We start from the raw sequence: 252162 nt of genomic DNA on the forward strand, positions 1-252162 counted from the left end.
TACCTGCCACCATTGGATTCATTCATACATAGATGAATAATAACCTATTTCTTCGGACCTTCCGTTCAGAGGGTGACCTCTCTACCAACTGAGTACAACATAACAAATAATAAATGCTATGGATCGACTGGATGTGAAGAACATATCTGCAAAAGCAAACTTTTATTGTGTGTTTTTATGCACTTGATACCTTATAATGGAGTCATTTATCATTTAATTCATAATTTATAACCACCTTCTTCTGAGCCTCAACATCACAAACAACGCTCACATAGTCATTTGTTTTCCATGTCATTCATGCCTCTTATATTTCCAGCACTACATTAGCCCATATGTTCTCCCATTCATTCGTCTCCGTTTAGCTGTGGGCCTCTTTTTCAAACAGGGTCAAGTCATTACAGCCAATGACTTGAATGACTAAGCACCCACAACAATCCCATACAGTCATATAGAAGTCAACAGCAGCAGACTTACCCAGTGAGCTCACTGTGGGCTGACTTTCTGAGTCAGTGCGGCTGGCTCTGTGAGACCCCGTCCAGAGGGGGGTTTCCTCCTGATGGGGTCGGAGGGTCAGACGAGTGGTGGGCGACTTTCTGTCGACTGTCTCATGTGTCAGCGTGGAAGTGACACTGTAAGAGGCTGGGGTCAGGGGCAGCGAGGGGTAAATGCTGTGCAGTGTGGATGGTGGTAACAATGTTGAGAGAGGGGTGTCACATAAAGGACAAAACGCTGTGGTTGGGAAATACTCAGAAATACTTTGTGATGGGATTTGGTCAATGCAGCCAGTTGCTTGATTGATGTCTTTGTGAGAATTATGAACTGAAAGCTGGTGCGGATGATTGACATCTTGGCTGAATGGGTACAAAGTTTCATGCTGCGTTGCTGGCATTAAAGGACACCCTTTAGATGTAAACGTGAAATGGTTCACGGGTGAATTAGGTTGAGTATCAGCCGGAGTATCAAAGGGCTGAATTATGACATCTTCACTGACAGGATTTTCAGATGAATCCGTTTTGTGTGTTGGTTCCAACTTAGTAACCATGTTGCTTATATCCAACAAGATGGTCAACAAACTTGGTTCCAGCTTGGTCAAAGGAAGAGAATTTATGTCTGAACGCTCAAGTTTAAGAGTCTGATGGACCCGAGTTGGAGGAGGAAAAACCACAATTGGATTAGGTGTAATTTGTAGCCTTTGCAAGTCTCTCTTAACTTTGTGTCCAACCTTTCCAGGTGCACAAAGCACCCTCCATCCCAAAACAGGAGCTTCCAGCAACCTGGCCAACGGACCTACCTTTACACTGTATTCCAGCACCATGGCTAAATCATGTTGCCCTTCCTCTGCTTGACACTTTACCGGCCACAGAAGCTCAGCGACATCTCCCGAGGCATCTCGTTTCTCATTGGTATCAGCAAGCCCACCTTGCATACAAACTCTGAGCTGCTCTTCTTGTTGTATGAAGGATTTTCTTCTGGAAAACAGGTAGACGAAGCCCACTGGCAGGTGTAGGTATTCAGCCATGGTGCTGACTAAACGGATACGCTGGCTGGCATCAAGAGTCACAGGGTTCAACTGAAGAAGAAGATTAGCCCAGATGGTCGTCTCGCCCTCAGAGCAGGACAAAATGTCCCTATCAGACAAAGACAAATCAGATTTTCATTCACTTAAAGGATAAGTCTGTCAATATTCTTATACTTTTTATTGTCGACCTATGCAGTATAAGTCAACAATTAATTAATTCTACTAACAAGTCGTCTGTGCAGACAAAAAAAGGATGTAGTTTTTGTCACAGTCCTCCAAAAATAGGCCTTTCTCTGCAGCAGTCAGGGGCGGACTGACCAAAAGGAAATTCTGTCAAAGTCCATAACGGACATCTTACGGACCCTTTCTGTGGCCTTTGTAGTTCATCAGAAAAAAATTCTGATTAGCAAAATTAACATCAAAACAACAGGGGCGGCAATACGATCATTTATTACGTGGGAAAAATAAATAAAAATTGAAACAAAAACACAAGAAGCATACAAGAAAATGTCAAGTAGGAAGCATAAGGAGAAAGGATGCTGGGAAAAATAAAAAAAAAGAGAAGAGAGCCAAATCAGTAGAGGCGGAGGCATTAAAATGTAGAAAGCTTACTGAGCTATTTAATAATAAACCACGAGTAAGACTGTGGAAGTCGGCCAGGAGGAGGAGGCTGAGCAGTGCAGGACAGACAAACACAGAGGAGTGACAGGTGCTGGTTAATTGCAGGAGCAGGTCACAAGTATAATAGGCTAACCTACATTTATTAGGCTTCTGTTGCTATGAACGTCGAATTGGCACCATGATTTGTGTGATTTGGTGCAGTCCAACCTGTTTGGGGCTGTCAATGTAAATGCGTGAAACACTTTTAATTCATTCATTTCATTGGTGTCACTTGTGATATGCTAGAAAAAGGGGAAGATGTCATCCTCCAATTTTTGCGTATGGATTGCGTATGAAGTCCAAGTCCAAGTCCAAGTTTATTTATAGAGCACATTTAAAAACAACCTCAGTTGACCAAAGTGCTGTACAGTTATTCAAATAGAATAAATCATACACAAATAGGTATAAATAAAAACAATAAAAACAATGAAAACAATAAAACAGTAAAAACAGTAAAACCAATAAAATAAAATAGAATAAAATAGTAATAAAAACTCAATCCAAAACAGTGTTAGAGATAAAAAGACAAATAAAAGGGTAAAAAAGTAAAAAAGAAAGCCAAGGATTCTTGCCTAGCTGGGACTGAACGCCAAGGAGAATAAATAGGTTTTTTAATAATGTTTTATATAATAATGTTTTTTTAAAAAGTCCAGGGCCTTTTTTTAGTCCCATTCGGTCCCTGACAGCAAATTTTGATTGTCACAGAAAAGCATGTGTTGCTGATGAAACTAACAACTAAAGTTACCATGTAATGCAATGTCACTCTGTGTCATTGAGTGAAAGTTTCAAATTCCATTGTTCATTAAACACAACATACAGTTTGAGAGCATCCTGTCAGATATCATAAAGAAGTGGTGCAAAACATTAAGGAGCTTCAAACAACGCCCTCTTATTAGTTTGCAACTGTGTAGAAAACACCTCTGCAGCCCTAAGCTGCCCTGAAGGCCAACGCACAAAGTCCTAAGCTGCCCTAAGGACAACACATAAAGCTGCCGCAGTCCTAAGATTGCACAAAGTCTTAGTGTCTGGATCATTATCTCTGACACTGTAAAGAGCTTGGCTGCGGCTACAGGTGGGCTTTGTTTACACAGGCACACATTTGTAGATAGCTTATATCTAAATACACAGTGTACCATTATCGACCTGATATCATTTATAGGTTAAAGTGATGCCAATAACAATCAGAATCCCAGCAGGAACTGACACGAGACACAATGTTGCTTTGATTTTAGAAAAAAAGAAAAGGTTTCTACAAAGACAAACTATTCAAGAATGTTTATTTACATATGCTTCCCTAGAGGAGGAATTAGAGTGTTCAACATACCCAGAGGTGAAATTCAAAATTGTTAATTTGATCAACTGACAGCCAGACTGTAAACAAACATAAGAACCTTAAACACACACACAAAGTCACACCCAAAGTCGTAAATTGCGAGGACTAAATACAATTCAGTATATTTTACATTTACATATTTTACTTGAAACAACCTTAAAGTCAAACAATATCCAACAACAACCAAACTGAGTGAAAACCAGTGAAGAGAGTGAAAGACTGCTACCAGCTTACTTTGATTTGCAGCCTGACCTGATGATCTGAATATACCCACCAAGAACAGGTGAGCTGAATCTCAATCTCTCTCTCATCTCAAGAAGGGGTTGTTGCAACATTGTAACATTTAAAAGCAAGATGTTGCCCAAAGTGCAGCACGGACTTCAGAAAAATTGGAAGAAAAGAAAAATTGCAAACAGAATAACCAATTAAAATGGGGATTAAAAACAAGCAAACATATTAACAAAAAACTAATTAAAACGAAAACATTGTTAAATTGAAACAGGATCTAGATAGGAAATGCTTGTGTCAATAAATGTGTTTTTAATCGAATTTGAAAAAAAAAGTACACACATTTAATTCTTGTAAATTTGTGATTTTAATCTAAGAGCATTTCTGAGATTTTTTTTTTTGCAGATGTATTAGTATATTCTCAGAAAATATGTATTTTCCCCTCATAACTGTACTACTACAATCTCAGAAATTTCTACTATTTTTCTTGGAACATTACCCCCTGTCCCAGCTTCATATTTTTCCACAGTTTTTTTCCTATGTGTTAGAAGCCTTGTAGAAAATCTGGGGTCCTCCATACACTTAAACACATTTATTTGTTCTCGTCTATGTATCCCAGCACAAATTCCTTTATAAAGAAACTGCAGTTAGTCTCCATGTGCTACAAAGATCAAGAAAAACGTCTGCATAGCCCTCCCGGTTTCCTGCCCTCTTACCTTTTTGGGTCCTTGCTGGTCACTGTTCTGTTTAGGATGTGCAGGTAAAAGAAGGCAGCACAGTGGTCTCCAAACACAGACACTTTAAGGTGGTATATCCCACAATCCCCAGTCAGAGCCAAGCCAGTGAGACTGCCAGTCTGTCCCCTAAACTTCATCCAGTGGGGCAAAGTGCCGTCTCCATTAGCAAGGGACAGCTGGGGGAAAGCACAGCTGATATTAGTGGTAAGAAATGGTTTTCCTTGTTTTTCATGGATGCTTGTTTATATGTGCATCTGCCACTACATAACAGATAGCATCCCTGATGAGTTATTAAAGCAAAGATAACAAACTGTCATAATCTCCTAAAAATTGAGAATGATATGACCGTCTTCAGGCATTGGATTTCAATGACACCGTTAACGAATTTGCAGCTAGAAAGACCAGAAGAAAGCCCCTAAATTAAACATGAAAAGCTGCCTTTACCCGGACCCCAATACACGCCAGCCAGTGTACATAGTCAGCTACAGCGAACTCTTACTAATAAATGGCCTTGTTAGTTTATTCAGTTATTTGTTTAATTTGTTACATAGTCTATAGAACAGTTATTGTTACTATAAATGTATTATTATGCTGATGTAATTGTGTGTGAGTGCATGTTGGCTCATTTGCAAAAATGAAATACACATAGTTAATTTTAGGCCTACATACTTTAGATAAATAAATGGCAAAGAGATTAATCAGTTATTTGTTACAATATGTTTGATTTGTTGCATAGCCTATGAAAAAGTTGTTAACCAGTTATTATTCAGAGGTCCCGCCAGCACACTCGATGTTTATCTGCCCAAAGATATGCCTTTTATTATTCTTGTGCAATGCGGGCCTCACCTGGTGATACTGCGTGTGTCCCAGGACTGGAGGGAGGGGCAGCGCAAGGAAGAAAGGGGCTCCTGCCACAGACGTGAAGTTGGGAAGCCCGCCAACTTCTGTCCCCACAGGACAATGTTGCATTACACTTTGATTGTGCTTCACATTCTCCAGCAGCAGCAGCAGCAGCAGTTTGAGGTAGAAGTCCAGGGTTTTACCTGACGGGGTGATCTTTTGGTAAAATGGACCAGGGTGCTTGATTGGGTGGTTGACCATGTCTTGTTACTACGGGACTAAATTAAAGTCAACACTTCCATCCAATCTCACTATATCACACATGTTTTCCACTTTCATTTTGGTCTCTTTCTATCTGGGAAACTAATTAACCTCTCAAAGCACTGGCTTTCAAAAAAAAAAAAAAAAAAACATTGAAAATGTCCCTCGTTTTCTTCTTTCACAAAAATGTTCATACATTGGTAAATATGTTTAATGAGACTAGGATGTCTACACAACTATGTGAGTCGACTGCCTTCAAAACTTTTAGCACTTCACCCGAACAACCGAAGCTGCAAGAGTTAATAACCTTATTGGGGCTAAGTTGGATAAAGCAAAGGAAATAAAGGCAAAATTTATTGTGACCTTCTTGAATCTCACACCCAACAAATACCCCATTACAAAAAACAAAACAAAAAAAACACTAATACTAATAAAAAACTAAACTAAAACTAAGCATTTTCAAAAAAATAAAAAAAATAAAAAATTAGCAAAGTCACTCTAAAAACGAATTAAAACTAAGTGAATTTGAAAACCAAAAAAACGAAATTAAAACTAATGAAAAATCCAAAACTAATATATCCTTGTTGAGTAGAAGTGACTTCAACAATCAAATGTGTATCACAGTACTGTGTCAAAGCCAGATCTGCCAGATCCTCGCTCAGCCGTAGCTCTTAAACCTGTGAGTACTTTAGATTAGTTATTGAATAATATGCATGGCCTGCAAAGCACTTCTGTCTGCACGGAACACAGAAAGAAAGAGACAAATGCAACAGATCCACCTTGGAGGCTAGCTGTTATTGTCCGGTTAACACAATCTATTCAAGCTACTAGTAAATTGGAGGAAAGGTTAAGTCTGTGTCACTCTCAACTGAGGAGAGTGCCTGTGACAAGATATAGAAATGTCTGTATCACATAGGTGATGAACACTTTTTGCAGGCTCACTGTGTTCTCTACGGTCAGACCTCTATCATCACGCATGCCTGTGTCCTTTCTTACCATGACACTGTACTGCTGCTCACCCGGTAGTCCCATGATGTTTCTGTTCTGCGGTTAAATCCTGTCAGGTTTAATGAGATCAAAATTCAGATAGGATCCACGTAACAAGGTGCCAATGCTATTTCTTCACAAAAAAACAAAACAATTTAGAATGAAGCACCATCAGTGTTTGTTTACAACACAACCTGATCCTCAAAGTTAACAGAGCTCTTCTGATACTTTATGCCACCGGAGGTCATGTTACAAGGAGGTGATGGTTACTAAGATACCTGCAACGCTACCGGAGACTCTATCGAAGACTTGTGGTACTGAAGGCTGTAAATGGTTGATCTCACGGCAGCTTCTTGGTGCATCAGATGTGAAAGTGAAGAGTACTTTTGTGTTGGATGACATGTTTTGTTTAAACTGGCTGTTGTGCACTTCAGTTTAACACCTCTGGAGGCTTCACATCTTCACATAAAAACAAGAGAAAACCTCCGTCTGTAGGCTTAATTTTGGTAAGGGAAAAAACGAACATGACCATTTTCGAAGGAGTCCCTTGACTTCTGATCTCATGATATCTGAATGAAAATAAGTGCTATGGGTACACACAAGTCTCCCCTTTGCAGACATGTCCACTTTGTACAATGCTCATGCATGATTCGGCAAAAACCATGCAGTTTTTTGCATGCAGTATAATTCTTGAACAGTGTCTTTTTCTAATGTTATTCCAGTGTGTGTGTGTGTGTGTGTGTGTGTGTGTGTGTGTGACCATGCATATTCTTAATGCTACCCCTCCATCAAAAGTCTGGACATGTTACTGGACAAGAATTTTGTGCATAAAGTGTCATAATTTTTTTTATTTTTTAAATATTTATTAACGAAAAAACAAAAAAGAACAGTTGATTACTTATTTGGAGCCACAATATGAAAACAAGACACTAAAACACATTTCTAGACAACAAAAACATATTTACAATTTAGACGTAATGTAAACACAAATAACATACATAGAATAATATAAAGGACTCTTTTTTTTGTTGTTGCTGCATTTGTATTGTTGTGGTTATATGTTATGTTTAATATAAGTTGATCAGCCCAGTACTGGCAGAACAATAAACTCAGCAGAATTACAGAATAAGATTTAGCAGAAAATTGACATTAGATATACATTTTTGGAATTCACACTTTGTTCAAAAATCAAAGTGCTGCCAAGTGTTCGGTTTGTTATACTAATATATACTGTATACAGTTTATATAACTCTCCATAGAATCCTCCACATTTTAGATGGTTATGGTTTCTCCTTACCATATTTTATTCTTGGTATTTTAATTCAAATAAAATACATCTCACAGCATCAAATAGTTAGTTGGCATAGAAACGGGTTGGAAATAACTTTTTTTGATCAGCTGGTGTTTGCAGAGCAATTTTGCAGCAGGTGAATCAGGGAGGAAAATCAATGTAAATCCAACTTCAGTCAGGAATACTCTCGTCATAGATTTTAACCATTTATTGCAAGATGGTTCGTACAGTTGTATTTGGCGGTGTGGGTCCTGCTCTAGAAGCTATCAGGCAGTATCTGTGCAGCATGCAACAGATTCTGGCTGAGAGTGCAACATTCAATCCCCCCGGGACATGCAGAGCAGAACCTGAATATGCTATATGCAATAGTATTGACACTTGCAGACATTACAACATTGCAAATAATTCATCCTAAAAATACTCTTACTCTGGCTTGTACAGGTGGTGCTTGGGGTGGTGGAGGGAGGTTAACGCAGCAGTGGAATGAGAGGCAGAACAGTTTAAATGGACCGCCTAGTTGTGTGTGTGTGATAGTGATTGGTTGGGCTTGGCGCGGTTGTCAGACCAGCTGACAGCCAAGCAGGCGTGACTACCGTATTCCGCCTGAACTAACGCAGAGCTTAATTAATGCCAAATGAAGTAGACTAATCATTGATGGATGTTACTGATGGATGTTACAGCATGCTATAGCAAGACAGAGGCAGGTTTGCTTCAATGTCATTTATGTAATCCCTAATTTATGTAGTCCCTCACATTGTTTTTAGTCTGTGGTTGTTTTTTTGGCCTCCCTTAGTTTCCTCTTTAGCTCAGTTTGGACAGGCCAGACTAGACAGAACAGTTTAGTAAACTGACCAACTCAAATGGCATAAAATTGGCAACTATTTTGAAAAATATTGGACTTATTCTTTAACCAAAAATACCAACAATTATCTGGTCCCAGCTTCTCCAGTGTGAGTATTTGTGTAGTGCTTGTTTCTTTTTGACAAGTAAAAAAACCCCTTTTTTTTATGTCTATGTTTGCAACTAATATATATCATTGTCAGTATTAGTGCATACTCTAAAACCAGCACAACACAATTTAATATTTTACACATTTAATTTGTCTTTTACTTGACAAAGGGCCAATAAGTTTATATGCTACAAGTCATCAGAGCTCAATGTACAGCTTTCTCTAAAAAGGGATATGACTTTTGTTGTTGTTGTTTGTGTCCTTCTCCCACAGACACTGAGGATGGCGGTAAACTGGGCAGGACTGATCTCCATCGGAGTGTTTTACATAGTCGTACTGGGCACAGGTATCTGGGCATCCAGGAAGTCCAAACGTGAAGAGAGGAAGTGCACTGGGAACCGCAGTGAAGTTGCAATGGTTGGAGGGAGGAACCTAAACCTCTGTGTCAGCATTTTTACTATGACAGGTTAAAAAAAAAAGATGATAATTATAACATCAAAGATTATCATAGTCACCGAACAGTGATTCAAATGTTCAGAACAGCAATTTATTCACATATTTTGAAATCAGTAAAAATTTTATTTAAATGCATTAAATTCCCAAAACACCTGTATGTATCCTGTTGTTGTGCAGCCACTTGGGTGGGAGGAGGCTATATTCTGGGTAACGCTGAAGTGGTCTACGATCCAACAAAGGGCTTGGTGTGGGCAACCGGACCCATTGCCTATGTCATTACTCTGGTTGTAGGTGAGTAAGGTCAAATACAAATGCTTCTGTATGGGCTTTAATTTGTTCCATTAATACCTGTGAACGCACAGAGGGGGATGTACAATAGTCCTTGATTTCTTTGCTATCCACAAATACAAATTTCTCATTTGAAACTTGTATTTTGTTTGTTTTTTTACAAAAAAGTGTGAATTTGTCAATATATTGTGTATTTGTAAATACACAATTTTCCATTTGTAAAAACAAAAAAGCCATTTGTTTAGCAAAACACGTGCAACTCAAGGACTATTTGTAGATCACCCTCTGCCTGTGCGTTTACAGGTATTTAGACAAATTTAAGCCCATACGTATGGTAAAACCTGCTTGATAATTATAATAATAATAATAATAATAATGTAAATCAGTTAATCTCAGTACTATAAAATGGAAAATACCATTTTCATTGTGTCAGTAGGCCGCTTTTAAAAAAAATAACATTATTAATTACCTTTGACTATTACACATTTACTAATGTATCCAAGGACATTATCATTAACCACAATAAATGAAGACATGGAGAAAGAGACTTTAAACTTACAAATGTTTACGTTTGTGTGACTTCAGGTGCACTCTTCTTTGTCAAGCCTATCCGGTCGAAGAACTATGTGACCCTCATGGACCCATTTCAGGAGAAATACGGCAACACTGTCGCTGCTGTTCTTTTCATTCCCGCTCTCATAGGGGATATCTTGTGGATAGCATGTGTTCTTGGTGCACTGGGTAAGTCAGAAACTAGGACTTAATGAAAGATATTCTTGCAAAATCAGAAAGACAAATCCAAATTTCAATAATAATGCTGCAAGTATATGTTTTTAGACCACAATAATACACTGAAAAATGTTTAGGTGTAAATTAATGAAAATAAAGTGTAAATATGTCTGTGCTTATTAAGGAATGCATAGATATAACTATCAAGCTATGAGTCAGTTTGTTATTTAAACTTACTATTAATGGCAGTATGCCTGCTGTAAATACAGTTTAGTGCAGCACTAGTGTTATGCCCTTTGACCAACAAGGGAATAAAATAAGTATTTTAAAATAGTAAAAATTACACAGCGACAATTTGTTGCTTTAGTACTTGAGCTTGAGTTTTGTGAAATTTGTGCATGTGGTTACAGGAGGGACGGTAAGCGTGGTCATGGATATCTCCTCCTCTCTGGCTGTGGGAATCTCTGCTGCTGTGGCGGTCATTTACACGTTAATGGGAGGACTTTACTCTGTGGCCTATACTGATGTCATCCAACTAAGCTTCATGTTCATCGGCTTGGTACGAACATTACAGTTTTTAGGACAAACCAAATTATTTAACGTATGGTTTTTAGCCTGGCGGTGTGGCTCTAGGAAAGTTGGTCATTTTAGTTTTGTCTGAAATATTTCAACAATTATCGGATGGATTGCTGTCACATATGGAATCTGTGAATGAATGAATGAATGATGATCACAAGAAATCATTAACAAATGAACAATAACCTATGGATGAACTAGTCCATTTTAATTCATGTGAACTGAACTTTGAACTGTGAACTTAAACAACACTGTTAGAATGACAATGCAATTCATTATGTTATCAATTTGGGCCCCATTCTCCAATATTATCTGAAGTTCTTTCTTAAATTTGTTCTTAACAGTCATAATAAAAGCATACATCGTTCCCTGAAAGGACATGCCAGTTGAACCTACGTATCACAGGTAAACGCCCAGCCAGAGACTTTAGAGCCGTGTGCACACACATACATTGAAAAGTTGAGAGAATTAAGTCAGCAATGCTTCAACAAAAGTCTAAAGAGGATGGAGCACCAGACTCCAAACAAAAATATCAGAGGTGATGAATGTCAGAATTTTTAATAATTTGTCTTTAGAATAGTTGGTGAATGAGGCCCTTTGTGAGCATGTTGCAATAAGCTGACATAAGCATGTGCTTTGAGCTAAAAACAGCTAGAAAGGCTGTTACGGTGTCAGTACTATTTTTTTTATTAATAGAGCTATGCAGGACTGATATTTGTAACTCTGTTTCCTGTTTCTCTCCTTATTTTAGTGGCTCTGTGTGCCTTTTATCCTGGTAAGCCCCTCCTCTGCTAACATCACTGTTGCTGCAGTAACCAAGCTGTACCAGGAGCCATGGATCGGAAAACTGGAGCCAGAAGATGCAGGTCGCTGGGTAGATGACATATTGCTGATGGTAATACCCCCCAATTATATATCTTTGACAGTAAATACCCTAAAATGCCTTCTGTAGTAAACGTGCAAGATAAAGAGTTCCTTGACTGTATTGAGTCAAACATTATACTATATAGGAAAATAAATAGGAAAAATGTCATTTTAAGACCTCATTATTCATGTTGAAAACTTTTAAACGTGATCTCTGTTGCAATCCCCTAAGAAATCCTGTCTTTATTCCTCTTGAAGGGCATTGGAGGTCTCTGCTACCAGGCTTTCTACCAGAGAATCCTGTCCACAGCCACCGACACCCAAGCGAAGATCACCTGCTATGCTGGAGCAGTGTTATGCCCAATCCTTGCCGTCCCATCACTCATCATTGGAGCAACGGCGGCATCCACCAGTATGTAGATTTAACTATCTCATCATTGTCCCATTGTAAGGACTTCTATTGTTAGTTGATATTTACACCGTGACGTTTCGCCTTCATCTGAATGTCCCAGAGGCGTAATGGGGGGGCTGAGTGATCCGCCCATCTGTACCGCCTTCGGAGGTAGTAACAGAGGCGTTAAATATGAAGAGACTGTTAGAGGCAGGATTAATGTGAACTGACTGAGCCAGCAAGACGGAAAATATGTGATGTATGTTATTTGTGTGACCAACACTTGGGTAATAAGAGAGGAAGTGGTACATATCGTCAGAAAAACGCCTTTCACTTGACTCCGACAGCAATTGAATCATGTTCAGCAAAATGCAGAACAACTTTGCTTGATTCTGTAGAATCTCTACAACTCTACTAAGGGCAAAAAGTCAACTCCCCTGAGATTTCAGAACAAGACCATTGGCTGTAGATTGGCAGTGCAGCACTGCCCCTGAGTAAATGTAATGTAAACACATTGAAGCCCATGTCTTGATCAGTATTTGACCAGTTAAAAACATTCTTGTTCCCATTAGTCACAAAAACATGGACAAATAGGGTCCAGATTGAAAAATGCTGAAGTTCTCCTTTATTGTTTGCCAGATTGGAACCAGACCCACTTTGGTTCTCCCAGCCCGTACGAACAGGGCAAAGCTGGTATGATCTTGCCAATTGCCCTTCAGTACCTTTGCCCTTTCTACGTCTCACTGGTGGCTATGGGAGCACTTGCTGCTGCTGTGATGTCATCAGTTGACTCTGCACTTCTGTCTGCCTCCTCCCAACTGGGCCGAAATATCTTCAAGAACATCATCTACAAAAAGGTAACATCTCACATGACCACATCATTGTTAGATGGCATGACACTCCACATTACTAAGCACTGCATGGATGGCCACGTTATGTTGTTACCGGAGACAAGGCTGCATAAACACATAACAGACTTATCTAAGAAGTGGAGTGAGCAGGCCGCTGATGGAGGGATGGAGCCAGACTCTTAGTTTCTTGAACGCAGAATATTACTTCAGGTGTAGGTTTTTGTTTGGAAAGTTTGTTGTAAAAAAGTTTGAAAGTTTGTTTGCTGTACATTTTGAGGTCATTGCACAGGGAGAAAGAGAAAATCATGCTTGACTATGTGTGGTACTCCAGAATGATCTTTAAAATAGATCCATCTAAAAGTAGCACAAGGAAACGATGACATTGAAACCTCAGGTTCAGGTGAGGCTTGGATGAAACAAGAGAAAAATAATGAAACAATAACGCATGAGGCCCATTGACTAGCCTTAATTTTCACTCAAATTTGTATTGTGGAACCATAGACTGTATAAAAATAATGGACGTAGTCACCGTGACATCACCTTTGGTTTGTGGACTGCCCGACTGAAGAATCGAGTTCGGAGTCGTGGCAGTCGCCATCTTGCTTTACATCCATCGCCATCTTTGTTTTTTGAAACCGGGAGAGAAAACAAGACACTTTTTCATAAACAAAATGTTCAAATAAACTTTCATGAACTGAAAACACACGGTAAAAGGGTCAAAGTTCTGAGACAAAAACGCGTCAGATAAGGTTACGGCTATTGTGATGTACACAGTGCCATGATATGCATTGTTTTGCTATGCCTCTCTCTTGATGTCAATCAAAGGTAACCACGCCCCAAATCATAGGCTTTTTTATCATCCATTTTCTTCTAAATGGAACCATTATTTAAACAATTAACATCATATTGTCTAGAAACTAACGATTGAGACCATAATGTCATGAGAATTTTTTCAGGATTTTTTTTCAAGTGAGAAGTCGTCTAATTTTGTATTGAGATACTTAGGACCGGACTTCTGTTGCAACTACCGTTGGCGCCCCCTGTTAGAACTTTTGAAGGATTGCAGGCTTATGGCATTTCCGGGTTTGCTTCACTGGTCAGACCTGGAGGTTGCCATCTGTGTGGAACTGAAGTATACAAGTGTGATCATCATTTTCGTTTGATAAAAGTAGCTTGATTGCTAATAAAATAATTTCCTCTTTTTCAGGCATCAGAAAAGATGATTCTTGTAGTGGTTAAAGTGTCGGTCCTCCTGTGTGGAACGATGGCAGCAGTCCTGGCCATGACAGCGAAGTCCATTCACCTGTTCTGGATCCTCAGTGGAGATGTCGTGTATTCAATGATGACCCCCCAGGTGGTTTGCACCTTCTACTTATCTCGGTGGGTGAACCACTACGGAGCCTGCTCTGGCTTTGTGTTGGCAATAGTGCTGAGAGTTCTGGTTGGAGAACCCTTGCTAGGCCTTCCTGACATACTGCCCCTGCCGTGGGACAAGATACAGGAGGACGGCCACCGATACCGCTTGTTCCCTTTTCGCACCGCGATCATGCTCATCACCATCGGGACTATTTTACTAGCATCACGCCTTGCTGCGTGGGTGTCGGAGAAGAGGCTGCTGAAAAGAATAAGTGGTGCTGAGACTCACACAAACATACATTACATGGCACCAGCCCAAAAAGATGTGGAGGAAAAGGAGATTGAATATGACTATGCCCCGGGAACGGACTCAGGGGCAGGTTGTGGGAAAGGCATACATTGTTAATACACATAGAGCATTCCATGTGCCAGTACTGGTTCAAATATCAATCAGATATGTTGTTGTGTTGTTACTTGTATGTGATTGTGTGCAATGGTGGAAGAAGAATTCAGATCCCTTACTTAAGTAAGAGTACTGCAGAAGTAATCCACTACAAGTAAAAGTCAGATATTGGGAACTTACTTGAATAAAAGTACAAAAGTATCAGCATCAAAATGTACTTAAAATAATTATCGTTTGTTGATTATTGTAATTGATGCATTTATGTAAGCAGGGTTTTCATTTTCTCAATATGGATCATTTTAACTATTTAATATACTGTTATAATATTTAATTAAAAAGTATTTGTTTAAAAATGATCATGTTTTTTATGTTAAATCTTGACCTGAAAAGTAACTAACGCTAGCAGCTAAATGTAGTGCAGTAAAAGTTCAACATTTGCCTCAAAATGTTGTGGATAAAGTATAAAGTTTCATAAAATGGAGATACTCAAGTAAAGTACACATACGTAAAATTTGTACTTAATTCCAGCCAGGGATATCCTACTACCTACCTCAGAGTTTGTCTAAAACACCCATAACACTGGATGATACAATTCCCATTATACAACTGGATAGCAACACCTTTTTTCTTTAAGATTGTCTGAACTCAAAAAGACCATGCTTCTGGAATGGTTGCTTTGCATAGTTTTCAGAAAATAACGAAAAGATTTGTCCTTTGTGCATTAATTGAGTTACCATGGTTTTATCAATTAACTTTATTTGTATTAAGAAAGCACTATCCATGTAAAATTTGAAAATGATTATTCCAGGGCCAATACTGGCTTACTGATAACATGGGACATACAGAAGAAAAGTTATGTTACACTTTTAAACCAGATGAGGTCATCAAGAACCTATTTATCAGTTACCTGTTGAGCTAAAAGCGTGACACCTATTTTATAGTCTATGGGTTACAGCCAGTCTCTTCTACTTAAAGAGAAGTACTCACTCCTCTGTTACAGTTTTGGCTTGTTGATCTCTACTCACACTTCTATTCCTCACAACACTTTCTGAAGGCAAAACAGGTAATTAAATATGATTAATTATTAATGTATGATGAGAGCTATTATTATGAGTGAAATTATGAGAATATATATCCCAATTTTATACATACATATAAACATACACATATATATATACATGTATATATATATATATATATATACACACATTATGTACACAAAACTCAATTGTCTAAATCTCCAAAAAGTTTCAATGAATGTGACAAATTTAAGATTGTGGATTGGCAGCAGCTATGCCACAGGACAAAGACTAAATCAGTAAAAACTAATCAATATATATATATATTTCATTGATACATTTTTTTAAATATATATTAACTTGCATAATGTATGCGCACCGTGTGTCCTAGGCTTGTTCATGCAATTATCTATGTGCTTGTGTAAATAGGTATCGAAATGATAAAATCGGATGTGTTCTATTTATGGATTTATGGCTTTGGCAGGTTGGCGACCAAATGAAGCATTGAGGGATAATACAGGTTTGTAGTCTCACAGTTTAAACTCCATGAATTGTTTTGACTAATTAACACAGGTTGTGTTAATTAGTCACCTTTTTGTCAACCCTTTGCCCAAAGGTAGATGGCAACTAGCAAGCACTGGATAAAGAAAAAGGTAGTTTTAACAGCAAGTTCAGCTACAAGCCCTGCCGAATGGTAACCTGATGCTTCCAGATGGTTTTTGATCATTGGAAACTGTTTGGATAAGGGCACACATTAAAAAAATACATTGGATAAACCATCCACCTAAAACTGTCACTCACTGTCCATTATGAACCACTCAGGAGAAGAGCAAAAGCCTTAAGTTCTGTTCTCTGCTTTTCTTTTATTGGAGAAATACTCTCCAGTTCTGCAGTTGTGCGACTCAAATGCATTACTTGGAGCCTGACAATATGGATTTACAATCTTGTGATATCACGAGAATCCAGCTTGAAAAAAGACCAAAGTTATTTGCATTCATTGTCATTGTAACCTGAGGTACCACCAGAGTACATCCAGTCTTGATTACTATTTTCTGACCAAGCACCCAATGAATGCATACAGTCCAGTCAGCCATGAATTGATTAACAATTAGGAGGACACGGGTTTGTGTGAATTAACCATCCACCACTGGATCAAAGAAACACAACGTGTATGAAGACAACTGCACAAGTAGCGGAGGAGCTGGGAGACACTATGAATGTGGATTCGCTGGAGACTATTTAACTTCACTCGCAATCACAGCACATCATTATAACCAACAGTGGAAAATAGTAGTTAACTCCAGTTCTATTAATACATGCGTAGCCTAGTAACTACTGTGTTATTAATTGATTTCCAATAATAAATCAACACACACTTGCATTAAGTAAACATGTTTTATATTTTGATAAATATTTGAAAAATCTCCCTTTAAAGTACACTTTAAACAGATGAAAAATTTGATTAATTTGCAAGTATCTATGATAAGAATTTCTGTTTTATTCTCATATAATGCCATATTTTACAGTGAGGCTGTACAATACCTGCTTCTTATAAACTGTAAAATGTTAAACTCAGATTGCCATAAACTGTGTTGTGAAGATGGCTGCAGCCTGCAAGGTCACAAGGACACAAAGGTTGATGAGCAAATACCTTGACTTTTGTACAAAATTAAAGCTTTGTTAAATTTGATCAGGCTGAATCCGGTCTCCTCTTTAAACCTGTGAGAGAACAAAAAAAATCTTTCATCATGCAATTAATTTCAATAAAATATTTCCATTGATTGACAACCCTAAAAACTGCTTTGTTCTCCTGAAGGTTGTTCCCTCGCTTCATTCACCCTCTAGTTCACTCGGCCACCATTGCTCTCTCTCCTTCACTCAATGAGCCGTGAAGGAGGGCCCAATTTAGTTTATAAACAGGAACTGATACATCTTGCATAGTGTGACTTTAACAACCTTGTTCATTCTATCAAATTAAAAAGGTAAAAACCTGGAATTAAAATGACATTATATTAGCTGCACGCAAACATGCTCAACGTACAGCATTGTTGCTTACGTTCTTTCCCCACAGACACTGAGGATGGCAGTAAACTGGGCAGGACTGATCTCCATGGGAGTGTTTTACATGATCGTACTGGGCACAGGTATCTGGGCATCCAGGAAGTCCAAACGTGAAGAGAGGAAGTGCACTGGGAACCGCAGTGAAGTTGCAATGGTTGGAGGGAGGAACCTAAACCTCTGTGTCAGCATTTTTACTATGACAGGTAAATGATTATAACAATAGTAAAAACATCATAGATGATCACAATAAATAAATTAGGCCTTAAACATTCATAAAATCAATTTATTCAGGGGCATTTAGCTTACAATCATTAAAAAAATAAATGTATTTAGATCTTTTTTATTGTTTCATTAATTTTATTTATAATTCCATGTTTGTGTCCTAATGTCGTGCAGCCACTTGGGTGGGAGGAGGCTATATTCTGGGTAATGCTGAAGTGGTCTACAATCCAACAAAGGGCTTGGTGTGGGCAACCGGACCCATTGCCTTCACGTTGAACATGATTGTAGGTGAGTGAGGTAAAATACAACGCATATGTAACATAGTGAAACTGCTCAATAATCATTCTTAAAAAGTATGATAAAATGGCAACGCAATTTCAATCTATTACAGAGATAATATCAAGCGTTAATATTTTGTCAGTAGGCTGCTGTTAATACATGTTAATACTTCCACATATACCATCTACTAAGCATTTACTCAGGCACCAAAAACCCTTTCAAAATTAAACAAATGTTTAAATTTAAAGTGTTTGAAACGTTTGTGTGACTTCAGGTGCAATCTTCTTTGTCAAGCCTATCCGGTCGAAGAACTATGTGACCCTCATGGACCCATTTCAGGAGAAATACGGCAACACTGTAGCTGCTGTTATTTTCGTTCCTGGTCTCATAGGGGATATCTTGTGGATAGCATGTATTCTTGGTGCACTGGGTAAGTAAGAAAAAATGACTTAATGGATACATTTCTTGCAAATCATAAAGTTAAATCTCAATTGTAAATCTTGAGATGAGTAAGAGTTTTGTTAGAGTTGTTCATGCCTCACTCCAATGCATGTTTGTGGTTACAGGAGGGACGGTAAGCGTGGTCATGGATATCTCCTCCTCTCTGGCTGTGGGAATCTCTGCTGCTGTGGCAGTTACCTACACGTTAATGGGAGGACTGTACTCTGTGGCCTATACTGATGTCATCCAACTAAGCTTCATGTTCATCGGCTTGGTACGAACATTACAGTTTTAGGAAAAACTATTTAATGCATGGTTTTTAGCCTGGCGGTGTGGCTCAAGGAAAGTTGGTCATTTTAGTTGTCTGAAATATCTCAACAAATAATTGGATGGATTGCCGTGACATTTGAAACAAATTCGGTGTCTGTGAATGAATGATGATCATAAGAAATCATTAACAAACAAACACACCATAAACTATGAATGAACCAGTCTATTGTTATTCATGTGAACTGAACTTTGAACTGTGAACTTGCACAACACTGTTAGAATGACAATGCAATTCCTTATGTTAACAATTTGTATTTTGTATTGAGTAAATTAGCAAATGTTCACATGAAAAAGTGCTAATGTAATTGTGGGTTATACATCAGCATGCTAGCATTGCGTTTGGCCCCATTCTCCAATATTATCTGAAGTTCTTTCTAAAATTTGTTCTTAAGAGTCATAATAAAAGCATACATCGTTACCTGAAAGGACATGCCAGTTGAACCTAAGTAGCACAGGTAAACGCCCAGCCAATCCTCATAAAAAAAGACTTTAGAGCCGTGTGCACATTGAAAAGTTGAGAGAATTAAGTCAGCAATGCTTCAACAAAAGTCTAAAGAGGATGGAGCACCTGACTCCAATCAAAAACATCAGAGGTGATGAATGCCAGAATTTTTTTATATTTTGTCTTTAGAATAGTTGGTGAATGAGGCCCATTGTGAGCATGTTGCAATAAGCTGACATATGCATGTGCTTTGAGCTAAAAACAGCTAGAAAGGCTGTTATGGTGTCAGTACTATTTTTTATTGCCGCTTTGCAGGACTGATATTTGTAACTCTGTTTCCTGTTTCTCTCCTTATTTAAGTGGCTCTGTGTGCCTTTTATCCTGGTAAGCCCCTCCTCTGCTAACATCACTGTTGCTGCAGTAACCAAGCTGTACCAGGAGCCATGGATCGGCAAACTGGAGCTGGAAGATGCAGGTCCCTGGGTAGATGAGATACTGCTACTGGTAATGGACACCTGAAATTTCACTAAAATCTCTTCAGTTGTATACATTCATTCATTCAAACCTAGGTGCATGTTTTTGGACTGTGGGAGGAAGCCAGAGTACCCTGTAAGAACCCACGCTGACACGGGGAGAACATGCAAACTCCACACAGGGAGGCGAACCGGCTCTTGATGAGGCAAGAGTGCCAAACACGACACCACCATGTAGCCCCAGTAGTATACAGTTGCAAGAAAAAGTATGTGAACCCTTTGAAATTACCTAGTTTCCTGCATTAATTTCACATAAATGTGATCTGATCTGCATCTAAGTCCCAAGTATAGACAAACACAATGTACTTGACCTAATGCCACACAGACAATTATTATATTTCATGTTTTTATTGAACACATCCATTAAACATTCAAAGTGATGGTGGAAAAAGTAAGTGAACCCTTGATTTAATAACTGGTCTGGCTGCCTCCTTTGGCAGCAATAACCTCAGCCAAACGCTTCTGATAGCTGCTGATCAGACCTGCGAGGAGGAATTTTGGACCATTCTTTCTGACAGAACTGCTTCAGCATAGCCATATTCTTAGGATGTCTGGTGTGAACGGTTCCCTTCAGGTCAGTCCAAGGCATCTCTGTTGGACTGAAGTATGGGCTCTGCTCCCAGTACCGGTTCACCCAATATGCACACTACGCACGTTGCGTAGGGCCGCAAACTGATAGAGGCCCTGTGAAAAAAAAAACCCAAAAACGTGATGACGTGACTGTCGCGCTGCTTGCGGATCGTCAGATTCCCAGTGCATGTGCATCAACCTAGCAAGGTGAAGCGGAGTTATCCCTCGGGGAATGAGAAAAGGAGAAAGAAACAGCATGAAACTGTAGTCAGGTAACCCTTGCTCTTGCTGGCTTCTATCATTTTAGTTGTAGTGTAGTTACAACTGCACTTATACAAAATGTAACGTCCATCCATCCATCCATCCATCCATCCATTCTCGTCCGCTTATCCGGGGCCGGGTCGCGGGGGCAGCAGGCTAAGCAGGGCATTCCAGGTGCCCCTCTCCCCAGCCACAACGTCCAGCTCCTCCTGGGGGACCCCGAGGCGTTCCCAGGCCAGGCGAGAGATATAATCCCTCCACCGTGTTCTGGGTCTTCCCCGGGGCCTCCTACCAGTTGGACGTGCCCGGAACACCTCTAACGGGAGGCGCCCGGGAGGCATCCTTACCAGATGCCCAAACCACCTCAACCGGCTCCTTTCGACGCGAAGGAGCAGTGGCTCTACTCTGAGCTCCCTCCGGATGTCTGAGCTCCTCACCCTATCTCTAAGGCTGAGCCCAGCCACCCTACGGAGGAAGCTCATTTCAGACGCTTGTATCCGCGATCTCGTTCTTTCGGTCACTACCCAAAGTTCATGACCATAGGTGAGGGTTGGAACGTAGATGGACCGGTAAATCGAGAGCTTTGCCTTCAGGCTCAGCTCCTTCTTCACCACAACAGTCCTGTACAACGCCCGCATCACTGCTGACGCCGCACCAAACCGCCTGTCCATCTCCCGTTCCATTCTACCCTCACTCGTGAACAAGACCCCAAGATACTTGAACTCCTTCGCTTGAGGCAGTACCTCTCTCCCCACCCAGAGGGGGCAGTCCACCGTTTTCCGGCAGAGAACCATGGCCTCAGACTCGGAGGTGCTGACTCTCATCCCAACCACTTCACACTCGGCTGCAAACCGCCCCAGTGAGTGCTGGAGGTCCCGGCTTGATGAAGCCAAAAGAACCACATCATCTGCAAAAAGCAGAGATGCAATTCTGAGGTCACCAAACCGGATCCCTTCCTCCCCCCGGCTGCGCCTTGAGATCCTGTCCATGAAGACCACAAACAGAATCGGAGACAAGGGACAACCCTGGCGGAGGCCAACACCCACCGGGAACGTGTTTGACGTTGTGCCGAGTATGCGGACACTGCTCTCACTTTGGTTATATAGGGACCGGATAGCTCGTAGCAACGAGCCCGGTACCCCATACTCCCGCAGTACCCCCCACAAGACTCCCCGAGGGACACGGTCATAAGCCTTCTCCAAATCCACAAAACACATGTAGACTGGATGGGCAAACTCCCATGACCCCTCCAGGAGCCTCGAAAGGGTAAAGAGCTGGTCCGTTGTTCCACGGCCAGGACGAAAGCCGCATTGTTCCTCCTGAATCTATGGTTCGACAATCGGCCGGAGCCTCCTTTCCAGCACCCTGGAGTAGACTTTCCCGGGGAGGCTGAGAAGTGTAACGTAATGACTAAATATTGACTAACACTGAATTTTGTTTGCTTGGATAGCCCACAGGCAAACAGATGCAGATATCTTAGTGAATAAATAAATGTTGTGAAATATTATGAGAATGGTGCTAAATAGGCTAAATAATAATCTAAATCACCTACATTTGAAGTATATGAAAGTAAAACAAGTGCAGCCAATTTGATGGAGCTGAATTAATAGTAGCCTTATCTATATTTTACAGGTGCTATGCTTAAGCTTCTCACAAGCAGCACAGACTCCAGCCAGTCAGCCAGTGGAGGGACAGAGTCAGCTTCATATAGGACAGGCACAGATGAGCCATTTACACCTTCAACCGGCACAGATAAGTCAGATGCAGCCGCCTCAGGCAGTACAAGCAGCATAGATTCAGTACAGCCACCGTTGTCAAGTATAGACACAGGAAGAACAGGCAGGTATAGGCCGGCTCTAGCTGAAATTTTATTTGAAACTGTAATTTATGTTTTTATGTGGCTTATGAATGATTGATGCATGTATGTATGTATGTATGTATGTATGTATGTATGTAAGAATGACACTTGTTTGATTTATGTAAGATATGCTGCTACTTGCCCCTGTCTCCTGCCTTATAGGGACCACAATGGAAATAAGCCTTAGGGCTTTATTGTGTCATCCCTGACTATTTTTTATCTATTTATATTACGTATGACACAGGTTGCTGTTTCATATTTTTTATATCAAGAATGGTCAAATAAAATCAATCAATCAATCAATCAATCAATCAATCAATCAATCAATCAATCAATCAATCAATCAATCAAGTCATTCTGTAGTAGATTTACTTTGATGTTTAAGGTCATTTTCCTGCCACATCACCCGACATCTACTGATCTTCAGCTGGCAGACAGCCACCCTGACATTAACCTATTGAATTCCTTGATAAAAATGGGAATTTAGTTTCCTCTCAATGATAGCAAGCAGTCCAGGCCCTGAGACAGCAAAACAAGCCCCAAGTCATGATGCTCCCTCCATCATACTTCACTGTTGTTTTACACCATACGTAGTGGTGTTTGTTCTTGATAAACAATTCAACCAGTTCAACTTGTTTCATCTAGCAAGGAACAACTTGTACAACTCTGTTTCATCAGTCCACAAAACATTTTCACAAAACATTCCAGTCGTGTTGTGTCGTCTCCATTTGTGGACAATTTGTCATGGCATTGCTTTGTAACCCCTTCCAGTCTGATGATAATCAACAGTTCTCGATCTTCGGAGATCTCTGTTTTGTGAGGCATGGTTCACATGAGTAGCAAACTCAAAAGGTTTGAATGTTGATAGATCAAAGTATCTCTACACCTCAACTCAAATCTCATTTCATTGTTAGGACTCCAAGTTTGCCAACTCCTGACTCCAATTAGCTCTTCATGGAGTCATCAGCCAAAGGGTTCACTTACTTTTTGTACCGGCATTATGAATGTTTTCATTGATATATAAAAACATTAAATATTATCATTTTTTGTGTGGTATTAGGTGAAGCATGTTGTGTTTTTCTATACTTGGGACTTAGACGCAGATCAGATCAAATGTTATGACAAATGAATGCAGAAAACTAGGTTATTTCAAAGGTTTCACATACTTTTTCTTAATGCTCAATTCAGATTTTTTTTGCCCTAATGGGCCATTTCTTTCGATATGCTTTGTTGGTTACGATACGACCCATTATTATGGATCCCACTAGCCTGGGTATACCCAGACTGCCTTGCGCGTTCGATTTCATTTCGAACTGCGAAAGGGTCTGGAAACCAGGGAGGTTTCTTAGCCCTGTTTTAGGGATCCAATCACAGAACTGGGAGGGACGGCAAGACGATGACGCGTACTACCCGGCAGACGGAAGCTTGTAGTTTTCTTACGGATCCAACATGGCTGCAGCAGACGCGAAACTGTCTTTAGCTGTAGATGGTGTTTTAAATAGTTTAGAGCGAAAGTTGAAGGGTGAAAGGTCTCTTGGCGGCTCCGCTGTCACCCTGGCTCGTAGCGAGATCACCGGCGTTAAGGTGGCGGGGCTATTAGCCGCTAGCGGCGCTAATCACCGGCGCTACCGTAACGCCGGTGATCTCGCTACGAGCCGGGGGACAGCGGAGCCCCCAGAGACCCGCAGCAGCTTGTTTATTGCCCATAAAATCAGTGGATGTGTGTGGCTGAATGACATGAGGGGGAATAAAGCGTGAAAATAAATAATCTTGCAGAAAGCAAGAACTGGAGAAGCAACGCAGCAAGCAACACTCTCTCACAGACACACACACAACAAACATCCATTTCTGTAGCTCTACTACGTCATCTGGTATAACTGATATGATTGGCTAAGAGCTACCTACAGACGCTTTTGGTAGACATTCTAAGTGCCCAATAAACGGCTCCGGAGGATCGTAAACCACACCTCCTCTACGGAGAAATGAATGGCTGGTTTCCAGACTAGATCTCATTTGAGATTAGTCTGGTGTTAGCCAGGCTAGGATCCCACTGCAGTTCTGAACAAAACCCACCTTGCAACGCGAGGACTGGTGAGGGTCGTGCTTTACACCCTTCTGTCTTAACATTTACGTTTAACGGGTGACGGTAACTTTAGGGTTGGGGTTAACTTAAAATTACACAATGATCATGTCCGTTTAGTCGCGGTTAATAAACATGATGACACTGTGTGATGCATGACGTAAGGCACCGTGCTGGCCAATCATAGCGCAGGGTGTGACTTGTTTGGAACTGCAGTGGGATCCATAATTATGTGTGTCACCGCGAATACTTCTGAAGTCTAAAACGTCACTGTCCTTCTACTGACTACCACCATCAAAACTGTCTTCTTGTCTTCCTGAGTGACCCCACCACCACCAGCTCAGAATTGAAATTGGGTTTCATGTGATTTGTGCAGTTCACACTGTTATAACAAAATATGATCTGGATTTGGGCCACTTTTGTCTGCAGTCAGAACATAGCCTTTGGGAACTTCATTATGTTAAAAACTTCATTGCAGCAATGTTTCCCCAGCATTAACTCTGTTGCAATCCCCTAAGAAATCCTGTCTTTATTCATCTTGAAGGGGATTGGAGCGCTCTGCTACCAGGCTTTCTACCAGAGAATCCTGTCCACACCAACTGATGCCCAAGCGAAGATCACCTGCTATGCTGGAGCAGTGTTATGCCCAATCCTTGCCGTCCCATCACTCATCATTGGAGCAACGGCGGCATCTACCAGTATCTACATTTAACTATCTTATCATTGTCTTTGCGGTCTTTGAATAATGATTTCTGTGGTATTATAAGTAGTAGCTGAAATCAGTAATGAGTCTGTTTTGTGTGGTACTGTATAACTGGTGGTCTATACAGTGCACAACTCATCAGTTTTAAATATTTGTGTTTAGAGGGGAACTTTGATATAAAAATTTTTTTTTTTTTAAATCTTCCACTGTTAAGCGAGAGCACTACAGTACTATAGCCTAAATTACAAATGTTTTTTTTTGTATATAACAAAGCTATTCTTTTTAAACTTTTTTTTTTCCCTTGACAACTTGTCAAGGGAAACAACTTCTTTCAATAATGCTTTTAACACATAACTATCTGTCATTGGCAAAACCAAGAACCTTTAATTGCCACAGAGGATAACATTGCAGCCTTTTTGGTGACAGCTGGCTGCAGCACTCTTGCTTAAAACTGGACCAGTTTCTCACATGATTGTCCCCATTAGTCACTTTGAAACAAAAACATCAGAAAATGGGATCCAGATTGAAAAATATCTAATTACCTGTTAAATTTTGCCAGATTGGAACCAGACAACCTACGGTTCTCCCAGCCCGTACGAACAGGGCAAAGCTGGTATGATCTTACCAATTGCCCTTCAGTACCTTTGCCCTTTCTACGTCTCACTGGTGGCTATGGGAGCACTTGCTGCTGCTGTGATGTCATCAGTTGACTCTGCACTTCTGTCTGCCTCCTCCCAACTCGGCCGAAATATCTTCAAGAACATCATCTACAAAAGGGTATGGCATGTTATGGCATTTTTTGTCGTTATTGCTAGATGGCGTATTCCATAAATACATGTTTAATTACAGTAAAAATACATTTTACTATTCTGATAGTTAATAGTTTTATAATTTAAGCAATTTATTTTGCAAGACAAGCAAAGAGGTTACAGCCATGCTCGTGGCTCTTTAGATTTTTTAGGTTGCCTAAATACACTATTAGTGTGATCCACATTTTGTTTAATACAAGTAGCTTAATGATGGCTTGTAAAGTTTTTTTCTCTATTTCAGGCATCAGAAAAGATGATTATTGTAGTGGTTAAAGTGTCGGTCCTCCTGTGTGGAACGATGGCAGCAGTCCTGGCCATGACAGCGAAGTCCATTCACCTGTTCTGGATCCTCAGTGCAGATGTCTTGTATTCAATGATGACCCCCCAGGTGGTTTGCACCTTCTACTTATCTCGGTGGGTGAACCAGTACGGAGCCTGCTCTGGCTTTGTGTTGGCAATAGTGCTGAGAGTTCTGGTTGGAGAACCCTTGCTAGGCCTTCCTGACATACTGCCCCTGCCGTGGGACAAGATACAGGAGGACGGCCACCGATACCGCTTGTTCCCTTTTCGCACCGCAATCATGCTCATCACCATCGGGACTATTTTACTAGCATCACGCCTTGCTGCGTGGGTGTCGGAGAAGAGGCTGCTGAAAAGAATAAGTGGTGCTGAGACGGACACAAACATGCATTACATGGCACCACTCCGAAAAGATGTGGAGGAAAAGGAGACTGAATAACATTACCATGTGTTTATGCAGTAACTGTATTTTTAATGGGCTACACGGTGGTGTAGTGGTTAGCGCTCAGAGCTAGAGGGTCGCTGGTTCGCCTCCCGCCTGCGGCTCTTCTGTGTGGAGTTTGCATGTTCTCCCCATGTCAGCGTGGGTTCTCACCGGGTTCTCCGGCTTCCTCCCACAGTCCAAAAACATGCACTTAGGTTTAATTGGTGACTCTAAATTGCCCATAGGTGTGAATGAGAGTGATTGTCTGTCTCTATGTGTTAGCCCTGCGATAGTCTGGTGACCTGTCCAGGGTGTACCCCGCCTCTCGCCCAATGACAGCCGCGACCCGATTGCGGTTAATGGTAATGAATGAATGTATTTTTAATGAGCAGGTAAAACAAATTGACATGTACAAAGTGGAGTACAAGAGCCTTATTGATATGTTAATAGGGACATGAGTCGCTTACAGATAAGACAAGAATATTTTAAAATCCAGACTGCTTGATCAAACTACAAGTTGTACTGCTTAAACCAGCATTACATACAATTGTTTTGCAATTCTTGAATAAAAACAGCAGCTATTACTTTCAGCTGTGTGTCTGAACATGCATTTTAAAAGTGTTTTCTTGCCTGAATATTTTACCGCACTTCAAACACTGGAATGACTTCTTGTTCGAGTGGATCGTCACGTGCCTTTTCTGCGCTCCCAGAGTCTGAAAGGATTTCGGACACACTGAACACCTGTAAGGACTCTCTCCTGTATGTTGGCGCATATGAACCGTCAATAGGCACTTTGCTATGAAACCTTTTCCACAGTGTTTGCACGTGTACAGACACTCATCTGTATGAGGGGCTGTCAGGGACATTATTCAGAATTAACATTCACACACACACATAGAAAACAAAACACATTCACACACTATAGTAAATGCTTTTGGGAAGGAAGGTGTTTCAGTGTAACTGGAAGGCGTTTCAGAGTGATTGGATGATGCCGGTTCCAGGCGGGTTAACGATGGTGCGCTTTGTAGCCGCTGCTCATCGGTAACCAAAACGAAATAAAACATTGGGCCTCATCACGAACCGTTCTTAAGGACAAATTTGTTCTTAAGTCTTACTTACGAAGATTTTACTAAGATTGTGGCATTCATGAATTTTTTTTAAGAACGGTAAGAAGAAATCCTACAAACACTCAGGAGTACTCTTAAGCACATTTCAGTGCTGACATGTTGGCGTGGTTGTGTGTCTTCTTTTGTTAAGTTCAATAAAATACATTACAGTGAAATTTCCGTCATATTTATGTATTTATTTATTTATTCATTTCATTTTTTTTTCATTTTAATTAAATTAAATGTGCCAAGGCTTTAACATGAATCAAGTAAATTGGAAATCATGCCGTTCATTAGTGATACCAGCCTATTTATAGGTGGCATTTCTCCATCCACGGCCTACAAAACAATGGCATATAAATGGCTGCTGGAGGAGGGCTCCGTCTGTTCTGGTTCTGTTGCAAGTTGGCTCTGAGGGACTTCATCTGTGATAAAAAATAAAATAAAATAAAATAAAATAAAATCAAGCCAAGGTTGCAACGCCTCAGTCCAATACTAAAGACATATTTTGAGCTTACACACGATGGTAAACTCCTTAAAACGTGTGTCCTTACAGGACACACGTTTTAAGGAGTTTTACGTGTGTCCTTACAGGACACACGTTTTATATATATATATATATAAATATAAAATGTCTGTATTATTCCAGAAAATAAATTGTTTGTGTTGTTGCAACCTGCACTAACGTTGCTAAATTTAATTTTCTTCCTCCAAGTGATCTCCTGCAGCAGAACTTCTAGTTCTGAACTGCTAAAGTTTTTTTTTCTTTTTATCTGTGCTCCAACGGATTTAAGCTTTGCTTTAGGCATTCTGTTGCTATTTCCTCTGTGTGGCCCTGCAGTCCTTTTTATGGGCCCTTTTATGGGCATTAATGGGCGGTTACCTATGCTAATCCAATGTTAATTAGAGTCACCTGGCACGCCCGCTCAATTTACGAGGAGATGGCATTCATCAATTTAAGATAATAGAAAATAAATAAGAAAATAAATGTACAAAGGCATATAAATGTGAAAATTCAGTTGGAAAGCAATAGATGGATTTGGATGGATTTTCAATGGATGCTGGCATACTTGAGCAGTCTGCGGCTGTGAGGTCATCGCTTTGTTTGTCATTTGACTTCAGGAGTTTGAGCGTTGTCTGTGAGAAGAGAAAAAAAACATTAAAATCTGAATTTGTTGCAAACACATAATTTGCTGAGCTGTAGATGTAATGCTCAATTTAAGACTCAAGATCCAGACTAAATATGGGTCAAGCAATTTTACAGGGTATCTTCATACTTTAATATTTAGAGCAAATGTAGTGGTTTTTAACAGTCTTTTAAATACTAGTAAAGGGAATAGTCAGGACGTTTCTGTGCTTATTAGCTGAAGTACCACGCTTTAGCTAAATAATAAAGCTAAAGCAACAACAAACCAGCACCGTACAACTTACTGTGTTTACCTTCTTGTTTGTTTTTTACCTTACAGTTGTTCATTGTGGAATCCGGTGCTTGAGTTGAAATATTTTTCATCAATTGCTGCCTTGTAATGTGGACATTTTTACTTAAGGGCGGTCCCAAAACCATAATAGGGTGCTTCAGAGCTTCGGTAGTAACAAAAAGTGAAAATTCATAGCATAGGTCGGATATGATATTTCTATGTTCTCGGCTGAGATGCATAAATTGGCATCACGGCCAATTTTTGCTCTGCTCATAGCTTAATCCCAACAGAACTAAACCGACGACTTTCAGCCTGCATGCATATTTTTTCATCCTAATGGAGCAACTAATAATGGTAGCAAGAGCAACAAGTTAGCCGACTGATGAGCCGTCAATGTACCCGTCTTTCTGGTCTGCTCCGTGTGTGTGTGTGTGTGTGTGTGTGTGTGTGTGTGTGTGCAAAGATCAGTGAAACACAATTTAAAGGGGAGGAAAAACACTGAAGAAAATTTAGCAAATAAACAATGCAGTGAAAAGAAATTCAGTCCAGCCCTATTGTGTTTAAAGTTTTCATATTGACATTCAATCATGTTTTTCAGAACTGGATGTGTGCTATTAGATCTGTGAATTACTGATGTGTTTTTTAATGGTAAGAGCCCATGGATAACATGACCCTATTTTTTGCTCAGTATGTCAATAAAATGCAGACAAAACGAAGAGAGTGAACAGGTGTCAGGGCGTTCAGTTCTGCTGTATTCCCAAGGGTTTAACCACTTAAAAACCAAGCATCTTTCATCTTTCAAATTTACTTGTGTCTCTTAAGAATTACTGGATATTTAGGATGGCAGATAGATGCTGAGTTTACTTTCTTGACCTTCTCCAACGCTGTAGAAGATGACTTACCTTTGCTTGCGCTTACTGTCTGTTGCTGGTGGAAGTGCAGTAGTGTCTTCAGCTGCTCCGTTTCTAAAACCAGGGGGCGTCGCTGAGCCACTGTGCAGTCTGTCAAGTGTATGCAAAACATATTATATAGACCATGTTTATACAGCATCATTGATAATTTCCTGAATCTTTATTTCATATCCATCTCTCAAATTTGCTGAAAAACAATGGCATAAATTACTTTTAAACAATGCAATTATCACTTAAGTGTTATATTAGAGAACCCAGTTTTAAACCAAGGCACTTCGTTTATTATTTAAACATGTACAGTACCTGTTTTATATCTGGTATAGGCAAAAGATAATCCAGTCTAGAGATGAATTTCAGGGGTTGATAGGGTTACGCTCCAATTCAAGGTGACACTCTTGTTTTTTTTCTAATAATATATATAATATAATTAGTAACCTCAGGGTTACACTATGTCCCAGTGTAACCTAAATAATTAGGTTACACTGGGACATAGTGTAACCCTGAGGTTACTAATTATATTATATATATATATATATTATATTAAAAAAACAAGAGTGTCACCTTGAATTGGAGCATAACCTTCTCAACCCCTGAAATTCATCTCTAGACTGGATTATCTAGGACCACTACAGCATGTGGAGCCCCCGATTTTTCCGCAAATTCGTAACACTTGTGTGCACTTGATAAAAAGATATATAAAGATACCATTTTAATATCAATCTTTATAAAACAGATTTTTGTATGGTTTGTGACATTATAACTGTGTTACACTGCACAATAGACATTTTGAGGTTCTCCCTATGGGGCTCAGAGGGTTGAGCTCCAATTCAAGGTGGTGCTCTTATTTGTCTAATAATATCAGTAACCTCAGGGTTACAAAATGCCAAAAGTGTTAACTTCTTTATAGTCCGCTTTAAATCAACAAAACGTATTAAGTTTTTATTGCAAATCAAATACACTGAAGGTGTTTGATGTTTGATAATGTTTAATTTTAAAAAAGTCTACTCACCTTAAATTTATCATATTTTTTATGTTTAATCTTGATCTGAAAAGTAACTAATGCTAGCAGCTAAATGTAGTGGAGTAAGAGCTAACAGACCAACTGAATTTCCCCTCGGGGATAAATAAAGTAATTTTAAATTTGAATAGGATTTTGAATTAAAATTTTGGAACTTGAATTAAAAGGGTTACACCCAGTCTCTTCTACTTAAAGGAAGGTACTCACTCCTCCGCCACTCATCTGTTACAGTTTTGGTTTGTTCATCTCTACTCAAAATTCTATTTCTCTCAAAACTATCTGAAGGCAAAACAGGTAATTAAAATGATAATAATATTTATAATAATTATTTAAATGTTATGAGAGAAAATGTATTTCAATTTTATTTTTTTATCTTGAAAGTAAGGTAAGAATGTCAGGTAGGGTTTTTTGTTTTAAAGTTTTGCTGTAAGTTTGAATTTTGTATTTACGTGGTCATATTTTATTCTTAATGGAAGAAGTTCAGTTAAATATAGAGATTGGATTTATAGATTTAGATATATAGATATAGTTATAAGACTCAATACTTGTACGTGTGTGTAAGTAGGTACGTTTTTAACACACACTTTTAAACCAGATGAGGTCATCAAGAACGTATTTATCAGTTACCTGTTGAGCTAAAAGGGTAGAGTCTATGGGTAACAGCCAGTCTCTTCTACTTAAAGAGAAGTACTCACTCCTCTGTTACAGTTTTGGCTTGTTTATCTCTACTCACACTTCTATTCCTCACAACACTTTCTGAAGGCAAAACAGGTAATTAAATATGATTAATTATTAATATATGATGAGAGCTATTATTACGAGTGAAATTATGAGAATATATATCCCAATTTTATACATACACATATATACATGTATATATATACACACATTATGTTCACAAAAGACTAAATCAGTAAAAACGAATCAATATATATATATATATATATATATATGAATGATACATTTTTTTATATATATTAACTTGCACACCGTGTGTCCTAGGCTTGTTCATGCAATTATCTATGTGCTTGTGTAAATAGGTGTCGAAATGATAAAATCAGATGTGTTCCCTTTTTACTGGCAGGCTCTTTCTCATACTGACAGTCAAAATTATGAATTTTGCAATCAAAATTGTGTTTTTTGTTCCACTACCATCATTTGTATGACAGATCAAATCCTTAAAGGCACCTTCATCATAATAAACAAATCAATAGTGTTAAGGTGTAAAGGTAGGCTCTGCAGGATTATGCATAGACTCAAGCAAAATAAATCTCCTCTCAATCATCACTTATGACCCACTGGAAGCGTCTGTATCCCCCAGCATGTAGATGAGATCGGGACTGGATACAGAGGTTTCATTGCTGTGTTTACCTCTCTCATCTGTTCTAATCAATATATTTATATATATATATGTATTTAATTGATTTTTGATTTTGATTTTTTTTTTTGATTGACATTTTTTAAATATATATTAACTTGCATAATGTGTGCGCACCGTGTGTCTTGGCTTGTTCATGCAATTATCTATGTGCTTGTGTAAATAGGTATTGAAATGATAAAATCGGATGTGTTCTGTGTTTACCTTTCTCACCTGTTCTCTGTCTGTGGCAAGGATCTTTAAAGAGCTGCAGGTCTGTTTTTGTTTGATCAAGTATAGATGTAAACCAGAGCAGATAGGCCACAAGGGGGTGAGGCAGTAGGCACGGCAGCTCCATTTACACAAAAATGGTTCATGACAGATTTATGGTTTTGGCAGGTTGGCGACCAAATGAAGCCTTGTGGGATAATACAGATTTGTAGTCTCACAGTTTAAGCCACTGAAGCCTGGAAAGCGGATACGTCGTTTTGTAGTATTTGTATAAGCTCTCAAATACTTGGTCTGAATCTGCAGTTGTGCGACTCAAACGCATTACTTGGAGCCTGGCAATATCGATGTACAATCTTGTGAGATCACGAGAATCCAGCTTGAAAAAAGACAAAAGTTATTTGAATTCATTGTCAATGTAACCTGAGGTACCACCAGAGTACATCCAGTCTTGAAAACTATTTTCTAGCCAAGCACCCAATGAATGCATACAGTCCAGTCAGCCATGAATTGTTTATGGAAGGCCAATTAACAATTAGGAGGACACGGGTTTGTGTGAATTAACCATCCACCACTGGATCAAAGAAACACAACGTGTATGAAGACAACTGCACAAGTAGCGGAGGAGCTGGGAGACACTATGAATGTGGATTTGCTGGAGACTATTTGACTTCACTCGCAATCACAGCACATCATTATAACCAACAGTGGAAAATAGTAGTTAACTCCAGTTCTATTAATACATGCGTAGCCTAGTAACTACTGTGTCATTAATTGATTTCCAATAATAAATCAACATACATTTGTATAAAGTAAGCAAGTTTTATATTTTGATAAATATTTGAAAAATCTCCCTTTAAAGTACATTTTAAACAATTTGATTAATTTGCAACTATCTATGATAAGAATTTCTGTTTTATTCTCATATAATGCCTAATTTTACTGTGTGGTTGTACAATACCTGCTTCTTATAAACTGTAAACTGTTAAACTCAGATTGCCATAAACTGTGTTGTGAAGATGGCTGCAGCCTGCAAGGTCACAAGGACACAAAGGTTGATGAGCAAATACCTTGACTTCTGTACAAAATTAAAGCTTTGTTAAATTTGACCAGGCTGAATCCGGTCTCCTCTTTAAACCTGTGAGAGAACAAAAAAAAAAATCTTTCATCATGCAATTAATTTCAATAAAATATTTCCATTAATTGACAACCCTAAAAACTGCTTTGTTCTCCTGAAGGTTGTTCCCTCGCTTCATTCACCCTCTAGTTCACTCGGCCACCATTGCTCTCTCTCCTTCACTCAATGAGCCGTGAAGGAGGGCCTAATTTCGTTTATAAACAGGAACTGATACATCTTGCATAGTGTGACTTTAACAACCTTGTTCATTCTATCGAATTAAAAAGGTAAAAACCTGGAATTAAAACAACATTATATTAGCTGCACGCAAACATGCTCAACGTACAGCATTGTTGTTTATGTTCTTTCCCCACAGACACTGAGGATGGCAGTAAACTGGGCAGGACTGATCTCCATGGGAGTGTTTTACATGATCGTACTGGGCACAGGTATCTGGGCATCCAGGAAGTCCAAACGTGAAGAGAGGAAGTGCACTGGGAACCGCAGTGAAGTTGCAATGGTTGGAGGGAGGAACCTAAACCTCTGTGTCAGCATTTTTACTATGACAGGTTAAAAATAAATTATGACAATTATAACATCAAAGATTATCATAATCATCGAACAGTGATTTAAATGTTCAGAACAGCAATTTACTGAGGGACGTTTATTTTGAAATGATTAATTATTAAAATTAATTATTATCTTAATTTAAATGCATTAAATCCCCAAAACACCTGTATGTATATCCTGTTGTCGTGCAGCCACTTGGGTGGGAGGAGGCTATATTCTGGGTAATGCTGAAGTGGTCTACAATCCAACAAAGGGCTTGGTGTGGGCAACCGGACCCATTGCCTTTATCATTACTCTGATTGTCGGTGAGTAAGGTCAAATACAAATGCTTGTGGTAAAACCTGCTTGATAATGGGAATAGGAAATGCCATTTTCATTGTGTCAGTAGGCTGCTTTTTTTTCTTTACTTTTTTTTTTTAATACCATTATCTAATTACCTTTCACTATTTACATAGTGTAGAACATAGTACATTTACTAATGTATCCAAGGACATTATCATTAACCACAATAAATGAAGACATGGAGAAAGAGACTTTAAACTTAAAAATATTTACGTTTGTGTGACTTCAGGTGCACTCTTCTTTGTCAAGCCTATCCGGTCGAAGAACTATGTGACCCTCATGGACCCATTTCAGGAGAAATACGGCAACACTGTCGCTGCTGTTCTTTTCATTCCCGCTCTCATAGGGGATATCTTGTGGATAGCATGTATTCTCGGTGCACTGGGTAAGTCAGAAACTAGGACTTCCACTTCCTAGACATCCACTAGGACTAGGAAAGGTATTCTTGCAAAATCAGAAAGATAAATCCCAATTTCAGGAATATTGCTGCAAGAGTATGTTTTTAGACCACAATAATACAATGGAAAATGTTTGCTTAGGTGTAAATTAATTGATATAAAGTGTAAATTTGTACATATTAATGAATGCATAGACATAACTAACAAGCTGAGTCAGTTTGTTATTAGGGCCACGGGGCAATCACACCGAGCACTGGCCCCTAGGGACCCGAGCACTACTGTTATACTGTGGATTCCTCTTCCGGACACAATTTCGTCCCGCTACTAGTCCTACAACTCGAAGAGTTGCAGGACAAATTATACATCAAAACATGCGATCGGTGTGCTACTACTTTTCTCTACGGAAAACCAATTTTTCGCGGTGTAAGTCACGAAAAACTGGCCAAAATTTTGCATTGAAGTGAATGGGACGGCTGAAAAAAAAAATCAGCGAAAAAGAACAACAATTGGAGATTTTCAAACGTCTACTTTTCCAGCATAATTTCAGCTAGAGACTCCATTTAAACTTTAAACAGTAGACACAAGTCTTGTGTATTGGTGTATTAATCATTTCAATGATCATTTTTGGAGAAATTCTGAGATTATAATGGGTGTGTATTGCACGGAATGCTCGTGTCACAGTGTGTGACATCATCGCAAGAGTGTTGAGGGAGAGAAAAAATTGTCCAAAAAAAATTTTGAAAACTGCACTCCAGGCCGCAAAAATTCAACTCTACAGAAATAATTTATACATAGAAACGTAGGAAAATTAGTGTTCTCACTCACAATTCTCTGGTAAAGATATTATAGGATTATAGTTTGGGCGTAGGATGCACAGATGATCCACCAACACACACCAACAGCCTCATTGGCTCCCATAGTAAAAATGCAGGAAGATTTCTGAAAAAGGGAGATGTAACAGTTTTATTAGATCATTCTAACAAAGCTATTTTTTCATTTTTCTTAAAAAAAATCATATGTAGACGTTCAGGAAGAACTCAGGACACTCAAAGTGAAGTTGGATCAATGATAGGTATTATGGTTTTGCCGAAAATGCTTTCTGCTCAAGGCCAGAAATTCCAATCTGTCCACCTCTGCCTGCTGTCACTGTTCCGGTACTTTGGCAGTTGATGGCAGTTAATTCTGTTGATTGCTCTGCTCTAATTGCCTTAGATCCTTTGATGCGATTATAGTTACAGATACACACACACACATGCGGGTAAGCGTACACACTCCTCCAGATACACATGCTTCATGCATGCACGCACGCAAGCACGCACGCACGCACACACGCACGCACACACACACTTTGAGGTTAAAGGGCATAGGTTGCTGAATACATAAATACTTGAAAAGGAATGCTTGTTGTAGGTGTGCTCCTTGTATATAATATAGCATCATAACATTACTAGTAATAAACGTTTGAAATCTCTGAAGAATCTCATCATAGTGTACACACAACGGCAGTAGCCCCCGTGGCCCTTTCAGAATTTCCCCAGAGGAAATTTTCTAGTTTAAACTTACTATTAATGGCAGTATGCCTGCTGTAAATACAGTTTGGTGCAGCACTAGCGTTATGCCCTTTGACCAACAAGGGACTAAAATAAGTATTTTAAAATAGTAAAAATTACACAGCAACAATTTGTTGCTTTAGGACTTGAGCTTGAGTTTTTTTAAATTTGTGCATGTGGTTACAGGAGGGACGGTAAGCGTGGTCATGGATATCTCCTCCTCTCTGGCTGTGGGAATCTCTGCTGCTGTGGCGGTCATTTACACGCTAATGGGAGGACTTTACTCTGTGGCCTATACTGATGTCATCCAACTAAGCTTCATGTTCATCTGCTTGGTACGAACATTACAGTTTTTAGGAAAAACTATTTAATGTATGGTTTTTAGCCTGGCGGTGTGGCTCTAGGAAAGTTGGTCATTTTAGTTTTGTCTGAAATATTTCAACAATTATCGGATGGATTGTCGTTACATATGGAATCTGTGAATGAATGATGATCACATGAAATCATTAACAAATGAACAATAACCTATGGATGAACTAGTCCATTGTAATTCATGTGAACTGAACTTTGAACTGTCAACTTAAACAAAACTGTTAGAATGACAATGCAATTCCTTATGTTATCAATTTGTATTTTGTATTTAGTTAATTAGCAAATGTTTAAATGAAAATAGGCTAAAGTAATTTTGGCCTATACATCAGCATGCTAGCATTGTGTTTGGGTGCCATCTGCAATTTTATCTGAAGTTCTTTCTAAAATTTGTTCTTAAAAGGTGCGTCATAATAAAAGTCAATCTTACTTTTAAAAGGCTTGCAAAATTGAACCTAAGTAGCAGTGGAAAACGCCCAGCCAATCATCATAAAAAAGACTTGTGTGTGCCGTGTTCACACACATCCATTAGAATTAAGTCAACAATGCCTCAAAAAGACTCCAAACTAAAATATCAGAAGTGATGAATGTCAGAATCTTCCTGGAAACTATTTTGTCTTTAGAATAGTTGGTGAATGAGGCCCATTGTGAGCATGTTGCAATAAGCTGACATATGCATGGGCTTTGAGCTAAAAACAGCTAGAAAGGCTGTTACGGTGTCAGTACTATTTTTTATTAATAGAGCTATGCAGGACTGATATTTGTAACTCTGTTTCCTGTTTCTCTCCTTATTTAAGTGGCTCTGTGTGCCTTTTATCCTGGTAAGCCCCTCCTCTGCTAACATCACTGTTGCTGCAGTAACCAAGCTGTACCAGGAGCCATGGATCGGCAAACTGGAGCCAGAAGATGCAGGTCGCTGGGTAGATGACATATTGCTGATGGTAATAGCCCCCAATTATATATCTTTGACAGTAAATACCCTAAAATGTCTTCTGTAGTAAATGTGCAAGAAGAAGAGTTCCTTGACTGTATTGAGTTACACAGGTTACTATATAGGAACAAAAATGTCATTTTAAGACCTCATTCATGCTGAAAACTTTTAAACATGATCTCTGTTGCAATCCCCTAAGAAATCCTGTCTTTATTCCTCTTGAAGGGCATTGGAGGTCTCTGCTACCAGGCTTTCTACCAGAGAATCCTGTCCACAGCCACCGACACCCAAGCGAAGATCACCTGCTATGCTGGAGCAGTGTTATGCCCAATCCTTGCCGTCCCATCACTCATCATTGGAGCAACGGCGGCATCCACCAGTATGTAGATTTAACTATCTCATCATTGTCTTTGCAGTCTATGAATAATGATTTCTGTGGTATTATAAGTTGGAGAAATCTAGGCCAAAAGGAGTAGCTGAAATCAGTATTGAGTCTGTTTTGTGTGGTACTGTATAACTGGTGGTCTATACAGTGCGCAAGTCATAAGTTTGTTTTAAATATTTGTGTTTAGAGGGGAACTTTTATATTTTTAAACCTGGAGCCTATTTCCCATGCATTTGTGTGTAATCTGTTACCCACTGTTAAGCGAGCGCACTACAGCAATAAAGCCTAAATTACAAATGTTTTTTTTGTATATAACAAAGCTATGCTTTTTAAACAATTTATTTTCCCTTGACAACTTGCGCTCACATTTCCACAGTTCACAACAATCAACAAGAAAGCCAAGATTTTGGAAAGAGACGTGCTAATCTTTCAATAATGCTAAAACACATAACTATCTGTCATTGGCAAAACCAAGAACCTTTAATGGGCATACATTACACAATACTGTGTACAAAATACTCTTGCTTAAAACTGGACCAGTTTCTCACATGATTGTCCCCATTAGTCACTTTGAAACAAAAACATCAGAAAATGGGATCCAGATTGAAAAATATCAAAATACCTGTTAAATTTTGCCAGATTGGAACCAGACAACCTACGGTTCTCCCGGCCCGTACGAACAGGGCAAAGCTGGTATGATCTTACCAATTGCCCTTCAGTACCTTTGCCCTTTCTACGTCTCACTGGTGGCTATGGGAGCACTTGCTGCTGCTGTGATGTCATCAGTTGACTCTGCACTTCTGTCTGCCTCCTCCCAACTGGGCCGAAATATCTTCAAGAACATCATCTACAAAAGGGTATGGCATGTTATGGCGTATTCCATGAATACATGTTTAATTACAGTAAAAATGCATTTTACTATTCTGATAGTTAATAGTTTTATAATTTAAGCTATTTATTTTGCAAGACAAGCAAAGAGGTTACAGCCATGCTCGTGGCTCTTTAGATTTTTTATTTGCCTAAATACACTCATAGTGTGATCCACATTTTGTTTAATACAAGTAGCTTAATGATGGCTTGTAAAGTTTTTTCCTCTTTTTCAGGCATCAGAAAAGATGATTCTTGTAGTGGTTAAAGTGTCGGTCCTCCTGTGTGGAACGATGGCAGCAGTCCTGGCCATGACAGCGAAGTCCATTCACCTGTTCTGGATCCTCAGTGCAGATGTCTTGTATTCAATGATGACCCCCCAGGTGGTATGCACCTTCTACTTATCTCGGTGGGTGAACCACTACGGAGCCTGCTCTGGCTTTGTGTTGGCAATAGTTCTGAGAGTTCTGGTTGGAGAACCCTTGCTAGGCCTTCCTGACATACTGCCCCTGCCGTGGGACAAGATACAGGAGGACGGCCACCGATACCGCTTGTTCCCTTTTCGCACCGCAATCATGCTCATCACCATCGGGACTATTTTACTAGCATCACGCCTGGCTGCGTGGGTGTCGGAGAAGAGGCTGCTGAAAAGAATAAGTGGTGCTGAGACTCACACACACATACATTACATGGCACCAGCCCAAAAAGATTTGGAAGAAAAGGAGATTGAATAACATTTCCATGTGTTTATGCAGTAACTGTATTTTTAATTAGCAGGCAAAACAAATTGACATGTACAAAGTGGAGTACAAGAGCCTTATTGATATGTTAACAGGGACATGAGTCACTTACAAACTACAAGTTGTACTGCTTAAACCAGCATTACATACAATTGTTTTGCAATTCTTGAATAAAAACAGCAGCTATTACTTTCAGCTGTGTGTCTGAACATGCATTTTAAAAGTGTTTTCTTGCCTGAATATTTTACCGCACTTCAAACACTGGAATGACTTTTTGTTCGAGTGGATCATCACATGCCTTTTCTGCGCTCCCAGAGTCTGAAAGGATTTCGGACACACTGAACACCTGTAAGGACTCTCTCCTGTATGCTGGCGCATATGAACCGTCAATAGGCACTTTGCTATGAAACCTTTTCCACAGTGTTTGCACGTGTACGGACGCTCCCCTGTGTGGGACCGCATGTGTAGCCTTAACTCCCCGTTGGACAGAAAAGCTTTTCCACATTCTGTACAAAGATAGTTCTTTTCCCCTCTGTGCATCCGCATGTGTCTCGTCATATGCTGGATTGAAGTCTTCCCACAAATGTGGCATTTATAGTGCCGGTCTCCTGTGTGTATGCGAACGTGAAAGTCCAGGCTGTATGGAGTTCTGAAGACCCGGCCACATTGTGAACACAAATATGGCTTCCCATTCATGTGAATCTGGCGGTGCACATTCAGCGACCACCTGGAGGAGTACTTCTTATCACACTTGTCGCAGTGGAATAGCAGTGTGTGTGTTTCTCTGTGGCGCTTTAGAACTGACAGGTCCTTGAAGACCTTCCCACAATACTCACAAGTGTTTGTTATGCTCTTCATCTCCAGAGTGCACATTTCACTGTCTACTTTCTGATGGACATTGGCTGTCCTTGGTTCCTGAATCAGATGCAACTTTCTGATGTGCTGCATAAGACCTGACCCCTGACTGTCAGAGTAGGGACAATGAAGTGCTGAAGACTTCTTTGAATCTGAAAAAGACAAAATCATGAGATTTAGTTTAAAGTAATGTGCTACAAATGACATCAAAGTCAGTCAAGATTATAGTTTTTTTCAAGTACAAAGGGCCTTAATTTCTTTAAATCTGTGAAACCAATCTTGAATTATTACTAAAATGATTTAAATAAATGAACAAAGGCATACACATGTGAACATTCAGTTGGAGAGAAATTAATGGATTTTCAATGGATGCTGGCATACTTGAGCAGTCTGCTGCAGTGAGGTCATCGCTTTGTTTGTCATTCGACTTCAGGCCTTCATCTCCTTTGCTAAAGTCCTGCAGAGTCAGTTCATCCTCAGTGTGGATTTCCTTAATAGCATCCTCGTCCTCACTATAATCAAACTGTCCATCTGCGTTGCCTGCAGGCCGTTCTTGTTTCTCTGAAGCAAGTTGCGTCGAGTTTGGTTTGTGAGGAAGAGACAGCCTCGGCAAAAACATATTCTGAGTTTGAGCGTTGTCTGTGAAGAGAGAAAGAAGACATTAAAATGTGAATTTGTTGCAAACACATAATATGCTGAGCTGTAGATGTAATGCTCAATTTAAGACTCAAGATCCAGACTAAATATGGGTCTAGCAATTTTACAGGGTATCTTCATACTTTAATATTTACAACAAATGTTGTGGTTTTTAACAGTCTTTTAAATACTAATAGAGGGAATAGTCAGGACGTTTCTGTGCTTATTAGCTAAAGTACCATGCTTTAGCTAAATAATAAAGCTATAGCAACAACAAAACAGCACCGTACAACTTAATGTGTTTACCTTCTTGTTTGTTTTGTTTTAATTTAAGTTTAAATATTAAGAGTTTAAATATTTTTCATCAATTGCTGCCTTGAAATGTGGACATAATTACTGAGCTACTGAGTTTAAAGGTGGTCCCAAAACCATAATTTTGGCTCCAGAGTTTTAGTGGTAACAAAAAGTCAATATTCAAAGCATTGGTCGGACATGATATTTCTCTGTTCTCGGCTGAGATGCATAAATTGGCATCACGGCCAATTTTTGCTCTGCTCATAGCTTAATCTCAACAGAACTAAACCAACGACTATCAGTCTGCATGCATATTTTTTCATCCTAACGGAGCAGCTAATAATGGTAGCAAGAGCAACAAGTTAGCAGACTGCTGAGCCGTCAATGCACCCGTCTCTTTGTACCGCTCTAGGTGTGCATGTGCAAAACCTGGCAGTGAAACACAGATTAAAGGGGAGGAGGGAAACAGACCAAAATGTAGCAAATAAAAAGTGCAGTGAAAAAAAATTCTATCCAGCCTTATAGTTTTCATGTTGACATTCGATCATTAACTTTTGTAACTGGATATGTTCTGTTAGATCTACAGGTGCATCTCAATAAATTAGAATATCATAGAAAAGTTTATTTATGTCAGAAATTCAATTCAAAAAGTGGAAATAACACATTATATAGATCAATTTCACACAGAATGAAGAGAAACATTTCATGTCTTAATTTATATAATTTCTTCTAATTATAATGACTATGGCTTACATTTTATGAAGACCTAAAACTCAGTGTCGTAAGAAATTTGAATATTACAAAAAAACAATTTTGTTCTGGAAATGTTGTCCTCAATGACAAATTTTTATTTTTTTATTTTAATGGTAAGAGCCCATGGATAACATGACCCTATTTTTTGCTCAGTATGTCAATAAAATGCAGACAAAACGAAGAGAGTGAACAGGTGTCAGGGCGTTCAGTTCTGCTGTACTCCAGGGGTTTAACCACTTAAAAACCAAACATCTTTCATCTTTCAAATTTACTTGTGTCTCTTAAGAATCACTGAATATTTAGGATGGCCGATAAATGCTGAGTTTATTTTCTTGACCTTCTTCAACGCTGTAGAAGATGACTTACCTTTGCTTGCGCTTCCTGTCTGTTGCTGGTGGAAGTGCAGTAGTGCCTTCAGCTGCTCCGTTTCTAAAACCAGTTGTCCACATTCTTCCATGACAGAGGGGGCGTCGCTGAGCCACTGTGCAGTCTGTCAAGTGTATGCAAAACATATTATATAGACCATGTTTATACAGCATCATTGATAATTTCCTGAATCTTTATTTCACATCCATCTCTCAAATTTGCTGAAAAACAATGGCATAAATTACTTTTAAACAATGCAATTATCACTTAAGTGTTATATTAGAGAACCCAGTTTTAAACCAAAGCACTCCGTTTATTATCTAAACATGTACAGTACCTGTTTTATATCTGGTATAGGCAAAAGATAATCCAGTCTAGAGATGAATTTCCAAACTAATGTTTGCAGAGTGGCCTCATACTGCTGGCCATAGTGGATGGGAAAGACTTCCTGGGGAAAAAGTAGATGAAACATCACACATACAATTATTATCCCATCAATACATTGATGAATCACAATTCCCTATCAATTAAACAGCCTCTTATCAGATACGACTTTAAATATGGTTATAGTGTTAAAGATTTCTGACCTTGAAAAACGTCTTTCTCTCCTCCTTCGTGTCCTCGAGCAGGATATGGACGGACTCGACAAAGTCTGACTTTGAATTTTCCAGCTCCTGAGATTCCTGTTTAGTAGTGTCATAAACAAACAAGATAACAATTAAAATGTTGATTTCAAAATAACCTAGGAAACAAAGGCTAAAACTGAGAATTTTTCCAAACTTTCCAGACTTTTTGTACATAACCTAAAGATGCGTCATTATTTAAAGTTTCCTCAAAATCTGCACATCAGTTTGTTCCAAGATACAGATAATTATCAGTCAGTCTATATTGTTTTGGATAACATGTGCTTTTATTTGAAAATGAGTTGGGGGAAAACACATTATATGCCATAGGTGAGTCAATAAGTTACTGACAATCTAGCATACTAAGGCTACGTTTACATGATCACGGTCTCAACAGAAGACGCAAAAGTGGCGTTGCGTCTTCACTTTTTATTCTGCGTTTAGACGAGCGTTTTTGGGAGGAAATCTGCTGCATACGGTGACGCAAAAGTGTGTGGAATTGGATTGTATGCAGCCAGGTGGCATCACTTAAAGCGATAAGAGCATCTTTGGGCATGTGGAAGTTTTCACACCACGTATTTTCATCAGCTACTCCTTCCACAAAGTTCTCCACCATCCACTAGATCTCCCAGGTCTCGTTCACAGCCGTCTGGCTCGCCTCCGACCAATTGCTGCATTCAAAATATGATAGAGGTAATTCCAGATCCTTCTCTGTTCACTAATACTATCTGTACATATCCTGTATATTTGGTGGAAAGACTCCTGTAAGTTTATTAGAGCTGCCAGAGCAGCTTGAAGGTCCGACGCATGGAAATAATCCCACATGTTTGTTTATTTTCCTGTACTGGAGCATGTATGTGACGTGAATGTGTACGTGACGTGAGCAGATCTGAGCAGAGTTTTGCGTCTTGTCAGGCGGAGCGTATTCAACTTTTCCACTTTGGAAGGTGGTTTCAGATTTTTGCGTTTTTAAGACCCCAAAACGATGTCACCGTCTAAACAAAAGGCACTTCCGATAAAATATTTTGTCATTTTTACCCGCAAGCGTCCTCGTGTAAACGGGGCCTAAATACATAAAATATTTTGACGTAAAGAGAAATAGAGGAGCTGTAATAGAAGGAGGCGGCACCTCCACCAGGTGTAACTATTAGAGCATGAAGTAGGATACCTCCTGTAAAGCAGCTGACTTAAAATTAAATAATCTAAAGAGTCCAAAACTAAAACATCTTCACTGAAGAGCAGCAGATGCAAGGAAACATCAATTAAACATCAAGCGTATTCTGCCTAGACTGAAATCCTACGGGAATAAAGGAGGCAGGGAAAAAATGAAAAGACAGTCTGACCACACGATGGGCCCCACTTTGTTTAGTCTGAGGGGAGAAGATCATCCCCTCGGGCAAAGTGAGCTGGAGATTCACAGATGACATCCTCAATGATCTCTCGAATGACTAAAAGGGTTAAAAGCTGAATGCTGCCTAATGTGGACTTTGAAGAATCGGCAACCTTCTTCATCTGTCTCGCACAGATACAACAACAGAGCTCACCCTAACATGTGACAACAACAAAGTAGAGTTTCTACCAAACAGGCTAAAGCTTATAACAATACATTACTATTGTTAATTATGTTTATATTTGTTTTTTTTCTTTTTTAAAGTTGATAAAGACTGATATATTAAACATATTCTTATTTAAAGATCCACTATTTTTTTTAGCTTTTACTGCAGATCCCACTAAGAATGAACACACAGCTGTGTCAAAGTCAAAGTTTATTTATAGAGCACATTTAAAAACAACCTCAGTTGACCAAAGTGCTGTACAGTTATTAAAATAGAATAAATCATACACAAATAGGTATAAATAAAAACAATGAAAACAATAAAATACTAAAAACAGTCAAACAATAAAATAAAATGGAATAAAATAGTAATAAAAGCTCAATCCAAAACAGAGTTAGCGATAAAAAAAAGACAAATAAAAGGGTAAAAAAGTAAAAAAGAAAGCCAAGGATTAGTGTTCCACTACACCTGCAGACTTACCTCCTGATCACAGGTGGGGTCCATTTCCAGGTTTTGAATGACCTTCAGGTGAGGCTGGATGTTCAGCAGGTTGGCTGTGCTCTCATTGCGACACAGTTCTAACACCATCTGCAACAGACATAATAACCAACACTTAAACTGTGAAATGCTCAGTAACTTAGTTTTGGTGGTCTCACTTTTGTTTTAACCCTCTGAACCACAAACCTGCAGGCTTGTTTTCTTTGACTCAACTTCCTGATGGACCATGGTAACTAGTTATTTGTAAGGAAACACTTGGGTTGGGTAAACGTAACCAAAGTGAAGCTTAAAAAAGTGATATTTCATCATGTCTCATTAAAAATTTTGGCCATTAAATTCTGTGCTTGACTCAGCCGAGAGCCACAGCCGCCAGACAAAAATTCAGTGAAGCTTGGATTGAACTGCAGGCTGTTTACACAGAGCAGAGAGGAGAGGACAAGAAAAGTTGTAAAAATGTAAATAATTGGACCACTACAGCATGTGGAGCCCCCGATTTTTCTTCAAATTTGTAACACTATACCATTTTAATACAAATCTTTATAAAACAGATTGTCAACTTTGGGTTTTCATTTTTTTGTATGGTTTGTGACATTATAACTGTGTTACACCGCACAACAGACATTTTGAGGTTCTCCCTATGGGGTTGAGAGGGTTACGCTCCAATTCAAGGTGGCACTATTGTTTTTTTTCTAATAATATATATAATATAATTAGTAACCTCAGGGTTACAAAATGTCCCAGTGTAACCTTCTTTATGATAAGGTGGTGCTCTTATTTGTCTAATAACATGAGTAACCTCACGGTTACAAACTGCCAAAGTGTTAACTTCTTTATAGTCCGCATTAATCAACAAAACATATTCAATTTTTATTGCAAATCAAATACATTGAAGGTGTTTGATGTCTTACAGTTGCCCTCAGTCTGAGCACAAGTTGTAGTTTTTCTCTGGGAGTCAGCAACTCTGGGACCAGCTCCGTCACCAGCCTCACCAGCTCCTCCACCTTCCCATAATGTGGCACGTTACAACACTGGACCACTTGCCAGGCAAAGGCACACATCAGACGCAGGGTTGGAACCAGGAGACACAATGAGGAGAAGGATAGGCGGCAACCTAAAAGTGAGATAGGAAATACCGATGTATATACATGTAGTTTGATAAATTTGACAAGCTAGTCTATAGGGTCTCCCCATAATTTTGCAAATGCAAGTGTTTGCAAATTTAGAAATTTTGTTAAATACGCACAATATCTCCGCCCGAAAAAGCCCCCAATATACACTACTGGTCAAAAGTTTTAGAACACCCCAATTTTTCCAGTTTTTTATTGAAATTCAAGCAGTTCAAGTCAAATGAACAGCTTGAAAGGGTACAAAGGTAAGTGGTGAACTGCCAGAGGTAAATAAAAAAAGGTAAGCTTAACCAAATCTGAAAAATAATGTACATTTCAGAATTATACAAGTAGGCCTTTTTCAGGGAACAAGAAATGGGTTAACAACTTAACTCTATGGAGTCTTGGGCTATTTTGTCCATTTTTGAATTCTTTTCATGTCTTTGTAAGTCATTTTGTGTCTTTTTTTGGTCATTTTGTGTCTTTTTTTAGTCATTTTGTGTCTTTTGGTGTCTTTTTTTAGTCCTTGAGTCCAACATAAAATGTGATTTTCAATTTTTTTTTTACTTTCAAAACACTATCATGCTCAATAAAGAATTTTAAATGTTGCAAATGTGCATTAATTTCAGAGTACACTGAGACATTAAACTGCATAATTTTCAATTAAATTCTGGAAAAATTGGTGTGTTCTAAAACTTTTGACCAGTAGTGTAAATGGAGTGAAATATTTCACGTTTACTTGAGCAGTTAGTGTCACACTCTTTAAGTTGTACGCCAAAGTAAAGAACAAGTACAACCGCTTATTTACCTAAGTCTTTCACTGTTTCTGGAAGGTCTTGCTGTGAAGTCTGCAGAAAGCCGGGGGCTGAATCCATGACTTCAGCTCCTTGTGTAACTTCTGCCTTTGGTTTACGATGACCGAGGACTCGGTCCATAATGGCAAACCATCTGCTTCTCTGCTTTTTACAGTCCTTCTGTTCCTTAATTCTTCTGTACTTTCCTTTCAGCACTTTTATTTTTGACCTGCATTGGCTGGTGGTCTTATCGAAGCCGTCCGTGGCGAGCTCGGAGCTCAGCTGAGCGTACACTACGTCATTACTGGGAGTCGATCGATGCTGCTCCTGGATGCTCTTCTCCGCCCACCGGCTCACCAGTACTACAATTTCATCTGGTGTCCAACACGCCCGAAACATATCTGTTAAAAGCATTGAGACTTAGTTAATACAGTGACTGCTCTCAAAAGATGCAGAGAAAAGTTCTGTAATGCGGTTTAACCCATTGAGGCCTGAAAAACCGCTGGGCGATTTTAAAATAAGCCTCTAATTTTCTGGAAATTCTGGAAAAATTCTGGGAAAAAAAGTGTGAACTCTTCTACTAAATAATAGATTTTTCAGCCTCTGTAGCAGATAGAAATGAAATTCCAAAAGTATTTGAGAGCTTATACAAAATACTACAAAACGACGTAAACGCTTTCCAGGCTTCAATGGGTTAATGGAAACATACCATTTCCATGCTGATCTTCTGGTGATTCTGGTTGTGTCAGCACAGCAGAATCCACCTCTGCAGACGTCTCTCCGACAGGGCTGAGAACACTATCCAAAATAGAAAACCATTCATTTGTAACGTCCCTGTGTGGTTCCACTGCCTTGATTCTTCTGTACTCTTCTATAAGGTTATTCACTTTAAGACTGCACTGATGTGGTGTCTTGTTAAAACCCACTAATGTGAGTTCACTGCTCAGGTTCATAAAGACTTGATCGGTTGCTGCTGTGGTGAGAAGCTGTTTCTGAACGTTTGGTTGTGCCCAGAGGGTCATCAGCACTTGGACTTCATCAGGCAACCACTGGGTTTCATCTGTGAGAGTATAAGTGCACAATGTTTGTCAGTACTCAATATAAAAAGGCATGAAAATTGGATAAAATCTTATTAAACCAGCACATAAGACATTCACCAGGAAAGCTGCATTCTAGCTAATTTTAATACATAGCCATGGATCCGTTAAAGTCTAAGCAAATTGTGACACTTGATATTTTGAATTTTCCCATTGAATAAAGTTCAAATTATTATCATCAACTGTTCAGCTCTTTTGCAGTGGCTGCCCCGAAGTTGTGGAACAGTTTACCGCTGCATATCCGGTCATCAAAAACTTTGGACAATTTTAAATCGTCTCTTAAGACTAATTTTTTTCTCCCAGGCTTTCAAACCTGTGTGAGAAGACAGTTGTTTCTGTATGTTGTATTGCACATCTCATGTAATATATTATTAGATCAAATTGTCTTTTATTTTTATTTGTGAGTCTATTGTTATTCAATTATGTATCTTGTATTGGATTGGATTTTGTTGTTGTTGTTATTCAGTATGTAAAGCACTTTGGTCAACCTTGGTTGTATATAAGGTGCTCTAGAAATAAACATGACCTTGACCTTAACTGTTTTAGAGCGAATAAACAAAGTTAAATAAATATACTCTGGTCAGAAGATGGCAGTGTGATGTATTGCTGTAGGCTATTCTGTCAGTAAACAGTAGAAGGAGAAAACACGAGAGGAGAAAAATAACAACAAAAAAAGAGGTCGATCATCAGACAACTTTGGCCACCAACAAGAGAAAATGGAGAGAAGTCTTCATAAATTGGATTCAATTGGGCAACTTATTATTGTTCTTTTATGTCAGCTCGTCTTGACCGGCGTGTTAAATGTTTTGGAAAAATCGTCTCCATCTCCAGTTTAGCGCATTAACTATTTTTCGAAAAAAGACTAAAACCACTTCAAGGTAGTGTAAAAACTTTTATGCACAATTTTTGAAAGTTTTCGATTTGTGGTGTTTCCATCAAGCTTCTCTCATGCAAATCTTCAAACACATCTGACATTTTACCAAAAGAGGCAAACCAATGCAATGATCTGTAATTTTACAACCAAATATTGACACCGTCTGTTCTAATGACTCAATTACATGAGATGGGAGCTCTTAAAAAGATCCTTCCTTTTTTACATATAAAGCTCTGTTTTGTCAGCCCAACACATCAAGCTTCCCAGGGCAGCAGCTGTGTTCTCCAGCAACACCTGCTGTGGCATGTTGGAAATTGCATGATTTAAAAAAAACCCAAGAAAAAATTAAACAAAACTGAAACAAGCTTGATCTGCAGCCTGTAACAACGCAGTATGATCTTCTAGTTGTGTCTTTTAACTCTGTGTTACATGGCTTTTGTGATTGTTGTGTTGCATCATCCTTTAACTAACTGAATCTTTTTTTTTTTTTTACTTTTTTTTATCATCATGATTAAATTGCTTTATTTTATTTATTTCCTATTGCATATGTTTGCATGCGTCGAAAAATGTTCATTCAATATTGCTTGGCTGTGTTTTGTTGCTTGCTTGCATAACTACATGGACTGAATAGTGGAGATAGTTAATATATTATTGTATTACTGTTGCCATGTCTACATTGCTTGTTTGTCTTGAGAATGTTTTTTTATTTCTGTTTTTATAGTGTCTTCCACATGTATCACCTCATTAGTTTCAAAACATTCAGCTGGAATTGATCAGGTTGGCTAACATGGCTGCATTTATTGTTTAATTTTAATAAAAGTGTTTTGTCCGATATAAATCAAATTTTAAAACTTGTCAACTTATAGACAGCTACTAATGAACATTTGACTAAGGTTTAGTTTGAATTTGTACTTACCATCAGTGTCCACATCCAGGGCTGACTGTGACTGAATGAGCAGTTGGGGTTCTGCTGTTTCTGAACAACTTTCTGCTGCATCTTTGGAACTGAGGACTTCATCCATGATGGAAAACCACGTGGTCTTCTGGCTACTGCTGCTGCCTCCGCCCTTGATTCTCTTGTACTCCTGCTTCAGTTTTTTGATTTTCTCCCTGCACTTCTGTGGCGCTTTGTGGAATCCGAGATATGCCAGTTGAGCACTGAGGACCGCGTAAACTTTATTATTCCTCACGTTGAGAAGAAGCTCTTCTTGAACAGCGGGATTTGCCCAAAGTGTCAACAATGCTTGGACCTCTTTCTTTGTCCAACAGCACAAGGACGTATCTGTGAAAGCAAAGGATAATGGTTCATCAAGTCATGACATGAGAAGCTATGGCCTTTTTTTTTTTTACTTCTATGAAGGGAATTTAAAAAAAAAAGATGTTGTACAACCACTAGAGCACACTTAATCTTTACAGCATTTAGCCTCTTATTACTCGAATGTTGCTCACAATGCAGTTATTGAAATAGTTTTTAGGTGCTTTAAAGATACTGTTCCTTAAAGAAAGCAGTATTTAACATGAATGCCAGTCTTTTCGAATAAACTACTTGCAATATAAGTTGTCTTACTTGAAAAGGATTTTCTGTCTATTATAGATATGTATACAGTTGAAACAAGAAGTTTACATACACTATATAAAAAGACACATGCTTTTTTTCTCACTGTCTGACATGACATCAGACAAGCACGTTCATCTCTGGGACACAGAGTCCGTCTCCTTCCTAAACGCTATGATGGCTGGACATTCCCATGGTGTTTATACTTGGGTATAATTATTTGAACAGATGAATATGGCACCTTCAGGCATCTAGGAATTGCACCCGAGGATGAACCAGACTTGTGCAAGTCCACAATTCTCTTCCTGATATCTTGGTTGATTTCTTTTGACTTTCCCATGATGTTACACAAAGAAGCAGTGTGTTTCAGGTGTGCCTTAAAATACATCCACAGGTGTGTCTCCAGTCAACTCAAATGTTGTCAATAAACCTATCAGAAGCTTCCAAAGACATGACAACATCATCTGGGCTTTCCCAAATTGTTTCAAGGCATAATAATGTTAGTGTATGTAAACTTCTGACTTTGAAGAAAGTGATAAAAAAATTGTCTTAAAAAATCCTTCTCTCATTATTTTGGCATTTAGCAAATAGAAATAATTTTGGTAATCCTAACGGACCTAAAACAGGAAAAGTGATTGTCTGATTTCATGTCAGAGAGTGAGAAAAAAGCATACGTGTCTTTTTATATAGTGAATGTAAACTTCTGGTTTCAACTGTATCCTGATTCTACATCCCTTTGGCTTGGTGGCTACTTGCCTCTGACTGTCATATCTGCTGCAGTGAAGGTCATTGTGCTACTTGTAGACGGAGCATCAACATCTTCAACTTGAATGGAGGAGAAACCTGGGTCTTGGGAGTCCTCTGGGGGGCAATGTGTCAGGTCTGGTGGAGGGTAGGATATGAAGGTGCTGTTGCAGTTTACAGGATTGTCTGCTGTAGTGGGGGAATCTGCAATGGAAATTAAAGCTCCATTATAATCTGTACAGGCAAAGATACAATTGTAACAATCCATATGCACTGGGTTTCCTTTTAATAATGATTAGCTAACCAGTCCTGATATAGTTTAATACATTTGCATTAGGTGCCTAGACAAGTCAGGAAAAAGTATTTACCTAATGGATAATTAAAAACATGGCTATACAGCAGTGTTACATGCTAATTGAACATGCTTATGAATTTTGGTGAGCATATCTATTTGCAACTAATAAACATGATTGCTGGCATTCATGCATTGGGTTTTACAGCACCCAGCACCTTTACTGAACCTTCTTTTTAACTTTAAGTTTTTTAAACAAACTTAAATAGCCTTTTCTCTACTTTTGAAAGTAATATTTTAGCTTATATAATAGTATACAGGTCCTGTAATAATAACTCCTGTATTACAAAATCTTGAAAATACAACATTTAAATTCAAGCATTTTCAAGGATTTCAAGCACCCGTGCGAACCCTGATCATAGAAGGTGGGAAATCTAGAGAAGGGAGGAAAATCCTTCTGAGATTTCTTGCCACAACTGGACTAATTTAACGAACATAACAGAAGGAAAAGTATGAAAGAAGTTAAGTCCAGCAGACGGCGGTAAATGCAACGAAAAGGATGCCAACTGCCAATAAACACCAAAGAAGAAGAAGATGACGCACACAACAGTACGGGCACCAGTTAGTTCGGAAACCAGTAAGGACACAACACCGGTGCTAGTGCTAGTTCAGCTAGCGAACCAGTTCCGAACCGGTTTGCTTTTCCACATGTTAACAGCCACGCCATTCAAACTTACCAGCTTCAGTGTAAGTTTGCAGCAGCGTGTCATCCACTACAGCCGGTCCGTTTCCGAGGACCGAGTCCAGGATATAGTAATGCGAATCTAGCGTTGGTCGACCTTTGCCGCTTCTACTGAGGTCCTTCTTTTTGTCCCTGTAGTCCATCTTTAGCTTTTTAAGTTTGTTAATGATCTGGTCAGTGGTCCGGAAATACCCCGCTGCACACATCTCCATCTGCATCTTCTGGAATATCGCCTTAGTTCTGGTAGCTCCCTCAAATTGTTCTTGGATTTCAGCCGAGGACCATATTGCAAGGAAACAGTTTGTCTCCTCCACGGACCACTGCTTGGATTTAGCGTCCATACTGAAGCTGTGTTTTTAAAAATGGCGGGCACAGTGTTTTCGTTGGGCTTGTTGGTCACGATAACCCCGCCCCCTTTGCCCCTGACGTAAGCGGTTCGCTGTTCAAGACCGAGACAAGTCGAAGTCCTCCCTTCAAAGTAAAAGTACAAAAGTACAAGCAACAAAATGCATGTAGAGTATAAATTTGTCACCCTGTTAAAATACTTGCTTAAGTCATTTTTTGTCAAATTTTTTTTTTGCCTAAATCATCTCCTCATGACGCCGGCCACCTATGGTAAAATCACCTACATCCTCAGTTGATCAGATCATGTGATTTTACCCCTTTAAGATAATGGCCTATGTCAAGTGTGTGACTTAGGTGGATTTATTATGCCTAAGTCAAAATAAAATGTTACTTAGGCAATTTTTTGAACATGCCTTTGTGACTTAAGCAAGATATGGTAACACTTGAAGGTGTCTACTTAAGAGTGACATGAGTGTGTCATAAACATGACATGGGATGCGTTATGAACATTAATGACACTTTGAAATAGCATTAATGCTCATACTTGTCATGTCATGTTTCTGACAGGCTTGTGTGACTCTTATGTAGACACCTTCAAAATAAAGTGTTACCATATCTTTCTTAAGTCACAAAGGCATGTTCAAAAAATTGCCTAAGTCATTTATTTCTCTTAAGTTACATAATTTACACACAGTGTTATTACTATGCCAATAGCCTGTTTCCTGCAAAACTTGAAAAAATGAGTTAGGCGATTATTTTAACAGGGTGACAAAATGTTAAAGTCCCTATTAAACAGACTGTTATAAAAATCTTATTAAATTATTAGTATTGATGCATTTAAGTAAATTGTGTTTTAATTTTGTAGAGATTGGACTCATTTCAACTACTTAAAATATGCCTATTATGAGGTTAATTAACAAAAATGTCTAATCACTTTAAATGTATCTAGTTTTCTATGTTAAATCTCAACCTGAAAAGTAGAGCTGGCAGCTGAATGTAGTGAAATAAAAAAAAAATATATTTGCCTTAAAATGTAGTGGAGCAGAAGTATAAAGTAACATTAAATGGTAATACTCAAAGTATAGGTGTCTCAAAATTGTACAGTACTTGAGTGAATGTACTTAGTTACATTCCTCCACTGGTAACTTGTAACTTAAGCTGGCAGTTGATTGTAGTGGAGTAAAATGCCCAATATTTGCACCTACAATGTAGTGAAGTAGAAGTATAAAGTTACATATTTGGAAATACTCAAGTAAAGTACAAGCAGTACAGTAAATGTACTTAGGTACATTCCACCTCGGACAACAGGCCTTTGCAAGGTGTATTTATTTTTCTGCAAAACATCAAAAACAAAACATTGGTATACAGGTATATTGCTTTATAGCTTGTACACATGGCTGCTCACAATAGTCTAAGTAAAAGGAGAGCTACAGCACAACCTCACATATAATGTTTATTGTGTCCAAGCTAAATTACAATTCTCATATTTTCTGGTGTTAGTTTAACACTATTAGAGCAACAACACTGAATCTACTGCTGGAAAAACACAAATCCTCCTATTTTCCCTCTGAAAACAAAAGCAGAGTCGTTGTAATGTTTACAATTTAGGGTTACATAAAAAAGTGAGTGGTAGACTTAGTAGTTTGGAATCTCTAGTTTCCATAAGGGCTACTGTAACAAAGATAAAATGTTTCCTAGATACACAACATTTCAGTACATAGCATACAAATGATCTACAGTCACATGCATCAAAATACTTTTATTGTATTGTTTACATGATGCCTGCTATTTAAAAATGTTGGCTACATTCAGGTAGCAATGAGCTTTAGCTTGAGTTTGTTTTTTTTTTGATGAAAATGATCAACTATTAACAACTCCAAAACTGACTCCAGATGATGATTTTGAAAATGCTCCTTGGCTACCTTAACTCTTACCTAAACTAATTTTCCATCACCTGAGATGGAAAACTGCACTGATTACAGTTATACAACACCCTCCATAAGATGATGTGCTTGAGCTTGCTGGGCCTGCCCTCCATTAAAATAATAATTTTGAGGATTACAAAAATTTATCTGAGCACCATTCAAAGTGTTTTCACTTTCATCATGATGACCCACCACAAACAAACTTGAAATCTCAAAAATGACATGGTTCAAATGGCCATTTCTTGTGTAATTATGTCAGTGATCAACTCTTATCAGAACATCCTTATTTTTACAAAACAGGTTTCTTTGATTAATAATCGTCGCTACCCTCGTCTTCCTCGTCGTATTTCCTCTTGCCGGAGTGCTTCTTGTGCTTACCCCTGTGTCTCCGTTTACCGGAGAAGTCGGGGTTTGCGTCCCTCGTGTGGAGCTGCTCGTGCTTCTTGAGAAGGCCGGGGACGGAGAATCCCTTCCCGCATGTTTCGCACATCCAGGGCTTCTTGCACGTGTGTGTCCTTTTGTGGACGTTGAGATGGGACGCCAGCTTGTAGGTCTTGCCGCAGACATCGCAGCTGAACGGGCGCTCGTTGGTGTGCAATCTGATGTGGACCTTCAGGTTCCCCACCTGAGTGAAGGTCTTCTCGCATATGGAGCAGCGGTAGGGTCTCTCTCGGGTGTGGATCCTCAGGTGAACCCTCAGGCAGTACTTGCTCGAGAACTTCTTTTGGCAAACGGGGCACGGGATCTTCGCTTTGGGCACGTGGTCTTGCTGGTGCCGCTTCAGGTCGGACAAGTAGACGAAGGTCTTTCCGCACTGGGAGCAGAGATACTGGCGGTCGCCGATGTGGTAGCCCATGTGTCTCTTCAACAAGCTGGGGACGAGGAATCTCTTCCCGCAGCGCTCGCACATGTGAGGCCGATCTCTGGTGTGCCAACGCTCGTGGTTGGACAGCTTGAACGCCGTTGGGAAGCTTTTGTTGCAGTGCTTGCAGGGAAACGTCATTTGGCTCGTGTGGCACTCCATGTGTCTTTTGAAGTAGGTGGACTGCGTGAAGCCCTTGTTGCAGATGTCGCAGTAGAACGGCTTCTGGCCGCTGTGGGCCATCATGTGCTTCGTCAGGCTCTGCAGTTTGGTGAAACACTTCCCGCACTGGCCACATGCGAAAGGACGCATCGTGCTGTGGGTCTTCAGGTGGTTGTTGAGGAACGCCTGTGTTCTGAAGCTCTTGTTGCACGCCGTGCACACGAACGGCTTCTCTCCTGTGTGGATGCGCTCGTGGTCTATCAGCTTGGACTGATACGGGAAGGTCTTATCGCACACGCTGCACGTGAATCTGTCGGATGGAGGCCGGATTTGCTTTTTTCTTCTTATGCTTGGCTTCATGTCGTCCCCTGAACTGAACCTGGGTGGAGGAAGTGGCGGCAGGGCTGGGAGCGAGAGCGAGTTGGTGGCGATCTGTGACACCCACTGATGCAATGTGACCCGATGCGTCTGAGGCTTTTGGCCATCCTTCGCTCCTGCGTTGCCTGCGTTCTGTAAGGCGGAGGTGGGTTTGACCGGCATTTGTACTACCCGGAAAGGTATTGATTTCAAGGGTGGTCGCTGTGGTTCTGCTTTATCTGGTGTTTCTGGTGCTGCATCTTTCCCTTCGCTTTGCACAGTTGTGGCGGGCTCTTCCTGTGTACAACTTTTCTCTTTCACTGAATTCTCCTCCTGAGCTTTTGCTGTGGCACTCTTTTCCTTTTCAGCATCAGCTGTTTTCTGACTGTACTGCTCTCTCTCCTGTGGTCCGGCAGCCAGGTCTGCTGGGCTCTCAGACCCATCTGACATCATTCCCAAGTCTTCCGTGTCACTGAGGGAGGTTGGACTTGTAGCATTGAGGGTGACCTCTAACCGCTTCGGTGATTCTGGTGCTGGTGCTGGAGCTGGTGGTGGAGGCGGTGGTGTTGGTGGCTCTACAGCTTTGGGCCGGTAGGCGAGTGAAGAGAGCACGCAGTTGCCCACAGAGGATGAGATGGTTGCTGCACAAATGGAGAAGCCTCGTCAAACATATTTTTTAAAGTATATTTTTTAAATGATATCCTTTTTCTGTCTGTGTGTCACATGAACATAAAAGCAATCTGAAGTATACCTTTAACACCGATGAGTCCCTTGGACTGCTGGTGCAGGAGGAGAGTCTTCAGGTCCTTGGTGTCGGGGATGAAGCCTCCACATGCCTCCAGGACAGAAGCATCCGCCGAGATCATGGCACCAAGCTGACATGGAGAGGAGAGAACAGGAAACAATGATGACTTATTTTTTACTCTTTCATTTTCATTTTTCATTTCACCTTTATTTATTCAGGGAGGGCCAATAGAGAGCAAGCTCTCATTTCCAATGGCGCCCTGATTTATATAGCGGCCTTATTTATATATTATTATTATTACTATTACTATTATTATTATATATCATATTATTTTACTTATTACTTTATTTATATTTTTCATTTTATTTTTATATTGTTATCTATTATTACATATTATATTATATTATATATATTATATACTGTACTATTATTATTATTATTATATACCGTCTAGCCACTATAGCATTGTTGCCATCATATCATATCACCAGTTTAATTATTACCATCATCTGCCAACCATCCTACCAGCTGATGTTCTTCTTTTTAACTTATTAAGTGTCCTTGTTCTTGTTCTATTCTGTGTTTTTTTCTATTGTTGTTTTTATTTATGCTACCTCAGTATTTTATTTTATTTATTTTATTCTATTGTATTTTACTGTACTTGAATACCGGACTGCTGTGACAAACCGAATTTCCCTTCGGGGATGAATAAAGTAATCTATCTATCTATCTATTACAGTACAACAATTTAACACATTACACTACATATCCATAATAATATATAATCAACAGAAGCACAATAAATTCAATGAGCACATACACATTCAGAAATCCTAAGATTAATAAGAATGTCTTTAAAATGATTAAAAGGAATCAGTGTATCCAACTGAAGCTGTGACAGTAAATTATTCCATTTAAAAGGAGCGAAATAAACAAAAGCAAAAGCTCTTAGGTAGGATCATGTTTTTATATGTCATCAAGATCCGATACGCAGCTTAAAACTCTAGGAAGCTTTCCCCTGCTATTTTATCTGCTTTTTGTGTAGCTCGTCGAGGCCGTTTATTAGAATTATTACCAAAATCCGTAACCCAGATCCTGAAAAGGTTTCTAAATTTCTTGGATTATATTATATAAAATAGCTTAAAGTCAGGACTTAATAGGTGGAAATGGTGCAGTCAAAGAGACTTAACATAAAATGTTTATATTGTTTTGAGAGCTATTTAAATTTCCACCTACATCTATCTAAAAGGCTTCACTCAAACAAGGCTTAAAGCGTCTAAAAAAGTATGGAATGGAATTGAATGTCCTTTGCAGACATTTTAAAATGTGTCCAGATATTGTAATAAAGAAAAAAATCTGTTTTTGCTTTGGCCTGTCGACTAGAAAACACCTGTCGAGCTGGAAGGAACCTTGCTCAAGCATCTTGCCGCTGAGTCAGCAACCAGCCCACCCTGCTGTGACCAGAGTCGAAATGCAATTCACATGCGCATACCTGGGAAAGATTTGGAACAGGAAGAACTTGCTCCAGCTTGCAGACCAAACCTGCAGTCAAAGCCTGCAGCGCTGTGTCGAATTTTGCCCCATACTGAATGGGAAACACTTCCTGCAGGGAGAGAAATATGTTTGAGTTCATTGTGACTTTAATTTACAAATGATCTACAGTCACATGCATCAAAATACTTTTATTGTATTGTTTACATGATGCCTGCTATTTAAAAATGTTGGCTACATTCAGGTAGCAATGAGCTTGAGTTTGTTTTTTTTTAATGAAAATGATCAACTATTCACAACTCCAAAACTGACTCCAGATGATGATTTTGAAAATGCTCCTTGGCTACCTTAACTCTTACCTAAACTAATTTTCCATCACCTGAGATGGAAAACAGCACTGATTACAGTTATACAACACCCTCCATAAGATGATGTGCTTGAGCTGGCTGGGCCTGCCCTCCATTAAAATAATAATTTTGAGGATTACAAAAATTTATCTTAACACCATTCTAAGTGTTTTCACTTTCATCATGATGACCCACCACAAACAAACTTGAAATCTCGAAAATGACATGATTCAAATGGCCATTTCTTGTGTAGCTATCTGAGTAAGCTAATTTCAATTTTGTGATGGTTGAACATTTTGTTGGAAAGAGATATAATTCTAAAGGGAACTTTGATATTTTTAACATGGATGCTATTTTCCCATGTATTTTGTAACCAAGTAAAGAATGGGGACAGCATGTTTTGAAACTGAGTGAGAGTGCTGCAGCATGATGTTGTAATGACGGTGCGCAATTGCTTTTAACGCCCATTTCACGGGCGTTAAAAGCAATTGCGCACCATCAATATAACATCATGCCCATTAAAAGTTCATGTTTTTTTGCCACAGACAGGCTCAGAATGTTATTATAAAAGTCTTAGAATATTACGAAAAGGACCCTGTCGAGAACTTAAATGTACCCATTTATCTTTCGCCTTATTGGTCTGTTTTGTTATTGTGTCCAACTCTCAGTCAAAGAAAAGTCTTGCACTGAAATCTGAAGCAACAGCTTTCATTCATTACATTTAAAACGGATAATGGCTTTGTGCATTGACAGTTAATGACCAATTCAAAACAGATTTAGTTACCAGAAAGAAGCGCTTCCTCTCAGCAGGATTTTTCAGCAGACTCTGGACCAGCACCATGAAGTTTGTTTGGGATTTATCCACTTCTGGATCCTTCTGTAAAACAGCAGATACTGTAACTCAGGTATAATTCACACATTGGGATTCCAGAGTCTAGTGTGCTGACTGGGAAAAAAAAAAAGTTTCCTTTCTTACCCCTGAAGTTGCAGAGACCTTCAACTTATTTATGAGAGTTTGAATAGCCTTTGAATCTGGTACGCCGTCTTTGTGCAGCAAATCCAAAATGATCTACAGTGCAAGAAAACACAATGAATCAAACAAAAATTAACTTCATATGGACGTAAAGTTTTCTTTTTAGCTATCTGCTTTCCTAATAGGGATCAAAATAATAATCTTTAATTAATTAATGAATTAGCTTCTTGTTCAACAAGAAGCTAACCATGCACATATTTTTTATTTCTGTCCAGTGTTAGAAACATTCTGGAGGGCAGTTCAGGAGAAAATCATCAGTACATTTTATTTAAAGAAGCCATTAACACCACTTAATATTCTTTTAGGTATTATTCCATCCGAAATTGAGAAGAAAGGAGATAAATATCTCTATACAGTGATACGTATAGCTGCATTAAAACAGATCACACGAAATTGGTTGGACGTTAATTCACCATCCATCAACAAATGGAAAATAACAGTAGATGAAATTAAGGAAATGGAAAGAATCACCTACAAACACTTAAGAAACAGAGAAGAAAAATTTAAAAGAAACTGGAGTAAATGGTAATGGAAATAAATGGAGTGGAAAACTAGAATGGTGCGTGGAGTGTTGAAGGAGTCCCCCCCCCCCCCGTCGTTAATTAAAAATGAATATCTTATTTACTTATTTATTTATTCTTTTGGCATTGCCTCTTGTAAAAAATGCATAAATGTGGCAGGATGAATTGAATATGTGATGAAGCTGTTAATATTTGTAGTTTCATAACCTACAATAAAGTAATAAAAATAAAAAAAATTAATTAATTTTTCTTTCGTAAACACAACATCAAAGATGACAATTTTGAAACCACAAATTCTGCAGAGAAAATACAAGGATAGAAATCTATAACTTCAAATGGTATTTTTGTTTTTGATGTGTGTGGTATGTAATAGACAACATATGGAGTTCATCCACTTTGATGTTCAGTAACCTTAAGGAATGAATGTCCTTAGAAGCCTGGAAAGCACACTGCATCACAAGCCCAGTGTGATTAAAGTATGTGGATACTTAATCCACTCTTTTGTATCTGCTGTGTGGCATGGTGCTGTTTTGATGCACACACAAACAATAGATGATAAACTCTCACCCTTGCTCTCAGCCCCAAGATGAGCTGGGCCGTCTGCTTGAAGCTTATGAGCTCAGGAACAGTCTGCGTCACCATCGTCACAAATTCCTCCACTTTTGTGTAGTGCTTCACGTTCCTCTGCCGTATGACCTGCCATATGAACGAGTATGTCAGCTGCAGAGGGGAAGCCATCAGGCGAAGGGAGGACAGGGGAAGGGATCCTCCAACACCTGCTATGAACACAACATAAAGTCAGGAAAGGTATGTCAGCATTTGCGTAAAAACAGCAACATGTCTTTTCCCTTGAAATTGAAGTTGCAGGTCAACAGGTCTGTTTTATGTCTATTTTCACTGTCAAACAAAAACATGGGCATTGAATACATGCAATAAAATGACTGATACAGAAGAGTGCATCACAGATTGGACTTTTTTTAGAACTCCCATCCCCTACATCTCATATTTTCTAGCTTCCTCTTTTGTGTCCCATTAACCAAAACAAGCAGATGCAGCTTATTTCTTTCTTCTTCTTCTTTTTTTTTTAAAGAACTCTCTGCCTACATTTAAATTGCATAAGGGTCCTATGAGCACATACAGACATTCTTAGAAGCTTTAACTTTAACTTATACCGGTTTTGTACTGTAAACTTTGTGCTTATATGCTTTATGTTTCATATTGTGGATCTTTTTCAAAAATGTGTAACTAACATAACTGCCCTTCAATAACACGGTGTAAAAATGTGTGTCTATTACAAACTATCATGAGTGTATCATAACGTCACATTGTTAAAAAAAATCGCCTAAGTCATTTTTTGTCAAAATTGGGTTTTTTTGCCTAAGTCATCTCCTCATGATGCCGGCCACCTATGGTAAAATCGCCTACATCCTCAGTTGATCAGATCATGTGATTTTACCCCTTTAAGATCATCACTTCTTTGACAATTTGCAACATTCATATGCATCAGATAAGAACCCAGCAAAGAAGAGCTAGAGGGAGAATGTTTAGTTATCAGTGTTTTATTGTTGACACTAATATTGGTAACACTTTACTCTAAGGTGTCTACATAAGAGTGACATGAGCGTGTCATAAACATGACATGGGATGTGTCATGAACATTAATGACACTTTGAAGTAACATTAATACTCATGATACTTGTCATGTCATGTTTCTGACAGGCTTGTGTGACTCTTATGTAGACTCCTTCAAAATAAAGTGTAACCATATCTTGCTTAAGTCACAAAGGCATGTTCAAAAAATTGCCTGTCATTTATTTCTCTTAAGTTACATAATTTACACACAGTGTTATTACTATGCCAATAGCCATCCTTTGTTACATCCTTTTTGAGTGAAATGATCAATAAATGTCATGTTACGCTTTTGGTTAAGTTTTTTATGTTTCCTGCAAAACTTGAAAAAAATTAGTTAGGCGATTATTTTAACAGAGTGACGATAAGCTACTAACAGCAGAGCATGCTTTGCAGATGCATCCAGAAGCCGCTGCAGGGGGCGCTGCAGTGCTAAAACACGCTTCGACACTCGCAGATGGGTTGAAAGTGTGCCCGTTTGGCGTGTGCATGAGCAGCCGTAAAGGGAATGAGCGCCAAACTGTAGCCGAGTTAGACTCAAACTTTCAATAGATGTTGTGGGTTGTGTTTAGCTAGGTGTAGATCGGAGTTGACACGATGCAGCGGCCGATCGGGACACATCCGGAGGGGAGGATGGTTTAATTCGAAATGGAGCAGCCCGCCCGGGTCATCCATGCTAAAGCCTGTTAGCTATCGAACCACCAAACATCGCCAAAATAACCGATTCGGTGTCACTACACCACTGTCGACCTGCGATAAAAAGCAAGCAGCCACTTCACGGCAACAAATGGCTTTCGATGTATCTTATTTTCGGATCACCGCTCTCGGCGGCAGCTACAGTTAGCTTGCTAGCCGTAGCTTAGCAACTTACCTGTGCTATCAGATCGTTTCTCCATTCTGCGCCCGCGGCGTGTCGCTAACTCATGAGTTAAATCAACCGACTACACAAATAGGCTGGCAATGTTGCAGATTAACCCGAAATATAATGTTTTAAAGTATTTAACCGTCTTTGCTTCGACAGTCAAGCCAGGAAGAATAATGGCGGCTGCTGGATAACGGTTTTCCAAAACAAAAGTCCGAGAGTTTCCGGCGGATATTCCTATACAAAATAAAAGCACGGTCTTATTAATTTGTGTGAAGGAGCGAAAAAAAAACATGCAGAAAAGCAACTGGCCTTATGAATTATCACGCTTATGACCTAGTTAATTATGGTATGTTCGCCATGTTGAGTGGATTAGTGGAGACACTCTATAGTCTTTTTTTTAAATGTGTAAATGTATTTTTATTAAAACAAAGTAAAATGTAGTCACATGTTCAATGAAAACAAAGGAGTTACAGATCCAGCTCAAAAGCATTGCTCCTTGTGTTGTGGAACAAACACAAATGCCGTTTCATCATAACAAATTTAGTCACCAAAACGTTTTATTGATGCTATTGTTATTTATGCAATCAATAAACACTGCAACAAAGCATCAAATAATTATCAAGCATCCGTTAAATGACATCATAGGTCAGGGAGTATGTCCAAATATGACAAAAAACAATAATGGAGGCCTTATGTCAAGTCCACTGTTGTCCATATTAAGGAAAGTTTTTTTTGTAGGCTTTTATTCTTTTTTTTAATTAAAAGAACCCAAGGAAACATTCAGACTTCACTGTGTTGTTGTTGACAACAATAATAACATGTACCAATATATATATATTTATTTATACATTACTGACAAATCTTCTCAGAACATACATATAATAGTGACAACATGATTTGCTCATGGGCCGTTTGCAGGGGGTAGACAAAAAGTTGTAAATATTTCATAAATATGAACACTGACCAACTTTAAGACCCAGTGCTGTAACACACTATTGTGATTTAGTTACTTTAAGGTTATAATGTGCTTCTCCAGAATGTACACAGTATTCTGTCTACCCCCTTTACATTCGTGACTTAAATGTGTCTATTTTTCAACATTACAATTGTAGAAAAGTTCCTGACATTTTGTGGTTTATCTCGTAACAAAATAACTTAAATATCACATACAATGCAAATACACATTTTCACAAAAAATACAAAAAATAAAATACAAATTGGTCACCAGAAAGACAATAAAACACGTAGACCTACAACTTCAAAACATTTTAATAAAGGTATATCTTCCCCTTTTTCGTCAATGTGTTTTGGAAATAAATCATTAGAATACAGAAAACTGTTATTGAAATACTAACCATCCTCTGTAGATGAGGCTACATAGCCTGCGGTCTGGAAAGATTCTTTGCCTGTTGATTCATAGGGATCTGCCGACATCAGTCGTGTTTGTAACTGGCATTTCCTCCAGCCTACGGCCAGTTCTTTTGTGGCGAGAACAAGCCCTCCTTATGCTTCTCACTGAGCTCATCCCTCCATCCATCTATCCATCCCTATCTCCCTCACTTTCCCTCGTCCTGCCTGTCCTGTCACTCGCTCCCTCTCTCTGACACATACAGTACAAGAGCGCTCACACTCGGGGAGTCATGTTCTCATGACTGAACATGATTGACTCAGTGAATAAGGCATTAAAAACACACTCACTGTGGCCGAGCAGCAGCTATAGATCACTGGGCAACAGCTTTGAAATACAATGATGGGATTCAAAGTGCCTCTGGCGATGGCTATCTGCCATCTGGTCAGATCTTTGATACACAAAGTAGGACGCTTGTTGAAGTGCTTGACGTGTTGTTTGTGACTAGCAGGTTTGCAATTTGTGACAGATCAGAATAATATCAACAAGTAAAAGAGAAGCTGCAGAAAATCAAACGCAGCTTCTTTAATCACCTGATGCATAAGAGAAGTAGATTGAAATGTATTTCTTGGTGTATATGCATTTCAGTAGATATAAAGGAGCAGGTTGGGATTCAGTGTGTTGGGTGTTGACAGCAGTGAAAGGACAGTCTCTGAAACCACCAGGACACAGCCAACAGACTGATGACAGGAGTCCTATCTCAGAATGAAATGACGTCTTCCAAACAGTGTAATATCATTTTGATTTGAGGCTCCAATGATACATTTGATTGCAGCCCAAAACTCGAGCATGGCAACACCCTGAATGGCAACCGTTCAGAGTGGCAAGAATGAAAAAAACTCAACTGCTCAGAGAAGACGAGCCAAATGCTGTAAAACACTGGCCAAGACGAGACAATTAATGTACTTCACCAGTCCTTTTGGCACATAACCAGCCATTGTGTAGTGAGTTCTTCCTCTGGTCCCAAAAAACCCTCTTTCAGTGGTTAAGTGCTAGAAGTGCCTAGGGGATTTTGTGTCGCACCTGTCTTCACGGCAGGTTTTTCTGTCATAGCTCAGGTCCATGCACTCAGATGAGTGAAAGCAGAGGAAGTGTCAGACCACACTCGTTTATCCAGCAGGCTCCTGCCAATAACAGAGCAACCTGGAGAGTGAGTGGTTATTCTGCGGTCCAGATTTCCCTTTTCTATTAATCATGCTTCATCCGCTCTCATGTTCAGGGATCGCCTCCCCCACTGGCTCAGTGTCAGCAGCGTGGGTGAGTGTTTGAAGTGGGATGGAGATAGACACAGTTGAGATCATGTCAGAAGGTGCCATTTGGCTATTTTCAGTGTTGCAAACTGGTAAAAGCCTCCCAGACTTGACCTAAAAATAAAAAAAGATAGAAAATCACACTCACAATCTCAACAGTGTTTTTATATCCTGTTTTCTATGAGGAACAAATGACAGATAATAAATCTCCAAAGCGGAAATCACCACATTAGGTAATAACTGAGCCCTTAGTGTACTGTTGAATATTTAATGAGCACTTGTTAAGTTTACAAGAACTGCCTTCCTGGAAGTGCTCATGAAAAAGAAGGCACTTTATCATGTGGGCCTTATTGGACTGACCCACAGAAACCAAAAGACACAAGAGAGGGTGTAGCTGATGGAAAATTTATTACCATGGACAATATTTTTAGATAAGGACTCTTAGGATTCTCATTATATTACAAAAACCAAGTGAACCGCTATAATTAGTGGTATATCCAATCTATAATATATACCCAAGATACCGTCCTCTCTGAATAACTAATTGTGAAATGGCTCCCAGCTGAATTTTTCATTCATGAAGAGCCGGAAGGCCGTGATGGAAATGGCAAGTCTTAGAAACTGCAATAAGTGCTCATTGTGGTGGAATCTATTAATGTGTTTTCAGTTTGACATTATTGCCCATTCATACATACATACAATTATCTGCCTGAATGGTCCGATAAATGTGTCCCAACATACTCAATAAATTAGCTTTTACAGTGGAAGGAAAATTGCCTCTTTTAACAAGCCACAGCCAAGCTAGCAGCTCAGTGCAGCGGTGGTGCTGTCATTTAAATGCTAACACTGACATGCTAACATGCACACAAAGACAATGCTAACAAGCTGACGATTAGCAAGGACGTTATATAGACTGAATAAAATAATTGGTTGCAGACGAAAGTTTTGAAGTCGCAAGTTTTAAAGCCGCAAGGTCGCTTCTTTTGGGACCAGAAGTGACTATATTCGGATGAGAGGTTGGAGCTGGGGAAGCTAGCTTACCAACTAATACTGGCACAGGCTAGCTAGCTTAGTTAGTAAGCTATATCCGTAATTCAATTCCACATGAATGTTATAATTAACTTTAATGAACTGAAAACACACTGCAGCACAAGGCAGCCACGCCATAAAGAATACTCTGCTTTCTCATCTAGGTTACTTGAAATGGGACCATAATTCACAGAATGCACATTTGTATACTGAGGTAACAAATCAAGTGAAAAGTAGGGTCATTTTCTCATAGACTTCTATACAATTGGACTTTGCCCCCTGCTGGCCTTCTACACTGGCATCACTTTTCTGACCTGGAGGCTGCAGCTTGGGTGTTTATCTTCACTATCTTAGTTGTTAGCTTGCTAGTATTTCCTAATTAGCACTTAACACCATAAATATTAAAACCAAATTCAAAATTTTAAGTTGAAAAATTACGCAATCACAAGTTATGACCATTCAGCCTGTTGAAATACTGTTATTTTATGCTACAAATATCACTCTATTACCTTTAAATATATATATTTTTAATAGTTTATTTCAATTTCGTTGTCACGTTTTAGCAGTTAATCCACATTGAGTTGGTGCAGTTACTTACCAGCCACACTATGACAACAACACAAGCTGTGAAGGGGATGAGAGCCAGAAGCAATGGAGTTCTCTTCAACCAGCTGTGTTCGCGACCCTCCTCCAGACCCCCTGAAACAAGAAAATATTATTGGAAAATTATTGAACAGACTACAGTTACACATTAGAAATCCGATACACCAATCCTTTTGATGTTCATTTCTTGAACTTGTAAAGAGGATTCTGGTGGCTCTGTCACTCATAAATACTCCCTTTAGTTGCCTTTGAGATGTCAAGTTGCATACTAAGCAGGCTTTTACAAGTAGCTGCATGAGACTAGAATAATTCCTTTAATTGACTGTATTGGCTGTGTGTTCGAGGTTACATATCTGGTTCCTATCCCCAGCTGTGCATCCTTGACCCCAAATCAATATCCGCCCACTAATAGGCCACTAAGCTGCCTCAGTTGTTAAGGCAACCATTAAAAATTTAAATTTAAATGCAAATGAATGATTACCTGGTGTTTGTTGTGGATTAAGGCACGGTGGCGGCTTGCATGACAGGCCGGATGTTTCTTGAGAAGCGGCGTGTAAGACGTCTTTGATGTAGTCAAAGTAAAGACCAGACATTAAGCTCCCCTCCTGGTAGTGACACTGGAAGACTTGCATCGCTGTTTCCTGGGGGATCAGACAACAAGCAGTCCTGAAATAACTCAATTATGCAATTAAATGTGCAAAACAGTCTCTGAAAGTACAGAATATTTCACACTATGTGCTGCAGTGCTTTTTGGCACATTCCATCTTGATAACTTACCAGTTCCTCGTGGTCAAAGGTGAAGCGGAAACTCTTTAGCATCGCAATGAAGACAATTATGTTTTCTTTGTTGGAGGAGATGGCACCGAACATGCTGGCCAGCTTCCGAAGACTTTGCTCCAACGGATATATGTTCAACACCACCCAGCACGTGCCAGCCTGAAACACAAGTGAATCCTTGTTCAACATTAGATCATCTGTTTCACACTATTTCTGCCTATATATCTTCATACTTACCACTTCTTTGGGAATGTAAGTAACAGGAATCTCATAATCAGAGGGGATGTTCTGCTTCTGCACCAGAGACAATGACACAGAATGATTTTTCTAACATAACGTACACAAAAGTATGAATGTGATATTTATTGAGCCTGCAGCAACTTAGCAATCTCACCAGTAATGACAGCTTGCTCACATCGTCAGTTATCGCCGTGCCAAATTTTCCGGAGCAGAGATTCAAACTTGTGAACAGACTCAAGAAGAGACAAGGTGCTTTTAAGATCTACAAACAGAAAAAAAAAACATGTAAATGTGATGCAGTATATTCATGCACCATACAGCTAGTGTAGGGTTTAGGTATGGTTGAAATGCAAATTGTGTGAGGATACTTTAAATGCTTTTTAGCATCAATCTGATTTCACGTCTACACCTTTGTACAAGAAACACTTTCTCCACCCTCATTTTCTGATACAAGGCAAAAGGGCATTATCTTTTTCTCAAACATCTGATGCAATGGTGCAATGTTATCAACAAGGTTGAACACATGTGACTTTCTTAAAAATACTAAATTTCTAAAGCAATACTAAATTAGTTTCATATTTCATGAAATTTATTCCAGTTTCTTTTCAAAGTAGAGCCTCAACCATTATTCGATTAGTCAAACAACAGAAAATTGTAGCTCTTTTGTTAATCTATTACTTGTTTTGGTCATATTTAAAGCAGAAATGCCAAATATTCTCTGGTATTCAAATGAGAACATTTGCTGTTGTAACATAAATGACGAATCAAGAAAATAATCAGAGTACAAAGCAGCAACAATTAGTCAATCAATCGATTAGTCACATTCAACTATTTTGAGAAGTGATTTTTCTTGCAAGAATGGACGAAAATGCTGTTTTTTATCCTCTCAATTATGGAGATTTCTGGCTTTTATCTGCTTTATATCATATCAAACTGAATATCTTTGATTTTGGAGGGACAAAACAAGACATGTAAAGACACCTTGGACACTGACACACTGGAATGGACATTTTTCACTATTTTGACGTTTTATAGATCAATCAATTAATCTATTAATCAATTAATCCAGAAAATAAAGTTTTAGTTGCAGCCTCAATCTAAAACACAAACTATTTGGACAGTGGATACATTTCACCACTTTTTATCATAATGAAAAAACAACACTGCAGCACCACAGTATAGGACCAAAGTAACTAATGAGAATATTTATGCTATACACAATGCTACAGAAATAACACTTATTATCTGACAGATGTAATGAGGCTACTTTTAGGCTAAATATCTGAAATTCAAAACATGCAATGAGGTCAAATCTGAAAAATGAGACTTCAAAGGTGCCAGGGTGACACACAGGAATGTGGTTTGCTTCAAAGGAATTTTCATTCTCGTAAAACATTTTCTTGCAGCAGAATTAAGTAAATATGCATGTGGACTTCTGGGAGAACACGTGCTGTTCTCTCTTATTCAATATATTGAGTGAAAGCAAAGCATGTCCATGTTTCCTTCACTGCTCCTTTTACAAGGCTGTGACACCAGCAGTGTTGTAACAATATGCATCATTAATGTAATTATTAAAGAAAATATCTTCATTATGAGCAGCCTACTTTTATTTCTTTAAATTGAAGCCCATTTTAAACAGGAATATTATTTAAATGTGGTATTAAGAAATGTGTGTTTTCACTCCTTAAAAAATAATAACAGTTTTCAGAAATCAAATTTCCTTCCATTTAACACTCAAAAGTAGAATGGAAACAAAGTGAAATCTTAAGTATTATTCTGAAATCATACAATCATAAAGCTGCGAGGCACAAAAAATAAACAAATAAAATTAACCTTTCCTACAATTTTCTGCTAATAAACAAGCACAAAACAAATAAGAATTAATTTATGGAATATAGCTGCATTAGTACATTAGTGTATACACTTTTACAACACACAGTGAGTGTAAAAAAACAGACAGATAATAAATTATACCACTTACTTTCTTCCTCATATGGAGCAGCAATCCGTGGTTGCTCAAATCCGGTGCATGAAATGAAGTGTTTTCAGTTCAAAGACAGAGCTCATTGTGTGCATGTGTGTGATGTCCGAGCGTGTAGTGAAACTTGAGGATGGGCTGGCGGTCTGCTCTCACTCCAGACAGATTGGTGAAGTCTTTTGACGCGGCAGAGAGGCCGCCTACAGGCTGAGTCACTGTGTCACACACTGACGCTGTCTGAGACTTTTCCATAAACTCCCACGTATCAATTTGTACGTCAGGAGAAAGTGGGCGCTTGTTCTCTAGAGGGAATATTTCGCTTAGAATATGTCAAGGTTAATCCCCAAGCTGTTGTTTGGAGAGTGAAAATAAGATGACAAAAGGTCTTTGTAAGTGTTGGAGTTTTATTTTCATCTTTGTTTAATTATTTCAGCCTTTTTTTTTTAAATCATTATGACCTTTTTTTTGTTGACATTATCTAATTATTTAGGCGTATTCACTCAAATTCTTTTTGAATTACTGACTGAGGGAGTAGATGTGTTGGTTACATAACCTTATTATGAGGTAATGTTGAAGCAAAAGCCAATACCCTTCATTGATTTCCGTTATTAAATCAATATCAGTCATAAAAGAGAAAGTTCGAGAAAAAGTGTGAGATGTTAGAAATTATTATAAACCTTTAAAATAACTGCTGTGTTGATTGTAACACAATAGTCTCTGTTACCCTCTGACATGAGATGTGTGTTGTGTTTACATGTGACCCAATGACCAAATGAGTGAAGTCACAGTGAAGCAATCAGAGGAATGAGAACTTTGTACGCAGGGGTTGGAAGTGAAAATGCAACCGGCACTCTGAGCTGAGTCAGGTCGGCCGGAGCAGGTCACATCTAAATTTAACCCAGACAGCTTGGGAAAGAGAAAACACACGGGCTGCAGGCCGGAGTGCTCAAGGGCGCGCGTTTAAAACCTCAGGTCAGCAGATTGAAATGACTAACAAAATCCATCTAATTTTGTTGAATGAGAAACAAAATTAGTGAATACTAATTCACTCACACATGACACCATTTCAAGCAGAGGTGATATTGTGCCTTTGCTGAGAAACACGTCGCATGCCTGAAGTGGTGGAATGTAACGTACATTTACTCAACTACTGTACTGAAGTACAATTCTGAGGTACTTTACTTGAGTATTTCCACATATGTACGTACATATGTTTATACTTCTACTCCACTACATTTGAGAGGCAAATACTGTACTTTTTGTTGTATTGTATTATTATTTTACCACATTTAGCTTCCAGCTTTGGTAACTTTTTATAAAGTTATATAAGAATTATATCAAGCAGTTAACATTAGCCCTGTATTATACAATCTGAGTGGGTCCTTTCTGCATAATGAGTTCTTTTACTTTTGATACTTTAAGTACATTTTGATGCTGTTACTTTTGTACTTTTACTGAAGTTTAGAATGCAGGACTTTTACTTGTAGTGGAGTAATTTCACAGAGTGGTATTCGTACTTTTACTTGAGTAAGAGATCTGAACACTTCCTCCACCACTGCATGCCTGTAGCCGTATTCAAAGCACATGGATGGACACTTGTTTTAGCTTGCAAAAACAACTTTTTTGGTGCATTTTTTATGACCATAAATAATTGAGGGGGTCAGAGTTTACAGGTGGACACAGGTAATCCCATGCTTTTTATTGTGTTGCTTGATATAGAAATGGATGACTTTGACGAGGACCTTTGTGAGATTGCCATTCAAGAGAGCATTCAAGATGCCTACAAACTGCCAGGTTCAATACAAACAAACAGGTATGACAGTGTCCAAAATGCATTTGATAAAAGGGTTATTGGTGGGGCTCTATCTTTATTATTATTACACAGGAAAGCTTTAATATTGGGGAGGCAAATCAACTCCTACACTGTTGTGAGACTCCATCATAGTGTTTCTAGAGTAAAATATTTTATTTGACCCTCTATTCTTCTTTGGTTTATTAGGAAACTCACAAACAGTGACCACTTTATGAAGATAATGGCAGCCATTCACACTGGTAAGCTTCCTATTTAACTCTGTCTGTCATTGTTGTTGCTCAACATTATGTGAATGTGGTGTAAGAGTAATTTCATACATACTTAAGTAAACAGAATCACAGACAAACAAACAGAAATGTCTGTTTTTGTCTTTGTGTCTGTGTGCATAATAAACAGATAACTGAATATGATGAAGGCAACGGGACAGGATGTAGGTTATGGGAGCGTTCTGGTTTAACTTGTCGTCTGTTTGGGGTCCAAGTAGTATTGAACAACCACCTTTGAGTGGGCTTTTGTTGACTGCCAGTCCGTGAGGGGAGCGAAATTGGCGCACGCATTAGCTGAAATGCAACATTTGCGGATTTATTTTTTTGTAGCTTAGCTAACTTAATTAAACTGTCAACTTTTGAAAAAATCCAGATCTAGAAGTGGTCTGTCAACTCCATTCTTGTGTCTCAAGTTGCTTATCAGAAATAGAATGAAGAGAGAAGGCGCGCAGAAGAGGGGGTCTTGGCCTGGATATCCATTATCCAGATATCTCCTGGCTACACTGGAACCTCAGCAATATCAGCTTTTGCCCCCAGAGACTTAATCATCATCAGACAGATAGCCAGTGGTTTCAAGATTCAATCCCACAACCCAAAAAACATGAATTCAGAGGCATTAGTCGACTGTCCAATACTGTTCAAAAGAAAGTTCAAAAGAAAAAACCCAGCAGGAGTCACAAACCAGCCAGCCAGACCAAGAAGACCAAACCAATAGGATAGGCTAACATTGGAAAATTGGTAATCAGGCAGGTCGAATAAAACAGGCAGGGGAACGCTGGATCGCATGAAAGTCTAGACAATCTGGCAGATGGAAAGTGAATCTGAGCCGGTATGAGAATGAGTGGCTGAGAAGAATAATGAGATCCAGGTGTGGACATGAGCAGGGAAGGTCAGTTGAGGGGAATGAGATGATTGCATCGAGTGATTCCCATTCACTTCCATTCAATGTGAGCGAAAGGGTGAATTAAACATTCGCTTCTGGTGTCAAAGCAAATTCACATATTTATATCTCTGCATTGCCGGGATTTCAACTCTGACCAGCGAGGTCACAGCCTCGACCAAAGACATCAGCGGCACATCCAGCATGAATATCACCTGCCACTCGCTTGCATCTGAGGGTCAGCTGTGACGGGCTGAATGAAGTCTGGATGCTAATACATGCCACCTGCGGCAGCACTTTAGGCTTAAAAAATGTAAACAGGTGAGTTATATATAAAAAAATCATCCCTTGCACAGTTGTCATGCATATCATTTTTCAAAAATATTTTATAATGCTTAACCAGGTATTTTTTTTGTAGCCTAAATTCAACGAAACTGCAGCCTTTTAACAGTTTTACAACACTTTTTGGAAACACTCTTGTCAAGTGAGCAACAGAGGCCAAACTGCTGTTTTTACCAGACTATAAATGTTTATTTCTGCTATAAAGTTGGGCTTTTTAACATGAGGGTCAATGGGGATTCACTCACATTTGGAGCCAGCCTCTAGTGGTAATTTGAGGAACTGCAGTCTTTGGCGTTTTGCGGCTCGGTGTGACCGACTAATTCAACTTGGTGAACTTTTGACCTGTGAAGTCACAGCCTCAATGAAAGGAAGTGTGTTGTTGATCCCACTTGTCCCCGCCCAAATTCAGCACAAATATCACCTTTGCAGGTGATGGATACTTGCCGGCATTTGCCTGCATTCACGATCACCACGCCCTTAATGATCAAGCAGGTGAAGACAGGGAAAAAAGCATGAAAAAATAGTCCCTATCAAGTTGACACACTCCAAAAATACTACAAATTTTTCCCTATGTGTCTTGTATGTTACTTTGCTGTGTCACTACAGGTGATGTGTACGCGCTGATGGAGCTGTCAACTTGTGCGTCTGCCTTCAGAGAGAGTGACAGCAGGGGTCGGCTGCCTGTGCACCCAGCAGCTGTGCACCCAAACCCAGACATCCTGCATATAGTGCTGAAGGGTGAGAGGTGTAAAAGTCTAAAGAAAAAGAGCATCTTATATAGGGAGAGTGTGCATATTTCCAAATTCAACAAACGGTTACTGTTGTTCTTGTAGCAGTGGGATCCACAGACCCGACGCTGGAGATGCCGACAGAGGAAGGGGAAACGCCTCTGACTCTGGCAGCAGAGGCTGGTCTGGTAGAAAACGTCAGGATGCTGCTGCAGTATGGAGCTTCACCACACGGCACCAATAGCATGAACGAGACTCCTCTGCTGATCGGTAACACACACACACACACACACACACACACACACATTCTTGTATTTCTATCTTTGTGAGGACCCTCATTGGAACAGTGCATTCCCTACCAAGATTATAATAGTTATGGATTTTTCATTAGTTTTAGTTTTAATTTCGTTGTGAATTTTTGTTTTCAAATCCAGTTAGTTTTAATGAGTTTTTAGAGTGAGTTTGCTAGTTTTAGTTGAGTATTTATCTTTTGAAATGCTCTAGTTTTAGTTTAGTTTTTATTAGTTGTAGTGTTTTGTAATGGGGATTTTGTAAACAAAGTCTGAAATCTCAAAAAAGCCTTTCAAGAAGTGAGGACCGGCCGAAATGTCTCTTTGCAAAAATGTCCTCACTTTGTTGGTTAAAAACATGTTCCGGTCCTCACTATGTAGGAAGTACAAGAACACACACACACACACACACACACACACACACACACACACACACACAAATATATTGTTACTTTATCATTTATTCATGAAAACACAGTAGAATATTACTAAATCCTTTACAAATTATTTACCCTGATGGTAGTGCATCCTACTCCACATCCACTTTCAAGCAGGAAATCAAGAAATCACTTTCATGCAGTACAAAGTCACTGGAGAGTGATTAATTGTGACACATCTTAATCGTGCTCTATCTCTATTAGTAACCCTTTTATCTGATCATTTTGTATTTTCCAAATTTTGTAGCAGTGAGACAGAAATCATACGACATGGTTTCCACCATCATCATAGTCGGGGCCTTTGTGGAGCAGGTGTGTCTCACTAAGTGGACAGCCACCCACGAAGCTGCAAAGGTGAACACTGACACGGGCTTGATCATGAGAGAATCGCAACTCAACATCCAAGCTAAAATGCACATTTTCTGCTTTCTACCTCTGCCATCTTTCCTGCTTTCTTTCTGCCCTTGCTTCCTATCTTTTGCACCAGGTGGGTTGTCCAGCTATTCTGAATCTGCTGCTTCGACACGGGGCCAAAGTAACAACCACAGACGCGAACGGAGTGGCTCCTCTGGGGATTGCAGCTAAATATGGCAACCATGAGGCTATGGAGATCATCATAGAGGAGGGTAAAACAGTAAAAAATACTGTGTAATGCTTTGCATCTGTTTGTACGTTGAGTAACACTGCATATACATTTTTCTCACTCATCAGACCTTGTTGTATTTTCCCTGTGCCCCACTAGGGGGTGATGTGAGTGCCCAGGCCACTAATGGAGACACTGTCCTGTATGACGCAGCTGGTTCTGGAAACCTGGACTGTGTCATGCTGCTCCTGGCGCAAGGAGCCAACTCGAATGTAGCCAGTAACGCCTTCCAGCTGCCCATCCACCGAGCTGCATATGAGGGACATATACTGTGAGCTGACCTTTATGCCAAAAAGGCACCCAATCACCCCATTGCACTGGCTATGACAATATTCCCACGCCAAAACACTAAGAATATCTCAGTTTTAAAAAATAATCCAGTTGCAACCAGAAAGAAATTACTAGAGACAAATTAACATTCTTTTCCTCCTACTGTGCAGCCAAATGGACCAAACTGAGCATCTCTGCTGTTTTCCACAAAGAGCCTTCTGTTTATAGCTGTTTTGCAGTTCTGTCACTGAACAACACTGTAGCTCAAACCACAATCTAATGAACATTTTGCCCGATGTCCTGTTTTTTTCTTTTAGCATTTGTCTTTCACTGTTTTTGTCTCTCGCTCTCTTCCTGTTTGCCCCACCCCACCCTCTCTCTTCCTCTCTATAGAGTCTTGAAGACCCTCATATTCACCACCACAAAGAGAGCTATCGTTTCCTCAGGCCAGAGCCCTGTCCACTCAGCAGCTGATGGGGGACAGGTCGAGTGTCTGAGGCTGCTTATCCAGACAGGATATGATGTCAACGCCTTGCTAGGCCCACACATCTCTGGTGGGACACAACTGGATGCTAAGTTCTCATGCATATTTGCTTAGAAACAAATTAATCTTTAAACAAGTGTAAATCTGTGCTAACTGATTCGTAAACCCTGGCCTAGAACTGTGCATTTAAACCATTGGCATAGTCCTTCAAGTGTTGGAGAAAAGTGCAACATCAATAACATGACTTTTTCAATCTTTTAAACTGATCGAATGTAAATGTTGCAGAAAACTACGTCGACCTCAGGCAGACTGCTCTGTTCTTTGCTGTTTCCAACGGTGATATCACTTGTGCTGAGGTGTTGCTGGCAGCTGGAGCGAACACTGAACTGGACCCATTACGATGCATTGTGGTCGCCATACGCGCTGAGAGGTGTGTGGCAACAGCACATGTGTATCTCATGTTGCCTCCTAAAGGTAAAAAAAAAAGTGAAGCCAATGCGGAAACCTGCATTCTCTCTAATAGCCACTAGGGAGCGCCTCACTGGTCATAAAAAGAAGTCAGATTATATCGAAGTCTATAAGAAAATGAGCCAACTTCTCACTTAATGTATGTAGTGGCAATTTCTGAAGAACTCTTAAGATTGACGATTGACGTCGCCTTTGTGGTTTATAAAAACTGTAGCAGAAATGGCTTCAGATAAATAAATAATAAATGTATTTAATTAAAATTTCTATAAGATGAAGCTGTTTACAGACAAACAACATGAAGTCATTGTTTTCTTTTTCATATTTATCTCAAACAGATTTATTATAACCACTCCGACTATTATTATATATCTATTTCATTTGACTCAAAAATAATTAATTACTAATAATTAAATAATTTAATGCCAAGAAATAAATTAGTTGAAAGATTATTGTCTTTACTTTAAATATCAATTTAGAACAATTATACAGCCATTTAAGTCAAACCCTAAAATAATAACTAAATAACTAAATGTATTTAAACGTCATTTGACAGAGCTGTAGGTCATAAAACATCTCTTGTGACACCGTCCCCATCCCTGGCCCACAGGCCAAATGACATTTGGGCTCTGCTGAAGTTGTGACCATCATCAAAAGGTGAAAAGGGAAAGTAATCAACATATCAAGCCATAGACCAATAAACCCACCCCAACACCTATTTCAAAGTAAAACATAAACACACTTGTGTACGTAATGAGTATGTACGTAACATAGAGGGGGCCTAAGGTGCAAGTCCTGTCCTTTTGTTTTATCATTGTCACTTCAAACTTATAAGATGGTGTTATACCATACGAAGTAGATTCCCTACACATTTATTACGGCAGTAAACATTTTCCTGTTGAGTTTATGGTCTCAACCACTAGTTTGAAGTCTTTTTTTATACATTATGATGTAATTTGGTGAATTTTGGTCACATTTGGAGTAAAATAGACAATAAAGCACGACTACACAGTGTTGTTCATGTTTTCGTCTTCAAACTTTGACCCTTTCATTGTGTTTTTTTAGTTCATGAAATATAACTGTAACATTTTGTCATTTAAAAATGTCTTAAGGACTCAGTCGTACTAAAACACACTATGTTCAAGTATGAACAGCAGACTCCGTGTCATGTTCATTTTTCAACATAGTGTTTTTTAAAAGGACCGATTTAAAAAACCAAGGATTGTAAAGGGTAAGGTTACGTCCCAGGGTCAAATGGTGTCGTATCATTGGACATGAACATCATAACTAGCGCTGCGATGTTGGCAGATGGTGTTAGAAATAAAGGGATGGTTTCCACTCAGGTGCCCACTTGGTGCTCTCTGCCTGACAGAAACAAGGTGTTCTATCTCCTCTTAAGCTTTTCAGCAAGTAAAGACCTGATTTGACTTTGGATGTGCTGCACCCCAATGATATGATACCATTGCAAAGGAACAAAATAGCAAAGGCCAAAATTCAAACTCAGGGCCTCAAAACAGTAGCTGATAAACTATGGTACAGGCCAAAAGTTTGGACACACCTTCTCATTCAATGCGTTTCCTTTATTTTCATGACAATGACATTGTAAATTCATCAAAACTATTAATGAACACATGTGGAATTATGTACTTAACAAAAAAGTGTGAAATCACTGAAAACATGTCTTATATTCTAGTAAGCAAAGGGTGGCTACTTTGAGGAATCTAAAATACAAGACATGTTTTCGGTTATTTCACACTTTTTTTGTAAAGTACATAATTCCATATGTGTTCATTCATAGTTTTGATGCCTTCAGTGAGAATCTACAATGTAAATAGTCATGAAAATAAAGAAAAACGCATTGAATGAGAAGGTGTGTCCAAACTTTTGGCCTGTACTGTACATCCAGTTCATACATCCAGTTCATGGTGTATCCTCATTCATTGTAACTTACGTAGTGGCAGCAGTAACCTCTGATGTCTCCGGCTATTTCCAGGTATGATCTGGCGCAGCTGCTGCTGTCCTACGGAGCAGAAGTCAATTGTTACTTCAGCGTGATCAGCAAAACAGTGTTCCCCACTTGCCTGCAGTACGTCCTGAGGGACCACGACATGCTGCGACTCATGCTCAACCATGGATATCAAGTTAACAAGTACGTCCAACAACTGTAAACACAAGGGAGTTTAAAGTCACATTCAATTCAAATTTAAGCACTGAAATAATTAACAGGTCATATACTAAATTGTTTGACATTTTAACATTTCATCTCTGTAACACTGTCTGTGGTAGGTGTTTCCATTGTTGCCATGGTAATGGGGACGAAATGGACAGTAGCTGGGTTGAAGTCCACAACAAAGCCTACCAGATTTACTGTGAACCTGACGCTGTCCCAGTAAGGGCAAATCCAGGCAGACATACAGACCTACTGTGGACTCTATAGTAAAACAGGGTCCGTAACTTCTGATTCTTTTTCTCTTTAAGTTCTGTGAGTTTATATCAGTGTTGTGGCTCACACACTTGGCCGGCAGTGTCGTAAGGATCCTCCTAGACTACGTCATCCATGTCAACATCTGTCCCGTCCTCAAACGTGCTCTGGAGACTACGCCCGAGTGGGACGAGATATCTGAGATACTGAGTAAAACTAATTCACTTATCCGGGGCTGGGTCAAATCCACTACTTACATCCACGATGTTAAGCCATGGGGATTTTTAAAGGATGTGTTAAGTAACCAGAGGTTGTTTGTGTGTCCGCAGGCAATCCACGGCCTCTGCAGCACTTGTGCCGACAGTTAATTAGAAGTCGCACGAGCCTCAGGACGCTGAATGACCCCAAAGCTAAAACCCCTTTTCCTCCAAGACTGAAGAACTACCTGACTTACATGGAGTAAAACTGAATGGTGACCTCTCCTCCATGTGAAACACACTTTATTTATAGCCGTGTGATTGAAACACTAATGAAAAAGCACTAGTCACTCTTTAAAAATTAGCCAATAGCAAAATATTTTCTCTTTAAGTATTTTTTTTTACTTCATTTGTTTATAGGTTTTATTTATTAGGACCTGGCGTGTGTGTGTGACTGTCTATGATTTATTTTATGTGTCACAGAGGAGGAATGTTTCCCTTCGGGGTTAAAATGTCTCTTTTCTTCATGGAGTCTACTTATTTTGCATTTAAATAGCACATTCTATCTTCTTTTACTAATGTATAAGCAGACAATCAGCTATGAAATCCATCCTAGTTTAACCCTGAACAGGTGCCTTAAACACAAACTAACAATTATGTGTTGCCCTTTTGCCCTCTTTCTATTTTTATTATTGATGTCTTTGAAATCAATCTTTTCAATCTTTTACTCGTCTCTAATTGGACATCTGCTTAAGCAAAAGTTGTATAGGGAATTACACGAGGTCACCAAACTACATGTGGGGTTAAGTAAAAACACCTGTGTGGGTTGACCACATTAGTCTTATTTTGTGCTGGCTTTAAGTGTTCATATTGTGTGTTTTTTTAATAATAGTAATGTTACTTGTATATCAATATAACGTGGATTTATTAATGTTTTGTTTTTTCCAATAATTAACTAAAAAAAATGCTCAAGTTTTGCAGCCCAATTTGTCCAAGGATGTTATGGATCAGACTTTAGTGCTACTGACTGAAGTTGAAATCGCCAAAGCACTAATAGTGTTTTGTTCTCGCTTTGTCTTTAATGTTGCATTCATAAACTGTCAGAATAATCTGAAAAATTAGTTCCTGACTAGAAAAAAATACCTTGATCACCCCCTCAAGTCTGAACAACAACTCAGAAAGGCTGAAAATAGTTGTACACAAGAGTCTGCAGAAACATGGTGGAAGAAAGTAAATATTGAGTTGATGGTGAGATACTTTGTATTGACTCATATTTGGCAAAGCAATTTTTGTTTACATGTAATTTGTAGTATGGTATTAAGTTGTAATTGTTAGTTGTTGTCCATTTAGAGTGACCAATAATACTTAGATGTTATTCATTAGCAACATATCCTGATAACTATTTAGATAATGCAATATTTTAGTGTATATTTAAGTTTTTCAAATGCACTGAGCAATAAAATACAACACATCTTCTTTGTAGCATTTGTGTTGTTTCCACAAGAAGCATGTGAATGCATCATAATCTGTTCTTTTATTATGTTCTCTGCCCCAAAGAGAAAAAGATTTGGAGTGATCACTAGTAAGGTCAATCTACTTTACATCATAAATCCTGTGATGAAACAGAATTATTCTATTGACATAATTCAGATCCCACACTGTGTTAAGTGTGGTTACACTGTGTTTGAAACAGCTAACACCATGCTAGCAGCTCTGTCAGTCTGTTCTTTCAGCTAAATGCTAACAATGACAATGCTAAAATACTGTTTAGCAATAACAATTTTGACAAAGTTCACTAATTAAGTTTAGTGTGTTAGCATGCTAACGCTAGCTTCTTTGCACCAAACACAAAGTGAGAACGATGGAAGATAATTTTTTTTGTTTTGCAAATTTAGATTTGCTTTTGTGTAGTGAAGCGACTGACAGAAATCATCACATCAATTTCATTAGTTGCAAACTGATAAGTTCAACTCATGAACACACTCTTTTTTAGCATGTTTATGCACAACACTGCCTTCGTCCTACATTAGTCCAGAAGTCACATATTCCATAACCTATAAACCTATCAAGCCTAAATTCTTCTTTGTCCCTGCCTCCATATTTATTTCTGCTATGTTATGCCAGTTTTAAAGTCATAAAACTCAACTGACAATAACAACAGCAAGCGTGCTATCACCTGGACATTCAGAGATCAAGCATTTTGTGCGATACATTGGGTCCAGCTGATCTGTTTTTGGCCATGAACAAAGCCACTCAGGCCGTGGTGACAGACTGCCACGCTGACAGGCTGCAGTCTCTGAGCTCACATGCTTTTTGTGTCTCTGTCTCAGAGCAGTGCCTCCCAAAAAAGACGCTGCATCATGGGGCCCACACTTTGGTACGTTCCCCTCTGATCCCTCTCTTAAGGCCTAAACAGCAGCTGGCGAGATTAGAGAGGAGAGGACACTGACACACACAACACACTCACAGCAACACTGCCGACCGGGACAGATCCAGTTCAGACTGGAGCGGGTACATCCAAACACCATCACTCGGACAAAGATCGCCTCAACTGGACTCCTTATGATCGTGGATTTCCAGCAACTTTACTGTGGACCTTGTGTTTTGTTGGAGCCTCTATCTCCAAACACCTACCTTATTTTGGGGTAGTTTAAACTCACACTGACTGCTCTGTGCTAATCACGCTTTGGTCATGAGCTGTTTCGGGTACCGCCGAGAGCTGAGTAAGTATGAAGATGTCGACGAGGACGAGCTTTTGGCTTCCCTCAGCCCTGAAGAGCTGGCTGAGTTGGAAAAGGAGCTGGCCGACATTGATCCTGACGCCAACGTGCCCATAGGACTCAGACAGAGAGACCAGACGGACAAGACCCCGACGGGCACCTTCAGCAGAGAGGCCCTCATGCAGTATTGGGAAAATGAGACTCGTAGGCTGCTGGAGGACGAGATAGGTGGAGGAAGCCCCAAACCGGTCAGTATTGACATCTAATTAGATTTACTTGGCATTTGTACAATGTGCCAGAGGCGAAGCCAGCTTGTTTGAAGTTATATCAGATGAACAACAAGACAGATTACTTAAAAAAGTTAAAAGCATTTGAAGTAGGGAAAGAAAATCATAACAAATCTTCCAGTTTGCTTAAAACCATCTGCGTTAATTTAGCTTCATAATATGAGTTTTTTAAAGAAAATAAATACTAATGATTCATTTTTTTAAAATCAAAACACAGGATGAAGAACAAGAGGAAGAGTGTGTGACAGAAGAAAACAGCGGAGAAGAGGACGAAAAAGATGTCGAAAATGAGAAAGAACAGAAAAAGCACAACACACAACAGGAGAAGGAAGAAGAGGAGGAAGAGGAGGAGGAGGATGAAGAAGAAGAAGAAGAAGAGGAAGAAGAGAGTGAGGAAGAAGAGGAAGCTGTCACAGAGGAGGAGGAGGATGAAGAGGAGGACGAGGAGGAACAAGATAATAAATTAAAGCCTGAACCCACAAAGGATTCTGGGGTGCTGACGCAACGGACCATCACCCCGATGCTCCTGAAGCCACAGAGGGTGGAGCCTATGAGACTGACTCCGCCTCCACCAGCTGTCGACCCGAACGCAACGGGCAACCCAACCATCGTCGATGACGCTCTCCAACGAGCTCTGAGCAACGACCCTGAACTCACTGAGGTTAATCTCAACAACATCGACGATATCTCACAGGTACAAAAACAGAAAAAAAATTTCACTGATGTAATCAAACCAGTGTTCCTGTGTTTGGTCAAAATTCTATATTAGCTATGACTTCCGAAGTGTGGTTTGAATTTGATCAGTGTTAAACATGCGTAAAAGGTATACTATCTCATTTATTTTGCTCTCAAATGCATAGAAATTACTACACCTGTGTTGTTTTGCTAAGTGGTGTACTTTCATTATCCCAAATATTTAGATCTTGGTGATTTTAACTATATATTTTAATCGGATTATGGATTTTAGTGATCAGACTTCTGGATCTTAAGTTATCAGAGAAACATAATGAGCAAATGTCAGCGGCAGCTGCCGAGCAGCATTGGAGAAACACTGATTTTTAACATGACACTGCTTATTCAGTGTTTTTATTGTTGTAATGAGCGGGTTAATGTGGTTTGGAGAGACCTCTGCAGGTAATTCAACTCCCAGCCAAAACACCCTAAACATCTTGATCTTAGGTTATAAGAAAAACAAGCTGAGCAAACATTGGCGGCAGCTTGGCTCGCAGTCTGGGCGTCACACTCTGAAACACTGATTTTTATCACCAAACTGTTTTATTCAGTATTCCTATCAGTTATCAGCAGGTCCATTTGTTTGTTGATGAGGAAACCTCTGCAAATAATACGGCTAAGGGCTGTAGTAGTGAACACAAAAATTATCTGTTTTTTTGTTTTTTACTATTGATTTGATTGAGTGACCTGAGTGGCAGAAAATGATATATTGTGCCTTTAACTTCCAGCTTGCTACCATCCTGCTCTTTACTGTTCAGCAACTTTTGATTGTATGCCAGCTTATTTCTAGAACCAGGCAACTTGCCATCATTGTGTAATGGAGCGCCTAGTTACATATTTGGCATGACCAATTTTCATGACTGGAAATATTAACAAAAGCATGGTGTTCTTAATTGTCAAGGTGTCTTTTTTCAGTGGGCACTTGGACGTTTATATCACCATGTGACAAGTACTATCTAAAAAGGTAATCTAAGTGCTAGATCGAGTGGCAAGAGCATGACCTTTGTGTCAACTTTGTAAACAATGTCCTTACTGAAGTGTTAAATGTCTTCAGGGCAGCTCTGGCTGCTATGTGCAGGTTGTGGGGGTTTCCCAATGTCCTTTAACTATCAATTTACCATTTAATAATTTATAAAGCTCCTCATTTCAAAAGGTTTTAAAGTGGTATGTTTTTTTTGTTGCAAAACAGATTAAATTATATTCTCTATGCTTAATTACTGAGGATATTCTATCTTACTTTTCAGGAAACCCTCATCCGATTTGCTGAAGCACTGAGGTCTAACACACACGTGCGGGTCTTCAGCCTGGCCAACACCCGAGCCGACGATCCCGTAGCTCTTTCCATTGCTAAGATGCTGAGGGAGAACTCATCCATCGTCAGTCTGAATATAGAGTCTAACTATGTTACTGGAAAGGGTGTGATGGCCATGGTTCAAGCACTTCCTGGAAACAACACCCTGACTGAGCTTCGGTTTCACAATCAGAGACACATGTGTGGAGGACAGGTTAGGTCTCCTCCCTCACTTCCCATTTTCACTCAAACAAATCTTCACTCAGCATCCACGCTCTGGTTAGCCGTTCTTCTTAATCATGTTTAACAATGTCTCCCTTCCTCAAACGTCACCCCACAGGTAGAGATGGAGATGGTGAAGATACTGAGGGAAAACTACACCTTGATCAAGCTGGGCTACCAGTTCAACCTGCCTGGCCCCAGGATGAGCATGACGGGGATCCTCACCAGAAACCAGGACCGCCAGAGACAGAAACGGATGCAGGAGCAGAGACAGCTGCAGGGCCAACTGGGATTACCAGATGGAGCCGTAAACCCCAGAACCACCGCGCTGGTACGTAACATTGCTCTGTTGTGAAAATACTAGTGCAGCGCCTGTTTAAAACAAAAAACGCTCGTTCAAACAACTTCACACTCAACACTGTGCTCCTAAGTCACCTACCAATATAATTTGCTTAAATTTAACATCTCCAGTCTCCCTTTCCTCATCTGTCCTTGAATGAATTGTAGCAAGCAGCATAGAGCTTGCTTCAAACTTTCTGGCAACACACAAAAACATTTTTTTAACAGCTCGATTACATATAAAGTCAATGTAAAGACGTGAGTAAGTGTGGAGTTTGCGGCATTCATGAATGACACAAATACCTGATATTTGCCTCATATCTTTGCACGAGTTAACAATTTTCAACACAGGCAGGAATTCTTTGTCAGAAAAGCCTATTAGCTTAAGATTTTTACATTTATTGATCCAAATGTGTTTCAGTTTCCACTGATGCTTCAACTGCCTCAAATCAAAATTGCATTGCAACTCCCATAAAACATCTCAACATGTGCAAACTCATTTTAGGACATTTTACTGTGCAACGTTTTTACACCTGCTAGTCTCTACATAAGCAAGTGCACTAACATTTTCTCCGTGAAATAGCTACGGATTTCGATTAACTCAAAATCCGTGGAATAGCCACGGAATCGCTCAAATTTCCGTGAAACTGACATGGATTTCGCTACAATGCATGTTAATGACAGTCATATCCCGTGGCTATTGGTTTGTTCCAAGTCACGTGACTTTCAAGGTCCCAGCGGTCAGAATAAAAAACATGGCGGACAGTTCTCTCATTTTTAGTGAAAAATCAATATTTTGACTTAGTTTCTGCATAAAAATGGATTTTGATCACATTTCTAGCGAGAAATATATGTTTTATTTTCTAAATATTCACTCAGTGAATGCACATAATCACTTTGTATGTTGGAATAGCCACGGGATATGTCTGTCATTAACTTGCATTGTAGCGAAATCCGTGTCAGTTTCACGGAAATTTGAGTGATTCCGTGGCTATTCCACGGATTTTGAGTTAAGCGAAATCCGTGGCTATTTCACGGATTTCTGTGAGACCATGTTAATTTGTAATGATCCATTTCTTCCGTCTATCTCTAGAAAGGAACTCCTCGTTCTTCACCCTACAGCTCACCCAGAGCCTCTCCTTGGTCCTCACCCAAACTGCCCCGGAATGACCTGGCTAAAAAACAGACCCCTCCTGCTCCTCCTCCTCCTCCCCCTCCACCACCACCTCCCCCACCTCCTCCACCACCGCCTCCCCCGCCACGGGAGAAGAAGAAGCCCACAAGGATGATTGCGGAGGTCATCAAGGCGCACGAGTCCGTCAGCAAGAAGGTGAGAAAAACAAAAGGTAAGAAGGGCAAGAAGGGGAAGGAGCCGGAGAAAGACGAGACGAGTAGCATCCTGAAGGAGCTCAAGAACGCGCTGAGGCCCGTGTCGGGGAACGGAAGAGGGGAGGAGGACAGCAGGCCGTCCACACCAATGAGGTCAGCCCACGACCAGCTGATGGAGTCCATTCGCAACTGCAGCGTTCGCAGTCTGAAGCGGGTGAGTGGATGATTTGTGCAACAAAAATTGTTATTTCTAATCTTGCTATCATTCATATTGTCTCCCTAAAACTGTATTAAAGATGGATTATTTTGAAATGTATTGAGATGCAAAAACATTCCTCCTCCACAGGCAGTTGAGCAACGTACTTAATGCAGAACTGCACTAAGTGCCTCTTCAGGCAAACTGAACAAGTAGGAAGTTTAATTTAGATAAGGATGACACAGAGTCAGTGGTGTCTGAGTCATGGTGTGTTCTGTCTCGACACTGGGGTGGGTTTACCACCAGCCAGCACAGTGCTATGATCACAATGCTCTGATCACAATGCTCTAACAGCCAGAGAGAAAGAGGTACAGAAAAGCCAGAATACAGCCAGTAATAATAATAATGGTGATGTCAGCCAAGATAGTCAAGTGTTATAGCCCTTAAGAGGAAGATAAGCTGACACGCAGAAAAAAAGGATGGAAAACAAAGACATAATTTAGGTTTATCCCATATATATTTAAACAGTATGTAACTTTTACCGTAAAGGAAATTAATGCATCTGAACTTTTTTCTTTGATTTTGGAGGAAAGAGTTAAGTATCACTTTGGCTGAAGCTTAAGCACAGCTTGTTACATTGTTAGAGTGGAAAATCAGCTCTGCCCTCAGATGGCGGGGTCTCCTAGCTGTGAAATTCCTGCCACTTAGTGAAGGTATTTATAGAAACTGTTCAGTGGAGCTTTGATAAAGACAGATATGACACGTTACCGCAGCATGCACCAACAACACACATCCAACAACACACATCCAACAAAAACAGCACACTAACACTTCATCTGTTGACACCGCTGCTGACGTCACCCACAGATTTGATGAAATGTCCCAAGTTTTCAAGCTTATCAAGAAGACTATATTTAAAATGTTATATTGAAAAAAACTCAAAAGTCTCTTTCAAATATTAAAAGAAGTGTACATGGGCAGCAGCAGGTTAGCTTAGCATAGCATAAAGATTGAAAACAAGGAGAAACAGCCTGGCTCTGTCCCATAGACGGTTAAATAAAAGTGGACATGATCATGGTGATGGAACTTTTTGGTTTGTGGAGTACTGTTTTGAATCCTTGAGTTTAGCAATTTGGCTATCGCCATCTTGTTTTCTTAGAGCCAGAGGTGACACACTTAATTGACAGCTAACGCTAGCCCTATCTAGCTTGACTGGTTAGAAAGGTGCATCCATAATTCACGCTAACTGTGATATTAATTGGGATGCTAATGTTAGCTAGTAAAAAACAGGCTTCAAAAAGTACTTACTGGAAAAAATTAGTAGCTGACTTCTTAGAGTGTCATTTATTACAAAATAACTCTGAACAAGGTATGTTTGGGTGGCAAAATGTTACAATTAACTTTCATGAACTAAAAAAACACTGTGTCAGAGTCAAAATTTTAAGATGAAAACACCCAAAAAGAAGTTCATAGCTATTTAAATGCATCACCACGCCTCTATCCTGATTGACAGGTGGCTGACCCGTCAAGTTAGTCCCGCCCTAAAGCATACGCTACTTTTTCATCTATTTTACTCTTTATGGGAACATAAATTACAAAATAAACATAATTCTGTTTTGAAGAAGACTTCTCATGGACTTTCATATGTTCTGACTTGTTTTTGCAACCAGTAGTGTTGCCCCCTGCTGGACATTAGAAAGAATGCAGGTTTAAGGAGATTCCACATTGGCTTCACTTTTCAGACCTGGAAGCTATGTGTACTTCTTTTATACAGACTATTCTCTGCCCAAAGATGACAAAATCTGCGAAACAACAAATCTAAAGCGCACAACAATTATCTAGGTATATTAAACCGGTTAGCTTTACACTTTAGGTTTTGTATTGATTAAACAAACCAGATATAATGTTTATGGTCTTTATGTTACACTAAGCTGGGCTAACCAGTTGAAACATTCTCAGCCAAAGTTTTATTCTGGCTCATGTACACTGCCAACAACCACTGCCAAGATTTGCCATTATAAATGACCTCCACCCCTTATAATAAAAGAGCCCATTTACTGGGAAATGTGGTTAGAAAACTACATTCTTGTCCCCATGGTTCAGAAGTCATAATTGCTAACTTTTGAAGTTACACAGTCATGACCACTGACTCATGTTCATTCCTCTCATTCCTCTCATTGTTGTCATTATCATATTTCTTAAAAAGCATCAATGCCTTCTTTGCTTGCATTTAAAACTGACAAAGTGTTATCACTTTTCAGGTCGAAGTTCCTCATCATCTACGATAATACAAGCAGACGTGAAAGAGGCCTTTTTGTTGCCATGGGAATTGGGGAGTCGGCGTAACGATGACAAAGGAGTGATGAAGATGAAAACATGTTGGGATTGCTGAGGAGGCAAAAACTGAATTCTTACTCATGAAAACAAAAATATGCTGGAAATTTGCACTGCAGTAATAGCTTTACAAGTGTTTTTTTTAAGTATTTAAGCCTAATTGGAAATGGTATTTGTCTTTTAATTTTGAATGAGTTGACTGAACTGTTTACTGATACGTTTTCTAATTCACTGTTTTCTTGTAAAATTGTAAATATGACCTGTTGTTGGTTGAATCATGTGTTTATTTCTAAATATAGCCATTTGGTGTTTACAATACTACTGGTGGGTGTATGTGGACTGTTTTCTTATTCTTTGGTTTCTGGATAAGTTCCATTTGAAAGAAAAGGGTCAAGCTGTTATGCAGCAGTGTTTTTATCAGTGAGTCAGCGCGCTGGTCAAGCACCACTGATGCATATTCCCACTCCGACACACTCCGACACACTCACAATACACCCACTCCAGTCAGCACTTATTAGAGCTGAGCTTTGGCGCACTTTGTTTGAACAATTCGCAATGCATGACAAGTGAAGGGAAAGAATAGACACTCATTACTGGTGCCACTGACATCACAGAAGAGACTTTAAACAGAAGTTACAAAAGCTGCATAACACAATGTGTTTAAGAAAGATTAAATAACACCATTTAAAAATGGACAATTGAATTTGTGAGCAGGAAAACACACAGTTTCTCTGTTCAATAGCCTAAGGGCAACTGGAGCTACAGCCATGAAGTAGCTTAAAATGGCTACTGTTAACCTAATGCTACCAAACTCATTACTAATTACTAACTGGGCCAGTTTGCTGACTTGATGACTCTCTATCAAGCTAACGCTAACACAATGTAACAGTAGCTCACTGGATATTTTCGGACCATTCTCTGTAAACCCTAGAGATGGTTCTTAGATCAGCAGTTTCTGAAATACTCAGCCCATCTGGCACCAACAACCATGACACGTTCCAAGTCACTTAAATCACCTTCCCCATTCTGGTGCTCACTTGTCTGTCTATATGCCTAAATGCATTGAGCTACTGCCATGTGATCGGCTAATTAGATATTTGCGTTAACGAACAGTTGAAGAGGTGTACCTAATGAAGTGGCTGGTTACGTTGAAATGACGTTAGCTATACCAACTTCCATCCAGCTTACGTCACGTCAGCATCACTACTGGTGTTGTAAATGCAAACAGAAAAAAAGCCATTCAGTGTATGTAGTTCTTGGGGATCTCCCCAGTGGGCAGTTCCTCTTAGAAAGTCCCAAGAAGTCTTCGGTCGGAAAAATCCATTAGCCACCATGAGCTACTGGTGCAACAGTAACATGTTACGTTTACCCCCTTAAAATACATCAGTAAAATCTCACCAGCATCCACATAACAGGTTAAAAGTTATAGGTACAGGAGTTAAGACTATTCTTGGTCGGTGGGATAACATGAGATGGACAAGACCCAAGAACCAAAGGATTTAGCCAATTAAGAGATGAAGATGCTTGGTCAAGAGAGATACACTGACATGACAGAAAGGGTGGGAGAGACTGAGTGAGGGAGATGATGACCCAAGGAGAGAGAGAGAGAGAGGTAGCAGTGTGGAAAGGAGAGACCAAGAGCATGTGGGGGGATGCTATTAGCATCCTAATCCTGGTCCTGTATTTGTTAATGTGTCTTGGAAGAGTTCCCTGACTCCTAAATCCACCGTGCAGCTGTTCATGGACAACACGGTCAGGGGCTCAAGGGTGGCAACAATAAGAAAACAACAGATTGCATTTTGGAAAATCATTTCCCAAAGTATACTGGATTTTTTAGAGTGATTTCCCACATTAAAGGCATCATTTCATCTAAAAAAATGGTGCTGGTTGATTTCAAGTGATCAAGTGCTTGTGAGAAGTTTTGACATTGAAGACCAAGATTTGCCTCCAGAACTTAACCTCTTAGATCCTGGTTTAAATATTCCTTTTATGATCTTCATGCTTGTTTGTTATTTTAAGTCAGTAAAAAAATAGTAGACAGTACCAGAGTTGGAAAAGAGGAAATATTGCTCAATAAAATATCATCCATAAGAAAAATCCAACCTCCTCAGCGGCCTTCCCAAATACAGCAGCTCAGTATACACAATGCATTCCTAAGACTAAGTGTCCTAAGAATAAAACTTCCTACTCAAGCACAGCACTTTGTCATATCTGTCAAACTGTCAATAGGGGGGTGCTTGCATAAAATCCATCCATAAAATGTTGAGACTTCCTGCTTGTAAATGGGGTCTTTGCACTCAGGGTGGTCACCACATTACACTCACATAGTATTCAAGATTATTTTCAGTATGGACAGAGGTTTTCATGCACCATGGGGAAAATACCAGTCTGTGAGCCACAACACAGCTGTTAAGTACGCAAGTTTACATGCAGATGTATACCACAGAGCTATAGAATATCCTTTAAGCTTCAACACTATTGGCTATTTGACCTTAACATTCCTTCACAATGTATGCACACAGTGTTGCTGATTTACAAATTAAAATTATTTTATTATTCAATTCTGAAGCAAAAAAAACAACAAATCTAGCTTTAAGTGCATTAAAAGGACAAGTTCACCATGATTGACCTAATATTTTAGCCTTGGTATACCCATACTGCCTTGCACGCTCGATTTCATTTCGAACCTGCAGACAGTCTGGTGTCTATAGCCATTTCTTAGCCCTGTTTTAGGGATCCAATCACAGAACAGGGAGGGATGGCAAGACGATGACGTGTACTATTGGACAGGCGGAAGCTTGTAGTTTTGTCCAATATGGCTGCAGCAGACGCGAAGCTCTCTTTCGATCTAGCTGTAGACAGTGTTCTAGATAGTTTAGAGCAAAAGTTTATTTTAAAAGAACAATGTTTGACTGATACGATTGGCTAAGAGCTACGTACAGACACTTTTGATAGACATTTGTAGCGCCCAATAAACGGCTCTGGAGGATCGTAAACCACGCCTCCTCTACGGAAAAATGAACTGGTAGCATCCAGACTATATCTCATTTGTGATATAGTCTGGCGTTAGCCAGGCTACTAATATTCTACATTATATTTGGGATTTTCTACTTAGCCAAGATGACTTATTGGCCATCGGGCTGCAATGCAAAAACAATAATTTTTGTAAAATTTAAATAATTATTTATTTAAATGACATGGGGGTCTAAAAGAATAACATTTGAATTGCAGGTGATATAGTTTAATATTGTAGCAATCATACCCTTACACAAGTTTCATTAGTCAAAAAGTAAACACTATGCTTGACAGGGTCAAAAGACAAATAGTGCTCCATCGTTTCTATTATTGCTTTTGTTTATGTTTATGTGTGTACTGCATGTGTTGGTTGGGGTCACTATGGAAGCAAGTAGCGCTGTTGGAAAGTGTCATACCTGCTCTAATCCCTCTCAAACTGCAGCACAGAGAGAACTGATACAGGCTCAGGGCGTGGTGTCAGCTGATGTGGACCATCAACTAAAAATAAATGGCAGAGGCATAGAATTGTTTGTGGTCATTATTGTGATGGCCACACTTAATTATAGGGTCAATTCTTGCAGTGACTTCTAAAAATATTATTGAAAGGGCAACTTTTAGCTCCTCACTTTTTCCTGGATGATGATGCACTTGCTAATTAAAGCTACTAGCTGTTCCTAGCTTTGTACCTCACTCACCCAGTTGTTTTTTTCTACCTGGCTCAGTGGGGGAAATGGTAGCAGTAAAGGGTGTGATAATCTTCTGCACAGCTGTTCCCAGATCTGTCCAACTCACTGTCTGGCTGTGTACTGCAGGTGATGAGGCCTATATTCAACACACACACAAATTACAAACTTGACAGACATGATTGTGTTCTCTTACACAAGTCTGTACACACCGTTTCTTCCTTAAAAGTGACAAATTTGAAAATTTTCAGGTTCATACTTGTATTTCAGGTTTCTACTAGAAAACATTTACATTATTTAATGTTGAAAAACATTTTTTTCTCACACCCGTCTGTCTTACGTGTACTTGTATTCACATACTTTACGCATTTCTTCTTGGATTACGCGTTCCTAGACCTGCTGTATAATCAAAAAAGATATGGAAATCTCACTTTTTACAATATAGGACCTTTAAAAATCTATATATCAACTTAAATCAAGGCTTACCATAAACATCTAGACTTCTAAACCCTTAAAAACAAAAAATTAAACCAGAGGTTTCACAGAAAATTATTTTTTATTTTCAAAATAATGGTTCCTAAAAACAAAAGTTTTTGGGAAGGAACATCCACAGTTACAGGCTGTGAAGGTAAAGGAAGCCCAAATACCAAAAGTATGTAAATATCAACCTTTTTATTGGAGTGTACAATGTAAGAGTTCATTATTTGACAAGTCTCACTGATAAGACTTGGTGTCCATAACATCTTATTAACCGAGTCACCTACAGAAGCTAACATCAGCGAAAACATGGCTAGGTTTTCCCCAAGAAGTATCTTGATATTTGACAAAAGAGGTCAGTTCTTACGTCAAACAAGTGGCAATTTGTCTCTCAAAGACAGAATTTAAAGAAGACACCAACATTCCCCTTCTGCAACAAGTGAAAATAAAGAAGCAAAACATTTTTAGAAGTCATTGTGTTATTTTTTTTCTGGATATTTGTTACAAAGCGGTAAACTAATAGCTCTCATGTGACCCACAACATGACAGCAATATTAGCATGCTAAAAATGCTATCATAGCAGCTGTAGGAAGCTTTTTGACACGACAGGAAAAAGGGTTAGCAGAGAATAACACTTTTAAAAGAGTAATTAACACGTTTTCCTCTTACAAATTGAAGATTGAATTTGTTAGCAAGAAAACGCTCTCTAGGCTAATTCAACACTCAGAGGTTTTGCTGCTACAGCCTGTTTGATTTGGTATGACAAGTTAGCTTATGCAGCTAACGCTAGCTAACTTTAGATAGAAGTAAGCCAACATTAGAATGACAGTTCCTTAATGACAGTTAGTGTTTTCTTTACGTTAGCTGCTTCTAGTACGGTTTTAGCATTTTTTTAGTGTTTATATTTTAGTGTAATTGTTACTTTTGGCTGCAGTAGCTGCTATTTAGCAAGTTAGAGTCTTTAAAAAGAGGCATCTGTATTCCTGTTTAGCTAGCAATGCAAGTAAAGAGTCTTCCACATCTAGCTATGATGTCATAACTACTGAAATAGTAGCTATACATTTTTATTTCTAACTTTTAGTATGTTTTGAGCCAGACTGGATGGGTTTACCACCCCAGGACAAGTCTTTATAGATGTCTTTTCTCAAAAAGCCGATTTTTAAATCAAACAAACAAATCGACATTTAATGTGTTGTCCTTTGTGACAAATCCAGCTTTAAATCAACACATAGCAAGATTTATTGGGAGATATTTTTTAGTTTGAATAAAATACATGTTGACATCCGACTATTCGGTCTTTGTAGGGAATAATTGACCACGGTTTGAGTTATTTTTATTAAGCGATTCCTATATTACACCTCATGATTTACTAGTTAGTCAAGAACATATTGATACTTGTTTGAATAATGCCATGAATATAGTGTTTCTTCCTATGTCAGCACAGGAAAAACGCTACTTTAGCTCTGCTGTTTCTGTACAGTAACTTAGCATATGGACCCATTATTAGCATCAGGTGTGTAAAACTAAAAATATCTTTATTCCTAAAGCTTTGTATGATGAATAACCTGATTTAAACAAACAGGCATGTATTAATACTCTGCTTGCTATTGTAAAAAAAAAAAAAAACATAGAAGAAAAAGAAAGAAAAAAAAAATTCAACTGAATCTGTAGTGTGACAGTGATAACAAAAAGAACTAAAATTCACAACGGATAGCCAGCAATAACACTGTGGGCTACCTCAATGTATGTAGTGTGGTGAGTTAAAATGCTTAATGTCCAAGTGCCTCATTACTTAAAGCATATGTATGTTCCGTAATGATACAGACCTGAAAATGTCCTGTATTCATGCAGCGAGTCTCCTCTTTCAATCTGTGCAAAAATATAACAAGACTCAAACTCTGGAGCAAATTTACAGTCGACAGCAAATGAAGCTAAATATTCCAAAAAGAGCATTTTCCTTTTTTTCTTCTTTGTTTTTAAGAAAATATGAGTGCTAAACTAGGATCATTTGAATAAGTAAAAATAAACTAGAGAGCAATAGGGTATGAAAATAGTTTTTTTTTTCCTCCTGACGAACAATGAAGACACGATTGATAAAGGATTCGGGGCGACTAAGCCCTCCCTTCAATCACTGACCAAAAGAAATAGATCATTCAACTCTAAGAGACAACTTGATGTAAAATTGCACGTGTTAAATCTGGGAACATGGGAGAGAGTGACAGGAAGGGAAGGTGTGCGATGGGGGTCAACAGATCTGAAAGATGGCTGAGCGACAGATGGAGGTGATCAACATGAAAGAGTCGGGGGCGTGGGAGGAGGAGAAAGAGATGAAGAGAGACGGAAAAAGCAGAACACAGTTAAAATGAGATATGTGACATATCACTATCAAGGGACCGAGACGGAGCCGATAGACTGGACACAGACATGATGGAGATAAAGTAACAACAACCTAAGATATGAGAATGACAAACATTTACAGATTAAATGAGGTATTGCACAGATTAATAATAAAAAAAAAGCATAAAGGCAACAAAAATATACAGCAAATTGATAGAACATTTACATTTAGAATTTTTGAAGTTAAAGATTTCTTTTTTTTTTTAGAAAGACAAGAACTATTTTAGTGTCATAATCATCCATGGGTTGGGGAGGGACAAAAAAAAAAAAAAGACAAAATATCGCTAGTCCTCCCATTCATCATCATCCTCAAAGTCCTCGTCCTCGTCATCATCATCGTCCTCATCTGTGGAAGAGAAGAAGACTTTCACAAGAAGGGTACTGGAAACAACTGAAATGTTGCTCAATCATAAAATACACTGAATTAATTATCCTTTTGGATAAATAAAGGCATTTTCAACACTTCCTTTTCCAGCTAACATTAACATGCATTTGTGACGGCAAGAATACCATTAATGAAATAGAGTTTTCTGTCGGTTGAAGAGTTAACCTTTTATATCTTCTTTGAAACAATTTTAAAGGGATATTTTGGATTTAATTAAGTGGGGTTGTGTGAGGTAGTTTTCCATCAGTTTAGAGAAGCAGACGTTTGTGTAATCATGTGACTTTGGCGTTTTAAAGGGTAAGTTAGGATTCACCAAAGTCACATAATAACACAAACCTATTGATGTCACTGGTAGACCAGCAAATCATTGTGCGCTAAAACTTAAGGAGCTGGTTTCTCTAAACATTTTTAACCCATTGACGCCTAAAACTTCCTGTAAAACCTCTGGGCGATTTTAAAATCAGCCCCTAAAACCTGAAGTTTTTCTGGAAATTCAACAGAAGTGTCAACGCTTCCTACTAAATAATAGATTTTTCAGCCTCTGTAGCAGATAGAAATGAAATTCAAAAAGTATTTAAGAGTTTATACAAATACTACAAAATAACTTCCAGGCTTCAATGGGTTAAATCCTTACTTCATGGTGTTGAAGCTGGCTCTTCTGTCTGTACATGCTTTGTTTGATGATGTTCTGACTGTGACTCTATTTTTATGTTCTCTGTTGTTTTTAAATGATTGTCTGTAACTAACTGTGCTGCTGCCTGTCTTGGCCAGGACTCTTTTGTAAAAGAGATTTTTAATCTCAATAAGACTTTCCTGGTTAAATAAAGGTTAAATAAAAAAAATAAAAAAAATGTTTTTGTCAATGAAGTCTACAAAGGGAGGTCTGACAGCAAAGTAGAGCAGTGAAAATATTCTACATATACACTACAACTGATATTGATTTATTTAAGTGGCTCAAATGTGTTTGACTGCCGCCCTTGTCCTCAGCAGTACATTGTTGCCCTGTCCTCCTGCTGCTTCTGCAAACTGGGGATGTGTCAACTGGCACCTACTGTAGCTAATACACTGACTGTGGTACCACATACAACACCACTTCAAAACACCATCTCTGAGGTATCCCTTTAAGGGAAGAGTTGTTTTTCTTCCACTGAGAGGCTTCAAGTGGTAAAAAAGGAACCACAAGGTTATTCACGGCTGATGAGGAAGTGGTGAAAGTCTGTTTTCTATTTTGCTGACTGTGTCATCTGACATACAGTGAATGACTCAAAGTCTGAGTGCCTGTGACTGGTTTCAAGCTGCATTTTTAAAGGTTGAAGAGGCAAGGTAAACATAACTCAGCTCAGAACAAGTTTCTTTAGAGTTCTTTAGTTTCTAGTAAGTGAATGTAATATAATGTTAAGTAAAGTTAGTTTCAAGGTAATTGCTGCAGTATGTAAACATTCCTGTGAATTGTGTTTGTGTGTACCTGAAGAGTGGATAGCCTTGCTCCGTTTCTGCATCACCTCCATCAGGGCCCCGACGATGCCTGCTGAGGGGGCGGGGGTGGTAGGGCCTGAATCTGGATTGTCATCCCGCTGTAAAGAAGACATCATAATCATCATCAAACAGGAAATTCTAAATTAAAAAGACAGTTTGCAGAATCAAACCATTAAATTATAGCCATTTGGATTAAATGTTTAGGAATAATTGGTCAACGCAATTTAGGGGGACCAAATTATGGAATACCTTTTCCCATCTGGCAAAGGACTCCATCTCTGTAAAATGCTTCAAAAGATGTCTAAAAGCTCATTTAACTGCTGTTTTAAAATTCTAATTCACACACAAATACACTTTTTTAACATGTTCATTTTGGTTTTTAATTGTTTTTGTTATTGTCATTATAACTTGTTGATGTTATACATTTGCTTTTTCTATTATCAGTTTATTACTTTCTAAGAACTATGAAATTTTAGGTGGAGGCTTTAAATAAGCCCATCTGCGTTTTCTGCCTCTCCCTGCACTTTACATTATATAGATAGATAGATTACTTTATTCATCCCCGAAGGGAAATTCGGTATTATATGTTATCTTTGTCATTTTATGTTTGTTTGTTTGTTTTTACTCTTCCTGTAAGTCGCTTTGGATAAAAGCGTCTGCTAAATGACTAAATGTAAATGTAAATGTAATTCTAACAGTGCAAATAAAATAAAACATACATAAAAGTTCAAGTTAAAGATGATCTGATTGAGAGGTGTGTTGTGTGTAACGAACGAATACTGACCGCTTTGAGTTGGATTCCTTGTCTGATTTGGTCCAGGAGTGCGTCTCTGCCGGTGTTGGACACGGGCCTCTCCTTCTGCTCCACCTTCTTCAGCTGGGTGCCTTCTCTGATCTGACTCAGCAGTGCCCCTTTGCCCAGACCGCCGTCCCCTCCGTTAGCCTCCGTGGGCAGCGGCGGAGGAGCGGGAGGTGGAGGGCCAGGAGGCGGAGGAGGAGGAGGGGGAGGAGGCGGTCCTCCGCCACTGGATGATGGAGGAGGAGGTGGTGGGGGAGGCGCCACAGGAATTGAGGCGTGGGCCGGTGGAGGGGGAGGCGGGAGAGAGCCTCGGCTGGGCGGCGGAGGCGGCGGCGGGGCGGACATGCCCGGTCGGGATGGAGGGGGAGGAGGGGGCGCAGAGATGGGAGCTCTGGAGGGGGGAGGAGGCGGCGGGGCACCTCTGCCCCTGGCGGGAGGAGGGGGGGGAGGGGCTGAGCCGTGGTGGGGGGGGTGGGGGAGGAGGGCCGCCTCTGGATGGAGGGGGCGGAGGAGCTGCGGAGAAAAAGAGAACGTTAAAAAAGAGCAAAGTTGTGATCATCATTACGCATCACTCAGAGGTCACACTGCAGCCGCAAACAACACTCAGATCACGTTTCAAGCATTTTCAAACTTTTCCAGCATATTACAGCTGTGATAAATTACATTATGTAATGTTTTTTCTTTTTATCCTTTGTATTATTATTGTATATACAGTACAGGCCAAAAGTTTTAGAACACACCAACTTTTCCAGAATTTAATTGAAAATTATGCAGTTTAATGTCTCAGTGTACTCTGAAATTAATGCACATTTGCAACATTTAAAATTCTTTATTGAGCATGATAGTGTTTTGAAAGTAAAAAAAAGATTCAAAATCACATTTTATGTTGGACTAAAGGACAAAAAAAGACACAAAATGACTAAAAAAACACACAAAATGACCAAAAAAAGACACAAAATGACTTACAAAGACATGAAAAGAATTCAAAAATGGACAAAATAGCCCAAGACTCCATAGAGTTAAGTTGTTAACCCACTTCTTGTTCCCTGAAAAAGGCCTACTTGTATAATTCTGAAATGTACGTAATATTTTACCTTTTTTTATTTACCTCTAGCAGTTCACCACTTACCTTTGTACCCTTTCAAGCTGTTGATTTGACTTGAACTGCTTGATTTTCAATAAAAAACTGGAAAAATTGGGGTGTTCTAAAACTTTTGACCAGTAGTGTATTTGTTTGAGTAGTTACCTTGGATTGGTATGCAAGATGTTTTTTTTTTCTTTCTTCATTTTCTCTCTTATTTCTTTCTTTTCTCCTTATTGTTGTATAGATTTATGATGATTTTAAACTCTAAGCTATATTTATACAGGGTTTATTTTTATTTTTTTTCTCAGGGTAAATGTATATTGTAATTGTTTGTAATTTTATTCTATTTTGTAGATGGGGTAATTGTATATTGGATTTATATAGTATTGTGATTTTGTATGTAGTTGTAAAAGCCCAGCTAGGGACGGGAGTTGAAAATTAGCTGAAGCTATATCTCTGTATGCAGCACATCAGATGCATGTCCTGTATCTATGCTAACTGCATTGTCCCTATCAAATAAAAAATAAATTAAATTAATTATATACAGTATATACAACAGTGAATATTTCACGTCTTCATCACATTCAACAAGATGTTATTGTATTATAAACAACCAAAATTATTGTTGTTTTGTGACAGCATTCTACAGAAGGGTGTCAAATTAAAACACAACAAAGTTTCACGTTTTAAAATGTGTCACCTGTTTCTTGACTTTCTTTGTCAACCTGCATTTCAAGCACTTCACTCCAAATCCAGGCATATTTCAAACCTTGGAAACACCACATTAAAGAGTTTCAAGGATTTCCAGCACCTGTAGGAACTCTGTTTCATATACTTTTTGTATTTTATATAAAACATATTTTCATGAAGGGACAACTGGAAGATCTGGATGGTCAAAAATACTTCTGTTTCCCCATACTGCTAATATATCATCATGCTGTTACACAATCAGGCCACGGGAGGCAGCCATCTCCCATGTAACTACTGTTAATCTTGTTATTAAAAATTGTTAAGAAATGCTGTGCAAAAGAGCAAACACTGAACTTTAGTAACTGCAAACACCTCACACACTATAATTTAATTCTTAAGTCCGACTTGACATGCACAGTCTGTCACAGCAGATCATGCATAGAAACCTACCACTGCACCTGGGTGGACCTGGGGATAAAACCACCGCACTGGTTAGACTGGGAAATTGACAATCATCCTTGAAAAACGTATTTTACGTCATCATTGTCCAGCGAAAGCCTGTGTAAAAAGGTTAACTGTGGATTTTTCCCCAAGCAAATGTGTGAGATCTCTTCTTGTTTTTCCTCCTTTCCACTTCTAATGTAAAAGAATCAAATTTTCTTTTGCTACCATGGCTATGAACAAGTTTTCTTTAGGAGCAGAAGAACTGTTCATATATATACAGTACAGGCCAAAAGTTTGGACACACCTTCTCATTCAATGTTTTTCCTTTATTTTCATGACTATTGACATTGTAAATTCATCAAAACTATTAATGAACACGTGGAATTATGTACTTAACAAAAAAGTGAGAAAAAAAAAACATGTCAAGGGTGGCTACTTTGAGGAATCTAAAATACAAGACATGTTTTCAGTTATTTCACACTTTTTTTGTTAAGTACATAATTCCATATGTGTTTATTCATAGTTTTGATGCCTTCAGTGAGAATCTACAATGTAAATAGTCATGACAATAAAGAAAAACGCATTGAATGAGAAGGTGTGTCCAAACTTTTGGCCTGTACTGTATGTATATAGATATATATCTATATACACACAATTGTTCATTATTTCATATATATGCATTAATATAGCTTTTTACCATACTGACATGTTAATAACATAATACTAACTATCCAAGTCAAATTGACCTGTTAAGGGGTAGGACTAGATACGTTTTTTTACTTCCTCCTATCGCCTTTCGAGCTTGCAGAAAGTGTTTGTGTATTTTTTTTTTGCTTTTTTGTTTTGTTTTTTATTTATTCATCTATTAATATTTAAACTTTTTTTTATTGCTTGCATGTTCGAAATAAAGACAATCAATCAATCAATCAATCAATCAATCAATCAATCATCAATCTCCTTACCTTGTCTCCGTAGCTCATTTTTGACAGCTTCTACGCCTCCTTTCTTCTCAATGAAGTCGTAGATGACCTTAGAGGTCTCCTTGTCCTTCAGCTGAGCCTCGGAAATGCCGCACATATCGAACAGATTCTTCAGCTCAGGGTCCAAGTTGTTCAACTGAAGAGAGAAAACAGAGATGCTCACTGTTTGGGCTAACTGTGTGAAATTACTGCAAAATGGACTGATTGAGTAAATAATAGGGATATAACTAAAAAATTCTCCTACGGCACATTTGGTGTCCAACTAAGTGAAAATCATCATTAGCCGATACTGAATCATTAAAACAATATCAGCCTCAGTCTCATATACCGTGCACATCACATGCATAATCTCGTGCCCTATATGTTAAGATCTGTGATATGTGTTCATTGGTTTAAATGTGTATTAATGAGCTTTGCAGCTCAGTAACACATTAGTGTGACTGACACATTAATAGTTGAGTTTGGTTCATTTGGATTAAAAAGGGCATTTGAAAAAGCAGGATTACACAGTTTGACACTGGCTGTTATAAATCTGTTGAACCACATCAACTGGTTCATTCAGCACAGACTGACAGGTTTTTAAAAAAATATTTGTAATGTTTCCCTCTCCCCCGTGGAGACACATTTGAATAAGAAGCCGGCTCAGATGAGACCACAGTATCAGCCGTACTGCTGCCACCTGGTGGTGCAGGCTCACACTACCAGGAAGAATAAATGTCTAAAACACAAGTTCAAACAGGGCTTTTATAAGTTCCCCCTTCAACTGTTTTTGTTTTTCTGTTACTAGCTGTGATTCTAAAGACAATGCCACAAATAAAACAGTATTCCGGCTTTTTATTTATGCCTTTATGTCCTGCTACTAGGTTGATGAAAGCCATGAACCACTGTCAGGTTGAAATTTAAAATTTAGCCAAAAGTAAATCATTTTCACTTATAACATCCCGTAGAATAAATTAATTCTTCGCTCCTCTTGGACTTGGACAAATTTGGACTGAACTGCAGGCTGTTTACACAGAGCAAAGGGGAGAGGTTCTAAGTAAAGGTTGCAAAACTGTAAATAGTTCAGTATGTATAGCATGTGGATTTTTCCCCCCAATATTGGCAACACTTGCTGGCACAAAAATGTTGTGAATATAGATTCCATTTATTTCAAATGTAATATTGTACAATAAATTTCCCAAAAAATTCAATCTTAGTTCTTTTCTTTTTTTATGACACAAGGTATTATAACTGTGTCACACTGCACTAAAGACATTTCACTACTTCTATTCATGATTGTGCCGTTTCCATGGAGATGCTGGACTTATATATATACATATATTGGGTTAACTTTACTAAATACCATATAAAATACAGTGACTGCAGATTATGATTCCCATCTTCAGATTTTACTATAATACTTATTCCTCGCCACAACAAGTGGTCACTGTTTAAGTCCATTGATACTAACTTTAATTCATAGTGACCTCAGCTTCTGTGTAAAGAAAGTGTTTGACTTTTTAGGTGGGTTATTACTTCAAAGGTGGGTACTTTATCTACACTAGCAATATTTCAAGGATAGAAAAGAGAGAAAACGTAGCTGGAAAGACTATAAAACACCTGCCTGGCTCATTTGTGAATCCACTCATTTGTGCTCCAGCTTTAAGCCTGCAGATTTGAGAGGTGAGCGAGCTTTATTCAGCTGACGTCACCCATTCAAATCAATCTAAGTCCTTGAAAGCATTAACTTATGAAACCAAATCATCTGAATTTCATCTTTTTCATTTACCGGCAGAGTAAGTCCTCTGACCTGCATGATCTCATACTCATCATCCCGCATCCAGCATAATTACTGATGATGCTTTTTGGGAACGAGTCCATGGATTATGCAGATGCAGGTTGATTCTCTTCCCTCCAAAATCTCCTTGTGTAACACTCCTGATGACTTGGCCACGCAGCTCGGCTTAATATTTTGGAGCTGATATTAAAATTTGAAAAATCTGTCTGGGAGAGGGATGTGTGGCTGAAAACAGACAAACTAGTGGCCAAGTTATATGAATACCTCGGTTAAGTCATGGTCACCTAACAGATATATTAAAAAAAAAAAAAAAAAAAAACTCTTATTCTTTTTTCTTCTTTTCTTCTTTAACATATAGCACTCCTTTAGCAATGACACTTAGCTCTTAAAGTTATGTACTTACTCGATTCCTATGGTCTATGTCTAGTACCTTCAGGTTGAATGCACTTATTGTAAGTCGCTTTGGACAAAAGCGTCTGCTAAATGACATGTAATGTAATGTAATGAATATCAAGAGGTCACATTCTCCAAAGTGTGCTGAGACATGCATACAAACACAGTTACACTTCATTGTTGTATTGCACTCACATCAAAGCCTGTGTTTGGATCCCATCCTACATGACCAATGTGCCTGTGAGAGAAGTGAAGAGAGAACATGTGAGATCACATAAAAACTGAAAATCTGAGATTCGATACACTACTGCAAAATCTATGTTACCACCTGTTTTTTTTAACCCAGATATTAACCTGCAATAAAGGTTATAAAAGCTGCCACAGACTATTCCTGAAAGCACAGCACAGATTTTCCTGCATTATCATTCATACGCATACTATATAGGATTGGATTCTGCATATAGACAGCCTGGATTAATTCCTCGCCCAGATCCACCAGTCCTTATATGGACCAGAGGGATATAGGACTCTGGGCCAGCATGCCACATGGCTACAATAAACTCAACGACCTACAGACTTATAGTGTTGAATTTTGGTTCAAACATACAACTACTTGATTTGCATTTGTATCTCGATCTGCATGGAATTACATTAGAATAGACTATGGCCTATTTCCTTAAATAAAACCTATCACAAATGACTAAGTGACATGTTTCACATTAAATTCAATGCATAACAATAGCTGCAAGGGACAACTAATACACATTAGAATTAACCCCAATAGTTCATGCAATATATGCATATATATATATATATGCAATATATAATACATGCAATAACTGCAGGAAGTTTGTGATAAATAAGCAATTTGGAGGAATTGTGAGCAGATCATTTCCCTGTGAATATTGCATCAGAAATAAGTTTTTCTGCTATTTTTAGGAACTTTTAATACAGGTCAAGTCACTATCTGTATTATGTATTTTTTTTTATTCTTTTAAAAAAAATGTTTTCTTTCTTTTCTCCTCTCCAGATCCTTGCCCATTGCTCTATTAGCTCTTTGGCTGGTTTAACCGCATGCTTCTCTAATTTATGACGAGGCTGTTTAGCAGAGTGGGAAGGTTTTCTTAATAAAGCATATGTTCAGGGCTTTTATAGACAGTTTATATCTTAAATACTAATCCACGCTTTAAAAATAATAATTTAGGTGAATCACTTAAAATCAAGAAGGCAACGTGACCCCCTGTGAAGCTTAGGCGACCTCTAGTCAGGAAAACAGACAAACAACAAATTTCTATATGCATTTTGAAGATTCGCATGAGAAAAGCTTGACAGAAACGCAAAAATTTGATGAAACTTTTGAAAATGTTGGCGTTTTTTGTCGTTTTTGGAAAAAGTTGTTAATGTGCTAAACGGGAGATGTAAACACTTTTCTAGATATGTACTGATGGAGCGAACTCACATGACTGATCAGCTGTTTCTGCTCTGACATGAAAGAACAATTGTAAGTTGCACAATTGACTCCAATTCCTGAAAACTCTCCATTTTCTCTCTTGGGTGGCAAAAGTTGACCAATTAGCAACCTCTTTTTTTGTTGTTTTTTTTCTCTCTCCCGCAATCTCTACTTCTTCTACCGTTTCCTGATGGATTAGCCTAAAGCAATACATTACAGCTTCTGCCAAAAGTATGTTATTGCAGCTTTGATTATTTGCACTAAACACGTTGATGGAAATGTACCTAATTCACATTTTCTATAATGCAACAATTTCAAAATTTCGCTATAAAATTTGCTTTGATTTTAATGGAAACACAGATACTGTCTGGGTTAACAGTTATGGCCATATAGTATTATAACGAAGCATCAACTATAGGCAGGATTCCTTCAAAGTTTGCAGGATCACTCAAACTGACCTGTGCATGTGTCTAAGAGTTACTGCACAATATGACACTGAAAGATGCAACCTGGTCTCACAGAAATCCGTGGAATAGCCACGGAATCGCTCAAATTTCCGTGAAACTGACACGGATTTCGCTACAATGCAAGTTAATGACAGTCATATCCCGTGGCTATTGGTTTGTTCCAAGTCAAGTGACTTTCAAGGTCCCAGCGGTCAGAACAAAAAACATGGCGGACAGTTCTCTCATTTTTTGTGAAAAATCAATATTTTGACTTAGTTTCTGCATAAAAATGGATTTTGATCACATTTCTAGCGAGAAATATATGTTTTATTTTCTAAATATTCACTCAGTGAATGTACATAATCACTTTGTATGTTGGAATAGCCACGGGATATGACATTTTCATTAACTTGCATTGTAGCGAAATCCGTGTCAGTTTCACGGAAATTTGAGCGATTCCGTGGCTATTCCACGGATTTTGAGTTAAGCTAAATCCGTGGCTATTTCACGGATTTCTGTGAGACCATGTTGGAAAGATGTTACATGCTAATTTTAGAGAAAAGGGGGATGCAAATTTCTACACCTAAAGTTCAGAGATGATCATGGAGATGACACAAACTGACTCACTGGAAGTTGCTTGGTGTGCCGATGTCCGCCTTGGTCAACCTCTTCTTCTTGGCCTTGCCCTTTTTCTCTCTCTTGGGAAAGGACGAGTGCACGATGTTGTTCACCTGAGAGTTGTTTTGGTAACGATGAACAGTGCTGATCTCTGGGTTTTTGATGTCGACAGTAGCCATGGGCAACGTTGGGCCTTAGGGATGACAGAGACACTAAAGTTAGGGTTATGAAACAGCAGATGAAATGCAACAGTTGCTTTAAAAATAGAGAGACAACTTAACTGTGTGGTATGAGTTCTTTAAATGTTAAACACTTCTCCCTTCTTTTTATAAAAGGGCCACAAATTATGTGTCTGGCACAATTGTGACAATGCTGACAAGTTAACTGTTTAATATATCATAATAAAATGAAAAATGACCTTGGGTCTAGGTTGAAATGCAAACATGGGGCTTTCCAGAGCCAGCAGTGTTCCTTGAGTTATGTAAGTCATTATTTAATAGCTATTACAGACTCGGCCACAGAGCGGTCTGGCAATTTTGTTAGTGTTAAAAGGGAATACGTGGGATTATAGCCTCATCTCATTACTTTGGGTTCTTTGAACTAAATGACAGAACCGTTCAAGCCTGATGCTAAACAAACATTGTTACCACAGCTTACAATGTCTTTGAGGCATTAAGTTTTGAATCTACTGCAAAACTGGTTCTGTCAGTTTTGACATTAATTCTGAAGTGAGTTCCCTTCTGCAGATGGTGCTTGTCTCAATCAATCATACAAACTGTCAGCTGTCTAAATGGATATTCTTTTATTTGCTTAAACCTTTATCTAACCAGGCCCTTATTAAGAGTTTAATCTCAATAGTACATCACAGTCTTCATCACAAACATTTGAACTGCAATAACAGAGAACACTTCTTCTGTTTATATACACTACCGGTCAAAAGTTTTAGAACACCCCAATTTTTTCAGTTTTTTATTGAAATTCAAGCAGTTCAAGTCAAATGAACAGCTTGAAAGGGTACAAAGGTAAGTGGTGAACTGCCAGAGGTAAATAAAAAAAAAAGGTAAGCTTAACCAAAACTGAAAAATAATGTACATTTCAGAATTATGCAAGTAGGCCTTTTTCAGGGAACAAGAAATGGGTTAACAACTTAACTCTATGGAGTCTTGGGCTATTTTGTCCATTTTTTAATTCTTTTCATGTCTTTTTAAGTCATTTTGTGTCTTTTGGTGTCTTTTTTTGTCATTTTGTGTCTTTTTTTAGTCTTTTAGTTCAACATAACATGTGATTTTGAATCTTTTTTTTTTACTTTCAAAACACTATCATGCTCAATAAAGAATTTTAAATGTTGCAAATGTGCATTAATTTCAGAGTACACTGAGACATTAAACTGCATCATTTTCAATTAAATTCTGGAAAAGTTGGTGTGTTCTAAAACTTTTGACCAGTAGTGTACATCGATGTAAAAATTGATGGACACAGTAAATCCGATATATCAGAAGTCACATAACAACAGAAGGTAATATGAGCTGCTAACAAGTAGGTCTGGGAATCTGTTCCAGTTAAGAACCGGCTACTAATTGTCCAAAACATCCATATCTGCAAGTTTATCTATCCTTTGTATCAATGCCGCCATGTTTATCTCCATGCATGACTTTAATGCACCAATGGCATCTACACTGCTGGGGACTTCTATCAGGAAAGAGTCATGACAGAGAGGAAGAATAGTCCAAAGTGTGGCTTCATTTTACGAAGAAAGATGACAACAGTGCTCTCTTTCTGTAACACGACAATTTCAAGTCAGGATGGAAACACCATCAATACACTGAGAAATCTTTCTACACAGCATGGGCTCTAATTCCAGGAAAGCCTTGTATTTGACACTTTACACACGTGACACTGTTTTCTTGGTTTGGTTCCTACATATTCTTATTTGACGAAGAATGTAAAAATGAAAACAAAAGCTGCTTATTTCATGAATTAATATAATATTTCATATTCAGACTCTGCGATAATAAACAGTTGTGTTGATACTGAAAACCTGTGTAAGCCCAGAATTAACAGAATCAGACCACCAAGCAGAACTGATTATAGTAATTGGCTGTACTGCCCTAAAAAGCCTAACTGCAGTAACTACACAAAAGGGTGAAACTAAGAAAAACTGCTTTAAAGTTTTTTAACGTGTTTTAACTGGCCAGCCAAACTGATTATATGCAGATAAGTGATATGACACTTATTTCTACATGTACTGATGATGTAATTTCTATGCTCAAAAATCATGACGATTTATTTGACCTTTGAACCCAAAAACATCGTTACTGCATTGCTGTAAAAGGTTCTAATAGTAATGCAAAAACAGAGTGGAGTAACAGTGCTGTTGTCTTCTTAAAATTTAATATTTTGTTTTCAGTGAATAAACATTTTAGAATTGATTTTGTTATCAGTGTATTTAAAAGTGTTTAACAACTCTATTCAAATATGTTCATATTTTAGACTTAATATTATAAAGAAATGTTATATTGTAGTCTTAATATAATATCAGCTCACTTTTTTACTGAATCACTATCTAGATAATTTCCCTTTCAAATAAACTTAGAATTTCTATCATTTTTATGTTTAAATTAGTATATATATCCAAAGCAGACCGTGGTGAGTGCAATTACTGTTTGGTTTTGAGTTCGATTTTGTGGTTTTTACATAATTATTTCTCTGAAATAAAGCAAAATTAAAAATTTAAAACTTTGTCACAAGATAAAACAGACATCAAGGGGTTCATTTTTAGTTATAACTCAATTCTGACCAAAAATGTAGTTCCTGCAGTTAGGCTTTGTAGGGCAGTATAGGTCAATAAAATCCTCTGCTAACAAGCAATCACACCAGTATTAACAGTACCTCCAACATGCATATGGATTTCAAATCAACAACCAGAGGTCCCAGTGCCTCTGCTGCAGCACATACCTTTAACACTCTCACTACAGGGACTTTTGGGTGTTTTGCTGGGCGAAGGCGAGGCTGAGCGGCTGCGTCGCCTTCTCACCCTGTCCCAAATACACCCGCCATCTCTTGCTCCGCAGGTGCTCATACTGACACCGAGGAGCATTTTGCCGACTAGTTTGTGAGCTCGCTCTTCGGGGGATACGGAGAGCCGAGCGGCTGGGTCGGAGAGAGGGGGGTACAGTTCGTCCTGAGGGAGAACCAGGCAGTGCAAAGAGGACAGGCAGTTCCCTGGGCTCAACCCTCCCCCTCCCACTGTTGCTCCTCCTCCTCCGTTGCTTTCACAATTAAGTTCCTCGGAGGGAGCAGACAGGAAGGTGGTGCAGAACATCATCGTAGCAGCTGACTGGGCATGAGTAGTGAGAGCAAGCTGGGATGGGGACACCAAGGAGCTTGGAACTAATGCTTTGATACAGCCTAGTTTGGAGCCGGATTGGAGGTTTCTCAATCAAGAAAGAAATGTTGTCTATGAAAGTATGACATCCCCAGCTTGGGCTGAATGCTTCCCAAAAACAACTATTTCCCCTTTAATGAGTTTGTAAGCAGGTACAAAGCATAATCCACTTGTATTCCTGGTTCAGAATAGATTCTAGTCTTCTTAGGGAAAAAGTTTCTTCTTTGCTGGAACCCGAAAGCCAAGGTGATCCAAAAAGGTTTCCAAAACACGACCAAAACACCAGCACGGAAAATAAGCCAACTTGTGACGGACTTGGTGAAACAGTCTGCATTTACTGAATTAATATCCTCATCAGACATCTGGTGGAGTTTACACGCAAACTGTCTGAGCCGTGAAGGCAGACATCCAGCAATGCCATCAGAAGGGAGGAGAGCCAGCAACACTTTGCCAGCCAACGGCCTAAGTTTACTCTTCCTCTTACATTCCTTCCATCACAGCAACAGTTTTCTTCTATGCAAATTGTTCACCAAATTTCGGTCCCCCTGCTTTATGCGTCTGTCCGAGCTCTGCATATTTTGTATCTGTTTTGCAATCATTTTCTATGCCTTTGACTTTACATCTCAGCGGGGAGCACTGACAGATTATCCTGCACGGATTGGCTCGCTAAGGACATTTCTCCACCCACCTCCGCTACTACTCCTCCCTCTCCCTGCAAAAAACACACAAATGGATCTAATCCCAGCAAATCATTCTGGATTTAGCGCTGGAATTTACGTAACCAGTAAAACCCATCCACGAATAATCCCGCGTTAATCTCAAGGGGTTTCTGAAACATGATGAATCTGCAGGGTGAGAGAAAACGCGAGAAGGAGGAGCAATGGAGGCAGAGAGAGAGAAAGGGAGAGAAAAGATGAAAATTAAGACAGATTAAATGAAGAGCTGAGGGCAGACGGGGACAAATGATGAGAAGGGGTGAGCTAGAAAGGGCAGCAGGAGAAAAGGGCAGAACAGACGGAAAGCATGAAGCAGACTGCAGATGACAGACTGCATCAGAGCCACGATGCGGTAATGGGAAGTGAGAGTGGGACAGATGGAGATGGAGAGAAGATATTCCAGTGGGAGGACAAGGATGACTTCCTTTGGAAAGGAACCAATTCATACACACGATGTACCTATTCAGAGAGTGAAACCATGCGTGACAAATCCACGATAAAAACTGGCCTAAACATTTATGCATGACAGCATCATTGGACACGTGAATGGAACACATCACTTGTCCTTTTCACTCTCCTTTTTGGCTGGTGATTGTAACCAAAAGTTATGTAAGAAAACAACAACACTAGAATAACCGCCTTATGGTTGTATGACCACGCCAAGCATTCAAGTTGCAGTTTGCATCCATTACTGTTTGGACTCACATGAAGCCATAACCATGCTTCAAATATGGATGTTGCTGCAGAGAAGCTACAAATTCCAAAAATGGGATGTTTCACACACATCTTCAACTCAGCAGCACGGAAGATCTGCACAATCACCACAGCTTCAAGGTGGACACGCAAAATAAGTGTCACCAACTCAGCATCCAACCAAATGTGAAATATGGTCACAATCTCCCCTTCTGTTCCTGAGTAATGGTGTTGAATAATGGCTAGGACAGAGGAGTTGACCTTTTTAAGAAACGACCCCCGTTTCAAAGAAGTTGGGACATTGTCTAAAATGTAAATAAAACAGAATGCAATGACTTGCCAATGCAAACTGAAAACTTGCATACATGTACCTAAAAATCACATATTAAATCCCCCATTCTGCTCACTAATTGTTCAATAATTATTGTTATTAATTAGTTATTTATTTTTGGTAACTTGGTGACTCTGACACTGTACGGTAACCTTGAGTGATAAGAAAATCGGCTATAAATAAAATGTATTATTATAAATCTGTACACACAGCATATTTTATGCTCAAACTGATCAACTTTTGTTTTTTGTTTTTTCTTGCATTTTTACCCAGTGTGCCAGATTTTTGATATCTGGGTTGTCAAATGTCGTCACTTCATTTTATCCTATTACACATTTGTTTGTAAATGGGGTAAATGGTAAATGGGATGCACTTATATAGTGCTTTTATCCAAAGTGCTTTACACTACGCTCATTCGCCCGTTTACACACACATTCATACTGGTGGCCGAGGCTACCAGGGCACACTTGCCACCTGCCACCATTGGGAATTCATTCACACAGCAATTTGGGGTTCAGTATCTTGCTCAAGGATACTTCAACATGTAGGCTGCCATGGTCGGGGATCGAACCCCCAACCTTCCGATCAGAAGACGACCTCTCTACCAGCTGAGCCACAGAAATTTTTTGTCCGAAATGGTATTTGATTCTTGAGATATGGCCAAAAACATGTAATAAGAGGCCACAGGGACCTCGACCTTTGACCACAACAATCTAATCAGTTTATCTGTAAATCCAAGTGGACATCTGTGCTAAATTTGACAAAAGTCCTTGTCCTGACCATGGTGGTTTAGGTACATCATGTGTGACTATATGCCATCTGACCGCATGTGATCCAAAGTAAAGCATTCACAGCCAAACGCCGTTAAGCTGCTGTGAATATTAGCATCATTTTAACGTGGAAATGTGTCATTTGTGTTGCAAAGACCGCTGCACTGCTGCATGCACACACGCAGATACATTAATGAGCCGGCTGTGTTAGATCAAAACTAGGCTGCATCTCATGCTGTATGTCCACCATCAAGTGTTTGCATATCCACAAATCTTTTTGTCATAAAACCATACTGAGTGAGGGTCGAGTGAAGGGCATGTGGTTCACAGATCAAGACTCCACTAAAGAATGCTGTAATGTGATATAATAGTGTGTGTAATTGGAGTGCAACGGTAATATTATAATGTGCTTTTTTCTCTTTGAATTCCTAAACATTTCCACTTATTTGACTCACTGTATTTACTTAAATAATACACTTTCTTTCACAAATGAGTTTATGGTTTTTGGTCCAGTTTGTTTGTTTGTCAGCAGAATAAGAGAAAAACTACTGGCCTGATTTTCATTAAACTTGGTGGCTGGTGCATCATGGGCCAATAAAGAAAGTCATTAATTTCTGAAAAGGATCTAAATTATGAAACAGTTAAATTATTTTGCAAGAAAGGGCATGGCCTTGGCAGAGGTCTGCAAATCTGTGCGCATACCCATCAAACTCCAATTTTAGAATGCCGCTGCTGATTTATGACAAAGCTAAATGTTTTTTTTAATAATTAACTGCTTATTTTTTTGTTTTTTAGCCATTTCTGGAGCTGCTTCCAAACCATCTGCATACCATTGTTTATTCCAGCCATGAACAGCTCCATTTTTTTGGTGCATTGCATTGTGGGACAAAAGTTGTCCAATCAACATGTCAACATGTTGACAGACGTTGATTTAGTTGACCATAGGTTTTTTATTTGTATTATATATAATTATTTTTTGGGGTAATTCACTCCTAATGGATAACTGATTGTTGATGTTTCCTACATAGAATATAAAATGCTGTATGATGTATGCTGTATACTTTCCACATTCTCTAGTTTTTGCCAAGTAACACAAAAAATTTGAATGATCCTGAAATTCCACCCATCTGACACACCAAATTGATTGACGCAAATGTTGCCAGTGCCGTCAGACACAGGTCCGACTCTGGTTTAACACTTTTATTTCTGCAGCTATCGAAAGGAAACAGTGGAAAAACATACCATTTGCAGGGTCGCGTCTCTTCTCTGTGAACAGACAGACAAATGAAATCATTATAATCCTGTGCCAAGTTGTGGGTTGTGTTAGTGAGAAGCGAATGTGTGTGAGTGCGTCAGAGCGCAGATGTACAAAGAGAGGGGAGAGTTTATTGGTTTGGAAGTGCGGGGCTCGGCGGGGTTGTGCTGGTGCCGCACCGTGTGGAAAGAAATGGAAAGTTTGCCAAGCAAAGTGTTAAGTTTGCGTGTTAATCATACAGTACAGGCCAAACGTTTGGACACACCTTCTCATTCAATGCGTTTCCTTTATTTTCATGACTATTTACATTGTAGATTCATCAAAACTATTAATGAACACATGTGGAATTATGTACTTAACAAAAAAGTGTGAAATAACTGAAAACATGTCTTATATTCTAGTAAGCAAAGGGTGGTTACTTTGAGGAATCTAAACTACAAGACATGTTTTCAGTTATTTCACACTTTTTTTGTTAAGTACATAATTCCATATGTGTTCATTCATAGTTTTGATGCCTTCAGTGAGAATCTACAATGTAAATAGTCATGAAAATAAAGAAAAACGCATTGAATGAGAAGGTGTGTGTCCAAACTTTTGGCCTGTACTGTACATAAAGTCAAATGTTTACACTAAACTCTGAAGAGGACACACATCTCTTGTTCTCTCTTATTCTAGTACTATGAAGAACATAAACACTAAAACATTGATTACACTGACAGACACACACTTCTGAATACTGATGGCTTGAGTTTCCAGCGGCTGAAGGTCAAGCAGAAGAAGCCTTGAGGATAAAAGTAGGAACCCGATGCAGAGGGCTGAAGGAGAAAAGATGAAAGGACGATCCAATTGAAGGGTCAGGAAATGACCCGCAGAAGAGGAAGGAGGAGGACGGACGGTCTTAATCAAGCAAGTGGTGATGAAAGTTAAGCACTAAGTGCCTCTAAAGCGAAAAAGATTTCATCTGTGCGGCTTTGCACACACAATGTGTTTTCAATTGAATCCTCGGGGCTGCTCGGGTGAATTCAAATATTCACAGCTCACTTCCTTGATAGATAGATAAGATAGAAGCTATAATGCAAAAAAACATTTTGTTAAATTGCCTTTCAGTTTTGCGGTGTTATCGTCGGTGCTGGATGAAATCCATGTAAATGTTTAGCACACTTTGTATTTCTTTAATGCTATTTATGTGTTATTCTCATGAATAAACATCATTTTAAGGACAAAATGGTAACAAAGTTCCCCTAACAGGAAACATGATGTTCAATTCCTGACACGCAAACTCTGGAAATATTATGCCCAAGAGCTCATCATTCATATCTGTTGCTCATTTTAACCTGAAACTGCAGTGCCCCCCTTGGGCCAGTCAGGATATCTGTTCCAAGCCGTGGGTGCAGTGTTGTGATGCATCAGAGGTTTTGCTAAAAATATATCTTGTGGCGTCTGAGTTATCATAAAAATTTGATCCAGATCGTCAATGACAGAGGAACAAACAGCCCTGAAAGGTTTCCCACAGCACCAAAAATGTTATTACATTATCTTTCTGTTCACTTTTGTCTGTAAAGTTCCAGCACCTTGATGATTCTCAACTTATTATGTTGATATGTGATATCAAAAGTTGTAAGAACAAGGAAGAGATTGCGGCAGATCGGAAGAAGATCAGATGGTAAAAGTAAACAAACCCAGGCAAACAAAAAATCATTTTCAATACATGACAATCAACTGATCGAGCATGAACGCATCAAGTCTCGTCAGTGCCTGTGAAATAATTTTGTTCATGTATTGAAATTAAGACCTTTCTGTTTGGCCAGTTTTATTAGCGCTACAAAAAAATGACAAGTTTAGAAATTAATTTAATCTTGTGCTAACAAAAATCAATCAGAGTTGTATCATTTCACGATAAAATCTCTTACTGCATCTTATAAGACACAAAAACATTCAAAATGAGAGCCTCTTGCTACACTTAGTATTATATCATATTATATTATATTATACAGTACAGGCCAAAAGTTTGGACACACCTTCTCATTCAATGCGTTTCCTTTATTTTCATGACTATTTACATTGTAGATTCATCAAAACTATTAATGAACACATGTGGAATTATGTACTTAACAAAAAAGTGTGAAATAACTGAAAACATGTCTTATATTCTAGTAAGCAAAGGGTGGTTACTTTGAATCTAGAATACAAGACATGTTTTCAGTTATTTCACACTTTTTTGTTAAGTACATAATTCCATATGTGTTCATTCATAGTTTTGATGCCTTCAGTGAGAATCTACAATGTAAATAGTCATGAAAATAAAGAAAACGCATTGAATGAGAAGGTGTGTGTCCAAACTTTTGGCCTGTACTGTATATATAGTATTAGTGTTCTGAAAACTTCACAACATTTTTATCCTTAACCTTTTTTATATTTCATTTGAAATAAGCTTTAAAAAGCATCTATCCTGGTTTTTTGAACACAAGATTCAAATTTGCTAAACGTGTCATTTTTGTCAGTGAGTTGGGTCAGCAGGTGGGTTTGTAGGTAAGTCGGCAGCGGCAGTAAGTTGGTACCAGTTTTCCTCTGTCTTCTCCCGATCAGCTCATTCACTTGGCTACGGAAACGTTTGGTCTCCTCCTCACTGGCAAAGTTCAGACCCACTTGGCATGTCTGTAAACACACAGAATAAAAAGCACATTTTAAAATGGTGATACCAATTAATTTATAAAGTTAATTTGTTTTTTCGTGAAGTGCCAACCAAGGTTATTATAGTTAACGAAAACTAACAAAATAACAAAAACTAAAATTGAAAAAACATTTTTGTTAACTGAAATAAAAATAAAAACAAGAGTTTTTTTAAAAACAATAACTAACTGAAACTGTATTGTGTGGTTACAAAACTGAAATTATAGTGAAAATGTCCTTAGTTTTCGTCTTTGTCAACTTTTTTTATACATAATTCAGTGTTTCTATTTCAACATGTAGGAACACATGGTACATATGTTTACTGAGACTGGGATGTCTACACTCCAACCAAAATACGAAACACCCCAAACTGTAAGAGTTAATAACCTTATTGGTGCTAAGATGGATAAACCAAAGGAAATGAAAGCACATACCCATTACAAAAAAATTAAAACTAACACTAAAACTAATAAAAACTCAACTAAAACTAAGCGTTTTCAAAAAAAATAAAAACTAAACTAAAACTAGCAAACTCACTCTAAAAACTAACTAAAACTAACTGAATTTGAAAACAAAAATTCACAACGAAATTAAAACTAAAACTAATGAAAAACCCAAAACTATTATAACCTTGGTGCCAACTAGGGGTGTGCCATATCGTATCGTTCACGATAATATCGGTATATTTTTTTTATGGTTAAAAAAAATGCATATCATGATATTGGCAACGTTCCTACTTCTTGATGTAGTGGTAAAAGTTGTTTTAATCACAAAAAGCTACTTACTCCCTGTTGCTAAACACATGCAGCTTTCAAAATAAGAGCGCAGTGTATTAAGAGAATCCACCACAGAATTTACAAGAATACTGTCAAAATAAGATGCCTTAAATGAAACATACAATAACCTTTATTCTCCTTTACAAAATTTCATTAAAATATGCCCCCGGAACCCCTAAATGGTTATTTTTATTATTTGCTCATACTCAAGAGTCAAGAGTACATTTTTTTGTATTTGGCAACTGTTGAGATTTGCACTTCAGACTACATTTTAGATTTTTAATTATTTATACAGACTACAAAAAAAATCATATTTTCTATCTTTTTAAGTATTTCCTAATATCATCAAGAATATTGTTATCGCAAAAATAGTCTGCAATATCATGATATGCCAACTACTTAAGTAGTCAATTTCCATGATTGACTTTCCAAAGCTTTTCCATGATGTGCATACAGTTCCAGGCTTATCACCACATCAGCTGTCTCACATACCTCACAGTCTGCTGCAGTCTGAGCCACTGTACCCAGCAGCTAAGATGTTTGCTCCATAAATAAAAGCACCTTGTCACATTAAGTCCTTTAGATGTCACGTAAAGTTAAGAGGACAATGTTGTTTGACATGATGGGAATAGACGCCATTAGGGTTGGCTCACACATTTCTCTAATAGCAGTTTCCCAATAAAATTTCCACAGAAAATCTACTTCTTGGTCCCTTAAAGCAAAAGTTGGACCTACTAGTACCATTTTATTGTATAGTGTGGGTATTGTTTACAACAAGTTCAGGTTTGTTGCTGAATAAACCAAGCTTTAGTAGCTAGTTTAGCTATAGTAGTGCATTTAAAAGTGGCAAAAACTGCAGAAAATTTCAAGTGATCAGGAAGCGAGATCACATGCTGTAGTGGATCTGCTAGAGCTTTTTTATTTATGCTGTACATTTATTGATGTACAACAGTAATAAATGTACAGTTTTCAATTGAATATATGTCTCAAAGGATTAGCAAATTATTGCACACTGTTTCATTTAAGTTGGAAATCAGTGTTGGATTTGCAGAAGGGCTGAGAAGCAAGTCCATTTAAGCACTGAAGCACAAGCTTTACATTATGAAAATCAATAAAGTTTGCAAAAAACAAAAATCTTGTGTTCACTTAAAATATAACAATGGTGGTAACTAATTTGTTTTTTGTCTTAATTTTCAAGGCCTGATTGTAAAGACACTATGTATTTAAGACTGCTGTAAAAACCTTGGTATCATAAGAAGCAGACACTGGTTTTATCTCAAATAATACTCGTTCCATTCTTTTCCCTCCGGCTGCATTTTCATGAATAAATGAAAATCAATAGCAAATAAAAATGTAAAGAAAAAAAGTATTTGTCTGTGACCAAATTGGGAGCTAGAGCTAGAATCCAGAGGATCATAAATACAAAAAGAAAGTAGCAGAGAGGGAAACTCACATCTCCAGTAAATGTGATGAAGTACGGTTTGGGGAGGTAGATGCTGAAGTTGTTGTACAGCTCCTGCTCAAACATAATCTTACCGTCCTGTGAAAAACAAAAAGAAAAAGTTCAATGAATGATATGAATTAGGTACACTACCGGTCAAAAGTTTTAGAACACCCCAATTTTTCCAGTTTTTTATTATTATTGAAATTCAAGCAGTTCAAGTCAAATGAACAGCTTGAAAGGGTACAAAGGTAAGTGGTGAACTGCCAGAGGTAAATAAAAAAGGTAAGCTTAACCAAAACTGAAAAATAATGTACATTTCAGAATTATACAAGTAGGCCTTTTTCAGGGAACAAGAAATGGGTTAACAACTTAACTCTATGGAGTCTTGGGCTATTTTGTCCATTTTTGAATTCTTTTCATGTCTTTGTAAGTCATTTTGTGTCTTTTTTTGGTCATTTTGTGTCTTTTTTTTGGTCATTTTGTCTCTTTTTTTTTGGTCATTTTGTGTCTTTTTTTAGTCCTTTAGTCCAACATAAAATGTGATTTTGAATCTTTTTTTTTACTTTCAAAACACTATCATGCTCAATAAAGAATTTTTAATGTTGCAAATGTGCATTAATTTCAGAGTACACTGAGACATTAAACTGCATAATTTTCAATTAAATTCTGGAAAAGTTGGTGTGTTCTAAAACTTTTGACCAGTAGTGTATATTAATAAACAGACATCCCATTGTAATGTAACGTCGCCATGAATATCAGATATCAGATTGTGGTAATATCGACCACTGGGTATTAATTGTGTTGAGTACCATCTTCTGCCAGCTACTACAGAAACTAACCACAATGATGGAATCATTGATGTGCAGAACTGATTGCTGCTTTGCATTTACTGACCTTGATGTCTAGGACCCTGATGAAGTAGGATCGTAGGGGGTTATCTTTGACCAGACAGGCCACCCCGCAGCATTTCTTGTTCCAGCTGGAGTTCCTTTCTGCTGTGAACACCTGGACCACTGCTGAAGACAATGACTGCAGGGAGAGAGAGAGAAAGGGTCGCATTTATCACGGGTTGCTTAATAGATCAGCAGTGCGTTTGTTGCCATGTAAATGTGCCTCACAGGGGATTTAAGCCAGCACACCACAAGATAGCAATGAAGTAAAATGCATATTGTACAAACAAAAAAATAAATAGTGAATTCCTGTTGAACTAACTGAAATATTTCCACATCTATCCTGGTGAATTAACCCTTTATCAGGCGAAGAACTATATTTGGTAACTTCAGTGGATATCAAAATGGTGTCGAGAAAAAAGTTGCAAATTTACTAGATTAAAGTGGCAAATCTACAAGAAAAAAAGTCGCACATTTACGAGATTTAAAGTGGCAAATCTGTGCGAAAAAAGTCGCAGATTTACGAGATTTAAAGTGGCAAATCTGTGCGAAAAAAGTTGCTTTTTTCCCCCCACTTCTTTCTCATAAATATGTGACTTTTTTCCATGCAGATTTACTACTTTAAATCTCTTAAATCTGCAACTTTTTTTCTTGTAGATCTGCCACTTTAATCTAGTAAATTTGCAACTTTTTTCTCAAAATATTTTTATTTTTTATTTTGGATATCCGCTGAAGTTACCAAATATGGTTCTTCGCCTGATAAAGGGTTAAGGGTTTCCTTGGACAACACCAAAGTTGGTTAATGTTTATAACAGTGGACTCACTGAACATTTTTAATACATGTCCACCCCTACCTCAAGGTTTCTGAACGAATCAACGATTTAAATCAGCAAAGCCCATGTTTGCAAAACTCAGGATCTGTGAGCTGCCATGCTGGAGATTCAGCACACTAGAAACACGTTCTCCATAGAGACTCAAACAAGACCATAACAAACTCAAAATTCAGGACCTCCTTGGTCAGGGTTGTGGCCACAAGTTCTTTCCAGTTCCAATGAATTTACGGATCCTTGCCTCCTCAGTGTCATGTTCCGAAAACCCACAACTCAAACTCTAAGTGAAGCTCGACAGCTTTTTAAGGATGCTCCAAATGGTGAAATGGTTCATGGAGGAGCTAAGAATCAAAAAGGAGTACAGGCTGTGTAGGGATCAAGGTTATTATAGTTAACGAAAACTAACGAAATAACGAAAACTAGAATTGAAAAAACATTTTCGTTAACTAAAATAAAAATAAAAACTAGAGTGTTTAAAAAAACGATAACTAACTGAAACTGTATTTTGTGGTTACAAAACTAACTAAAACTAACTAAAATTATAGTGAAAATGTCCTTCGTTTTCGTTTTTGTCAACTTTTTTCATTCATAATTCAGTGTTTCTATTTGAACATGCAACACATGGTAAATATGTTTACTGAGACTGAGATGTCTACACTAGAACCAAAATTCAAAACACCCAGAACTGTAAGAGTTAATAACCTTATTGGGTCTGAGATGATAAACCAAAGGAAATAAAGGAAACATTTATTGTCCATTACAAAAAACTAAAACTAACACTAAAACTAATAACAACTAAACTAAAACTAAGCATTTTCAAAAACTAAAAACTAAACTAAAACTAGAAAATTCACTCTAAAAACTAACTACAATTAACTGAATTTGAAGACAAAAATTCACAACGAAATTAAAACTAAAACTAATGAAAAATCCAAAACTATTATAACCTTGGTAGGGATGGGTACCGAAACACAGTATAAAACAGGCCCTGGTGCTAAATGATTAAAGATCACATTGGTAAGCTCTGATATGACCGTTTTTTTTATTGGTACTTTTTAAAAGTTTATTGTAATAATAACTACTAATAATTATTTGTAAACTTCACTCATTTTAGATTTGTTTCCTGTGAGACATGCTTGAGATTATATAGTAAGTTGCTGCTGTAGAAAAAACATTTATTTTGTAATGAAAAATAACAAAAAAATAAAGAACCTTACCAATGAGTAGCATCAATAAAATTCTAACAACCCAACTCTCATGCTATTCACATCTGGCAAAAAAACTGGGAGCTGCTTTATGCATATTTGAGGAAGTAGCAAGCCTTATAAATCTATCAGGTGGCCTGTCATCAGCTTGTCTGAGGGCAAATAGTTCAGTAGGGCATAACTCATAACTTAATGTCTTGCAAAAACTGGATTCATCATGCACCGAAAAACATTCCTACCCTGATAAATGACAGTTGTTGCAACATGCTGTATGTTTTCCAGCTGCAGGCAGTGTAAGATAAGAGGAAACTATGATTGGAGATCAACAAAGGTGCTGTTGGAACAGGGTGTTGACACTGAGCAGAAGGTCAAATCTATGCAGAAATAGTTTCAGAACAAAAATGATTTCGTCCTTGAGGTGCACTGACCTAATCTCAAAGGAAATCAGTGGAGTGATCTAAATACAGCAGATAGATAAAACTAAAGCTATCTGAAACGGATCTAGAAGCAAAAACACAGGATAGCACTAATGCCTTTTAGTAATGAGTGACATTAAAATATAAAGACGTCTACTGAGTGGGCGACAGTAACTCTCTGGGGTTCAAGTTGCTTTGCCCCGTGGTTGTCAGATAAGGAGTCCATCAATGTCAAACGGCTGATGAGCAGCACAGAAATATGTCTGTGAGCTGAAGGAAAGCAGTTAAACAGGTCATCCCAATATTTTGTACACAGAATTATAGCCAGTCTTTCACACCTATCTCGCTTGGTCCGGACTTTAGGACTTTCCAGTTTGAGCCGAACCTAAATTCCAGGTGTGAAAGGTCCGCACCAAAGGACCAAAGTTTGGTCCGACCAAAAGAGGTGGTCTCGGTCCGGACCAAACCAACCAAGGTCCGAACCTTTTGCAGTGTGAAAACAACTTTTTTTTATAGTTCGGACCTTCGTATCAATGACAGGAAGTTTTTTTTTTTACTTTGCCATAACTGGAAGGATTGCGAGCCGTTTTCTCCTCCTCTCCTGTCGACGGCGATACAGTTTTCTCATAATGAGGAGGCTCATCTTGCGAATAGAAAGCACTCTCATGTATTGCTCATTAAGCTGGTGCTGCTGGTAGCAAAAGACCAGCAAAAGTATTACCACAGGTATAAGGTGGCTCGCTGGATTCGTTTATTGTAAACATGTTAAGAAAGTAACACTGAGGTCAGATGGCGGCTGGCCTAACAACGCAGCGTAACCAAAACAAAATGAGCCGCAGAAGTACACAGGGAGATGACGTGTCCAGTAGAATTGTCTTGTAAAGTCTGTTATTCCTTTTGCAGTGTGAAACCAAAACCAACAGGACCAAATGTAGACAATGTAACAGAACACGGACCTTGGTTCGGACTTTCAGGTGTGAAAACGCCCTTAGGGTGCTTTCAAACCTGAGCTGTTTGGTCCGCTTGAAACAATCTCTGGTGCGGATCAAAGAACCAAACTCTGGTCTGCTAAAAAACAAGGGTCTGGGTTCAATTTCACATGCACCACAGTTTGGTTCACTGCAGGTGAGAACGCAGTCCGAACCAACGGAAGGAAGCGAACCAAAAACACAGTGCATTCTGGGTTGAATTTGGGCAGAAATTTGAGTACCAGCACCAGGCAGGGTAGTAGCTGCCTGGACACAAAAATGTCTTGTGGACAGATGTGGTCTAATAATGAAGTAAAGGCCATTGTCGAAATATCATCAGACGATCACATAACACAGTTGCTTGTGGTTACACATAAAAACGAAAAATTCTTCAAATTATTTTGCAACAGAATGGTAGCTAATGGACTCAATTGCGATGAATCAATGCTGCATAAAAGAGATTAAAGTCAGAGACTCGCTTTGAGTGCACAGCACAATGTTGTACCTTCACCACTGAATCGCACCAACTTCTTATGAAGATCATAAGATGCAGCAGCTAACAATACAGTGCAGACAAGCAACACAATTAACAGGTAATACATAAAATAGGCAAAGAATAAAAAGTCAGTGCTTAATAATAAAAGTCAGTGGAAGTGTGATTGAAAAATTGAAAGTTGATAAATATAAGACACCATTAGACATCAAGACATTGTTGAGAAATGGTGAAATGTGAAATCTCCTAACTATTGCCCTGTATGGCACCATTGATACAAAGCACCCCCCAACTTCAGATGCAAGCTGGGTTTATTAGGAACACTGCAAGCATCTCCAGAAGTCTAAAAATCCCTGAAGGATCCACGCTATATTAAGACTGAGCTCACACAGACACACACACACAAACAATGTTTTGCTTAATGAGTGCACATGGTAAAATTAAGCATGAGAGGCATCTCAGGACTTCTCTCATGCAGCTTCTTCCATGCTGTGTACTAATATTTAAGCACATATTGAATATTTTAAGTCACATAAAGCTGACAAAAAACAAACCAGAGATAAGTAATCTGATCAATTTATAATTTTTGTTTTATTTGTATTATTTTACTGCCTGTACTGTGTGTATTTATTCGAAATAGTTTGAAGCGGAAACAGTAGGCTGTCACTCTAAAACTAAACTGCTTAATAACATGCACGTACACACTGAGGAGCACACCTGTAGTACACACAGAAACAGCCAAGATCATAAGACCAGATCAGCCTCACACTGGTTTTACAGGTTGCTGCAGGGGTGCTCTCACACCGAGGGGTCAGGCTTCACAGTCATTACCACATAGATGAAAGCAATAGCACCAACAAGGGAAACGCCTGGTGATCTCTTCGGCTCAGCAGTTCCAGGAATTACTGCTTACATTACGAAAACATACAGAGCCCTAATGTGGCTGGTGGTACGGGTGGTGTTTAAATGGAGCACGTGCAAAATTAAAAAAGACTCTTCTCATCGTGCTCATTTTTAGGCTGGTTGAAGTCAGCAACAGTTTGAATTAAACACCAAAAACATAAAGAGAAATATTATTATAATATTGATTAATAATGAATAGTGTTTGCCTAAACAATGAATGAATGGACACTGCACATGGCTCATAGCAGTCTCTTAGGCTTGTTAGACCAGCCAGCAAACTTCAGTACAATAAACTCCATCCTGATAGTTCCTGGATTATCTGAAGGTTATCTCAGGAGCAGGAACTTTCTGACTGAACGAACTATGATCCAGGAACCTAAAAACAGAAACCTGAAAAAACCGAAGTTCAGGAATTGCAGGTAAAATTACCAAGATGAAAAGTTTCCTGAAAGACTTCTTTCAGCTGACAAAGACCACTTGTTGTGTCTGATTCCTAAAAACTGACTCAGAGAGAGTCCTGATACTACGATGTTTATGATTTTTAATCAAAAGTGTAAAGACAAAGTTAAGATTTGTAGAAGACAGATTGAACAAAAAGTAGTGTTGAATGCAAATACAAATCCCACTGTTTTGATTCGTGTATATGTATACATTTATGGCCACTGCTGCAGACTGAATGAGAGAAATGAGGCTAGTATTTCAATTTTGATCCTGGTTTTACTTGCAAATTATTATTATTACTATTCTAAACAGAAGCAAAGATTTATACAGACAGAGAACACTTTAAGAGAAAGTTATTTGATCATTGGCTTTTCATCATTCGTGCAAACCAGTAGCTCCTACAGAGATGATACATCGCTCCTGCAGGATAAGTAAGACCACATCTCTTACTAGTGGAAGCTGGGTTTTGCAGCCACGTTGCATGACTAACATTAAATTGCACACAACACAAGCAAATGAGGTAATAGAACAAGTCACGTGCACTGGAGCCATATATGAGCGTGATAATGTGTGAATCACAGTATGATCTTGCAGCACGAATGAAGCTGCAAAAGGCATCAGCTAACTGGTGCACACTCCTACAACCTGGGCTGCATTCATACATATTTTGATATTCATTTCAACTGCATAGCTTATCCTACTACTAATTGATAAGAACGCAACGTTTCTATTTTCCTGCCACCAATGTGTCCACCTCCAGCATCCACAGACTTTAAAACCCACATTGTCAGAGAGGTAATTGCATGTACAAGGTATAATTATTCATATTTAAGGAAACATTCAGGTTGCAGCATTTAGATAAGAAATAGTTAAGATCAAAAGAATATGAATTGTGTTGTATGAGGGATATTTTTGTGCCACAGTGACTGTGGTGGTGTCCAGGCTCTGAGGCCCTGGGCTTTCATCAGCCCACGGAGCGCTGATTGTTCCTGACAGGGCCGAAGGCTGCAGGAAGTAGAGCTATGTCTATGACGTCATCAAAACCCGACAAAAAAACACTCGCTCACTTTCTCACAAATGAATTCCATTTTTCTCATGCACGTTCTCATAAAACACTTTTTCTACATAATTCTGCTACAATAATAAAGCTCATCACCTCTCCAGCACACAGACTGCACAATCTTTTTTCAGGGAACAGGAAAAGGAGATTAGAAAGCCCCATACTCTTTTTATAGATTTCATAATTATTACCCTGGACTACCAGAACTACTGCACTTTATGGAATATATCTAGGAGATAAGACAAGTGGAAAATAATGAAGGGACCAAATGCTGGAGGTGAAAACACAACTTCAGTTCATAAAAGTGAATCATTAAATGTTTGCTTTAGTGGGGTGGTTGCTGTATCCAAAGTCATAAAGTGGTAATCATTTATTAAATCAGAAAATTGTTCATATACGATACTGGCACCTTTTCTAGGGTCAAATTCAAGACTTTTTAAAGCATTTTCAAGCATTTCCAGCACCTTAGAGCTGTGATACAGTACATACAGTATACTGATTATTTCACTTCTACATAGGATTATATTAGATGTTACTGGGCCATAAACAACCAAAAATGTGTTTTGTGACAGCATGCTAAAGAAGGGTGACAAATTAAAAGCACAAAAAACATTTCCTGTTTCAATATGTGTTACCTGTTTGCAAGCTTTGGCAGCTGGCCTCCTATATAACCTACATTTCGAGCAGTTTCAAGCACTTCAAAGTACTTTTTGGATCTTGAAAACGCCACATTAAAATGCAAGTATACTACAGGAACCCTGTTAATAGTTAGATGTAAGAAATCTAGCACGGATACGTTTAAAATATGCTCACACTCAAAATCTCGTGAAAGCAAGACAAATAATCGGCCAAACTGTAAATGAAATATTTGTGAGATTTGAGAGGGTTGTAAGTTCTTTTCTGTGCAGTGATTCTAGAAACTGTCATGAAGGCGGCAGAGTTTAATTCTGGACTTAAAAGACTCAGAGGACATTGAGCCTTTTTGCAAAAACTGCTCACTTGTGTCCTTCTTTCTTTCTGAGAACGATAGCTGACGCTCTGATTTGAATGTCGTCCATCAGCCGTTTGGTCAAGCTGTTCCATATTGGCACAAATTACACCTCTACACAAGATCTTCCGGAGAGAAAGCGAGAGAAAAGACGGGAAGTAGTGGGAAGAAACAGGACAAGATAAGTGGCTGACACAGAGAGGCCGTGTGGGAAAGAAGTGAAAGAAAAGGTTGTTTTTATTTTTTATTTTCTTCTTTTTTTGCTGGGACAGTTAGATTGTATAAATTATATGTTGATTGTAATTCAATGATTGTAAATATTTCTTTCTTTTATCGTTATTAGTTTTTCTTTTCTTTTAAAATGAATAACAGAATTATAATAATTTATTGTAAATATTGCTTTCCTTATCTTGTTATCTTTTTTTCTGATGCTTGCTTTGGCAATATATACATTGTTACGTCATGCCAATAAAGCCAATTGAATTGAATTGAATTGAAAAGGAGACTGTAGATGTAAGAAAAGAGGAAAGTGATGTACGCACAGTAAGAAAATAAGAATTAAATGGAGAGATGCAAAATATGCAAAAGTTTGAAGAAGGGCTGAAGGAGAAATACTGTATGAATGACATGAAATTGGATTGGAGCGGATGACATGAAAGGGGCAAGGTGAGACTAAAAAGGGGAAAAGGAAGGAGAGAAGGTTAGAAAAGAGGGTAAAGTGGAGGAAAAGAGGAGTCATGTTCCACTCTTCCAGCACAAATCACCAGAGGAGGCCGACCACGGGACTTCCTGTAGGACGGGACTGCTGATCAGGCAGTCTGCGCACACACACACACACACACACACACACACACACACACACACACACACACACACACGCGCAGTGTGAACTGGACCCCTTCCACCTTTTGCCCAGTCAGACAGTGTTGCTGATGGTGAAAACAGCAGAAGGAATACCAATGAGTTAAACCAATGAGTAAGACCACTGTGTATGTACCTGTAGCAGTCTATGTGGCAGCAATATTCAGCCAGAGTGCATGAGGATATTCTTGCATGCATTTCCTAAAATATAATCAAAGTAGTTACACACTCATAGGAATAAGTCTTGCTACTTTGAACTTAAAGCAGGTGACTATAAATGGCATGTGTATTCTGTATATATTTTGTTGCAAAATAATGCCTGCTGCCACTCAAAAGTAATAATTCTCTGTCACTCTAAATGATCTGAATGGACAATTGCCTTGCCTATTTTTTGTTGGTTTTGAGGGCAATTTTATTTCAATGCCATGAGAACAACAATACAAAAAGGGAACTCCAGTAGCAATGCCGTGCAAAAAGATTGCCCTTTGGTATCACTGTCGGACATAAATCTCTACGTTTATTGCCAAGATTTCAAGCAAACAAACAAGCGAGCAAGGAGAGATCAGCCACTTCTAAAGAATTAGCTGGTATACAAACAGGCTTTATACAGCGAGAATAAATCAAGTCTGATTCAGCTGCATGGAGCCAATTAATGTCTGTGCATCGTAGAAAGAAGACAGTACAAAGAAAAAAAGGTTACTCCCCAACATTTTCTGCATAATAGGTACATTACATAAGGCACAATCACTCAGTCACCCACCAAGTCACTGGTGGGCATTCTAATTAGACTGGTGGGGCTGCACACAATGTTTGCCTCTTCCTCAAACCGACACACACACAGACACATAGACACACACACACTCCGCCTCTCCAAAACTCTTTCTGCATGCAAAGACATGTACACACACACAGACACACAGAAGAGCGTAGGACTGTAAGGAATGTTTTTTTCTCTGTCACATGACGAGTGGCACAATCAGCCAGAATGCCAGAGGAGCGTCGTCATTGGATTTTTTAACAGGTTACATAGTTGTACACACCTCAGGAACCTGTAAAGGAACAGGAAGGACTTCACACCATTTGACCACATACAGGTCTGACATTCTGGGTTAAGGGACAGGGAATGTAGCCTTTCCAAAGCAAACATGGCTTAACACACCAAGAGAATGACCGGTTTGCTGTAATAAGCCCATTGACACAATGAGGACGAGCCATTTAACTGTCACTCAGCTTTACTGTACACAATTAGAGGGAAGTATGATCACTATGGGGAAGTAACCTGAGAACAGGCTATGTGAAAGTCTACACGACGGAAGGCCAATGCAGATTTGTACACTTTCCTTCTCGCCTGCATGTTAAATGCACCGCTTCTTGGACTGACCTATATGTACGGAGTAAACTTTATTATGCTACGTCAAAAACACAAGTGTGGTTTATTAACCTGACACCTTGACTTTAAACATGTCTTATCTGTAAATGCTATCAGTAACAGGTGATGGCAACATTCTTTCCAGCTGATATCACTGGGTGACAGAGTTTCTACTTAATACGACAAGATTTTATTCAACTCGACTGTTTTTTAAATTTATATTCCGACAGTAAAAGTTTTGCGTGGTACCTTGTACTTTTTCGGTACCAGCGCAGTCGAGGCTCTGAGTGAGCTGAGCCAATAATAGAAGGTGGAGTTAACTCACTGCAGACCACTGATTGGTCAAAAAGAATCTCCACGAGCGCACAAACCCAGTATGATTAAATAGAGCTACAGTCAATAGCGACCGCAATTTTTTTTAAATGTACTTGATCTTGGTTTTAAAATGTCAGCTTGCAAAACCATACTGTACACTAGTTCATTACACTGTGCAAATGTTTGGCTGTTGATGAAAACATACTGCGGCGTTAAAGATGATGTCATGGCAGTTTGATGCAATGTCACTATGATGGTCAGCTTATAATTCAACCTACATGATTGGGTACTAGAGGGGGGAAAAAGTACTGATACCAAAAGTGTATTGAGTTGAGTTGGGCCAAACCATTCAGTGGAAAAGGAGCAAAAGCAACTGTAGCTACAGGAATAATACAATTGTGTTTATAAGAAGAAATTTAAAATGATCTCCTGTAAAATCCACACAGAATAAGTGACTATATTTGGGACAATAGTTGCCTCTAAGTGGCACAATGTCTTTTGTGGACTATTTTATTCAACATCCATAAATATGAAAACAAAATATCTATTTGGCATACTCAGTGTTGCTGCCAGAAAGACCATTACAAGGGAATGGCTTAAGCTGGACATCTGTACGAGAGTGGTATGATATAATTTATGACATTTTTGTAATGCAAAGAACCACTTTCTCCCTGAAGCTTTAAGTAAATAAATTTGAAGAAATATGGCAGTATGTATGGGCATGAATGCATGTCTACATGTCGATTAGCGTGTTTTTTTTTTCCTCTTTAAAAAAACAACAACCCATGTTCTAGTTCTGTTCAAATAAAAACATCTGAATGAAAATGAAGAATTTAATATCCCACCCTGCGTCTCATTTTTAGTCTTATGCATGCATGCCTTGTTAAGGAAATTGGCTGACATAACCTCAGAGAAGGACTCCCAAGTTTCATTACTTCCTTAAAGCTTGTGGTGATGGGTGATGCACACAAGATTCATTAAGTGAGACAAAGGGTCAAAATCATTCTGTCTGCTGGCAGTAAGATACTCCTTACAACGCTGCAGAGGGAACCACTTATGCCACGGTGCCCATCAGAATATGCATCTGCATGTGCATAACTGCATTAAGCCTACATACTGTCAATTTTTCCAAAGCCCGGATTAATTAGATAGGACAGTCATACTATGGATGTGAAACTGCTAACCACTAGTTAAACGGAAGCAATATTTGACTGTGATGAGCCAAAATAGAAAGTATAGCCTCTCTGAAAGGCAAACACTCTTTAATCTGATGCTCCAGAGTGTGTTAATATTAGCTTTACTTGCTCCAAATGTGTATATAGCCGAGCTCATTAACATTCAGATGTACAGCCAGTGGGTATGTTTGGCTAATAGGACAAGGGGAAAAACCTGTCCTGCAAGAATATAAGGAGGAAAAGCAAACAAGTAAAATTAGATTAAGCTATGTTGTGCAATGGAGTTGATGCAGATGCAAACAGTTCAAATGTGGTTACAATATGCTGGGTAAGGGGAGGCAGCTACGGACACAGGATAACATATAAATGAGTCAGCTAAATGCTACACGTGTTACGTAATTACATACTGTCTATGCACTTTATGTGTTTTTATGCACACTGTTCATTGCACCTTATTTGTTTCATAGCACCAACATTTTTATACTGTATATTCATATTTATTCTGCACTGGAATTCTATTCTACTCCTTCTTTAGACACTTTATATTGTATTGTATTTTTATATTTTATTGCTTGAAGTATGCCTAGGTTGTTCTTTTTACTTAATTGTGTTGTTATTGTCTCTGTGTGTAATGCTGCTGCTACACTGTAATTTCCCAGCTTGGGATAAATAAAGTATATCTATCTATCTATCTATCTATCTATCTATCTATAATATCAGCCTATCTCACAATATTGAGTCGTGACAGTGCACTACTGATCCTGACTGCAGTCACACTGCTACAGCAGGCTACTCCCACTGCTTTCTCGTTGGATTTTTGGGCTGGCAAGTCTTGCATTAGGAGGACTTTTAGCTAGTCAGCGCTGCCCTCAGCCAAGTCTGGTCGCAGCACATTCTTCTCGGTGGACACACTTCCCGAAAACAACCAAAGGTTCAGCTGTGTTATGTAATGTCAGTGCAAAACCATTGCTTTGCTTTGCGTTGATGGATTTAACAGCTTCCCCCCAAAACCGCGACTATTAAGTCCACTATGCCAATGCTAGGCTAGTCATGCTAGGTGACAGCGGATTGCCAGCATTTCCTGGGTGATTTCAGGTGTGTCAGATTTAAGTTAAGGGCGTATCAGAGGAGGCCTGAGGCAGGAATGAAACTTGCCCAAATGTCAGCGTCTCAAACGGGACGTGGAGCAACCCTCTGCTGTCAAAACAAACCAAACTCTTCAGTTAGAAGTCTCAAGTGTTTCCCAGGGAAACATGCCATGACCTGCGAAATCACAACATAAAATAAAACTACAGGCCATGAAACACACCGTTACACCTCACTGGCAGGGCCACATTAACACTTTGCTTTACGCTGGGCAACAATATTCAACGGCCCCATCATCATCACGACCCCAGAATCACCATATTCTGGTAAAATACAGAATAAATTACAGTAATATACTCAATACATCAATAACTAACTGTCATCAAATGCATTTTCAACACTCATAGAACTACAAATGCACCACTATGTCCTCTTGTCAAGCCACTCATGACATATCATCCACATATGATGTTATGAAAACAAAACACATCAGCATCAGTATAATCTGGCAAAATCACTACATAATAATAATAATAATAATACATTTTATTTGGGAGGCGCCTTTCTTGGCACTCAAGGACACCATACAAAAAGATAGAAAAAGTGTGTCCTCAATTTTGACAAAAAAATAAGTAAGCAACCACTTTCAAAGCATGCATTATTTATACACACCTATTCCCAGCAGCACAAATGCATTGAATTGATAGATGCATCACAGAGGAAGACAAGACACAAACAAAAATCAAGAATCAAGTAGCATTTTGGTCCTCAGCTCATTTTAAACAGAAATCACCCTGAAATCACCTCAAAATTCATTGTTGAGCAATGGCCCCGATGGACAGTTTAACATCTAAGAGAGAGATAACCAGATAGTTTTGCTCGTGCCCACGCTGCCCTGGGCCCTTTAGAGGTCGTGGGCTCCTGGGCAATTGCCCATTTGCCCATATGGTTAATCCGGCCTTGCCCACAGCTCGCCTTATCTCCCGACTCGGGACAGGAAACACAAGTTAGCTGTATTAGCATTTCTTCTTAGCCAGCTATCATAACACAATTTGATGGGGAAAAACTTACGATGCATTTCCTTCCAAGGTGGTTGAAAAGGCTGTCATTTTCCTGCGGTGTCAGTAGTATAGAACCGATATTTGTTTGCCGCCGTTGCGGCGGATGTCCACTCATTATTATGGATCAATTTATAAAGTATGCACCGACTGTAACTCGTTATAGGAGATCCAAAAAGATACATAAACAATCCCTCGGTCATCCGTGGCCTTCCTCCGACCCCTCACACCGGTTCGGTTTATCCCGGAGGTCCGCAAGACTCGGTTGCCAGAAAATGTTTAGGGGTGCAGTGTAACGTCCCGCTCCTCTTTACAATAAGGTCAAGATTGCAGCGACTGAGCGAAGATGGAAAACGGTAAAAAGTTTCCTGGGAAGTCCGGTCGCCACAGAGCTCAGAGCCAGTTCCATCCAACATGGCAGAGTTGGGACGAGTCCACTCTCCGGGAATGGGGGCCACACGTTTCCCAGCTGTGCCCCACATAATCACCAAAAGACTATTTGGTAAGTCAAATGATGATACGTTTATATTTACTGGATATCAGTACGATACTATATTGTGGTAAAATTCCAGTAAGGAATTTAAGCTCAATAATATTACAATTCCCAGCACACTCCCCGTGGAGATGGTACGGTCCTGTCCGCCCGTGGCTTTTATGGCAGGAATGTGTGCGAGAGCAGAATGGGAGGAGATAAGAAATAAGGTGCAAGTTATGAAGATAATGGAATACAATTCTCCCTCTAAGATGAATTATACAACTTAAAATTAATGCAAAGCTAAGCCTACACTTAAAATGAACACTTTAAGGCTGAATCGGTCTTCAGAAAAAAGCCAAGGGAAGGATAATTCCCTCCAATGATAATAATGTGCTATTATGTTCAGGTCAGAGAGGTCATAGCATGATTCAGCGCTTATCTGGACCCTATGATTTCCTAGACGATAACCATTACTTGGGACATGAAATGATTTACCCCTCTGAACTGAAATGCTCCAGGGTATCTTCCTTTCATTGCAATAAACTATAAATAGCCTTTAAATAAAGTGAAGTACGATTAAGACTGCTCCAGTTATTATACATAGCCTCAGGGGTAAGACTGCCAAATCTAACTTCATACATGTACATTTCAGTGTATTTCTCCAGAATATTTCACCACCAAATTTCTCTTCGGGGATGAATAAAGTAATCTATCTATCAAATTAGACACCCCTTTTGTTCCTGCGCAATGTAAAGTAATTAACCCTAACCTTTTCCTTATATTCAATATTCACAATAAATGGTGCACAACCATTGAACAGACATATTCAGGGGATACTATGAGTAGCCGTGAACAAGGGTAGCATACAAAGCTCATACATATTTTACTAATGTGCTGAAGGGTGTTTGTAATACTCTGCAACATGCTCAGTCAGGTTCATACATGGGTGTTGTTTGCAGGATGTTAGTCTTTGAGAGGTCATACAAAGAAAACACTTTCTCTTGTGAAAAACACACTACAGAATTGGCCTTTTTTTATGAAAAAAGATTGCATAGTCCCAACTTTGAGTCCCACATATAAATTGCCTCATGTCAGAAATAAAAAGCAGGTCCACCCCTTTAACCTTAAATCTGTGCCAGTTTTGATTGCAGAGATTCCTGTGGGTGTGTTTGTTTGCATGTAAGCATGAACATGTGCATGTGACCATATGTATGTTTCTTAGTGTGTGTATTTGTGTGACTGTATGTATCATGCAGGTGTTATGGGGGTATAGAGAAAGTTCCTGTGGGCCTTACAGATGCCCATTAACAAAATGCATGATGAAAACACAGTCTATACATAGTCATTTCTTATTTTTTTTTATACAGTTAGGATGGATGTGGATGCCAGATCTTGTTTTATTAATGCTTATTACAATATATTGCTATTGTTAAAAAAGAAAAGGTCAGTTAATCATCGAACATTGTCATATCAAAAGCTTTGGCCATACATTTTAGAGTGAAAATTATGTCTTTAATCCAATACTCATTGAAACCAATGCTGATAGGGTGGTTTCTGCAGTCATATTTACATATAAACTATGTAGACATATGGATGAAATAATGCCTTCCTATGCTCACTCTTTTGGTTGAATCTAATTTCTGTCTACACTTTAAAAACTTTGATCTGAACATAAACTCCACCTGTCCTGTGAATGCTTTTTCACGCTTCCATGTGCTTCCACCTGGTTCAGCCTAATTGCCTGCTCTTTTAGAAGTCCAGTCCGACTTGAAAAACTCGACAGACAGGCAGAGAAACACCTCAGGTAACGCTGCTGTGCTCCACCTAGCCTTGGCTTAGGGAGGTATTGAAGTGTAAGAAATGACTCATCTTGAATGAGTAGTTATAAGAACACTTATGTTCTGAATGCAGAAAGGAAAGCAGCAATTTGGAGGAGTGAATGAGAAAAGGAAGAGTGGGAAGGAGAATAAAGCAGATTGACACCATGAAACTCCCACAGTTTATTACTGATATTAAGACAATTATTTTTCTGGATTACATGTTTTCTGAAAGGTTGTGTTTTAACATGCAAACAAAGAACTATTGTATTAAGTGTGTGCTAATTTGCATACCTTTCCAGATAAAAAATCCGATGATTGAATAAAACCAGGTTCAAAATTCTTGTGTCATTTTGTTGACAAATTAGAGTCAATGGTTTTTACTGAAGGGATATCTCTTCGCATCAAAAAAATATAAATAAATAAATAAATAAATAAAATCATTTTACTATCAGCAGTCATAAAAAAGCATATTTTTTGGATGAATTATTCTATAAATCAGGCTATGATTTACATATGAACAAACCCCAAGGATTCAAAGATTCAAGGAACTTTATTGTCATTACCAGAACATGTTGGTACATGAAGGGGAATGAAATTATGTTTTCAGTGGGGGAGCAAAGATAAAAAGAAAAGGGCACTACAAAAAAAAAAAAAAAAAAAAACTAAGGCCCTTAAATAAATAAAAACAAATACTAGACAGTGCAATAAATAGATAACATAAATACGTGTGAGAGAGGTGGTGCCTGTTGATGGTTCTTGAGTCTGTTATCAAAAACTTAAAATGAAAAAGATTGCACAGCCTTCAGAATATAGATAAGAATTAAACTGGAAAGTTTGGTGTATGCTGCTGAAGTGGAATTTTATGGCTAACTACACGGTCGCCCATAAAGTTGGAATAATTGTGTTTTCAAACACGATCCTTTGTAAATTGTGGTTTCATTTCCATTGGGATATGTTTGGAAGAGATTGATTAATAAAGTTTTGAGAAGATTTACACTTTATCTGTCAAGCATAAATCACATTGTCACAATTATTTAATGGAAAAGGTAAAAAATATTTTTATTCCATTCCGTATGGGCCATTAACCTTCTCAAGGTGATTATTTATATGAAGACAATTTTTTTTTCTATTGCAAGTTTCCTGAAATTTCATGTTTAAATACGCAACTAAGGCATTGTCTGATTTTAACTTTTGGTCAATTTAGGAGAAATATAAAGACACAACTTCAGATTCAGATTTAGACTTGCATTTATTGCATTGTACACATACAGTGTATAAAAAAATGGTTTCCATTCACTCTGCTCAAACATACATCTCATATCCACACATAAACATAGAATAATCAATAGATAAAGTGTCGTAAAATATGTAATTTTGGATGTTTTTTTCTTCTTCTTTTTGAAATAAAACATGTTATGGAAGAAAAATAGCCCCAGATCTCAAATGAATCATCGCATGAAAAGACAATGTTTTTGTCTTGTTTAGCGCAAAAACCCCACATTTCCTTCATGCTGTCATAACGTACATAAGCAATGACATAATGAGGAAGTAAACTGTTCATCCACTGACGTATTGAGAAGGACACAGATACTCTATTCACAGCAATTCAGTGAAACTGACAGCTAATAGTGCTTGGTATGCAGTTACTTACACAATAACAAGAGAAGTTGACTGAGCAGATACTGTTGCTTGTGTAAGATACCTAACTGACATTTCTGAGCAACAAGAATGTGTGAGCGTGGATGTGAAAATTGTGCCCCATATGTGTTTGTTTAAGGAACGGAATATTCTACATTATCTCGCTGTTAATGCTGTATTTGTTTGGGGGGTTATGCAGACACCTTCTGGGGCTACCCTAGTGAAACATTCATTTGACCCACTTTCCACAACAAAAGAAAACTGTGGTTCTGAGAGGAGGAGGGAAGAGGACAACATGAATATTATATTTTGAATTCTGGAGGAAGACATCCCCTACAGGCCTCCGTATGAATATTTAATGAAGTTGGCCTTTTCACATCTCCTCATCATGTTCTAATGTGGATTTTTTTTTCTTTTTTTTGTGGAAGTATCACGGCCGGGTCACCCTAATAGAAACATATTGAAACAGGCAAGTATTGTGTGCCAAGAGTCGTGATAAGGGATCAGGTTAGCATGCAGACACATTCATAAATACTGATTCACAGAGAAAAAGTCAGGAAAGGTTTGGGGATTATTGCCAGCTAGAGTTAGACTTGCACCATCTGTACATGTTAACCACAAGATGGCAGCATTTCACCAGCTATTATATCACTCATGCTGAATGGTGCACTCAGCACATTGGTTACCGTATCAAATTACATTTGCTCAACATGTTTGCCAAAACACAATACCCATCCTGTTCTATTGTGCAAAATGCTTCCTGCATGGATCATTATGCTTCTAGGAAAAAGATGTACGGAAGCCCTGAGAGACCAGTGAGAAAAAACAATTTTTTTCTCTCCTGTGTTCATGATAGTCAGGATAATTTGCCTAAGTACATAAATAAACATATATTGATTTGACAGTAATGTTACACACCATGTACTGTTAGTGAAATTAAGGCTCACCTGGAAGAAAAAATAATGCTTTTAGTCCTGTTTAGATCATGAGGTAGTGATGGACTGCAGCCTCTTGTGGCCAAAATTGGTATTACAACAACAAACACTTGATAAATTAACACGTTGTTACAGATTTAACTTAGAGTAATTTAGTAATTTAGCAAAAATGATTCTGGCCAAATGTTTTGTCTTCCCACTGGCAAGACTTATAGATTTATAGGTCAGACTTATAGATCACCATTTTTCCTCCACTTGCTTCTTTCATAATGATGACAGTGATGTAATGAAGCACTGCTGACCATCTGTCAGAGTAAATTCCAGGATGTGTTTTCCATTTTAACAATGGATGTTGCAGTTTTGCAGTGTCATGGTTGGGGAGCAAAAATAATGCCGCTTTTGCAGCTATGCAAAGCTGCAGACATGTACTTAGTCAGGGCTTCTTTTAAAACTGTACACTGTGGTACATTATTGACAATAACCAGCTTTGTAAGCCTAGGCATAAGGACATCTCATGTGTCTGTTTTCTCAGTATGTAAAAAATACAGAATCAATCTGAGATTTGATCAGTTGACTGCAGAGGGTCTACCTGTCATCCATGGTTAACAAAGATATTAAAGCCTTTGGGACTAAACCTTCGAGGCTTAGTGGGCAGTAACAGCTACTACTAATCTAATCTAATCTAATCTAATCTAATCTAATCTAATCTAATCTAATCTAATCTAATCTAATCTAATCTGGCCTATAGTGGAGTGCAGCATGTGCAGGTCTTTTATTTTGGTGAAAAGTAAGGCACAACGCCTTAGTTTTCTTGTTAAAAGTTAAAAAAATATATATACTTTTCATATTTGAGCATTTTGTGTGGAATAGAGAGTCAAACGAAACAACATATTTTTGTAGGCCAACCTGGAAGTAGTCTCGCCATTGGGTCTATTGAGAATTCACCTATGGGATTTTTGTGTTGGATTTTGGATCATTGCAGAAAATAAACTCTGTGACAAACACATGCTTCTGATGATAACACGTTTTGTTCAGCAGGATAATATCCACAAGTGAACACCACATTTATTATGTTGGCGGCATTAATGCAGCAAGTAAAAAGCTAACGTAATGTTATAGTGAACTACTCCACGCTAGCATAGCTTCAAAGTCACAGCCGCTTCAGACGCACTCCGACAAGCTAACCAGCGGTTTGACAAGCTAGCAAAACCATAGCCTACTAAATTAATCTAATCCACAATCTACAAGAGTTTGCAAGAGCACCGAAAAACAAGACTAGAGGCTGTAAGGCGGACTAGTGAAAGAGTTGACGTCCGTGTTCGGCGTGATGACGTTTAATTTCCCCGACAACCACTGTAGTCTCATTTAGCCACTTGTTAGCAACCGCCTTTTGAAGGACACGTAAAAACTTCAAAATTCACAAGTAGGGTTTTTACTAACATATTTTATGCCCTACAACAACACTTGAACATCTCTTCAGCTTGTGTTAACCAAGACCTTATTTCAGACATCTAACCACAAACATATTCAAAATCCACATTGACTTTGACAGGATAGACCCCAGGGCGCTAAAATGCTAAATTACTTCTGGATTTAAGAACTTGTTCCTGTGGCGCCCTAGCAGGGACTCTATCGAGTGACTGGTCCTGTAATTCACATTCACATCATCATACTTTCCACTTCTCTATTGTCCATATAGAGGAACTCTCTTCTGATTAGGAAATAAAAAATAAACGCCTTTTCACTGCCTTTAACTTACCAAGGGACACACTTACACTGTAAGTCTCTAACACTGAACACATTTTTATCTTCTTATACTGTGTGAGAATTGCATTTACTGAAACATAACCTTGTTTACTTACCTAATAACTCCCTTTTAGTGTTATCTTAACAGAAACACACACAGGTACACACCCAAGCCTCCTAAAAACAGCTACTGTTCACACTGTGTCACTAACTTGTGATATGACCACCACCATTTGGTATTACATGTCCCTGACTGGACACATAAACACAACAGGGTAAACAGTCCCATGTATAAATACCAGACTACGCACAATTACTGATAACATGTAGGTGAAAAATGCTATTATTAGTTCTATTTGGATTATTTTCGTCTATAAACTTCACACATTCTCATAAAAAAGAGCTGTTGTTAATGCCATCAGTATATACAACCATTCCCACCAAGGTGCCATACTTTCCTGTCTCCTAACTGTTGGGGGAGAATGTAAAGATTTTGGCCAGAAAGGTGCCACGTGATTACTTTGATGAAGTTGATTTAATCTGTTTAACTGTATTACTGCAGTGAGGGATGAATGTCAGATTATCAAGTAATCCCATTTGCTTCCACGGCCTCCATTGTTGTAATTATTTATTCATCCCATCCATGATGACAAGCACCAGTCTCAACACCAGTGCAATAACAGTCTAAGCTCCATACTGATTCAGGCTCCATAACCTCACACCCAGGTGTGCCTTCCTCCTCTGCTCCAAGTCAAACTTGGCACTGTGCGATCAAAACAAGATCTTTTTCTGAGACAAACAACGAAGAGCGTCCTTGCACGCAGCCCGGCCCACCGCCCCTCTCCTCCCCTACCTATATGAGACAGTGTCATTTCTCTGAGGGTACTCTCACGCTCCGTGCTCCAGTCAACACATGTTATGGTAACACGGTTCCACTGAAGGCATGTCCAGGTATTGTGTTTTTTTTTACATAATCTGTGAGTCAGTGTGTGTTGTGGTTTGCGACTGTCAAGGTGGCCTCACCTTGGTTTAATGATGTTTAGATAAGAGAGATTTTGTGGTTTGTGTTTGGAAAGGCAGGCAGAGTGAAGTCATGCCAGACTTGAGTGTGGAGCTTTGCAGAATGAGGAAGAAAGGACTTCAGATTCTTTGGTATTAGTTTGTGCATAATGTGAATGATACAATAAGTACTCAGACCTAAATGAAAAGATACTGATACACAACTGTCCTTTCTATTTTCTGAAGTACTTAAGTAAGTTTAGTTTTAGGATAAGAAGTAGGGGAGAAAAAGCACACCAAAAGTTGTGATGAGGTGCTGATCACTGGATTTTGATTTGAAAGTAAAAAAAAAAAAATATGTCTGCATGTCCATCTGCATTTCTATTTTAATTTGATAATGATTTGGCCCACTGTTCTTCTTCAAACCTTGTGGAAGATATAGATAGCCGGTGGACCAAAATGTTATCAAATTAAAATAAATATGCATATGGAGCCAGAGCGAGTGACACCTTTTTTCTACTGTTAGGTTCTGGAAAAGATCATGCTTTTGTTAAAACAAGTATGTTTCTTGCAGACGTGAGTAAGTGGTGTAGTTACGTAGTCAACGTTTAACGTAGGTGACATGGTTTCATTCTAATGTAGTTCCGTACGTAAGTTAAAATAACTTAACATTGACTTTTGTTTTAAAATCGGATACCAATAGTGAGTGAAAGTCCTGTGTTTGTCTGACCCAACCTTCCAAGTTATCCTACATTCTCTGACTTCCTCCTTAGCTCCTGTCATAATTACTATGGCCACTAGAGGTTGCTGCCTATCAACAAACATATATGGGTCTGGGTGAAATGTATATATATATATATATATATATATATATATATATATATATATATATATATATATATATATATATATACAGTACAGGCCAAAAGTTTGGACACACCTTCTCATTCAATGCGTTTCCTTTATTTTCATGACTATTTACATTGTAGATTCATCAAAACTATTAATGAACACATGTGGAATTATGTACTTAAGAAAAAAGTGTGAAATAACTGAAAACATGTCTTATATTCTAGTAAGCAAGGGGTGGCTACTTTGAGGAATCTAAAATACAAGACATGTTTTCAGTTATTTCACACTTTTTTGTTAAGTACATAATTCCATATGTGTTCATTCATAGTTTTGATGCCTTCAGTGAGAATCTACAATGTAAATAGTCATGAAAATAAAGAAAAACGCATTGAATGAGAAGTTGTGTCCAAACTTTTGGCCTGTACTGTATATATATATATATATATATACACACACACACACACACACACACACACACACACATATTTAACAGTGTGCACTGAATTGCTTAAAAGGGAGTATTGTATTGCTTGTTTCATTATAGTTTTTTATTATTATTATATTAAGTAACATTGACTACCAATATGCACATATTATTAACATATGTTATCGTTTTTATCCTGCTTTTTTCCAGCCAGGGGAGAGGATGGTTTCAGTCACACAGAAGAGCAGAAGCTGTGTGCTGCTGCTTCTCTCACTCACTCCGTCAATCTTCCCCCCGCTGCCCATCTATGCCCTCCCTGCTCTCACCATCTCTGTGTGGCCAAAAGCCACAACGGCTCCCGCGGGACGCACCAACATGTCAACCTTTTCTTCAACCACCCCTGCAATCCTAAAGCCATCCACCTCCACCATCAGCCCGACATCTTCGTCACCACTCTCTTTTACAACGCCCCTAAAATCAAAGTCAGCCACCTTGACAGTGTCACCCCTCGACCAAACATCTCCCGGAGACATCCTCACATCCTCAGCTGCTACAAACACAATTTCCCCTCAGTTTAGGAAAAAAGCCTTTCACACTACTGATCCAGCCCATCACATTGTATGTCACCTTCCACTCAAACCCCTAAAACTATTTTCCTCTAATATTTCCAGGTCGCTACCTCAGCCCTGCAAGCATCTAACATTACCTCTCAAAACTACAGGAACACCACTGCACAAAAACAGTATTCCTCTGTATCCTGTGTCTTCTAGAAAACGATTTCCTAAACTTCTTCTTCCCTCAACTTCATGTCCAAAAACGTTGCCATCAACCCCTCTACCTCAAACTGCTTCACCAAAGCTTCCCTCTCCTGTTTCGACACCATCCCTCTCCACAACATTCCTACCTTTAACCTCTAAAACATCTCCACCTCCTCTTGCCACAACTCCACCCACCCCTCTCCCCCAAACCCCGACATCTCCTCCTGAAGCAGCAGCCTCTCATCTGCCCCGACCTCTTCCGCCTCCTCCTCTTCCTGAAACTGCAGGCCCGCTGTTTGACCACCAGCCTTTCATGGTTAGCTGGAACATCCCTGATCTGGTGTGTAACAGGTACAACATCTCACTCGACACCTCACCGTTCAAAGGAGTAGCCACACCTGCCAAGGTAAGGGGACACATATTTGAATGTATGTCAATGAGTTTAATTATTTTCTTTACATTCATATCTATGATTGCAAAACATGTGCTGTAATCAAATAAAAAAGCTAATTTAATTAACATGAACCCAAGAGGGAAGAGAGAGAAAATTGTATTGGTTTGGCTTTGATTAGGTTGCTACATGTTTTAAAAGCATGCAGGCAAAATTCAATCTGAGTCAGGTTTTTACATAATACATACACACACGAAAAAATGCAGTAATATTGACAGGTTAAAGCCAGACATTCAGGTGAAAACGTTGTTTTTTCGTGCACTGGACAATTTTAAGATTTAGGGCTTAACATGTATTCTTTTAGATGAGTGGATAAAAAACATCCGAAATACACATTTATGTGCATATTTTATAACACAATATATTTAAAGGCTGTTTTCTCAAATAGATTTTTCTCATAAATCTTCATTTCAGTAGCACTTCCTTATTCTGAAGGTTTTAATAGAGTGGTTTGATCATCTTTCAATCATAACCACATTTATATACCCCTTCATTCCTGAAAATATGGTGAAAATGTATTTAAAAAAAAAAAATGAAATTCCTCATGTAAAAACCCATGACTCTAATATATCAACAAAATGAAACACTCATTTTCAACCTTGCTTTCTGCAATGTCAGATTTCTGTTCTGGAAATTAAATATGGTATGTGAATTAACATGTTAAAAAAAATATGTGGAGTTGCCTTAATGTCCTTGTAGAGAAGAGGACAGTTTCAAGGAGGTTTCTAAAGCTGTTAAGTAAACTTAGACTTATACAAGTTAAGTCCACATGTTGATTCATTTAGTCATGTTTCTGCTGCAGGTGCCGGGCCAGTTTCTGTCTCTGTTCTACACAGACCGATTGGGTCTTTACCCACATGTAGACCTCAGTAGCAGGAAACAGTTAAATGGTGGCATCCCTCAGAGAGGTAACCTGAAAGCCAGCATGAACAAGGCCAGAGCAGATATCAACTACTACATCCCATCCAAGTGAGTAAAAAAAATAAAATAGAAAGAAATGTCACCCTTTATTGTTTGACACATGTTGATCTTTAACCTACTTCTTCACCCTCCTGTCTTCCCTCCAGGACAAGCCGAGGCTTGGCTGTGATAGACTGGGAGGAATGGCGCCCCCTGTGGGGCAGAAATTGGGGCACAAAGAGAATCTACCAGACATTATCTGTGGCCCACCTTATGCAGACAAACCGCTCCCTCACAGTGCAGCAGGCCACAGAGGGAGCCAAACAGCAGTTTCAGGTCAGAACTAACTCTGTGAAGTTTCATGAATCAAATATATAGTTCTGAGAAGCTATTAGATATTGGTGAAAAACTCTTTATTCTTCTTCCATTCCTTCCATTTTAGGTGGCAGCTAAGAATTTCATGTCAGGGATGTTGGCAATGGGCAGAGCTATGAGACCCAACTATCTGTGGGGCTTCTACCTGTTTCCAAACTGCTACAATTATGGCTGGGAGAAGCCAAACTTCACAGGCCGCTGCTCTGCGGAGGTGAGGAGGCAGAATGATAAGCTGCTCTGGCTGTGGGAGTCCAGCACTGCCCTCTTCCCCTCTGTGTACCTGCAGGTTTGTCAGATTGTTGAGCAATATTTACTTTCTATGACTCAATAAATACTAATTCATAAAGTTCAATTCCTCTGTGTCCTTTCACTGCTTCAGGTTTCTCTGGCAGACAATCCCAGAGCTGCTCTGATGGTGAGAAACCGTGTCCAGGAAGCTCTGCGAGTATCTGCCCTACCCAGAAGGAGTGGCGCTGCTCCTGTGTTTGCTTACATGCGACCTGTCTTTGTTGATCAGAACAGACGCTTCCTCAGTCAGGTAAAGTGAGTGAGTCATTTACCTGAACAGCTCATTGGATCATGCTGCACTGTCAGATGTATTGTGTAATTTTTCAATTAAAGTACAAGATGTCAGTTGGAGCATGGATACCTTACTGAACAGGTCTAGCAAGCAGTCAGTGTGTCAGGCACCTCGCAAGCTTTTTACTTAAAAAATGTCACTCAAAGAGCCTTAAAATGACTACAAAGAAACATAAGCTGCAAAGAGACACAAGTAAAAAAAATGCTGAAAAAATGGCAAAACAACCACAAATAGTCTTAGGATGACAACAAAGTGACACAATATGACCTTAAAAGGGGCATAAAACAACCACAAAGAGACACAAAACAACTACAAAGAGGCACAGAACAACTACCAAGAGACATAAAGTGACAATAAATGGCACAGAATGAATACAAAGAGTCACAAAACATTTACAAAGAGACACAAAACGACTACAAAGAGGCAAAAAAAACCTACAACGAGATGCAAAACAACTACAAAGAGACATAAAGTGACAATAAGGGGCATAGAATGACTACAAAGAGGCACAAAACAACTACAAAGAGACACAAAATGACTACAAAGAGTTAAAGACAACTAAAAAGAGACACAGAACAACTACAAACAGGCAAAAACAACTACAAAGAGACACAAAACATCTACAAAGAGGCAAACAACAACTACAGAGAGACACTAAACAACTACAAAGAGACACAAAACAGCTACAAAGAGACACAAAACAACTACAAATAGGCAAAAACAACAGCAAAGAAACACAAAGTAACTACAAATAGACACAAAACAACTACACATAAACACAAAACAATTAACTAAAAAAAAACTACAGAGAGGCAAAAAAAACCTACAAAGAGATACAGAACTACAGCAAGCTGAATGATCATTATGTACTTGAAGTACACAGGTAATTAAACGCACTGTTTAAACAGATGACATTTTTTAAGCAACTCATTAGTTAGCGACCACACACTTGACTAGATTAGATACATCTTGGGTTACTTCTTCATCCCGGCAGTGAGGTGTTTCCAGCCTGAGGTCCAGTTTTAAGAGGAGTTTGGTTTCTTGGTGTAATAACACCCTGCTCAGGTGGTAACCCTCACCTGTGCGTGTAATCCTTATCCTCTCTTCTCACCTTGTATGATGAAGAACAGTGTCAAAGTCAGTGCACCGTGCATGCATACATGGTTGTTTCTGTGTCTCTGTACAAAATGATATAATGAACGTATTTGACCTTTTGTGTCCAGGGAGACTTGGTCAGCACCATTGGGGAGAGTGCAGCAGTGGGAGTGTCTGGCGCTGTGCTGTGGGGGGCCAGTGCAGACTATGATGACCAGGTAATATCACCCTCAGACCTCCACTGGACTGATGGCAGATAGTCAGACCGGAGACAAAGTATTCAGTTAGATGATACAGGAGTCTGCTCGTCTCTGTGACTGGCTGACAATACCTCAGTGGCTCAGGTACTGATGGATCTTGTTGGTTGGTAGTGTAACAGAATTAGTTAATCCACGGCAGGGAAGCCAAGATTAGCTTGATGATAGTGACTTTCACTGGATATTCAAAGTCTTCTGAAAGAAACCATGTCAATTCAACTTAATATTCTTACAGTTATTGTATAATTGTCATTGCATTAAGTAGTTACTTATGATGTAATATTGTAATTTTTAAGCATATATCTTTCCCAAACCCGTCTTCTTTAGTTTCTGCAGGATAAAGTAATGAGATATGACCATAGACTGTATAGAAGTAGTGGGCATTGCAAACAACGGTGCTGAAGGGGTTTTGTTCATATAGATTTTTTGGGACAAGACGTACTTGGGCAAAAAAGCCCACCTGTGATTAAAAATCGCTGACTCTAAAGAGGAAGAAAACGGTATGCTATACAAGACCTTTAAAGGGACTAAGTGAACTGAAAACACATACATTTGTGAAATGTATGAATTTTAAGCACACAGTGCGCTGTGATAGCTAATGCCACAAATGATCCAGGCTCAAAAACAAACCCTGCTTTATCATTTATTTTACTCTGAATGGCACCATAATTCACAAATGAACATCATGCTGTATTCAAGAAGCTTTGATACTAACTATTGAGACTATAAACTCATTAGATAAGTGTTTATTGAGGTAATAAATCAAGTGAGAAGTAGGCTAATTTTCTCATAAACTGCTGTACAATTGTACTTCTTTTTGTAGCCAATGGTGTTGCCCCCTGCTGGCCATTATAAAGAATGTTTTAGGCACTTCCACATATGCTTCACTCTTCAGAAGCCGTGGTTGCCACTTGGATATAACATATTGAGCCAGGCTAGCTGTTTCCCTGAGTTTCCAATCTTCATGCTAAGCTAAGCTAATTGTATCCTGGCTTCAGCTTCATAAGAGTATTTTTGAAAATGCCAGATGATCGCTTTAATCATAAACAGGAACATCAACATATTTTATGGCTGTCGACGTGTTGTAATGTTCTGTTTCAGACATATAGTATTACATACAAGGTATTTATTTACTTCCTGTTCCACTCTCTTTCCCTTTGCTCCCCAGACGTCTTGCTCAGCTCTCTCATCCTACCTCTCCACCACGCTAAACCCTTACATCACCAACGTCACCATAGCTGCCCAGCTCTGCAGCAACTTCTTGTGTCGAGGGAATGGCCGCTGCATCAGAAAAAACTACAACTCCAATCACTACCTCCATCTAAACCCTGAGAATTTCAGGATCCTGCATGTTCAGAAGCGATACCTGGTCCTAGGGAGACCTACCCTCACAGACCTAAAGGCGCTGAGCAGGAGGTTTACCTGTCAGTGCTACAAAGGACTGAGCTGCTCTCCCAGGACAAATAGAGAGCTAGCCAAGGCCCTGATATTTAGTGTGAAGCAAGGGCTGTACCAAAAGTTTCATACTCTGAATAAAGCCATGTTGGATGATATGCAACAAGCCAGTATTACTAAGGACAATGTTAAAAAGAACATGAAAGTTAAACCACTAAAACCAAAACATACTGTACATTTAAACTTGGGAACTAACCAGTAATGTAATACAATGTTGGACACTTTATCTGCAATAATAACAGGACTCAGAAGCATTACCTCCTATATGAACACTGACAGAATGTAACATGCTCCTATAGTCCTGCTGAGAACATGTTCGCCTTATGTAAAATCACACTTACAAACAAATACTGTTGCTGTGGCAATATTATTCCCACTGGGCATTTGAATATGATTTGACTGTATATGTAAATACATGAAAAGAGACAAGGAGCCACAGTGCTCTTGGTTCTGTGTTGAACTTACCTGTAAAAATAGGATGACCGGTTGATTGAAGAGTTCTGTTATAAAATCTATGATTCTTATTCTGTTGTAAAAGGAGCTCATAAACAAATGATGAACAAATTCATTGTGGTCTAATAGGAAAAGCACAGGTGTAAGTAATTAACACTTGTGCCTCATTAAAATAAATTGCTCTGATCTCCTTAGAGGACAAAAATGTCTGCGTAAAGAAAGTCCAGACAATGATATACACCCATAAAGTTGGAATGATTTTGTTTTCAGACACACTCCTCTGTTAATTGTGGTTTCATCTTCATTGTGATATGTTCGAAAGAGACTGATTAATAAAGGTTTGAAAATATATACACTTTAACTGAATAAATCACATTGTCACAATCATTTCATGGAAAGAGGTTAAAAAATATTGTTCCAACTTTATGTGTATTGTTGCTATTATCCATGTTCAAAGAGTAATATCTAACCAACTTAACTCCTGATCATAAGTATCAAATATTCATATTTTATGTGTATGTAAGTTTGTTTACACAATGCCCCTGCTGTCACGAAAAAACAACCCAAAAATTGAGTTATTCTATGTATAGTAAATGCGATGGGGATTTCCACATCTTTGGGATATGTCATTGATTAAGAACTCTGATTTTCACACAAATTTTTATATTTTTTCGTGAAGTGTCAAGATTAAGAAAAACCCTGCCATTTGTTGCCTTAGAGGACAAATATGCCCCCTTCCTGAAATTGTTATAAAAAACGTTGTATTATGATATGATATTTTCCACTTTATTTTTTTAAAACATCAATCCTAATCATACATATATATATATATATATATATATATATATATATATATATATATATATATATATATATATATATATATATATATATATATCATAACTTTGACCCTTTCACACTGTATTTTCACTTAATGACAGTTTATTTGAACGTTTTGTTCAGTAAAAATGTCTTATTCAGCATTTGGTTGGACTGACAGACACTCCAAGGAGTCGCTGCTCAGGTTTCTGAGGTAAGTAACATACATTTTGTTTTTGTTTTTTGCTAGCCAAAACTAACATCCCAGTTAATGCTCCAATTAATGCTAACATGAATTAGCAGCGGCTTCTCTCAGTCGGGTTGCCGGTGTAGAGAGACGTGTAGTCAGTGTCGTCAGATCCCTCCACAGTCCAAATATGGTCTGCTCCGCGTATCGGAAACAAGATGGCGACGAGTGTAACGCTAAACTCGAGGCTTCCACTATGCTTCCAACGGGCAGTCCACAAACCAATGGGTGACGTCACGGTGACTACGTCCATTATGTATATACAGTCTATGATATAGGCATTTGTGTGCGTTTCAGCCCAGTGTGACGCGTTTTCGGCCACTAGGGGGCAGACGAACTCCACATTAAGCTAGCTAAGTTTTACCACCATGTCAGACTGTCTCTCCTAGCTTTTTTTTTTTTTTTTTTAGCAAACATGTTAGCTAAACTAGTTTCTGGAAACCAAGAAAGTGTAAGTAGTACCATTTTGTCCTCTTTTCACTCTGCTTTGGCCTCTAATTACTGAGAGAAATAGCATTGACTAGCTCATTAGCTTGCCAGCTGCTAATGAGGTCTGTGGCTAACTTTGCTTTGTCTTGTGATGTACAGTGTTCTAATAGGAGCTTTTTTTCTGCTAACAGCTGACAATTGCTACTGGAAACAGGGTTATAAATAGACACATACATAAATAAAAATATAGTATAGTAAATATACACTAGCACCCAAAAGTTTGGGGTCACTCAGAAAATGTTTTTTCCATGAAAACAAATTGTTTTATTCATGAAATGAGTTACAAAATGAATCTAAAAAATATTGTAAAGACATTGACAAGGATAGAAATATTAATTCTAACTTGTACAAGTCTCCAACTTTAACTCTAGATACTCAACTAGGCTAAGGAAGGAGCATTTTATTGCTTCTTAAATCAGCACAAAACAGTTTTCAGCTGTGCTAACATAATGCACAGGTGTTTTAATGATCAATCAGCCTTTCAACACTATAAATGTGTATTAACACAATGTGCCACTGGAACACAGGAGTGATGGTTCCAATATAGAATATATAGAATCAATATAGAATCGATATTCCATAAGAAAATCAGTTTTTCCAGCTTTAATAGTTATTTACCACATTAATAATGTCTAGACTGTAAATGTGTTATTTTGATTTTATAAAATAGTACTTTTCTTTCAAAAATAAGGATATTTCTAAGTGACCCCAAAACTTTGTGTGTGTGTGTGTATATATATATATATATATATATATATATATGTAGTAAATGTGCTTTAACACCAAAGCAAAGCCCTAATAAAAGCCAAAAAGCACCAGAGAGTTTTTTTAGCTCTATGGCCTCTTTCAAATCACACATTTGCTGATATTGATAATGGAGCTCTGCATCGACCTATTATGAGAAAGTTCATTTTTCAGGTCAAACACGGCAGCCAAACTGTAGCATCCCATTTCCTGTTTTCATGTTTGTACACAGCAGTCATATACTTGGAATTGAGAGTGCCAATGAGAAGTTAGTGTATAATATTCCCTTTGTGGTGTTGTCAGCAGATACTGAAGGCCATTGGTGTATTGATGGTGTCCCCTGGGTTGTGAGTTCTGTACCTGAGGTGAGTCCGGATACATGTGTTTGCTTGTGTCAAAATTATCTCCAAGGTGGTTTAAAGTGTGAGAGAAGATGGGTTGATACATTCTTAGTTATGTAGCCAAGGTATAAACACTTGCCACTTTTGCATCAGAAAACTATAATTTCCAGAGAAGCCAAGGATATCTATTACAGCTAAAGAAACAGTGTGGGCCTTTTTCAAATGTTTAACTGTCTTAGTTCCTCCCTGACTTGTTTCATTTTATTTAAAACAAAATATTTCAATAAGGAAGCTGTAACAAGATGACACAAATAGCCTTTGTGTATAGCAGGAACTGATGTGTGTTCTAGTACAGAAAGTAACTAACAGGAATTAGGTCAGTACCTGTCATGTTGTTTGTGTCTTTGGATTTGTTTTTAAATTTTTGCTCTGTCTTGCTTCATGCCTGAGCTAACTAAGATATGCTGACAGATATGAGTCAGGCTGAAAATAGTTTGCAGACCTTCCTTGTAGCCTATGATAGAAAGATAAACCAAAAAAAAAACAAACAACTGAATTGCTTCTTCTTATTGCAAAATCTTTCTCGATGGCTTGCCTGCCTTCTCCGCTTTCTGCAAGACAGTATTAAACATAATTGCTCTGCTGAATAGTATAAATGGTTTTCGTCATTACATTAAAGTAAAGAAATGAAGAAATTCCAGTCGTGCACAGGAAAATGTCTGATTTAATTAAGTCGTAAAGTTGTATAGTACATGCCATTGCAAGTCAAATTTCTATAACAGTGTGGTCTTTTTAAATTGGTGAATAACACAGCACAAAGTAAAGTATGATTAAAACAGTTGATCGGCCATGGAAAAGCTTAAAGATGAACAAAGTCATTCTGTCTGTGGTTTAGTGAATGAAAATGTTCTAAAACCTCTATAGCTGCCAAGTTAGATGTAAAAATCATCCACAGGTTGGGCTTACTGAGAACGTTCAGTGCTAGATGTATCATTTCTGGTTACAGTAACATGGTTTTTAAAAAATATTATTTTTGCTGATAAAGTAAATGATAAGCCATAATGTTTGTGGCAATTACCCTTCAAAGTAGACAAAATGCAATTTGATTCATTGATATATCACACACAACAACCTAGTCGCCAGAATAAAATGTTGGCATTGTATGTTTCTGCAAATTTCAATTTTCACGTTTCTGAACCACCATAACAACTTCTCAATCCCTCTCGTCACATACCAACTCGTCACTTTTTGACCCTCGTGGTTGCAGTTTTAAACACGCAGTTAACGATGAAGATTCAAACGAAAACTATTTGGCCAACAAAAGTAGTTAGTTAAGGGTTTGGATTTAAAAAAACAACTACTTCCTTATGTAACCACTGGATGTAGCTTCAATAAAGATTCGATAACAAAAACTACTCGATGCAGTTACGTAACTGACGTAGAGCATCACATAGAGAGGAGAGAGAATTTAAAATAGTCTTTAATTATAACTTTAATCATAACTTTTCTTGGGTGAAAATTCAGTGTCAGTTGTTTTTCACCCGTCATACCATGCCAAGTTCCTCCCTCTGCAGACTCTGCCAAAAATGTTTCATAACAGTGTATCTGTGTACGATGCCAATATTTTTTTTAGCGACTGGGCTGCCCACAAACAAAAATAAAATCCGGTTTCTTAATTTAACAATCCAAAGTGAATGATTCAAATATATTTAAGGATGTGCAGGAATTTCAGTGTCGCTCACACAGCATACGATGGAATATCGTAATTTCCTTTTTCCCTCCATTTAAGTATTGTATGTTACTGGGATTACTGAACCCTCAAAACAGACCCAAATCTTGCAGAACAGATTTCAAATGTATCCAAGCTTTTCATCCAGCAAATCACAAGCATATCTAAACATTCAGAAAATACTATCCATTCCTACATTAAGTTCATACAAATGATCAGAATTAAGAGTGTAATCAGAACAGAATATTTTCTTATTATAAAGAAATTACAAAAGGGCTGTGTCATAAATAATGGGGCTGATTCTGAAGTTAAAATGCTACTGTGGGAATAAAACAGCTTAAACTTCTAGCAATGCAAACTCCAAATGATGGTTACGTACCTAACAAAGTGACTTGTCTGTAGTAGACAAATTTGCTGAGAATTACCACCATATGTTCAGTCACAGTGCAAGGTACTTTGATTAGTTTGTTTATAAGGCATAAGACTGCTGTAAAGCTAATTTGTGGGTCAGAATATTTTCAACACAGTATACACAGTTGGAGTTTATTTATGCCGCATTTCCACTGCATGGTACGATGCACTTAACTCAACTCGACACGCTATTTTTTAGTTTTCCATCAGCAGTTGTGGATCATTTCTGGTCCTATTTTGGTACCACCGCGGCAAGCTTAGCTGATAGAAGATGATTGGGCAGAGAAAATCGTCTCTAGAATTGTCACTCACATGACACGGGGCATCCTGAACAAACCTGACATTTTTAAATAGCCAAATCATCTTCAATGGTGAGGGCATGTTTTTATTAGCTCAAGCAGCATGCAAAACTATGACATACAATGGATGAAGTCCAGTCAATCCTCTCTTTTGTGGCGGATGATAGGATTCAACCATTGGAAAATAAACTAGAGAAAATGACCTGGCAGGTACTTAAAATTAGTTAAGTCAGGTGAAGTCAAGCCGAATCATGCAGTGGAAATGAGGCATTTGGAAATATTTAACTTTTCCATCTGGATTTACAATATGTTTGTACTAAATTAACTTCAAGTTATGCATATTCATGGGTTTGAAGTGAATATGTTTTAGCTTCTGTTGGACATTAAAATCTGTATATTTGACCAGGTCTAGTTAAATGTGTGTAATTTTTGTGGAACTAGTGCTCTGTTAGTGGAACAAATGCAACCTCATGGACTGAGGCCTGCATTAGTGCTGAAGGCTAAAATCTTTTTATAATAATCAATTGCAAAGCACTGCTGTGTTTCTAATATCAAGCACATGGACACTGAGCCCTGCTTGTTTGTTTCTGGTTGACTCCGTTTGAACAGGAAGGCACTCCAGCAAAGTAACGTTTGGTTCATAAAAGATTCACAGTAAATTCTCACTTGGCTCCTCGTATCCACTCAGCTACAGGTTTTTTTGCTACATATATTACTGGGTTTATCTCTACTCTAATTTTTACCATGCATTAGTCAGGGGTCACATTAACAAGATGAGTTAAACATAGGGAGTTTGTTTCATGATGTAAACTAACACTAAAAGAGAAAAAACTCATTGCTTGTTACTGTCCAGTTGTTTTCATATTTTTTCTGTCTTTAAAATATAGACTTTTGAATATATCTAATCCAAAAACCTTTCGGATTTTATTTATTTTCGTACTTCTTAGCATGCAGATATGAGCTACAGTTAAAGCATGCCAATGCATAATGTAAATGACACAATAAATCCAACTCAAACTAGAACTGCCACAATGCATGTCATGTAAATGATGGCAAATCTGCCACTGCAATCATTAAAAAAAAGAGTATTCACACTTCCAAAGTTATGAAGACTTGTAAAATATTAATATTACAATTATATTTTACATCAGAAAGATAAAAATGGCAGTAGGCTAACTGAAGTTAAAAAATTCGGGGTCAGTTGTGTCTTTATTACTGGACCCAAATTTAATGGCTGAAAAATGTTTCATCTCTCTAAACGACTCGAAACTTACAGAAAAAAAATATTTATGGTACAAAATGTTAGGGATGCACCTGTATATCTGCTGATATTTGCCCTGTTGACTGATCGGCGAATGAGATGACGCTCACCGATGGCGGTGGCCGATGTATCTGATGTGTCACACAAATTTTGCTCCGTGGTAGGACTCGGACAAAACAGCCCTTTTAAAATAGTTATTTTGCTATAATGCATTTTATAGCACTGTTATAAATAACAAAAACAAAATAAATAAACAACAACAAAAAACATAGACATCGACCATTGTTAAACAACTGTATTGGCCCAGAATTTCAAAATTTGTGCATCCCTATAAAATTTTGTATTAAATAACAACATTTTGTGTCCAAAGAGTCAAAGTAATTATCTTAAATACCTATTTATACCCTGACTTGAGCTGAAAGGTCAAATTGGTCCTGGTCTTGATGAATAACAACCTAATAATCAGTTTCATTATGTTGTTTATTAGAATATATTAATGCCTGCTTGTTTCCTCATTAGTTTACCATGAGCTCGACTTTCCCTACAAGTCAATAGATAAATTAAAGTAGTTTTTCCTTTGACTCCAGCTCTCCATTGAGCTCTCCATTCTCCCCACTCAAACCATTGACATTTTTGTTGCACTTGATTCTGAGCAGCACATTAGACAGCACGTCCTGGTACAGACTGAGGCAGACCCAGCCTGGCAAGTACAGGAGCGTGATGAGCCCCATGAAGTTGTGAGGATAATGGGAGTAGTCCCAGGAGCAGGCGCCAAACTGCCTCAGCACCAGACCCCAGGAGAACTCCCAGGTGTAGATGAAGCAGATGTAGATGGGGAGCCGCCGCCACGTCCCCCAGCCTCTCTTAAAGTGCAGGTAGAGGTAGAGCTTCTCCACCACGAAGCTGCAGCTCCCGTACATCAGGAAGGACCACAGGGACGTGTGACCGCTGAGGGTCCGGTCAGACTTCTCCACGAGGTTGAAAACAGAGGTGAAAAGCACCTCGTCCAGAAAGCCGTGCATCCCAAAGAACAAGAAGCGCACAAAGCCGGGGAGACCGCGAAGAGGCCCCCTGTCATGACCGCTATCCTCCGGGCCGGGTTTGCTCGGAGGGTCGGGGGGGCAGGAGGTGTGATACTGCAGCGTTGACAGCCCTCTGTGAAACACCTGAGCAAAATAGAGAGCCAGGATGTAGTGCACGGCCAGTTGTGTGCCAGATACCATCCTCACCTGCTCGGTCAAAGTGTTAATGTTCCCGATCAGGATCTGCAGCCCGATGTACACAGACGGATAGAAAACAAGATGAAACACCACAGGCCGACCTCGGAAACAGCTCTTCTGAGAGTAGATCTTCTCCAGCGCAAAGTGGGTCAGGGAATGCATTAAGCAAAGATATGGAGAGGAGAAGCCCACCAGTTTAGGGTCCCGGTGATTTAAAACCCCCTGTAGCGATGAGAGCAGGACATCCAGAGTCACGCCGTGCATCCCGTAGAAGTAAAGCCGCATCCACCGCGGCAGCTCCCGCAGCGGCTCCGCCGCGTCCTCTGTCTCTCCGGACGGTTCTTGTTGGCGAGGCATCCGAGACGTCTTTAGGCCACCGGCAGCTTCTCCTGAACGGCTGCGAGGACAGTCTCGCGACCGACTGGCCATGGTCAGTCACTCGGTCTGGCGAGATTCAGCTTCCCTCTTCCGACACATTGTTTTCTCTGTTCCGCTGCGGCCGCACAGTGAGCGAGCTGCGGCTGCAAGCATCTCCCTGCAACTATCCGGAGTGAGTGCTGCGTTCAGGTGCTTCCTGGAAAAACGTGTTCTGTTAAATGTAGTGTTACTCACCAAAATGCATTGCGTGCATCCTCGGGTTTAGGGCATTTCGTTCCTTTTAAATTTACAGCCCGTAGTCCTTTTCTTCCCCAACTTTCTGCACGCATTGTTGGCATGCTAGTTTATCACCTGTCAATCTGCAGAAAAGCACGAAACCTATGGCGTGACGTGAATGCATGCTGGTGCATGTTTCCTCGTAAAAAACACAGCTACTAGTCAAAGACTCCACAGGGTTCATTTAAGGGTTTGCTGTTATGTTTTTCAACCCAATTGCTACAGAGGCCAGACAAAATGTACAGGAGGTGTACATTAAAATTAGTCTAACTAATTTATGTTTTGTCATACATCAGTAGAAAATAAATAGGAGAAAGCATACCTTTTAACAAAAAAAAAAATACAGTGTGCTCACTGCCTCTAATACTACTACTACTAATAGGCTACTAATAATTAGCTTACTACTGCTATGGATAGTAAAATATGATAGCGTCTGTTATGCAAGTGAAGTAGAAATAAACTCAAATAGGTCATTGTGAGGGACTGAGCGGGCTGACATGAGGAGTCAAAGCAAAAAAAAGGAGGGATTTTATTTACCCCAAACTTAAAGGTGCTGTAAACAACATTCAGCATATCTATGGTTCAAATTCTGAGCCTGGATTGTTTTAACACACAGCTCTTGTTCTTATTACCAACTCGTCACATATAGATGCTGGTCAGGACCCCTTTGGCATCACTTTTTAATGCCCTGGGTAGCACTACGCAACTCACATGCACTGACACGCACACATGACCAGACCGGAAAGAACAGAGAAGCTCTGATTACAACACACAGGGAGGTCGGCTTCATTCTCTGTTCAGGATGTATTTGCTTCAATATATGTTAAAATGACAGTAGTTGTTTACTGGGATACTAATGTTTTGCCATTTTCAGCGCCTTTAAGCAAACGATTGCAAAATATGCCATAAAGTTCTGGGCCCATAAAACATCACTGAACTCGGGCGATGGTAACTTAACATGTAAGAATTGACCTGAACAGACTGGCTGACCTGACTAAGACAAATTTGTCCTAACAAACAGAATATAAAAGTGAACATATATAGTGGCTGATCAAGCTATTTCTTAACCGATAAACTCTCTAAACAAAATCTCTATATATACACTACGAATCCCAATCCCCCCTTAATGTGGCTTGCACTTGGTACATTCTGATTGGCCTCTTCCTGTATATAAGATTTATGCTACGGTGTCTCCTGCAAGTATAAACAAGGCTACAATTAGACACTAATGTACTGTCAACAACAGCATGAGTCAGATGTGTGAAACAAAAACTATGTCTCATGATTTATCTGTTTGCTGATGAATGTGCAATGAGGTCAAAAGGTCAACAAACTTGATGAGGAGAAAATAAATGTTTGAGTGTAAACTATAGGAAACTAAGATGTTATGGACATAATTTCCTAATTTCCCGTTGCACCTGAAGGCAGCAGTGAAAGAAGCTGATGGAGGAGGCGGTGTAGCTGTATAGCTGTGGTGGAGACAGGACCTTTCGGCTCTGAGGCGGTTATTAATTCACGTCCCCCTGCGACGTCCTGATGCTGTTTAATTACTAGTCATTAATGACAATTACTTATTAAACTCATTTGTTAAAAGAAACAAGTAAACTAATTTATAATCTTTCATCCTAATTATCTGATCACCAATCCTATAACCAGATTAGACTTGTGTGACTTAAAATGAAACTTATATTGATATGTAGTCTGTGTCATTGACCCTTTGTACAATTTTCATTTAAATGGTAGTGTTGCAGCAGGCAAGACATTTTGCATGAAGTAGATGCAGCCCAGCAAACAATCTCTAACCACTTCCTCTATGGTTTCCTTGTTACTAGCTTGTAATATTAATAGCTTGCTTGCTGAGTTCTGTATATGTACTGTAAACAAATAACACAATGGCAAAAAACAAAAACAACCCAAATTGTTTTTCAAATTGCAACCAAATCAAGAATTTGAAGGTATTGCATTTGTTTTGTAGAAATAAGCAGAATATAGAGACAACAATGTGGTTCAGGAGCAGGAGTACTTCACAGTGCAAACAACATGCAAATAAGAATCTTCACATTCATGTTAATCCCAACCTGTACACACTGCATGAGCTGCAGTCATATACAGTATGGAGTACCTTCATATAAAGGTGAGAAAGCTTGTGATACATCCGGATAACCACAGAGGGGCATCAGTGAGTCTGCAATCAAAAATATAGACTGATACTGTAGATTAGGCTCATTTTCTCCACAGGGTTTGTCCTTTTTCATTAGAGGATATTAAATGAGCCCTGTGTGTGTGTGTGTGTGTGTGTGTGTGTGACATCGTGCAGACTGGTGTTGTAACTCCTGTATGCTGTGAACAGGATGTTAGTCGGTGCTGAATGCATAGTTGTTTGGTGTGTCCACTAATGTTGTATACATTTTTGTGAGTTCGTATTCCACCTCTTTGAACAGTCTTTCATGATTCCACAGTGTTTACATTTACCAGTATTTGTTTGAGTGCTGTGTTAGCATCAGCATGTCTCTGTGGGATGCACACAAACTACTTGTGTGTGTGTGTGTGTATTCACATGTGTGCTGTCTGCGTGTGTATTTGTATGCGAGTGTGAATGCATAATCTTGTCTGTGTGTGCGTGTGCACTCAGAGGGAATAGAGATATCAGTGGTCTTTCTGGGCCACAGAGATAACAGTGTGTCTCTGCATGGTTTAAAACTATCTGAATCGCTTCAGCGCAGATAGAGCTGCAGCCTGAACCCACTCAGTCGTGACCCAGAACCAGCACAACCAATTCAGAGACTCATTTTGCAAATAGCTCGGGTCAAACACAGGATTATGTATGCCAACTGACAAGATATGACCCTCTCTCTCACACACACATGTACAGTACATCTCCACTCATATTGCTGTAGTGTATTATCTCAACCTCCACTAAGTGCACTGCCACAGGTAATAGCAGCCATTATTCTTCATGTGTAGCATGTTGACAGTAGCCATTGAACACCAATAACTCATTAGAGTATTTACAAGGCAATTACTGTTAACAAATGAGACGACAACTGATATTAAAAAAAAGTACACTCAACATCTAAATATTGAATAATATTATTTTCAGAGGTAAAAAATGTAGAACTTTTTTGATAAAAGACTCAGTTGTGCTGTATGTTTGCAATTTATTTGCACACACGACATCTACTGCAAATCTGTCCGTCCCGGGGGAGGTATATCTCTTCTTTTGCTCTTCTTGAGGCTTCCTCCCAAAGATTTCTTTGGGTTGAGTTTTTCTTTATCCAAATCAAGGGTCTAAGGAGGAATTATGATTTGTGAGGCTATATAAATAGTCAGTGTGACTTGACTGAAAACTAGGGGTGGGTAAACATTTAATTAGATGCATTTCGTTTCTCTTTTGCGAGATCTAGATGCAGAAAAGTTATTAATCGGAAATTGTGGCCTAATATTTGTATTTTCTCCATTATTTATTCTTTTACATATTTTCACAGGAATTGTTATTTTTGTGCGGGAGAGAGATTTCTGTATATTTTGTATGAAATTTTGAATTTGGTATACAACAAATGTTTCTTTTTGTCTGGGGGATTATATGCTAATTGCCAATACCAGGAGGATTTAGTTGAAGAGAAATCTAATTTATTTGTGAAAGGCTGTTTTTTTTTATTATCATGAACATGCTGTAGTCTGTTAATTTACTACAAGCACAAGTTTGGTCCTTTTGTTGTTGGTTCTTTGCAGTGGTATAAAATACATTTGCAAATGTACACATCTCTTTAATTTCTTAATACTATTGTATTAATAAAAGACAATGGAAGTAAATCCATCTGTTTATTTTAATCATGGATCATTACAAATATTCTATGTTGGAAACGTAGCAAGTAGTCACACAGTAAGAAAAAAAAAATCATGTACAGAAATCTAAAATTTTCATGCATCAGGTGCAACAAGGACCCAACAGCAGTTGAACAACACCGATCTGAGTAAGATGTATAGCGTATGTGAATCGATAAATAATATGTAATTCCTGCTGACTCATATTATGGCATTGTCAGTCTCCTCTTATGGGTGTTCCTGTTTTCTGTATACTGCCAAGAATACAGAAATACAGTACAGTGTAAAGTAGAAAGATGATGCAAATTGTTATGGACTAAAAGGGCACTTTTGCATTGGGATTACCACAACAGTCAATCTCAAACTGCATTGATGGTATTAGCAAAGTGTAGCACGCTAATGTTGCCCTCTTGTAAAAACCCAGATGGTGGTATTAAATGGATGTTGTTATGGTTGACATAAATGTAAACACTAAGTAGCCTTTGACATTTTGAAAGTCAGAAAGCTCAGAAGATGCTGACTTTGCACTGCCACATATGTAAGGCCTTTATAAAACTATTTTACTTATTTAAATGTTTATATAAAATTAATAAATAAGTTTTTCAATAAGTTGAAGTTAAAGTATTCTATGATTTTCTGACAAAGATGAGTCAGGCAGAAAAATTAGTTTCCTCATAGATGATATTGGGGTTTTTGAATAATATTCTGTGCTGTATCTAATCTGAGTCAGCAACAGAGATAGAAGAGGTCAGTGCTGCCTCATATATTGGATTCCTTTGTATTACGGTGTGCTCGTTTAATTTCATTTCTCAGAGGACACAGACCCAGAAAAATATTCATTACTCCATGAGACGAAAGTTGGAGTAAAATGAGAAAAATAGATGGCCGAATACATTCATGCTTCAGATAAAGATTTTGTTTTCCTTCAGAGCTGTAAATGATCTCATGATGTCACTAAGTTATTTTGCAACCCATTGGGTGGTGGCAAGGCAAACTAATCCTATCCTCATGCCTTATTATCTTTTATTCAGATGACTGCCAGATTTGATGTTGCACAATGGCTCACTTATTATGGAGCATGCAAACTGTGGAATATTCACTGAGTAGAAGTCAAACAATGATCATTTTCCCCAGTGTGCTGTGTGTCATTGTCTGTCCTTTGTACTGATACACTCCAAACAAAACCCCGAAGGTTTACAAGATGGTTGTGATCTTGATATTCCATGCACTTTCTTTCATCCTAAGTCTGTCCTCTAGTGAAACATCTACGAGTAAGTCTCCATGTTCACGAGATAAAACACTGTAGACCTTGAGTTTATGTCCCACAGACAGCTGGTGTGTTCTCCTTGTGTCTGCCTGGGTTTTGTGCATTTGAATGTGTTTTTGGTGGATCCTTGTCAGCCAGTGTTGGATAGAGGGGAGTGATAATAGTGCAGAAAATGCAAGTAGCACTACAGAGCATGTTTTACATTAGACCATAACAGTTTAATCCTATTTAGATTATTTACACTTACCAGAAAACCAGAGTTTTTCCACCAAAAGCTTCTTCTGTGTTGCTTCTTCAGACTTGACCACTAGATGGCACCAGTGTGCTGCAGTCCTTGGCTTGGGTGGGCCATTCTGACGTTTTGACATACAGAAAATAATACTATTTTGCATGGAGTGCATTTAAATGCATTGTGGTTATAATCTAATATGGCAAATGACATACTTCAGATGTGAGGCCTGAATAGCCTCGATACATTATTGTGTATGAACTGTAGCTTTGCACTTCTTTTACTCATCAACATGTGCTAATTAAAATGTTAACAACGGAGGATTCAAGCTTATTGTACTGCTGGTGTCATTCATATAAGAGCCTGAATTCTGCAATATCTTCATCTAGTTTCTGAAGGGGTGTAGAGCATATACCTCAGGCTTTTGTAAGGGTACACAACAGATACATCATATTAGGTGCTTGACTGCCTCTCCTCAAATTGCATACAAAAACATTTTCTTATCAGATATATCCTGTTAGGCTCATTACAGTTTGTGAATGGCTGTAAGATGAATCTGCGTGATGTTTGATTGATGTGACGCTTGACCGAGTCCCGCAGGAAATGAATGTGAATCTGCAGTCATGCACTTAAAATGAGAACCCCTGAAAATGTAATTTCAGAAGCCATTTCCTCCAATTTGAGCCATTATTGAATGGACCGCTGGCCCCATGCTCTAGCATTGTCTCATATGGTCAGGTTGGATAGGGTAATGTGCTTTTGTGTGTGTGTGTGTGTGTGTGTGTGTGTGAGCATGAGCTCATGCTGTGCCTGTGTATCTGTGGATTGTGGATTTCCCCCAGTTTTCACATGGAGCTTGGTTATTTTTGGTACTTTTGATATATAAAATGTGTGTCTGTTGCTCATGTGCAAAATTCTGTGCCTGTTTATGTGAGTGTGTTCATGCGGGCTATATGCAAATATAATGAATTCTCTCTCATACAAACATCATACAAACACTAGGACGCTGTCGAAATCAGATGGAATGTGATAATTCACTAATTTGTGACATATATTAAATTAAAAACTGCACAAAGACTGTTTATTTTAAAATAAAACAGATACAATTTTGAACTCTGAATTCTGAATTTGATGCATTCTGTTTGTATTTACATTTTGCACAGCATCCCAGCTCCTTCAGGGTTGTACACAGTCATGGAAAAAATTATTAGACCACCCTTGTTTTCTTCAATTTCTTGTTCATTTTAATGACTGGTAAAACTAGTACATTTGTTTGGATAAAAATAAAGATAACAACAAAAATAAGAGTTTAATTTAAGAGCTGATATCTAACCATTTTCCATGGCTTTCCTATAATGGTTTTGGTTATTATCAAGAAAACCATGGAAAATGGCTAGATATCAGCTCTTTATTTAAACTCTTATGAGCTATTTTTGCTATTATCATTTTTTTTGTCCAAGCAAATGCACCTTTAGTTGTACCATGCATTAAAATGAACAAGAAATTGAAGAAAACAATGGTCTAATATTTTTTTCCATGACTGTATTTTCATAAGAAATCACATTAATCCATTCATGACAATATGTTAGTTTCTGTATCTATGTGTGCTCGCTCCAGAGATGGGAGGAGGAAGAGAGGATAAAGATCAGTCTTCCCAACAGGAGGCTTGCTCTATTCCCGGGAGTAGTTCCAGGTCTTGTTTGCAGTTTCTTCCTCATTAGGAATTCTACGTAACCCGTAGACCCTCTGGGGTTCACCCGGTCACACAGCAACACAACACCCTGACTCACCCTGTCTCACCTAGCCGAACCCTGCTCTCTTCTCCTTGCCTCTCCTCTAAATGCTCTCTCCTCTCCTAATATTGTAATTCATTTATGTCTGACTCATCCTCTCCCATCTTGTATTCAGTCACTGCCTCTGCCACTATAATTTTATGAACCACATCTTCTCCTCTAGTCTGATAGCAATATTTTTTAAATATAATATATTCATTTAATACTACTTAGATAATGCTATTGTAGTCTTTAAACTGTCCTCACCCTTTCCCTCTCATTTATATTTTCACATTCTAACTTCTCTCTCTTTTACTCTCCTGTGTAAGTCCCAGTGGATCTACTACTATAATTAATCTGTGCCTTCACCAGCCCTCTTCACCCATCTCATTCTCCTGCTCATCCTCTCCTCCTCTCTCGTTTCATCTCTGCAGTAACCCAAGTGACCCTCCTTTTAACCTTGTCATCTTAAAAAACCCTTTGCCACCTCCTCCTCCTCCTTTTTTTACATCTCTTCATGCTCACTCTAACCCTCATTTCCCCCTTTCTTTCACCTCTTAACCCACTTACCACCCACCATATAGCTTGTATTGTCCCTAGTAAAAGAATCTTCTCCCTCTTTTCAGTGGATTCTATTATATTCTTTACACAACTGCAGTGTTGTAACCTCTCATGCCCCTCACCCACTCACATACTCTCTTCTTCAACCCTTTCTTGTACTCTTCGACCTTTTTTCCCCTCTACAACTTCCTTCCCTTTAGACAGGCTGCACACACATGGAAAATGTCCATTTTATTATTTCAAGATGGAAAATAAATGGCATGGCTGCATTATGGCCAATTTTTGGCTATTAAAGGTCTTTAAATTCTGTAATTACCTCTCTATAGTATTTCCTTTGTATGTCCATTTCCCTTGCTGTATTCAAATTGCCTTTGCATGCACAAGGAACTAACAGTAAGCAAGTATTGCATGCAATACAATATTACAATTTGTGATTTCACTGCAGTGATATTTGTTTTGTTTCACACAGCTAGATTAGGGTTGTAAAAAAAGTATGAAGAAATATTGTTCGGTGCTCCTGTTTCTTCACATTAAGAGCATGCAACGCAAACACAGGGAGGCATTTATTGTGAAGCATTAACACAAGACTATGTATCTTGTGATCAGTCTGACTCATATTTATAGGGCTAATAATGTAAATCAATAAATCAAATCGTGTTGGCAAGATAGTGCATGAAAAAGCACTTTTTCCACTCCATACATGAGAGATAGAAACTGTTACTATAAAGGCTAATTCCAGTAGAAACAGAACTTTACACACCTGAGATAACCTCTCTTCCTTCTCCTCCCAGCTATTTCAAATGTGTCATCAGCTCCTTTTCTTTGCCACCTCACTTCAAATATGTCACCTCTTTCCTGCTCAAAGCCCATTTTACCTTTTGACTTATTCCTCCCTCTTCTGTCCGATAGTCGTAATTCCCCACCCATCTTAATCCTCCACACCTGTATGACCCCATTCTGGCCCCTTCTCACTGTCCTGTCAACTTCCTTTGACAATTACAAGTCTTTTGTTCCCCCTTTGACCTTTGCTCATCCCAATTATTTTCCCTCATACCCCCTCCTTTTTTTCCTCCTCTCTCTTCTCCCTCTTCTCTCCTCTGCATCTTTAATCAGCTCAGAGCAAGCCCAGTTAGTTAACTTAGTCCAGCACTCCAGATGCCCTCCGTGTACCTGTTGCCAGACAGTCTCTGTCCTCTGTCTGCCTTGGGCTTTGTATGTGGACCTCTCCACCTCTCTCTCTCTCTCTCTCTCTCTCTCTCTCTCTCAGTCTAGACAGTCAGGGCAGCAGCAGAGGATGGCATGATTTAATTTTGCTCGCCTGGGGTTGGTGAGAAAAAAGTGTCTATTTCACAGTGGGACTACTTCTTCTGTGGTAATTTGCAGGGATGGAATAAGAGATAGATTGAGGATAGAGAGATAGATGGAGAGATACCACAATGGGATGTGTGTTGTGAGCCTTTGTGCATCCTGTCCTTTTTGTTTACCATCCTCTGAATGCCCCATGGGGGGGTCTGGGAGATTGTAGCCATGGGATACCGACACTCGATGAACGTGTGCCATGCTCTGATTGGTCGAGCCTGCCATAGGCTGGGGCATGTTAGACTTGTAGGAATATGGACATGGATCACTGATCATGCTCCTTGTCTCTCACTCTCTTTTCGTCTGTCTGTGCAGTCCTCTCAGCTGTCTGGCGAGTTTTCGCACAGTACAATCCCTGTCTGTCTTTTTCTTTGTCCACTCACACACACTTAGGGAAAAAACAAAGTGAGGAGGAGAGAGAGAATACCGCTGAAAGGGAAATTAGAGTGTTTGAGAACAAGTGAGAGCAGGAGATTGAGAGTTATCAGTAGACTGTGTGATGGGTCAGCGCGATGAGTGGAAATGTAGACATCGAGTGAAAGCAGAGCGTGGGATGTTGTCTGTTGACTGTAGTGCCAGGAGGTGAACAGGAAAAAGTAGCAGGTCGGTTGTCTGTTAGACCAAGGTTTTACCTGACCTCTGACCTGTGAGTGACCTCATGAGTATTTCAGTGTTTCTGTGAGCTTTTCCCTGTGGCGTTTGTATTTTCTTCCACCGTCTGTGCTGTAGTTTTCAGTGGCAGCAAGTGAATTGGAATCTCTCAGTTATAAGTTTGAAAGGATTTATTTGTCAGTATATGTTAGCTTTGTAACTGACTGAAAACCATTCTGTTGGTTCTCTATATTTTACTCAATGCCAAAGACTCCACTTCTCACAACCCTGAACACGATAAGGGATTTGTCAGTGCCTGATCGGTTTGGGCTGCCCGATCCGTACTGCACATGTGCAACTCTCAACAGAGATGATGGGAAGCAAGATGTCTCACTCGTTATTGTATAATGTGTATAATGTTATTAAGATTTTTTTTCAAACACATTTCACATCTTAGTAAGTCTGATAATAACTTGGCTAAGATATCTGAAATTATCCGAAAACATGCCTAACTTTTTCGTAACAAGGTAATGCTGGTGGCAAAAGTGTCGTAATGACAGTATGATTTTAAGTCAAGGGCTAATACAGAAACGTTTTTCCAAATTCTCATAAACATTAAATTGACCTCATAAAAGGCAAGCTCCATAATAATGTCAAAATACCTTTAAAAGTGTCTTTGACACTGAAAACAGATGTTGAGCTTCACCAAACCAAGCCAACAACTCACTTAAAAACATCCTAATCAATAACATTCTGAACTTAAAAGAGCTTTTTCCCCGGCTCTGATGATGGAATTAGCTATTGACTGAGCCATGTTGATTCCTCCTCATCTCTGCTGAGAGCTGCACATACTCAGTACTGATCAGGCAGCCAGGATGGAGAGGGCACTTACAGGGTTAAAGAAGAAACAAATGAATAGTTGAAATGATGACCTAGTTTCTGTAATACTCTGCAACATTTTCTTATAAACATCATATTTTTCGCTTGTGTTTTGGGATTTATTACTGTTATTGTGTCATGCATAAATAATGTGCCCAGACCAGACAGGCTTCCAAGATACCATTATTTACAAAAAGAGATTGGAAACCAGAGTGGCAACATAAATTACACATAATACTTTAGAAACAAAGGTAGCAAACTCACAGGCATTAAAAAGAACAGCCATCACATTCTGTCATCTTCAATGCACCAAAACATTTGAACAGAATCACATAATATACCCAACCTGTTTTTAAATGTATAATGTCAGTTACAGTAATAGATTATGGAAACCAATCTAAACTCAGGTCATGCTTGAAGAGCTACACATGTAAAAGGCCAAGTGACACATACTGCAGTACAACTTTCTAGTTTCTCTTAGAGCTGGTGAAAAAATAAGAATGCTTTTTTAAAATGAATAACTGTTGAATTAAAATTTAAAAATTCATTAAAAAAATGCTTTATGTTTTATTTAATGAAGCCATTGTGTCATTTAGTATCACTTTCCAAGTGAAAGACGTCTCTATTCTATTCTATTCTATTCTATTCTATTCTATTCTCTAAAGCTTATTTTTAGCCAAACGTGCTCTGATGAACATAACAACTGTTTGGAAATGGAAATAAGGCACCGTTTTCAACTTTATTTTATAAAATGCCTCCCTACAACCCTAAAATAAAGTTACTGCAGTAAATGAAGATGGATGTCAAGATGTGACTTTGCTCTTGATGGAAAAATTCAATGAGGAAAAGCAAAACAACACAAAACAAAACAAAACCTTTCCCCTTAATGAGGTCCCATGGTGGCCTGCCTACACAAAACAAACCCTCCAGTGGATTTTCTTGAATGTTTCACCCTGAAACTTGGATATTATGCTCTGTATTTGTTCTGCAGGAACAACTATGAGGTTAGGATGAGGTCATGCTACTATTGATGTGCATGGCATAAAATAATACTTATTACCATTTATCTATTACATTTAATCAACACTCTGAACGTATTAGTCGCTGTGGCCTCAAACAATTATTTTTTGCAGAATAACAGTTATAATGACACTAATCATGAAGAACAGTTGAATTTCTCTGATAAATTATTTTTTTAAATAAATATTGGAATTATAATGTATTGAATTACAATACAACACGTTTACCACAGGTGTCACAAATATATTAGGGGGAATGGGTCTCCACATGCTATACATATCGAACTATTTGCATTTTAACAACCTCTACTTACAACCTCTCCTGACTTCTCCTCTCTGCTCTGTGTAAACAGCCTGCAGTCCTGTCTGATTTTCAGTTAAAATCAAAAAATCAAAATCACATGACCGTTTTTCTCAGCAGAATCAATCATGGCTTCACAGTGTCGATGAGGAGCAGGATCTAATGTTTTTTTAACAGGATCTAGGTTCCCAATGGTTTATTTTTGCTGACGTTTTAAATGAGACATGGAGAATAAAATTATTTTGACAGAAATTTTAAGCTTCAATTTGGTTGCTTTTTGTAACAGAAACTTTTGTTTACTAGGATCCGTTCAAATTTCAACGATAACGCCTGTTTTTACAGTTTCTTTTCTACTTCAGAGGGTTAATTGTATATTGCCCCCAAAGTAGTAGGCAAATTGTTGTTGGTTTGTCTTCCAGTTTAGCATACATAAATCACTAAGCTGATAATTTATTACTAACCAAAACTTCCTTCCTTCCTTCATAGTATTTTTTTTCTTTAGGCTTTCCATATATTAGAATTGACTTCCTGTCTGATTTAAATCAATGAGTGACTGTAGGCCAGCCTCCCACAGAGGCTCATTGCATAAACATTATTCACAAATGACCAAGTAACTTTTTCAAAATGGCTTTTACATGAATCACTGGGGCCGATCATTACTTCAGGTTAAACAGAATGACTGCCATTGACACAATTGCCTCAATATGAATGTAAATCGTGCCAGCTGCACTTTAATGTGTTTCCTTACAGGTGATTTCCTAAAGGGGTCTCTCACTCTATAAATAATCAGCGCGACACGTCTCAAATGTTTCTTTCCCCAAGGACCTAATGTTTATGCCTTCTATCTGCTCATAAGAGCAACACTCTTCTCCTCATTTGTCTTTCTTTGCCTCCAGTCATCCTTCTTTCTCCTTTCAATTTAGCGTTGCTCCCAACAACTCTCTCTTTTTCCCCACTCTGCTACTGTCTGTTTCCCCCTCCCTTTCATCCCTGTCCTCTGCGTCTCTCTCGCTCTTCTATGAATGTGCCTCAGCTTTGTATTTCAGGGTCAGCTATGAAATTCAGCTCCTGCTCACTGCTCCTCCCTGCAGTGCTGCTCAGTGTTTCAGAGGATGCAGATGCTGCATGCTCCATACAAATTTGCATACAATTTGTATGGAGGTGGTCACTTTCATAAATGTTCTATCAGTGAATCTTTCATTTACAATGTTTATAGAGGTTGATATGGTTGCTGTATGGCCATTTTAATAGAAGGTTAAGTTGCTGTTGACATTAAAGGTCAGTAGCAAATGAATAAAACGTAGCATTGTGTAAATAGTTTACTGTTGGCGATGACAATTTAGATTTTTATTTTTGTGACTGATAGCTAACCCCCATTTACTGATTATTAACCATTAACAGACAAGAAGACTTGCACCAGTTGCACAGACATTGTGTTGTTGTGAACGAGACTGGTCTCCACTCAACAAAAACCCCATAGGTGGTTTGTTCAGGGATCAAAATACTATCCATATTTACGAGTATGAGGAGTATAAATGTCGGTAGTGGCACTCAGGGCAGCTGGGATTGGTGGCTGATAGGTCGAACAGATGCTGGACTTTCACTCAGGAGAACGGTGTTTGTGTCCCATGTGTAAACAGAAGTAGACAATGTGATTTTAACATAATGGAACCTCCGTGCCTCACATTTTGTGCATCACTTTTTTACGCAACTATGTCAATTTCGAAAGTCATGTCACCCTGGTTACTACTTCACTTCCGCCATTTACGTACATTTATTTACTGTTTAACCTGTCTTTCATAGAAACTGCAACTTTTTTTACAACCACGAACTGTACGTGGTATGTATAACGACATGTGCTATTTTTAGAATGCTCCACTCTGTATCGTCAACTGCAAAATGCTCATTTGTGTGGTTATGGGTATGATTGACAAACAACCTATTCTGTCGTTTAGGTTGGAGATCTTATTGTGTGTCGTGTCATGTAGCGTGTTTCCATTGTGAGCGCCATCCAGCAGTCAGTGAGAGAGATAAGTTAGCATGAGCAAAATGTGTGTTTCAGTTAGCTCCTGTGTGCCCCTCATGATTTGTATTAACTTTAAAAAATATATTCAATTATTATTGAAATAGTGGGAGACTTTCAGTTTTAAAGCTTTTTTTTTTGTGAGACATTTTCTACACTATATTTGACCTTTGACCTTTGACCTATGTGAGGCATAGGGTTCACAAAAACCAGGCACACCCAGCACACTATAATGCAATCTCTTTCTTCATTTGAGAACGTTCTCTGTTAAAAGTATATCTGTATGTATACATTTTATCCTATTTATTGTTTCCTGCATGGCCTCTGTTTAAAAATAAGCAGAACTCTAATCCTTCGATTGAACCATGACTGGCTCTTGTGCTAAACCATTATTTCTCTTTCCAAAGGGCAAAGGATGTAGCAGGAACAAATAAATAACAGTTTCCTCATGAGTGTCATTAAAACTCCTACCATACAGCGGCTGTGAGACTGTAAACAGCAGCAAAAACTGGCTGCAGGCTATGCTGCAGGAACAGAGACTGCATCTGTTTTATACAAGTCAGTGTCTTGTACAGCTCTCTCTCTTTTTTTAATTTTTTATACAAAAGCAAGAGTTTGCTCATCAGCGAGTAAGCCATACGATAAAGCTTGTGCTCAAAATTAACAAAATGAAAACACATGTTGATAATAGCCCCATTTACTCAATTGCTTCATTAAACAACGAGATTTGCAAAGTGCTTCTACTCAGCTCCCACCTGTTCTCTCTGTGAAGGTGACCAATATAACAGTTTCAAATACCAACCCTAAATGTATCTGTATTATACATTTAAAATGTCCCAACTACCAATTTAAGTGGCTGGCCTGTCAAAACCAACCCACAGATATTTGAACCTTGTGCTTATACACATTAGACTAATTATACTTTTGGTAGCCTAATACAATGTTCAAGTAGTTGGATGACTAATTGCAAATAGTTCTGCACAATAATTGTATCATTGTTTTTAGCATGTGAGGTCTGCAGTCTCTCTTTCAAGGAACATGAGTTGTGTTTAATTTAACATGTTTTACCACGTTTTGGTTATCTTGCATGCATTTTACATGTGTTTTCACACAATCATGCCAATTGGGATTCATATCAATAAGTATAAGTAGACAGGAGGTTAAGCAAACATTCTTAATGATACAACCTTTTTATTTATAATTTATTTTCAGACTATAGCACCCTTCATACAAGAAATACAGCTCAAAGTGATTTACATTAAGGAAATTACATGAGTGCTTCACTCAAAAATCCACATAACTGATACAATATAAAAATGAAAATAAAATAGTAATTATGTGTCTTTCACCAGTTTGTACATGTCAAATCCATGACTTTGAAGCAGAAATAGAAGTAGGGGTTTTGTGTCGTGTTTTTGGAAATTATGTGTGGAATACATTAATTTATTCATTAATGAATTATCCTGAACCACTTATCCGCACTCAGGTACAGACAGACAGACAATCACGCTCTCATTCACTCCTACGGGAGATTTAGAGTTACCGATTAAACCTAAGTGCATGTTTTTGGACTGTGGGAGGAAGCCGGTGGACTCAGTGTGAACCCATGCTGACACGGGAAGAAATTGCAACTCCACACAGAAGAGCGGCAGGAGTCAAACCGGCTTTTGAAAGCCAAACCTTGTTATTTAAACTAACCTTAAACCAGTGGTTTTGATACTTAACCTTAACTAGTGTTTTCAGTGTTAAAAACAGCAATCATCAACATGGTGAGAGTAGCTTCATGTTACAATGATGACGGGTTGAAATAGTTCAAACGTTCATATTCAGCTTATTTTTGGTTAAAAATGTTTCGATATTTAACATTATCTGTGGCTAGTACAATACCAACATTTATTCTGGCGACTGGGTTGGTTTCCATGTAACTGAAACTACTAAAGTTCAATGACCTGGATACATGATTAGACACAGATAAACTTAATTCAGATCAGGGGCAGCTTGAAAGCAGGCTCAGCTTTATCTGCCTCTTTCAGCAGAGAGACACTCCGTAGTATGTGCTGTGACTGGTCGATTGACAAGCAATATTGATGCTGGCCAGTTCCAATCAAGGTCATCGTGATGCTTGCTAATCCCAATAGACCAGGATCACTCAGCAGCTTGTTGCTTAGCAGAAAACATTGCCCCTAGCACAAAACCACACATCCATACCAGAAAAAAAATGCAATTCAAAATTAATTTATTGAATGATGGACCTTCAGTTAAGTGGCATACGCCTTAATAGAAAAACCCATCAAGCCTCTCTTATTTCTCCTCAGCAGATTGCCCTTGCATGTAGAAAAAGCTGTGTGGAGGACAGAGGCGAGGACATGGTGTTTTTGTTGACATAATGTCTTTGAAAATTCCACTTTTTCTTGATATAATCATCCACAATTGGAAGAGAACTGGGAAGCCTCCATTATCATCATCATTATCATCATTATCTATACCGTGCATCAGCCTGTCAGCGTTTAAAGAAGCCCTGCAGAGGTCAGGAAGTGTGCTAAGGTCATAATGACCCTTTTAGCATGCAGTGGAAGGCAGTATCTACTGTCTGTGACTAATGCTAAGGCATCATACTCATACATACATACATACATGCATACAGTATACACACATACAGTTTATCTATACAGAGGCACAAACACCCCAAGCTGCACACTCACTACAGTGTCAGTCACTAACTGGGTTAGGGGTGGGGCAGGGCATTTCTCTGTGTATCACTGACCCGTATTAAGTTACATCATTTTCCCCAGAGAGAGGATATGATCCTCTGTGTCATTGGAAAATGAAGGGTGAACGGAAGTAGTGGGGGAGGAGGAGTGTCAAAGAAACGGGAGGGGGTAGAGAGAGGGAGGGGGAAAAAGAGCAGCATGTGAAGGGGGAGAAATGTAGGGAGAGAGTGTCACAGTAAATCCTGGAGAGGGGGAGAAGGGTAGACTGATGCGCCCACATGTAGAGAGTCAAAACCCCAAACTTTAATCCTTTTCATACAGTCTTAAAGTTTATAAGGAAAAAATAGTTAAAGGACAATTACGGGTTTTTTACAACTTGGCTTCTATCTCAGAGGTTTTGTACATTATTCCTAATAATAGTATTATCATCTCACTTTATCGATTGCTGAAATTGGAATCACTAAAAAGAAGCCAGGTGGCACATAAAACATCCAGACAACATCATATAGATCTCAAACAAACCGGAAACTTGTTAACTTATTTACTTATTCGCTAGTTTATTCTATCGTGAACAGTAAATTGAGATCAAAATAGCTCTTGCATGCCTGTTCATCTCTGCATCTTTAAAATGTGATGCATTGCATTGTTGAAATAAATAATTATGTTGTGTCTCAATTTGGATACTTTTGTTGCTACAAAAATGCTTTTTAAAAAAAAGTGTATGTCATACCACTGTTTTCTGATATGCTTTTTAGATTTGGAATTTCATTTGTTTAATTTCCGATGGATTTTGAACATACATGACTGTCCATTAATTTTAACCATATCAACATATAAGGAATTAAACACTACAATTTCTCATGAATCAAACATTTTATTGGGGACCCATTGAATTTCCTAGGGACCCACTAAGATCACCACCCCACCACATTACCTATCATCATCATCATCACTGCTCTCTGGGTACTCATATTTTATTTTGGGGTAGGGTTAGTATAGGGTAAGGGTTACTATAGTGGATGTATGCACTCAAAATAACAAGCAGAAGTACAGAAAAATCTAATTGAGACATTGCAAGAGCCACACTTGCGTTATCATAACTGAAGAAACTATGAGCACAACTATAGAAAATAGGTCTAAAGTTGCATGATTATAAATTAAATTATTCTGTAAAGAGAACATTTTTTGTTGCGACTAAAATCTGAATCTGATCACCAGATCTGGAATTGAGCCACACAACAGGGTCACAGAAGTAATCAATTAAAGACGTGGAACTTAGATGACATTATTTGCATGCTGGCTGATGAAGCCTTTAGTTTATGGTGATGATGGCGACTGATGGTTGCAAGCTGCTACTGGGAGAGCTAGATATTTCTCTTTCACACTGTCCCGGCTATTCTCTCTCCTTCTGTCTTGACATCTATGACTTCCCTTTGCTCTTTTACTGCTTTCTCAGTTTTGCTATCCGTCTGTAACACTCTTTCTTCTTCGTCCTCTTGCGGTCTCCATCCCCGCCACCTTACACTCTCTCTCTCTCTCTCTCTCTCTCTCTCTCTCTCTCTCTCTCTCTCTCTCTCTCTCTCTCTCTCTCTCTCTCTCTCTCTCTCTCTCTCTCTCTCTCGCTCTTTCTCTCTCTGTCGCACCACCCACACTCACTGCTGTCTGCCTTTCTGTTAGGGCCCTGTGAGCGCACACACACACACACACACACACACACACACACACACACACACACACACACATATACGCACACTTAGCAGCTGAAGCCCTTTTCCAAAGAAATGTCAGGGGAAAGCTGAGCTAATGCCAACCATTACATTCTAGCAGTGTTGAAAATCTGGCAGACTCTGCTCACACAACCTTAAATATGATAAGGATGAGCAAATGTGCACGGATACATTAGCACACTTGTGAATGTATCAGCGTGTGTATATTAATATCTGTCATCTGTCATCCATCACCTGTCACAGAGGTCAGGCAGAGCGACAGCATCAAAGATGAAGACATGAAAAATAGAGGACATGTTCCTTTATAACCCATCTCTCTTTCTATTTTTCTTTTTTTCTTTCTCTCCAAAGTAATTTTTTAATTTAGCACCCTCTGAGCTTCACTTGATGTCAATTGTCTGGGTGATGTCCTGCTTCTTTGGACTCAAGCTGATTTGTTGATTAATATTTGAGGTAGTGTTGTTCAGTTCAGGGATGTTAGTGATGGCTAATTTCCCTGATGTTTAAATAGTCAAGAGCTAAAAACAGGATAACACCTGCAAAACAAAGTTGAATTAGGTTGAACATTTTCAGAAAAAAACACACCGTCAACATGTCCCCAATGTCGCTCGCCCGGTTAGGAATGCGCCTCACAAACCTGTGCGTGGTGTAATATTTGATAAAAACACCAGCAGGGACTTTGGTCTAAGATCACTGTTGGTATTGCTAAAATCATTAGTTTCTTAGCATGCAAGATTGCTTCCTTGCGCTAACTGTTGTTAGCCTGCTTCATGGATTCATAGCACGCCGGGTCGCTAGCTTTAGTGTATTGCATATGTGTTAGCTGGCTAGCTAGCTAGTAAGCTAATTTCAGTGTGCAGCGATTGCAGGAAAATTAGCTCTCTGCAGCTAAAGCTGAGACACCATATTTCAATATATAATTGAATGTAAAAAAATAATTCAAATTTTAATAAAACTGACTAGTATTTCTGCTGCCAACTCACAAGACTAATTGGCACATCCGTATTTACCTGCCATACAATCAGTTTGGTATTTTGAAATTTTTTTTTACAGTCACAATTTTTTTGCCTTCAATCACTAGTAAGACAGTAAGATGAAGACAATTCCACATGTTGTCGTTTCAGTTTTTCCCATGACAGTGGAATGGTGTGGAGCTGATATGGAATCAGGCTGATTATTCACTGCATGTAAACTGCATCTTAATATTGTATTCCAGAGCACTGAGCCTGGACCTGCAAAAAATATCCCATTATAGTATCTTCATTTTGATTATTTAAATGGTTTTCAAATGCAGTTTTATACTTACAATCTACTGTTTGTCTGTTTGTTTACATGCTAGGATGCATAATGTTTCCTGAACTGCATCATAGACTTTTAACACAGATTGTCATGAGTTAAAACTCAGCTGTAGGCGCGACACAGTCTAGTACATAACATAGATCATAACCTGGAGTCTTTGTCTGATCTTGTGGTTTCCCTTGATTGCTGAAAATACCTAAATTGAATCGCTGTATGCAGTGCTGCCTCATTAACCAGTTTAAAGTTGTTTTTGTAATAAATAAGCCAAATTCTCTTTTACTTTGGATGTGCACATACACTCTTCTAGTCACAGCTGGAGAAACCAGTGGCCTGTGCATACATGTGACTGTGCTTGCAAGTGTGTGTGGTAATTTAGGACACAGCACTAATGGCCAAATTATAATTCAGCTCATGCACACAGGCAGGGGAGGCACATGGACTCACAAGTGCACACACACAAACACAAAGGAAAAAAGCAATGATTTGCGGCACTTGTTCATGTATGTGTGTCATTGTACACATACATGCGTGTGCGTACGCATGCATTAACATGTGAGTGTGTGCGTGCATGTGTGTGTGCGTGTGTGTGCACGTGCATACTGTATGTTGATCTGTCTGTACGCCCGTCTCCTGCCTATGTGAGATGACGAGGTCACTGGGCCGAGCCTCTTAACTTCACAGTTCAATTTGGATTTGCATAATCCTGGCGTTAATTTCCACAGGGTGCATCCATCCAGCGTATCTCGACAGGTGATGGGGTTTAGACAGCTATCCCATGTTCCTCTGCTCCACCAACAGACCGGAGCGAACAAACATGTAAGAGAAGAAGAGTGCGGGAAACACGGGGTGAAGAATAGCTGATGATTTAGTCTAGGAGTCAGACACACAAAGCCTAGAAGGAAGAGCAGAGCTGTGATTAACTTGAAATGATGTGAAATTACAAAGAAAACAATGAAAATGAAAATGATCATTAATATAAAGTAGGAATTATGAATAGAATGGAATACAGATGAAAAATAAATTGCAAAAGAGACACAGAGATTACCTCTGGATTGGTAAGGATAGAGACCGCAGTGCTCATTTACTCTGACAATGAAAGGCAAAGTCACTCATTTTTAATTAGTCTGAATCTCAATATATTTCTGTATCAAAATGAGCCTGCAAGCTAAACCATTTGTCTCTCATGCATAAAGGAAGAATAAAAAGTATGGATTTAAGTTTTGTTTAAACATGTCACTCATATCACTGTAAGCTACTTATTTCAACAAATCTTGCCTCAACATACGGATTATGTAGGAGTAATGTGTGCATGTAAACAACATAATGAGACTCTCCAATATGAGAGATTAATACTGTGTATTTAAGAAAGGACAGACAACCTTTTTAGTAAACAGCCATAATACAATGCCATATAAGTAGCTAATCTGAAATCTCGCATCATGTTCATCCATCAAATTCACATTCCCGGTTAATAACACAAGTTTTGTGCTCGAGGAATAGTTTATATTTTGGGAAACAGACTTACTTGCATCTTAATTTCCTTGTCATGAAGTAAATGATAAGTTTCACCTCACCTCAGCTCATAGGAACATGTGATATCTTTTTGTAAGGCTGTCTTGACATGTTTGTATTTCCTCATTGCATGGTTGCCAGACACCATGATGCTGTTATGTGGAAGTATTAACTGTTTGTCAAGAAACTGTTACACCTAATTCCCTCTTAAATCCCAAATTGTTGTTTTTTACATTTCTATTTGTGTTTGGATTAAACTAATTAGATTCAAAATGCTAATTGGTGAGCTTTAGAAGTACTGGTAGGCAGATTTCTTAAATTTGGCTGCCACCCCGTGTTTCAAGTCATTTTGTTCAGCTAAGCTCATTGCCTCCTGGTTGCAGTTCTCTACTTAATGCACAGACATAAGAATAATATTCATCCTCCTGTCATACTTTCAGGAAGGAGAGAAGACTTATTTTACTTTTAAAAAGTGTGTTCCTCGATCCAAAGCTGAGATAATTAAAAAAAATGCCACGTGAGTATTTTTCTCAGACTTGACAAAGCACCTTGAGTGTGTTAAAAAAGGCTGTGTAAACTCTATAATTGGATATTTGCATATGCATGTAGAACCTGTAGGCAACGGGACAAGACTTTAGTATCAGAAGGGTTCTGGTTTTGTTCTCTTTGTCGTCTGTGTGGAACTACAATTATGTTTGGGCAGTCTTTGGATGAATACAGTGTGATTGCAATCTTGAAACTCATCTGCTATTATCTGATAATGATTTAGCTTTTTATTAGCTTTAATAGAAAATCTGTCATCATATGCAGATATCTGTTCATATATAGATTATCTGAAATGTCTTCAGGACCGAAAACACAAAAAAAGTATTAATGAGGTTGCTGATCAGACTGTAAACAATGACGAACAGCAGAGAAAGGTTATCCTTTTAAGCAGATTAGAGCCCAGAGACTGATTGTGTATTTTTAGGGGCAATGCGGCTACCAATAGGCATGTTTCCACTGAGTACTTTTTGAGTACTTTTTGGAAAGTAGTAAGTTCCCCTGAACAGTACCTGTTCCCATACAGGTACTTTTGTAGCTTCTAACCAACGGAGTTGGAATGTGACAACAGACCGACACAGCAAGAAGTGTTGCCTTACTTATCGACTTTGGCGACACTTTTTCAAAAAAGCGACTAGCAACAAATCTAGTGGCCTTTTCTGGTGTTATTGGATACTTTTGGAGACTTGTTCTTTGGTCTTGTTTTGACTTCTTCTTAACAAGTAGCAGGCGCCGAGGCACAAGCACTCACAAGCGGCACAGTCCTCCCGCAGCAATCTCTCCCAGCTGCAGTCAGCAGAGCAGGAGATGTTAACCCCTCAGCGTCCAGTTTGCACCAGTCTGCATCAGTCTGCAAGTAAATATCGTAAGTGCAAAGTTGTCGCCTCAACCGTATCCAATCAGTGTCGACTAGTTAGTAGCAGCTCTTAAAAGTACCTACCCAATGCAGGTACTTTCTGAGCAGCTACCTAAACCGCTAACCGGTGAAGTTGGGCAGATCTTGGGCCGATCCTCTCTCCCAAGCCACACCCATAGTGGCTCACTAGAGGGGAAAGTACCTCAATGGAAACGTGCCTGTTATTAGGGACCAATAAATTCTCATATCATCATATCGGCCGATATACCATTTACATATAACGGCCTCGTTGCACTCCTAGTTATGTTGTTAAGGTTAAGTGATTTGCTATGTTTGCTGTTTTATTTTGCAACATGCAGATGTTATTTTTTGTATTTTGCTAGAATTAATTTAAAGGCTCAAATACACTTGCTTTTGAACCATGCATACGTGTATACAACCGGCTGCACGTGTGTACAGCGTGTGTTACTGGAGGATTCCTCTAGAGGAAGCACCACATAAATCAGGCCGCATAAGGACTCAGAATTTGCATGGTGACACTCGAAGAGGTCGATCTAATGTTAATACTCACATCACAGTGGTGTAAAACTATAAATATGCATATTGCATCTTGAGCGTGTTGAGTTTTGAGGACGTGCACAACCAACGCTCCTAACTACTGCAGGATACGCAAGGCTGATGTCATGCATTTGCCTACATGTAGTTATAAGCAAGTATATTTGAGTCTTAAGCTTTTGTCCCCTGTGTTGAATGACATTATAGAGTTGCCTTCATTAAGAGCAGCCTTTTGTCTTGCCTTCTGTGCTGCTTACCACTGCATTGTAAGTTGGAGCATGTTCTGCTGAACAAACTATGCGATAACTTAATTTCTAATTTACCTAAGTATCTTTTTCTGCTTTATAAAAGTTTTCATAAAGGAGCATATTGGACATTTATGCTGATACCAAGATATCTCTAAGTCAGTGGAGTTCTAAATTTCAGATTTTTATTTATCATGTCTGATTAACTTAACTCCCCTTAATTTAGACAATAAATTTCAAGTCACTCCGTTGAAATCTTTCCATGTAAATGCAAATCATTCTTGATAGCAACCGCTTAACTCTCCTCCATTTCACACGTTTTATCAAATCAGACAACTTGTCAACACTCGGTCTAGCAGGAAGATGGAGAACGTGTTTCTTTGGCAGCAGTTAATTATCTCCATGAACAGGAAAAAGTCCAATTTCCCTCCAGGGTTAACAGAGGTGACGGTTGGCTCAGTGGAACCAAGATGGCCGCCGTTATCTGAGTTTGACCCAGTGACACATTTCCTGTCCCATCTGTCTGTGGATCCCAGAGGAGACGAGAGTCTCCCAGAACACCGGGGGAGCAGGAGTGTGCGTGTGTTTGTGTGTGTGTGTGTGTGTGTGAGGCTGCATCTCTATGTCGACTTAATGTTTACTCAGCGAGTCCCAGCTTGTTTCTGAATAATTCAGTCTTGTTCATGCACACACACACATATACACACTTTGCCATCCCAGTGGCACCGAGGGTGTGCTGTCAACCCCTGCTGTTAATTTGTACCAGACATGCAGGGGAAAAAAAATCTAAATCTCTCTCTGCTGCCCTTTTCTTTTCTCTATTATGATCTCTCATCTTCTTCCGCTGCTGTCTCTCTGACCCTTATCTTTCCTGGCTTTCTCTCTCTCACACCTCATTTTTCTGCTTTATCTTCACATCTTTCATCCCCCCTTTTCTCTCTTTGTCCGCCACCTGACTCTTTCTCTCTCTCTCTCATGCATAAGTAAATGAGGAGCAGGGAAACACGTCCTACTACTCTCAAAGTTCAGCTTCTAGGCTTTCAAAGCTGCATAATTGAGTCTGGAAAGTGAGAAATGAAGAACAAAGACCTGGTTACACAAGAAAGTGGCACAATGAAATACTATATTTCTAGAAACTTGGCGTATTGACTACCCGTTGGACTAGTTGGTGAACTATTGTAGCTGGCAGATCAACTGCTAGCCAGGGCTCACCCTAGTCAGTTGCAATAGCTGCTGAAGATTCTCTATTCTTTCACTCTTCTGTATGCTTCTAACTAGTGTTCTCTTCCCTGTTGTACAACATTTTGTTCAATAAAAAGCAGCGTTATCCCCAGGGGCCATCGTCACAGTGGGTGCAGATCTTTCTTGCGGGGCCCTTGAGACTGCATTATTGGATTCACAGGAAGAATTTGAGAACACTGTAAAATGACACGTTACCCACTCCTGAACAGTCCTGTCCTGTATAGTAGGTGGCCGAATGCACCTAAAGTTGTTTGCAATCCTCCAGTAACCAGAGAGAAGAAGAAGAATTAGAAGTAATGTCGGGAAAGTGCCCCCCTTAAAATGCTGCTGCAACAAAGGAGCAGCATTTAAAGCATTCTGAACGGCGCTAATGTTCATTATTTACATGATGAAGTTTCATTGTCACAGCATTCCCATGACACACATGTCACAGCTAGAGGGTCGCCGGTTCGCCTCCCACCTGCAGCTCTTCTGTGTGGAGTTTGCATGTTCTCCCTGTGTCAGCGTGGGTTCTCACCGGGTACTCTCACCGGCTTCCTCCCACAGTCCAAAAACATGCACTTAGGTTTAATTGGGGACTCTAAATTGCCCGTAGGTGTGACTGAGAGTGTGATTGTCTGTCTCTATGTGTTAGCCCTGCGATAGTCTGGCGTCCTGTCCAGGGTGTACCCCAATGACCAATGCCCAATGACAGCTGGGATCGGCTCCAGCCCCCGCGACCCGATTGCGGATAAATGGTTAATGGTAATGAATGAATGAATGAATGAATATGAACTCATCATTTATGGTGTTTATAATGTGTCTGCTCAGAAAATAGTCCTTTTACTTTTTGAAATTGTCATTAATATGCTGATACAATTATAACCACGAGTGAGGTGCCTGATACGTTTCATGACTTCACCTGAATGCAAATTCTCATGGGACAACAGGGATGTAGCAGGTGTCGCAGAAGCGCCAATGCTTGGGCACCGTTCCAGTCGTCTGCTTGAAAACTGTTGGAGTCTAGTGCTCCTTGCTGGAGCTGATCACAGCCTGCATAGCCTACTTTCTTACTTATGGTACAAACATAAATATCAAGGGGAATTCAGCTAAATCTGCAAGTCTGAAATGCTCCTTTTGCGCGGATCTACTTTGCTCCAATTAGCAAACCAAGTAATTGCAGCAGTTTCACTGGAATTTACTGAAGGTCTGCATGTTTTGCTGTTTTTTTGCTATTGTGGCCAGAATTAAAGCGGGGCAGAGATGCCATTTCTAGCTTTCTGCAATCTCTGAATCTATTGGCTAAGTCTAATGACGATTGAGCTTCTAGGGCTAAAGGCCAATATTTCTGGGGTTGTGGTGTAGCCAGCAGATATCCAGATAACCGACATCCAGGCCAAGACTTCCTCTTCCGCGGACTGGTCATTGTTTACAATCTAATTAGCAGCTTGAGACACAAGAATGTCCTGTTGTTTATAGATTCTGCATTCATATGCAGATATCTGTTCATAGCGATAAAGCTCTCTGGGAACTCATGAAACACTGTTAATATACAGAACTCAGTCTGCATGATGGAATACTTTTCAAATAATTGTGGTGTTTTGAACAGAGGGACTAAGAACCTATGTGTGTGTGTGTTTTATAAATAATACATTAAATCACAAAGTAATGCCTTATTCATCTCTGGACTACAGTTAACATTGATGTTTGCTGCTTCAAGCTTCAAAGAATATTATCCTGGACTGAATTGATTTATCAATGCGTTATATCTGCATGGACAGGGAGAAAGAAAGAAAGGGAAAAGAAGAGGTAGAAAAATGTGAGTGGGGAGATAGGGGAATAGACAGAACATGTGAGATATAGAGAAAAAGAGGAGGAGAGACGCACAGACACACACAGAGAGAAAGAACACAACCACACACTGACACAGTCCGTTTCAGTGATCCCCATCTCACTGTATCTCCAGCTAACAATCCTTATAATCTTACAATCCTCAGAAATCTGATTGATCAAAGTATCTCCCCTTCAAACCTTGGTGCTGTTCGGCACTCAGATGAAATACATCAAGGCTCAAGTGAGTCTGTGTGTGTGTGTGTGTGTGTGTGCTCCCTCTCTTCCTTCCTTCTTCCCCACCCTACTCCTACTTTCTCCCTCAGCACTGAGCTGCCTGATTGTAGCATGATACAGCAGAATGCAAAACACCTTGAGAGAGTAAAATGGGTCTTATTGCTAGTCTTAGAGAATATTTATGCCTTTTTCTTTCCCCCTCTGAAGCTCAGACACACCATGACGTCAGACAAAACAATTAACTCCCTATCCCCTCTTCTCCTCTATTCCAATCCTTATTTTTTCTTATGCTCCCCTCGTCTCCCTCCTCTCTCAGCTCTACTTTCTATAGCTCCACACTTTTTCTCATTCCCATCCCTCTCTCCTCTCCCCCTAGAACTCTTTTCTGCCCTGCAACAGAGAAACTCAGGGGTGAACAATTCTCATGAATTTATTCAGAATTATGATACTGTCTGCTAAACCCTATTTATAGCCACCTTCACTCACTGTACTGTAAATCTGGGTGCAGAGAAACGTCCTGCATGTGTGCTCGTGCATGCACATACAGTATGTGAGGTCATAATCAATGTGAGTAATGATGTATGTGGATGGGTGTCTGTGTGCTAGACTTGGTCATGCATAATGAAAATCCCTAGGTCTTGTCTGGGCTACCCCACAGAGATTGGATATAATTGATTAAATGGTTATTATATGCTAATCTACTATTATATGTGCTATCTATAGAGTAAAGCCTCGCTGTGTGTGTTCAGGTGATATCAGTGTTTGCTGTGTAGTTACATGCACTAATGTAATAACTGTAAGACTGTTTATGAATGTGTGTGTGCTAGCAATGTGTACAGTATGTGAGTATGTGCCAGTGTGTGTACTCATAGAGCGGGCTGATGTATTTCTGTCCAATTAGCCAGTGACCCAATTCTCTCTGGCTGTCTCAGAGTCATTCTGTGGTTGTAATGGATTCGCTCTATCATCATATTCAATCTCCCTGTCTGCATTACAGTGGAACACCACTCAATTTAACCCACATGGCGTTCCTCTTACCGACGACGGTTCAATCAATATCTGTGGATCTGACCTCCCCGATTCTCTCTCGTAAAGCTCGCAGTTTGCTTGACACAAATCTGAGATTTTATCACGAGCTACAAGTTGGAGCTGTTGCTCTGACACTGATTTTCTGTGGCTTTTAGGATATAATTAATTCATTTTCTTCTCTTAAAATGACATCTCTAAAGGTGGGTTACACAAAATTCAGGACATTAATATAGCAGCAAACAGCTTTTTGCCAAGTAAAGATATAGTGGGGTAATGATGTACTGAGCAGGGAGTTTTGGCAGCCGGTTCAACTCCACTCGCATGTTAGTGCAAAGGTCCCTCATACTTTTGCCGCTGACGTCCATTATTTATATACAGTCTATGCTCAGTTGGTAGATAGGTCTCCCACTGATCGGAAGGTCGTGGTTCGATCCCTGACTGTGGCAGCCTATATGTCGAAGTATCCTTGGGCAAGAAACTGAACCCTGAATGCCTCCCGATGCTGCGTTCATCGGTGTGTGAATGAGCTCCCAATGGTGGCAGGTAGCACCAGTGTGCCCTGGTAGCCTCAGCCACCAGTATGAATGTGTGTGTGAACGGGTGAATGAGCGTAGTGTGTAGTGTAAAGCGGCCATTTACCATTTACTTTAAGCAAAGTAAAGTACCTCAAAATTGTAAAAATAAAATAAAATAAAAATACAGTACTTGAGTGAATGTACGTTGTTACATTCCACTATTGCTCATGTGGTGGTTGCCAATGAAAACAACCTGGCTTCTGCGACAATGCTGATGAGCTAACCCCTATTGAAACTGTTAGTTCTGTCACCATTATCAGCGTCGTTAGCAGCAGATACTGTAATGCCTCCTTAACAGTATGGCACAATCAGCAAGGTCGCCCCACTATGTGTGTGCTAACCCCTTTTAACAGTTAACTCTTTCAGCATAGTTATCACTGTTAACACCACTGATAATGCCTCCTTAACCACTGTTGTGGTACAGCGTAGTCACCCAGGTCGCCCAACGTAGTGTGTGCTAACCCCTAGTACCACTGTTAACCTTGTCAGCACTGCCAACAGTGCTAATAACACTGTCCTAATTCCCCGTTGGCAGTATGGTGTTATAAGCCTGGTGAGTATGACTTGATATTGCTGTTGCTAGTTAGTTGTGCTAGTTGTGTTATTTGGCTCAGCCCCCTCTATGGTTACTTACGGCATCAGTTGAGAGCCGAAACCAGCCCAGATTCTGAATGTCTGTCTCTATGGTGAGAGCTGTGTGGAGGCAATCTTGGTTCTGAATGAACACCTTTAAAATCAAAATGTACTTTGTGTTGTCCCTGGGCTGCAGGTACAAAGAGTCTGCGCTCTCTTGCTTGGATATTGTTCATTAAATGAATGATGTGACTTTAGGGAAATATTCTTATTAGCTTGTTACCTTTAAGCAAAGCAAGGGTTGCTGTTTTCCCCTTTTTTGGTTTAGAATTTGTGCTAAGCCAAGCTCAACGGCTGCTGGCAGCTTCATATTTACCTTAGGGACATGAGGGCCATCCCTGTAATACAAAATGAATTGTTCTATCGGGCTAAGAAGAAAATAAAACAAATCTTACTTTCATGAGGCGTTTGTGCTGAACTGGACTTTTGGCGCACACAGCATAATGGAATGACTTCACAGCAGTGGTGAGAACATATAAACTGGTGTCAAATATCACAGATTGTTTTTAAGTACATATTTCTCATGAAATGGATAAAACATATACATGCCTCCCACATGATTTATTATTCCTTACTGCCTCCTTATCTGCCTGCAGGAAGTAAGCGAGTCAGCCAAAAGGGAGCTTAAGTCAGCAATATGTCCAGTGTACTTCTCACAGACTTTACACTGTAACACCATTTTCAAAAGAAACACCCATGTATTGGTTGCACTGATTTCATTTTTTGATTTCGTGACACCAGTGGTCTGCAGCTTATTGCTAACAGACTAAACCTCCGTGTTTAGGACAGACGGGTGTCCACAAATCAGAGAAAGGGACAGCTAGCACAATGATGACACTTAATATCACAGATATTCATGTCACACCACTATGAGTTCACCTTTTATCCTTGTTGTTCTGTCCTCATACAAAACTGGCTGATATCCAAGAAATAGTCCTCTGGCGTTTAGATTGATGGCCACTGAGCGACACCATTATCAATTCAGTCAGGAGGATTTTGGATGCGGGCCCATTTTTTGCTCTGTCACATATCTTAGATGTTGTACTCTATCATAGGACATTTATAGCTCCAAGGCTCCTATAGTCTCTATAGCTGCACATGCTTATACATAGGCACTTTATTGGTATGCTGTATTTTTAGTTTTCTCAACAACTTTCTCACTGCATATGACAGTGTGGCTCAACTGAACCTTAAAATTGCATTAATCCAGCATGTCCACATACCCATGACTGTGTGGCAGTTATATAATATTATTTTATGCTCTGTGAAAGTCTTAAAGTGACACAATCTGAACTGTTTTAACAAACAAAAACAAGAGACGTGCTTCCACTATTCAGCCATTACGAAATGATCCAGCAGTTTGACTTTATGCTTACTTTTTTCATTTGTGTGCATGTGTGTCTGTGTGTGTGTGTCTATGCATGTGCAAGTGTTATCTGTTCGCACACCTGTGTCAGCCAACGACTGCATCCTGCTGCCCCACTCTCCTGTTGCCATGGTGAACTCCCTTTGGCCTACAGCAAGTGCATCGGTGTGTGTGTGTGTGTGTGTGTGTGTGTTTCACGTGTGCAATGTCATGCTCTGCTTTTCACCAATGTGTGTGTATCTGTGCACGTGCATATTAATATATGCATGGCTGGGCTGCACCTATGCAGCTATAGGTGTTTCTGTGACCATTTGTGTGTATAGCATGAAGTGTTTGTGCACAGCAGGAGTGTCAGCCTATGTTTTATTGTGTGCACGTGGCCTCTGCGATTGAGCATTGAGACAGATGTGGGAGGAGGGGTGTGATGACTCAGAGATGGTGGGAGGAAGAGGTCCTTGTCCTCTTTTAGTCAGGCAGTTTGTCGTCCTGATTCCCCTCTCTGTCTCACTTGTCTTCTCTTCACCTCTTCCTCAAATAAACTCTCCTTTTACACAGGCTCTTGGCATGAAGTACTAAATTGATCACTGTTGAAGCAAAACTTTAACGTTACACAAAGCCACAGCTCAACAACATGGATGAATAAACAGGTGGTTCAATGATTTCTCACTAATCCGTCACACAATCAATAGGCAATTATGCTGGACAAATTTATCATTAGTTCATCCATTTCAGAAAGGCATCATCACAACACCCGCTTTGAAAACCGCCTGTTATTGAAGGCAAACAACTGGGCAGATGGCTCATGAAATGCAACTTGTTTTTTTAGGAAGCGGAGGTGACTGCAGGCTGCAGAGAGGAAAGCTGCAGTCAAAAACTGACAGTTGACGACATTTTCAGCCGCATGTCTGAGTCTACACTTGTACTCTCAAGCAGTTATTTGGGAAGATGTCACAAGGACAGATGGAGGGGCTGAGAGGCTCAGGCTGAGACTAAGAGACCGAGGCTCCTTCATGTTGACAGTGAAGGGAGCCATCAAAGTTTCACTGCACACGTACACAAGGACATTCCACAATTCACACACACACACACACACACCTGAAAGAAACCGATACAGAGCTGGATTGAGAAGGCAAATGATGATGAACGCTTGGGTTACTAATTATTAATTAGTTGCTTAAAGATGACATATTGTGGAAAACTGACATTTCAGTGCTTGATATATTTGGGTACCTGGATTGCCTGCCAACCCACAAACTGTGAAATAAGACAACCCAGTCAGTTTATGTGCTAACAAAATCAGAAAACATGGGTTGAAACAAGTCATTAAGATTTGATCTGTATATAAATAATGGAAGTAGTCACTGTGACGTCACCCATTGGTTTGTGGACTGCCCGTTTCTAAAAATTGAACAGTTGGCTTCTTGGAGTATCTTTTAGTACAGCCAAATGCTGAACAAGACATTATTAAATGATCAAAATGTTCAAATAAACTTTTATGAACTGCAAACACACAGTGAAAGTTTCAGAGAAGAAAACACGGACAACGACAAACAAGTTCACGGCTATTTAGATGTACACAGCGCCGTAGATACGATTTGTTTTGCTTCTATCCTGATTGACAGCTTGTTGTGTAGCGACCTGTCAATCAAAGGCAACTGTGCCCCAAATAATAAGCTTCTTTAACATCTATTTTCTTCTGAATGGGACCATTATTTACACAATTAACATCATATTGTCTTGAAGAAGATTTGAAACTAGCGATTGAAATGAAAAATTGTTCAAATCAATATAGTCAGCAATACTGTATGTATGTATGTGTATATATATATATATATATCACATTTTTCAAGGCAAGCCAGTAGAAACAATACACTTTCTCTTTTTTCAGAACTATTATTTAATTTGAGCTTCTCTGCTTCTTTAATAACAGTAATGGACTGAGAGCAGTCCTGCACAGACTCAACCTTTTTCTCTGGCAGCTGAATGAGCTCTCTGTCATCTTAGCAGCATTTACTGCTCCTCTTTTTCCACCTCCTCTCGTTTGGTAGCGCCTGATTTTAATTCTCTCCCCTTCTACGTTTACCACTTTTCTCAGACAGTTCTCATCTCTTCTTCCCTAACCTCCCCATTTGTTATTTTTTTCACAGTCTTTGCTCATCGCTCTCTCCAATCCTCCTCTATCCTACTTTTCTGTCTGTACTTTTTTTTTTCTCCTTTTCATTTTCTCCTTTCTCCTCTCTATCTTTTCCCCTTTCGCTCACTTTATCTACCTCACCTTCTTCTCACTATCTCCTCACTATTAATGTCTCCCACTCTTTTATCGGCTCCCTCAGTTATTCTATCTTTGACTTTTTCCTGTTTTTATTCTAACCTCAGCTCGCTTCCTGGCTCCCTGTGTCTCCTCTGCTGTGCGTGGGCTCCATCCTCAACGCGGCTGCTTGAGACACAGGGCCGCAGCGTGTTTGTGCACAGATGCAGCGTTTGATAATGAAGACATGTTGATAGATAGGCGTGCCATCACGCCGTGTCTGTGTGCACGTTTTATGCATTTGCAAGAGAGAAATTGTGGGTGTGTGTACTTCCAAACACCTCTGCTTCAAAGCATCAGCCCTGCTCCACCTAGCAACAGCCTGCATCCTGCATACTCTTTCAGATTTCTCTCTTTCTGCCCCTTCTCATCTCTCTTTCAACCTGCCTTCCCTTCATGCTGTGACTGGGAATACTGGAGGTGAATATACATGCTCACATGCAGGTATACTGGCACACACATACACACTCTCTCTATGTTACTGGTCTTTAAGCAGATCTGATGACGTTGGTTGCGGCTGCGTGAAAGCTTCTAAAGAATGATATTCAAAAAGAGACCTTTCGGTTACTATGGTAATGACAACGATATGAATGTGACAGGTTCCTCATAAATGCAGTCAGATTGAGCACATCTCCATGTAATTATACCTGGGCTGAGAGCTCACTTCAAATCCATGCACAACACACACATGCACTCCTCCATGCTCTCTCATTCTCTCTCTCTTCTCCATGCTGCTGTTACACTGCTTTGTGACACACACCCACACACTCACACACCCACACTGAAATGTTCATATGAGTAAATATTGTAAGTATAATGAAGACAGCTCTGAAAATGGAGGGCTGGTGACCTTTAGTTTAATATGTTGTATTAGTCTACACCTCCTCTCTCACTCTCTTTCAAACACACACACACATGCACATGCACACACACAAGCACACACACAAGCACATGCACTCACATGCTATCTGAATATGGAATTATATTTAGCTAATATGCACACACAGACACTCCTAGCTTTCGCATAAACATGGAGAGAATCTAAATTCAGATGGGATAGCAGGCGTTCAGGTGTTGTTTTCATTTTCATTTATTTATGTATTTTAAATGGTAATGAAAAGCAGGCACCAGGGCGAACACAGCAAAGTTTAAGGCTCTTGTGTGTATTGTATTAAAACTATAGTAAACTTGTAGTGTTTAAAAGCTGATTTCAACATTTATGAACTTGAATTGAAGTTTAGTGTTCACAAAACTTTGATAAAAGTATCTTCACACCACGACAACAAGATCTCCAACCTAAACATCAGAATAGGTAGTTTGTCAATACCATCCACAACGACCCATATGAGCGCTTGTCAAAATGACCCATATGAGCTTCAAGCGGCTCACTGTAATACAGAGCTTTATAAAAATAATGAACACGTCATTATGCATACATGTACGGTTCATGGTTATAAAAAGGGCTGCAGTTTCATTGGATTCAGGCTACAAAACCACTGATCTAGGTTTAGGGTAGTTTAAAAAAGCAAATAAATGTATGAATTGTATTGAATTACAGGAGCAAAGTAGTTACCATACCATAGTTATGTAAAAATGTGATGCAAAAGGCTATCATATAGTTTATTTTTGTTTTAACATGGGACACGAACCTGGGTGTAACTCCAATGTTTGTTCGACTATCTGATCTGTGTGAAAAGGATGAAAAAACGCTGCTTTGTTTCATGTTTCTATCATGCTGGTGTGTGTCATATCGTCTCATGCAGGCGCAGAACGTGCGGGCTAGTTGGCTGTATCCTCTGTGGTGTTTTCAAGTACAACTTTTTGGCCCAGACACAGACGAGATGAGGCGTTGTATCAGCTAATTCTCTGGGTTGGATCTCTGATGTCACTTTGGTGTGTTTGGCCTTGGGGTATGCTGTTTGGTCACAAACAGCAGGGTTTTCTTCATGTTATTTCGGTGGTTATAAAAAAAGCTCAGCTGTACTCTGAGGCTAGGGATTGTGTCAAAAAAACAATCCACCAAATAGCTGAGCAAGGTATGGACTTGCATTACCCGGTGAGTTAATGGAAAAACCATCTCCTGACACCACATAGTGTAAATGCACCAAATGGTCTCCTTCTGACTCATGCCACCAGGCACACAGCCATGGCAGAAATAGATAACCATTTGAAATCAGTGAGCATTTTGTCCCTCTGTCAAAGGAGAGAGTATCTGCTACACCGGTGCAAAGATATGATTCAACTTTGGTGGTACTTTTCCTTCCTCTGACAGGACATACTGTGTTCTGACATATTGAAGATGAGAGGCAGCTCTTGTGTTGTGTCCCCCAGGAGGAATATAACATAAATAGGGCACATCCCAGACAGAGAAACCTCTTCAGCCACTCTCTTCTAGACACTTTGAGCACATGACCCAAATGAGAAATACTACATCTTTCATCCTGTGGGGCAGGAATGGGAGAATATATGGACTTTTATGTATTGGAATCTCCTAGAACCTTCTATGAGAAAAAAAAGATTTCACTACCAAAAACCTTTATGGTCCTATCTCCTCTCTAGATTTTAAACTGACATAGGATGACTTATGAAGTCAACAGCAGCCTATAATTTGCTTCACGTTCATAGCCCGAATCATCCAGTGGGGACTGGGCCAAAGCTTTTTAAAGTGCTTCATGTCTTAAGACCGTTTTGTTTACCGTAAAGAGCCTCTCTGAAGAACAAAACCAGTTATGCCCAGGGGCTGATTGGAGGGCACTTGAGATGGGATGTCATCCATCTTGACAAGCATCCCTGTAATTAACTTCAGAATGAGATGAACTTGAAGCAAACAGCACTTTGTCTCTGGCAGCATCCCTTTTGGTTAAGTGCCTTCATTGTGGAGCCCTGTAGTCAGGAAATGAAGCCTGGACTGGATCTTTCTAGAAGGAAAGTGATGGATTAATCCTTTGCATATAAATGATGCAATATTAAACACATTGTCACTTTATCCCAATAATCTTAAGATTTTATTTGAAGGTGGGACTTGAATTAAAAGCATCCAAATACTGTTATAATTACCCACTCTATTGCAAAATTGTAGTTCAAGTCAAAGTTCAGCAAAGACTTGGATTATACATCTATTTGATTTTCTTTCTTTTTTAAGTGCTAAGGTAGGTAAATATTAAATCATAGGCTTGTCTAAAACCTTATGTGATTCTTGGGCCGTGGCCAAGATTGTTTAAAGGTGCAATGTGTAATAACTAACCACATGCTCAAAAAAAAAGCGGGCAAGATTTAACTAATTGCAGCAATGACACTGTTCAAAAATGTATAATGGATTTTAAAAGCTTCCTGAAAAGTAAAAATACATCATTTTTCAATATCAGGTCATTTTTCAATATTGACCCATATTAGCGTTTTGTGATACAGAGCGGAGCGGATCATCTCTTAAATAATGCACACGTCATTATACTTACACATAAGGATTGCAGTTGTAAAAAAAGAAAAAAAGTTTTGTTAAATTTGGCTACAAAACCACTAATCTAGGTTTAAGACAAAATGCACCCTGGTTAGACATTATAAAAAATCTGTTTAAACAGTAAATAGATATACATAAATGCTGTAAATTAAGTAGTTACGAAGAAGTGACATAGTTACTTAAAATGTGATGCACAAAACCTGAGCCAAGGAAGTTAAGTGACTTTTAAATCACGTCATTTACTTTTATTTTCATATGGGACACAAACCTCGTTCTTCTGAATGATATTCTACCAACCCCCACCCCTCCGACCCCCTCCCCCCAAGTGTTCAGTGATTTGTATTATGCATTGCAGTCATTCATAATGACTACGGCCACTAGAGGGCGGGGAGGACAGTCTAAAACGTAAATATGGGTCATATTTTGCTGCCTGGATAAACGACCTATAGGGTCATTTTTTAGGAGAGACCAGTCTCTTTATGTCAGTAATTAAATTAAAAATGTGGAAATAACACATTATATGGATCCATTTCACACAGAAGGAAACATTTCATGTCTTAATTTTTTTTTCTAATTATAATGATTATGGCTTGCATTTAATGAAGATCTCAAATTCAGTGTCTTTGAATTTTAAAAAGTATGTTTAATATGAAATGTTGGCCTCTGAAAAATATGTCCATCTATATGAACTCAATACTTGGTTGAGCCTATTTGACCTGAACTCCTGGAAATGGACTTTTCCATGATATTCTAATGTATTGAGTTGCACCTGTACACCCAAACAGAGATTCTACAATGAAGAGCCCTCTAGCCATAACCTACAGTGAATGAATTTTGAAATATTTTAAAATAATTGCAAAATGAACACATTCATTTTTGACAGCACTACCATTTTAAAAATATAGAATAAAGAAAAATAACTCCATTTGATGAACTTGCTTGGACACGCAAGTGTTACTCTCTTTCACCTTGAAGACTTACACTGAGGGACCATCTGGGAGGACCATATGTCTTCCCACTCCCATTAGTCTGTAGGTACTGTCGTCATATTTGCATCACAGAAAGGTCTGTGTGTTAAGTTTCACTGACATCTGGTTACATGTGTACAGAGCAACATCTGCTGAACTTCCTGCAATTCGCTCTTCTCGTATTAGTAAGCAGCTCAGGTTTGGTAACCGGGCAGACAGAAAGGACCCTGAGCACAAGCTTTTTAAATTGTATTCTTTAAAGACTTATTATTATATGAGATTAAGTGTATTTATGCAGAATCAATTGTCTTTTCAAGTGGTGACTGGACTCAGGTTCATAATAAAGCATTTTCCTCAAGACCAACAAATAGTATTTTTGGTGTTTTAGTGAAGAAGACCCTCCTGTAGAATGCTAATAATCATTCACCACTTAATATGTTTTTCATTAACACATTTTCTCAATAAGAATTAGCATACCGTCCTCAGTGGAATATTAATGGGGAAGGTTTTTATAGGAAGGCACAGCATTTCATTGTGAATAAAACTGTGGTAAAAGTGTATGTTAAATATATTTATCAATAGAAGGTGCAGGATGATTGATGATTATATAAATAAAGGTCACTTTCCTTATTCACCACTTCCACTTCCACTTTCAGAATCACTCAGTCGAGCTGCTATACGGATATATTTAGATGATTATTCATCGCCGTATGAAACTATGAGCTACAAAACACCCTACACGGTTCCCCAGCAAAGCCTTTGTGTGTGTCTGCTGGCAGTGCTTGTATGCTCCAGGCGCTTCTTTGGATGCCTGGTGGCTGCTGGAATAGACTTTGGCCATTTGTGGTCCCAGTGGGAGTAAAAATCCCGACTGAAACAGTGTGACCACCGAGCTTTCTGAAAAAGGGAGCAAGAACAGGAACACAAAAGAAAAAGAATGAACACAGAGAAATAGAGATGTAAAAGAGTGGCAGACGCACAATGAGGGAGAGAGAGACAGAGAGAGAGAGGGAGAGAGAGAGACAGAGAGAGAGAGAGAGGTGGTGTTGTTATACAGAGTGACACAGAGCACGGCTGTACTGTGTCAGACGCCGCCCACTTTGACCTCGGCCGCACCTCCTTCATTCAGCCATTCACACTGACGTACACACAGGACACAAGGCAGTACACACACACACACACACACACACACACACACAGGGGAACAATACATGCCACGACTAAAGACCACCAAAGAGAAACTGTTGTCAGGTGGCCAAGCCTAAATTGAATGTTCCAACTTCCGTCACTTCCTTCCTGTTTTTGTTGTCTTTGGTTGTCTTTCTCAGTGTGTGTGCAACAGATTGTGCACAAGACACACTTTGTTTCACACAAGGTGCGTTTGTCTCTGCAGTCTCTGTTGTGTGTCACACAGTACGTAATCTAAATATCTGCATGTTTGTGTGTATACATGCTTGTGCATGTAGGTGGGTTAGCATGCCAGACAGACGTCCGTGTGGATGTTGTGTCACGGAGCCGACGGGTCCGTTTGGATCACTCCTACACGCCACCATCACACCACCGAGGCAACACAAACACACACACAGCAACCATTGTTCCATTTTGCCCATGTGACTGTGGAAATGACGCCTTTTTCTTCGCCACCTTAAGAAACAGCTACTGCCGGTGTGAATTCCCATTGAGAGCCACTTAAAGTCTCACTCACATTAGATAATATTAGACAGCTTACTTATAATAGTGCTGTTGTTTTAGTAAACAAGCTTTATATACACTGCAATACATTCCATATTTGCCTGTTAATGCATGCACAACATCATGTTTAAACAGAGCAGTATGATAATTACAGCATTCACAATCATAATTTGTGTTACCAGGGGTGGCCCAGGCCCAGGGGCCCATAGTCTCTGCTTGAAGTTGCGGTAATTAACTTTGCACTTCTTGTTGCAAAGTAACAGGACTTTGTCATTCATGTCAATATCAGAGCAACAAAAGTCCTACAGAAAAACTGAAGGAGCAGCCTAAACATTTACTTTGAAAAAAGAAACCATCATAATACATATTAAATCAGTGTTGTTCATCCCCTCAGTTTATCTGTTAGACTTTATTGTTCTATGCAATATGGGCCTTCAGCTCTGTGGGGAGAAATCCAAAATGTTATGCAGCTTTTCTGTAAAGGCATAGTTTATGATGGCCCCATGATGTTATTATTCACCACTGCTCTGTCTGAATGAGGCCCCTCCTTCATATAACATGGGCCTGCAGACCAAATCTACCGCTGCATGGCAATACAGTAGTATGCATGCCAGACAACTACATTCATTTTAGAGCCCAACCGATATGGGATTTTTGAGGCTGATGCTGATACAGATTTTAGAGGGGGAAATTAATCAAAAACCAATGTGGTGGCCGATATAATTATTTTTTTGAGCAGGAATGAAAATAGACCTTTTTTATGTGGTTTGTGCACTGATTCCACCACTCTGCAATGGTACCCAGAGAGCTACTTTCTCAAAATTAAACTTTATTAAATAATATTTAAAATTGTTTTACATTATTATACAATATGCAAACAATGAATTACATTGTCAGCCAGTTCTGTAAATGATAATTGAGAAAATAAAGATAAATAGGAATTAAATAAATAGCAGTCAGTCAAAAGAAGAAGAAAAAAACACAATTTTTAAATCACACCAACATTTTCTGCATTATATATTGTGTCCTCAAAAAAGTCCTCATAACAGAACATATCAGACAGCATATACACTGATAATGATATGCCTTTGATAAGCCAATATCAGCCGATAATATCTGTCAACCGATATATCTGTCTTGCTCCAATTCATTGATTTATTTTTATATATATTTTTAAATTTATGTTGCATTACTTTACTCCATGCTCTTTCTGAAATGTTTTAGCCTTAGGCCTTAACTGGGACAAGTGTGATTCCTCACATGAACATAAAAAAATACTTTAATAGTTTATAGAAGCCCACCTCTTGCATAAATCATGGGATGCACTATTTATTGCAGATATAATATTGAGAAGCCTGGGTGGGCGATGAAGGTCCATTCCCATTACATTAATGAAACTGGTCAATAGAGGGCGCTGTTAAGGTTTGTGAGCTTGAGAAAGGTCACAGGTGAGGTCACAATAAGGTCAGTTGTTGCATTGTCTTGACAAGTGTACATTATGTATCCGTCTTAATCTGTAGTTAAATGCGCTGTTGGTGTTAAATTTGTGCACAAATCCTGTTGAGGTGCAGGCGTTTTTAGTTATTGTGCTGTTGGCTGCAATTGTCTCATAATCCCCCTATGGATGGTGCATGCATCATATGTGTAATTGCATAGGGTTGCTTGTGAAATATGTGGCGTTTCTCTATTAATATGCTAACATCTGATCCTGCTTCTCTTGCAGGCTCTGTTCTCCATCTGTCAGTGTGTTCTGAGGCTCTGCAGCATCACAGACTGGGTACACCATGTGCCTCCAGAAATGGTCAGTAGGAAAAGCTTCTTCTTCTAGTAGTATTTTGTCTGGGGGTTTTCTTTTTGTTTGGCGTTGTTTTACCAGCATGCACAATCTCTTAAAACTATGTGAAACTGTCAAATTCATTTACTTAGTTCATCAGTCAGTTGATTTTCTATTTTATAGCTGTGGAATAATGTTATTTTTTCCACGGTTTTCCATCACACCTTCTATTCCATTCATTATTTATATATTTTTTAAATTAAATTTTCTATTTCAGGCTCCATTCAGAACAAACCAATTTATTCTGCAGTGCCTGTTAACTTCTGTACACTTCAGTGGCAGCTTTAGCTTCTGTGTGAGGACTGAATGGGGGAAAAAAAGTCACCACTGTGAGGTTAAATAAGTCCAATCTGCTTTAGTTTATCTTCAGCTGTATTGATTTCTGGGGAGACATTATTGTTGGGCAGTAGCAGAATAAAAGCCTGGTGCATTGACTTAACAGCTCTCAACATGTGAATGATGACACCCAGAGTCACTCATCCCTTTCACTTACCCTTCACACAAACATAACAGGACCACACCCTTTCTTTCTTTTATCTGGCAGGGACATGACAGTGAATAGTGACCCTCCCATTCTCTCCTCCTCCACCACACACACACACACACACACACACACGCACACTTTCTCCCCTTTATGTCCACAACGATGACCCCCTCCATCCCTTTCTCTTTCCTCAGTTAGTCTTTCCGCACAAACACTTCACACAAAGTTGTACAAAGAGCACTCTGTAATGGAGGGAAGCCTATGTCTGCATTGTACTGCAGAGCTTTGTCTCTGGCCATCATCACACATCTTTCTCTCTCTCCATCTCTCTTTCTGTGTGGCTCCCTGCGTCCCGCTATGCTGTAGGCTCCAGGCGAGGAGCGTGTCGCTCCCTAGGGTCCCATATCTGGAGAGTTATGATGTTGAGACACACTACACTTGCTGAAATTGTGCAAAAAGAAAAAGGAAAAAGGCTGAGACAAGACCGTGTGCACATTATTTCTACTAGACGATGAGGGAATTAAGGAAGCATACGTGATGTAAAATAGTGCCTCGAAAGAAAAAGAGTTCAACAATTTTAGAAACATTACAGCTGGTACAGTATGTACTTTTTATGAGACTATTTTTCCGTGTTCTCATTGCAACATATTTCCCGTCATTCCTCCTCCTTTGTCATCCACCTCTCCTCCTGATATCTATGTCCACATCAACATGGCTAACAATGGACTCTTTCTTTCCCTCCGTCTTCACTCTCTTTATCCCCTCTTGTTATTTACCACCCTGAATCAATGTTGACATCAAATCACATGACTACACATGCCTCCCTGTCTGTCTCCATCCATCTCTCCCCCCCTGTAGCAACTAACAAAGAAATAAGCAAGAATTGATCAAAATGTGCATGGGCATGTCTCCATAAAAATTATGAAGCCTAGACAGCAAACGAAATGACATATTTTTGCAGGCCAACCTGTAAGCAGCATTGCCATGGGTTCTTATCAGAATTGTCTAATGGGATTTTTGCATTGGATTTTGGATCATTGCAAAAAATGAGCTCTATGGCAAACACACGTTTCTGATGCTTACATGTTTTGTTCAGCAGGATAATCGTCACAAATGAACACAACTTTTATGATGTTTGTAGCGAAAGTAATGCTACAGCGAACTACTCCACGGTCACATGACTCGAATGTCAATACCGTTATGTTTCAGATGGTCTCTGACAAGCTAACCACTGGTTTTGACAAGCTAGCGAATCTGTAGCCTAATAAATTGTTTATTAACCTACAAGAGTTTGCAATAGCATTGAAAAACACGACTAGAGGCGGTACGACAGACTAGTGAGAGAGTTCTGTCCGTGTCCGGCGGAAATTTCATTTAGCCACTTGTTAGCAAGCAAGTTAGTCTTTTTAAGGACATGTAAAAAAACATACAAAATTCACAAGAGGGGTATTTACTCTATTTTTTGCCGCACAACAAAACGCCAACATCTCTAAAGCTTGTGTTAACCACAGACCTTATTTCAGGCTTCTAACCACCAATCCATTCAAAATCCTCATTAAATTGAGAGTAGAGACCCCAGAGTGCTAAAATGCTAACTAACTTCCTGGTATAAGAACTCATTCCTGTGGGACCCTATTGCTAGGATGCATTGTTAGATAATGTTGTAAATTATTTTGATTGACTATTAAAGACCGGGTATTTAATAGATTATAGCAAGTGCTGATATTCAAGACAAAAAAGCAATATTCAAAATATTTAATTAATTAATCAATGGTAGTAAAGGCTGCTGTTTGAAAATTAACCCAAACAGATTAAAAAAAATAAATTATTAATGCACTATTGTGGCCTTTGGTTTGTTTTTACAGGCTCTAAGGTGATTTATCTACTCACGACATGCAGAAAAGATCATTAAAGACCTTTTAGTTGATGCAAGGCATGAAAAATCGGCACTAAACTGGTATTACTGGGGATTTTCTGCAGAGTCTGTGACTGGCAGCTCTGGCTAATGAGGTATCCACTTCCTCCATGCTGCACGTGAGGTTTTATAAAGCCTCATGTTAAGGGATTTTTTGGAATCACTGTGAACTGTGCTGTGTGTGTTCATGCATATGAGACAGGCAGGCGAGAAGATGGTCTTCTGAATGTGTGTGTGTGTGTGTGTGTGTATGTGTGTGTGTGTTATTTTGGTTTGTTTAGTTTGTGGGGAGTGCATCTGTGTCTCTGATCTACTCACTGCTTTTCCAGACAACCTGGCACAGATGCTCAGTGTGTGTATGAGTGAGTGAGTGAGTGAGTGTGTATGTATGTGTGTGTGTGTGTGTGTGTGTGTGTGTGCGTGTGTGTTTTTCACATGTCTGCATTCATCTTCTCTTTTTTATGCCCCAATTTTCTTTTTCATGTACATGTTTGCACACTGAACATTTACCTTGCTACAGCAGTGTGTCGTAGGACTTTATTGTAGGTAAAATCATTTCATTAAAGGGCAGATACGCTATATTTAAGTTGTGTGTGATCGTGCACACGTGTGTCTGACTGTGTGTTCTACATGGTTCAGTAAATCCCTCCAGTGTCACTGCTCTGCTTTTCCCATGACAACAGTGAGTCATTTTTTCTGTGGCTTACAGGGTTACACACACACACACACACACACACACACACACACACACACACAGCCACAATCCTTGTGTAAATAACTATCTTTATATGTGCATACTGTAGAAGGCTGAACAACTAAATAACCTTGTACTCTGACACACAATTTAAATGCGTTTCTATCCTGGATCTGAGATCTAGACTGATTTTACAAGGTTGTGTGTGTGTGTGTGTGTGTGTGTGTGTGTGGCAGGATATGTGAATATATTCCAGTCTTCTTCTGTCCTTTGTGTCGTTCCTCATGTTAAAAGTGAGGGATGCAGCTGAGCGAAGAATGAAAATAGAGAGCTTAAAGTAGAAGTTCAAACCCTACTTTTCTTTCACACCTCTCCGTACCTCACCAATAGCTGTACATAGTTGTCGGATTATCTTTTTCAGAAAGCCTTCAATTCCACAGTCAAAATAGGGTTTTTAGTTGTGTTAGACAATCTGACAAGAATTTTGTTTTTTCCATATTTTTCCATAGGCCTCAACCATTTGGAGTTTGAGAGTTTTTTTGGTCCACTTTTGAATCCTAATCATTCTGCCTGTATATACCACTTAAAATGTTTACCATGCCATGTTGGTGTCATTATTTTTAGCACAACCTCACCTATATGACCTGAGAATTATTTTTTCACTTTGAATTAGAAGATCAACATTTTGAACCAAAACCCCCCATAAAATCTCATTTTGAATTTTTTTTTGTTATTTACAAAACACAATTACGCTCAATGAAGAATTTTTGCAAATGTGAACACAGGTTGCAAATTTAACATATTAAGAGGTAAAATTAGGATAACATCTTGTTCTATATTTTTTATACAAAATATATATTTACCTTATCTTCGTGTTTGTGTTTTTCTTGCCTTATCATAATCAAACAAAAACTGGGCTCAATCATGCTTTGTTTTTACGTTGGGACGTCATGAAGAAGGCATATCACGTTTGATCACATAGACTCTAGAGGGTTAATGCTGCAGGGGTTGGGTTGGAGTTTTTCCCTTCAACCCTGCCATAACGACTTTGATCCCATTGAGATTCACCATAAAATATGTACATTGCAGTAGTTGCATATGACTATCAGCATGTATAATACATACAGCTGCTCCTACAGCACTGATGCAAGCCAGATATATAATGTAGGATGAAGTGCTGCGGTATATGATGCAAGAGTTGACCCTTTATTCGAAATAATGCAATGATTAGAAGACAATATTGAGTGTAATTCTCGCCTCCACTGCTGGGTAGAAATGTATACATGCAATCAATCATCATAGTAAAATTAAAACTTTGAAGCGGCTCGGTAATGATGGTAGACCTCTCCTGCCACTATAACAGCTGGCGTGGATGTGAACTACAGAAAAGGAGCAAGGCAGATGAACACGGGCCCAGAGGGAGGAGAGACACTGAGGTCGCACAGAGGGCACAGGGAGGAAAATGTGTGTATGAGTGCCTGGATGAATGACTAATGTTATAAAAGTGACGCTCAGAATGAAAGTCCTCTTTTTGAACATGATAGCTAGCTAGCTACCTGGCTAACAACCTCACTAGACTGACATACTATACCTTAAGGTGGAATTATTAGGGTATGCAACCTGCATGTTTTGTCTACTGGTGTGTGTTCGACATCCCAGTATGTGTCAGCTGACAGGAAATTACTCATTTTAGTATGACTTTTGGGAACTGCACATGTTAACACAAGCAAACACACACATATGCCGGACCACATATTCACATTCACTAGTGTATCCTCAGACTGGCACACACACCCAAACCACACACAGAGCCCAGCAATACTGGGTCAAGCTGTCTGCGTGTCATTAAAAATGGATAACAGTTTGACTTGCAGAGCTGGTGTGTATGTTTGTGTGTGTGTTTGTTGCTATGAAGTGTTTTTTATTGCCCTGCCACTGAGGAAATAAGAAAGTCCCTCACTCCCTGATCCATTTTGGGTGAGTCATTGGCAGGTATGAAGGGGAGATTAGACTAATGTGCGTGGTGGTGGATTGGTGAGTGAGTGAGTGAGTGTGTGTGTGTGTGTGTGTGTGTGTGTGTGTGTGTGGATTAAACTAATCTATTTAAATGTAGAGTTAAAGGTAGAGGTGGAAGGAAACCAGAGAATTAAATTGAGATGGAGGATGAACAGTGACTGTAATCATCAGTTAAACAGGGTTTTTCCAAGTGGGGAAAGAAGAAACAAAGTAAAATGCAGAGAGAATGTAGGTTGCAACAAGATCTACAACTTAAACGACAGAATAGGTTGTTTGTCAATACCACCCATAACAACATATATCGCTTTATGAGCGTTTCGGGGTTCACTGTGCGACACGGACCATTCTAAAAGTATTGCGCACGTCATTAAACATACACGTACAGTTCAAGGTTGTAAAAAAGGCTCCAGTTTCATAAATAAATGTACGTAAATGCTGGAAGTGAAGCAGTTATGAGGGTGACGTGACTACCGGAAGTGAGTTACGTAAAAACGTGATGCACAGAAGTTCAGTGATGTTTAAATCACATTGTTACTTTTGTTTACACATGAAACATGAACCCCGTTCTACTGGACGAGTGCCCCGAGTGTGACTTCCATCAATTAAACTCTTCATCTCCGTCATTCATAATTACCACAGCCACTAGAGGGCGGCGGAGCAAAGTCTAAAATGTAAATATGGGTCGTATTTTGCTGCCTGAACAAACAACCTAGAAGGTCGTTTTTTTGAGGGGAGACCAGTCAGAGCCTCCTTATACTGTGAATTCCATTTACTAAATGTCTCAAATCTCACCAAACACCATCTTGATTTGTCTTTCTACTGTACCAACAATCACCAACTCTGGTTTGGTTGAAATAAACCCCTTTTCTCTGAGTGAAATGTGAAAATATGCTACCTCCACACACTGTCTTTCCCAATGTCCCTTGCCGCCATTGTTGCCTGGACATGGCTGCCCTCTGAGAAGCAGCTTTCACTTGTTTTTTGGGGCGCAAACAATTAAATTAGCATAATAAAATGAGAAAAATGCCCCCCAAAATTGCCCCCACCACCCAAAAACAACTGGCGATGTACTCAGCCAATCACCAATAGCCGATAAATGCATTTCTGGCCAGCTCTACTGTGGATTTAATTTGTATTGTACTCACACACTGGCTCTTCTCTTACCCCCAGGTTTAAATTGCTCTGGTGCCAACCCTGCAAATATGGCACGTTCTTCCTCCCAGGCACCGGCAAAAAAAACATTTCCTCTTGTGTCTGGCACTGAACAGAGGGGATGCTTTCTTTCTTTAAGTGGCTTTCAACATTTGTAATTATCCAAATTATTTCAGCGTGGACTATGTCAATGCATAAAAGAATATAATAAGCATCAAAATTACTATCAGACTTTTAATTGGACCTCCATGATGCTTTTTAAATGTGTGTTGTTTATGTTTCCTACCACAATTATTCATATTTGGCTGCAGGACAGAATAACAGTATTGTTTGTCTCTGGAATGGATAATTAAATGTGATGGTTTATACAATATTTGCTCTCAATGATGCTAAGACCAATGATCTAAACTCCTTTTAGTTGTGTAACTATCATTACAGTGGAAGACACATGAGGAAAAACAAAATCTAAATGTTAAAATCTATAATCACACTGACATTCATGTTTGCCCCACTTTCTGCTATATGTTCTACTGCTTATAACAGCAAAACTAGCTTATAAACTTACTAGCAGTAAAAAAGAGAAGCAACGGGAGAAATACAATGAACAAGGAGACAGACTTTGAAGACAAGAAGCTAGTAAAATCCCAGTCGAGGCCAAGCAGCGTCTGTAGGCACTGCAGCAGGGTCATGCGTCCCCCAGCTAAATTTAAATCAAACAGAAAACGTATTTGAGAAGAAATCAGTGTCCAAATCAGGACGAGAAACTGCAGCACACATACATCACTGAAAGGATGTGGGCGTGAGCTATGGAGGGAAAATAAAACACAGAGCAAGGGAAAGAAAATGCAGAAGGATAGAAAGGTTTCTCCTCTTTCTGTCATAACAGTTTTGACTCATCTAGACCTATGAAATCTTATGACTGCACTCCGAACAAAAATAACCATTCATCATCATGATCTGAGAGGAAAATCAATAAAACGAATGATGAGACAATCGCTCATGACTTTCAAAAAACACAGGCTTATGGGAAGTACTGTCATTCTCGTCCATTTAAAATCTAAAGTCTGACCTTTTATATATAGACAGCCTGGTGTCCTAAAAGTTCCATTTGTGTGCAACCAAACTACCTTGTCAATTACATTTTGAGGGGAACCCATTTTCTCCTGGGGTACATTTGTTGTTGACATATCAAAAAACATTTCTAATCAGTCTGTGGATGGCAGGGGTTGGGGATGGATCAATAGCTTAAAGAAACACAGGGCTTTCACTAAGGAGACACTGGCCATTTGAAACGAAGAAAATGGTATGTTTCCCCTCAAAATGTTATCGCGAATGCAGTTTTGTTGTACAAGAAACTGATCGTAAGGAGACAGGACATAGAAATATTAAACAATTGTAACAGTGGCTTAAAATGATTGTAGTTTGTGTGTAAGGCATGAGCTTAGCTAATTAAATAAATAATCAGGCTTATTGTATGTTCAAAACAGCACAGCATACCTCAATGAGAAAAATCAAACTCCACCTAAGTCACTGTGTGTGGTTAATATTATTTTTCATTGCGGCATTATTGATTGACACTTTACGGAGGGCTAAATTATGGTACAAATAAGATAATAACCGTACATCTGTCCCACATTGGCAGCTTCCAAAAACAAGTTAGATTAAGCCAAAATACCTTTTGAAGGGCAGTTATTTTGATTTACCATAGCAAGAGAAACATGTCACTAATAATATAAGTGATGGAATCCACTTTTAGGCTACACATTTAGCTATGCAAAAATAAATAGGCTCTGGAAATGGCATTCTTTAATGTAGCCATAATTGATCTTATTTGTCAAAATGTGAAAATGATAGAATATGAGTATGTACAGGAGGTTTACAGTGTACATATGGCCATGTCAGTACTGTTTTAAGGTTCACATTTTTTGAAGTCTGTCGTTTAAGGCTGAATTTTTCTAATGCAGCCCTGCTCCTCTGATCCAATTAAGGGCTTAATGCTGATTGGCAGAGCAGAGGGAACTGATCTACCTCATCAGAGCTAGCTTGGAAGACCAACACTACTAATAACCCTGTTAATTGGATCAGGTGTGCAGTTTCATTCCTGCATCTTCAAAAAATATACCATTACCTTACTGTGTGGAGATCAAGATCATGTTGAGATTTTGCATTTCTTTTAATTCTCTTTTTACAATGTTATACAGTTCAACAAAAGGTTTGATAAAGAATTGTAAGAACCAACTATCCAAACAGAATATCCACTTGGGATATAATACAAAACACCGTGAAAACCCCCAGTGACAAGGCTTACAAAGTTTAAGTTTTAAGGTTAATATTACTAAAAATAGCTTGCTAGAGGACGATAGTACATAAAAGAGTTAAATGAACCGTCAAGCAGCAGGTATCCTGAGAAAACCATATTGGATGCAATCCATACAAAATGAAGAAAAGCGAGTTTTCCCACAACATGAGTGATTTGCCCAGTGTGGACGTGACTACTGTTTTTTTGCCTCGTACTGCCCAGAGGTCAGGCTAAACAACGTTAAAAACCGGGGTAGTGGCTAAAAACAAGACAGAAAAGTTGTCACAGTATTGTGTATGGCAATACCAACTGAAGACATGTTTAAAGCAACTATTTAACATTTATATTTGAGTTGATTCCGCTTCTCCAGACTTAAGATGAATGGTTTTGATCAACGTCTGCTGCTGTTTCTCTGTGAGTTTCTTTTTTGGTTCCCCTTTACCAACTACTATTTTTAGGACTAAAAAAGTGGCTGTTTCCCCGCCCCCCTACAGTTGATCGTTTGGAACAGCCATAAATGGTTCAAAACATAGACATTAGTGAAGCGTTGGTAGTTATTTCCACAGAACTGCCTCCAATTGCCTTCCCTCTATCTGGAAAGCGCTCTGATGTATGATGTCATGCAAAGAGTCTTTATTGTTAAATTATTCCTACAATGTCCATTGATGGATAGGGAACTAATAGAAAATATAGTCGTCCTGATTTTAAATTCTGAGGAATTTTAGACAGTAGACGACTAGAACTCACATGCAGTTCAGATTTCAGAGGTATGCATTAAATGTTGGCACTGGATTTATATAGTGCACTGCAGATTCGTCCAGTATGAACATAATCCCCAGAGAGACTGGGGAGCTGTAACAATGCCTAGCACTAACACCTGCATAGCCTGGAGCATGGTGTAATTTTCTGTCCTCTCAGGTAGATTCTGGCCCAGATCAGCAGGTTGTCAGCATGTGCAGCCACAAAATGCAGCTACTTTACACAATCCACATCTTAGTTAAAAGAAACCCTCTACACCTCTGCTTGTCAATATATGTGTTTCGTCATCCAGGACTGCCATGGATTGGTTAAGGATTACGACATCAGTGCACATCATGAAACCAATAAGAACTGTCTAAATATTTAATGTATTCAGCGTATTTTACTTTCATGCTGCAGTCCGCCAAAGCTAACCTTCCGTGACACACTTTAGGAATATTCTGCCGGTAAGTTTGTCCTGTGACCCTCGAGCATGGGAAATGTCAGGCAGTGACAACAGACTTAGGTGGGACGCAGGCGGGCAGACAGCCAGACAGCCAGAAAGGCAGGAAGGCAGCCATGCTTTGTCCAAGGCACTGACATTTTGGGGAAGAGAATGTGAAATATTGGCTGACATTTGTGCTAGGGGAGTGTGTGTCCTTGCGTGCATGTGAAGACAGTTGTGTGAGACACAAGCCCCGGGCTTGAGGAAGAAAGAGAGAGGAGGAAGAACATACAGCAGACTATTTGAGGCATAAACATCCTGCTGTCTGAAAGATGTAGCCATCGCCCCACTTTATACACTTGTACTGGACAATTTAAGAGCTTACTTGCCATCTTCATGGTCCACTGAATGTTTGGAAACGCGGGCAATAATAGAGGGACTTACAGTGTATCTCCACAGTAATGCAGGTTAGATCAGTGTAGTTTTTCAGTTTTTGAGTATTTCACTCAATAAAACAATGTCTATTTGGTTGGCATTGGTTCCGAACTTATTTGACATGCAATCCCTTAAAATATAGTGTGTTTGTGAGGTACTGTACTTGGGACATTTGACAGGTGATGTTGTACAAAACGAGAATCAGTATCTCATTAAAATATTGTTATCAGCAAGTAAAAAGCCAAATCACAAGACTATGGTATAGGCCAACACCCCCATCCGTTGAGCAGTGGGCGTGCATTGTGGAAGATATTTATGTGATGGAGAGATTTACACACAAACTGAGACTTCAAGAGTCACAATTTGATGACAAATTACAGAAGACAGGAAGAGGACGCCAACATTTTTACTATTGAACAACAAGGACATGTTGATTAATTGCAAGGTTGACTTATGTGTATGTGTTACACCCACCCACTGTAATTGTTCAAGAAGACTTTAATAAAAAATAAGTTAAAAAAAAAAAATATATATATCTATATATAGTGTGTTTGTGACCCTTTGTCACAGGGGAACGCCTAAGGCTACATCGACACTAATCGATTCGTTTTAAAAAGCATACCTTTTGCTACATTTACACCTGGAGTCCACCCTACTGTTGTTTACAACCCTCTAAAACAGACGGTGGAAATGCTGCAACACCATTTTACTTTGAGAACTCCTGATTTGCATTTCTTTCTGGATGGACCTTTGGAAACAATGACACAGACACCCATGTTTACATGCTAATGGGTCTTATCAGTGGCTTTCAGTCAGTTTTAGCAGTTAGTTGGGCCTACATACCTTTTGTGATTTTATCTTTTTTATTTGGTTACTCCTTTCCCAAATCCATGGCTTTCTCTGGCAATGGGTAACTCCCGTTGCTCCTATATTGGCTTTGTAACAACTCCCGAATGACTTTCAGTTCCCCCTACTCCTCAGTCCAGGCAAAGAAATCTCTGGTCTTATTTTCCTCCGTGGCTGTTCTTCCCACATAGTATTTTCAACCAAATAGCAAAGTAAGACAACCTGCTTCCTGTTTGCCCCTGGTCACAAACTCTTTTAAAACTCTTTTTAAAACTTTTGTTTTAAAATTACGTTTTAAAATGTTGGTGTAGATGTAGCACAACCGCCGTTTCACTCCAAGCATAGATTTATTCCCTAAAAAATTGCACGAAAATGTAGAAAAATAGATTTTGTGAAAACTTTTTTGTGCAGGGCCAAAATATTCAGACAGACCTTGATTTCAGTGGATTTCCGCCTGATCAATAAAATCCGTTGTTCTAACTGATGCCAAACCTCTAGAAAAGTCAGTAATTTATCATATTGGTTTCTTAACACTTAATATTGTACAGCAAACATCACAATGACAACCTCAACAACAAAATAGGTTCATATCAGCTACATTACCATCTTCATTGTAGCTGCTGGACAATCTCAAGCAATTTATTTCTTGTCTGGATAGGTTTTAGTTGTGTAGCCAGAAAATGGAATGTGAATTATTTGCTCCAGACTTGGTGCCCTGCACCACATTTTCACACCAAGTTTTTACCTCACCAATTGTTTCATGAAAATATCCAAGAATCCATCAGGAAAAAAGGAAATATTGTAGAAAAAAAATATTTTCTATGATTAGTTCTTTTCACAAATACAAAGAATACCTATGAAGTGAGGATTCTATTAATCCAAAAAGTTCTGGATAAAACTGGGGACATTTTTGATTAGACTCTCATCCCCTGATTGCTCCATTGATTTTAACTGAGACAGTTGTACCCTGTTGTGAATAAAAATGGCAATCCAGTCTCTGGGCACTTCTTGTAATATTGACAGCCATTCTGCCAGACCAATAAAAATCATTGCCATTAGCATTATTAGCGCGCCATCACTTCTGAAATGATATCAGCAGATGTCTATAAAGATTCTGTCTGGGATTTGTGACAATGCAAGACTGAGGACATCGATATTGCCTTAGGATGAATCACCCTCAGACAAAAGAGGTCAGAATCAGCTAAATAGGGAAACAGAGCATTACAATCACCTTCTAACAAAAATGATATGCGGTCAAAGAATGCACAGACGTGGCCCAGCCAAAGGAACAGTTCAAAATATCGACTTTCATGATGCCTTTATAAATTTTAGTGGATTAAAAAGCACTTATCCAAATTGAGGTCGAGCATTGCTTCATGTCCCATGATGCATGGCATATAGCACATTACAATACAGTACAGCATAGTGCTGCAGGGGCGCCGCAAGGCATTCTGGGATGTGTTTGGCAAGCAATAAGCAGGTTTTTTTCTCCAACACCTGCAATCTGAAAAGCCTCGAGGTAATCATCTGGTATAACCTGACAAAATGTATTGTGAAATGAAAAGAGTGAGTAGGTGAGTGTCAACACTGGTGTATGGCAGTAGTAATGATATCATTGTTAATACGAGAGAGCAATCAAATACAAAAGCAGCAGTTAAAGCCCTGCAGGCTGTGCTGGAAACAATGCAGGGACAGTTGAGCAGGACAGTCAAGGACAATCCAGTAACCCTCCAACCATAACTTGTACACAAAGTGACAGTGAAAAAAATAAAACACAGTGCGGTGCAGCAGAGTATTGCATTCAGTCTGTCAGTTGTATCGACGCTGCTCTGGGATTTCTTCCTTCATACCTTTTGGCAGGTTAGCCTTTCTTTAAGAGACAGTGTGTGCCAGGAAAAAACAACAAAAACCTGTGTTTGTGTGTGTGAGAGTGTGAGAGAGTGAGAGAGAGAGATAGAGAGAGAGGAAAAAAGGCAAGGGTGATATGGAAGAAGAAGTAAAGAAGAAGTCTTATGGGGAGGAGAGGGAAAGCAAGGAAGAGAGGTGATGCCAAGGTACCCTGCTGTTTTTTCTCTGACTAGAGGGCACAGCTACATTTCCTCTCCGTATGATTCTTTTTAAAACACACACACACACACACACACACACACACACACAAGCTTTGAACACAGCTCCCTGGACGCTACAGTAACTGAATTATTGACTGTAAATGCACACAATAGTGAAATATGCCTGAGTTTTCATACTGGAAGTGAATGTTACAGTCAGGATAGGATAGAGTGAGCACACACCAGCCTGCAGGTTATTATCGTATATATAGAGGATGCCCGTCAGTGGTGGAATGTAACTAAGTACAACTGAGTTACTTGAGTATGTCCACATGTGTATTTTTTTTAACTTATACTTCACTACATTTAAGGGCCAAATATTGTACTTTTTACTCCACTACATTTCCACTTTCACCTACGTTCCCGGTCGAGATTTAGCATAAAAAACATGATCAATTTAAAATGATTATGCATGTTTATAAATTAAACCTCATTACAATATAATTAGTAGTTAAAATAAGCCCTACTTTGACAACAGTAAAATGCTGCGTACTACATGTTGATGCTGATAGATACTTTAGTACTTTTACAAGATTAAGTTTTGAAATGCAGGACTTTTACTTGTAGTGGAGTAATGTCACAGTGTGGTATCAGTACTTTTACTTAAGGGATCTGAATATGTCTTCCACCACTGATGTCAGTTATGTGTTCATGCATGTAAACCTCATATCCAGGTTTCTGAAAGTTGATATACCCTCATCCCATTTTTGAGAGAACCCCAGTTGAGAATCTGTGGCATGTAGGTTTGGCCTGGTGTGAACTTTTTAAAACCGGTTAAGTGATGAGCCACATTGAGTTTTCCGGTCATTGCCTCGGGGTCGGTTCAAATGTTTATGCAAAAGAACAGGTAGATAAATACCTGGAGGTAAGACCTTTACAGTAAATAATGACACCATGCTAGTGAACACGCTTTTATTGTCAACTTTCTTTAGAGAACAGACGTCGAGCAAAGTCTAAACAGAAATGACTCAGCATAGACATAAAAAAAGACAAACAAATTGGCTGGCTGTAAACATGTCTTAATGAAAAGCTAAAGAAAAGAGAGAGGGACAGGTTTTGGAGGAAGATCAAACTGTTAATAATTACATTTAGGGCCAAGAAGTGAAAATGCTCCATCACTTTTTGATTATAGGTGTTAGGTGCCACTTTAAAAACAAAATCATCTTAAAATGTATTGTGTCAAGGCAAGTACAGGGGAGGGCTCTGATTGATTCCTACATAAACAGAAGAAGAAGAAATGAAAGCATGAACGACTCCAGAACCTTCACTGGGCAGTAATGGTTAAAGTTTAGAGTCAAGTGCTGACAATTGAATTAATTTTTTCATTAAAATTTTAAACCAGAATCAAAAAACACGATTTTTCTGCGTCTTTACATGTGACGACAGTGTTAGTGTCGCTGATGTTAGCATGTTTTTGATTGCGGCTAATGTTAACATACTATTGATCGCCGGTTAACGTTAGCATGTTATTGATCGTTAGCACGATATGAATGTTTTAACGTTATAACATGAAATCATAATTACCTTGAAATAACGTAATCATTTCACCAGCGTGTCCAGACGTGTGCATCACTTTTACGTATCCTCTGGAAACACTTGTGTTGTGGTCTTTGCAGAGCGTTTTCTTGTTGTGTTGTGTTGTAGTCTTTGCAGCATGTTTTGGCAGCGCTTCTGTTGTCAAATTGATGATGTTTTCTCAATGTTCTTGTGTTTTGTGTATTTCCATGTGTTTTCTTAAGTTGCAGCTCTGTGAGCTCTCAGGGCCACCGTAGATTTTGCTGATAAAAGTCTTCCCAAGTATCTTGTGTTGCTTCCTGACAGTTTGTGACTGCAGGGTTAAGTACTGTATTTATTGATGACAACAAACAAGCTTTTACAGCTGGGGGGGATAAATGAGCCACACCCGCGAGCTGGAACAACCGATCCCCAAACAGCCAAATCAAATTGACATTAGCCATGACTGTTTTTAACATTATCATAATCCAGTACAAACAAACCTTCACGTCTTTATATTCAGTCCCTCAGTCACTCTGTATTCAGTCATACATTTCAACAGGAGTTAGTGTCTGTGGGATTTTCTCTGAAAGCACAATGTGGAGAATTTGCAGTAGAGCTTTGGTGAGTAAAAAACCTTCTGTTATTTTAGCATCCCAATGCTAATTTTACCAGTTCTAAGTAAGCTCATCATTGAAGTTCGTAGGTCACTTGCTGAAGAAAGTTGATAATCACTGTCTGTTGGTCCCAGATCTCTGTTCTACAGTACAAAGTAATAGTACAGTAATAATAACTTGAAAAATAAGCAAAACACACAGTGTCTCTTATTTCTTACTGTGTATCTGGTTCCACAGTGGAGAAACAGCTGATTACTGAGTAAATTCCCTGAAGACCGCAAATGAATATCAGCTCGGGCAAAAGTCCAGAATATCTCATAATTTGGTTGTAGTTCACTGAAGTTACATTTCAATTGAATTAAATTCAATGTTTTTTTATATAACCCAGAATCACAAATCACAAATTTGCCTTGAAGGGCTTTAAAGTCTGTACAGGTCTATGGTGATGGGGATAGTAGTAATCCTATTGGAATCAGACTTAAACCATGGCACTTAATCATGTGTTGTCCTCTGACTTGATCATTGCTTGTGTTGTACAAACTCTCAAATGTACGTCGCTTTGGATAAAAACGTCTGTCAAATGAAATTGTAGAATTGTAGTCATGATCCATGGTGATAATGATGTTCCAGGACTCCTGGAAGGGGCCAGTAACATGTATTAATGGGACATGAGTACTTTAAGTTGATGAGGGAGGAGGAGGAAGTAAGGAGGGGCTCTGTGTACCATGGGAAGTCCCCTGTCATTCTAAGCATATAGCAGCATAAGTAGGCCCTAACCATACGCTTTATGAGGACATTTATCAGTTTTTTTTTTGCAATTTCAGTGAAAATGGCTACGCAGGTCTCTGAGAAAAGTCATAGTCCAGTGTTTTTCATTTACCCCAATTCCAAAAAAGCAATAGATCAATAATGAATCAAAATGACATGTTTGATGTGCACTTTAAAAGGGAGGTTCTGTGGTTGGACAGTCCGATGCTGATCAAACAAAATGTAAAAGCGGTTCTGTTGTGTGTAATTTACTTATTGCTAAACCCAGTTGCAAAGTATAATTGAATATAGTCAACCACTGCAGGAATAATGCATATATCTGTGGTGTTGATCCGACCTCGCAAAGAGAAACAATATGGCTCCTTGACAGAAAAAACACAATTTAAGTTTATTTTCTTCTCTGAAATTTGCCACTTTAATCTCTGAGAATGTCTTTGTGCTTTTTTTCTTGAAAAAAAAAAAAGACTTTACTATTTCAGAGACTATTAAAGTTTTTCCGCATAAATGTACGACTTACCTCTGAACCCTAATACACTATTGTAGAATTGTTGTATATTTACAAAAAAAAAAGTAGTTTATTGGTTTCAACATAAAATAAACTGTCTTAAGCAGTTTTTAATTGAATATAAGCTAAAAAAATATTTGCGAATTATCACATAGTTTCATTTACACTCCAAACAACAAACAACTCTTTGGGAATCAGGGTTGTATTTTCTGCCCATGTCTTGGCCTTGTTGTGCAACAAGTAGCGTGGTGAAAAATCCATAAGGAGGATTGAGAATAAGAAGAATTAGGGCGCCTGCTGCCAGCTATGCTGCATATCGGGAACTGGTTCTTTACTGTGAAACAAGTAAACCTCATTAACCTTCTTCTTCTTCATCCTCTGCTTGTGATCATGGCAGCAGTAGCTCAGTCTGCAGGGACTTGGCTTAGATACCTGAGGGTAGCCAGGTAGCTCCTGGATGGGCCAGGTATCAAGTGTGGACTGGTTGCTGGAGAGGGCATCTCCTGGGCACTGCTGAGCTAAACATTAAACAGCTTTGACTAGTTCTAACTAGTGATGGAAAAAATTATCTGTGATCGATTAATGGTTGTTAAGAATTTGGTCGAGCACGTGGAATTTGTAATCGTTCTGTGTATTTTTTAATTTAAATTTGATCTATGACTGCGTATCAGTACTCACTGAAGTGAAACACGCTGAGCGCTCAGCTCTGCAGCCGTAAGTCAATAAGCCAATGAGCCAATGAGCTGAGAATGAAGTTGAATAAAGCTACAGATTGCAAACTATTGCAATTATAAAACACACAGAAATGCAATGAGTGTTAATTTGAGCAAAACTAGCTTACTGTATCAAACCTTGCTAGCATGAATTATTAGGTTTAATTTGATCCAAAACTTATTCAAACACAAAACACATTTAAATATATTACTGTGAAAACTAACCTCCAGCCTCCTCGGGGGCTAAAACATAAAACATTGAACTCCTTGATGTTATCTTTACAGTATAATCTCACTTGAGTTAGTTTTACAATCGACAGAAAGCCTGTTTTTGTCCTTTCAAAATAAAAGCGTCCGTTATCAAAAACAGGCTTTTGCACAGTACTGTATGTATATCTTTTATTTTGCCCATGTATGCATGCAGAGATTAATCAGTTAATTGATCGTTAACATCATAGATGCTCGAGTTGGCAGTTTTTTTCGCCCATCCCTAGTTCTGACAGACGTGTCTGATCTGGTGCAGGTGCAGATGCGGATGGTGAAACCTGTATCAGTGACTCGGGTTGCTGGCAGAAACCTGACCCAGAATCTGCCCAAGATGCCAGTTCCCCCTCTGCAGCGGGCCTGTGAGGTCTACCTCAGTTGCCTGGAGACAATCGTGGAGGAGGACGAGCTGAAGCGATCTAAAGAGCTGGTGGAAGAGTTTCAGAAAGCAGGAGGGGTCGGAGAGAGACTGCAGAGAGGCCTGGAGGAGTTTGCAGAGAACACTGAGAACTGGGTGAGCTCAACATCCTGCACTTACTTAGCTTCTGATTTACTAAATCATATTGAATAATGGAGTCATGATGTTTACCTTTTTTTTTCAACTGCAATTGAACGTGACAAAAATGTTTGTGTCATATATTCGAAAATAAACTAAAATTATTATTAAAAATATTTGAGTGGAATGAAATTAATCTCTGGTGTTCAGATAATCATATCTATCTGAACTGAATGTTAAACAAACAAACAGCAAACAAATCACAAATCTATAACATTCGTTTCGTACACAAAACTATACATGCTGCTCTGTTTTGTACATAGTGTAATTTCTTTAATGATCCATTATTACATTCGGCCATTCTGCCTAGCAACAATTCAGATTGGGCCAAATATCTAGTTGCGGTTTGTGTTCACATTGTTATTTATTCAAATTTGTTAAAAGCAGAAATACCATTATCCGTCGAAGCAACTGTTCTATTTAGATGTTTTTTTATCCATGATTATTATTTAGTTTTAAGTGTGTGTGTGTGTGTGTGTGTGTGTGTGTGTGTGTGTGTGTAGTTTACAGAGCAATGGGAAGAGCATTTATTTCTCGCCGACCGGCACCCACAGATACTTCATGCAGGCTGCGGAATAGTCTTTCCACGAATGCACTTCATCAATAAAGAGGAACAGATAAGGTAACACACACACACACACACACACACACACACACACACAGACAGACCGTTCTGACGTTGTATGATATGAAATCTTCTTTAATTATTGTATTTAAATCACACTTACCGTTAAAATTGTGTCTTCCATATCACACCTCAAAGCAGGAGAGTCATGGGTTTGAATTCGGCTAACGGCCCTCCTGTCTGGAGTTTGCATTGAAACTTAAAAAACTTTAACATAGGGATATGTATATTATAACATTATTGCCACCAGTTAATACATTTTTATGATTTCTTTTATAACCCAGCTAATAATGTAATCAATAATTACAGCATTATTGGCCTTTACTCCATGAAATATACATATAAGGTGGTCATTACATTATTGGCTGCTGTAAGTGTCATTCTGAAATAAATTATCTTGAGAAAAACAAAAAAACACGTTTTCTGTTTTCAGGCATGCTGCAGAATTGATCTCGGTTGCATTGGAATTGAAGACCTTGATTGACAAGTGAGTACTGACACCACAAATTGTCCTTATTTTCTGTAACGACTTTTTACATGGTGTAATAATAAATATTTGTGCAGCTGGAAGAGATTAATTAATTGATCAGTTTATTTTTTGATTTTTTTCCCTCACTTAGCCTAACTGGAGTGTTGTTTTTACCTCTTACCAACAAGCTAGCATGACATGAGTGTCTTGCTCTGAGCATTTGCAACCCCTATATGCTGGACAGAGGCGGTAACAGTTTTTCGCAGCTAATTGCAATTTGCTCCTGTTGGTGCACGATTGCAAGTGCCAAGGTATGAATGTGCAGGAGGTTGAAGTGTAGGTTGTGCATAAAAATGTATTAATCTTCGACCTTAGATCTTTTTGTTGGGATCAGTTCTCATATTTGTAGTTTGCACCAAAATCCACAATTAAAACTATTATAAAAATTATTAAAAAAGCACTTTGCTAAACATTGTACATCTTATTGAGAACAATGATATAACCATCTGTTTGTCATTCAAACTTCATCAAAACATTCATCAGTCAGGAACACTCGTCATAGATTTAATAATTTATTGTGACAAATGGAAATACAGTTAGACTTGGCACTGATGGTTCCAGTCTTCAGTGACTTGAATACTGTGGCAGACCTACATTACTATATTATTTGTGTATGACTGAATGTTTTGCAGTGATAAGCTACCAGTAGAACACATGAAAGGGAGACCGATGTGTATGGATCAGTTCAAGAGGCTGTGGTCCTCCTGCCGCGTCCCTGCGCCAATGATGGACACATTGGAGGTCTACAGCAAGAACCCAGATCCCCCCAAACACATTACTGTTGCACACAACTGTCAGGTGAGAAACATCATCATCAACAAACAGCCCGAGGCCGAGGGGCGCCTGAGTGTCTTTCGGTCCCAGGACTTTGCTCAGTTGGTAATCCAGTGTTTTTTCCTGTTGTTGGATTCAGTTTTTCATGCTGGACGTGTACAACAGTGATGGCACTCCGCTGACAGCTGATCAGCTCTATGTTCAGCTGCAGAAGATCTGCATCTCCTCACCGCAGACCAACACAGAACCTGTCGGCATCCTCACCACTGAGAACCGAGACCTCTGGAGCAAAACCTATAGCAACCTCATGCAGGGTGAGAACAAAGCTGCTCTCATCAGAGTATCAGCTGACCGTTAAGCAGAACATAAACATTCAGAATGGGGACAGGAAGTGTTAACTGCAACTTCAATGTTTTAAAAATGAATCTCCATTTTATGGTCTTTTAAAAGATTTCTGCTCTGTAAACCAATTTGTGTTGAGTTCTTATTTAATATGTATTTATTTGGAAAAAAGTGGGTGCATATGAGTTTATGCAAAAGTGAAATGTAAATATTAAAAAAAAGAAGTAAAAAAAGACAAGACATATCAGAACATTTAGAAAAGAGACTGAATTGGTGTTGTGTCTAATCAACCAAAATGTTCGCACCAGTTTTAAAAATAATTCTAAATGAGGTGGAGCAGAAGGTGTATGAAAATATCTCTGATCACCATAATAACCTCCATGTGTGTCCTTCATGTGTTTAGATGAGACCAACAAAGAGTCACTGCAGGCCATCAAGAGCAGCTTGTTTACAGTGTGTTTGGACCAAGCGACGCCTGAAGTGTCTGAGGACATGTATCACTCCAGTGCTGTTCTGCATGGCATACATGGAGGAGGAAGTCAGCTCAACAGTGGAAACCGCTGGTTTGACAAGAGCATGCAGGTAATTCAGATTACACACTAGAAAACTGTACCTCTTTCGGACATGAGTGCTGGGGATCAAAATAACCCATTGTGTTATCTAACCGTAATTTTCAGTGTTCATTCCTTCCTTTGGTTCGGACTGCATTCTCACCTGCAGCGAACTTGGCACTTCTGAAGCGCACCAAGATCCAAATTATTTTACTGAACATTCACACCAGCAAAAAACAAACGGACTATCCGACAAAATTTGTTGGTTTCAAGCAGACCAAACAGCTCAGGTGTGAATGCCCCCAGAGACAATCTGGCAGAAGCAGAATAAATAGGGTTGACTAAGGACAAGACCAGGAGCAAACTCCATCCGATCTGCTGAGTCCTTATCAATCTTTAAGAAGAGACTGAAGACCCAACTTTTTACTGAACACCTTCACACTTGATCTACACAAATGACAACTTTAACTATCAAACTGACCCCTTGCGCAACCTAAAAGCACTTACCTGACAGACTCAAACTTAACCCACAGCACTTACTCTTGCTATGTTTCTTAACTTCATCTTTGCTTGTGTTGTATTAACTCTCAATTGTGCGTCATTTTGGATAAAAGCATCTGCTAAATGACATTGTAGAATTGTAGGGCAGGTGAGGGAGCACAGATAGTAAAATCAGGAGGGCAGGTGAACTTTGATCGCAGTTAGTGCAATGAGCTTGTGCCTGTCATTGCTGAAGATCTGATACTGGTAGAAAAAAGGCAACACACCAACACAAACCTACTTCTAGTGCTGAGCTGGCGCTGGTGCTGTCACTGTGTACATCTAAGCTCTACACAAGTATAATAACATCAATGGCAGACTACCTCGTCTCTTTACCAATGTTGCTTCTGGTTTTGCGAGCCTACATTGGCATCCAAACATGACTGGTACAACACATTTGTGCTTCTCGTCTTGAATGCTATCTGCGGCGATTATGTTTTATTAACACTGATTGTAAGAAGTAAATGTTAGCTTTTGATGTAAGCCTACACTAGCCCGCTACGCTAGCCCGCTACGCTAGCCCGTATCGATCAAATTGCAGTTAAACAAAGCAATCAAATGAATGATACGCGTTTAAGTTGGTCTTGTTGGTGACTACAAACTGCCTCAGAGCCAAGGGAACACACTCTTTATTTATCAGCAATCAGATAAAAATTCACTCTTCGCAGTCGAAGCAGGAAGTACCAAGACATTCCCGCCATAAATTGATGCAGAAAAATTCAAGTGTTTGATGTTGAAAATGTCCTGAGGACCCACAGCAAAAATAAAAACACAAAAAATGAACATTATAATCTTCCTAAATGTAGAAATAAATTGTGTAAGTGTAGAGAGAAAGGTGGCTAGGGAGTGTGTGTTAAAGGAGGTACTGAAATAATAATAAGTGATACTCATTCCAGCCCTGGGTCTCTCCTAACGCTAACAACGCCCCTGATGGATTGTATTTCTTGTCTGGTTTCAGTTGTATGTTGGAGCAAAGGGGACATGTGGCATGACCTTTCCATTTGCTGCTGTTGATGGTATGGTCGTAGTAGCCACGGGTGACTTCATTGCAGAATACCTGTAAGTAACTTCTGTCCCTTAGTCACAAGAAACTGTATTTAGTTCCATTGTGTTCCATCCCATTGCCTCTTTACTTTTCTCTTGCTTGTAGGAAGAGGGAAAAGCCCGATGTGGTGCAGTCTCCCATGGAGCCTTTGCCTGAGCCCCAGAAACTACAGTTCAACCTCACACCTGAGATCAAGGAGGACATTGAAGAGGCCAAACAGCACTTAGACACGTGAGAACACAGTTACACCCAAAAATACAATCAATACTAAATAATTTTTAATGTTTCTGTATTGGTTAATACAGCAGTATGTAGAAGCTCTTTAACCGAAATTATGTTTTTATTGCTAAAATATAATGATTATTGTTATGCATGAATTTTCAAAGTTATTGTTTTACAAAAAAACTGATAATAAAATATTATTATTTCTTGATGAAGATGTCAAATTATAGTTATTGCATCCCTGAACAGACAAATTAGTTTTAGTGGTTGAATGTTATGCTTGATTAATTCCTGACTTCTCAGAGAAGCCCAGTGAGCCGGCTCTAATCTGGGTATAAAAAGTGAATTATGTTTGTTATTTGCCAAATAAAAAACAATAGAGATATGCTGACAAACACTTCTGCAAACATCTGTTACACTATCCAAAAAAAGTCTCACTGTCCAGAAATGTCTCCTCCCCACAGGCTGACGCAAGAGGTGTTTTTTAAGTCAACAGTATTCAAGCACTACGGGAAAGATGCTCTACATGCCTTGAAAGTGGACCACACTTCATATATTCAGATGGCCTTCCAGCTGGCCTACTACAGGTGAGCAGTTACATTATAAACACACTAACTGTGCTGGAATGTAACTTTACTTTTGATACTTTTGTGCTTTTACTAAAGAAAGTTTCAAATGCAGGACTTTTACTTGTATTGGAGTAATTTCATAGTGTGGTATTAGTACTTGTTCTTAAGGAAGGGATCTGAATACTTTTTCTACCACTGCACAGTAACCAGGGAACTGCAAAGGTTACACGTAAAAAAAAAAAAAAAAAGAAGAAGAAGCCTGATCATCCTATCGGGCAGCAATAGAGAATCCTTTATTTTTTTTAAGTGACATGAAATAGATTCACTGAGTTTTCAAAAGCATTCAGGTTGTGATACGGAAGCTCCAGTCGCAGGAAGCTCTCATCAGCCAGAAACTGGAGGAACGGATAAACAAACAAGCTGGACAGTTAGTAAAACATCACTGTTGTTTGTATGTTTATTATAGACATTTTCTCCTTTCTTTTGTCAGGACATACCAGCGAGTCTGTGTAACGGTGCAACCTGCTTCCCTGCGTTACTACCATCGGGGCAGATTAAATGTAGTCCCCTGCAACACTGCTGCCTCAACTGCCTTCACCAAGGCCTTTGATGACCCCAATAAACAGGTGTGAAAAGAGGGAAACTCTATGCAATGAGCTTGCTACTCACATTTCATCTCTTATGAATAATTACAGCTGATGCTGGGGATGCTCCACTTGATCTCAGCTCAGTATTTGACAGAGGTGGCCACATTTTGTGGGTTGGCTTGAAAAATGTGTTGATATCAGAGATACTGTGTTAAGCAGCTTTAGCTTGAACTATTGTTGCAAAGCAATGGCGCTAATAAACACTAAGTGAGTATAAGTGATGAGTCGTAACATTTCTGTCTTCTTGCTGTCTGGCACAGATCTCGGAGAAGATGGATTTGTTGGAGAAAGCTATTCAGACAAACAGAACAAACATTCACATGGTGAGTATCATTCTCCTGTGGAGATGCCTTTCTGTTAAATCATAATTATAAAATATATGATATGATTAATTCAGCTTGAGTTAGCCGTCCACTGTGTACTGGTGAAAGGATTGGCAGAAAGTTAAAGTGGAGTTTTTGACCAACAGTAGTACTGCGGAGCAACGTCGCATATGTGGGTCCTCTTATTGTTTCCTCCTCAAGCACGTGTGTAAGCATGTTCTGTAACACTTTACACTGAAGTTTCCTTCAATGCAACATGATGGGTGGGGAAGAGGAAGACTGCTAGCAAGAACTTGATTGTAAAGTCTGCTGCTTTCAAACTTAGCAGAAAAATCAGTTCCACATATGTTTTATGAGAAAGAATCTGCATGATGTTGACAGTAATTTTACAGGAAAACCTCATCTGCTGATCAAAAACGAACTGTCTCCATCCTTACAGGCAGTCAACAGCCAATACCTATTTGGACATATGCCTATTCTGATGTTTAGAGCTTTGAAGGAAGAAGCCCCACTTTGTGATGTTTTCACGGATCCCAACTTCATGAAGACCTACAACATTCAACTGGTACCAAGCAATGTAAGAACCATGGTTGAAATTTTGAATTGCCTTTGTGTATGAAATGTATTATATAAAGAAACTTTTGTGGACACAAGTCACTTTCTCCTTGTTCAGGTGGGTTAGTTTAGATTATGTTTAGTGGCTAGACGTCAACTGACACTACACCTGCTTTCATCGCTTACATATCAACTGACAAGAAAAGCCGAAGAATCATTTACTGCTTTGTTAGAAGGGTAATGTCATTATAAAAATAAAAAAAATGTGTTGAAATATTAAAAGGATCTTGTTATACACTGTAAAAAAAAATCTGTTTAATTTACGGTAAAATACCGGCAGCTTTGGTTGCCAGAACTTTACTGTAAAAAATACAGTGAGCGTATGTAAATGTAAATATCAGCAAAAACTGTAATTTATACTGAATAATCCCATTACTTTTAGGATAATTGTGTCATCATGGTATTTCTCCATTAATTTTACATCAAAATTTTATATTTTTACACTAAAACTGTGTGTTTTCTGCAGTGTATGGCAGTTGAATTTAAAGTTTTATGATATTCTTTGATTTACAGTAATTAAAAGTATTCACTACGGTGATGTACAATGTTTAATTTGACAACCTATTTCTGATGCAATTTGACAGTGTTTTACTGTAATTTCTACAAAGGTTTTTTTACAGTGTATAACAACAAGGCTGTCTCTTCACAGAAACACTTTAGAGCTCTCAGATCTATGATAACTAACTCTGATTCTGTCTTCTGCGTCTATTCACCAGATTTCATCCAGAACAGATGGATTTTTGCAATTCCATGCTCCCTCAGAACCTGGAGTATTTGAGATTCTCTATGACATTCAGAAGGACCACTTGAAAATGACAGTGACAAATTACAAAGAGGACAATACAGATGTGATGATCCAAGCCACAGAGGATGCACTGTTGGACATGATGACCCTGCTGGAACAAAGTTCAGGAGCCAAAGAGACAGCTAATCCAGACACAGAACAATAAATCAATAATGTATTTCCCTTCTTTCCTTGAAGATTGATACCATTTTGGGTCAGGTTAATGTGGTTCAACTTCACTGATATTTGAGTGGTGATTCAAGTTCTTCAAATAAAGGATTTTGAACGTCTGACTGTGAGGTTGTCTTTTGTTGATTGTAGCTATGTGGATTTTAATCTGATTTTAAAATTAAATTTCCTGTTTGGATTTAATCTTCTTTTGTTCATTTTAGTTCTAAAGATTATTTTTTCCTTTTTCGGAACTTTGCGAGATACAGCATGGTCTGTGCTATGCCCTTCTAGTTGTTACTGTAACTGTAGTTATAATTGTTTTTTACTGTAGTAAGGGGTCCAAGCCTGAGGGGGCTGTGTTCTGACATATGCAAAGCAACGTTGATCCACAACCAGTGGTGCTTTGAACCCTAAATTAAAATGTGCAAGTATGGAGGAATAACTTCCTGTACCAACAGCAAAACTGGCTACTAGATGGTGCTTTTTCTGAGAAATTTTAGAAACCTACTTTTTCAAACTCCTCCTAGGCCCACAGTCCAGAGCACAATAAGAAACCGAAGGCTATGCAAAATTGCAAATTACGAAACAAGAAACAAACAAGGATCAGAGTCCGATCTACTTTGCACACCCAGTCAAAGTTGTCAAAAGTATTTTGATCATCCAAAACATGTGCAAGTTATAGAGGAACAACAACAAAAGTGTTGACTATCTTGGCAACAATTAGCCCATGAACATGAAACATGGCTCAGTATTTTCCAACGAGGCTCTGTGCAAAATGTGACGCCAATCAGCCACAAGGTCATGCCATATCTCCACAAAGTTCTGTTGGATTTACGTAAAAATAAAAAAGTAGTATGCAGTGCTGAACAAATTTGAGTATGGTAGCCACTAGGTGACACTTTTAAAAGAAGTTGAAAAATTTGCCTTTTTTCTTCCTTCATTTTGGCACGTCAGCATTTATTGTAGCACATAGCATTCAAAGTCCGAATGCTTAAAAATCAAAGTTGTTCTCAATCCGTGTTGCTTCTGGGTCCGACTTGCAGGAGGCTTTGGCCTCGTTGATACCTGCTCGCAGGTCTAGTTTTAGATTGGTCGTATTCGACACCGACTCCTGAGGGAAATATCTAACTGCTGTCTATGCGATTCAAGTTGGTTTTAACTACAAAACGTGTTCTACTTCGTCAAGGAAATACATTTTAGCTGCAGCAATATCTGGAAGCAGTCAAAACCTAAAAAAATCATGGTCAGAGACTTACAAATCCTGAATTCCACCCCCTTTTCCCATCATCCTTCTCTCGTCCTCTCCTGCCGAAGCAACAATGCAGTTAGTCCCTCCATCAGCTGCCGTCTCCCCAGGAGGACTCTGTCTGCCGCAGCTTGCAGCCGAGTGGAACAATCATGCAGTCACACCTCGGCAACAGAAGGGGTCCACTCCCTCCGTTACAAACCCATCTTCCATTCGGAGGCGTCCTTGTGACACAGCAGGTGACAGCACAGAATGCATTTCCACAAGGTTGAGGATTTGAACCTGGCTTTGCCTAGTTTGATTTCCTTCCTCTCTCACACTGAAAGATCATTAATTATCGTTCATATATATATATATATAGAAAAGACCCTAATGGTCCAATGGTGGCAGGGACTTACATGTTACATTGATTTGTCTGAAAGAGAAGCTATAATTACCGGTAAAAAATGCATATTTTAAATGCTTCACCAGCTCGTCAGATTTCAAATATAGATTCGAGACTTGGCCGAAGGTTCACCTGCATTATTAATAAGTCTTGACATGTTTGTTTCATTTCATTCCGTCACTATTTAATGGGTTTTTCAACTCCAAGTCTTTGATTGTCTGCCTGTCTGATTAGCTGTCCATCAGCCTGTTTGTTCCCTTTCCTGCCTGTCTTTCTCTCTCTGTAACTCTAAAATGCTTACGGTCTTAAGCTCAGCTCCTTTAGAATATACTTATACCTGCAGATTTGCATCCCTTTCCTCTTTTTTTCTTTCTTTTCCTGTTTTTCCAGCAGCAGTATCTGCCCAAACAAGTCAGCCTCCCCCTTAGTCTTGATTTGTCTCGCTTTTGTCATTGTGAATTTTGTTTCTTCTCCATCACCCTTCTCCTCTCATCTCTCTCTCCCTTCTCCCTCTCCTCTTACCCCCAGTGAGTATTTTATTTGTGTGTGTGTGTGTGTGTGAGAGAGAGAGAGAGAGAGAGAGAGAGAGAGAGAGAGAGAGGCGACAATGTGTTCAGCCTTTCAGCCAGTCTGAAGCCAATCAATGGGAGCTTATCAGGATGTGCTGTGCTGTGCTCTGCGGCTGTCTGCAGCCGAATCCAGAGGCAGATAGGACTGAGCGGGGTCTGTCTGGGCTGGACGCAACAGGGGGTGTAAGAGGGGAAGCTTAACAAGTGTGTGTGTGTGTGTGTGTGTGTGTGTGTGTGTGTGTGTGTGTGTGCGCGCGGGCGCATGGGAGCATTCATGCAAATGTGTGATCTTGGATGTCACAGAGAAGGATAGAGGAAAGAGTATGTGCTTGTCTTTGTGTCAATCGGGCGAAACGTGTAGCGGATTTGATGATCCATAGTATGTGTGTGTGTGTGTGTGTGTGTGTGTGTGTGGACTTAGATATATGGATGTGTGTGTGTATGTTGAATAGGACTGCACCTATAATTTTGATTGATTAATGTGCTGATTATTTTCTTCAGCTAATTGTTGGCCAACTAAACATAAAAAAATTATGAAAATGAATCATCACCTTATCTTAGAGCCTGAGCTGAGGTCTTTCCATTGTTCCTTTGTCCGATTTTCATTTTACTGTAATGTAAGACAAGGGAAAGCAGCAAAAAACATTTAAGAAGCTGGAACCATAACTACGTAATCAATTAATCTAGTACCAAAATATCGACTGATCGATTAATCGTCTTATCGTGTGAAAACAAGGTGAATGTCACCGTGCTTATTGAGCTTTCTCTCTCACACAGTTTTGCAGATTTACTTCAATCACCTAAAATAAACAGAAATGGATCAAAAAAGCTTTTCCAGTGGACTCAGATTCAAAACTAGCCTGGGTATACCCAGACTGCCTTACGCGCTCAATTTAATTTCGAACCTCCAGACGGTCTGGAAACTAGAGAGAGATCTTAGCCCTGTTTTAGGGATCCAATCACAGAGCGGGGAGGGACGGTGAGACGATGACGCGTACTACTCGGCACTTGGAAGCTTTCCGGATCCAACATGGCTGCTGCAGACATAAAACTCTCTATAGCTGCAGATGGTGTTTTAAATAGTTTAGAGCGAAAGTTGAAAGGCGAAAGGTCTCTCGGCGGCTCCGCTGAGATCACCAGCGTTATGGTAGCGGGGCTATTAGCGTCGCTAGCGGCTAATAGCTATTAGCGTCACTAGCGGCTAATAGCCCCGCTAACGCGGACAGCGGAGCCGCCGAGAGGCCCGCAGCAGCTTGTTTATTGCCCATAAAATCAGTGGATGTGTGTGGCAGAATGACATGAGGGGGAATAAAGCGTGAAAATAAATAATCTTGCAGAAAGCGAGAACTGGAGAAGCGAAGCAGCAAGCAACACTCTCTCACAGACACACACACAACAAACATCCATTTCTGTTGCTCTACTACGTCATCTGGTATAACTGATCTGATTGGCTAAGAGCTACCTACAGACGCTTTGATAGACATTCTAAGCGTCCAATAAACGGCTCTGGAGGATCGTAAACCACACCTCCTCTACGGAGAAATAAACAGCAGGTGTCCAGACCTAATCTCCTATGAGATTTGGTCTGGTGTTAGCCAGGCTAATTCAAAACAGAAACTTTGCAAAATTAACCTCAAACACACAGCTGATTGCTACGAACCATCGGCTCTATAAAAAAAGTGGACGTAGCCACGGTAACGTGGTTTGTGGAATGCTATTCAGGAGCCTCGAGTTTGGCATTTTCACAATTCGTCCCTTAAACTCATGAGGAAAATGTTTACTGAGGTAGTAAATTGAGTGAAAAGTAGATTCATTTTCTCACTGACTTCTATACAATCTGACTTTTTTTTGCAACCAGTGGATTTGCCCCCTGCTGGCCATTAGAAAGAATACAGGCACAAGGCTCTTCTGCATTGGCTTCACTTCTCAGGCCTGGAGGTTGCTCTTTGCTCCACGGTTTCACATTACAAGAGAAGAAGCTTGAGGATAAGGACCATTTTTTAAATCCATTCTTCCTGTCACTGTTTTTGGGTTTATAAAAGGCTAAATAAAAACACCACCCTCCAAACTATTTACATGCAAAGTATTGTTCTTAAGGGAGCTCCACACCACACTGCTTCCACATGTGAAATCCAAAGCCTGATACTGGACCTGCTGTGCCTACAGTAGTTCGCTCACTATTGATAATATGTTGTGTTTCTATCGACAACATTTCTATCCACATTTTGAAGATTTACATGACAAAAGCTTGATGGAAACACCAAAATTCGTTAAAACTTTCGAAAATGCTTTAACGCTCGTTTGAGGTGTTTTTTGTGAGATGGAAACACTTTTTCAGAATCTCACATGACTGATCAGCTGTTTCCACTCTGACATGAAAGAACAATTACAGTTGCCAAATTGAATACAATTCCTTCTCTCTATTTTCTCTCATGGGTGGCCAAAGTTGTCCGATTAGCAACCTTTTTTATGTTGTTTTTTTCTCAAGAGCACAATCTCTACTTCTTCTACTGTTTACTGATGGATTAACCTACAGCAATACATTACACTGCCATCTTGTGACCAAAGTACGTTTATACAGCTTTGTTTATTCACTCTAAACCAGTTGGTGGAAATGTCCCTAATTTGTATTTTCTAGAAAGCAACATTTCAAAATTTCAGTTGGAAACACAGCTACTGTTCTCAGGAGTGCACAGCTAACTGCGTTTGTATAGATGCTGTGATTATTGTGTGATTGGAAGAGAGAGAGAATGAATGAATAAGTGTGTGTAATTGTTTCACTTCGGCTTTGAGCCAAACACCTAATTGTAAATCCAAACCATACTCAGTGCATTAGCTTCACACTCAAACACAAACACAGACTATTTTCAATCCCTGCATTTGAACCACACGTCCCTCCTCCCCAGAAGTAAAGCGGCTGCTTCTCCTGCGACTTTGCCATCACTATGGTAATCACCAAGGCAACAAGTTACCTTAGTGACTTTTTGTTGTTTTGTTTGTCTCGCCCAATTGCCACCGCTTCCTGCTGTTAATTTCCAGAGCAGATTGAGGGAGATTGCTAGGGGTGATTATAAACGTTAGCAATAAGGATGACTGTTTCTTGTCTGAATTTTTGATTTACCACCCTATTACATTTTATTAGAATTCAAAGTAATCACTTCAGAAAATTTGCCTCTTGATGAAAATCCGATTTTCTGGCAGAGTGGTGGCTCCCTCGCCATACAGACAACCAGAGGAGACTAATTGGGGTTTCAATTAGGGCTCTGCTGCACCAGACGGCTTCTCCTCTCTCTCTAATTAAAACCTCCAACTGGGTAATTATTGGAGGAGATGGATGGGTGGAGGGGTGGGAGGGGACACAGAGGCACATGAAGGGATGGATGGATGGATGGATGGATGGACTGCAGGGGGAGGTGGAGAGATGGACTGAGGCAGAATATGTGGACGTGATGCACAGATGAAGGGAAAGATATTCTAAAAGGATATGAGGGATGAAGGTGTGAAAGATAAGAATGTGGATAAAATGAAAAGTGGAACAGAGGAGATAAAGGGCCATTACGGACAAACAGGAGGGGCTGATGAAGGGGAGGATGGAGGAGGGAGGTGGAGCGGAAGGGCGTGAGAGAGGGAGGGGTGCCTGGAAAGGAAGGGCAATGGGGGTAGAGGAGGACACAGAGGAGAAAGATCACTAGACTCTAATGATCAGTCTGCAGGCTGCACTGTGTGTGTGTGTGTGTGTGTGCATGGCTTTCTGTGTAGGGAGGTTGCCATGGCAATAAGTGCAGCTCGTTAGAGAGGGTCCATCAAGCAGCAGGTGTCCGTCTGTGGCTGTCCTACACACACAAATATCTATCAGTCACTCTGTAATGTGCCACTGTTAAAGTTACCTGTGAGAGGTAGAAGAAATAGGAACTGTATTGGTAAACACACACTCCTTTCTCATCCAGATTCTCAGTGCACTGAAAGACAGCATTGCACACTCTCCCCTAATCCCCTCTGTCACTGCAGGCAGGGACAACTGAGCCGGAACAGGAGTAGGTATGTGTGTGTTTGTGTGCAGCAGAGTTTCCATTCATCAGCTCTTCAGCCAATGAAGTGAAACCAGTGAGATCAATAGAAGAAGGAAAAGGTACGAGATGAATTCAAATAAAGCATTTAGCATTTTATTTTTATTGCAGCCTGTGCATTGATATTGTACCTATTAAAATAAATACATTGGGAAATGTCAGTAAAAGATGTGTGATCTGAGCTCCAACAAAAGAGGCTAACATAAGTCTTCACTATGGCTGCACAGCGGTTAGTGCAGATACCCTGCTGTGTGAACAGACTCAGGACTGCTGATGCTGCCTCCTTGAACTGCAGGCATTTTTCAAACAGGTTTGATAATGTCTCATGCACCAGATTTGGTTGAATGTAAGAATTCAATGTTGGTGTGTTCTCACAACCAAATGGAGTGCTGCCTTTAGCTGCAGTTTGCAGGTCAGCAGAACAATTACTAATTTCACAGGTTCTCAGTAAATTGTTGCATGTGCATGCCCAGAATCCAAATTAGTGGTGGATTGATCTAAGCCCGGAGTTTCTATCTTATCCCAAACCAAAATCTATTGCTATACTATTTCCATTAGCCATTATCTTTCTTCAACCTCATGAGCCATGTTTTCATTAAAGTCGAAGCCAATTTTGAAGCAAAATTTTGAAATGATGCATTAAAGAAAATGTGAATGTTTCCATCAACTGGTTTAGAGGGAATTTACAAAGCCGCATAAATGTACTTTGGTCAGAAGATGGCAGTGTAATGTATTGCTGTTGGGAAATCTGTCAGAGATTGCGCGTGAGAGAGAAAAAAAACAAAAAAGAGGTTGCCACAGATGAGAGAAAATGGAGAGAAGTCTTCAGGAATTGGATCCAACTGGTCAACTTATAATTGTTCTTTAATGTCAGCTCGGAAACAGCTGATCAGTCATGTGAGTTAAATGTTCGCTACATAAGAAGTTAATCTGGAAAAGTGTTTTCTTCTCCTGTTTAGTGCATCGACAATTTTTCAGAAAAGACAAAAACCACTTCAAACAAGCTTTTATGTGCATTTTCAAATTTTTTATTGAATTTTGGTGTTTCCATCAAGCATTTCTCTTGTGAATCTTCAAGATGTGCATCGAAAATTAATTGATGGAAACACAAATATTGCCTCAATTCGATATAGCCACCGTGACATCACCCACTGGTTGGTGGACAGCGGTTTTGAAGCCTTGAGTTTCGGGATTTTGGTTGTCACCAGCAGTTTTTTGTAACCAGAAGTGACCATATTTGGACAAGATGATGAAACTGGGGGGGATCCTAAATTAGCAGTTAGAGCTAGCACTAGACAGCAAGCTTAGTTAGCAATGCCTGTAATTTACTTTTTAGGCGACCAAAAAGTTACAACTAATTTTCATGTTCAACAGCTGAGCAAGCAACCCTAAAGCATTATCGTCTACTTTACTCTAAATTGGACCATAATTTACTAAATGAACATCTTGCTGTTTTGAAAAATACTTTTTGAGACCATAAGCTAAATCAAGGGAGATGTAAGGACATTTTCCAGTAGACTTCTATCCAATCTGACATATTTTTGCAACCAGTGGAGTCGCCCCCTGCTGGCCATAAGATAGAATGCAGGTTTAAGCAGGTTTGTGCACCTGCACACCTTAGTTTTAATTGCCTGATCTTAACTGTGCATTAACTACTCTGTAGTTGTCACATATTAATGTTATAGGAACCCATAGTTGTATTTCTGGTATTATTTCATATATTTATACTTCTTTTATTTCATTGTACCCCTTCTTGTTTTGAGGAATCAAGAAACTATTGATATTTGCTCCAGCAGTCTGGAAACACACTAAATTTGATTTAGCGTGGTGTATATTGCTAGTTTTGTACGAGTTCTAGTGCTCATTTCTTTGACTTGAGTCTAATCACACTTGTAAGCCTCCTGATGTGGGTTGGATGCTATAAACTAGAACACATCTGGAGTTATAACATACACATATTTTCCGGGAGAATTTGACAGCAGCCAAACATACTAAACTTTCAAGACTGCAAATTTAAACAGAAACATGCAATCACTTCTGCACTTTTTTCATTACCCTAGATGATAGCTGAAGAGTTTTTTTATTGTCTTTTCCTATGAGCATTTCACTGCCCACTTCATTTGAAACAAAGCTGGCAGAAAAAAGTCACACTGATGCACAAGTGGTGGGTGTACTAGTTATTTGCTCTGAACTGCCCTTATCAGAGAAGATCAGACCAGCCTTGTTATTTGACTCAACTCGACATTTGAAACAAATGGGAAATAGCTGCTGTGTTTCTTCACAGCGAGTTATAGTGTCTATTAAAAGAAGAGTTCTCCGCTTTTTCTTACACTAACACCTACCATCCAAGGCAGCCTTTTTCTAACCCTTTTTATTTGATCTGTTATAGTCTTTATGCAACAATGTTAGACTCTCAGAATGATAAAAAACAGACCTGGAACAGCCAAATAAATAAATAAAGCAAAGCCAATATCCAACTGTGTGTATTAACTACACGTGCAATTAAAGATGCTACAACTCTTACAAGCCCTTTTAGAATCACACACTGTCACACATTGCCTCCACTGCAGTCCTTAAATTCCTCAGGTGCATTGGATTTAATTTAATGGCACAATGCACCAAAGATGTAATTTACCCCTTCTGAGGCAACACTCTGCAGCACATACACAACGAGAAACTTGATTTTCACTGCACAGACGACATATTTGACACCTATTCTTCCCGGGCTCCACATAAAAAACTACACACATTGCTTTTTGGATAAATATTGGAGCCACAGACTGGAAAAATTATATGTAGAGACATACAAGAATGGATATATATATATATATATATATATATATATATATATACACTCGGACTCGGAAAATGTTATAATAATAAAATTAGAAAACCAAAGAATATCACATTTTGTTATGGGTTGGTAAGCTTGACAGTATTAGCTTGCCTATATAATAATTAAAACCAAGGTGTTCTTATATTCACATCATATATACATTATTACATATATACATATACATTTATTTTCTCTGCACTTCTTTTTATTTGTTGTTGTTTTTCCTTTATGTAAATATATGTGCATGCGTATACTGGCCCTCATATCCTACTATTCGCACTATACTTCTAATAATAAACATTCTAAACACATCTTTATTGTTGTTTTATTAACTCCAAGGACGAAGCTAAATGATGACTCTCAAAGAGCTGCAGTAAAAAGTACGTAAATGTAGTTCCCTCTGAAATGACATTAACACTGTATTGATTTAATAGTGATAGAACAGCAGAACGATATGCGTGCATGTCTTCGGGGATGATAAAGCATCTCCATATGTGAACAATAAGTCGATTTTTTTCAGTTTGCAACTCAGTATGATTGCAGAGGCTGAGCATAATTTCCTTATACTCCAGCTATGGCTCTCCATATGCTGAGCTGGGATGCCTCAAACAATAAATACAGTAGTTTGTCACAGTGTGCGCTTTTATATTAACACTCAAAGGGGTAAGATGACTGTGGTAAGTATAAAGTAATTACCTTTCAGAGATGAGTATGTGTAGTTTGACAGTGTTTGTAATTGTAACTCCTGGGACCCTTTATGCGTGTGTGTGTGTGTGTGTGTACATTGTGCTTTGTAATCTCAGTGTGCTTTCATGCATGCATTTCTGCTTTATTGCACATGCCTGTGAGTTTCGCTCCCTGCCAGCAACGCAGTTAAGACACATGATGTTGCAGAAAGTAACCAAACATCAGTGTGTGAGGAAACAGCTGGGAAGGAGCCTCTAACCTCTACTTAAGAGGCAGTGAAGCCCATATGATTTGGTATTTGTGTGAGAGTGTTTATTTTTTGTCTGCAAGTGCTGAGCTTTTTATTCTATGCAATCTGCAGGATGGGTAATGTTTAATATGCGGATCTTAAACAGATGCTGGTGACAGTGACTGAAGGGATGGAAAACACTGCAGCACTCCTCCCAGTCTCCTCTATATAATCCTCTACACACACATGGATTATTAAATTGGATGAACCAGAAGATGCAAAATAACCATGAAGTGACACAAAGCTACTACAAAGAGGTACAAAATAGCTGCAAAGAGACAACAAAGAGATACAAGGCAACTACGGAAAGCAACAAAACAGCCACAACAGAAAATAACTACAGAGCAGACAATTACAATCTGATGTACAACAACTATTAAGAGACACAAAATTACCACAAAGAGACTTACAATGACTATGGAAAGGGGCGAAACAAATACAAAGACACACAAAATGACACTAAGCATCTACAAAGAGACTAAATTAATGGACCTATATTGGCCACAGGCCCAGGGCCCAACATGTCAGGGAATCTTCTGAACTCATCTACAAAATGTTACTCAAAGAGACACATGAAGCAGAAGATGCAACATAATCACAAAGAAACATAAAATAACTTCAAAGAGACACAAAACAACTACAATGAGGTACAAGACAGCTACAAAGAGTCATAAAGAGACATTAAAAAGATGCATCAGACTTACAAATACTATGAAAAGGGGAAAATCAACCACAAAGACACACTAAATGATCGCGAAAGAGACACAAAGCAACTACAAAGAAACATAAAACAACTACAAATAGGCACAAAGAGATGCAAGGCAACTACAGAATGCAGCAAACACACACAACTGAAATAAATACAGTATAATACTACAGATCAGACAATTACAATGTGACATAAAACAACTATTAAGAGACACAAAATGACCACAAAGAGACTTACAATGACTATGAAAAGGGGCAAAACAACCACAAAGACACACAAAATGACTGCAAAGAGACACTAAGCATCTACAAAGAGACTAAATATGTCTTTAGAGAGACACAAAACAACTATAGAAAGTGACAAAACTGCCACAGATAAAAAATGAACTCAAAAAGACCAAAAATGTTACAGACACAAAACAACAAAAAAAGCTATAAAGTCCATGTTTTGCTCCTATGTAGTAGAGGTTGTGGGGCCTTTTGTTTCGATACAGTACATTTTATTAATCTTTAAGCATCATTAATGCATTCGTTGATTTCCCAAGAGAATTTCCTCTAATGGTGAGGCCAAAAAAGTTGCCTGACAGCACTGGAAGGCAGCATCTGCTAACTGCTAATGTGACTGTTGGTGTAGTAGTTAAATGTAGAGATAATGAGGTAAATACTGAACTTTCGGAGCCACACTGGAGTCACACTTTGCTGTGCAAGCTGTTCGGAGTCATTTTGGTCTGTTTAGCCACTTGGTACTGTCTCTCACTGTGGTATACCGTCACAGTTAGATCGAGCACATAGCAGAGCATGCAACTATTCTTCATGTCTACTGATCCTAGCTGATTACAGTAATTAGTCTTACGTTCAAGACAAAGTGGCCACTGACTCATAAGTAATTCGATTATCAAACAGTGGCAGGTGGCGTGCTTTCGACTCATCAGGTGGAGCCGTGCTGCCAAAAGGCCTGTCTGCAGAACCGTGAGCTGTCATAGCAGGAAAAGCACAGGTGTAACTTGTAACATGAGCAGTGGCTCAGCTCCTCTCAGGTGTGTCACTAAACTGTGCCGTCAAAACAGCGTGCAGGGCCCGAGACTGAATGCAGCACGAGTTGAGGTTGGTCTGTGCAACACGACCCAAATTTGTCAATTCAGGATTTCTGCAGTCAGAACAAACTTGTCACTTACTTCTAATAGGCTTTCCAGAATCCTCTGCTTTTGTCTTGAGAGACTTGGTGCACAACGTAGTGAGCCTACGGCATAAAACCCGGGGAAATTGGGGGAGTTTCTCCTCTGATCTCTTAATCTCAAATAGGACAGCCTAATTGGAGCTAAACCAGACAAAGCTCTCATAGCGCCTACCCTCTGAGCTAAACAAGGATAATCTGCTGGAGGAATGAGCATTTCAAGGTAGTTTATTTTAGTTCTTGCTGTACAAATTGCTCCATCCTTACCTTCATTTAAACAGGGTCAAATGCATGTCATTGCTTTGTATCATTAAGATAGAAAAATCACTATAAAATCACATATAAAATAACACATATAAAATAACACATATTTTACTCACTTACTGCATATTTAGCAGCTCATTTGCATTTTCTTTGCATTTTTCTCTTCATTTTCTATAATTGGAAGGCTTTTCGGAGCTGTGCTTAATGAAAACGGCTGTGAACATTTTGTTCTGGGGGAAGGAAATGCAATTTTTTTGGAAGACACAAAATGAAAAGTAAAAATCTAGTCTAACAGAGCGTCCCGATGGCAAACTGGTAGAGCACATACCTGTACTTTCAGATAAAGCTTAAAAATTGCCACAAAAAGAAATAAATCAAGTCTTACTCAATGTTCTTTCACATTGCATGTAAAATCAAAGACACTGAGGCCTTACACAAACTGTTTATTTGTACTTTTTGTGATATAGGACTAACTTTTCTTCCATTTGTCATTTTTAGTTTGAAAAAGTGTTTTTGTTATTCTGCAGATATCTCATTTTGGACTGAGGCTCTCCCTTTGTATGAAACTCCATCATAAGAATCAATAAAATCTCAGCTGAGTAGAAATTAAAATACCTCATAGTGTCTGAACAATGAGCCAAGCCATTATTGTCTGCTGAAGGGTTGCATATTTAACTTGCTTGCTGGCCTTCCATCATTTGCAGCCAGAATTTAAATGTGGTATTGTGACTTGCTGGAGGACTGAAAGACTTAACAAGACAAATGTTCTTCCATAAATAATGCATAGGGACACTGTGTAACATTATCATGTTACTTGTTTTTCTTCTGTCAGATATTTCTTAAGTACTTTTCTTGCTTCGAAAAAATAAGATTTTAGTTTTCACATTAGTAAAGACAATACAATCTGCTGTATTCATAATGTATTACAGTATAGGAACTAAACTGAACAACAAATCCAATAATGAATGACCAAGTGAATAAACCCTTTTTAAAGTTGAACTTTAATATTAATTATCCTCATTGAATGAAAATATAAAATGTAATTTTACTGAAGCTTTTGTGCATGTTTTCGTGATGCAATTTGAGGTGTTGTTTGAGAATGCAAAGCAGACGCCAATTCTGAATTAAACCTGCATTCTCTCTAATGGCCTGCAGGGGGCGACTCCACCGGCTGCAGAAAGAAGTACGATTGTATAGAAGTCTATGAAAAAATTAACACACTTGCTGTATTACCTCAGTAAAAATTTACATCAAGAGCTGATGGTTTCAATTGATAGTTTAAACTTTAGGGTCAACTAAAAATTGCTTGTCCAGCATTAGGATTTACTAGAGGATGCTTGTGTTACGCTTGACCACAGGGTTGAGGACTAGAAAAGCAGACTTAGACAACACAGTTGATGTCATCTCGACTGAAAGCAGGGTTAGGTGCACATGTGGACAATCAGACAGGTTAAGGTATCCAAACCAGTAGGCAAAAATCTAAACCAAAAATCAATAACAGGTCAAACAACACATAGTGAAGCTCTCAGAAGGATTGCTGGAATGAAAATCAAAAATTCCAACAGGGATCGTAAATGGCAGTTGCAAAAGAACTCCGGTCCTATCTATTCCAATACAGAATGAGACTACTATGGTCTCAATTGATGGTTACAAGTCTTCTCCAATACAATATGATGTTAATTGTGTGAATAATGGTCCCATTTAGAAGAAAATAGCTGATGAAGACAAAGACAAACTGGTCAACGGACGTAAAGCAAGTGTGGCAACAGCTGTGTATGAACTGGACTAAAATGCTGAAACGGGAGACAACGAGACCCAGGTGTGGCTAATCAAGGGAGTGGGAAACATGCGGTGAGTAAGGATTGAAGAAACCTGAAACAGGACAAGATGTGAGTAGCAACATAAAATAAGGAACATGAAAACTGCAACATAAGAGAAACATCAAATAAAAGCACTAGGACAGAAGAAGGAATGTGACAACTTTATGAAGTAGGCTGTTAATTGCTGCTCCTTGTTAACTAAGCAACCTAGCTAGCATAAGCTGATAACTTCGTCCAAATATGGTCACTTCTGCTGACGGTAGGGAGTCAACAAACCAATGGGTGATGACATGATGGATACACCTACTTCTTATATTTGGTCCAAGGTTGTATCACTTTTTAGCCTGTAAATGTTGGAAATGAAGCTTAAAATTCTGCTAAGCTTGTATTTTGTTTGGAAAGTCGAAGCTAGTTAGCTTAGCTTGTTTCATCCAGCATTAAAAAAGAGGGAACTAGCTTTGTTTTAGCTGCCTCTCTTTCATGAGTGCGGTTGTGGTGACATAAAATGACTGTAAAAACTAACAGGGAGTAATCTGTAACCTCAGCACTTCATATGTTAATATGATTCAAATAACTACACAAATAACATTTAAAATCACACTTTAATGTCAGTTTTTCTCTTCACTTTCACCATCCAAAACAGAGACCACTGAGATCGAGGCTATGTAGTAGCATGAGCTTGATCTTGGCAATAAATGTCAGAGTGTATCCTGCCAATCAAGATGAATATGTATGTTTGCAGTAGATCTTTACATTTCATTTAACCGTGACTCTTTCAGTCACCCTCCACCCTCCTCTGTCTCTAATAGGCCGTCCCTGATGTGCTGACCTGCAGCTCAGCCTCAACACTGGAGGACGAGCGAAGAGAAAAGACCTTTGAAGTGAAACGGATCCCCATCAGCTTCAGTGCTTTAACAAAGTAGCAGCTCAAAGCTCTGGGATGGAAAAAGAGAAGGTAAGAAAGAACATTTTATTACACTAAAAGGCTGATAGATGGTATGTGTGTGTACGTGTGTCATAAAAAAAACGATCAGAGAGATTTCCATGTCAGTGTGTGCGCCTTTTGGATTTGGGGTGAAGGTCCTTTGCTTCACTGCACACACGCACACACGCACATACATCCACACACATACAGGAATGATGATGTGGAGATCCTTCATTGAGCACGTCTCAAGCTCAGCCAAGCATTCACTTCTCCCAGTGACCTAGAAATGAATGACAAGGCAGACAAAAGCTACAATAGCCAACTCCTTTCCCTAAGGTTCATGAATTCTGTCATCCACCAAAGACTGTGTATCTATAAGAAACAGGTATTTGTGCTATGAGAAAAAAATTGGGCAATATTACAATCAAAATGACACCTTTGAGATATCCAGCTAGCAGATCAATACTCTTTTCAACGTTGCACTGTCTTGCTTTTCTAAAATTAACTTAAATTCTACCTTAGTAGAACCTTCCTCCTATCATTCTGTTGTGTATCTTGCATTGAAGAAAATTCAGGGTGGCTCACTCAGTGGTTTGCTTGGCCGAGCGTACCATCAGATCTATACTTTACACTCTGCTGGATTATGAAGGACCCTTACCACCCCAGCATGAGACTATCCAGCTCAGGCAAACATTTCCTGTTTAGTCCAACAGAGAGAGCATAAGAAAAAAGCTTCTTTTCTCAGGCCATCAGGATGGTGAATTATGTCTTCTTGCACATGACATTTTTGCACTTGTGCTATATGAACATCTTAGCCTGAGTGTCACCACTGTCTTGCTTCAATAGTTCCCCATGCATCCACTTGAAGCTGCTCTGAGCTCTTCTAGTTCAAAATCTCCTTTCAGATATACGTTGGTGTTGTCACTGTCACTCGTTGACAGGCAACCAATCATATATTAGGAGAAGCTTGTTCTGGCCATGTCTTTCTATCTCAATCTGACTGATATGTCAGACAAAAACCACTACAGCAAAGACGGAGAAGCCCATTTATGGGAGCAGATTGCCCGAATGCTAAATGCTGCTAGCCAGTGTTGTATCAGCCCTCTGTTAGCATAGCATTAAGACTGCTAACATCATAGTCATATTAACACAGGTTGTCTTTCCATCAACAAATTTCTATGCGCATTTTCAAAAGTTTTATTGAATTTTGGTGTTTACATCAAGCTTTTCTCATGCAAATCTTCACGTTATTATGCTTGCTTGATGTGGGTTTTTTTGGCTTTTTCAAAAAAAATTGTTAATGCGCTAAACGGAAGATGGAAACACTTTTTCCGAATAAGTTCTCACGTAGCGAACATTTAATTAACTCGACTGATCTGTAGTGCCCCGGTGATTGAACGAACTTATCAATCTTTAAGAAGAGACTGAAGCCCCAACTCTTTACTGAACACCTCCACACTTGATCTAGACAGATGACAACGATTAATAAATAAAATAAAACAAACTGTTCACAATGACCGCTCGCTCTACCTAAAAGTACTTACATCCTAATGGACTCAAACTTAACGCATGGCACTTTCTCCTGTGTTGTTTCTTGACTTCATCTTTGCTTGTCTTGTATGAACTCTTAAGTGTACGTTGCTTTGGATAAATAACATTGTAGAATTGTAGAATTGTAGCTGTTTCTGCTCTGACATGAAACTGAACATGAACTTCTCTCCATTTTCTCTTGTGGGCACCAAAGTTGTCCGATTAGCAAACTCTTTTTTGTTGTCATTTTTCTCTCTCTCACGCAATCTCTACTTCTTCTACTGTTTACTGATAGATTAGCCTGCAGCAATACATTACACTGCCATCTACTGACCAAAGTATGTCTATGCAGCTTTGTTTATTCTAAACCAGTTCATGGCAATGTCCCTAATTTGCATTCACTTGAATGCATCATTGAAAATTTCGCTTCAGAATGGAAATACAACTACTGGGAAGCCATGGGAGTGCTTTTTTGATGAAGTACTGGGATGAAGCACTCTGCCAGCTAAAAACGCTATATGCACACACACCCTAATTTTTTGCACAATCGCGCTTTAACACACATATCACTTGCGTATGTGATACAGAAACCTTTTGATTCTTTGAAAAATGTAAGTTACCCAAGAAACAACATGGATTTAATGGACATTTCCATTAGAAATTTGTTCTGTACATATATCAAAGAATAGAGGAAGAAATAATGAAACCTGTTACTGGGTTGGATTTCATACCTGTGCTGCTGACAGCCCCACACACTGGAACAGTAGACACTGAATTGGGAGGCAGGCCTGCTTTGAGTGGAGGTAACTTGAATATATCCTTAATTGGCATGAGATGTGGTGGTTATAGCGTTGAATAGTATCCATAGCAACAAGAGTAATCAGGTGCCACAAGAAAGTAGGTGGCTGTGCACACAAAAGTATGGTGATTATGACCCATCTGTTCCATTTTTTTATACTAATGACTGTAAGCACAGGCCTCTGTTATACATTTTCTTTTCAGGTTTATAAGCTGCTGCTCTTCTGATATGACCCTGGTTCTATTCATTAACAATGCAGCAGGTAGACAAAATGCACAAATTGAAAAAGGCTACAATGGTCATAATGTTTAAAACACTTTCAGTTTAAAAAAAAAAATCCATCTGAAAAACTGAACATAGAAGAAAAAAATTCCATGACTCCAAAAAAAAATCTTAATTTAGATGGCAAACCAGCACTACAACAGAAGTAAAGAAGAGGGTCTAATGTTGTGTTTTGAAGGGTACTTTTCAGTTCAGGACCAGATCTAAGGGACAGGAAGATTGTCTTTAGTTGAATAAAGGAGACAATCAAAAGACACACTGTGCCGAGTGACACCGCGCTGCCCTTGCTCTCACCCACGTTAACTTACATCCAACCGACATGTCGACTTACAGAGACTGGAAATGAGCAGGAGATGAGGTTTCGACCCACTGAGTCACATCTCGTCTGGTTCTGTCTTATACATAAACATGATGAGAAGCGTGTGTGTATGACCTGATCCCTCTTTGTTCATGTGCTGATCTGTGTGAGGGTGTCGCCGCGCCGCACGCCAAAGAATGAAGGTTTTCAAGGCGTGCTAAATACTCGATTTGCATTAAATGTTTTATAGATTGAGAATTAATGTGGAAATTAATATTTTCAAGTCGTTTCAATGTGAGATGTTGAGCATTTCAGGATGAAGGACAATTCTCCCTTAGAGAACCACTATTCTATATATATATTGGTAAATACCCAAGTATATGAAGGCCATTCCCATGCACAATTACATCTCATAAGTTGATGCAGCAACTTTTGGGTAAATACTATTTGTTACACGATTTAGTGCAAAATGTTGTTTTCCTTCAAAATAAATTAAATATAACTCTCTTTTAGCACTGTTTTTGCCAAATCCACCAACTCAAAACCCCCCAGCTCACTCTGTAGCAGCTAAGTGTTCCACTAAAAATACCATATTAAGATGCCAAGACGAGGAGGAAAATCATAGAAAAAAACGACATGGAGTTTAATTTCTGTTATGGAAACTATGGATGGGTGTTTGAAAGAAACCTGTCAACTCGAACATCTATAACGTTAACGATCAATTAATCGATTAATCGCTATGTTTTTCTACATACTCCAGTATGTAGTAAAACATGCATACATGGGCAAAACAAAAGATATATATATATATATATATATATATACACAGTACTATGCAAAAGCCTTTTTTGATAAAGGGCGCTTTTATTTTAAAAGGACGAAAAGAGACTTCCTGTCGATCATAAAACTAACTCAAGTGAGATCATACTGTAAATACTGTTTGTGTTTAAATAAGTTTTGGATAAAATTAAACTCACTAATTCATACTAGCAAGGTCTGATGCAGTAAGCTAGTTTTGCTCAATTTGATACCCTTGTATTTCTATGTGTTTAACAATTGTTATTGCAACTTTCAGTTTGTAAACTGTAGCTTTATCCAACCTGATTCTCAGCTCATTGGGTTATTCACGTACGGCCAGATACGCAGTCATAGATAAAAGTATAATTAAAAAATACACAGATCGATTAAAAATCCCATGTGATCGACCAAATTCTTAACAACGATTAATCGATCATCTATTAATTATTCCCATCCCTAATGGAAACTTCTATGAAACCTCCTTATTGACATTACACCTAGGATACATCCATCCTCTGACTGCTCTAGGTCTCTAGTTTGTGGTTGTAAAGTTTCACAAGGCTGTGATTATTATAGAGGTCATAACAAGTCATTTTATGCAGTGAGGTCAAGTTTCCTTCAAAATCTCCTTTCAGAAAGATGCTGGTGTAGTCGCTGTCGCTCCTTTTCAGGCAACCAATCATATATGAGGAGAAACGTGTTCTTTCTTGAAGTCAGCCCAAGATAGCTAACATTAATGTCATTGTCATATAAACACTCAGCGTGTTTCCATCAACACATTTCTATGCACATTTTCAAAAGTTTTATCGAATTTTGGTGTTTACACCAAGCTTTTCATGTGAATGAAAAAATGCTCTTCTTCTTTTCTCTTCTTCTCTTCTTTAACATATAGCACTCCTGTAGCGATGACAGTTGGCTCTTAAAGTTCTGTACTTACTTGATTCCTGTGGTCTATGTCTAGTACCATCAGGTTGAATGCAATTATTGTAAGTCGCTTTGGACAAAGGCGTCAGCTAAATGACATGTAATGTAATGTAATGTAATGAATCTTCAAGTTTTTACACTCGCTTGGGGTGGTTTTTGTCTTTGCCCTAGGTCTCTAGTTTGTGGTTGTAAAGTTTCATGAGGTTGTGATTAACCTACAACAGGTCATTTTATACAGTGAGATCAAGTATAAGAAAATATTCTCTCAAGGAAATAGCTACGATGGGGACTAACCTTGTCATACATGAATAAAATTAGGCTCATCGAATCCACAAGAGTCTCAACTTTCCAGTGATATGCTATAATGAATGCAATTTCAAGACTGTTTAGGGACCCCGGTATGTAGAAATATTCAAATGTAACATTTTAGAACAGGTGAAAACAACATATTTCTTCAGCATGCAAATAAAGGCATGGTTCTTGCCATAGGATTAGCATGAAGTTAACATCAGCTTCATCTTCTTTTTCAGGCCTCAAGTGAGCATAAATTTGTTTTCATCTTCCGCTTAGCACATTAACAATAAAAAAAAAAAAAACCTCCTCAAAGCGAGGGGTAAAACTTTTTTGCGCATTTTCGAAAGTTCTATTAAATTTTGGAGTTTCCATCAAGCTTTTCTTATGCAAATATTCAAAATGCTCAGAAATTGGTTGATGGAAAAACAACTACTGTAAACTGGAGATTCCTGAGCACCCATAGAACTCATTTTCATCCAGATATCTTGAGGTCAGAGGTCAAAGAACCCCTTTCTCCCTCATGAAAATGTAGGGATGATATGATATCACTCTAGCTTTAAAAGGGAGCCCACTACACGTCTACAAGACATCAATGTTTGCTGCAGTCTCACGGGGTCTCAGAGGGTCATGCAGTATACATTTGGAAAATATAGACCCAAAAAGACCTGACAGACCTACATCATGTGCACATACAATTACTCATCTCAAATGGAAACACACAATAATAGCAAGCTGCCATGTGGAGAGTTTACAAAAAGCCAACAGAGTGACTGATGGAGTGATTGAATGACCGACTGACTTTGTTGTCCATCAAGCTGTTAGGGGAGTCAAACTTCCTTCACAAGGGCCTGTGCCCCTCTTCGGGTTAAGGTGAGGAGCTCAGATTTCTTGAAAGAAGAGCTGGTCTTCTGCTTTCAAAAGAGCCTTTTAAGATTGTTTGGTTATCTGATTCCCTGGAGAAGTATTCCAGGCACATGCTGTATGTGGAGACTCAAGGCAGTTTCAGAACACGCTCAAGGAATTTTACATCCCGTCTGCCTGGGAATGCCTCAGGTTCCCCCATGAGGCACTGGAGTATATATGGATGTATATATGGATGTCTAAGAAAATATAATCACATTTTTTTCAAACACACATAATTGGTCTATTTAGCAGACTTGGAGCGACTTCATCTGACAGCATTTCAACAGTGAAATTAAGCAAATAGTCTCTTTTTGCTAGTTTTCTTTGTGATTACAGTGTTTGTATTGGCAGTCTGTTTTTGTTCTTTTTGCAAGCGCAATCAATCAAAATCAAATGCTTATTCTATTTAGCAGACAAGCTTTTTGGAGTGGCACTAGACTTCATCTAAAGTAATTTTTCTGCCTTTCTGACCAACAGGTACAGGTACAAAAAAGCCATTGTTGGTTAAAAATGTTACTGTAGTTGTACCCCTCACTCTTTTTTATTTTATCTTCATTTATTTGTTTCTTTTTTTCTCTTTCACTTATTTTTCTTCTAATACGTGTCAGTTTTATTAGTTTTTCTTAATTCTATTGTCTATGTACTCTGCCCTGTATGTGTATTAATATTGCTATTTTTAAGCTCTATTTTGGTCTCCACCAATTTAAAAGGAAAATAGCACTTGAGCAGCTTCATGTTCCACTATATTCACCAGCTAGCTTTTTCTGTATGGTGTCAATTATCAGATCTTTTTTTAATGTGAAAACAACTGACTTTTTGCCTTGTGATGCTCACGAGTTTCACTGCTGGGCCTTATTGTGATAATTTGTGTTATTTTTGCAGGTGTAGATATCAACCACATTTTCTTCCCACCATTTTTTTTTCTGTCATGAAACATGGCCGAAATAACCACAATGCCTTGTTTCTTTATTGATTTTCATCATTTAACAAACATATACACATACAGGCAGAGTATAAATAAAATAGAGTTAAAATAAATCATCAAAAATGACATATAGGGTGTATTAAAAATAAATAAATAAAAGACAAAAAATTGAGAGAGGCTACAGCAACATTTTTAACTTACAATGGCTTTTTTGTGGCTTTTTTTTGTGGCTTTTTTTTCTTGTTCATTTGTTGTTTGCCTGGTACAACTAAAGTTACATTCTATGGTTTTCTTGATAATGATTTTGGTCGTTATTACAGATATTTTTGTTATCATTATATTTGTCCAAAAAATTGTACCTGTAGTTGTACCAGGCTATAAAATGAACAAATAATTGAAGAAAAAGGGTGGTCTAATATTTTTTTCCCATGACTGTATATATGGATGCTCTAACAAAATATGATATAGTTTGTTTCAAACACTATTTAAATGTCCTGCTGTCCCTCATGTTGACACGTGTATTTCCAGACATCTTAGTGGTGCAATTACTAACTGAATAGCATCATTTTCATTATCATATGTTCTGTCTTTTTCAAAACAATTTTCTAGTCCCTGCTGGGTGAAATTGCATGCAGGCAACATATGATGAACAGTCCAATGGTGGTACTCTTTTGCATTTAGAAAAGAGAAACACCTCTTATATTTGGCAGCCTCATACGACTCAGCATCTCATCTCTGACTAAATCCCATTCTACCCACTCTTCAGAAAGTGAAATATTTATCTTGTCTTTTCCACAACACTGAACAGTAGTTGACTTGTGTTACTAAATTATGTATTTATTCAACACGAGCGGACACATTCAAACGTTTTTTTTGTGTTTTTTTTGACCAGCCGGATCAAACTGCCGCCATTAAAATGTATGAGGGCGCAGAATGGAGCTCAGAGAAGATGAGAAGTGAATGGATGGAGAGGCAGGAGACAGAAAGGTATGGAAAGAGAGGGAGTGGGAGAGAGAAATAGGGAGGGATATTATTGAGCAGTTCCCGATAGACGATCTCAATATATCTTTGCAATATAACACAACACAATCTTCAAAATGAAAAGTCTCACTTAGTAAATACTGACATGTCATATTGGTTTATAACCCCAACTCCTAGTGTGTGTGTGTGTGTGTGTGTGTGTGAAGAAAGGAAGAGGTAGCAGCATGGCAAAGTCGGTTTCCTTCTAACTGCTTACTTCTCCATTGCCTCCAGCGTTTCTACAAACAGCTCAGTGGGATGAGCAGCGAGATAAAATTCAAAGATTTTTCTGTTATTAGCATTAGATTTAATTTAAAATTCACATAAATCTTCAAGTCGAGTTAAAACGACTCAGCGGTTACCTTGTTGCATTATTAACCAACACTTTGCATGCTAAATTCCCAAACTCTAAAAATTAATATCACTGTATTACTACATTTGGAAAGAAAAGGTGCAGTTGTAAAGGTTATGTCTGCCAGTTTATTTCTCTGTTGATTGAATAAAGGGAAAAATGTAATCACAGGAAGAGGTTTGAATATGTCAAGTTGGGGGTGGGCTGCAAAAATCGAAAAGGCACTAATAAAAGTCTTAATTTTTACACATAACATGTGAGTTTTTTATACTTGCCTATCCCCCAAGTTGTTATAATATCGAGACAGCATTTAAACAGTAAAATAAAGAAACAATCTTTTTTGCTCGCTCGTTTTTCTCGTGATTAGAGTTCTTATTGGTGGTCATTTTTTTTTTGTAACCGTGATGCAAGCAAAATCAATCAAAATGAAATTATTGGTCTTTTTAGCAGACTTGGAGTTGCAGTATACGTAATCTGAGGTCATTTTTTGGACTTTCTGACCAACGTAAATCAATATTGCACTGATTTTAGCTCTGTTTTGGTCTCCACCAACTACAAAGGAAAATTGCTCACTTTTTAGCAGCTTAATGTTCTGCTATATTCACCAGATAGCTTTGTCTGTCAGATCTTTTTATCTGAAACAACTGAATTTTTCCATTTTTCACTGCTGGACCTCACTGTCATAATTTGTTTATTCATATTATTTTCCCGAAATGTGCTGGTGTATTTACAAAACAAAAATTCTTCCCACTATAAGTCATGTACTTTATTGATTTTCATCATTTAATAAACATATACATATACATATATTACATTTGAGGTGGGTTAGAATAAACTAATTAGTAAAAGAGAATATACATTTTATATATATATATATATATGTGAGGGGTTCTGCTACAGCAACAGTTTTAACGCACAATGCCTTTTTTGCACCTGTTGTGGATAACTTATGATGCATTGATAATTAAAATACCGAAGAGTAGTAATATTAGTCTTAGCTTGGACCCATCACATTGTAAAATCTGACATTGTTTTAATACAAGGGTAAGTAGTGCATGGTTCCTGAATGCCTGGTGTGTTTCAATGCAAGAGACACAACAGAAAAAAAGGAAAACAGGAGAAAGTTAGAAAGATGGTAACTTAACTCTCTGGTTACCTAGCAACCATTCATAAAGCAGAGCCAGAAAAACCTTCGCCCATCCAGATTGCTTGGCTGGGACTTCCTGTTTTTTTTAATGAATGCCCAGTTACACTTGGAAAAGCAGAAAGGTGGGAGTGTGTCTGAACAAACACTAAAACCTGCAGCGAGAAGAAGAACAATCTCAAAATAGTCTTTATGTACTTTACCTCTATTGATTGAAACAACAAATATATATCACACAAGCTATACAGGGAGGTTCAGTGGGACTGGGGACTGTGTTTTGATGTTGTGTACAACCAAAAATACTACATGCACAAAGAAACCTGGGAAGATAAATACATGTTGTCAGCAACAGTGGTGGCCATTTTTCCTCTATCCACAGCTTCTTATCCTGCAGCGTCAGCCACAGTCTGACCCCTTTTGAGACAATGATACAGTACTAAAACAAAAAAATGGACACCTGACTTGTACATAATGCAATAATTTCAAAAAATTGTACATCTTGAAGTGGATGAATACTCAGATCAGATGATTTCGGTTGACATCCACAGCCCATTATAAACTTGTTTGCTTACTGGAAGAAAACTGATCAGTTTCAGATTAAACACATGCAGTCACCTGCCACATCCCTGATGTAACCCGAGCCGCTCTTTATTGCCATTTTGCCTTGCAGCAGCTGATGCTTGTGGGCCATTTGGGAGCTGTGGGGTAAACTGAAAACACAAATCTTCACCTAAGTAGTTATTATGGTGTACATGTAAGCTAACACTTCTGTTTTTAGCTTAGAGCATCATTAGACTTGTTATGACTGTGGTCATATTATAGGTATTGTTTAGCAAACTGCATTTGTATGTGTGCCCTGTGTTTTTGTTTTCCTTTTTATATGCAGATTGGAGTGTGCCATAGCCATGGTGTTATTGGTGGAGAGGTTCCACGCCTCAATATCATGCAGATTGGGGTGTGCCATAGCCATGGTGCGATTGGTGGAGAGGTTCCACGCCTGGGCTGGGATTGGCTGCAGCCGGAACCACATGGTTTAAATGGAGCCAAGATGGCGGCCGTCGGTGGCAGCAGGCTTTTTCCTCATCCTCCTCTTCGCCCAACCGGTTCACACCTTTTGAGTTAACTTGTGGTTTTGAACTTAATTCCCTTGTTTTGAGCAGTAAGGGTGGGTTGCCAGGTTTTGTTTTCTAGTTTTCTCTTGTTTAAGTAGGTAGGGAGGTAAGATTTTGTATCTTTTGGTTTTTCAGGTAAATTTCTTATTTTTAAGCTAGAATTGTTTTGTTTGTTATTTTGGCCTTTAGTCCACCCCTAAATTGAAGAAAATTTGTATTTACCTAAGTTCTCTTTGTAAATTAATATTTACCCATTCTTCAAACTTATCTTTGTTTGTGGCTACTTGGGAGATGGGGAAGATGGGGCCTTTTCATGTTGTGCTCTAGGCCCCCCAGACTGGGGCATAACAGACTTGATCAAAAGTTATTTTTCTGTCTTTCTGACCAACAGAAATCCAATAATACTCTCTTTTAGCTCTGTTTTGGTCTCCACCAACTAAAAAACACTCTGGAGCAGCTAAGTGTTCCACTATATTCACAACTTGTATATCTTAAAGGGTTCAGTACTCAGATCAGATGATTCCTGATGTCATCCACAACCCAGAATAAACTTGTTTGCTTAATGGAAGAGTAAGTTACAGATTCCAGATTAAACATGACAACTGCCACATCACTGATGTAACCTGATCTGCTCTCTATTCCCACTGTGGCTGCCAGCAGCTGATGCTGGCAATGATTAACTTCTGTCATCAGACTGAAACCTTATCCTCTGACTCATTAATTCCTTAAAGGGTAATATTATAATGATATGTAACCTTTCCACATTACAATGTCTAAAAACAACTCAAACTATGTTAAATGATTATTATTATATATTTTCAACAATTTTCAAACCTAGAGAAAACCGTTTGTTAATAAAGATAATGGTCCGTTTCATTGAGTCACTTGTCAATTGCATCATATTTTTGTGCTAGCTGTCAGAAATCAACTTTTTAAACAATTTTTAAAAAACTATTTTAAGTATAGCTTTTAACCAGATAAAATATTTTACTTATTGTATGTGTGGATCTTAAGCTATCAGAGAAACAAGCTGAGTTAATGTCACAGGATTCGTTATTATGGACCCCCCTCGCATGAAAACACAAACATATAGTTCATAAGAAGTTGTTTATTAACCAAATATTTCACTTAACCACATGATTTAACCTATGTGAGACGTTGCATAATTATAAGTTAACCCTAAAATTACGTGTTAGTTTGGCTAACAAATCAACCGATCAACAACCTTTACCTTTGTCCCCACAAATCCACACTAAATTGAACAGAACATACAGTCATGGAAAAAAAAATATTAGACCTTTGTTGTCTTCAATTTATTGTTAATTTTAATGCCTGGTACAACTAAAGGTACATTTTATTTCAACAAATGTAATGATAACTGATAATAACCAAAATCATTATCAAGAAAACCATGGAAAATGGCTAGATATCAGCTCTTAAATTAAACTCTTTTGAGCTATTTTTTGTTGTTATCATTATATTTGTCCAAACAGTTGTACCAGGCATTAAATGAGCAAGGAAGCAAGGAGAAAACAAGGGTGGTCTAATATTTTTTTCCATGACTGTATGTTCCTCTGCCACACAGCAGGGAGTTGAACCCCAGGACATCAGTAGAACAATCCAGGCAGTTTCTCTTCTTGTTTCCTGGTAGCTCGTCAAGATTTTCGTCTTTCATAGAAATCAGGCGTCCTTCCAACATTTTTATGTGACACAGCTCTTCCAGCAATGTGAACAATGCAACCACACAGCTGTACATTGTTGTATAATTATAATAAAGGTCTAGAATTGGTTTTTCAGAGCCCAAAAATAGAAGCACAATGAAAGAGATTTAACAGTGACAGTGAAAAAGCTGGATCAGAACTTCTCAGTGTTTGATCATGAAAAGACTTTGCTACAATTGGAAGCTGAATTGGGGAAAAAAGGCTTTTGAAGTCAATAACATAATGAAACAAACAGCCACACACACTCTGCCACACACACACACACACACACAGTCGGGGCTGCAGACACTTTAGCAAGTATGTTGCTGATTGAGGCTGATTGAGCGTGAGCGAGCGCACTGGCAGGAGGCCAACTGTTTTGGGGAAATTACTAAGATGAGTGGCACATCGCCTGTCAGCTTTTCTAGGACGTGATGCCCTGTAACACACACACACACACACACACACACACACACACAAACACACACGCACACATGCAGTGCTACTTCTGTGACAGTAGGGAGGAGATAGCAGAGAGAACGGATAAAAGACTTGTGGTGTATTTCAAAGTGAACAATTTCTCATTTTTCATCAGACATTTCATAATTGGGCTTTCTCATTATCTGTCTGAGAGATAAATGACAGACGGTTGGTGGAATTGATTCAAAGTGCAAAATTAGCACTTACTGATTTGACAACGATTCACTAAAATTAAGACTTCCCAAATGCATTTAAAGCTTTTAAAATGATGTTACAAATACTGTGTATCCAATTGAAGCTCTCGGGCTGCTAAAGAAGGCAAACCAAGTTTAACTTAAGTCGAACATTTGTGTTTTATTCTGATCTGTGAGAGTTTTTTTATCCAAATCACATGAGTGAATGGTGCATTTTTTTCTGTTTGTGTCACAACACAAAAGTACTGTTTTTACAGACAAATTCTACATCTCCTTTTTGCTTCTGCTTTGTCTGTCTTACTTTTCACCACATGTCTCCAACCCCTTAGTTTCTGTCTTGACATGACTAAGTAAATAAAGAATGAAACAGACCACCTCCTCACAACAGTGGGAGTGAGCGGTGTCCTCTGGGGGAACAAGCAAGACATGTTTGGTGGTTGCGAAAGCTTTCTGGCATCTACTCAGTGTTTCAACACGACAGCTAATTCTGTTACAGGAGGTATAAACAGTTCTGCTCTGCGTTCTTATCGCAAACGCAGACCCAGGACGTCGGCCGCTATCGTCATCGTTGTATAACACTTTGGATGCTACAGACAAAGAAAAGAGAAAAGAGAAAAGAGAGAGAGAGAGGGAGAGAGAGAGAGAGAGAAAGAGAGAGAGAGAGAGGGTGTGTAGGATGTGTTGGGAGAACAGAGCACAGTGATACATTGCTGATGAATATTTTAAAGGGTCCTCTGTTATGTGAAGGAGAAGAAAAATGAAGAGACTCTTTGCTATAGAACAGCTGTAGTGGGAGGATCTTAAGGAAATTAGGACATGAGGACACACACTGAGACATATTCCCAAAGAGGGACAGAGTTTAGAGTGTTTTTCTTCAAAAGAAAACTTTCATTTCTGTAGTTAAGCTTGTGCACATATTGAACTGTGAATTTACACGCCTCTTTCACACATTATAGAATAATCACATCTTGTTTTACATAGTTGAATTTTATGCGGTGCTACTGTTTCTCTTCGTTTTGATAATTATGACAAAGTTAGAGACTAATCTCTACACAATCTAGCACTTTTCATGACCTGGTTGCTGCTCAGACCACCAGAGAAGACAACATTATCTGTAGTCAGTCTCGAGACAGTTTTAATTTCCTCCTGTGAGATTGTAGCAGTGATGACATGAGATGAGTTGGCAGGTCACCAAAACTTTCCAATGGTTGTGTCACCTGTCAGTCCATTTGACTTCATGTTGGTTAATGCTTGTGTTTATCAGACTGTTAACAATTACTGGTGCACAGAAGAGGAAGTCTTGGCCCAGATATCCATTACGTGGATATCCACTGGCTACACCCGAAGCCCAGACATATTGGCCCTGGGCCCCAGAGGCTAAATAGTCATCAGGCTGATAGTCAATGGCTAAATCTAAGAAGCAGTATTCTCCATCTTTGGTCTGGAGAATGTGACTCTATAGGTATGAACACTGAGCAATTGAGAAAAATGTCTTAATTTCAACAAGCTATAATTCTTACAATAAGCTCACCATTCTGATGGTGAAGTTCTCTGTGTAAACAGCATTATGTCATCTGTAGTTCTGGAGCAAATTATGAGAAAATAACGGCAGCTATTGAGTTGCATTGTGGTAATCGTGCTACCCAATGTTTTAGGAGCTTGACCCGAGTTGGGGAAAAAGTATTTAGATCCCTAACTTAAGTAAAAGCACTAATACCACATTGTGAAATTTCTGCAATACAAGTTAAAGTCCTGCATTCAAAACTTCAACAAATACACAACAAATAATTGAATTACAAAGGTATCAGCATCAAAATGTACTTAAAGTATCAAAAAGTAAAAGTGCTCGTTATGCAGAATTGACCCACCCACATTGTTTTACTTATTCCAAATATATTATTGTAAGATGCATGTAAGCAGTGTTTTACTGTCGTCAAGGTAGAGTTAGTTATAACTACTTAATTAACTGTTATGAGGTTGAATTTGGGGTTTAATCACGTTAATTTCATCAAGAAGTAACTACATCTGGCAGCTAAATGTAGTGGAATAAAAAGCCTCTATAAATGTAGTGAAATAAAAGTGTAGAGGTACACATGTGGAAAGTACAGTACTTGAGTAACTTAGTTACATTCCACCACAGCTTCACCCATACTAAAACTGTGTCTGCTTTCCAAATTGCATACTTTTTACT

The 252162-nt window shown here is 38.9% G+C and overlaps 12 protein-coding genes across 19 annotated transcripts; 7 read left to right on the plus strand and 5 right to left on the minus strand.

Moving 5' to 3' along the window:
* Window positions 1-7293: 7293 nt before the first annotated feature.
* On the plus strand, window positions 7294-14722 carry LOC131961087 (high affinity choline transporter 1-like). Its single transcript, XM_059326360.1, has 9 exons — window positions 7294-7310; window positions 9087-9271; window positions 9439-9552; window positions 10135-10290; window positions 10689-10837; window positions 11606-11749; window positions 11977-12130; window positions 12749-12966; window positions 14168-14722. Exons 2-9 carry the CDS (start codon window positions 9088-9090, stop codon window positions 14720-14722), a joined length of 1674 nt encoding a protein of 557 aa, XP_059182343.1. The 5' UTR covers window positions 7294-7310; window position 9087.
* Window positions 14723-17818: 3096 nt separating this feature from the next.
* On the plus strand, window positions 17819-27066 carry LOC131961088 (high affinity choline transporter 1-like). The gene is made up of 8 exons (XM_059326361.1): window positions 17819-18002; window positions 18196-18309; window positions 18575-18730; window positions 18867-19015; window positions 19874-20017; window positions 25360-25513; window positions 26078-26295; window positions 26569-27066. Exons 1-8 carry the CDS (start codon window positions 17819-17821, stop codon window positions 27064-27066), a joined length of 1617 nt encoding a protein of 538 aa, XP_059182344.1.
* A 7525-nt stretch (window positions 27067-34591) lies between these two features.
* On the plus strand, window positions 34592-40352 carry LOC131960573 (high-affinity choline transporter 1-like). Its single transcript, XM_059325822.1, has 8 exons — window positions 34592-34775; window positions 34968-35081; window positions 35348-35503; window positions 37253-37401; window positions 38233-38376; window positions 38592-38745; window positions 39391-39608; window positions 39855-40352. The coding sequence occupies exons 1-8, from the start codon at window positions 34592-34594 to the stop codon at window positions 40350-40352; spliced, it is 1617 nt and encodes a 538-aa protein (XP_059181805.1).
* A 123-nt stretch (window positions 40353-40475) lies between these two features.
* LOC131960563 (uncharacterized) lies at window positions 40476-53521 on the minus strand. The gene is made up of 12 exons (XM_059325807.1): window positions 53139-53521; window positions 52209-52313; window positions 50727-51092; window positions 48549-48899; window positions 47854-48240; window positions 46848-47050; window positions 45922-46029; window positions 43850-43945; window positions 43600-43710; window positions 43263-43386; window positions 41595-41852; window positions 40476-41365 (listed from the first exon to the last, which is right to left on the minus strand). The coding sequence occupies exons 1-12, from the start codon at window positions 53482-53484 to the stop codon at window positions 40551-40553; spliced, it is 3270 nt and encodes a 1089-aa protein (XP_059181790.1). The 5' UTR covers window positions 53485-53521; the 3' UTR covers window positions 40476-40550.
* A 1276-nt stretch (window positions 53522-54797) lies between these two features.
* On the minus strand, window positions 54798-63649 carry si:dkey-14d8.1 (zinc finger protein 3 homolog). 3 transcript variants are annotated; one of them, XM_059325810.1, is made up of 7 exons: window positions 63432-63649; window positions 61499-61707; window positions 60354-60446; window positions 60162-60254; window positions 59032-59142; window positions 57546-57669; window positions 54798-57435 (listed from the first exon to the last, which is right to left on the minus strand). In XM_059325810.1, the coding sequence occupies exons 1-7, from the start codon at window positions 63454-63456 to the stop codon at window positions 55724-55726; spliced, it is 2367 nt and encodes a 788-aa protein (XP_059181793.1). In that variant the 5' UTR covers window positions 63457-63649; the 3' UTR covers window positions 54798-55723. The 3 variants fall into 3 exon arrangements, with proteins under 3 accessions (XP_059181793.1, XP_059181792.1, XP_059181791.1); XM_059325809.1 differs by having other exon boundaries at window positions 60162-60251; window positions 61499-61710; XM_059325808.1 differs by having other exon boundaries at window positions 61499-61710.
* A 180-nt stretch (window positions 63650-63829) lies between these two features.
* On the minus strand, window positions 63830-70853 carry LOC131960576 (uncharacterized). The gene is made up of 7 exons (XM_059325825.1): window positions 70714-70853; window positions 68887-68994; window positions 68730-68786; window positions 68493-68651; window positions 68197-68356; window positions 67711-67811; window positions 63830-66197 (listed from the first exon to the last, which is right to left on the minus strand). The coding sequence occupies exons 1-7, from the start codon at window positions 70723-70725 to the stop codon at window positions 66033-66035; spliced, it is 762 nt and encodes a 253-aa protein (XP_059181808.1). The 5' UTR covers window positions 70726-70853; the 3' UTR covers window positions 63830-66032.
* A 172-nt stretch (window positions 70854-71025) lies between these two features.
* On the plus strand, window positions 71026-80658 carry asb15b (ankyrin repeat and SOCS box containing 15b). 4 transcript variants are annotated; one of them, XM_059325818.1, is made up of 14 exons: window positions 71026-71099; window positions 72430-72523; window positions 72710-72762; window positions 74618-74749; window positions 74845-75009; window positions 75714-75820; window positions 75954-76092; window positions 76209-76380; window positions 76773-76933; window positions 77149-77293; window positions 79322-79477; window positions 79615-79717; window positions 79807-79960; window positions 80080-80658. In XM_059325818.1, the coding sequence occupies exons 2-14, from the start codon at window positions 72432-72434 to the stop codon at window positions 80211-80213; spliced, it is 1713 nt and encodes a 570-aa protein (XP_059181801.1). In that variant the 5' UTR covers window positions 71026-71099; window positions 72430-72431; the 3' UTR covers window positions 80214-80658. The 4 variants fall into 4 exon arrangements, 3 of the variants coding, with proteins under 3 accessions (XP_059181801.1, XP_059181800.1, XP_059181802.1); XM_059325817.1 differs by lacking the exon at window positions 71026-71099 and adding an exon at window positions 71556-71682; XM_059325819.1 differs by lacking the exon at window positions 71026-71099 and adding an exon at window positions 71556-71682 and having other exon boundaries at window positions 74848-75009.
* A 1797-nt stretch (window positions 80659-82455) lies between these two features.
* lmod2b (leiomodin 2 (cardiac) b) lies at window positions 82456-89351 on the plus strand. Its single transcript, XM_059325820.1, has 6 exons — window positions 82456-82915; window positions 83172-83648; window positions 84931-85191; window positions 85318-85530; window positions 86632-87081; window positions 89325-89351. Exons 1-6 carry the CDS (start codon window positions 82640-82642, stop codon window positions 89349-89351), a joined length of 1704 nt encoding a protein of 567 aa, XP_059181803.1. The 5' UTR covers window positions 82456-82639.
* Window positions 89352-93750: 4399 nt separating this feature from the next.
* Window positions 93751-133024, minus strand: waslb (WASP like actin nucleation promoting factor b). The gene is given in 12 exon segments (XM_059325821.1): window positions 93751-96315; window positions 97820-97928; window positions 98615-99085; window positions 99087-99142; window positions 101810-101963; window positions 104193-104235; window positions 106521-106704; window positions 113649-113672; window positions 116220-116316; window positions 118561-118647; window positions 119446-119580; window positions 132623-133024. Coding segments are annotated over 12 exon segments (1527 nt in total). The 5' UTR covers window positions 132728-133024; the 3' UTR covers window positions 93751-96253.
* Window positions 133025-143494: 10470 nt separating this feature from the next.
* LOC131960574 (hyaluronidase PH-20-like) lies at window positions 143495-148100 on the plus strand. The gene is made up of 6 exons (XM_059325823.1): window positions 143495-143676; window positions 143775-143943; window positions 144050-144268; window positions 144362-144520; window positions 145786-145875; window positions 147083-148100. Exons 1-6 carry the CDS (start codon window positions 143495-143497, stop codon window positions 147569-147571), a joined length of 1308 nt encoding a protein of 435 aa, XP_059181806.1. The 3' UTR covers window positions 147572-148100.
* A 1032-nt stretch (window positions 148101-149132) lies between these two features.
* Window positions 149133-222365, plus strand: LOC131960567 (carnitine O-acetyltransferase-like). Of its 3 annotated transcripts, XM_059325815.1 has the most exons (16): window positions 149133-149339; window positions 150428-150486; window positions 196350-196427; window positions 214213-214467; window positions 215013-215131; window positions 215568-215621; window positions 216296-216461; window positions 216577-216751; window positions 217183-217361; window positions 218829-218929; window positions 219021-219146; window positions 219602-219724; window positions 220197-220332; window positions 220614-220676; window positions 221116-221253; window positions 222008-222365. In XM_059325815.1, the coding sequence occupies exons 3-16, from the start codon at window positions 196425-196427 to the stop codon at window positions 222239-222241; spliced, it is 1872 nt and encodes a 623-aa protein (XP_059181798.1). In that variant the 5' UTR covers window positions 149133-149339; window positions 150428-150486; window positions 196350-196424; the 3' UTR covers window positions 222242-222365. The 3 variants fall into 3 exon arrangements, with proteins under 3 accessions (XP_059181798.1, XP_059181797.1, XP_059181799.1); XM_059325814.1 differs by lacking the exons at window positions 149133-149339; window positions 150428-150486; window positions 196350-196427 and adding an exon at window positions 211656-211710; XM_059325816.1 differs by lacking the exons at window positions 149133-149339; window positions 150428-150486; window positions 196350-196427; window positions 222008-222365 and adding exons at window positions 211656-211710; window positions 221350-221983.
* Window positions 151169-155860, minus strand: tmem229a (transmembrane protein 229A). Its single transcript, XM_059325824.1, has one exon. The coding sequence runs from the start codon at window positions 155809-155811 to the stop codon at window positions 154723-154725; it is 1089 nt and encodes a 362-aa protein (XP_059181807.1). The 5' UTR covers window positions 155812-155860; the 3' UTR covers window positions 151169-154722.
* Window positions 222366-252162: the final 29797 nt, after the last annotated feature.

This window comes from Centropristis striata, chromosome 22 (genome assembly GCF_030273125.1).
Source record: "Centropristis striata isolate RG_2023a ecotype Rhode Island chromosome 22, C.striata_1.0, whole genome shotgun sequence".
Taxonomy (NCBI): Eukaryota; Metazoa; Chordata; class Actinopteri; order Perciformes; family Serranidae; genus Centropristis; species Centropristis striata.

Coding starts and splice junctions, on each gene's coding strand:
- LOC131961087 (XM_059326360.1), top strand. CDS start 9,088: ATGGCGGTAAACTGGGCAGGACTGATCTCCATCGGAGTGTTTTACATA. Junction 9,272..9,438: donor CAGCATTTTTACTATGACAG/GTTAAAAAAAAA, acceptor GTTGTTGTGCAG/CCACTTGGGTGGGAGGAGGC. Junction 10,291..10,688: donor ATGTGTTCTTGGTGCACTGG/GTAAGTCAGAAA, acceptor ATGTGGTTACAG/GAGGGACGGTAAGCGTGGTC.
- LOC131961088 (XM_059326361.1), top strand. CDS start 17,819: ATGGCAGTAAACTGGGCAGGACTGATCTCCATGGGAGTGTTTTACATG. Junction 18,310..18,574: donor CACGTTGAACATGATTGTAG/GTGAGTGAGGTA, acceptor GTGTGACTTCAG/GTGCAATCTTCTTTGTCAAG. Junction 19,016..19,873: donor GCTTCATGTTCATCGGCTTG/GTACGAACATTA, acceptor TCCTTATTTAAG/TGGCTCTGTGTGCCTTTTAT.
- LOC131960573 (XM_059325822.1), top strand. CDS start 34,592: ATGGCAGTAAACTGGGCAGGACTGATCTCCATGGGAGTGTTTTACATG. Junction 35,504..37,252: donor ATGTATTCTCGGTGCACTGG/GTAAGTCAGAAA, acceptor ATGTGGTTACAG/GAGGGACGGTAAGCGTGGTC. Junction 37,402..38,232: donor GCTTCATGTTCATCTGCTTG/GTACGAACATTA, acceptor TCCTTATTTAAG/TGGCTCTGTGTGCCTTTTAT.
- LOC131960563 (XM_059325807.1), bottom strand. CDS start 53,484: ATGGACGCTAAATCCAAGCAGTGGTCCGTGGAGGAGACAAACTGTTTC. Junction 52,314..53,138: donor GCAAACTTACACTGAAGCTG/GTAAGTTTGAAT, acceptor TTTCCATTGCAG/ATTCCCCCACTACAGCAGAC. Junction 43,711..43,849: donor AGAGAAAGACGTTTTTCAAG/GTCAGAAATCTT, acceptor CTTTTTCCCCAG/GAAGTCTTTCCCATCCACTA.
- si:dkey-14d8.1 (XM_059325808.1), bottom strand. CDS start 63,456: ATGGAGAAACGATCTGATAGCACAG. Junction 61,711..63,431: donor GAAACGATCTGATAGCACAG/GTAAGTTGCTAA, acceptor TTGTGTTCATAG/CAGGTGTTGGAGGATCCCTT. Junction 57,436..57,545: donor GGGACTCATCGGTGTTAAAG/GTATACTTCAGA, acceptor CCATTTGTGCAG/CAACCATCTCATCCTCTGTG.
- LOC131960576 (XM_059325825.1), bottom strand. Junction 68,357..68,492: donor CCTTTGACCACGAGGAACTG/GTAAGTTATCAA, acceptor CTGATCCCCCAG/GAAACAGCGATGCAAGTCTT. Junction 67,812..68,196: donor TAATCCACAACAAACACCAG/GTAATCATTCAT, acceptor TTCTTGTTTCAG/GGGGTCTGGAGGAGGGTCGC.
- asb15b (XM_059325818.1), top strand. CDS start 72,432: ATGGATGACTTTGACGAGGACCTTTGTGAGATTGCCATTCAAGAGAGC. Junction 77,294..79,321: donor GTCGCCATACGCGCTGAGAG/GTGTGTGGCAAC, acceptor GGCTATTTCCAG/GTATGATCTGGCGCAGCTGC. Junction 79,718..79,806: donor GTGAACCTGACGCTGTCCCA/GTAAGGGCAAAT, acceptor TTTCTCTTTAAG/TTCTGTGAGTTTATATCAGT.
- lmod2b (XM_059325820.1), top strand. CDS start 82,640: ATGAGCTGTTTCGGGTACCGCCGAGAGCTGAGTAAGTATGAAGATGTC. Junction 85,531..86,631: donor ACCCCAGAACCACCGCGCTG/GTACGTAACATT, acceptor GTCTATCTCTAG/AAAGGAACTCCTCGTTCTTC. Junction 87,082..89,324: donor GCGTTCGCAGTCTGAAGCGG/GTGAGTGGATGA, acceptor ATCACTTTTCAG/GTCGAAGTTCCTCATCATCT.
- LOC131960574 (XM_059325823.1), top strand. CDS start 143,495: ATGTTTCTGCTGCAGGTGCCGGGCCAGTTTCTGTCTCTGTTCTACACA. Junction 143,944..144,049: donor GAGCCAAACAGCAGTTTCAG/GTCAGAACTAAC, acceptor CTTCCATTTTAG/GTGGCAGCTAAGAATTTCAT. Junction 145,876..147,082: donor GTGCAGACTATGATGACCAG/GTAATATCACCC, acceptor TTTGCTCCCCAG/ACGTCTTGCTCAGCTCTCTC.
- tmem229a (XM_059325824.1), bottom strand. CDS start 155,811: ATGGCCAGTCGGTCGCGAGACTGTCCTCGCAGCCGTTCAGGAGAAGCT.
- LOC131960567 (XM_059325814.1), top strand. CDS start 211,684: ATGTGGAGAATTTGCAGTAGAGCTTTG. Junction 211,711..214,212: donor GAATTTGCAGTAGAGCTTTG/GTGAGTAAAAAA, acceptor GATCTGGTGCAG/GTGCAGATGCGGATGGTGAA. Junction 216,462..216,576: donor CTGTTGCACACAACTGTCAG/GTGAGAAACATC, acceptor TGTTGGATTCAG/TTTTTCATGCTGGACGTGTA.